The following is a 288,358-nucleotide window of genomic DNA, read 5'->3' as shown; positions in this document are numbered from 1 at the left end:
ATAGTAAAATGGAATTGACTAGAGCAAAGGCATGCAGCCTTTTACCAGCAAGAACTCTTTTTAGTATTCTCCAGCATGGAAAAAAGAAGTAATCATTAATTACTTTCCACTTTAAGTTCAGATCATCTGATCAGCAGAAGGGACAAATTTTGCCCCAAATTGTTGATGTAGTTCTAGACAAATGCCATGGCATTTTAATCAATCATGGGGACTCTTACATCAGGTCCGTGTGTGATAGTTGTTAGACTTTGGAAATATTTAAAATAGTCTGAGGGCGGCGTTCACTGTCACGCAGACTCTTGACAATCTGGACTTGTTGTGCTGAGCAGAGCAGAATCTGGAGTGGTAGAGAGCTGGGGCAGGCTGATGGAGATGCGACGGGGTTGAGTTTTCTCTTTTTTTAATTAATTTTATTTATTTTTTTATTGCAATAACATTGGCTTGTAATATTATATAAGTTTTGGGTGTACATCATTATATTTCGATTTCTGTGTAAATTACATCATGTTCACCACCCAAAGACCAATTACAGTCCACCACCACACACGTGTGCCTAATCACCCCTCTCACCCTCCACACCCCTCCCCTCTGGAAACCACCAATCCAATCTCTGTCTCTATGTGTTTGTTTGTTGTTGTTTTTATCTTCTATTTATGAGTGAGATCACATGGTACTTGACTTTCTCCCTCGGACTTATTTCGCTTAGTAATACCCTCAAGTTCCATCCATGTTGTCACAAATGGCTGGATTTCATCATTTCTTATGGCTGAGTAGTATTCCATTGTGTATAAATACCACATCTTCTTTATCCATTCGTCCCTTGATGGGCACTTAGGTTGTTTCCAAGTCTTGACTATTACAAATAATGCTTCAATGAACATAGGGGTGCACATATCTTTATGCATTTGTGTTTTCATGTTCTTTGGATAAATACCCAGCAGTAGAATAGCTGGATCGTATGGTAGTTCTATTCTTAATTTTTTGAGGACTCTCCATACTGTTTTCCATAGTGAATACACCAGTTTGCACTCCCACCAGCAGTGTATGAGGGATCCCTTCTCTCCACATCCTCTCCAGCACTTGTTATTTCTTGTCTTGTTAATTATAGCCATTCTGACGGGTGTGAGGCAGTATCTCATTGTAATTTTGATTTGAATTTCCGTAATAATGAGTGATGTTGAACATCTTTTCCTGTGCCTGTTGGCCATCAGAATATCTTCTTTGGAGAAATGTCTGTTCAGATCTTTTGCCCATTTTTAAATTGGGTTATTAGTTTTTTTGTTATTGAGATGTATGGGTTCTTTATATATTTTGGATATTAACCCCTTATCAGATATATGGTTTGTAAATATCTTCTCCCAGTTGTTAGGTTGTCTCTTCATTTTGTTGTTCGTTTCCTTTGCTGTGCAGAAGCTTTTTAGTTTGATGTAGTCCTATTTGTTTATTTTTTCTATTGTTTCCCTTGCCTGGTCAGTGGGGCTGGGTTTTTTCGCAATAGCACAGTGAGGATCATGCAGACTGTCCTCATACCTTGTCCCCACGGACTCACAGCCAAATGCCAGCGTGAAGGGGACCGTAATTAGAACAACAACAGTAACCTCACCTACAGCAACATTGACACGTTGATGGACATGTTTACTGAGTGCTGACCAGATTCAGGCACAGGATAAGCCTTTCACCTGGATCAATTTGTTTAGTCCTGAGGACATCCCAATTCCAGTGGTACTGCTATGATCACCCCCATTTTATAGCTGGAAAAACTGAGGCTCAGCGACTTTCCCCAGGCCACAAAACCAGAGAGGAGTGGCTGGGACCCAAATCCCAAGTCTGTCTGACTTCAGAGCCCTTGCTTATAATAATTAGACTAGGTAAGGAGGAAGGGATAAAAATGAAGACCCACTCCACTAAAATTTCCACGGAACACAGAGAGCAAAGTAGGCCGTCTCAGTGGCCGTGGAGGTGGAAGAGTGCAGAACATGGAGCCTCGGGGGGGCCTGTGTAGACTGAGGCGGGCCCTGCAGTACCCAGCTCCCCCACTCCTGGCCGTAAGTGACAGCCTGCCATGAGTTGGGGCAGAAAGAGGGAAAATTGCACACCGACATAGGAACCAAGAGAGATGACTTCCACTCTCCTCACCCGTCCTTTCCTCCCAAAGTCCTGCGAATATTTGGGAGGAATCTGGGAACTCGAGAGGAGGGCTGGAGCTCCTGCCGGGTGAGTGATACTATGTCCTGAGAAATACGAGATGGTGACTATGGATTGGACACTGTTTTGACGCCCCAGCTAGCGGGCCTGGGAAATATGGCTTCCATTTATCGGATGTGAATAGTCTGGCTGGCTGATGGATCTCACATCTTTTTGGTATCTATGTAGGTATTTTCTGAGGTGGAGTTCAAGCTTCTTTTATGCAAAGACTTCACCTGCTTCTTCGTATTTTGCAAATACGATTTTGCAAAGTGTTGTACAAATTTCAACGTTTGTCTATTTTTTATGATGGTGGCAAATATTACTAGGCAATAGGCATCTTCTTCACAAAATTCTTTAATTCTAGAGGACCCTTTCGTTAACAAATCCTTGGTGTAGTTTTCTTAGAAATGAGGAAGATGTTCCACTGCTATTTTTAAATCACTGGGTTGAGTAGGTTCACTGTGTGTTAGTTCCTTTGTCTGATACTGACACATCTTAGATTAGAGGCTTTGAGCCCCATCTAGACCACTATTTGTCACCTGACTGTTCAGCCATCAAGTAGATTGCTTTATGATCTGATTTGATTGTTAGACTTCCAAAGGAACCAGAAGACCACAAGATGGATGATTCTTAACAGGCTCTCATTGTGTCACTACTCCAGGACATACAGTGGCTCCCGACTGCCCTTGGCATTCACCCAAAACTCCAGCCCATACTCATTCCTCCCTCTCACGCAGCACACAAATGTGTGCCGCATGTCATGCCTCAGCCCCTGTGTGCTCAGGGGCCTCCGCTCCCATGGGGAGCTCCCGAGGAGAAATGTGCTCCACTTCCCAGAGCCGGCACGCTGCGGTAACCAAATGAAGACATGCTCAATCAATTTATAATTAACATACCATTCAATGGCCTGACGAGCATCACGCATTCTGAAAACCAAAGACGGGATTTGGAATGACTGTTTTCAAGAGTGGAAAGAAAAAACAAGCTTTAAATAAGGACTGTTTACATTTGTCAACATCTTCTACTTGAAATAATAAAGAACAGAGAGCAGAAGCAGCCTCGTGCAAAACAGCCTGTTCAAAACCACTGAGATATATTAAAATACACAGCAGCACAGACGCTCTGTCACTTTAAAAACGTTTTGAATCCCTAATGCCAAGCAGGATGCTGGGGGCTTCTTGCAGCCAGCACCAAGTGTTGGGAAAACAGAAAAAAACAAAAACCAAACAAAGCCCTCTGTGTTGACTCAGCCATAAGTCAACTTCTGTACCCCCATAATAAGGACAACCTTGTGGAGTGATGAAATTCCAAGTAGGCAGCTTTCTAGGTTGCATTATATATATAGGCAATTTTCAGACCCGCTTAATAATAGCCTGCATGATAAAGTATTGGACTCGATTGGCTGGAGGGAGATCGAAGGAGAAAGACGGTCCTGTGAATTGGTGGACTCGGGTGCTCTCGGGGAATCTGAGGGATGATTGAACCCCAGGACTAGTGTGCAATGTGCTAGGTGCTTACTGACAACACCCAGAAACTTAAAAATAAACTAACTGTTGAAAATGCAAGGAGGCTATGTCCAGGAGACATGCTAAAAAAACAAATTTCAGGCTGGTTTATGGTTTTTTTTAAAAAAAAGATGAAAGAGAGAAGAAAGGAAGGAAGGTAGGGAGGAAGGAAAAGAGAAAAAAGCCAATGATTAAGTGGCTTTGTAATTTCCCCCTCTGTTCATGCGAGTAGCAATTGCCCACACATTCTTCAAGGCATTTCCTCATATTTTATCTGGTTTCATTCTCATCACAACCCTGAGGGAACGATTTTTTAAGGGAGGAAATGAACGCACGGAGGTTAAGTGACTCACCCAGGATGATCAAGCCAACAGGTCAAGGAGTGGCAACCACAGCCAATCCCTCTAACAAGCAAAGCCAAGAGGGCCTGCTCTGTGTTGTGGAATGAACCCTCATGCCTCTTGCCTGGGGTCCCCCTGTCCTCGTGTTGCTATTGAAATTACCATATGGAACGATTTAGAGAAAGTCTCTCTGTAGACAGGGGCATGGACTTAATGATGCCCAGAGATCCCCAGCCACATGATGGTTTTCTTGTGATTCTAAAAATGCATAGTGGGCCTCCATGGAAACACAGTTCCATGTGCAGGAAGTTGGGACTGGGCTCCCTTTCTTGTCATTGATCCGTTGCACATGTTGGGAAGGGCATAAAAGGAAAATAAGCAGATGTTCATTGATGGTCTGTCTTCCTAAGGAGATCTTGTTGCTTGTCAACCAGTGGTCCTCACCTGGACTATGTGGACCTCATGTGAAGTCCAGCTGACGGAGTGAGAACTCTGAATTTAGGTGGCTTCCTCTTGGACTCTGCACCAGAGCCGCCTCATTCCCTGATCTTCTGGGCTCGAAACTCTGTTGGCGTCTACACCTCTCAGTCCCTTATGGTAGACAGGGGATGGAGGCTCTTTGAGGGTGTGGGGGTGGCTGGGACGGGTCTTTGGGATGGCTTTCTCCCTCTGATACTCAGATCATCTCCTGGAGAAAACCTGCTGCCATTTTGACTCTGCAATCATTTAATGTGGTGAAGAGTTGCCGTAGCAACGTGATTTCTGCATCCGGTTGACATAAATTCATGCCTGCCTGGTTTGAAAAGAAAAATTGGACATTCAAGCCCCATCAGAGAACTTACACATAGGAGCAGAGAGCAGCTATAAATCCTGACTTCATTATTATTTTTTAATTTTTTAGCATGGGTTTGAACATATGCAAAAGTGGGGACAAGTCTAATGAAGCATCGTGTGTCTGTCGCCAGCTTCAACAGTTATCAACACATAGCCACTCCTGTTCTTTTCTACACTCCTTCCTTCTCCAGCCCCCACCTACTGTATTATGTTTAAACAAATCCCAGCTGCCATATCATTTCATCCTCAAATACTTCAGTATGAATCTCTAAAAGATCAGGACTCTATTTTTAACAAATGATTCTCACATGAATAGTAAGCAGAAGATAAAAATAAAAGAAGATTTCAGAACATAAATTCTGCCTTTCTTCCAAACCAAATTATTTAAGCTGCATCCATATCTTTTTATTAGTATCTCTGCTTCAGACACTACTTACATTTTGGCTTAAAATATATCAGCGCTACGTGGCAGACAAAGTTCCGAGTACTTTACGTGAATCATCTCATTTAATCCTCCCAACACCCTGTGTAGTAGATACGAATATTATCTCATGTTACAAACGAGGAAAATGAGGCACAGGGAGGTTAACACCTTGGCTAATGTCAAACACTTAGAACGCGTAAATGAGCAAATACATTGTTTTTAGTTGCTGGTCAGGGCTAATCTTACCATTGAAATGGTTGCATATTGAGCTTATAACTTGCAGCTGGTCAAGCAGAGCCTTCTCTCCTGTGCTTTGCATTCCAGTACCTACTCCTAAGACTTGTGGGGTGGCACTGTTACATAGCGGTTAAGTCCAGTGCCCTCTGCTTTGGTGTCCCGGGTTTGTGGGTTTGGATCCTGGGCGTGGAACTACATGCCACTCATCAGCCGTGCTGTGCTTGCAACCCACATACAAAACAGGGGAAGATTGACACAGATGTTAGCTCAGGGTGAATCCTCCTCAAGCAAAAAAAAAAAAAAGTGGAAGATTGGCAACAGATGTTAGCTCAGAGCAAATCTTCCTCACCAAAAAAAAAAAAAAAGACACCATTAAAATCTTATTGAGCAGAAACTAAGAAGCACGCTAGGTGATTTAAGATTTATGCTCAAGATGACCACCTATCTTCATCCTCACAAGTATATTTTCAGCTGTTATACTTATTCGATTAAATCCTGAACAATGTCCTTCAATGGAAATATTTGGGAGGTTTGAGCCCTGAGAGGAAGTACCATGAGGCAGCCATGATGTTGCTCAACCACCTGCTGTGTGACGGAGGACAAGCACCTGTCTCTCAGCTCCTGGTGCCTACCCTGGCCCCGTCAAAACCTGGACACTTTGCACTGCGATTCTCTCCTCACAGGTCTGTTTCCTTAGAGGCTCCTTGAGACAGGAGATGTCGGTTTGGCTGTTTGTTCTTTTTCTGTGTCCGAGCACTGAAACTGGCTCATAGTAAATAAGTTTCTCCAGGTATTATGATTCTCTGAGTTCTTCTTATTCTTCTTTCAAATCAAGCAAATAACAACATATCTGGCAGTGACTAAAATTCAGAATAGATAAAAGCAGCCACGTAACTCAGAGAAAACGCTAATTTTTAAATCGAGGGGAAAGATATTCTTGTCTGATTTTCCATTATGTCTGCCCACACTGACATTATTCAATGCACGATTTTCCAATGCGTTCATAGACAGAGTCTTTGGAGTTGATCTTGGGAAAAATTAGCAGTTTTTTATCTGAAGTTAACATTTAACATTTATCTGAAGTTTAACATTTTAATATTTAAGATTCTTAAGTTGACTTGTTATTACTAATAGTTATTTTAGGTTTGTAAAAGATAGGCAAATATACAGAACAAGATCTGAAGAGGTTCAAATAAGGTCAGTATTAATACAATGTTTAAGCATTCCCAAGTTACCTCAAAGTGCTTTTCTCACACTTAATAATACATTAAGAAGATCAGGGAAATTCTCTGAGACTCTTCTGGTTTTGAATATTTGCCCTGTTGTTCCCACATGCATTTACCAGAGCAGATGCCAGGTTTTGGTTTAGAAAATATTACTGTGCAGGGGCCTGGCCCAGTGGCCGAGTGGTTAAGTTCATGCACTCTGCTTTGGCAGCCCGGGGTTTGCCGGTTTGGATCCTGGGCACAGACCTACACACCACTCATCAAGCCATGCTGTGGCGGCCTCCCACATAGAAGAAGTAGGATGACTTACAGCTAGGATATACAACTGTGTACTGGGGCTTTGGGGAGAAAACAAAAAAAGAGGAAGATTGGTAACAGATGTTAGCTCAAGGCCAATCTTCCTCAAAAAAAAAAAAAGAAAGAAAAGAAAATATTACTGTACACAGTCGGCTAATAACAATGTTAAACTTGTGCATTGACTTGACACTTGTCCTTCTTACACAAGCTTGTGCTTCTTTCTGTATTTTATTCCAAGTGGCAGCAAATATGGAAATGTCTTATATGATGTGTGCTGGGATTATATTCACAACGATTTTTTTTAAAAAAATGTGCTGGGTAGTCTATATAGTTCAAGCTATTTCCTGAGAAACAGAAATAATCCTAGGTGAACACGATGCGAAAAATCAGAAGTCTGGTAATATGTTCTGCCCTTTTTGCTTCATATAAAAATATAGGAAACAATTTAACATATGTCACTCATCACCCATTTTCTGCATTTTTGTCAAGAAAGATTCTAAAAATGGGACTTTTGATACTGAAAGGTATGTTGGTACAGCCTAACCCCACACCCCTTGATTCACCCTGGAGTTCTTTTTTAACTGAAGAAAAATCAACTGGCAACTGAACCATATGTATGCTGAGCGCACAAGAACAGGTTGGAAGTGCAGAAGTCATGCCGGTGTCACGCGTGAGCAGGAGCGGAGGCTTGTCTGCGCTCCCTCACAGGCCCTGCAGGATGTGCTGACTCCACCGTGCTGAAGAACAAAACCCTCACCCGGGATTCCCTGCGCCCCCAGGGTGCTCTTCTGAGCACGTCCCATGCTGGAAAGGCGGCAGCTCAGTGCAGAGTGGTGGCCCTCCCACAAGACACAACCTCCCACTGGCCTTTGCCACATCTCTTCTCCACTGGACACGGACCAGGCAGGGATGTTGGCCAAACATCATTACTGTCAATGCAAACTTCCTGCTGAATTAAACTCTACCCCTTGTCAGAAACAACATTTAAAACTGTGTTTCCTTGTGAAGCAGAGTCTTGGTGCGCCTGTTCCAGAGCTCTCAGAGAAGCAGCATGCACACTTGTGTTTAACCAAAGATCATGATGCTAGTGCCAGCCACTGACACAAGGGCTGGCCTCACGTTCCAGTCTACAGAGCTCACCCGTCGAATGGCTTTCAGAATTGTTTGGACAGTGGATGGGAAATTCACCTAAACCGAAGGTCAGACAGTGTTGCCTTTATCTGAAAGGAAAAAGCCTTTTGTTGCCGCCGCCATTATAATTCCTGAGAAGTGTAGAGCAAGGTCTCAATTTTACCTAAGAAATGACACCTAAAGCTTGAGATTTGTTTTTATTGATGTAAAATTACAGTTCCTGAAATAGGCAAGGCCAATTCTGGTATCATCTATTTTAAAGGCAGGCATAATTCTATGGACAATAACAAATCCTGGGATGGCTTCTTGGAAGAGCCAAAGCTGGAAGACTTCGAGAAGCAAACAATCTGAGAGAGACCAACCTACTCTAAACGGAACTTGGCCCCAAGATGGTTAAGTGGGTCATCAGTAAGAGCCACATTTATTGAGACTTACCATGTTGCAGGTGCTGTGCTAGGATATTACACGGATTACCTGATGGAATCTTCACGACAAGTGAGAAAAGTACTAGTGTGGTAACCAGTTTCTAGAGGAGGAAACTGAGGCTTGGCGTGTGAACTTGCCCAAGGTCATCCAGCTGGCAAGTGGTGAGGCCTGGCAGGGTCCACACTGCCCCAGCTCTGTCTAATGCCCCTGCTCCTATCTGTCAGGCCACACGGTCTCTTCCAAGCGATGGAGTCCTCTCTCCCTCGACACCCACCCCAGTCAGGCCATCTGAGTCAGTAAGAGTGATTTCTTTGTTCATAGCTATTAGAGCTTCATATTTTGGTTACAAGTGTGCCCAAAAGAACAAGCAAGGGAGTCGGCAGAAGTGAAATGTATGTATTATAATCCATTTTCACAATTCTTAAAACTCCCTGAGAAATGGTGTAAGAGTTAAATGTTTTAAGCTAAATGAGGGAACGAACTATAATTCTGTACATACTTTATTGGGGGATTGGAATACGTATTCAATTTAGTTATAAAGTGACTTTCTACAGAGAGAATGCTATTTTCCCTTTGGGTTTTCCCACTGACGAAAACCATAAGCCTATTTTTCACAGGAAATTTTCTTGACCGAAAAGGGTTAAAATTATAGGAATGATCACACAGGACATCCCGGAAAACCTTGTAGCAGGCTTTCGTCACGTTTCCAAGTCAGGTATGGCCCTTCTCCCCTCCCCCATTTTCCTACTGTTATGTCTTCCCTCTTCCTGGATCACAAAGGTTTCTCCCAGGAGGGAGGTTGGCATCTCACAAATTCTTGGCGCTCTCCTTTGGATTGAGTATTGAACCTTGTAGAGCTGGGAATGGCAGAGGACCACAGTGGCAGCCATTAGGATGTCTTCTGCTCCAGCCCTTCTTTGAGTAGCTTGCCCCTCATTCGTATGGCCGTAGGGATGGGCTCCTAGCAGCCCTGCACGTACACGTTACAGCCCCTCCCACCTGCCCTCACTCCTTCAGAACCTTGTATCCACCTGTAGACTGGGACATCTCCACTTGTCTGTAGACACCTCAAATTCTTGTATCTGAAGTCAGACAAGACATCTTTCTCCCCAAACGTGCTCTTCCTCCAGGATTCCCCCTTGGTCAATGGCTCTACCATCCACTCAGTCCCCCAAACAGAAACCTGGGGTCCTCTTCACTCACTCCTCTCCTTATTCCCCACATCCAATTGGTGTCCAGGCTTTGCCTCTCCTTCCGCTGGAATTTAATTCCTTCTCTCCATCCACAGTTCATTCTCAGCTCAGCTCTCCTTATTTCTCACCTGGATCAATGCCACGGTTCTCCCTCTACACCCAGGGTAGGCACCTTCTCTGGGAGGTTTTTCTTGCCTACCCGCACCGCTCACCTGGGCTCAATGCCCTATATGTTCACACTGCCTCTTGTGCGCGTCTCTATCATAACACTTATCCTGTGTACCCTAACTGTATGTTTACTTTTGTATCTCGACCCAACACACCATAAGCTTCTTGAGGGTGGGGACTGTGGCTTATTTATGAATAGCCAGTTCCGAACGGGGCCTGACCCTTGGTGGTTACTCATTAACGGCACTTTGCAGTTGGCTCTGTCACCAGCCATCCTGGGGGAGTCTTGTCAGGATCTGTGTGTGATTACACAGCTTATCCACCTGGGCCTTCGGGCTGGCTCACCAGGAGTTACATTTCCTTTTTATTTGTATCTCTTTGGTGATAATGAACAAGAATACAGCAAAATTACAGGTCCAACGGGGCTCAAACGTAGGGATTCAGTTTTTAGGCTCCATGCAGTTAACAGGTCTGTTTTCTACATTACTGAAAACCTTGCATATAATATATTACCTGGCTACAGTAGCTACTCAAAAATTAATAACAATAGAAACAATAATGATAATATTTATCACTTACTGAATGCTTCCAATGTGTTTCCTATTTGGAGCATTACGTGCATATATCATTTAATCCTCAGAACATTTTTATAAAATTGGTATTATCCCCATTTTACAGTTGAGGGCACAGCGTTAAGGGACATGCTTAAGGTCATGCAAGTCATGGCACCAGATATGGACCCGGCTGTCTGATTCCAGAGGCACATTCGTTAGTCATTACTGCCTGAACCAGTGTTCACGGGACTCTGTGTCATGCTCTCCTCAGCTGAACTCTCAGTCTGTGAGTGACGGCTGCTGAAATATGATTTGTAAGCATGTAGAAAAACACAGATCTTTGTTTCTGACATCTTTTCTGATTGTCACAACTTCCCCAAATTCAGGCAAATATTTAAAATATCACACATGCTAAGTTATTTAACATTACGTCTTTGCTTAGCTGGAATTTAAAGTAGACTTCATTAAAAAGGCATTTCTCCACAAAGAATTCATATTCTCTTCCTCCCAGAATTATCTTCCTGGAATATATTTGTTCATATTACTTGTTTTTTGCAGGACTTGAGGGTTTCTTTTTAGAATAGGCGGAAAATATATTTATGCTATTACACAGATTTTTGAATCTTCTTTTGTCATGGTCAAAGAATGAAAACCATCTGCTTGTTGCCACCCAACCTTTGAACTGTCTTCTAGCCCAGTTGGCTTGGCTTTTATTTGTAGACTGGGAAAGAGAGCACTGGCCAGAATTGTGTTGGCACAAAATTGGCCTGACTCGAAAAGCTATGGCAGCCAAAAATGTCTTCTGAACGGCAGTTCCTGGAATTGTCGACAGAAGTGTCCTCTGCCATGACCGGCTTCAACTACACGTGGTCAGAAGGTCTCCACCCCACTGGGCAGGCTTGTGAGTTTCTTAAAAATAGTTGTGCATGATTGCTGAATGGCAAAGAGGGGAAATGTGACCTTAAATTTTGTTTTCTCTCTGACGTCCACTATTCTGTGTTACCAACCATAAAAATGTGATCCACTGAGCCTGCTACCATAAAAATGAAGGGGAAATTAGAAAAACACAATTGATAGAATTGAGTGCTTTACTCATCTGTTTAAAATGTATGTCTGCATCAAGTTCTGGGTTATTGGATCCGTGTTCACACTGGGGTATGACCTTTGTTTCCTTTTTCCTCATTATTGAGCACCAGTTCTAAGTTTGTTAACATCATTTAAAAATACATCTTTGGGGGTTACACCATGTGTCAAATTCTCAAGGACTTAAGGAAACGTGGAACACATTTTTGCACAGTTCGGGGAATCAGTGATCTATGAAAAAATTGCTGAAACGTAGTTAAAAACAATTCTCCCAAGAGCTGTGCATAAATGAGTGCATTAATTATCCCTTCAATATTAAGAACATAAAAATGAAGAAACTGTTTTCAAAATTGTTAAGCTACCCCAGTAAGCTTCCCAGACTGACTCATTCCCCAATCTGTCTGGTTTCTTAACAAGCATGCCTAGACTATACTCTCCATAGAGAAGCAAATGTTCTAGAACAGAGAACAACCAGTAGCTTAAATTCTGTCCAGAAGAAGATTATGGAACTAAATGATTAACAACTCATTGAGACCAGATTAGATTAATAGCTTTTAACATCCTTTGAAATGGAAAAATTTTAAATATAAAGTTGGAATTGGAAGGTTGTGGGAAAGTTTTTAGTAAATTGTGTATATATGTGGGAGAGACTCTACAAATATCTCTGCAATGTTTGTGTGACAATACTTCAAATATAAGATTCGATGTTTTCCATGAAAAAGTGGATTATATTAGGTATATGCAATTGTCAAAACTCATAGAGCTGTAACTTGAGGTCTCTGCATTTCTCCATGTATATGTAAATTTTACCTCCATTTAAACAAACCCTCAAACTCTTAAGGTCAACAAAAACAAGGAAACCCTGAGAAGACTTGAGGGCTAAAGGTAATGTGATATCCTGGAAGAGATATAAGAACAGAAAAAGGAAAACAAAAAAAAGAATGAAATGCAAATGAAGTGTGGATTTAGTTAATAACAATGGAACAGTATTGGTTCAATATTGTGACAAATGTGCCACATTAATGTAAGATATTAACTACAGGGAAAACTGCTGCTGGGTGTAGGAAAACTCTGCCACTTTTCCGAAGCCTGAAACTATTCTAAAATGTAAAAGGCTTATTTTAAAAGTTAGAAAAAAGCGGAATAAGGGGAGGTGGAGGAGAGGACAACATGGCAGTTACCCCAGACACTACTGGAAGGTCAAGAAAATGAAAATGAAAATATCGGTATACATCATCTATTTCAAGATATGTGTAAACTAGCCATAAAGAGCAAATGTTTTTTATCTACTGGCCATTAGCAGTGAACAGATTACTCCTCCATGAGACTTATTTTCCCATGATAAAAAAAGATTGTCATCATTATCACATTTTTTTTAGCTGGGCTTAAAGTTAAAAGGGTTGTACACACACAAATGGCAATGGGCTGAATAAACAGTACAGTTTTCATTTTCAACGGAGCATATTCCTCCTGGTAAATTATCTAGTGCCACGGTTCTGTCCTGTTTAACTCCACCACCCATGAGTTACATACATTCTTTATGTGGATAAACAGAAAAATTCATTTCGTGCCTGCTAAAACGTTTTCTTCTCAGGTGTTATTGTGTGTATAGAGAGATGTGTAAAGAAAACTCGCTTACAATGTCATCTGTGTCTCCGTTAATACGCCTTTATGCTATCATCCATAATCATTATAATTGTCATATCGATCTCCCTTTTAATAAACGGAGTCTTCCTCATCATTTATTGGTGTCCATGCTAACCAGCCCTCGGGGGCTCGAAGGGGCCGAGCACAACCGCGAAGCAGTGTCTGGTCCAGTGTCGCCACATCTGGGTCTGGCTGCCAGGAGCAGAGTACCCACAGGATGCGGCAGGATCCTTCCTTTGTGGCGCGCAGCTCCCTCGAAAACACCCCTTCCTTGCGACGACAAACTCCTCTTTTTTCAGTTAACAGTTCGGGGACAGAGGTCGGTGGGGAGGCCCCAAGCTGACGTAGACCGAGATGAAGATGAGGAAGACCGGGAGGAGGAAGACGCTGGCTGCCGCGGCGGCCACAGCAAAGAGCTCCATCCTCCAACCGCAGCGCAGCCTCCCGCAGCCGGCACTCTCTCGCTGCCAGGAGGCGCCGCGTTGCCATGGGAACCGCGACGGCGCCCCCGCGGCACCCGCGTTTATTACCGGAGAATCGACCCGCGCGGACGCGGTCCCCACCCCCCGGCGGAGGGCCGCGCTTGCTCCTCGCCCCCGTCACGCGTGCGGGAAAAGCAGAGCCAGACCACGGCGCGAAGTGCAAACTGCAAATGCCTCGTAAGCGTTGGCCGGAGGCTGAGAGCGCCGCTGCGAGTGGAGGTCGGTGCGGGCCCGGCCACGCAGTCCCTCCTTCCCCGCCTCTCCCGCGCGCCCCCCAGGCCCGGAGCGCGCCCCGGGACGCAGAGAGCCGCTCTCGCCCGTCCCAGGCTTTGCAGACGCCCTCGGACTCCGCCCGTCCGGGGAGGAACCGCAGCGTAGCCCCGCAGATGGAGAAAGTTAGAGGGCCAACTTGAGTTTTTGCAGGACCGCCCCCAAACAAGCCCACCTAGAATCCTTCTGGTCCTTGCCCCGCGGGCTCTCCAAGGGGAGGGAGGGAGCATAAAAGACATTTACCCCGAGTCCTAGTTATTGGAACGATTCCTTAACACGCCGTCTGTCCCGGGAGCTAGAAACAGATTGCAGGACTGCAATGTTTGGGTAATTAATAAAGGGACGATAACGGGGCTTCCGAAACGCTGGCTGCCCGGAGCGGGGCCGCGGGCCGGGCGGGCGGCGCTGCGAGGTGCTCGGCGCGGCTTGGCCGCCCTCGGGACGCACAGACAGTGATTCGCTAGGGAGTCCACACCCCGGCCTGACTTTTACGATGCACGTATTAGGAGAAACGCAGAAGGCTGGCGATCCCCATTTCACCCACCAAACTTTCTCCTCCTGGTCACTGGCGGAGCTCCGGGCTCTGCGCCTGGGCCTGAAAAATCCGCCTCCAGGGAGCAAAGGGCTTGTCGCTTCCGCCTATAAATATTAATAAGCTGAGAGGTTCGGGCGTAATTATCTCCCTTTAATTGCAACTCAACCAAAAATCCAGCCCCCTGCCACTCAGGCCCCCCTAAATCAGAATTGCTGGGTTTCGCTTTCAGGAGACTCCCTGGGCTCAAAGTCGTTCTTTGTATCCGCCGCCCAACATGGAAACCATATGCCGCGCCTCGCCGCGTGTTAAAATCACCCTCCGAGAGATCCGAGCTGACGCCCCTTCGCCTTTCATTTCGTCGCCTGCATCCACGGCCGCCTCATGCCCCCAATTTCTCTCCCCGCCACCAGGGAACCCCGCGTCTATGCCCCCTCCCCCCGACCTCACTCTATTAAAACAATAATCTGAGGGGTTGACACGCAGGGGCGGCCCCTGGAGGGGGTGGGATTCGCCCGTGTTTGACCCGAAGTCACCTGTGCTGCGCCCAGGGGAACAGCCCTAGCGGCCTCACCGCGGCCGCGGCGCTTGGGTCCGCAGGCCCGGCCTCCTGGGGGCCCCTCTGCTTCCCGGACCCTCTGTCTCCAGCACCCCGCCAGCCCACTCCTTCCCCGAGGTCTCCTCCCTGTGTCCCTAAGGAGCCGCGCGCGGTAGGGAAGGGGCGCCGGGCTGCTTGAACTCAGCGCGCTCTCCCCAGGGCCAAGGTTGGGGTGGGGGTCGTGGGCTGGGGCATTTCGCCGCGCTTTGTCGCCACGCGCCACCAAAGCTGAGAGCCGGGTTCCGGCGCGACGCCCGGGATGCTCAGCCCCGCGCTGGCTGCGCCCATTGCCCCGGCCTTCAGGCCGGGGGGCTTGCGGGGGGGCGCGCGCTGGGGGTTGCCAGGCAAGGCCCGGGGTGCGGGCTCCTCCGTCCCGCCCCGCGGGCTTCGACAGCGCAGACCCACACTCCAGCCCGCGCCTCCGCCGGGTGTCCTGGGGCTTGCGGAGCCGAAAGGAGCCTCCTTCTCGCTCCACAGGCGTGGGAGCCAGCAGCGGGAGGAGGCTGTGCGGAGCCCAGGCGCCCCGGACGCGGGAAGGAGCCCGGCCGCTCCCCTCGCAGGAGAGCGGCGGAGGCCAGCAGTCCTATCGGGAGCACTCATGGCCCGTAGGCGCCTCCAGAAGGCCCAGCTTTGTGCGCTCAGACATCTGAGGCTCCATCACAGGCCAGGAGGAGCTGCCGAATTGTTTCTTGCCCTCATCTTTCTGTTCGGAGTTGAGCGCTAACAAACAGCTGCCCAAGGCAGAGAGGTGCGGTCCGCTCCCTACGGGATGATTATGAGCGTTTGAAAATATTAATGTCCATTTACTCGATACATTCCCATTTAAACTGCATCAAGAGGAGAGATCAAAATGCAAAATAAGGATTTAGGTTAAAACACAGCGATGAAATTAGGACCCGTTTTATTTCAGTTAAAAATGCAGACCCATCCAGGAGGTCCAATGAAAAGATACTATGTGCCCTACGATTTGAAGGTCAATTCCAGACTGTGGTGGTCCCTGAGTTTCATGAATGTTAACTGTCCACTGAAATGACAAAAAGAAATCCACCTCGGAGGTCAGATGCTTGGGCTGTAGCTATGTGAGATGCAGGCGGTTTCTTCAAGGCACTCCAGAGGCAGGATCAGCTTTTTTGCTGACCAAGTCAGTTTCCCGTAAAATTAACACAGGCTCAGGGCTCTGGCAGCAAATGGTTAACTGGGGCCCAGAGTTGGGAGAACCCATTTTGGTGGTCAGGGCGGGAGGTCAGTGCTACCACCATTAGCAGTGTGGTTTGGCACCTTCCCTTTTCTGCTCCCACCATCCAGCACCCAAGTCCCCATGTGTGGAAAGTCAGCTGCAGTAGTGGCCTGGGAGGAGGTGGTGATGAGGGCAAGAGCTGCAAGACAAATGGAGGTGGTCGCACTGGGCATCTGGACTGGCGTGGGTTTTCTTTAGTCGTATTCCTGCACCCAGGACGTGTGGAGTAAATGTTGAAAGACCCAGAGCTACAGGAAGGTAGTGTGGGGTTGGCCTTCTCCAAAGGGGAAATCTAGCCTGATTCTAAACCAGGCCTCAAGCCTGCCTGGAGTAACAGTGCTCTGTCCCACTGTGCTTTCTGCCGTGGTGGGTGGAGGCAGGCAGTGGTGGCAGCGGGCAGCTACAAAGGCCTCCTGTCCCTTAGCACTCAGGCCGGCATCTGGAAATCTGCTAGTGGGAGTATTTCTCCGATCGTCTTGGAAACTCTTTCATCTCGACCAAGAAGGGTTTCACAAGGCTGAGACGAGCGTTTAGAAATTGTTCTTTGCTAATGACAGTCTTGGGATTCTGTGTCTTTCTCTCTCTCTCTTACACCCACCCACCCACACAGACGCAGACATACAAATCTGCCCTTTTTGTATTTTGTGTTAAACTTTTTAGCTTGATAGAGATCAAAGTCACGCACCAACTTGTCTCTCCGACACCCTACACTCGACTCCGAGTCGTCCCTGGCAGTAAAAGACTAGAAGCTGTTTCTGAATCCTGCTGGCTCAGCCTCACCCTGCTCCTCCCCGGATGATGCAATCTGAGCAGGGCCGGGAAAGCTGCTGGGTCTGTCCCCAGCTGGCTGAGTCTGGCCTTGAGGGGCCGGGCTGGACCGAACAAGAGCTCTGCTGAGTTGGTCTCCCCTGAGCCCCAGGAGCTGTGACAGGAGTCACAACTGTCCCCTTCCATTTCTGTAGGACTTTAGGGCTGACAACAGTCTTGCTAGTTCCTTACAACAACTTCTTTTTCTCTGCATTTATAGGTGAAGCACCTGAAGCGCAGAGAGGTTGGGTGATCAGGCCAAGGCCACATGGAGAGAGGAGGGTCTTGGGAGTCTGGCCCTGGGCTCTTGCGACCACACCTGTCGCTTTAAAGTTACGGTGAACACTGTGAGCGCTCCTGGGTGTTTCACCCTGAATTCACATTGCGTCTCCACTCTTTTTGGCCAGAGGTGGATGTGACGAATCTCTCAGCAGCGGAGAGACTTGTGGCGGCCTAGTCTGGGTGAAACTGGGTGCGGTCCCGGCCACAGCGCCGAAGACACAGGTGGAGCCAGGCCTTCCGGCAAAACAAGGCCTTCCAGCTGGGGGCATTACCTGAGGAAGGGGAAGCCCTTTTACAAAGACAGCAGAGGACAGGGGAGTCCCCCCGTGGCGGTGATGGGGCCCCTGTTTCTCCTCTTCCCTCCCCGCCACCCTTGCCTGACTCTCTGGACACAGGCCCAAGCAGCTGGCCTTGATTAGCAGAGCCAGCCGTGGACTGGGACAGTTTCTTTCTCCTCAGAAGCTGCAGGGTGTGACGTTTATTAGCACTAGACATTCAACAATCTCAGACGTGTGGTGCCTCCTGTATTTTATAGAGCATAGGCACCCGGACACACCCGCCATCCACGGTCGCGACAATGAACTGTCATGTCCACCTGGCGATGAGCGAGACTGAGATCTACAAGAGCTGAATGTAGTCTTTCTTTCTTTTGCTTGGATTTTCATATTTGCTACTGAGAGTTGCTCGTGTCCTTAGCCTGGTCGCATGGAAAATATCGGACTGAGGTAGCAAGGAGTATTGGAAGAAAGGAGATGGCACCTTTGATGAGTAGGGCAGGGGCTAACAAGTATTTGAGGATTTGAAGATTTTTGTAAACTCCTTATAACTCTATGAAAATTATTGCTCACCTGCTGTTCACTCAAGCAGTGAGGCTGGTTGGTCATGGAGCTAACATTTATGAGTACCAACTATGCGCCTGGCACACTGCTGTCTCTGTTCCCCTTCGCAATAGCCCTATGGAGTCGTGGCTATGACTATACGCATTTTACGGGTGAGGAAACTGAGGCAGAGAGAGGTTCTGTAACGGCGCTGGAAGCGGCGGAGTCAGGATTTGACTCAGTTTTGTTCATCCGTGAGTTAGCACCAGCCATCCGTCAAACAGGTGGAGCTGGTTTCACCAAACTTGTGGTCATTAATGCCAAGTCGCTTCATTTGGAAAGTAAGTCTTCCCTATTTTAGCAAGAACACGGTTCAAGGTGTTTTCTCCTCCTGACTGCCCCGTTCCCCATCAGAGCTGAGATTCCTGTAGTCGTGCCTTGAGGAAGGTGGCAAGTGTTAAAAATGGGAGATTTGTTGCCATGAGTTCCCCTTGTAACCTAAGTCCCACATCGCTCTCAGTCCGCAGCGCCCCAGGCCGATTCCGGCAGGGCTGAAGTGTGCTGAGAAAATACCTGGGACCAGTCGTTCAACATTCGATGTGTCTTAGGTCAGTGACAATAGTGCCTTTCACACAGATTGCGTGTATGTACAGTCCACAAAGCATATGCACTCACGGCCTCTCCTTTTAGATGTTTCCTCTTTGCACTAGGGGCCTTATCTCTAACTGTGGAATGAAAGGCTGTGTCCCTGGTTAAAAAGATCCCAGGCCAGGCCAGCCTGCCCCAGGTGGAACTGAGTGACTTGATGTGCCCTCTGAAGGAGGAAGATGCAGACGGGCCGCCCTCAGGATCAAAAGGAGGCTGGCTTACCAGACACTCCCACAGGGGGTTCGCTTCGTTACAACGTGTAGTATTTGCTCACATTTCAAGTTGTTTCTCCTAAATTGTTCCCCAGTCAGAGCTTGGAAACCCTGCTGTCCATGGGCCGGTCCACAGCATGGCACAGAGCTGCTTCTCCGCCTCTTCTGTCCTAAAGATCCATTTTGCTCTTAGGTGACGTTCAGACAAGATCCAGGATGTCAGAGTGATTTCTCCAGAAAGTGGATGTGTGTTAAAAGAATTTCAGGCATCTTTTCTCTCTTCCTCCTTTTTTCCCCCCGTCTTCAGCAAGACAGAAGGTGGGGCGATCACGTGCAGGTTTCCTCATCTATCTAAGTAGAAGATTCAAATTAGGTTCCCGGGTGCATACAACCTCTGCCATTGCGTCTGCTTCTCTCGGCTCTTTCAGGAACACTTCCAGCTCTCTGACCTCCTCCCCTGTGTTACAGGGCTGGGACCAGGTGAGGTGAACGAGCTCTTTGCCTTGTGCACAAAATTTAAGGGGATTGGTGCCAAAAAACTCCAGATCAAGATCAATATTTTAATGCAATATTTAAAAAAATCTAAATTAACACAAAAAAGTCCATGATGAACAAATAATCAAAATTTTTAATAAAAACAGTATTACTGACATTTCCTTTTGTCTCAAGCTTCAGTATGGCTGGTCACGGCATTGCTTTCTTCCTTATCTTTCTCTTAGATCAGAGGAAATGAGAGAGGCGGCAGGGATAAAGCGAACCGAAATCGAGGTAATAAACCAGAGAAATGAGAGGTGAACAAAATGAAACCAAAAGTAAAATAAAGCTTTGAAAATAAAGAGAGAGAATAAGAGGGAGTGACTAGATTAATATATAAATAGCTTTTTATCAACGCCGATTAAAGATTGTCATAGAGAACTGTTCGACTCAAGCTGTTACCTTGTTTGCAGTAATTATTAAAAACCTTGCTATAGTTCAAAGTGTTTTTAGACATTTGTGTATTTCCCCTGGTCCTCCAAAGATACTTTTTAATAACAATACTCTCTTTTTAGGGTGCTTGTTTATTTTTCAAAACTTTGGTTTTTTGCATATTTTTTCACTTATACTCGAAACGAAAGATGTGGGTAGGGCATGGTCTCCTTTCTCAGAAAATGGGTAGGTGGGCTTGGGGGACAAAAGGAAAGGATGTTTCCTGAGTGCCCGACACTGAAGTCGATGCTCTCCATATGTTTTATTTATTTCCCAAATAACCTAGAGTTACAAATATGGTCAGCTCCTTTTTACCGATCCAGAAACTGAAATCCAGGGCATGGGTTAAACAGCTGGTCATACGTTCAGAATATTGATTTCCTAAAAAAATATATTGTGTCATTGTTCTGGTGCTTTTGGTTGTTAGGAAAACTAGAAAAAGCTCGATTAAACTAAGACTAATATTCCAGCTCCAAAAAATGTTTTTTGCCTCCGTATCTAGTCAGAGGAACTCCAAGACTTTCTCTTTGCTTGTGCTGAGTAGGCAGAACCAGTCAACCTCCAAAGTTCGAGTTTGAGAGACGTAGAGGGTCTCTGAAGGCGGAAATATTTGGAGTCAAGTAGATATAAATGACTGGTCAGGAAAGTGATTTGGTCTTTTTTTTCTTCTCTACAAGTGCCTTGTTTAATATACTGAATACATGCTAAAGTGTGGAATCATTCTTGTGTGGCCTGATTTTAGTACCCTACTGAATTTTATAAATAGCAGTAAAGCAGTATTAAAATAACGTTTAATCAGCCACAACCGCCCCCACCCTTATTTAACTGTTTTTATTTTTGAATAATGAATAGTTTCAGTAAGAGTAGCATATTCTCTTATGTTTTACTTAATATATTATTGTATAAACATCTCAGGATTTCTGTAGTCTTCATACTACAAAAATGGCTATGCAAATGTTTTACTGATTTACCACAATGTGTTAAGCCATGCCTCTGAAAATGAAAAATTAAGTTGTTTCAATTTTATTGTTTGATCTTCAATTGGTAATGAGATGCAGCCTGCCACTTAGTAAGCCTTACTTTGTGCCAGGCACTAAGCTAGGCTCTTAAAAGCATGTATGATTTCACTTAAGGCTTACAGAAGCCCTATAAGGTGGGTTTTATTAATCTCATTGGAAACCGAGGCACGGAGTGGTGGTGGCAGACACAGGAAGGGACTGACCTGGAATTCTGAGTGAGCTCAGGCTGCCCCGCCCCCGTGTGCTTTCAGTCACAGTGTGACAATCCAGGCTGCCGTGCCCCTCCCTTTAGACTTTTATTGATCAGTTTCCAGGGGAGAAAAAATCTTTTTGGCTCTCCCTATGCCCTGCCCTTTACTTTCTGAGAGGGTTGCAATAGTGCATAATCCTTCCATCAATGAAGAAGAGAACCAGTCTCACCTTTACCTTGATGACATTGGATGTTATTCAGACTTTAGAAAGATGCTACCTGGGCAGGTGTAAAATCACAGCTTGGGCTTGTTCTGTCTATTTCCTTGATTACAAATGAGGTCAGATATATTTTTTAGATGTTTGCCAATTTGTCCTTTTTTTTTTTTTAACAACTGTTGCCAATCTTTTTTTTTTTTGTTTTTCTCCCCAAATCCCCCCAGTACGTAGTTGTATATTTTTTAGTTGTGAGTCCTTCTAGTTGTGGCATGTGGGACACCGCCTCAGCGTGGCCTGACAGTGGTGCCATGTCCGCACCCAGGATCTGAACAAGCGAAACCCTAGGCTGCCAAAGTGGAGCGTGCAATCTTAACCACTCAGCCGGGCCTGGCCCCCCTTTTTTTTTTTTTGGCCAATTTGTCTTCTTATATGTGAATTGTGGTTAATATATTTTGCTCCTTTATCTGCTGGTGTCAATGTTATTCTTAGGAATTCGAATGATCTCTTTGCACTTTATACGTAATAATCCCTGTCTTTCAGAGCTGATTTAAATATTGTCCTAATCTGTGGGTGACCTCGTCATTCTTCGTAGACTACATTTAAGAAAATAGTTTCATGATTTAAATGCTCAATTTTGCAGCACTGCCAGATGACTCAGTGGTAATATGATAATTATGCAGTATTATTTATCAAAATTAATTGAAATTGATCATTAGAAGTTAGTCAGGGGTGAATTTCCTCAACTTGAACAAGTCAAGCTGCAGCTCGGGTGGAATAGGGAACTTATTCCTGCCATTTTCTATCATTGAAGTCAGAGACACTTAAATAGAATCATATAATTAGAGTAAGCTTATGTAGCGTTTATGTTTCTCTTTAAAAATAATAACTTACATTTATTTTAACAGAATCTGGCATAGGCATCTCTGATTTTTATGCTTATAGCTGTAAAAATATTTTAAAGCAAAGAACAGAGACAAAGTTGTATTCGGGTCAACATGAGCAACCTGGAAGAATAGACTATGTTGTTAATTCAGACTTAGCCTTCACTCTCCTCTTCCTGTACTTTCCCAAAATGGAAGAGAAAAGTTTTCTGTAATCTTACTAGGTCATCCGCGAGACAGCCTCTGGGGACTACACATGACTGTCCTCCCCTAATTGTGAAGGCTTTCTGAGGTGGAAACACCACGTACCTCAGAGTTAGTCTTTCCTAATTTAAGGTGTAATCTCTGTCTATACACCTTAAAAGTTGTGCATTTAAGGGGCCGGCCCAATGGCCGGGTGGTTAAGTTCACGTGCCTCGCTTGGGTGGCCCAGGGTTTCACTGGTTCGGATCCTGGGCACAGACCTAGCACCGCTCATCAGGCCACGCTGAGGCAGCATCCCACATAGCAGAGCCAGAAAGACATACAACTATGTGGTGGGAGGCTTTGGGAAAAAGAAGAAGAAAAAAAAGAAGATTGGCAACAGATGTTAGCTCAGGTGCCAATCTTTAAAAACAAATTGTGCATTTTAGCAAGCACCCACCACACACACAAACACTGAATCTTTTAAAAGTCATTCACGGAGGTTTTTAATTTTTGTTTTTGTTTTTTAAAAATCTGCTCATCGTTAACCAAGGTCCAGGAACACACCTATTAGGTGGAGAGATGTGACCTGATTAGAAAGTGTTACTCTCCGCAACCAAGTCCCCACTCGCCACCGACACACAAAGTCCCTGTTTGTAAAAGTTAACCCCTAGGTTGTTCTCAGTTCTCCAGAGCTGGCACCACGGGCAAATCGGCGCTTTGGGTAGAGTCAGAAAATCCCCTACTTCTTCCTTTTTAATGTCTGAGAACATGTGTCTTCAGCCATCTTGAAAGTGTCTTTGCTGCAAATACGCAGACAGCAAATCTAAGTATAAAAAGAGGTCAGGAAAATAAAACGATTACAGAGCAGCGCCTGCCCTTGTGAGGTGTCAGCGGTCACCACCCCGTTGTCTTAATGGCCACCGTTAGCCTTTGCCCGGCCACTCTTCCTTTCCAGAAAAGTGCCCGGAAGCAGAGCCCTCTCATTTCTCTCCGAGACCATCAACTTTTGGCAAAGCTCTGCCACCAGAAATGAGTTATGTGCTCTCAGAACATCTGAAGGGCTTGCTGAGGCAAAGTTCAAAAATACAAGTGAGTTGGAATAGGTTATATTTTACTTCCAACGGATGCTTCAAAATTGTTCAAAGCACAGTAGCTTCAGAAAACAGGATATCCTTGAACCGTGAAGTTAATTTGACCCATGTGGCGTCCAGAATACTGAGGAATCCATCCCGAGAGAGGTTTACCGCCAATGTGCGCGCTCTCTCCTGTTCTGCTATGCGGCACCGTGTCACTATTTATCCTTGGGCCTCCCTTCTCCAATTCTGAGATCTTTACAGAGGCTTTTCTTCCTGAGCTGATTGTGTGCCCAGGGCTTGAAGTGTCCCTTTAAAAATCTCAACATTCACATTTAAAAGCAGCTTACAAGACCCTTTTTTGAGAAAGAAGAATCAGAAACTGTGTCCCCTGCTGGGTGGCGCATCGTCCCTTTTAAGAATGCCAGTTTATTTTAAACAAACTTGTTTACATTTTTTTTTTAAAGATTGGCACCTGAGTTAACTTCTGTTGCCAATCTCTGCTTCTTTTTTCTTTTTCCTTCTTCTTCTCCCTAAAGCCCCCCGGTACATAGTTCTGTATTCCAGTTGTGAGTGCCTCTGGTTGTGGCATGTGGGACGCCACCTCAGCATGGCCTGATGAGTGGCGCCATGTCTGCACCCAGGATCCAAACTGGGGAAACCCTGGGCCACCGAAGCGGAGCGCGCAAACTTAACCACTCGACCCCGGGGCCGGCCCCCTGTTTACATTTTTAAAAATTCACCTGATCTTCCTTCTACGTGAGGGGAGGGGGAGTCACTTATTGTAAAGACCCAGAAAAGTCCTCTTGGAGGAAAGATGGAGACATCTCATAACTCTTCAAGTTTGAATGCAGCAGCCACTATTTGTTATATCAAAATAATTATTGGGCTGTCTTGATTGCATTTTAGCTTCCCACATTTGTGGAAGAGCTCATCAGCAGTTCTTGGCAATTTTTGTAAATCAGAATGTATTCACTGATTTTCTTTGAGGTCAAGTAGACAGGAGCACGTGCTATCACAGGCTCTTTTCAACAATAAAGCTCAAGGAACGCTGGAATATAGAATGAATGCCATATTGATTTAATAGTGGCTTTTAAATGAAGTGGAAGGACCTTTGTTTAATTAACTCAGTCATTCGTTCAGTAAACATTTATTACGTGCCTGTTGCATGCCCCACTCGAAGAAGCATCTGCCGGCCCCTGGGTGCTTGCTGAAGCAGAGTCGTCAGACCGTGCCCTGACGGCTGCCGTTCCTGTGAGCTCGTGCCACACCGCAAATTTTGCGCTCGGGACTCTACACGTATCATTTTATTTAATCCTCTGAACAGTCTGTCCAGGTAGGCATTATTACTCTCATTTTGAACATCAGGAAGCCGAGCCTTACGTGCTTTCTCTTTCTCAAGCTGGTGGCGGGGGAGCTGGGGCTGGCCCCACTTGGCCTAACTCCAGGTTTGGGTCTGGAATCACTTTAGGGCCCTGACAAGTTCTTCAAAAGAATACTGAGGATGGAAGAAAGATAAGAGGGTTGAAACTGAGGGAATCATGAAAAGTGTGAACTAAAGTCACTTTCTGGCCTTTATTGTCCGTTTCATGATGGCTGCAGGTTTATTTTTAGATCACGTTATTGGACCCTGTTGTTGCCTGTTTATTTACGAAGCCATCGCTCCTTAACTTAAAATTGTAGGAGAATTATTGTTCTAGGCCTCTAGTCATCAGTCCCTACTGGTCTCTAATACCTTGCAGCTTCCCAGGGGTTAGGTAAATCTGACCCACCTCCTCCAAGGAGCCCACCCTGATCACTCGGGCCAAGCTGCTCTCTCCCGTCTTAGACTTCCACGCACAGCCACCTACCCCTTTCACTGCGTGCTGCTGCTGAATGCTTTGCCTCTTTGCCACCAGGGCAAGGCCTCTCTCGTGCACTTCTCTTGAATCCTTCCTGGTGCCTCACACATGATATGTTCCTTCTAAATATTTGCTAAGTGTAGGAACACCACTTATTGTTTTCGAGTGATCACAGAGGTGAATAAGGCTGGATAGTTTCATGATGTGTTAGCTTCTCTGAGAATAGCAAAACCTCGGCAGGTGGTAAGCCTCCACCGAAAATCACTGTCAGTTTGTTACTCCCCGAAGAGGCTAGCCTGAAAGCCACGAGGTCCACGGTTCATAAAGACAGATAAATGTTTTATACGGGAAATAAATTAGCAAATTCCCTGTCAAATTCCAAATGGCAAGGAAGCATGGAAAGTCAGTTTAAGTCCTTAACCATCCTGTCACCGACAGCCAGATGACAAAGCCTGTCAGAGGAACCATGTGTCACTCTGGGAACAGATTGCTGTCTGACACGCAGCATTCATTCCTGGGCCCATCCCTGAAGACTAGAAGAAGAGTGAAATCTCACAAAACCATTTGTCATTTGACTGTACCAAAGTTTCCCTTCAATTTTGAGGGTATTTTGAAGCCGTGTAGATTCCCACCTATGAAGAGGAGTACGGTCATGGGAGTCTTTTATGGGAAGTAAAAAATATTTGAAAATTCACTCCGGTTACATCATTTCATGTAATTTGGGGTTTTGCTCATGGCAGACATGTTATGAGTCAGAGAGGGCAGACCCAACTCATTTCTTTGTCATAAAGACTTCCCAAATCTGGCCCTGGCTACTAAGTGTATCACTGTTTGATCAATGTAATGGGGAAGTAAGAATTGCCACACTAAAAATATGCCGAAGTATTCCGAGGGGCTGGTGGAGATGATGATGAGATTCTCATCGTCAGTGATGAGATGAGGACAAATTCTCCAATAATATGGTTGGAGAATGAAACACCGAGTGGAATCAATGATCTCGTTCACAGCCCACCTGTTCAACTGCAGACATTTATTGGGCATCTGCTGTTTGCCGGGTGCTGTGTGAGGTGCTGGAGAGACAAGATGGAGTCGACATAGCTGCTGTTCCCCAGAAGGCAGCCGTGGAGCAGGTCACACGCCGTGTCGTGAGATGAGCTCTGATGGACTTAGGTGCCCTGTGGTCCTTGAAGAGTTCCATGTATTCGCTTCTGGAAAATCACCTTCACTGAGTCCTTCATTTATGACATCTCACACTTAAAAATCATATACAAAGAGAATATGGATGCTTTTACTGCTGAAGAAATGGCCCCTGGTGTCTCTGAGCAGCCCTGTTACTAAACATAGCCCTAAATTTTGTTTTGCTTGCTCAAATGGCTCATGGATGAAACTTAAGCAGGACAAAGCTCCAACTTTAAAATAAGACCTTACTAATACAAAAGAAAGCATGGCATAATAAAAGGAAAAATAGGTAATAATAGTAAAGGTATTAGAGGCACACAGATCTAGGCTCAAATCCTTACCTCAGCTGTGTGACATAGGTGGCTTTCTCAGCTTGGCACATGGTAATTGGTAGCTATTGATGATTATAATATCAGTGACGGGAGCCGTTAATTCATAGAGCAACTGCCCTGACAAGGTAGAGACTCGACTGCTCTGACGGCAGGTCTGGGGCAATGCTAGGAGTGATCTGGAATAAAGGATTTCTTGTAGGGATTACATGATTCCGTGTCACTGCTGCCTCTGAGCCTGGGGCCACCCTGATGTCACTTTAGGTTGGCAGGGCTGGCAGTTGGGAGGAAAACCTGCATGCAAATAGGGGAGAGTGAGAATAAACCGGAACCATCAGGGACGAACTGGAGCCTGCATTTTCTCTCACTAACCCCAACCTTGAGTGATCAGCACAACTACAGAACGTGTTGGCACCCTTTACCTTGGAGCTGCATGCACACCGGGTCCAGGCCTCGGAGAAGCTGAGGCAGGAGATCCAGTGGCAGCTGAAGGAGCCTGGCCAGGGGCTGCTCCTCACCCACAGGTGAGCCAGCAGATCACGGGCATGCGCCTCGCTGGCTCCTGGTGTCCTCCATTGACCTTCAGAACATCATGCTGGCCACTTGGCTTCTGCCTTCCAATCCAGTGCAGATTTCTCCTGGCCAAATCTCACTGGAACCTTCTGGGAAGGGATCTGGGGAAGAGTTTCAGCTTAGCGAAGTTGACACAGAGCAAACTGCCACAGAGGGGAAGCTTGCATTGCTGCGCAGCTGCGGAGCCAGCCTCTTCACCTCTCTGGGTTCCTGTCCCCCTCACTCAGTCCCCCTTCCCTCATGACTCTTCAGGTCTAATGGGGGGCAGGGGGAGACATTAGTCAAATAACCAGACGCATAAATGTGAAATTTCAGCTATGGTTAGTGCCATGAGGCAGAGGGTACATGGTCCTCTTGAGAATGCACCAAAGGAGGAGTTCACCTAATCTAATAAAAACACCTGAAACTCGATAAAGTTTCACTTCTCTAAAAACTCCAGATTTATCTAGAATCACTGAGAATGCTATCGATTCTCATTGACTCCTAAGGTCAGTCTCAGACCACTATCATCACTGATACACAACTGTCATGGTGGACCAGAATGAGAGCTGACGATTATATCAAGATCTGGAGAGATTTCTTGTAGTTTTGTTGTTATCTGACAAGTTAACTCTTCAGGGAATTCCAGTTCATGTACCCACAAAAGTGCTGAGTCACAGGGAAGGGGATGGGAATGGAAAGTTCAAGCAGCAACACCCGTGTTACTTACCCAACGTCCCAACAGGACATCCCATTGATTGAATCAATTTTGAACTGTAAGACCTGGTACAACTCAGATTACTGTACAAATGTGGCATCTCAGTTGCTGAACGGACAATTTAAATGTGCTCCAACTTTTTGTAAATGAACTGCTTTTTCCAAAGTGGCGTACAAATACTGACACAATGCGTGCTACACAAAGACAGGAACTTGTTTTTCTTGTTCCCTGTCTGCAGCACCTGGCATAGTCCCCGCCGTGTGGTAGGTGCTCAGTACATGTCCCAGGTCAGCTTGAGCTGCTATGACAAAATACTAGACAGAGTGGCTTATAAACAGCAGAAATTTATTTCCCATGGTTCTGGAGGCTGGCAAGCCCAAGATCAAGGGACTGGCAGATTTGGGGTCTGGTGAGAGCCCACTTCCTGGTTCACAGATGGCTGTCCTCTCACCGTAACCTCACATGGTGGAGGGGATGACGGAGCTCCCTGGGGCCTGTTTTATAAGGGCACTAATCCCATTCATGAGGGCTCCACCCTCAGGACCCAGTCACCTCTCAAAGTCCCCACCATCCCACTGAGGATTAGTTTTCAACATATGAATTTTGGGGAGACACAAACAGTCAGTCCAGGGTAGTATTAGCTGAATGAAGGAATCCCTCCAAATGACTGGTTGGATGCCAAGATCTGCCTCATATGTTAGGTTGCTCTATCATAGCAAATGTTTCCTTTTGTTTCAACAGCAGGAAAGATAAAAGGTTTCACACTAGAGTCAGGATTTGTCCAAATCAAAGTCTTCCTGTATCTGGGGTCTGCCATTGTCCTGACTGCTCACTTGGCTTTGACCCTCAGCTCTGGAGTGACCTTTGGGCTCTCCATACATGGGTGGAGGCAGTTGTCCACTGTAGGCTCACCCCTCAGTCACCACCTCTGACTCCTGTATTCCCCAAACCCAGTTTGTCTCTTTGGTTTGCCCTGACACTCAGTTTATAGAGATTCGGCTTCTGTTTCTTGGATCTTTGTTCTATTTCTGATCTTCTTCCTGGTGCCCATTTCCCACATGATCTACAGTTGTCAAACCTCCAGCATGTGAAGGCCAGCATGCCAGCTGAGGACCACAGGCTGAAACAACGCATGAGCGAGTTACCTGACGCCCACAAGGCAGCCACCAGCATCATAGGTGCTGCCGAATGTGCCATCATAGACATCCCAAGGCTGATTTCTCGGAGTTACATTGATTAGCTGCAGACTGAAGGCGCTACTCCTATTTCTTAAAATTCTCTTGAAATTAGATGCTAGTTTAATTTTTTTGGTAATAGCTTTGCTTAAAAAAAAAGAGTGAGCTTTTCTGACTGTAAGAGAAAAATATGCTCATTATAGATAATTTGGAAAACATAAGACATTATAAAGAAGGCACATTATCCGTGACTTACTATTCAGAGAGAATCGCTATGAATACTTAGACCCTGTTTAGACGCCACAAGACGGGAACCATGGCTTGTGGTATATGTGTCGTATAAGCCAGAGGGAGCACTTCCTTCTTAATCTAGGGGATTATCCATCTTGTCTCCTTCAACAGCCCCACGGCCAGCTGTGACAGTCCAGTTTCTAAGCTGTCTTCCCTGCTGCTGTCAGAGCATCTTCCTAGAGCAGGAATCTCATCTTGTCACTCCCCCACTTAGGCTGTTTTCCATTGACTCCCTGAACCTTCCGGATAAAGTCTCTCCCCTTCGCCTGACACACAGGCCTTTCTTTCTTCTTCTTCTTTTTTTTGTAATCAGCTTTATTGAGGTATAATTTACATACAATAAAATTCACTGATGTTACCTGTATAGCTCAATGAGTTTTGACAAATGTGTTTATCCATTGATCCATCACCATGACAATTAGGATACAGAACAATTTGCTGGTGTCCTTTGGGTACCACCCCTCCCCTTGTCTCCACTCCCTGGAAACTATTGATCGGCTTCATGTCATTGTAGCTTTGCCTTTTGAAAGAATTTCATATACAAGGAATCATAGAGGATGTAGTATTTTGTATCTGACCCTTCACTTATCATCACGCTTTTTATATTTATCCATGATGTCGTGTGTGTCAGATGTTTGTTCTTTTTAATGGTTGACTATATTCCATTGTGTGGACATATCATAATCAGTTTATCCATGCACCAGTTGAGGGGCATTTGGGTTATTTCTAGTTTTTCACGATTCTGAATAAATCTATTAGGAACATTTGTGTGCTTGTCTTTGTGTGAGCATGTGTTTTAATTTCTCTCAGGTAAATTCCTGGGAGTGGCATTGCTGCACTGAATGGTGAGTATGTTTTTAACTTATAAGAATCTCGCCAACTGCACAGTGGCCGGACCATTTTACAGTCCCTCCGCGAGCATTTGAGAGCTCCAGTCATTCCACATCCTCACCAACATCTGGTATCACCCATTTTTTAAATTTTAGTCATATAGTGGGTTACACGAGGCTTTTTAAGCCCATCTTACAGGCCTCCAAGGGGCCCCCTCCGGCTCCAGTCCTGTGGGGTCACACTCAGTTCTGGACGCAGCTGCTGTCAAGCTGCTTCTCAAGTGCCTAGCTTTCCTAAGGGAGCCCCCTGCCTTTCTCAAGGCTGATCTGGGCTCCTTGCTCTGGCCCCCTCAGTATCCGCTGCACATCCACCCTCACTGTGTTTGCTGGCTTTCTTCTGCCTTCTCCTCTCAAAGCTGAGGGGCAGGACTGAAGAATGAGAAGAAGTTTCCACATCTTTGCATCCCAGTGTCTACCAGAGCATAAAGAATTATTTATTGAGTGAAAGAATGAACAAACAAATCTTAAGGCTTTAATATATTTTCTAATCACCAGGACTCACCCTCCATGAAAACGTGCATTCAGCCATTCTTCAAAGAATGGATTCCTGCACATCTCCCCATGGGCACCTTGGCCGCCATTTGCAAGAAAGCCAATGATGCATCCAGCTCCAGTCGATGAGACACAAAACTGAGTAGGCCTTAGTGGGACTGGCGCTCTGATTTTACCCACTCTGTGCCCATTGAAGCCATTCACACATTCAAAAGTGTCTATCAGACACCATGTGCAAGTACTGTGCTAGGTTCTGAGGGTGCCATCCAGAAGGGCTCCAGGGAAAGGGGGACCATGGGTGAGCACTTAGACACAGCTGGAGCCATGTGAGAGACCAAGGAAAGGTGTTCCTTCTTTGCGAGTTCCTGCTCACAGAGCTGGAGGACGGCCCTAAGTCTGGCCTGCTCACCCAGTGAGGCCCAAGTCAGAGCCTGGTTAGAACAGAGGGTCCCTGTGGAGAACGGCAGCCCCTGTGATCAGAGGCGTCCACGGCCAGTTGGGGAGGCTCTGGAATGCTTGGTGGAGGGGACTGAATTGTGTCTTACAGGCAATGGGCTGGAGGGGAGCTGGAGCAGTCTTATTTTATTTATAACAGGGTAGCAAAGTGATGAGGTCAGTATTTCAGGAAAAGATTCTGATAACCGTGTGAGGGAATGGACTGGGAGCCTGAGCGGCCCAGAAACCATCTTCGATGTTTCCACTAACCAGCGCTTATCTCCTGGGCTCCTAGGCCTCCCGCCAATGTTTCCCACCTGGCCTCCACTCCCCAGGTCTATTTCCTCAGGACAGTTGCTGATCCCATAAGACGATTTCTGATGCTATGTGGTCTTCCAGATTGGATGGCTTTCCTTCTGTCCTGGCCCCATCACCAATGGAGCAAAGCTACTGGGTGACGTCTAGTTTTATTCGACTGTACTAATCATCCATCAGATAAGAAAAATGAACATCGGCACAGTGACTTCGAGTTTACCGGGCACCCAGGAGCTCCCGGATTCCTGGGAAATGTGACTGTCAGTGGGCTTCTTGTACAATTATGCGTATGACCACCCAGGACTCTTCTCTGTGGGAAGATCACCAGGCCCTTGAGGGGAGGCCTTGCACAAAGTTCTGCTCAGCAGCTCACAGATTCCTTGGGAGAAGTGGGGCGAGCCCCCTGGGGCTAGGCAGGGGGACTGGGGGGGGGGGGTGGTCACTGCAACTAAGAAGACAGCTGGTGCCTTCTCCACCATCGCACTTTTGATCTGTCCTCAAAGGGCACAGGCTTCCTTGCTGAACCTGCCATGTTCTCAGGGAATAAGCACCTTCATCTTTCACACTAGGAAATCCCCATTCGGGGATCCCACATGCAGAAGATTCTGTGAAGATACCCCCCGGATTAAAGTAGTGTGGGCTTGATTGCCTCTTTAGAGAGCTGGAAACAGCGCGCAGCTGGTGTGCGTGAGGGAAGCAGAGCTGTCGTCCAGGGCTGCACTGTGGTTCTCTTGTGTTGATGGTCATCCCCATCACCTTTTGTTTATAAACTGTTAGAGCAAATATAAAATGCTGTAAATTCAGATAACCTCAAGAGGATGCTTAGTTCACGAGGGGCGTCCAAGTCCCTGCATAGAACCCTGCGTCTGCAGGATCCTCATCTGGTCCTTCTGATGGGGATGGCTCAGTCCCTGGTGAGGCTCCCCAGGGAGGCGGTGCAGCCTCAGTCCTGGATCCGTGTTTCTTGGCAAGTCTGTCTGCTCTCTCCACGTCACTACCTCAGCTGATTTCTCTCTTCTGTCCTTGCTCAGAATGGAAAGCATCTGGCCAACCTCCTCCTCCTTGAGAGTGGTTCTTGAGTTCTGCCCTTTAGCATTTTCCTCGGTAGCTTGTAGCCCTTCGTCATTCACTGGGCATCTGAGGTACTGCATGAAACTCATTACCTGCCCGCCTTGTTCCGCCGCCTCAGCTCCTTCTTGGAAGCAGGTGGAATTCTCCATGATGGAATTCTCCATTAAAAAGAAAACACTCGTGGTTTGTTGTTAGACCAGCTCCTTATTAGACACACAGTCCTCGTTCCAGTTAAGTATATTCCAAACCACATGAAGGAGCTTCCTGTGTGGAAAGTAATTTTTCTTCAGCAATTGTCAGAGGCAGTGATTGAAAAAGTGCAAGTTGCTGGGTAAATGAATTAGCCAGCTACGGGAGATATAAACGTTGCTTAGTTATGCATATGCAAAGATGTTTCCTCTTCCAGGCGTGGAAGAAGTCCTGGATGGTGGAGGTAGGGACGCAAAGAGCTGCGTTTAAGAGACGTGCCCCTCCCTCTGGGGCGGAACTGGCCTGTCAGTGGTGAGCTGATCTGGAGAGGGGCTGCGTGTGGAAGAGGGACAGCTTGCTAACTCAGAAAAAACCGTCAGCAATTAGTAGTGAGGGAGTGGTCGTCAGCCGTGTGAGGGCCTGGCAGAGAAAGAAAGTTTCCAAATGTGGTCTCCAAATTACAACGTTAATTTCAATGACTTTGGATTAATGAGTATCACTTCCCTTAGGTTCCTCCCAAATTTGGACAGGATATAGAATAAGAGAGAAAGGAGAAGAAAGGAAAAGTGAGGGGTTGTGATGAGAGAGGAGGAGAGAGAGGGAAAAAGGGACTCAGACATTTGTAAAGTCAATGAAAAATTACTTGGTGAAATTGGACCAGGCCTGCAAGGTCTTTGACTGCTGGGAAATGTGAGTTTGTACCCGGTCATTTAGGTTGTTAGAGCAGCTGTCATTGGATAGTAAAGAAAGAGCTGTTTAAATTTTGGCAGTTTGATAGACTTTTTTAAAACCTCTTTTGCAAGGTTGATTTTAACATAAATCTTGAGCAAGCATAACATGTAAAACACCACTCAGGGCCATTACAGTTATGTTAAGGTTTTATTTTCTCTCGCCAGCGGGATTTCTCTCTCTGCTGGTATTATATGTGCCTGCCAAAACCGTATAAAAGGCGTTCGTGGAGAAAAGTTTCCAGCGCCAGCAGCCAATCCAGTTCTTTCCCAAATCTGAAGGTTAACACGGGCCTGCAGCCTGGTGGGAAGTAGACGTTAGAAAAGATGCTGAGTGAGAGACACGCGAAGGAAGATGGATGCATTCAGCGTCCAGTGGTCCCAGCCTCGGGGGAGGGATGCCGACGCTTCATCACGGCTAAAGCCGAAAAGAGACAGAAGTTGGTGGTGTTTTTCGGTGACGTTTATTTTCTCATCTGTCAGGAGTTGTTTTCTGCCAACATAGATAAGCTGCTAAAAAAAAACCCAAACCAAACTCTGCAGTTCACAATCATCAATATGCACATTTGCATTCTTTTACACAAATTTATGACAACACGAGTCATCCCGTTTCCCCTCCCCCTTTTAAAATTAGGAATTATAGAGGGTCATAGAAAAAAAGTGATGGTCTATAGTAAGTAATGGCTTTGATGAAACACACACAACCCCCGCCCCCCACTTCCTGCGGCATTTAGAGTAACACAAACCTGCCTTGAGCTGACAGTCATATTTTTACACTGTGACATGGGCCATATATTCAGGACCACCGAGACAGATAAGAATTCTGAAGTCCCCTGTGATTACACTGTATGAGGAGGCCTTTGTTTAGCTGGTGGCAGTGTTCGCAGGACAACGGACTTCAAGTGATATATGCAAATGTGTCCTTTTCCCATTACTGAAAGTGACCTTTATGATTAGATTGGAATAGCAACATCAGTTCCTGGGTTAATAAGGCTTACTGGCCTACGGGGAGGGAGCACGTTCTCCTCGCAAGATTTAAAAACTAGCACTTAGACACGTCAACTTCTAGCTTTCACCACGGCTGCAGGATCTCACGTGATGCTGGCGAAACCCTTCGCCTCCGTGCGCCTTGTTTGCTGTCTTCGGAAATCAGAGGAAACCATCTTTCCCAGGAGTGTTGTGAGCCTTTAATAGTTTCACATAAAAGTCAGAAGAGACGCCTTAAATAATATCACAACATATCAGATCCCCATACAGGACACTTTTCAGATTATTCTAAGCCCCAGTGGCATGGGCTGATTCAGGTCAGATGCAGAGACATCATGTCAATAAAAGTCATTTTTAACCGCAGTTAAGAGTTATTGTTTAGGGGCCGGCCGAGTGGTGTAGTGGTTAAGCTCACATGCTCCACTTTGGCGGCCCGGAGTTTGCAGGTTCAGATCCTGGGTGTGGACCTACACACCGTTCATTAGGCCATGCTGTGGTGGCATCCCACATAGAAGAACTGGAGGGACTCGCAGCTAGGATATACAACTATGTACAGGGGCTTTGGGGAGAAAAAAAAAAGAGTAAGATTGGCAACAGATGTTAACTCAGGACGAATCTTCCTCAAAAAAAAAGTGATTGTTTATTGGCAAAACGGTCCTGCTGCAGCTAAATACAGAAAACACCAGAAGGTCATCTTCCTGAAGGAGTGGTATGGCCTCCCCAGGCAAGCTGCTCCCTCCAGCTGCCCGCCAAGCAGGCACAGTGAGGTTAAGCTCCTGCTTTCCCTTCGGGACAATGGGTTTAGCTGTAAGTTAATCGCCCTTTCCATACTCATCATCATCATTTATTTGCCCTGTCATAACAACTTTACGTTTTTTAAATGCCTTAAAATAACCTGACCAGTTTCTCCAAGTCAACATGTAGTAAGAATCGGTGGAGAAAGCCAGACTAACTTAAAGACACAGAGCAAGAAAAAAAAAATTAAAAGTAGTGTTATTTAAAAGAAGAAAGCACCAGCTGCGGTTAGAAAGAGGAGACTCTAGCCACTTTTAGTCAAAAAAAAAAAAAAAAGAAAAAGGCAAGGTTTGCAAGTGCATGAACATTTGTATAGGTTACACTTACTGTTTGCAAATAAAGGCCCATTTTAAAGCGCTACTAAAGTGTATGTAGCAAAAGAAATTGACATCAGCTTGTTAATGTATTGTTCGATGTGCAAGAGGCATTTGGCTGGGTTTCCCATCCATCAGGTTAAATGGTTAAGTACTTAATTGCTTAGAAAGTAATCCTATTATTTCAGATTTCATGCATAATGAATTTTTTCCCCTAATTTGAGGAATTATGAAGGGAAAGTGAGATTCTCTGGTAAGTTTATTTTTGGAAAAGCACTTGACAGATGTTGTAACATCCAGGCGGCCTCGGTGAGGACGAGGTTGCCAGCAGCAGACTGAGGAGCGGGTCGCAGAGGGTGACCATGTGAAACCCACGTGACAGTCAAATGAGGTGATGTCTGCCTTTGGTTCCGAGCATGAAATCACCATAAAAACACGACATTTTAGAAGCAGGGCATAAATGAATACTTTGTTTCATTAAAGCCTCTAGCAGTCCTCAGGGGAAGTTGTGAGTTTGAGGATATGTTTCAGTCCCCGGCATTTCACAGGAAATTTGCGCAGCTATGAGAAGTTTTGGGGAAACAGGGCATGCCTTTATTTCACCATTTCTGTCACAAATGACTAGACAAGAAGGTGAGTACAAGCAGATGGGGCGACCAGGATCGACAGGCCAGAGGAGGTGCTGGGTGAATAGAGGAATTCTGAGCACCCACAGGCTCCCAGTATGTAACGCAGGTGTCCATACAGATTTGTGGTGTGGATGGAGGACCTCACAGACCGAGTGACAAAGAAAGATCAGCCAATGCTTTTCCTTGTAGGACCCCTCCACTCCCCACCTCAGATGATTGGGAAATGGGGCTTCTGATTAATATGCCGTAAATGAACCACTCAATTTCCAAAAAGTGTTCAAAGGCCTTAATAACATTTTCACCACCCAGACCAAGCCAGCCATGATTCATGTGACTCTTTGATGCGTCCTAAAGCCCTTTAGGATATTGCAGGGCCTCGGCATCATTTGTCATGCCACAGTTGAGCAGAAGCATTCTGCAAATGCTTGTTTTCAGCTAACTTTGATTCTCAACAAATAGGAATTTATTGCACTTACATTTTTATTCTTGCTGTCATCATTAGCCAGAGAGATAGGTTCAGGAGGATGTCGAGCAAGTAGCTAGGTAATGATTAGACAAGGTGAAGGTGAAGAAAAATATGTCTAGCATGTTGTTACAACACCTTCAGATCAAATTCTAGTCCCAACAGAAAAACCATCAGAGCTATGTGCATACCAGCTACTTTAACGCTGTTTTTCTGTCACTGGAGGTGAGAGTCTGTCACATTATCTGCCTGGGAGAAAATTCTCATTGGAAGGTCAGTGAGTGGGGCGAGCAGTTGGCCAGAACTCCTTGCCCACTCCTGTTTCCTCTTCCTTTCCCCCAGAGCCTGGGGCTCCTGAGGCAGGCCACCAGTCCTAGGGAGTTATAACCTTCTCCTTACTGTGTTGCTTTCCAGAAGGGCCTGAAGAGACGCCACTTCATCTAGGGCACACTCTGATCACATTTGATGACCCATTTGTTCCTGCTACCTTGGAGCCCACCTTCTTGTACCTACAAATCAAATCATAACCCCAAAACGTTGACCTTGCCCTGACGTATTAAAGGAGACATGGCTGACCTTGCTCTGAGACATCATGTGAACATATAACAAAGGAAGTTTGAAAGGAAGAATGAACGAGACAGAAGGACAATTGTCTGATAATTTGGGTCCATAAACAGAAAGGAATGGAAACCATGGATGGAGACAGAACAGTGACATCTCTTATAACCATACAGCATCTGTGCTTTTGTACTCATCTCTCATGTTAGACGATTCTAGGAAATGGATTCAGTTATTCCTTCTAACTAATAAATTAGGAATTTCTGATGGATAGCCACAGTTCTGAGTGATCTAGGGGACCGAAGCGCCTGCTGTACGCTAAGTCCCAAAACCAGTGCATAACATAAATTATCTCAGCTAATCACTAAAACTACCACGTGAGCTGATAATATTATCCCCTTTCTATAAATGTGGAAACGGAAGCTCAGAAGCCTGGCCAGGGTCACGCTGCAGAGCTGGGAGCCAACCTCAAATCTGAGGGATTTTAAAGTCTGTGCTCTTCTATGGTGGGATATGAAAGAACAGCCTCGAGGTTTTCCACTTGGAAGTGCAGACTGTGTTAGGAAGATGTGCATCTATCCACGGGCAGCAAGCAGAGAACAGCGCCCATGATCGCGATGGTCCTGGGATGGTCACGCCTGCTGGTATCCCTAGCCGACAGTTCAGGCATGACATTACAGCTATCTTTCATCCCAGCCATAATCTCCTTTAGTTCATTTACTTTTACACCATCAGTAGCTCACACAAAGCTTAATGCACAGTAGGAATGCAATGCAGTTCGTTAAACGAGAGATTATGATGCATATTCTGCATAATCAAATCCTAGGGGGTCTGCCATTTCCCTTCGTCTGGTGCTCTTGTTTCTTGGCAGCATTTTCTCTGTCTCAGGCCTGGTGTCACAGGCGCCTGGGACACCTCCTCTGACAGCCCCGACACAGCCTGCCCACGCAGCCCTCACTCCTCCTCTGCCGATTGTTACGGCTGCTGCTGCACAAACATCATCGGGGCTGCTGTTGACATCTGATTCACACGTTTCCATTGTTTTTGCCCCTGTGAGAATTCGGGTTGGGGAATAACTAATACATGAAAATAAGTGAGGAAATAAAAATGAGGAAGACGAGAGGGGGAAAAAAGCTTCCACATCCTATTTTTTTACAAGTCAGGGTATAAATGCTGAATAGACATTCACTCAAAGAATAACGAGGAGGTGAATTACATCTGGTACCCTCGCTGACCCTTGTGATTCAATTTAGCCATGAAAAGGTCCAGCCAGTCATTGCCTAGGTGTGCCCAGACTTATGCAGTCTGCTCAGGGCTGTGGAGAACGTGGAAGTGAGAACTTAAGTCAAGGTGAACCCGCAACTTTCTCTGCAAACACAAGGGCTTTAAAATCGGCCATGCATTACCCTGTCTGCTTAATACTCAGGCAGCAGCACTTGGGAGCACAGCCACCATGAGAAAGGAGAATGGACCGCGTGCTTGCACAGCTTCGTGGACATCCCCATTCCCACTGTTTTCTGTGTACCCTTTGAAGCGTAAATGCCTCCAGAGGAGGTGCAGATCAACCGTGTTAGCAGTCTGAGAACAAGTTCTATATTCCCCGCTCGGAGGGGTTGTAGTGGATGTAGGAAGTGAGCCAGCTCACTCTCCATCTCCCCTACCTCCAGGCCTCACTCTGGCTTCTTCATTTTTTTTTTTTTTTTTTTTTTTTTGAGGAACACATCTGCTGCCAATCCTCCTCTTTTTGCTGAGGAAGACTGGCCCTGAGCTAACATCCATGCCCATCTTCCTCTACTTTATATGTGGGACGCCTACCACAGCACGACATGTCAAGCAGTGCCACGTCCGCATCCGGGATCTGAACCAGCAAACCCCAGGGCCACTGAAGCGGAACGTGCGCACTTAAACTGCTGCGCCACCGGGCTTCTTCATTTTAATGAGAATGAATACCCAGAACAAGAGAGAGACTGAGTACTCCAACTGACAGCAAAGAAAACTCTGAAAGTCAAAAGCCTTTCCCTCAATTTCAGTACCATTGCTCTTTTAAAGAGTTAGGATTTAATTTGTATTTTTTATTTGCAAAAGGTACAAAAGCGTAGATAATGTAGAGGAAGTCTGTCTCCCATCTCTGTTTCCAAGTCATATACTACCCCCGCCAAGGGCAATCACTGAAACTGGTTTCTGGGGTTTTCTCTGAGAGACACTCTATGTATCTACAAGCATATATATTTAATATTTAAATATATTTAAATATACGTACATATATATTTAAAACACAAATGGAATTATCCTGTATACACTGTTGGGCACTCTGTTTTGTTCTGCTTCTTGTTTTCTCCTTTGTCAGTGTGTCTTGGACAGATCATTCCAACATCAGCACATTTAGAGCGTCCTCATTCTTTCTAAGGGCTGTGTAGTATTCTCTTTTTTGGACAAACTTTATTTAACAGTCCCTTCCTCTAGACATTTAAATTGTTTTCCATTGTTGCCAGTACGAACAGTGCTCAGTCAATGTCCAGATATTATTTCACATGTTTCTGTGTTTAAGGAGGATCAATTCCCATTGGAGGGATTGGGGTGTCAAAGGAGTAAGGTCTAACTACTACCATCCTCAGATACAGGTGTACACTGTGAGCTACCCATTCGCTTCAGCCTCTTGTCTACTCTTGGCCTCCACCTTACACCCCAGCCACAGGAAACCACTCGAAAGTGCTGTGTTGTCTCAATCCTCTCTGTCTACTGTTCTCTCAGCCCGAACAGGCCCTCCTACACCCCATCCCACCTCCTCCTTTGGCACATGATCCTTTGGATCTCAAACTAGACAGCATGACTTCCTCTTGGTAGCTTTCTGGTTTCTCAAGAGATGGCATCCATGCCTTCCTGTGTGCACCCAGAGCACCTGCGCTTTCACCTAATGGCAGAGAACATACAGAAGACCAAAAATAAATTAGCAAACAACACACAGGAAAAAATTACAGACCGTGAAATGGATTATAAAGGAAATAAACAGAGCATTATGACAGAGAATGATGGAAGAACCTTCATTTCCTGGAATGTTCCGCAGGAGAGGCAATGAGTCCGGTGAAGAGCTCGGGGAAGTGCATTCCAGGACGTGGGAAGGGCAAGGACAAAGGCCCTATGTTGGGAAGAACTTGGCTTCCTTGAGAAACAAACAAATCAGGTCTAAGCTGGATCACAGGGAGCCACTGCGAGAGGGGTAAATAAGCTCTAAGAAGCAGGTAGGGGCAAGATGATGTAAGGTGGCCATGTGAGCAGTGTGGATATTATTCTAAGTACAATTAGAAGCCATCAGAGGGTTTTATATACGCGAGTGACATGTTTTGATTTACAAAAGGAGACTACACCCTTTAGTAACAGGGCGCTTGGTGAGCGATGATGGTGGCCTGGACCAGGATGGTGGCAGTGGAAATAGAAGTTGATGGAATGAGGTATTTTGAAAGAAGAGGCAGCAGGATCTGCTGATTGATTGAATGTGATAGTGAGGGAAAGAAATGAATAATGGAAGTTCTCGGGTTTCTGTCTTGAGAAACTGAATGCACCCTGGGAGCTTAAACAAGGTGGTGGCCATGGAGAAGAGTGAATGGATTTGAGGGATATTTAGGAGGGAGAATTAGGAGGGTGTGATATTGTTGGATGTGGGGAAGGGTGATGGAATGGAGGTTGGGGAGGAACGACTCCCAGTATTTTGATGTATACGCCTGAATGGATGGGAGTGAGACAGGAAAAACTGCAGGAGGCCTAGGTTTGGGGGAGATAATACCATGAATTTAGTTTGGTCTTTGTAGCATCTGTGGATTAAGGGCCTTTGAAACATCTAAGTGAAGATGACAAATAGGCAATAAAGTTTTGGATCTTAAAGGAGAGAACTGGGTAGGAGATATATATGTAGGAGGTAATGATGTATAATTGATAACTGGAGTCATGAAAGCGGTGGAGGTTGACTGGGAACAGTTTTATACAGTAAGCGGAGGACCCAGGCCCACAGCTGGAGGAGCTATGGCATTTAAAGCTCAGGTGCAACTTTCAGGTTTGGAGGACAACGTTGGCTGCCTAATTCTGAACTTTCCCAATTACTCTTCCAAAATATCCACAAATCCAACAAGGAGGGCAAACAAAACCACTTGTGACCCACATCTTCAGCAGTACTAGGAGACAGAAAATACCATGACACTCAAATTACCTGTAAGTAGAAAACAAACCAAATTCCAACAGCTCCTGCCACCCACTCCCCACCGCAAGCCTGTGGGTGTGGAGAGCAGGGGAGAGGGAGCTCAAAGACTCAATAAAACAAGAGTGGAGGAACACGGAAGACAGAAAAACGCCACCTCCGGAAAGAGAAGGTCTGAATGCAAGTCTGGGCCTGGTAATTATAGCACTAGCTGCAGGAAAGCAGCTTGAAAGTGTGCAGGAAAGGAAGCGGCATCGTGGAGAAGCATGGCCTCTGGGGGAGACTCAGCTATGTGGGAAAGGGAAGGCACCTCCTGGAGACAGGGCAGTGAAGGAAAGGAAGGAAACGAGGAGAAAATGAAAGCTCCTGTGGAAAGAGAAAGCATGCCAGCGCCTCCCCCCACTCTACTGGAATGAATGAAAACAGAAAAAAGCAGACTACATCCATACAAAACTCTACATTGTAAAGTCAGAACACATAACTCAAAGTATTTCAGCTAGTGAAAATTCTCTCCAGAAAAATGACCACGAAAATGAAGAAAACCATAGCATAATACTTCACGCTGGATTACATATTTTCAAACAGCATTTAGGGATTTGAGAAAACATCTTGAATGAGAAATACAAAAATTGAGAACAAAAATGAAAAGAAAAAGAAATGAAACAAAGGAATATTAAACTTAGGAAAACAATAGAAAAATATGAAATTCTTACAAGAATTGAAAATTCCTATCCAAGGGAGAATAAATTCAAATAAAGTTTTCATAAAGGATATTGAAGAAAAACAGGAAAAAATCAGGAGACAAAAAATGAGGCAAAGATATAAAAAGGGTCATAGAAAAAGTGATTGGAATGGAAGGCAAAATAGGTCCAGTATTCTTATACTTGGAGAACCTGCAGAAGATTTAAGCAATGAATCAGAAGTTAATTTTAAAACTGTAATCCAAGAAAACTTTCTAGGAAAAAACTCAAACCCTGAATCTATTCATTAAAAGGACCTACTGGTACCCATGTTCATAGTAGCATTACTCACAATAGCCAAAAAGTGGAAGTAACCCAAGTCCATCAGTGGATGAATGGATAAATGAAACATGGCATATAATACAATGGAATATTATTCAGCCCTAAAAAGGAAGGAAATCCTGACATATGCTACAATGTGGATGAACTTGGAGACATGCTAGGTAAAATAAGCCTGTCACAAAAAGAAAAATACTGAATGATTCCACTTGTAAGAAGAACCCAGAGTAGTCAAGTTCATAGAGACAGAAAGTTGGGATATGGGAGTTGTTGTTTCATAGGTGTGGAGTTTCAGTTTGGCAAGATGAAAAGGTTCTGGGGATGGGTTGCACCACAATGTGAATATACTTAACACTACTAAATTGTACATTTAAAAGTGATTAAGATGGTAGATTTTACATGTATTTTACTATGACTTTTTAAAAAAGGAAAGACTGGGCACCTCAGAATGAACCCAGGATGATCAACTTTGAGATATCCTAGTGTATTTGTTATCTATTTTGGTATAACAAATTACCCCCAAATTTAGCAGCTTAAAATATCAGACAATTACTACGTCACAGTTCCCTTGGGTCAGGAATCCAGGAGCAGCTTAGCTGAGTGCTTCTGCCTAAAGGTCTCCATGGAAGCTGCAATTAGGTTGTCACCCCCGGTCTCCCCTGGAGGCTCGATTAAAGGAGGAGCTCACATGGTTTCTGGCAGCTACGATCCTCAGTGGCTGTTGGTAAGCCATATCAGTTCCTTGCAAAGTGGGCCTCTACATAGGTCAGCTCACAACATGACAGCTGGATTCCATCAGAGTGTGCAAGCGAGAGAGCGAGAGAGGGTGAGGAAGAAGGAAGCCAGAATCTTTTTGTAACCCAAACTTGGAAGTGACATCTCATCATTTTTGCCATATTCTATTTGTTAGACGTGAGTCACTGTTTCAGCCTACACTTGAGGCGAGGGGACTAAACAAAGGCATGAATACTAGGAGGAGGGGATTGTTGGAGTCTGCCTACTAGGCCTAGTGAAATTATTAGACTTTAAAGACAAAGAAGAAATCTTCAGGGCCTCCAGGCAAAAAGATGAAATAATTTTCAGTGGCAACGGTAGAACAGTATTCTCAAGAAACTTAAGGAAAGAAATTATGAACCAGGAAAAGTATTCAGCCAAGCTATCCTTAAAGTCTCAAGGCTATCGAAAATGGTCCGGAGTGGGCAAGAACGCGGGAATACCAGACACAGGTGCTTTTCATAAGAAATCTAGTAAAACAGGTGTATTAGGGTTTTCCGGAGAAGCAGAACCAATAGGATAAACATATAGGAAAAGATTTATTGTAAGGAATTGGCTCACGCAATCATGGAGGCTGAGAAGTCCCATGATCTGGCACCTGCAAACTGGAGACCCAGGAAAGGCAGTGGTGTAACTCAGTCTGAGTCCAAAGCCCTGAGAACCAAGAGCGCCCGGGGCCGGAGAAGATCAAGGTGCCAGTTCAAGCAATTCGGCAGGAATGATCCCATTCTTCCTTCCTCTGCCTTTTGCTCTAATCAGGGCCCTCAACAGATTGGATGATGATCTCCCATACTGGGGAGAGCAACATAGATTGCTCTCCCCAGTCCACTAATTCAAATGCTAATTTCATCCAGAAACACCTCACAGACACACCTGGAAATAATGTTTAGCCAATTATCCAGACACCCTGTGATCCAGTCAAGTTGACACATAAAATTAACCATCACAGCAGGGATCAGCAAACCGTGGCTGTGAACCAAATCCAGCCTGCCTCTCATTTTTGTAAGTAAAATTTTACTGGAACATAGCCCCACCCATTCACTTACGTATTATCTATGACTGCTTTCACACTACAGCAGCAGACTAATTCGACAGATTGCCACAAAGTCTAAAATATTTACCATTAGGCTCATTAATGAAAACGTTTACCTACTCTCATACCAGACGATGGGCTTCATCCAATAAGAGACGATTGGAGAAATTGGCAAAGGAACTGATGGTGAGCATTTCCTATATTGTAGAGCCCAGGCTAAAATAAGGCTGGAATTATGGGTATAAGAATAATACAAAAACATTGTATGTTCTGAAAAAGTAGGGAAAAAAATGCATCTCAAAATGGGAAGACGAGAGAGAGTGCAAAGAATAAGATGATACATTTCTCTACGCATAATACTAAAGGATGCTATTAAGAGTGCGCATGCGTCGGCATTGGCACGCCGGGTCAAGATGGCGGCGGTGGCTCGCGGTGGCTGCTGGGCCAGAGCGGCAGGTGGCGTGGAGCCCCCTGTGGGGCACCAGGCATTTGGGGCTGTGAACTTCGCCCACTGGGGAGAAGATCGTGCACACTGACCGGGTTTATGTTAAAGCCTGCAGGAAAATTCCATCTTTAGGTCATCAGAGAGAGGTGAGTGAGACCTTGCTGTTGATTTTGACAGCAGAGCAGCCGGTAATGAAGTTGAGAGTCGAGTGATGGCGTGTGACAGCTGTGGGGACTTTTGGCTCCCCGAGAGTGTATGTAAACTTGAACAAAGTAACCCAGACTGGGTCGTGCAGTTATTGTGGACTCCAGTTCAGACAGCACCATCCCTCGAGTGCATCCTGCCCCCTGGGTCTTAGGATCCTTTGGAAATATATCAAACACTGCTCCCTGATAAAAGAGCACATACATAGAACGTTCTGAAAAGTGATAATATTTAGGGCACAAAGAAACCTTGATAGGTTTTATCAAAGTGAAATATTACTAACAATTTCTGAACACAATACAATAAAGTTGGAAATTAAAGACAAAACTAAAAACAAATAAGGCACTTCCACCTGGAAATTTTGAAAAATTTCTGTTAACTTGGGTTATAAACAGAAATGTGAACAAAAATTACAGAATTTCTGAAAAATAATGATAATGAAAAGGCTGTAAGTCACTATATATATATGTATGTATATATCTCTTCTATGTATAAGGAGCAATGGTCATGCAGCGTTATTCACAATAGCCAAGAGGTGGAAGCAACCCAAGTGCCCATCGACTGATGAACGGATAAAGAGGATATGGTATGTATATACAATGGAATACTACTCAGCCATAAAAAAGACAAAATCGTCCCATTTGCAACAACATGGATGGACCTTGAGGGTATTATCTAAGTGAAATAAGCCAGACAGAGGAAGACAAACACCATATGATTTCCTTCCTATGTGGAAGATAAACAAACACATGGACAAAGAGAACAAATTAGTGGTTACTAGAGGGGAAGGAGGTTGGGGGGTGGGTAAAAGGGGCAAAGGGGAGCATATATATGTTGACTGATACATAATAATGTACAACTGAAATTTCCCAATGTTATAAAGTATTGTGACCTCAATAAGATAAGAAAAAAAGAGAAAAAAGAGGGAATGATCAGAAAAAAATTATGGCCCTCAACACCTACATCAAGTAAAATTTTAAAATGAAAATAAATGAATTATATTCCCAATTCAAAAATCCAGAAAAAAGAATAAACCAAAAGAAAGCACAAAAAGATAATAAAGATAAATATGCAGAGATTAATGAAATTGAAAACAGAAAGATAGTAAATCAAATCTACTAATCAAAATTCTGGTTCTTTGGGAAAAATGCACAAAATAGACCACTAGCTAGTTTAATCAAGAAGGACATGTGATGACAGAAGCAGAGTCAGAGAGAGAGAGATTTGAAGAGGCTACACTGATGGCTTTGAAGATGAAAGAAGGAGCCACAAGCCCGCAATGCAGGAAGCCTCTAGGTGCTGGAAAAGGCAAGGGAGTGGATTCTTCCCAGGGCTTCCAGAAGGAATGCAGCCCTTCTCTTGGGTATATACTTAGAAGTAGAATTCCTGAGTCATATGGTAACCTGTGTTTAACCATTTGAGGAACTGCCAGACTATTTTCCAAAGTGGCTGTACCATTTTACATTTCTACCAGCAGTGTCTGAAGGTTCCAATCCCTCTGCATCTTCACTAACACTTTCTATTGTCTCTTTTTTTTTTTATTATATCCATCTTTGTGGATGTGAAGTGATCTGTAGCTTTTATTTGTATTTCCCTAATAACTATGTTGAACATCTTTCCATGCGACCGTTTGTCTATCTTCTTTGGAGAAACACCTGTTCAAATTCTTTCATCATTTAAAAATTTCTCTCTTTTATTTTGCTTTATGAATTCTGGATCCAAGTCTTGTTCTTTTCTTTGGAGCATCTTTGCCTGATTGTTCATTTTCCTTGACTCTCAGTATTAGTGTTTGTGCATCAGACAAAGCAGGTACCTCTCCTATTCTTCATGGACTGGTGTTGTACAGGAGAAGACTCCGGTCACCCAGTGCAGTCAGAGATTCTGGGGGCCTCTACCAGCTCTTTTCCTCCTCAGGGAGGAGCAGGTAGCTGTGGTTTTCATCTGCTCACTCTGTGCTGAGCTGGGGTTTGGGGGAAGCTATGGCAGCTGTTGGTCCAAACCACTGTCTCTGTTCTCCCCCATGCAGCTAGACTGTGCTGACCTGTCAGAGATTCAAGACTGGTAAGACAGATGCTAGTTCTTTGGGCAGCCCCAGAGAGGGGTAGTGGACAGAGAGATCAACTGTTTACCTCCCTAGGGGGCAGTTGATGGCTGGGATTTTTCATCCACTGATTCTGTGCCAGGCTAGGGAGGGTCTGTGGCAGCTACCAGCCCAAACCACCATGTCCGTTTTTCCCTAGGAAGCTAAATTGTGCTAGACCTATTAGAGCTCCAAGATTGGCAAGACAGAAGCCAGTCCTCTGGGGAGCCTCCTTGGGAGAGTGGGGTGCTGGATGTGTAAACCAACCCCTTCCTTCCCCTGGGTTAAGCAGGGAGCTAGGAGGTCTCTTCCTGATCAAATGGTGCTGTGCTGGGTGCAGGGACTCCAGCCAGAGGGTGTCCTGAATCTCCTTACTGGCGTTGGTGAGTCTAGTTTTTGCTCTCCCAGGTGCAGGAGGCTTTCAACTAGTTTCTGGATTTCTCAGAAAGAGACTTTGTGAATTTTTGCTGAATTGATGTGTTTGTGGGGGGAAGGAGGGTCTAGGGCTTCCTACCCCACCATCTTGCTGACGTCACTCTCATTTCAGCTTGAAGGACCTCATTTATTATTTATATAGGGAAGGTCTGCCAGTGACAGATTTTCTCAGTTTTTCTTTATCTGGGAATGACGTAATATTTCATTTGTTTCTGAAAGATAGTTTTGCTGGATATAGAATTCTTGGTTGACAGTCTTTCAGCACTGTCACTGTGTCATCCCATTGCTTCCTGGTCTCCATGGTTTCTGATGAGAAGTCAGCTAAAAATCATACTGGGGATCCCTTGTATGTGTTGGATCACCTTTCTCTTGCATGTTTCAAGATTCCTTCTTTGTCTTTTTGTAATTAGACTATGATCTGTCTAGATGTGGATTACTTTGAATTTGTCCTACTTGGAGTTTGTTCAGTTTCTTAGATTGTTTTTGAATCAAGTTTAGGAAGTTTTTGGTCATTATTTCTTCAAATATTCCTCCTGCTCCTTTCTCTTTCCCCTGTTCTTCTGGAATTTTCACTATTCATATATTGGTATACTTGATGATGTCCGACCAGTCTCTAAGGCTCTGTTCATTTTCCTTCATTGTTTTTTCCTCACGTTAGGCTGGATAATTTCAATTGGCCTATCTTTAAGTTTGATGAGTCTTTCTTCTGCCAGTTCAAATCTGCTCTGGTACCTCTGTAGTAAATTTTTAATTTGTTATTGTACTTTTTAACTCCTGAATTTCTATTGTATTTAGTAATTTCTCGCTCTGTATTGATATTCTCCATTTGTTGAGCCATAGTTCTCAAACTTTCCTTTAAATCTTTAGGCATGGTTTTCTTGAGTTCTTTGAACATATTTACAATAATTGATTTAAAGTCATTGTTTAGAAAGTCTAACATCTAGGCTTCTTCAGGGACTGTTTCTATTAACTGCTGTCCTCTTGTTGCCAAGCCCCCATTATAGATAGGACATACTTTCCTTTTTCTTTGAGTGTCTCATAATTTTCTTGTTGAAAACTGGACATTTTAAATATGATGAGGTAACTCTGGAAATTAGATTTCCCTCTCCCTGCCACCTACCCAGGGTTTTTGTTGTTACCATTTGTTGTTGTCGTTTGTTTGTTTCATGACTTCCCTGGATTAATTCTGTAGAGTCTGTGTTCTTTGTTATGTGCAGCTACTGGCGATCTGCTCATGTAGCTTAGTGGTCAGCTAACAATTGGACAGATTTTCTTAAATGCTTTGGACCATTAAATCTCCCCTTTGCTGAGGGGCTCTGTGTGTTTGTTGGGGCACACCTTCAGTGCACTGTCAGTTTGTAACTCTGCCTTAGCCTTCACTTCTTGCTCATGCAGAGCCTCAAGGTCATCTAGAGGTGAGAGATTAGGGCCTTCTCAGAACTTTCCTGGGCATGAGCACAGCCCTGCATCTGTGCGTGGACTTCTAGATCCCCAGGAATATGTTGGAGCTTTTCAAAGCCCTCTTTGTACATCTCACCCCCCAGATTGGCCTTTTCTGTTTTTCAGCCCCCCTGTGTATTCACCTGGTATCCTCGCCTCAGGCAGCCGAGATGTAGACAAGCAGCTCTGATTGTTTCTGACAAACTCCCTGGGGACAGGGCCATTTCCACTGAGTGAGCTCTCAGTGAGGTCAAATAAAGGAAGTCATATGAATGGGGTTGTTGCAGGGAACTGCCAGACAAGTCAAATAGTGACAGTTCTCTGGGCATGAGCCTTGGGGAGCTGCAAACCCATTCTGTCCCCTCCAGTGGCTGATAGGCTGCTATTTTTCACAGTTACTGTTGTTGCCAGGCTGTTGGTTTGCAAAGTTACTGTGGCACTGTGGAGAGGGGAATGAGAATAAGGTAAGATAAAACACAAAAAGCTTACTGTTGTTTCCAAGATTCAGTTGCTGTGTTGAATTAGGACCCCTCAGATTGTTGCAAGCTTTTGGTTAATGTCCACAGTTCTGAAAAAGTTGATGACGACAATTTTTGCTAGTGTTGTGATTGCTTTTATGGAAGAGTGGATTTTCAGAAGTTTTTATCCCACCATTCCAGAACTTCTTCCCCTTGTGCTTGAAAAATTTCTGGAAGATCTCTATCAGTTAGAGTTCCATCAGCAAAACACAACCACAGGAGTTATATATGAAGAGATTTACTGCAAGGCATTGGTTTATGTGAGTGTGGGAGCCGATGGGGTCAGTCCAGAATCCATAGGGCAGGCTATCAGGAAGGCCAGGCTGGACCTCTCAGGCACAAGCTGAAGCTTCTGTCCACAAGCAGAATGTCTTCTTGTGGGAAACTCATTGTGCTCTTAGGGCTTTTCAACTAATTGAATCAGGCCCACCCAGATCATCTATAATAATCTTCCTCAAAGTAAATTGATTATAGACTTAAATTGCGTCTACAAAATACCTTGACAGCAACACCTAGATTAGTGTTTGAATATTTTCATCTGGTCTCTGGGGAAACCCAGAGTGAGTCTCTGAAGGCAGCAGGTTTCAACAAGAGCTCTAAACAAGGCAAGCCAAATATGACTGTCCAAGTTAGATGACGTCCAGAGTTAGAGGAAGCAGTTTGACGCCACAGGCAGTAAATGGAAGGAAATTGAAGAGGATGTCTAATATTTTTGGGAAACTTGAAAGGAGAGGTGATGTGATGTTGTACTAAGATGATCTGGCTGAAGACATGGCCCTGTGACTTATGTCTCAGAGAGGTTACCAACATGTCTGAGCCTCAGTCTTCTCAACTGTGAAAGGAGGATAATAAAAACAACCCATGGGTATGAGATTTAAATGAGAGGATGCGAAGGAAAATGCTTTATAAACTGTAAAGCACAATGCAGACAACTGAGCTAATGTAAAGACTGTCAGAATTAAATTTCATCACACCAGTGATTTAAAAACCATTTTATGTAACTTTACTTAGAATAACCAAGAAGCCAAGAGCATCTATACATCTATGGCGTGTGTATCCTCTACCCACATGGGAACAGTGGACGTGTGCCCGGTCAGCACGTCCCAAGTGCCCCTGGGTCTGGTCCACTAGAGCTGTGATCAATACACACAATTCATTTGCATATTTTTAGCATTTTTGCTGCTGCTTATTTTTGGTCAAAAGAGGCAATGCTCAGTTTTATGGCATTTTGTTTAATTAAAAGCTAAGTCCGTCCATGTAGGAAAATATTAAAAGAAAAAATGAATGGCTTCATAATTAAACAGTCAGTGTTTGCTTTTTAGAGCCTCGTGCTGGACAGCGTGAGGACATTCTGCCTGCGTGCCCGGCAGTGCCGCTGTGTTCACTGCAAGAATATGTTCTGTGTACTTTGTCATTATTTACCTAGTCTTAGAAACTTACAAAGACCTGCTAATTTTCAGTAAATCAACTCCACAATCTAGAAAAACAAAAAGGGAGCGGAGTGGGGTGGGGTGGGAGAAGGATGGGAGGAGGATTCTCTTCTCAGAATTTAACCAGAAAACTCCCTCATTTTACCTTCCGAACCCTGACTTGGAGATGTGCAAGTACCACCCAAGCAGGAAGCAGCTCTTTTCTGGACTTTGGGGGGAAATTATCTGAGGTCCTCTAAGGCATGGAAGCCACAGGCTAGGGAGTTACTAATCCTCAGACTACAGCAAAGCTTCAGGGGAAAAAACGCTGGGTAAACACAGTCCAACCAAATCCTTTATCATCTTTGGTAAAATTAAGTAAAAATAGCATGTAGTAGTTGCCACAGAACCCTTAACTAATACTCCCTGAGGCCAAAAAAATCAAAAGAGCTTGTATGAAGATATTAAAGTTGTTTCTTAAAATAAAACAGGGGTTGGCCCAGTGGTCTAAGTGTTTGGTCCGTGCAGTCTGCTTCGGTGGATCCTGGGCATGGACCGACACACGGCTCATCAAGCCATGCTGTGGTGGCATCCCACATGCAAGGTAGAGGACGATTGCCACAGATGTTGGCTCAGAGGCAGTCTTCGTCAAGCAAAAAGAACAGGGTTAACAACAGATGCTGGCACAGGGCTAATCTTCCTCACCGCACTCCCCACCCTCCAAAAAAAAGAAAGAAAAGAAAATGTCACATATGTTGAACTCAACCATCTGTTTTTATGGGACTTCAACAAACTGATTGACCAAATGACTTAAAGTTCTGAACCTTTTATAAATGGGTTTCTTGGATAGTCAACTCCACTGGTAACTGTGATGTTAGTTTAAGATAACCACAGCAATTTACTAAAAAACAAATTCGAAAGGCAGTATAACTTCAATAAAACCCAGAGGAAATCATGAAGTTGCAACAACTTTAGTATAAGGATGAAAGAAATCTCGTCTTCAGGTGGAGGTCAAAGTTTTCTGTGGATAACATAGGAATTGCAGCTGATGTCCTGGCTTTGCAGAAACTACTGTGAGATACTAAAAGGAGCTTCTGTTTCAGAGATCAACAGACTTTCTCTGAAAAGGGCTCAATAATAAAGGTTTGGGATTTGTGGACTGTCAAGTCTCAGTCACAAATACTAACTCTGCCACTGTGGCTTGAAAGCAGCCATAGAATATATATGAAGGAATGGGCGTGGCTTGTTTCAATAAAACTTTATTTACAAAAATTATGTGGTGGGCTAGATTTGGCCCTCAGCCTGTGGTTTGCTGACCTCTGCTTTAATCAGTGAGAAGCCACCTTGTTTGTATGAGTACAGAAAAAGGGGTGAGCAGAAGGAGAGAGAGAAAAGTGAGAGAGAGAGGAGAGAAGAGAGAGAGAGGAATAGAAACGTATTACAAAAAGTATTTAAAATTAGTAATCAGTTCAGTGGGAGGGGTTAACCACTAAAGATAGTGGTTTCCAAATTGGGCCATTCATCAGAAGCATCTGGGAAACGTAATAATAGATTTCCAAGTTCCACCCTCCCGAGACTGCCATTCAGTAGATCTAGGAATATTTTTATATTGCTCAGTGATACTTTTTATCTAAAAAGTCAAGTAACCGTAAGAAAAAGCCGTTGACCCAAGGGAAAATGATAAGAAAATGGAATGATATAGATTGACTCATAAAATGAACCGTGTGGAACATTTGTTCTAACATCCAGGCAGTGGATGCCAGGCAGGGCTCTTCAAATGCAGTTGAAGGGATTGGCAAAAGAAGAGCTTTGGCAAAGGGAGGGTGGTGGGGAGGTCCTGGAGTGCTGGGAGGGGACTAGGGCCATCGCTCATGCATTGAGCTTTCAACCTCCAGTTGCGGCAGAGAGCTGAGTTCCAGCCCTGGCTTTGCCGTGAATGTCATGTGACCTTGGGCAAGTCCCTTAGCTTCTCGGGGCCAAGGTTTCCTCATCTGTGACTCCTCTTCCAGCAACAAGTGTGGGATTCTGTAAAACACAGATATATCACAGTGGATTCTGAGAAATCCTAATCTTTTGTCCTTCTCTTATGACGTTAAACTAAACACAAGTGTTTAAGAGTGAGAGAAAATTAGACTATGGCATTTTAACTGCCCTCTGGAAGGGTTTTCAGTTGCAAAAACAAGACTAAACGAAACTTCTGGAAGGACTTTTGGTTTAGATGAAAAGGTACCCACTCTACTCTTCAGGGTTTCCTTTTATGAAGGATGTCTCAATAATCGCTCTAGGTAACTCATCAACTCTACTTTTCCAGAGACACTTCACTGGTCCTCCGTGTCACTTTGCCACAAGCACGTCTTCAATATGCTGTTTAAAGATACTAGTTCATCCATAGATGGGAAGAGGAACAGAAGGAAGGCTGGCCAGAGGCTGAATAAGGCTATTCAGGAAACTCCTGAGCATAGTAATTCAAAAGGCACAGCAGGTTTCTACCCGTTAGGGAGAATGACTTTTTTTGGGTTTTTTTTGAGGAAGATTGGCCCTGAGCTAACATCTGTGCCCATCTTCCTCCACTTTATACGTGGGACGCCTGCCACAGCATGGCGTGATAACCGGTGCATAGGTCTGTGCCTGGGATCTGAACTGGCAAACCCCGGGCCACCAAAGCAGAGCCTGTGAACTTAACCACTACGCACCAGGCCAGCCCCAGGGAGAGTAACTTTTATATTTTTAACAAAGCAATCTCCACATCCTGTGACTGGAGCTGAATAAAAATGCTATTTAAGATAGGGAGAGAGGAAGAGATGGGGGCAGTATTTTGAGAGCTGAAGTCCGTACATGTGCACAACATGCTATGACCACTGATTTTGTGCTAATTTAAAATTCCTAGGAAGGCCGTGTGCGGTGGTGCTGGAGCCCTTCAGAGTCTGCTGATGTTAAGAACTCCAGTTTAATTCCATATTCAACCTGTTGGCCTACCTTCTCTTCACTACCCCACTTCACTAGATACATTTCTACATCATATATGTTACCGCTCCATTATATGCAGTTCCTAATCTCTTGCATTTAATAACCTTCACCACTCTTTCCAAAAGGATTAATGCTTCATACCAACTTTTATCTTTCTGTGAATTAGCAATAACCAATTTCCTGAGACCGATGTGAATTCAATCCAGGAAATTAAATAGCCAAAATGAAAATGAACGTCTATATTCCAACTGTCCACAAAGAAATCTGAATTTAAGCTTGTGCTGACCACAGTCAGCTTTGCTGTAACGCAACATGTGCGTTCCTGGAATTCCCTGCTCTGCGCAAAATCACACAATAAAACCACAGAGCTTATGGGAATAATGAGACTAGGGGAACACCACGCAAAAACGTCATCAGTGATACATTAGAAAAAATCTAAGAACCTAATAAAAACAGTAGCACAGTTTTAAACATGCTAAATGGTCAGGAAATATATAAATACCCCAATAAACGTGGCAGGATACCTCGAAAAAGATTTGAGGGGTGCCTGTGGGAGTGGGCGTGGGAAAGGCTGCAGTTTTTGGGTTGTTGTTAAGTCTGGAGAGGAGAGTGATTTGAAGTTGCATGGAAAGTTGTAACTCCAGATGTGGGCCAGTGTGACTCCGTGACTCCTAACACGTGTTGAAGTGAGATAGCTGGTAGATGTTTGAGGGATGTGTGTCTTGTGTATTCCTATGCAGCACAGTTCAGTTGGGTGCAGTTTTCTGTGTTCATCTAATGTTCCTTGAGGACGAAAGTGCATACAGCAAATGTGAAAAGTGCTTTATTCTCAAATTATTCCCTTACTGTAGCAATTGCATTAGAACAAATATGCATTTTCAAAACAAGTGTTACAGCTGAACTGTGTTTGCTAACCTGGCACCAATGACAATGAAAGGTTATAAAAAAGCCTTTTATCCATCAGTGGTATCTCAGTAGTTTCAAAAAATGCTGACAGAACACAGAATGGCTAGTAAAAATTTAAAATGAAATTATATAACTTTATTCATTGAAGAGACGTCTTTTCTCTGTCCGCCCATCTTGCAATAAGTCAGTTTTGTCACGGAAGTTTCTATTACAGTCATGTGTTGCCTAACGATGGGGATACGTTCGTAAAAACGCGTCCTTAGGTGATTTCGCTATTGTGTGAACGTCAAGGAGCATACTGAAGGGACACAGAATTTGCCACCCCAAAATGTGTCTCTTTAACATGAGGATTATTTAGGCTGATTACTTTTAAGAAAAAGACTCAAAATTAAATTTAAAAAAAAAAGAAACAAAAGGCTCAAAGTTTTTGTTACCTCCCCTTTGACTGTCTGAAAGAATTTAGAAGAATTCAGATTTAAAAAAATCTGTCTCAGGAAGCGAACTATCACCTTGGCATCACATGAACTAGGTGGCAGACAGGGGGCAACCTAGAAAAGCTTGCTTGTCAGGTTCCCTCTGCGTTCTTGTGTTTCTGTGTGACCAAACACTTGTTTTCCAAACATTTGCTCCTTTTCCCTCACCTGTGAACTGCCTTCCTTCCCTTTGAAGTCCCTGACTCGCCTCACCCCTGACATCTTGCTTGTCTTTAGCTGAGGATGGTATTTAAGGTGAGGGCTTTGGCTGTTTTGGTGAGTTAGTCCGTTTTCCTGGGTTTCCCTGATGTATACATTATTAAACTTTTGTTTGTTTTTCTCCTCTTAATCTGTGTCATGTCAATTTAATTCTGAGACCAACCAGAAGAACCTAGAAGGGTGGAGGAAGATTTCTTCCTCCCCTCCAACACTTACACAAACCTAGATGGTATAGCCTACTACACACCTAGGCTGTATGGTACTAATCTTATGGGACCACCATTGTATACGTGGTCCGTCCTTGACTGAAATGTCATTGGGTGGCACATGACTGTATTTACTAATAACATAGTTCACAGGTTGAAGGCAAAGCTCTAGTTAGTGAAAAGACTGAATTTTACTTTTACTTCTTCAAGGCTCAGCTAAAGATACTCTTATATTAATAGATACTCTTATTATTGTAACAGAGAGAAGCACAATTGAGAGAGAGGAACAAAGGATCCACTTGTGAGTCATCAAAGTGCTTTATTTTGTAAAGCCCGGCTCATGACTGGAGTGTGTTGTTAGCACTAGGAGATACAAAGCAAACTTCCTCATTCTGTCCCAATACTTTATCGACAGAAATGAATGACAGAGATTGTTACAGACAAAAATAAAGCATCTTGTAAACTTCTAAAAGCATACACAGATTGGCCACAAAGGAAATGGTTACTCAGATAATGTACATGTACCTTGTCTTTACTTCAGGGTCTCACCTTTGTAGTCTTGGGTCAAAGAAACTTCAGTCTAACTTCAGAACACTGAAAGGGACTTGATGCCAGAATGCATGATGGGAAGGAAGAACCAAATCACAGTCTCAATTAATTGAAATGTCTAAAATCCAGATTCGGACAACCATGGCAAGGTGGTGTTACATCCTCTGTTGAGGATAACAAATCTGTGGGAAGTCAGTGGATAGTAACAGAATGGCATTGCCGCTGGCTTCCAAAGGTGACGCGTTGGGTACCATCTCGTGTTTTCTGAAGTAAACCTGCATACCTCAGGCACACGGCAGTCTTGACAGCCCTGAAGGAAAGCTGCTGGAAGAGGCAGTATGGCGGGGGAATCGGTTGAGTTATAAGTAATTATTGAAGGGTGGATTTTTTTTCTTTTCTGAAACTGCCTACAAAAATCATCTCGTGTTTTAAACAAAGAATTTCAAAGGCACAGCTTTAGCACAGTGTATAAGTTGATAACCTACTCTAAGCAAGTCTAACATTTTAGCTCGACGCCTTTCAGAAAATGCTGGAAAGTTGGTAAATACATGATCGATGTGGGAAATTTATAACTTGATTAAACACAATCAGCACAGTTTAGGGCAATGAACTTACATAACCAGATTTGGGTTAAACATTTTTTTTAAAAAATCATTAGGTTGATAAATGTACATCTGGAGGAAACAAAACCCTTTTCCTTTTATTGTAAAAGACTGCCTACCATGGACTCTGAATAAAACATTCACCCCAAAACATGACTGCGGATACATTTCAAAATATGACAAACATTATTTCACCTACACTGTAAAATGACTTTACATGTAAACTTCAAAAATCACATGCTGTACATTAAATTTTTAGATTCAAAAATATCCCTGTTTTCCTAATAATGTAAACAGTAAAATTGAGGGCTTCAGTTAAGGGATAATTCATAACAGAATACCACTGTTGAAACAATGGTTAACATCAACGTCTTCTAAGTCAGATTTGCAATCAGTAACAGGAGAATCGAGAGTTCTAATGCTCTGCTCACCTTCCCACCATGGGAGATGTAGATACCATTGCCCAAAACTATGCACTTTTCGGGTAAGCTTTATTTTTATTTTGTAGCATTAATTCCTATATTGCAACATAAGAGTATAACAGTGAAGAAGCTCCAGGCAAGGAAAGAGAAGTAAGCAGTTTTCCTGGACATATTTACTGAGGTGAAAATGTACAGAGAAGGTCACCAGGGGCATCAGCTTCTTGCTGGAGGAGGGGCGTTTGTCCCCGGACACCAGGAGTCCTGACACAGAGCGGAGGCAGAACCCTGAAGCAGGACACGCTGGAGAGGACAGCGCTCTGCGGTCCAGTGCCAGGTCTTGGGGTACAACTAGTAAGGAGTGTCAGCGTGCGTGATGGAAGTGTAACATTCGCGGTAAGTTTTTTTTCTTTTAATCACCATCATTATTATTATCATCATTATTATTATCTTCATTATTATTATGAATACTGTCTCACATCTTTCAACTCCAGAAAATAAACTGATCCACAGTTTATCGTGTGATGATGCCAACATGGTTGGGCTGACATGCATTTCCTTCTCCCCCTCCCCCTTGCATGTGCTCACTCATTCACTCATTCATTTGTCCACAGCTGGAATCAGAGGATTGTTGCCCAAACCCACTCTGACTGAAGCTGATCCGTTTTCATTAATTAATTAATTAATTTTAAAGATGCGCACGCTCGCTCGCTTTCTCTCTCACACACACACATACACACACAAGTCAGAAATAGCTAGAACAATGCTGGGAAATATCAGGTAGCTGTTAAAGCAAGTAGCCCCCGGATCAGTCATCGTGGCCTGCAGATGTACACAAGGAGGGGCTTCACTGAGTGTGGTTCTTGTTTGTCCCACACCGAAGCCACCTCTGTCCTTCCCATACTCGTGTCTGTCCAAGGCCGTGCAGGAGGTTACGTCAAGATGTGGCCAATAAAGTCCAAAAAGCGCTTTGAATACTGTTCCGGGTTCACGGTCGAGATCTCCGCACCAGCCTGGGCAGTTTTAAAGGAGAAGAAGATTGATATAATTACTACGCGAGAGGTACAGCAGTTTCTGATTACAGCTGAATGTAAAGCTAATAATTTCAAATCTGTGCAGCCTCTGCTCTTAAAATATAACTCAAAGCATCTTGGATATTGTGTCTGAATAACCAAGGTTCTTAGGAGTCTGTGTGTGGAAATGAGGCCGAGCTGTAGGAGCAACAGACGCTGTTACCACACACTGCGCCTGCTGCACCTTTAAAACCAAAATCCAACCAGCCATGTTTGGGACGTTCCTGTCCAACGGTGACACCTGTGTAGCCCACAGTCGAAGCCATGGGGACAATACTGTTTTTCAAGGAAGCAGATTGGGGATACCTTGGAAATGTACAGACGTGGCATCTGGCTAAAGGGAAACCCTGATGACGATAACATAAGGATCGTGTTCATTCTTCAGGACTGGGGTAAGCACTTGCGTGCTCAGAAATGAGGGGTGACAAGAGCAGCAGTGAGTTCCATGTCAGCTGCCTGGGCTCTCTCCTGGCACCGTAACTGGGTGAGACACAACACAGCTGCGTGCCTCTCCCCAGAGGGTCCGGGGCGGGCTTCCCTCAGCACAGGGCACAGGGGGCCATTGTTTCCCTTCACAGAGACCTGCTTGCAGCCAGGAAGCCGGGCCCCTCGCAGAGGCCCAGCGGGGGATTTCCTATTAGAGAGGCACAGCGCTGGCAAGCAGACTCCGAGTCGTTACTGGCCAGCTTCCTGAGCTGCAAAGGGCAAGCCCAGCGTTGTACTAAGTCACCAGGTGTTATTTTTAGACAACCGTGCCCACCAGGGATCCTGTAATTTCCATGCCTGGCCTGGGCCACTGGGGTCTCCATGGAGGAGCCCAGGCCTCGAAGACAGAGAATGGTTCCCAGCAGCAGCTCAACACAGCCTGCCTTCGCCAAGAGTGATGTCTTGTTCTTGCAAACAGCCCCATGATCTGGGCCCAGGCGGCACAATATAGAGCTGAGCGGGCAGCTCACAGGAGACTAAGGTGGAGTCATGTTTGGCATGGTACATTCCAGCTCCCTACGGTATGGAATATTACAGCGGGTTTGAAGGGGGATGGGAACAAACACAAGGGGTCTCCCCCGTGTTCAGCCTGTTCACCTCATGTATCTCCCTACAAACCCTATCAGCAAGGCTTTAGGACCCCTTTATCAGCTGGGGTAACTGAGGCTCCAAAATGTCCCCTCAAGGTCACACAGCTGGGAGAGATGAAACAGGGCTTCCCACCCAGCTCTGTCTTTGCGGTATATGCACGTTTCCAAGCTGAGGTGAGCATCAGAATGACCACAGGGCCTTTTAGAGCCCCTCCCCAAGCCCCTGGACTGGACCCAGATCAGCGAAAGGGGATGGTGCAGCTGGCACGCACACAGTTTATGAATGGTATCCAGAAGGTGGCGACACCAGCTGCCGGGCGAGAGCTCCTGTGGACGCCCCTCTCAACAGCGTCCGCGGCCAGGCAAGGTCTCGGGCCGTGCTCTGCACACAGCAGGGACGCCCTAAGTCACTGTGGAGGATGTGCCTGAAGTATTTCTGTGGCAAATGGAATATGGTTTTGGATGGTTCCACTGCTGGGATGACAGCCTGTTTGATTTTAAAATAGAGCAAAAGAGCCTGTAATAGAGGTGGATGTTCTGGTGTATCTTGGTTAGCTCTACACTCTGCTGGGAGGTACCTCTCCTTCCAGTGTGAACAAACCAGGGACCAGGTCCACCTCTGTAGGATGGGCTCTGTGGCTTGTTCAGCGCATCAGGAAAGCCTAAAGGGAGCCCTATGATATAAGCATAATGGGTACCCCATGCCTTGTGAAGGTCAGTTGGGCAGGGGGCCGGGCCTGGTTCCGGGGAGTGATCCCATCTCTACCACTTCCTAGTGATGCGACCCCCGCAAGTGACCACTGCAGCTCCTCTCCTTAGCTTCTTCAACTGATAAACAGGGCAACACTTGTGTCCCTCACAGGCTTGTCATAGGGAGTTGACTGGTTAACAGATGCCTGGAGCAGCGACAGTTCCGAGCAAGCACAACAAAGGCGAAGAATTCATACTATTAAACTGTGACCTTGCACTCAAAAGATTTCTGCAATAGGAAGAATATAATTCATTGTGTGAAAAGAAACGTAATACTGCAGATTTCGGAAGTGCCTGAAGCAGAGAACAGTGCTTCACTTCTGCATAGTTCATCTTAAACACTTAACTATCTTCAGCACTTTTATCTTTGAAATAGTTTTCAAAAAAGAACATGTATGATATTCTAGGGATGCACGTGTCTATTCCTGTCCCCAGTGTGTGAGTTCCAGTGACTTGCCAAAAGCCTGGGGTGCGCGGTGGGAGCAGGCTGGTGTCGGCATTCGTGGCCCTGAACCTCGCGCTCAGAACACGGGCCCCGCAGGAACAAGAGCCACTGCAGGACTCTGAGCGGCTGCGGGAAAGGCAGACCTGCGCTGGCCCCGGCACCGCAGACCCGGTCGAGGGCCCAGGAGCAGAGGGGACGAGCCGGCAGATACTTACGCCGTGTTTAACAGTCTTGGCTGCGTGGGCCGCTTTCTTTTTCGCATCATAATGAGTCAGGATGTCGATAATTGCCATGAAGTACACCTCTTTCCTCGGCGAGTCTGTAGAGGGATGAGAGCAACGATTGTGGCACACGTGGCAAGACCTGGGAGGGCACACGCTGCTGCCCGAGGAAGGAAGAGGGGACCGGACATGGTGGGGGGCGGGGCAGGCTTCAGTAGGATGGGGACTGAGGGAGTGGGAAACAGAAAGCCACACAGCTCCTGCATTTCCCTATGAAACAGCTTCTGTCCCGTGCCCAGCTCCCTCTCAACTTTAAAAGTAAGAGAAAAAGAACAGAACCCCAGGACATTCACAGTGGAGGTCTAAGGGTGAGACTTTTTATTTTTTGTTAATCTGCATTTTCTTTAATGACTGTGTATTGCTTGGATGTAAAGAAAAATGCTATTTTAAAAATATTCCATGAAACAAGTAGAAGTAATTATGCTCCTTAATCCTTTTCTACTATTAGATGCCACTGTTCACTGGATTCGCATAGGATATTATCATATCAGAAGTGGATAAGGCAGATATCATCTACAATATCTATTTTCTAAATATTTCCACAATGATGCTGTTTCACTTATGAACAATAAGCAAGGCACATTTGACTCATTGTTATAAATTGTTATAATTTTCTCTGTTGAAGAAACAATTTTGGTGAGTAAAATAAAAAGCACAACTCAAGCTCACTTGGCTGATATATCAGAGATTTTTTTAAATAATGATAAACTACAGTTTTTATTACTCAAAAAACCCAACTGCTTTTATCATATCTCTAAAATATTTTGTTTTTTTTTCATGTATAAGTAGCTATGGCAGAATGTAATATTCCTTCAAATATGCAACTGCCCAGATATTGAGGATTAAGATGGGTCCCACCCTAGAGAAGGGGGCCACAGACCCCTTAACGAGGGGAACAGCAGAGGACAGCCAGAGCGGCACAGCAGAGTGTCATCCCCACCCCGGGCCGCCTTCAGTGCTCTTGGGAAGAAAGGACTGTAGATGAGATGCCTGCCCCACATGAGGTCCACGGGGGTTTGCAGGGGACCATGTACAGCTGGCTCAGGACAGATCCGTGACACTTTAGATCCACAAAAAAGCGAGAGAGCTAAGAAACAAAAATGCTTTTGACATATGTTATCTATATGTATATAAGTGTGTTGTATATAGAAAATAGTTTTGTGGTTTTGCTCTATTCTCTCAACATCATGAAACTGAAGGACCTCTTTACATTACACTTCAAAAACCAGAAATTACAGTTACCTTTAACAGACTCTTGTCCCCAAACCAATTTATTGGGACTCTGGAGAATGAGTCTTACGGGCAGCATGCTTTTAACTGGGGTTATGATTACGGGTAGATGGCAGTGCAGAAATCAAACCACTTCATAGGTAGAAAGAACTGATAGTAACTCAGCTTACTTTCATGGCATTTAATTCCATAAACATCGATGTTTGGATCAAACTCCCCGGGAGCCAAGGGCGGGGAGCTGTTGAGCGTATTTCCGGGGCTGTCCGGAGGGGTTCCCACGGGGTGGGTGCCATCACTCTCCCCCTCCTCCTCCCCTTCGTTCTCTTCACACTCCACCTCTTCCTGTTCGGCTCGCTCCACGTCGTGGATTCCCACCAGAAGGCTGTAGTCCATGAGCTTTAACTGGGCGAGAAACTGGAGGGTGGGAGGTCACATGGTCAGTTATGCCTCAAACAAAACCCCAGATTTATAGAAAATAAGCTCAGAAAAGTGCCCACAGGGGAAGGCTGTGAGGAAGGGGCAGCAGAGTGAGAAGAGGAGCCCCCCTAAGAGGTGGCCAGGAGCCCCTTTATGATCTCCCACAGCCCCAGGCAGCTCCCCCGGCCCCAAATGTAGCCTCCCACTCGGGGCTGGCTCCGAGCTAGTGTTTTCCTGAAGTGCAGAGCTGGATGCTGAGAGGCATTCGTTTATTACACGGAGGCTGGATCACAGCACAGAGCAGAGGGCATGACTGGCAAGAAGGAGACACCGAGGGAGGGAAGAGACCATTGCTCCCAACAATTCAGACCGGCTAATGGGAAGAAAACCCAGGACCTCCCAAGTAGCTTCCAGCAGAGTCTCAGAACGGTTTGTGGAAGCACTTTGAAATGCAGCCCACTCTGCTGAGGAGATTATTATGCCGTCTGTCACAAACAAGCAAAAGCCCAAATGTCCCCATCAACCAGCAAATGCCTGTGTCAACGCTCTGGTGAGTAACCCAGGCCTTCCGTCCTGGCCGGTTCCTTCTGCTGAGACGCTGAAGGGGGTTTGCTTTCCACGAGGCAGCGCAGACCCAGATTCCTGTTCTCCCTCCCTCTCCTGGTCCGGCTGTGGCTAGAGGGTAATGTGGGGCAAGACCTAACTCTGTGGGTTTGGCTACTCCTGTCTGCCAAGTGCTTTTTTGACTTTTCATGTCATGATTTTTCTCCTCTTCTCTTCCTTTTTAGCAGATGCATCCAGACACATGACCTTAAGCCCAATGTTCTAACTGATCAATTAAAATGTGGGTGGTATTACTGAGGGCAAATGTGGCAGCCCATCTGCTGGCTGGAACGAAGAGCTCCCTGCTCCCCAGCTGGCTGGCTCTGCACAGGGGCCAATCCTACTCTGGTCCTGGGGGTCCGAGAAGGTGACCCTGACTCTTGGAGGACTTGGTGCCACCCCCGCTCAGTGATGCAGAGCAGCTGATGGCCTTGGGGTTACCCTGGTGGAATGTAGGAAATAAACTTCCTTACACAAAGGGTAAGCATATGAAATTATGGGTCTTGAAGTACTGGCTGAAAATGACATGAAATTGATTGATGAGACCTACAGAGCCCTTTCTTCTCCCAAGCCTGCTGGGAAGTAGCTTGTCTCTGAGCTGAAAGAAAAGCCATGCTCCCTTGAAGACAAGGCAGAGAGGACCTCAGGCCCGAACTGTCTCCTAAGGCCTTCAGTTCCTCACCGGCCCAGGCCTCCTCCTGGCGACCCCTTCCTCAGCTCCCATCTGTCTGCCTGCCCACCATGAGTCCCCGGGGGCCAGGCTTAATCTCCCACATTTGTTTGGAGCTCAGAAAAAAGAAATTACACAATCGTTGTGTTTACATATTTAAGCAAAGTAGGAGAATCCTAATACTTAAAAATAGATAGAAGCAAAAGCCTTTATCAAAAAAGGGTGCTTAATGGCCAAAGGCGACCCGAAAAGGTGTTCAGTATCACTAAGCATCAGGGAAATGCAAATCAAAACCACAGTGAGCTACCACCTCCCGCCTGTTAGAACGGCTCCTGTCAGAAAGTCAAGAAAGAACAAGTGTTGGCGAGGCTGTGGAGAAAAGGGAACTCTGTGCACTGTTGGTGGGAATGTAAACTGGTGCAGCTGCTATGGAAAACAGTATAGAGGTTCTTCAAAAAATTAAAAATAGAACTACCATATGATCCAGCAATTCCCTTCTGGATTTACATCCAAAGGAGCTGCAACCATGATCTTGAAGAGCTATCTGCACCCCTAAGTTCATGGCAGCATTATTCACAATAGCCAAAAGAGGGAAACAACCCAAGTGTCATCAATGGATGACTGGATCAAGAAAATGTGCTATATATGTATGCATATACATCCACACACACACAAACACATTAGAATATTATTCAGCCTTAAAAAAGAAGAAAATCTGTGACAACATGGATGGACTTTGAGGGCATTATGCTAAGTGAAATAAGGCAGTCACAGAAGGACAAATACTGCATGGTATCACTTATATATGGAATTAAAAAAAAAAAGTCTAAATCATAGAGAGTGGGAAAGTGGTTGCCAGGGGCTGGGGGTGGGGGAGATAGGGAGCGGTTGGTAAAAGGGTACATACAAACTTTCAGTTAGAAGATGAACACAGTCTGAGTATCTGACGTATAACATGGTAACCAATGTTGGCAACACTGCATTGTATAATTGAAATTTGCTAGGAAAGCAAACTTAAATGTTCTCAAAACAAAGGTAAATATGTGAGGTGATGGATGTGTTACCTCGATGGGGGAATCCTTTCACAACAGATATGTATATCAAATCATCACATGGTACACTTTAAATAGCTTACAATTTTGTCAATTATAACTCCATCAAGCTGGACAAAAAAATAAATGTGTTACTTACTCTATTAAACAAACAAACAAAACAGAGTGCCTATTCTCAAGCCTTGGATCAGTTTTCTGAGCCACAGAGAGAGAAGCAGCCTCTGCTCCTCCCCATGGCTTGCCCCAGACTCCCCCATTAAAGAAATCACAGAACCAACTTGCCACCTCCACCTGCCTCCACCAGACTTTCTCCCTTGTGGTCAGAGGCTGTCCATCCTCCCAGAGCTGTCAGGCTTCAGGGTGCATCCGGCTAGGAACCTGTTTATGTGGATGGCCTTCCCCATCTCGAGAGAATAACAACACCATAAAACACTTGAATCCTGCACCAACACAGAGCCAGTCACCCAGCCCTCGGTTACCTGCTCTGCTCCACATGGGCCCATGGAGGTGGCAGAGAGCTAGGCTCTACGGGGCACAGAGACAGCTGGGCTGGCACAAGGCAGGCATTCGGATCCCCGTGCGAGAGGGCAAATAGGCTCCGAATGATTAAAAAGAACTTGCGCAAGGATTCAAAGCAAAGAAGTAGTGAATTCAGGACCCGTGTTCAAAGCTTTTATTCTCTTTGCTGTATCACGCGGCAGCTTTTCCCAAATCTTGTTCTTTACAACACTAGTAGGGAAATAATGAGTTACACGAATCAACTGGTCTGCGAGGAGGAGGCCCTCCCAGAGCTCCTGAGTCCCGTGAGTCTCCAGGAGGGGCACCCGCCAGAGCAGGCCTCACACTGAGTTATCAGGGAACCTTTTCTCGACCACCCTGTAGGCCTAGTGTTTTGGAAACAAGACATTTGGGAAATAGTACATTAGATGCACCCAGTCATATCCTCTGACCCTAAGAGGCATCCCGGGCAGGATGCTCACTAGTGGCCCCACTTTGTCTCATCTGCTGCCAAGGTTCCCAGGAGGATGTGCCTCAGGCTGAGCTCAGCCTCTGGGCTCCTAGAGAACAAGGTCAGTGCCTCCTGCTCGCCTCCATTGCCCCCTCCCATGCCTAGCATGGTGCCTGGCCCCCACCCCTTTATCTAGGGCCTCTCTGGCCTGCTCCCCCCGCTCCCACTGCCCATCCTGGAAGCCTCTGGAGGTCCTGGCACAGCTGGAGACACTGGATTGCCAGGTGGCAACATCTCCCAAAAGAGTCCACCTGTGTGTGGTGCGTGCAGGGTGGGTGGGAGCTCAGCCGGGCTGGGTCCTGCTCAGCTTGTATGGTGGCAGGGCAAAGGCCCCTTTACCCCATTCCTGCTCCCGCTGGACCCTTGAAAGGTCCCTGGGAAATAGTAAAGATCAGATGCTACTCGAATTTTCCCCTCTAGCCCTCTGGAAAGGGAAGATCTTTTCAAAATGTAAATTTGATCCTGTCATGCTCCTGCTTAAGACCTTTCAGTGGTGTCCCATTTCCCAACAGGCAGTGGCAAACGCTAACATGGCCCAGGGGGCCTGGATGGTTGGGCCCCATCACCCCTGGGGCCATCTTGAACCCTGTTCTCACCCCGTTGTGGCCCTCTCACCTGCACCCAGTTACCTCTCACTCAACCTGCAGACCCCAGCTGCAGGGGCACCTGCTCACGGAAGTCTTTCCAGATGCTGTCCAGGCCACATCCCCAAAGTACGGGCGTGGACAGCACTGCACACTTCTCCCTAATGGTGCTTGGCTTAGCTGCACATTCAGTTTGTTAGACTATCTGAGTAGCTTCTGTCTTCCCCAAACACAGCAGCTGTGTGGGGCAGGAGCTCTGGCTGTTTCTGTCACTGCAGGAGCGGGGCTCAAGCGAGATACTCAATATTTATTGAACAAATGTATGGGGTGCCTGCTGCTTCTTCCCCAGTCCCCCCAACTCTCCTTTATTTCCCTCAGCCCCTTCCTCCAAGAAATAACCATCCAAACCAAATAAAAATGAAGAACAACAAAAATGCTTTGTCTGAGACTGTAAGAGGCAGCACCTGTCAGAAGCAAAATGAGACCGTTTACAACACAGCTTTGCTCTGTGGAACAGAATCTCTCTTTAATGTGTAGGTCTACTGTTTGACCTTGAGACGGGTGACCTTCCAAGATACGTTCAAGAGTGCTTTACGTACAGAAGGAAGGGGCTGCCTTTAATCAACCTGCCAAAGGTCAGACACAGAAGGGGTGACAACAGGGTGGGGCTGCTGCCCTGAGTAGGGTGGGTCTCTGTTCCCCTTATATCTGTGCTGCTCACAATGGCGGGCAGGCCCAGAGACCCCTTCCTGGGCTTCCGTCTGTGGTCACACCACTGTTGAGTCTCCTCTTCCAGGAGGAAACATTTGTATCCAATAAATGAAAGTCAAGTTAGCTCCCAGCACTGCCCACTAAACCCTAGTGAAATGACAAAGGCACCTCTAGGTAAGGAGCCATCTGACATACCCAAGAAGATCAAGGAAACCAATTACAGTTCCAAATGGGTTATTATATACATTTCCCAGTCTATGAGACCAAGATAGAAATGGAAAGACCAAGCACAGCATGGTGGTGAAGAGCAGAGGTTTTGCAAACAATCTGATTAAAAAATAGGCAGAAGAGCTGAATAGACATTTTTCCAAAGAAGATACACAGATGGCCAACAGGCATATGAAAAGATGCTCAACATCACTAATCATCAGAGAAATGCAAATCAAACCACAATGGCTATCACCTCACACCTGTCAGAATGGCTGTCATCAAAAAGACAACAAGTAAGTGTTGGTGAGGATGTGAAAAAAAGGGAACCCTTACATTGCCACCAGTATTCCCACTGTTGGTGGGAATGTAAATTGGTGCAGCCACTATGGAAAACAATATGGAGGTTCCTTTAAAAATTACCAGTTTAACTACCATATGATCCATCAATTCCAATTTTGGGTTTTTACTCAAAGAAAACAAAAATACTAATTTGAAAAGATATCTGCACCCTTATGTTCAGTGCAGCATTATTCACAATAGCCAAGACATGGGAGCAACCTAAGCGTCCATCAATAGATGAATGGATAAAGAAGATGTGGTAACACACACACTGGAATATTACTCAGCAATAAAAAAGAATGAAATCTTGCCTTTTGCAAGAACATGGATGGACATGGAGGGTATTATGCTAAGTCAGACAGAGAAAGACTAATATCATATGATGTCATTTATATGTGGAATCTAAAAAACAAAACAGAAACAGATTCACAGATACAGAGAACAAACTGGTGGTTACCAGAGGGGGAAGAGGTTGAGGGGTTGGCTGAAATAGGTGCAGGGGATGCAGGGATACAAATTTCCAGTTATAAAACAACTAAGGCACAGGGATGTAATACGAAGCATAGGGAATATAGTCAACAACATTGTAATAACTTTGTACGGGGACAGATGGTTACTAGACAAATCATGATGATCATTTCATAATATACATAAATGTCAAATATCTATGTTGTACACCTGAAACTAACATAATATTGTATGTCAACCATACTTCAATAAAAAAAGAAAAGGTAAAAAAGAGCATAGGTTTTGCTGATAAGAGCGACTCATTTATTCTTCTTTAATTAAAGTATCAGATAATCATAAAAACAACAAAAGAGTATAAGTTTTCGAGTCAGATGGGAGATTAAATCTTATTTCTCTCGCTTCCAAGCTCTGTGCCTTGACAATGAGTTCACCTCTCTGAGCCTCGGTTGTTCTAACTGTGAAATGGGACAATGCCACTAACCTCGCACGGGTGTGGAAGGATGAAAACAGAGAATGCAGCCAGGACTACAGCAACAGTGCCTCGAATGTACCGAGGAAAGCTGCTCTTAGAACAGTCAGCGTTGTTATGACTTTGGAAGGGACCTTTTCTCAACAAGTATGCTATTCAAACTTGAGAGATGGGATCAAGTTAGGTGGGCCCAGAGGAGAAACATGTGGAAAAGCCCGTTGATTCACTAGCTCTTATCTTCACAAACTTTATTTAAAATCTCTTCTGCAGTCGAGTAAAATGAAGTGTGGCAGTAAATCCCAGATTCTTGTTAGAGAAAATTCCTGTTGGGTATCACACAACTACTGTGGACTGGAAAATGACAGGCTCAGAGGAGAGCAAGGGTCAAGGTTCCGCTGTTGGGCTTTGCCTCCAGCTAACATCAGCAACTTAATATATATTCGCTCTGCTTTCTGTTCATCCCTTTGAGCTTCTGACTCAAATTTATTGATTTTTTTAAGTGCATCAGATTTCAAAGCATGGAGATTTTAAAATCTTTGTCATCTTTAGGTCCCCTCCTTTCCTACCTCTTAATAATTATCTGCCAGACCTTTGATCAGCCTCTTTTTCCCTCCGAATATCCCATCTAATCTGATTTCCCCATAATTAATTCCTTGTTACGCCAAATCCTCGCACTAGTATCTTCCTCCTGACCTTTATGAGGCCTGTCACAAACTCTTCTAGAAACCTCTGTGGCAAAAGAGCCGTTAATAAGCTCTCCACAACAGATTTAAGTTCACTTTATTTGCTAACTTTATTAACACATTCGTTCTACTGGATTACCACCTCCTAGCAAATCTGTGAGGCAGAATTAAAATTCCAACCAGCTCTATTTAACACTTATATTTTATTGCTTGTTGAAAGTTATAATAATCCTCCTTTGGGGCATTTATCAGAAAACAAAGTCTCAACTGTGCTCTCATAAACATTTTTAATTTGCATTTTATATCAGAGCAGTTAGGCGTGTGGCCTCTGACGGCCTCAAATCTCAGTCTGAATTTAATAGCTCTGTGTCTTTGAGCAAATTATGTAGTGTCTCTGGACTCAGTTTTCTCATCCATAAACTGGGATAATAACAGCACTCATCCTCAAAGAGTTGTTATAAGAATGAAAAGAGATAGTGATGCCTAGGAGGGACTCAGACCCTACGTGCTCTGTAAATGCTGGCTGCCAACCACCCCCCACCCCCCAACACCCTCTCCAACCATTTCCAAGGCTGTGGGACCATCAACATGAGAGTTGAGATGCCCTGTGACAAGGGCGCTCCCAGATACCACAGGGAGAACACAGTTTTGCATCGTGTGACATGTGGTCCCCAGTGTGAGCCAATGAGAGGAGAAATCAGAGTCGGCTCTCCAGGACCAGAGTTAATAACAAGCAGGTCACAAAGCAAAAGTGACTTTCACTCTCTGTAGAGCACTTTCTCTCGGAGAAAAGAGCTCACAAATATTTAGTTATGGGCAAAGCTATCTGAACAAAAGCTCTTTTCGTGGCATATGAAAAGAAAAGTATTACAACTGCAGAAAAACAGCAGCTGGATTCTCCAGTGACAATTCTTTTTTCTCCAAAAAGAGATTATTTATTGAGCTATAATAAACTCATCTTTTACTTTAAGCATTAAGGAAACAACAAACCCCTCAACCTGCCCCCCCACCCCCCCAAATTGTACTCACACTAACAGGCCAGCCAGCTAAATTAGAAAGCGGGGAATTGATGAAAAACCTAAACTAGATTAAATTCTAGCCTCATTATCAAGATCAGATGTCAAGCTACTTCACCATAATTACCTGCTTAAAAATTTAATGATGCTTCTGCATGAATTTCAAAACTAAAGACACTTTTATCAACCATTGAGAATTTTTTTCAATGAAAGAAGGCTTTATGCCCTGCTTCTATTTCAACAAAACATCCAAGTGTGAGAGCCACGTATGGGATTAAACTCCCAAATCCTCTAATCAACACCATTATTACAGACAACAAAGGGCCGAGAGGATCCTTATGTAATTCGACTGTAAATCTGAACTGCTTCAGTTACGTTATTTCTGGAGTCCAAATATCACAGTGATATTCAGCCAACTGAAAAAAAGATGAAAACAATATTTTTGGCAGATCACAGATAACCCTAAGGGCTAGTTACTGTAATTGCTAAAATTATATTATTCTCAGGATCAAAGGTTTGCTGATTAATGAATAAAAATCCAAAGACAGTATGTCTACCTACGGTACTTAGTTATCAGACCAAGCTAACCCACAGTAAGATAAATGCTTAACAAGTACGCATTGTAATAATAACCACTGACAACTGAGGAAAATAAATGCTTATTAATGAAAGACTGGAGAAGAATGTTCCATGATGAAAGCAAACACTTTTATCTACTTTTTTTTAAAGTAGACACTTAGATCCTTTACTAATAACCAATCTTTAGGTTCTAATTGAAGCATATACATCATGTAGGTTAAAATAAAGCAAAAATGTTCTTATTAAAATAGTTTATGTCCTAAAAATAACTAACTAACTTGGTCAGTCTGAGTGTCTTTCAACGAAAGAGCTGTTGGATGATTAACAAGGAAATTGTAACACTCTTCTGCCCTCGTGGGGAATACGATCTAACACACAACATTCATTCTTTGGCTCAAGTCATTTAATTGTTTTTGTTTAATGACATGGAAAAGAAAATCATTCCACAAAGCCTCTCTCTCAATAGCAGATCTGTACTGGTATGCGGAAACCGTCTTTCAAGGAAAAAAAAGTACATACAATACACACATTCATATGAATGAAAGCACCAGCTAAGAAAAACTTAGTTTAGTAACTATCTAAATTGGAATTCTCTTTGCACTGCCTTGTAACCTAAGGAATTTCAAGAAAATCACTTTTTTGCTGAATTTATTTCTAAAAGAATTATATAAGGAAGTCCAACAGGAGAGTTGCAATGCCTTTACGATAAACGAAAGGATAGGAAAAGGTCTATTTTTAATTCTTAAAATGATACTTAAAAAGAAAATGCCTTCATTCCAGACTAAAAGCCCATTTCCACATAGTATTTTATTTCTCATAACCCTCCCCCATGACCCCGGAGTCCCAAACTGTGCTGTTCCCATGATGTGGAAGGCTGGCGTGATGGATCTACTGACACTGATGTCATGGCGGCTGGTAGAAATATTAAAGCATCAAGTGACTGAGGCTGTGTTTACCAACATCAAGATGTGGTTTAGAGGGAAAAAGCCCCCAATTCAAACAGTTACTAAACATTTGTTCTTGAAATGCTCCGTTGTTTGACGGGACACAATCTTCCCCTCCGGCCAACTGTGCTTGCTGGGGACAGTCAGTCTGAACGGGCTGTGACTACACACAGGCTACCCCCACGACACAGAACACGGGAACCTGAGGGTGGGGACACCCCACAGAGACAGCAGGAGCTTTCTCTGGCCTGTCATCTAAAGGAGAGAGATGCTGAATGAGCACACTTCTTCTTTAAACCAGATCCGATCTTAATAATGTACAATATATATTTTTGCCTTGATTGCAGATGTAAATAGGTGGTTTAAAAAGCTCCTAAAAACCAACAGTGTTGAAATTTATACAATGGGGTTTATATCGATTTCTCTTACCTCAACATCCTTTTTCAGTTTTTCCAGGAACACCTTTTTGTTGTTGTCATCAATATAAATCTTTTGGCCCTCATTAATGAAATCATTATCCTTTAAAGTTGGCAGTTCTTTGGCCTAAAACAAATGAGAGAAAAGAAGGTTGAAAAAAAGATGAAAACAACATACTCCTTCCAATCCTGGAGGTTAGGCGTCCACCCCTGGAAATTGAGTTCGCCCTGTTCACTGCAGGGGTCTCGCTCAAGACAAGGAAATGTGAGGTGGCTTGAGTACCGCAAGGGGGCACCAGTGAGCTACGAGCGCTGGAAGCATTCCCACCAGGAATGGAGGGTTAGACACACCCCATCTTATGAGACTTCTGTAACACATTGCATGGTTTTCGTAGGCACGAACCCGACTGCTTTCTTAGATTCACTTTCCTACAAGAGGTCTTCTAAGGATAGAATTTGTACTCTTGGAATTCTTCGCCAGGAACCCTCAATTCTCTTACTCGTACCACCCAACTCCACACTCCCCCACACTTTTGGGGCAGCCTTTGCTGGGTTCATGTTACCAATAACATGTTGTCTTGTCTCATAAAAGCCCCATCCATAATCGCATCTAATTTCTGAGTCAGGGAGAACATGCAGCCAGAGTTAGCCACCTGCCCTTCCAGGCTTTCCTGCTCACCACCCCACTGAGAAGGAAATTCTGTTTTCATTTGGACAATGTCAAGGGACAATGTCTTCTTTTAATATAAAACATTAAGACGAGAAGTTCTACCCATTACAAATAAAGAAGGTGGTGGGCTTGTAACTAAACTGTACTTAACGCTGATCAACACAAAGTAATGAGCAACTATCAGGACATGGGTCGCAAGAAAAAACTTCAGCTTGTGCTGCAGCATACGGGATAATATAGGCATATAATTTTAAAATAGTGTGCATTATTCTATTTAACGTCATGCAGCCTGCATTCTGGGTGAGTTCAAGACCTCAACCCCCCCTTGCCTCCTTTCGGCTAACCACAGCTTATTTCTTCCAGTTAATCCAACATACTAAATTGCCTTTCTTAGTATCTGAATGGTTCCCTTTTCCAAAAATATGAACCAAATGAAAAAAAAAAAAGATCCAAGGAAAGAACATATTCTCCTTCCTGGTCCCCACCTGCCTCTCTCCTGTGATAAAAGAAAACTACTGAACCATCTTTCATGCCTGAACTGCTTACTTTTTCTTCTTATTTTATAAAGTGTACACACGTATGTAAACTACTCATCTATCTATACATGCACATACACTACGCAATTCCCAATTAGTAGCAAAGCTACTTTAACTTTGAGAAGATTTGAACAGTTGTGTGATTGTAAATTTTAAATTTGATATAGTGACTGCCAAAATAATTACCCTTACAAAGCGGGTGGAGCGGAGCTCAGAAACCCAAAGATTCAATTCAATAAGCAGTTACTGAAAGACCGTCATGCACAGGGATGCAAAAATGAGTACATCAGCATTTCTATTCTAAAGGCGTTTGTAATCTAGTACGAAAGACATGAAACAAGGCTGCCCGGATGCGTACGATGTAGTGATAAATAACACGGTCTTGCGGGGAGACTGACCTACCGTCAGATACTTTTATGCTGAGTCATAGAGTTGAGGAAATGAAAACGCAATGCCATTTTTTATAAAAACTAAGGAGGGGCCTGGTAGACTAACCCCCCAAATTCGTCATTAATAAGTTAAAAATAATGTAATACATGTAAAAGGAAACCCTGGATGTGAAACAGCACATTAATGTTAGATGTCTGAGTCAGTCACACTAGACCTGCATCAGTTCTTCTATTAGGATTATAAACCTGATGAGGTTTCACAGTGAATGAAAGCAAGGATCTGAAATTTAACAAACTCATTCAGAGGACAGCGAGCAATAAGGCCAAAAAATACAAAATTGGAAGTGCCTGAGAAAAAAGGGTGGAAGCCAGATCTACAGACAGAAACGGAGATGGAGGAAGACCATGAGGCTCCAAGGAGACCACGTGGGCATTTCTGTCTAACTACGTTTTGGAGATGGGTGTGTGTGTGGATGGCGGTGTTAAGGATTAAGATGTCTGCCTCAACTCCACAACTCATTTTATACATGGAAGAAAAGAAGGGGAGAGGGGTCTTCTGTTTTTGTGTGAGCGAAACCTGAAGGCAGGGATGACAGACCATGACAAGGCAGCTATGTGTTTGTGAGATCAGGCATGTGAACGCAGGTGAGTGCCATTTCAGGGTCACCCCAGCAGCATCACCTCGTGTGACCGGGACGGCACAATCTGCCTCATAAAACTCCGCACACCCTGCACGATATTCCTCAGCGTTCTTGTGAGTTTCACAGGCACGAGGGATGTATTTAGATTGGAGCCAGTTCAAAAAAGGGCAACCAGATTGTTTAAAAGACTTAAAGGCTTATTGAAAGGCTCAAGAGGCAAAGGTGGATCCTTCGCAGGGCAGCTGCTAGAGGAATCCAGCCGTGGTTGACAAATACCCATCCCCATGTCCGTGGGAGGGGAGGGCGCTCGGGAGCCCCAGGGTTGGAGGCTCCAATCCCGGTTCCACTCCTTACTTTCCAGGGACAAGGGCCGGTTCCTGAACCTCTCCGGGTTGTCTGCTTAGGTGTAGAAGGGATAAAACAGGAAAACGGCACCAGTACCAGCAGCAGCCTCGGGTTAATTTATTTAAGTGCATCGTCCCATTTACTTTGCAACAATCCTAATGATGATTCTTAAACTCATTTTACAGACAAGGAAACTGAGTCTATAGAGATTATGCAACTTAACTAAGGTCTTGCAGCCTTGCACGTGAAACTGGTTGGCCAGTTCTCATGCTGAGATGGGAAGCCAGGCTGCCCGACTCCTCATCATTCTGTTCTGAGAATTCGACTGAAGCCTGTGCGACACATTTAGAGAGTGAATGTCACTTGTTCTTGTTATCATCATCACCACTGTGAGCATTCAGCGAACTGTATGGATTTACAGCTGGCATTACAGGTTGAGAAACTGCAAACACAATATTTTCTTTAAAAAAACCTTTAACTTCTTTTCTACTAAGAACTAGATGACAAAGATGAGGTCGCCTGATAATGATTCATCCTCAAGAAAACCTTATTGCTTAGCTTTTAAAAAATTTCAGTAGATCTCTCTGATAATAAGCAGTGTTTGTATTAAAAACACGTCATTGTTTTAAAGTGAATTCATTTTACTATGAGTTCATGAGCTTCATGAACTCTTGGTGTGCCACTGCCCACAGAGGTGTGTCTGCAGAGAAATTATTGTGGGCAGCCACGAGTCCACCTTTTGCTTTGCAACACTGGATGTTTTGCACTTAGGGGAATTCTGAAGGCCTCAGAGTCACTGGGTCTGGTTCTCTAATGGGTGTCTTTCACACTCTTTCGAGTTCAGTGTGGAACCAGCCAGAGGGCGGAGGAAACCGCCAGGGCTCAAGGCATCGGCTCAGAAAGGCTGCTTAGCTGCGGACTCTCCGAGGCCGGCTTCCAGCCAGCGGTCAGCAAGCTTTCTGAAGGGGTAGTAGGTTAAGTCTTTATTTCTTCGCTCTGAATTAAGTTCTCCTGGCCACTTTGTGTAGACTGGGAGCCTCCAAGTGTGATGGGGGAATTGTGGTACCACACAAGGTAGCTGCTGGGAGGTGACGCCAAGGACAAGGCACGAGAGGGAACTGCTTTTCCCACGTCACCCTCCCCAGTCTGCCCAGGCCTGGACAGGGCGTCCTGCCTGGCGGCCTCCAGCAGCTGCTCCCAGGAGGGAGGCTGTGTACCACCCAACTCAGCACCGAGTCCAGCACTGCCAAAGGACGCGGGGGAATTTTCTCTTTTGCCTGAGGTGATTCTACTGGGGTGGGCTGGACTCAAAGTGGCATTCATCTCTACTAATGTGACATGTATGTGCACAAACACAGCTAAAGGCATACGCAGAGCGACACCGTTCCCTCTGCAACCCAGCTCCCCTGCTTCCGCTGTTCGGATAAAATAAGCAGGCTGAACATCCCTCACACTTTCCTGCTGTGTAATGCCAGGCCCCAAATTGATTCAGTATGGCCCAGCTTTCTATTTGGGACACAAATTGAAGCCTGTGGTTATGAGCACAGACTGGATCCGGGCTGCCCGGGCTATATCTTAGCTTCTCCAATTATTAGCTGTGTGACTTTGGGCTAGTGACTTACCCTCTCTGTGACTTGGTTTCCTCATCTTTAAATGGGGATTAGCAAACAGCATTGTTGTGAGGATTACACTAGTTCGATCATACATGTAAAAAGCTCAGGGCAGTGCTTGCCACCTGGAGAGTTGTATACAAACATGGCTCCTGTTATTTGCTGGTCATGTTCTCAAGCATGGCTGGTGTATCTAGAGAAAAGCTCATCACTAATACATCAAGAGCAAGATTTAAAAAAAATTATGTTGGCATATTTAACATTTTTGTACTAGCTGTGATGTTCTGGACCAGCTGCTTAATCTGCCCAAACCTCCTTTGCTTATGTGTATAACGGGAAATCAATGATACCTATGTCACAGTGTGAGGGTGTGAACGAAATGACACAGAACACACGGGGCTTGGCAATAAGAACTGGCTACACATTAGTTTGTTTCTCTTCTTTTTTCTCCCCCTTCCTGACTTTTTAAAGCAACAGGCTCTTTAAACTTGAGATATCAGTAATCTACAACCATGTTTGAAATTTCCTTTGTTTTGGGGCTTTATCCTTAGTCACAAATGTCACCCATGGCTTCTCTACAAATTGTCTTTGCGTCTGGAAGACACTTCCCTTACTTACTGCACACAAACCTGGCATACCCAAGCGCAAGGTTACTATTTCACGTCACTGCATCAGACACACGAGGGAACGCGGAGGGTACACGAGTGGTAAAGGCGACACTGGCCACAGACTCCTACCCCTGCCGTGACAGCTCCATGCCCTGCTCTCCAAACCTCCACTGTAAATTCCGGCTAGAAAACCTGCGGTCACCTGTAAAAGCTATTCCTAGTTGGGAAACCTTGCTGAAAATACCCTCTTCCTGATTTGATGTACAATTACTGTCATCTGCAGGGAGTTTAGTAATATCGGATATTTTGAGGGTTAGTAAAACCAGAAATTATTTAGAATTCTTGTTTTAGTGAGATTTGAAAAATCTAATCTTTTAGATGACTCAAAAAATGGTTTTTAAAAATCATAAGTATCTTAAATCTGTATTTACAGTCTAAAAATAACTTCAAATACATGGAATTCAAACTAAAATGATACTGGATTTTATCATCATTCTATAATTATATGAAATTATGCACAAAGAGTCTATTGTATTTTAAATTGCCACTAACAATCGGGAAATTAAAAATATATGTATTTAAAATGCACAAAGCCAAAATCTATATAATACAGAGCCGTGTTTTTCTTTTAGCCTAGATGAAAACCTACATAGGAAGATGAAATGTGCTCCTGTCACAGTTGAGTGTTTAATGCAAACAGGATTTTGGCACCAGAAGGTTTCAATGCAAAGGGTAACATATAGCATAGTACTCAGTGATTAAAGGACTTACATTTCAGAAAGAAATGAATTTTTGTTCGATGTGCTCATTTGGTTGGCAACTCGTTTTAAAAACGTCTAATTGTAAGCCTTGATGTCAAAGACTGCCGCCTGGTGTCCCTTTGATGGGCCATATTGTGACACCTGGGGCTGAATACACAATATAAAAAATATGTACTAATTATTGTCTTATGTTGGGACTGCTTCTGTTCCTGATTCACTTGTTATTCCAAGCTCACCTAAATGAAAATAAATTTGTAAAAAAAGAATAATCCCCTTTCACCAGGCTTGCTTCATAATATGAGAGTCCATGGGGTTGAAAATATAACCCAGAAATATTGCTGAAAGAGAGAGAATTTCAGGTGATCCTTACGTTGGAGCTAGGATAAAGATAATTTGATTGAATAACATCATATATGTGATATCGATTTGGCGGTAATAAGAGATGGTGCAGATTGATAATAAAATCAGTTCTGTTTCTCAAAACATCCAAGCCACAAATTTGATATACAAAAAGGCAAATCAGTGAATATGGGTAAAATTCATACAGAAGTAGTAAAGATAACAGATGTTTTCTCACAAAAAGCACATATAACAACCTTCTTTAACAGAAGTGGAATGTTTATACAAGTTAATGGCTGGGGAATGACCTAACAGGTCATTAATAACCTGTAATTTCCACAAGGAGAATGTGTACATTTGTGACCAGCACCTGGACGTGGTCCTGTTACTTTGGACGGTTCGTCGGTGTGTAAATGTAGAAAGAATATACCTCAACGTACTCGGGAAACGGAGCTGCAACTAAGCAGCACAAACCTGGATAAGCCCTCTCTTGATTTTGCAATTTAGAACTGTTAAGGCTGGTGGAACCCAGCTGTTGGTTATTTATTTTTTCCTAAAATTTTCCAGCTACTCTTTAAAAAGTGGAATTTATTCCTTTTCTAGTCTTGTCATGCTTTTCAGAGTGTAACGGCCCTTCATCTCTTGGTGAGGATGTTGATGGTGATGGTTTGGCTTTCCTCCCCAGGCTGTGTCGTGACAGTGAAGCTGCACGCAAGACCTACAAATAGGTCTGTTACAATCTGAGCTGAAGGTCAGCTGCAGGGATGTCAGCGGTGGGAAGCTAAGAAATGTCAAACTCCAGAAGTCTGAAAACCCAAGTACTCTGCTAAGTCCTATTGTTTCTGGTTTAATACTAAGCTAGTGAAGCCCGTAATTTTATTATTTTAATAATTATACATCTGCAGCAGCTTGGCTTAAATTCAGGCCACAGACGAAATTTTGGAAGTCTTCTCTCCACCCCAAGTCTTTCTGGAACCAACTGCATAAGAGTTGTCAGCTTCAAAAAATTCCCACACCTCATAGCACTGCTCCAGGTGGGGTACTCTGAGCTGAGTTCAGTCCAGTGAAATAAAAATGCATGTAAGGGGCTGGCTCGATGGTGCAGTGGTTAAGTTTGCACACTCCAAGGTGGTGGCCTGGGGTTCACTGGTTCAGATCCTGGGCACGGACCTACACACCACTTATCAAGCCATGCTGTGGCAGACATCCCACATATAAAATAGAGGAAGATGGGGAGAGATGTTAGCTCAGGGCCAATCTTCTTCAGCAAAAAGAGGATTGGCAGTGGATGTTAGCTCGGGGCTAATCTTCCTCAAAAAAAAAAAAAGACTGTAAGGCAACTGGGAGTTTATACCCCACCACAGGCCAGACTGGCTTGAGGTCTTTAATGCTGGCATCTGGGAGATGCTCACAAGAGTCATTGTATGTTCTTTCTCACAACTCTTACCAAATTCCAAATGAACTGAATCATAAAAACCCCACTTTCCAGAATAACCCCCAGGGTGTACATCATAGGGTCTTAAGGCTTGCTCAGACATCTGCTGATATTATACAATGGCTCAGAACATTCTTCCCATTAATAACAGCCATCACCTTAACCCATACCTAGAACAGACAGGATTTTAGTGCCTGTCAAGTCCGGATTTAAAGTCAAGTGTGCTGCCAACCTGCAGCTCTGCAGGAGAGGAAAGCATCATTGGAAACAAGAGACTCTTACAAACACTAAAGAATGGGGACCAATGATACAGCACATCTTTTAATTCTACAAATGAGGAGAGAGTCAAACGGTTTATCCCCAAACCCCAAACTTCCACTGATGCCAGAGCAGCGGCTGGGACTCAGACGCGCTAACTTTGGGTGCCAGGCTCGGTGGTCCTAACAGTGGCTGGCCAAGGGAAAGGATGCCCCTCCGTCTGGGGAGAAGGGAACTTCTACGGAAGAAGCTTCAAGCCTTAGCTGAGTTTAGGGCCTAAGAACCTTGACGACTGCCCTTTAACTGATCATCCGCCGACAGCGGAAAAGGAAGTGCTTTTGAACTGAAGGACACACTGCTGTGCGTTTGTACCTTATGCTCCCAGCCTGCCATCTGAGTTACCTTGCCTTGAGCTGCAGCGCAAAGAACCCGAGAGAGGTAGTAATTAATTATAATTTGTTACAATTTAAAGATCACAAAAGAAATGCTGAAAACTGGCTTAGGAAAGCATTTTTCAGTGTGAGGGTATTAATGATGAATTCTCCTGAACCTTCAGTTGGTAATAGGTAAAATGTCAGAGACGGTGACAGTCAGTTAATTGCTAGCGCGATTCACAATGCCTAAGAATTGACAAGGCGGCTTTTGTAGCCCATTATCAAAGTGTCAACAATGATTATTGCCAATATAGTCATACAAATGCCAATGGCAGGGCAGCTGTTTGCTCTCGAATGGGTTCCAGGGAGAAGGTAATATGTTAAAAGGAATCTTCTTCTTGTGACCCTACGACTCCATTACCCAGGCTTTACTTTACCTAATAAACTCAGACGTGAGTTTGGAGAACTGTGCAGGATGATGAACGAAATGCATATCTGTGCAAATCCCCAGGACTCTCTCTCTCAAGAACACGGGCTTTCTCAAGAGTCAGGTCCAATCCCCCGGAAATCAAGTGAGTCCAGTTATGTTTTCTTTTACTCGCCTGGCTTCCCCGCTGAGTGGCTTGCTTGCTGGCAGCATGCTAAGACTGTCATTTGTAAAAAGCAGTCTGCTCAGTGATAATTACTAATTTGATGTCACACTGGAATCGCAGCGCAGCTGTGAAGAGATCGACCACCAGGGAGATTCGCATTTCTCTGTCTCATTTAGAGGGGGCTAAACTGCTGGAGCCATGAATGGGAGATGCCCTTCCATTAAAAAGGAAAGAATTAAAGACTAAAACAAGTCATAGCAGCTGTCAGAATTTGACAACGGTTTAAGAAAAAAAAGCACCATTCTGCTCTTTTTTTTAGAAATTCAAGACATCCGTACGTGCATGTTCTGATACTTGTTGCCATGAAAGTGATTCCATCATTGTTGGAATAGAACTTCTTTATTCCCTTCAGTTCCAGCTTCATTATCATGCTAATACAAATCACACTAATTACGTGTCAAGCTGAAATCGAAGGGATGGGACTTGTCTGCACCTATATCACTAGATATTTGAAATGACAGTTTTAAAACTTGTCATCAACAAGTTAAAAGTATGGGAAATTAAAACAGTTATAATGACTCGAAAGAAGAACTAAGAATTCAGATTACTAATTAAGCCATGTCAATGGAGATTCTCTGAGAAAATTGTTCTTTGCACTGTGACAATCATTTTGTAGAAAATATGGTTATGCAAGGATAGCAATGAAAATAACATTCTTGCAAATCATTTGGTTTCATTTACAAAAGGCTAAAATGTAGAAAGTATATATTTTTAACCTTCTGCAAATATTTCTAACCAGAGGTAACAGTGATTGTTTTGATAATGTTTGTGGTTTTATTTGTAAAGACAAAGAATAGCATGTTTTTTGGAAGAGTCAAAAATATTAACTGATCATGGAAAGAAAACCTGAAAATGGACATAAAAGGGAAATTTTTTCTTTTTTCTTTTTTTTTTTTTTGAGGAAGATTAGCTGTGAGCTAACATCCGCCGCCAATCCTCCTCTTTTTGCTGTGGGCGACTGGCCCTGAGCTAACATCTGTGCCCATCTCCCTCTATTTTATATGTGGGACGCCTGCCACAGCATGGCTTTACAAGTGGTGCATAGGTCCATGCCCAGCATTCGAACTGGTGAACCCCGGGCCACCGAAGCAGAGCGTGAACTTAACACTGCTCCACCGGGTGGCCCCCAAAGAAATTTTTCAGAACTTAAAAACCCAATGTTTTTAAGAGTTCAGTTCCATTAATACATTCCACTTATTTTTACGTATTACAGTTTAGTAAATGGCACCTCAGTTGTTGCCAGGTTACAATCAAATTGCCCTATCAGGGAGACATAATGCCCCATTACCAAGGCAGGCACAGCTCCAGCAATGACCAATTTTCATTACTTTTACATTCCATATCTTCAGGCTATCTCCTCTTGCCCTTCCCAGTGAGCATTTGTAATGCAGAGGGCCAGGTGGGGTGGCCTTTGGCCCTGCTCCTTCTGGAAGAAGAGCTGTCCTGCACGCCCAGCCCAGGAAGAAGCAGAGAGCACTGAACCCGTCCTCAGGGCAATCGTGGAGAGTGTTTTACTGTTTACATAGTGCAAGACACAGGAACACTGTTTTGTCAGTGTAGTGAAAGTTTCCTTGTTCCTCTTCATGATTCATGGGATTAATATAAATTTTTGATGATATGTTCTTTAAAAAAAGGAGAGAGAGAACTCCCAAACATTTAGAAGGCAGGACCACACAGTAGTTAGAAATGTGAGCTCCCGGCTGGAACCCTGGCCCCATCACATCCTAATTGTGGCCCCGTGGACAAGTTACTGAACCTGTCTATTACGTAACTTCATTTACTCAAAGGAAGCCGCCACAGCAGCTACCTCATAGGGTGGTTGTAAAGCTTACACGGCCAAATCCACGTAAAACTGAAAACAGTGGCTGCCATATAGAATACACTCAACAAAGGCCAGCTATTATACTTACCTTTCTAAATCCCAATACATCGAAATTAACAGTAAAAAAAAATAACCCCCTGAATAGGGTGAGGTTTTACCTCTGCCGCTGACTGAGATGCAGCATGGGAACTTAAGCTTCTGGGTCTCAATCTGTCACGTGTCAGGAAGGGAAACTGAACTCTGACCTCTCAAGGTCCCTCCCATTTCTGGCTTCTCTAAGCCCACCCCCAAAGGGAGATGTTTTGAGGAACAATAGGCACACATTCAATACAGGATAGAAGCATCCCAGCAGCATCCTCAGAAAAGTGGGTTTCCGTTAAACAAATTCTATAATTCTATGTCTTTTCACAGAAACCTACACCACTACAGGGCGAAACATTTTTGGAGAGGTGGGCGGTGGAACTGTGGCGATTGCCATGGGTTGGTTTCTGGAAAGTGTGTGGTCCTACAGGCAGAACAATGGAGGGAAAGATAAGGAACTGAATGGTCTGCTTCTGATGAAATATGACAGCTACAAGGACATCTTATACTCGTGGCTTTCCTTCATACGTGTCCTTGTTTGATGGATTCTGCTTCAGCAGCAACCACCCCTTTGGCTGTAACTGTCTTTCTTGGCCTTGGTTACTGTCAGAGCAGACCAAGCCCTTGGTGATGTAACCTGAAGAAATCAAAATAAACAGAGGGGGGAAAAAAGGCCACCGGCGGTAGTCTCAAGGGACTTGGGAATGAACCAAAAACAGATGCACCAACATGGAGTAGTGGTGGATCACGTCCACAGTTTTCACTCAGGGGCTGGCTTCTTGTTATGATGCTGAAAAGTCTGTGTTGGCTCTTTAAATATCCACAGTGGGATTTTCTCCTAGGAGAAAATAATACTAAAGCTCTGAGCTTCTCAGGGACTAAAACTTAAATACCCACTTGAGTCTTTGGCACCTGGAAGAAATGTTTAGTCACAGCAACATGGAAGTGGACTCTCCATCGTTTCTGCTTCTTTTGGCCAAAGTGGGTGCCTTCAGGGGGATGTATGTGGAGGTTGGAAGTGTAAAAATATATTCACTAATGCACAGTGAAAAGACAAACTGTCAGAGAAGAATCCACTGTGTCCTTTTCTCCTCCTACTTCTTAACCCACCATTGTCTGGGCTTCTGCTCCACCCATCGTCACTGACAAGGTCACCAGTGATTTCCCTGCTGACAAGTACAATGGATAATTCTCAGTCTTCATCCTCCCTGACCTTGCAGAAGCATCCAATTCTGGGAAAGCTCTCTTCCTCTGGTTTCTGGGATACTTCTAGAATGCAACTTTCATAAGAGTAGGAACATTGTTTGCTGAGGCGTTTCTCATTAATGGGTGGCAAAATGCCTGCTCATAACAGATGCTCAATAAATATTAGACCAAATGATCCAGACTTTCCTGGCTCATCTCCTGTCTCTTCAGCAGATCCTTTGCAGGACTCTCTTCCTTGACCCACTCCTTAAATGATGATGTTCTTCTGGGCTGGTTCTGGACATGCTTCTCTTCTACTCCATACACCCTTCCCGGGTGACCTCATCTATTTCCCTGTCTTTGCTGAGCATCCTTCCTATGAGGTTTCCACACCCTTTTTTCCAGCTGAAACACTCTCTACAGCCTCTCCTGCCTATTGGACATCTCTGTTCTGATGCCACATTGACATTCAAAGTACTCCTCCCACTCTGCTCCCATTTTCAGCCAGTGGAATCAACACCTACCCAACTGTCCAAACCAGAAACCTGGGAGTCATCCTTAACCCTGCCCTCCCTCCACACACACTCCCTGGAACCATTCACCTCCCACACTCAATCTCCGAGTTCTGTGAATTCTTCTTCCCAAATCTCTCTATGATCCATCCTCTTCCATTATCCCAACTCAGGCCACCATCTCATCTGGGTTATTTCAACAGCACTTCCAACTGGTTCTGCTGACCTCTGCGGCTTCATCTCACCCTCCAGCTACAGCATCAAGCACGGCCCGCTCTGGGCCCTTGCACATGCTGCTCTTTCTCGCCTCTTCCCCTGGCTAACTCCTACTTATCCTTCAGGTTTCCAAACACCTCTTGCAGGAAGTCTTACCCTGACCCCACCAAGCCGGAGTTAGGTGCCCTCGCTACGTGCTCCCTGTGAAAATACTTATCACATGATGCTGTCATTCCCTATTTAACGTCTGTCTATGCTGCTAGATGTGTCTGTGTGGTTCACTATTTCAGCCCCTCACGCTAGGACAGTAACCATAAAGATGCTGACAAACACTTCTGAATGGATAAATAAAAGCAGATTGCCAACTGTGTAAAATTCCAATCAAAACTGAATGATATCATTCTAAAAGAATTTAATTTAAAAAACAAAAACAAAACGTTGAGCCTAGCTTTCAAATAGTCAAAAGAAGGCACTTCCCAAGGCGATGAGGAGGAATAACCGTGAGTACAGAGGTGCCTTCCAGACAAGCAAACGTCAGTTTTGGTCAATTTATGTTTATATCCACAAAGCTACTTCCCAAACTTATTCAAAGTGATCCTTCAAGTTGAATCTGTTTATAATCTTGCATAAAAAACTAAATGTGGTTCAAATATTACCTAATGTCCAGTGACTCAGGAAAAGATAAAAAGATGTGGTCTCCTCATCTCTAATTCTTTAAGCAAAAAAACACTCTAATCGTATCTTAACATTTTATAGTTGGAAAGGAGTCTGAAGCTCATCTCAGCCAGCATTTTACAGGTGAAGTTGAAGCTCAGCAGCCTCCTTTTACAGGTGAGAAAACCGGGGCTCAGAGAGGCAAGAAATAATACGTATTCAGGCCACGCCTGGCTAGTTAGCGATACAGCAGGGCTGGGACCCTGTGGCTGAGCTGTACCTGCCTGTCTGCATCCTAAGTTGCTGCACAGGCAGTGATGTTTTCAAGACCATGTTGCATGTGAAGAATTTCCTTCAACCACACTTAAAACTAAGAACGATGTCATTATTCGACAAAGAGGGATGGGCCAGGTACTCCGAGGAAGAGAACTAAGGTGGAACACTTCTCAGTCCAATAATGTGTTTCTCACGGGTGCGCCAGCAGGAGAAACGGGAAGAACCCAGTGGTGGAAGTCAAGAAAGAATGAATGAGGGGGCAGCCCCATGGCCGAGCGGTCAAGTTCACACGCTCTGCTTTGGCGGCCCAGGGTTTTGCCAGTTCGGATCCTGGGCACGGACATGGCACCACTCATCAAGCCAGGCCGTGGCGGTGTCCCACACAGAAGCACTAAAGGGACTTACAACCAGGATATACAACTATGGACTGGGGCTTTGGGGAGGGAAAAAAACCTCCTTAAAAAAAAAAAGAATAAATGAAAATAAGAGGTCACACAGGCCGGCAGGACCGCGGTGAGGAATGTGTCAGGGGACTTACCTTTTCTTTGTCACTAGCTTCTCTAGCCACTGTGGAGCCCTGAAACACACAGAAAAAATAATAAAAACATGCACACGCCAGGCATCGGGTTTCACACATTTAAAATAGGCAGACACTCCAGGGCAGAGCGCAGAAATAACTGCTCTGCTCTGGAGCCACATTCTGAGTGAGCGCTGTCCCCTCCCCAGTCACTAGCCTCCGCCCGCGCGTGAGCTGCTCCTCTGCAGGTGTCCTGTCCACTTGTCAACCACCCTCTCCCTGTCATGTCACCTGTGCATCTTTTCCCTGGTTCTTGTCCCCCAGCTGGAAATCAGAGAACTTGACAATCATTGAACCATCACTTACTAAATATGGGATCAAAACCACACGCTCCTTGACTCAATTGCCAGAAACGGTTGGTCTTAGGGTCTTCGAGTGTGAAGTGGGCGGTCAGCTGGCCGCAGAGACCGCTGGGGTATTAAATGCCTCTTTTCCCACATTAGGTCCTCCAGATGGGGGCATGTCCTAGCCCTTTGATGGCCTCTCTCTCCTGTTCTGGGCTAGTGAGGACCATATCTTCCTCACTTACTATGAGTAAGACCTGGGGTGCTTCGCTGTGGAGATCCCTTCAAACACACATGTTCACTTGCCTCCCCTGTGCCAGGCCCTAGGCTGAGCACAGAGTGGAAGAAAACACAGTTCTTGATCTCGGCGGCTTCTACTCTACTGCACTGGTTTTCGAAAGCCTGCCTCAGAGCTCTGGGGTTGTCTGAGGAGACCCGAGTCCGCCTCCGACAGGCGGCCTTTGGGTGGAGTTCAAGAAGAGAAACCTTCCTTTGTTTGGGGAAGATTTTAATGCAAAAGAAATGCTGAAAAACAAAGGCCAGTGAATTCCTAACTATGTCAATACAACAATGACTATTTATTCTTTGTGCTCCTCAGTGACCATCGCGGTGTCTCGCACAGCAATGCTTGGCGTTTGCTGAATAATGGTTGGAGAAGGATCACAGACCAATTTACTGCTCTCCCTTCCCCTCCAGCACTGGACACCCAAACCACGACTAGGTCAGCACAGAGATTCGTCTACCTGACCCGTCTTAAACAGACATTTATTGCCCTGGATACCGATCATTAACAGAACTTGCATGTGACGGAGAAAGGTCAAAGTAGCTTCTAGGATGGCCATTCTTAAATCAAAATTTTACTCTATGACCGTCTTCCATTCAAGCAGTTCAGGCATTGATTAGGATGTGTGGAACCTGTAATTCATAGATGAGGTGACTCGACTAAGGTGTCTGCTCGTATTGGGGAAGAGAGCCAAGACCAGGCCAGGGTCTCCCTCGGGTCAATTCTCCATCCCCCTGGCGCTCAGTATTCCCAGCTCTGGTGGATCCGAGAGGCACTGCTGCCAGCCCCGGGAAAATGTTCAGTTTCTTGGGGACGTGTTGGAGGAGCACAAAGATGACCCACCAAATAAACACGGATGATGTGAATTGTTCATGAAGGAAGACCTGTGGCCCGTTCCACAACCACAGCACACAACTATCACTTGCAATGGCCTGTTCCTCCCTTTAGGAATTCTTGAATACAGGCCAAAAATATTTTCCTTTACACACTGATTTCTAATGAGGAATGTTCCCAAATTAAAAAAAAACGAAACACCAAACTGGGGACATTTGTAATACTTGAGCACTGCCTATCCTACCAGAGGAAGAAAACATTTATTCCTCTTTGTATCTTTAACCAAGTTTTTGATCTGTGTGTGTGTTTTCCCTCCTCCAGTATAATTTACCCTGCTTCTGATTCTCAGTGAAGCTTCATCTCTATGTGAATGCAGATCATTAGCCTGGAAAAAACTCATCAAAGTTCAAATTAACTCAGAATAAAAAATTAAAACAAAAATAGGAAAGTAAGATTAGTAAGTCAAGGCCAAGAGTTTGAGCCATGAAATGATGCCAGATGTCCAGGTTCCATCACAATGGAAAGTTCTGGCAAGAACAGAATTTATTTATTCTACCAGCTAAAAAGGGAGATGAAATTATGAAGTTCAAGGCAAATTCAAAGTATAGTGACCAGTCTGTAAGTATAACTTACATCAAGATATGTTTACCAGATGCCTACTTGAACTAGGCACTATCTTAGGCATTTCAGGGGGGTAAACAAGAGAGTAAGACAAAAAATGTGCCTTTAAGTCACTTCCTCACTAGTAGAATGGATGAGACAACCACATTTCATTGACCAGTTCCCATATGCTATGCATTAGGCTGGACATGACGTCTACATATCTCGTTTAACCCTCACAATGACCCAACAAAGGCAGGTAAAATTATCCGTGTTTTACAGATGAAGAAACTCACTAGGTTCGGCAACTCACAGACTCCTAACTAGTAAGAAAACCAGGACATGTGGCTTCAGAGTTGAGGTTGCTCTGGCTTCTTACATGGGGGAGTCAGACCAGGGACCAGAGTCCTGTGATCCTCAGCAGAGGACACTGAGTAACACTGCAGAGGCTTTGTGAGAGAGATGGTGCTGGAAAAGAGGTACATACGGGGGCGGGGATTTCCACCAGGGAACAAAATGGCTACGACTCGGAGGCAGATAGAGCACAGCTGTATTTGGGAAGCTTATACGGTTTATCTGAACTCCAGAGGGTAGGAGATGAGCCTAGACCATTTTCCTTTCCTTAGACTAGCTTTTCTCAAAGCGTGATTTAGCACCCTGGGGTCCTAAGACCCTTTCAGGGGTCTGCAAAGTGAAACTTATCTTTATAGTAATGATGACACATCATTTGCCTTTTTCACTGTCTTGATATTCGCATGGCTACCGCAAAAGCAATGATGGGTAAAACTGTTGGCAGCTTACCACAAATCCAGCAGGGCACCAAATGATACTACTACTGTCATATATATATGAAATACATGTATATGAATGTCCTTGATGAAGCAATGAAATTATTAAATCTTGACCCTGGAGTACACATCGTGTCAATATTCTGTATGGAATTATGCACAACACACTTCTGTTTATAAAAAAGGAATGGCTAAAGAACAGTCATTTTTGTGATGGTTTGAGTTATGAGCTAAACTAGCTGCTTTTTTATGAAATAACATTTTTACTTGCAAGAATAACTGGCAATCTATGTTTATTCAGATCTGGGCATTTGGAAAATATTTGCTCAAAGATGAAGAAAGCTGCTGGGCTTGGCTATGTGCAGGGGGCTGCGTGCTGTCACTTCAGACAAAACAACTGACAGGACTTGTTGCCAATGGTAAAATTTGAGCTTTCGAGTGAAAATTAGAATTTTAAAAAACTTGTATCCATCACCTTGAGCTTGACAGCTTCTCAATACTCAGAGACTTTTCTGATAAGACTGGTGATGATATTAATGTGACTTCTTGATACAGTACACTCATGCGTCGCTAGATGATGGGGAATACGTTCTGACTGAGAAATGCGTCATTAAGCGATTCCGTCGTCGTATGAACATCACAGAGTGTATTGACCTAGATGGTATAGCCTACTGCACATCTAGCCTGTATGGTGCTAATCTTATGGAACTACCATCATACATGTGAGTCCATCATTGACGAAAATGTCGTTATGTGGGAATGACTATATAAAGAAATGTGTCAATTATTTGGAAGAGCACATAACTCAGTGAACCCATCTGTTCCAAATGACCAAAGCATGATGCATTCAGGCAAATGCATGCAAAGAGACTAGCAGATTTTAATGATGCTGCATGGAAACTAAGCTTTGAGGAATTACCAGTTGTCAGGTTTTGGTATAATATCTAAGAATATCCACAAATTTCTGAAAAAGTTAAAACATCCTCCTCTCCTTTTCTAACTATATATTTGTGTAAGGTCTGATTTTCTCCATACACTTCAATCAAATAACAATTGCAACCGACTGACAGCAGAACCAGACAGGATATTCCAACTATCTCATTTTAAGTCAGACATTAAAGAGATCAGCAAAATGCAAAACATTGTCACCTGTCACTAAATTTTTTCATTTGGAAGATACTCTATTTTTCATAAAAGTATGCTAACATAATAGTAATATATAATAATTTTATTATTTTAAATTAAAATAAGTATTTAAAAATTTCTCATGTTAATTTCTAACATTGTAAATATCAGTAGACACAACCTAGATAAGCAAAAGCTTTTGGGGGTCTTCTTTTAAGAGTGTGAAGGAGTCAGATCAAAAAATTTGTGATCCACTGATGAAGACCAAAGTGGTTGGCAAACTTTTCTGAAAACAGTCAAGAGGATAAACGTTTTAAGCCTTGTGGTCCACAAGGGTCTCTGTAGTAACTACTCAACTCTGCCATTATAACATGAAAGCAGCATATGCAACACAGAAACAAGGTCATGGCCGTATTCCAATAAAACTTTATTTACGAATATGGCCAAGCTGGATTTGTCATGCAGGCAGGTCATAGCGTGCCAACTCCTAACTCGGACATTCTCCATCTAAGTCAGGGATCCTAGAAGGCTGACCATTTCATTACACTCTCACAATTTCCAGTGGAATGCTTCTTACTCAACGCCATTGAAACAGCCTGTCTCAGGGCCTGTTCCCTCTTCTAGAAATGTTCTTCTCTCAGCTCATTCCCTCACCTCCTTCAGGTCTGCTTCAGTGCCATCTTTCCAGTGAAACCTTACCTGACACCTTCTTTGAAACGGTATCCCTCCCCATCCTTTCCCGCCTTCACTTCTATCCATGGCACTTATCACTTCCTAATATGCTATAGGACTCACTTACCACTGTTACTTATTGTCTGTCTTTTCCCACCAGAGTGTCAGCTCCTTGAGCCTAGGTTTGGTCTGTTTTGCTTATCACACTATTCCCAGCACCTAAAACAGTGCTTGGTATGCAGTTGCTGTTTAATAAATACTCGTTGAATAAATCAGACATGATATCTGTGAAACGTTCAAGGGTGTTCTAGTAAAACCAGCAAGTAATCCTTGCTTACACACGAAGGAGTGTGCGGCTAGTTGCCTGGTGGCTTTAAGCTCTGGGCACCTCCTGAGCATTCAGCACAATCACAGTATTTACAATGTGGATGAACAAGCTTAATTATTTAATACAAATTAACAAAATCACTCTCACCTTTAAATCGTATTTCCTATATACAGACAAACGGTGGCTGAACACATTTCTTGTAACAATCACATAGATTTCAACTCCATCAACATTAAGCCGGTACATGCCCAAGAACTGGGGGAGGAGGGTGATCCCGTGACATTCCACTATGTACTGCATAAGAGAGAAAGAAAGAGGAAAAACAATGTTATCCAACCAAAAGGTGCTCATTCACATGCAAAATATAACTCTTCTGCCTCTGGTGTTCATATAAAGCGAAACTCTAGAACCATTAAGGTCCTTTTTGCAGAAAATGACCATGTTTGTATTATCTAACAAGCATCCGCATTGACCATATATACACAGATAAGAAAATTCACCTTTATCTCCAAAGAGATATTTTTTCGTAAGCTTCTCAACTAATTTGTAAAGTCAAAACTGGGATACAATTAATTGTGGAGAGAGCCCAGTGTTAGAAGCCGCAAGGGTTGAACTCTAGTTCTAGCTTTTCTATTTCTCACTGAGACAGGGATGTCTTGAGCCAAGATGCCCACCAGAGAAACGGCTGAAGGGCAGGTGCCCTACCACGGAGGGCTCGCTCCTCGCCAGACAGATGGGATTCTCTGGCCCCATGCTGGATTTCATCAAGTCCACTAGACAAGTCCCAGCTTTGACTCCACTGCCAATTAGCGTTGCAAAAATGCAACATGAGTCTATAGGTCTTTAAAGACCATACTCTAAAAGGCCACAAGATGGAGACACTTCTCCTTAAAAACCTATCTTTATAAAATGGGTCCCCCTGCACTTTACAAAGCAAAGTTAGATTTTCCTTTCTTTCCAATGAGGGAGAAAGAAGATTTCAAAAAACCTCTTTTATGTCCACGATATGTGTGTGAAATGTCTAAGCTATGGAACAGCATGAATAGTATGAATCCAAAATTGTAAAAATTGTATGCATTATGCATATTTACAAAAGAGAGGTGCCTGGAAGAATGGTGACCAAATGGTAATGGTGGAATTTGGGGGAACTTTGCCTTCTTCCTTTTTTTAAAAATTATACTGTTTGAATTTTTCTGTTTTACAATGAGCACTTTATAAAAATAAGAAAGTAATTAGAATGCACTTTCAAAATCTTTAGTGGTAAACACCGTCAATAAACAACTCTCATAATATTTGTCCATCTTAGGAGTTAAAAAGCCTTTAGCTTTTATCACTAAAAAAAAGATGAAAAGCATCTGTATGAGTTTCATTTTTGCCACCCAGAATTTTGGCAGATTTTAAGGACACTTCTGCCCTTTTTTTTTTTTTTATCATACTGACCATACTTAAGCTACAGATTTGAATTTGGTATATTTTCTGAGTAGAGTTTCACCTCAACTTGTTCTTAATTTGAGGTCAGATCAGTGAAACATTTTCTATTTCTCTCCTTTTGAAAAATAGTAAATTAACTTGAGTTTTGCTAATGGAAAACAGGTGGTAAAAAGTCCTTGGTTAAAAATAAAATGTCTCACAACTGATCTAAAGAAATAAAAAGTGTTATTGTCCCTCACCTCTGAAGAAAGATGGTTGGGTGGGCCTTAAAAACACAGAGGCTACGGGAGTCTACACTGCGTAAGCACAGTAGACAGAACGTAGGTTTGTGAGCCAGAAAGATGTGTGTATATATCCCGGTGCCTCGATTTACCAGCTGTGGGATCTTGGGCAACTTACTAAATCACTCATCATTTTACTTCCATTTTCTGGAAAATGAGCACCATAGTTTGTACTATGAAGGTTATTGTGAGGATTACAATAAAAGACATCAGAATTATACAATATCTGTGTACTGTACTATACTCTTCCTCCTACTGCAGATGACAGTAATAATAATTATTTTCATTCAAAACTCTGATAAGAAACGTTACTGCTACACCTATCTGCTTTGTGCTGCAAACCAACTCTCAGACGTGTTCTGGTGTCTATGCTGAGGGAGGCTCTCCAAGTATTTTGGTGGCTCACAGGACGTGCCCCCTGCCCTGGGGGGGACACACCAGTTTCAGTTTGGCCATTCAACTCCGCTTTGAGCTGGTCTGCTCAGATGATTCTCATCGTGGCCTATCTTTTCAAAGTCCTGCCAGTAGAAGAAGTCTCTTTGATGAAAGCCTGTGTAGAGGCCACAGGGTACCGTGGAACAGACTGGATACTAATCATTATTCACGTTGATGAACATGTTAAAGAAACCTTCTAAATACTACACAGGAAATGGCTGACAAGCTTTTTTTTCCCCAAGGAAAAATACCCATACAGATAACATTCTACATTCCTCTATCTTTAAGATTAAATAAATTATTACATAGAAAAAATATAACAAATCAGGTCTCCTTCATCAGCAAGTTTCTACACGTACGCGTCCTCAAAGGCACGGCTCAACTCGGAGGCTCTTGGATGAACATCTTGAAAAACAGAGATTGAATAAACAGAAAACTTCTGAGTATTTGGGGCTGACCCGGTGACGTAGTGGTTAAGTTCGTGCACTCTGCTTTGGCAGCCCAGGGTTTGTAGGTTCAGAACCCACGTGTGGACCTACACACCGCTCATCAAGCCATGCTGTGGCAGTGTCCCACATACAAAATAGAGAAAGATTGGCACAGATGTTAGCTCAGGGCCAATCTTCCTCAAGCAAAAAGAGAAAGATTGGCACAGATGTTAGCTCAGGGCCAATCTTCCTCACCAAAACAAAACAAAACCCTGAGTATAGAAATATGTACAAATCCACAAACCTATTAAAATCTCTCACATTAGATTCCAGTACTGACAAGCAGCAGTTGGTGACAAAGGTTTAGAAAGCATTCAAGTGTCAAAAGTTTGCAGAAAAGAAAATTCTACCCATTCATTGAATTTCTAGGTGGGAACACTGGGAAAAGAATACACTGTTTCATTTTAGTAGAGGAACATTTCACTGGGTCTCTGAACACCAGGGGTGAGGGACCTCTGTACTGTAGCATATGTGTCACTGCAGGTAGGAGGTGACACAAAGAGGCCTGAATGCTAATCCTTTCAATTCTTCCCCAGCTGACCTGGGGAACGCTGTGCACAGACTCTAACACCAGTGGGCACATCTACAAGGACTCCGACCCGCACATACTGCTAGAGGTAATCCCACGACCAGGGAGATGGCCACAGCTCTGGCTGGGCTTTCAACACGACTCAGCCACATCACGCCGCTGGGAGCCCTCTTAGTCCAGCTCCACATTCACTAGCTGTGTGACCTTGGGGGAATTACTCAACCTCTCTGTGTCTCTGCATTTGGAGAAGGGGGTAACAATAGCACTTAGCACATAGGGTTTTGCGAAGACCATGAAGATCAGGGACATGGGAAAGAAGGGACTGCTGGTGACTCCAGCAGGAGCAAGAAGAAACCAAGGCCCTGGGGCAACGGGTGGATAAGGACAGAAGGAAAGGGTAAGGGAGGGAAACTTCCAAGAGCACCTGATATGTTCCTAAAATGCCCTCTGAGAAATACTCTCCATAGAATAAAGACTTCCCGAAAATGAATACGGGTGCATACACATATTTTTGTATGTGTGTACGTATTTGTTTATAAAGTGAGCAAATACTTTTGTAAATATAAAAGAAACACTAAAAAATTACATTTCTCACATGTCTTGATTTTAGGATCAGAACTCTGAGCATTCTTCCTTCAAGAACTTAAACATCATCGACAAATTAACAAAATAACGTAAATAAATGCTTCAAAAATAAGAGAAGATGTATTGGGGGCACTACAACAGCATGTCTTTCTTTAATAATCAATTATTTGGCATAAGCACCTTCCTTTTTTGAAAACATCCTCAGCATCTGTTAATTTCTTTTTAACATTGTTGATTTGATCGTAAGGCAATCTAAGCAATCTCTGCTTCCTCTCTTCTACATGTTTAATTTCTAGATTGCAGGAATGGAGAAATATCAATTTAATCCCGAGGGTCACTCTTTAAGAAAGGGACCAAGATTTCTTTCACTTTCAACCACTGCCTTGATGTGGCTACCAGGCTATCTACGCGCCCGCAAGAAGGACGGAATCAACACTGGTGTTCCCTGTCTGCCATGTTAATGTCTCTGTTTACAGACTCAACAGCTGCAGTGCCCTGGGGCAGCCTGGGAGATTCCCTTCTAGAAGTCAGACGAGTCTGCTGACTTCCCTCCGTCACCTGCAGCCACGCTCTGCCCTCACATCAACACAGAAGCTCTGTCTGGCACCTGGCGTGGCAGCTCAGGACGACACTCAGCGTTCATCTGAATAGGCACTGACTATTGACTCCCAAGTTTTTAAAAAGTGAACTTGGTAACCATCAATTCTCATTATGCTTACTATACAGAGCGATTCAGTCACAGTTATTCTTAGGGTCAGTGTCCAGATTCTCAGTGTTAAACTCACTGCATCATCTACGTTTGCATTTTAAAATGCTGCTTTTATTAAGTATTTTGCACTTTTGCATTTTCATAGCTGGACACCTCATGTCACCTCGCTCTGCTATTTATCATGCAGCAGCTTCTGTTTTTCTCAAGCATGTTCTCAGAAGCTTATATTTGCTCACAATGTTTTGTCTGTACCCTGTGTTTCCAACACTAAGAGATTTTACCTTTTTTTTTTTTTTAAGGAAGATTAGCCCTGAGTTAACAACCACCACCAATCGTCCTCTTTTTGTTGAGGAAGATTAGCCCTGAGCTAACATCCGTGCCCATCTTCCTCTACTTTATATGTGGGACGCCTGCCACAGCGTGGCTTGACAAGCGGTCCAATGGTCTGCACCCGGGATCAGAACCAGCGAACCCCGGGCCCTGAAGTAGAGCACGCGAACTTAACTGCTGCTCCACCGGGCCGGCCCCCAGATTTTACTTTTCTGTCTTTTTTTCAAAAAGTTACTTGTCAATGATTCCATGGTGTCATCAGCAAAACCAAATGTTCCCTCTTCATAAGTCTCCCTTAGAGCTTTTTCCTCTATAATCGTGGGCTTGTTAGAACGGTAATGCAATGATAAACTGATGTGGTGAGATCAGAATTTTAAAAACTTATGAAATCCAACAGCCACAAGACCTCAGTTTGCTTTGCTGTCAGACGCTCAACAAGAATAACAAGTATTATGAATCCCCAATTTGTTGCTTTTCTCATGCAAAATGAAATGCCATTAACAGATTCACAGCTGACTGAAGGTTTCAGCCGAGAAGACTCTAAGTGATGCACCGCAACAGATAAATATTTATATCTCCACAGGATGGTGTGAACCTGGGGGTTGGCTTTTGGAAATTGCTGTTATTATCATGTTTCTCCCTTTTTTTTAGAGGCTTGAAGTGACAATTTAATATAGCACCAAATTAATACTGCAGTGTAAAGTCTTGTTTCAGTTAATGTTTTTGAAAGGTTAAATTATCTGTGATCCTTATTTGTGCCTCTGGCTATGTTTACAGATCATTCCAACAACATACTCGACATAAAAGAAAGAAAGAGAGAGAGAGAGGAAGAAAGTCAGCCAGCCTGAAATTAAGGACTGCTTTGTTGTACACTGACCAAATAAATAAATAATTCAAACGTTCCTTGACTTGATGTTTTGGGAGAATGGTCTACAAGTGTCAGCTAATATAATTTATTTTGGTTTCGAATAGTTTTGAAGTCAAAAAAGAATGTAAGGGTGACTACATTGAAGCTAATGTAAATACAAAACTTTACTGCTTTTCTTAAACTTAATAAAACCAGATTTAAAAGGAACAAACACTCCTCTGGACTGTTTATAAACATTCTTAGTACTGAGATAACAAAGATATACCCGAATGCAAACACTGATGTCCCTAATCCTGTTTGTTACACTATAATAAAGACCCAGAAGTAACAGTGTCATCAAAGATGAAATGACTCTGTAAAACATACTCTATCATAAGTACATGTGGCGTTTACTCATTGACTACAATGAATATGCAGAACGGGGTGATAACCTTTGAGAGGCTCTGCCGCCCAGCTGTGGCGTGCGGTCCACAGCCTTCAGTGGGGACCTCCTTCTGGGTCTGCCTTTCTGTCCCTTTGGCCCAACACGGGAGCTTCCGGGCGAGGACTCCAGTGTGCCCCACCAGGTTGGCTGTGGCCTGGTGGGCCTGGTTGGCAGTTCGACTTCTCCCTCTGTCCAATGCTACTTCTTTCCTCTTCCCTACATAGGCTTTGGTCTCTAATCAAGTCTTGAGCCCAAACTGTGCATGGGCTTCTGCTTGTACAAGTCACTCCGCTGCGAGTCAGCAGACACAAGAGGCAACAAGCTCCGGCCAGGAACTGTAGAGCTTAGGGCTACTGGAAGTAGAATTTAAACACAAAACTTTAATGCAAAAATGCTTAAAGAAATAAAGGATGCGATTTCAGAGATGAGCACATAACAAGAAACTCTGAGGAATGAATTGGCAGGTTTTTAAAAATGGATCTTCTAGAAGGAAAAATATGATTAATAAAATAAAAAATCATTGAATAGGTGAGACAACAGATTAGAATAGTTGAAGAGAGAATCAGGACTGCGACTAATGAGGAAATGACGCAGAATCGAGCAGAGATGTTTGGAGAAGGAAAACGGCAAAGAAAAGTTAAGTGACATGGAGGCCAGAAACAGAACGTCAAATATATAGCTGTTGGAGAAGCTATATAGAGAAGGAGAGATCGGAGGACACAGGCGAGGTATACTGACAAAAGGACGACAGAATTTCCAGAAACTGGAGAAAAACTGTAGCAGAAAATGCGTGCTGGTGAGGCGGCTGGGGACCCCCCCTGGAAACCTGGGGAACAAATGACAAGGACGCTGGGACAGAGGGCTTCAAAGGTGCCCTTAGCAAGCGGTGACTCCCTGTCTGCAAAGTGGACCCTGGAGATGGCAAACACCTTCCTGACATTTCTAAGAGAAAAGCAAGAAATGTGTCTCCAGCTTCTGACAGCAGAGAGTCCCTGTGGGGACCTCACCTGTAGTCACATAGTCCTATGGTACTTAGAGACTTAAAACTTGAACGTACTTGTCAAATTTCAGTTGACCTCTCCTCCAGATAGGGAACAAAAAAGCCAAATGTTTCTCCTGTTCTAGAACACAGGGACTGCCCTGCTTCTTACAGGACTTCATCAGCATCACCTGGGAGCGTGAGAGAAATGCAGCATCTCACATGCACCCCAGATCTACCAAGTCAGAATCTGCGTTTTCACAGGATGCTTGGGTGTTCTGTCTATAATCAAAGTTTGAGAAGCACTGATGGACGGTGTAATTTTTTCCTCTTTCAGCACCACACTCCCAATTTTTTTTTTTTTTGCTTGAGGAGGATTAGCCCTGAGCTAACATCTGTGCCAGTCTTCTTCTACTTTGTATGTGGTATGTCTCCACAGCATGGCTGATGAGTGGAGTAGGTCTGCGCCTGGGATCAAAACCTGCAAACCCGGGCCACTGAAGCAGAGCGCATGGAACTTTAACAACTCAGCCACAGGGCTGGCCCCCCACACTCCCGATTTTTTAATTTTAATTTTTGGCTTTTATGGTGCCTATTTTCTCAAGTCTTCCTCTATTCGTGGCTCATTCTTCAAATGATAATGCCAACACCACAGTCCCTCATGGGAGGATAAAAAGGTGTACTCCAAGGAGGGTCCAAAAAAGTCAAGTGTTCACCCTAAAATCGTTTACTGAAATTTGAGGTACCAGCTAGCTTATTCAATAAGGAGTTCAGAATTTTAACCATAACTTCTAGATTAAGCTAAAATTAACTCATCGTCTCCCAAATACAAAGGATAAGAAAGGATTTTTAAGTTACTTTATCAATTTTATTGATTTATGAATTCAGGCACTTTGAAATAAAAGAACAAATAAATTTAAACCCTGTATTTCAAATACCTCAAACATATTCTTAATGTCACTTTCTTAAGGCATTTCTTCATCATCTACATTGTAACTTGTTCTCACTCCTGAAACTTCTAAAATTTTACTGATGTTGACTCTTAATTTTAATTAAGCCTGAAGCTACATGATACCCACACACCCAAGGAATTCAGGTCAGTGGGAAAAAAATCAGTCAATTGAGGAGAAATAAGAAATTTATGTAGTGTCTTGCTCATTTTTTCCTTTGTGAATGCTCTTCTGACATTGTCTAGCTAATCAGTTGATAACCATCATTTATAAGACCTGAGTTTGTTCTAGCCTAGCAGAAATTTGAAGAAAAGGGTATTTACACCAAAACATTAAGTTGCTTTCCCAACTATAAGAAAGAGAAAAACCAAATAAAGGAAAAGAGACTTATAAACGTTTGCTCTGCTTCATATGAATTTTCTGTTGGTCTGAGAGATGATGTCGTCCTTTTTTGGTACAGAATGGAAATAAGGGTAGGATTTGGGTAGCACATACAGACTAAGGCAAGATGCTGGGGCTTGGGACAAAAATCTAACCCCTTACGGTTCGAATCTTCCTAATTCTGCGTCAGTGCCACGCACCCAGAAACCAGGCCCCCTAGTGGATTGAAAGAGTTCACGATTTCAACACTGGGAGGCAGGAAACGGAGTAGAACAGTATTTAATGATCTTATTCAATCATTTATACAGCACTTATCATAGCCCGACACCGTTCTGAGCAGCTTATAAATGTCAGTTCACTTAATTAGCACAACATCAAATGAAGGAGGGACCAGCATCCAACTTTTATAGATGGAGAAGCAGGTGTAGAGAGGTTAGGTAGCCTGCCCAAGGTCACACAGCTGGTCAGCGGCACTGAGATTTGAAGGCCTCAGCCAGCTCCAGCATCCATGCTAGGAACCACCTCCCACACCGCACCGCGGGTGAGGTTGGCTCTCAGAAAACTAACCACAGGGAGAATTTATTCAAATATCTAGCAATGTGCCACTTCCCCAGAGGCTGGGACTGTGGTAATTTTAACCTTCCAGAATATACCTGCAGCTGGATATATTTCATTAAAACAAAAAACAATGAAAGAGAAGGAAACAGAGAAGTCAAAGGGCCATCGGGTAACCAAAGCTGCCAGAAAGTCCAACCAGTTGACTCCATAGGAGACGCCCTAAGGGCCTGTCCCATCCTTTGATACGCGATTGGAACAAGACTGATTACCTGTGCAGACGGGGCAGTTCAGAAGCACAGGAAATCAGAAGGCCAAAGCAACAAAGAGCAAAACTGACAGCCACCACCAAAGCAGGAGACAGAAAACTTATAAGACAAGAAATAAATCCTAAAAGTAATCAGGCCTATTGAAAATAGGAAGAAAAGGTCTAATATCCACCTCAATGCCTCTGAGCATCACTGACTGCAACAGAGGATGACAAAGCTGGGAAGGACCACTCCTGATTACAGACGGCGAGGCCTGCGTCTGATCGCATGGAATAGCTACACCCGAGGATGCACAAGGCTGAGCACACCGCTGTGTAACACTCATCAACACCTTGTTTGAAAGCAGCCCTATGAGAAGAGAAGCTTGCAGAACATTCAAAACCCGCCTGGTAGAAACCAGACTGGCGGAGCGCAGGGGAGCCGGGGCGCCGGGCAGCCTCCCTGGGCGCAACTGCATTGACTCAACGCAAATGATATGTTAGTGTGGTTTCAGCAGCCCATAGTCATGATTTTCTTTCAAAGTTCTATGAGATTCTTGGGTGTTACATGGCTGGCTGCAAGGATGATGTTTATCTGTCACATGTCCTCTCTGTGGAGCAGGCCAGAGAGGTACCCCGTCTGATCTTAGCACCAAGAACAGTAACATTCCTCCTTAACAGCTGGCTCATTTGGCTTTTCAGGCAAGGAGCTGTGTAACTGGCTTATTCAAGTTTCCTTTTCCAGGGGCCAGCCTGGTGGAACAGTGCTTATGTGCGCACGTTATGCTTCGGCGACCCAGGGTTCACTGGTTCGCATCCCGGATTCAGACATGGCATCGCTTGGCAAGCCATGCAGTGGCAGGTGTCCCACATATAAAAAGTGGAGGAAGATGGGCACGGATGTTAGCTCAGGGTCAGTCCTCCTCAGCAAAAAGAGGAGGATTGCCAGCAGATGTTAGCTCAGGGTTAATCTTCCTCAAAAAAAAAAACGTTTCCCTTTCCAGTTTGGCTACTAGGACACTGGGGTCGAACAAGTGGCCCTCCACGTAGCCAGCATGCCCGTCACCAGGACAGGACGTTTTAGGCTCATTCCAGGCTCCATTTTGTGTCATCATCCCCGCCTCCCTTTTCTTCCATTTATTCTATCTCGTATTTCAGACTTTGAAGACCACCTTACATCCTTTCTGGAATTAGACCAAGAGGACATACATCAAGAGATGAATGAATGAAGGAGATGCAGATGGGGAAAGTGAGGTTCAGAGGAACCAGCTCATAACAAGCTAGAATCTGTGTCTCCTGACTTCCGACTTAGTGTCCTTTAAATAAATTGTATTGATAATGGTGATTCTCAATCAGAAAGACCCTTTAAATTGTATTTAAAATAATATTTCTAAAAAGAAAGAAAAACACAGATGTTGGTCAAATGAGACATCTCTGGATAAAGAACACCAAGAAAATCACTATTTTGTGTAGTTGAAAAGAAAGGAGCTCTTTAGTACTAAGAAAGCCCTGAAGCATGTCAACAGGCTTATTTTGATCCCCAATGTACTTCATGTAATACTGATGTTACATCACATCTGCATGTTAGGTTACAGTAACTACCCCAGAGGAAACATCTCAAACTGTGACTTCCGCAAAGTCAAAAAATTCTGAACGCGGGGCTGGCACCGTGGCCGAGTGGTTAAGTTCGCGCGCTCCGCTGCAGGCGGCCCAGTGTTTCGTTGGTTCGAATCCTGGGCGCGGACATGGCACTGCTCATCAGACCACGCTGAGGCAGCGTCCCACATGCCGCAACTAGAAGAACCCACAACGAAGAATACACAACTATGTACCAGGGGGCTTTGGGGAGAAAAAGGAAAAAATAAAATCTTAAAAAAAAAAAAATTCTGAACGCAAAGCTGTCATCAAGAAGTTGACATATGAATACAGTCACATTGTATTAGAATGGTATGATAGCCATTTATCAGAATAACATGTCTTTATCAGTCACTGAGGTATCACTTTGCTTTGCAAGTTCTGAAACAATTTAAAGAAAGTATAAAAAGAATGCGTAAGTATGACATTAAGTGCCAGAGGGAAAGAATGAAACAGCAGACAGTCCAAAAGGCACGTGGTTAAAAGCTGCATCCTGTAATTCAATTCATTCAGAAGCCGGTGCCTTGGGGTGCTCACCCTCACAGGCACCAACCGGCACAGTAACATTTCCTTTGTAAGACACAATAGCGTAAGTCCTGCAGAACAAATCGCAAAAGGAAGAGATGTTATGAAAGATTTATTCGATGTTAAACGAATTTACAGGCTGACTGATGTTTTTAGAAAACAAATTAGGGGAAGTCCCGAGTTTCCAGAAACAGAATATAGCTCAAAGACCTTTATAGACTTCGCTGCAGGCAAAAACGCAATTGATCACCTTGCAAAATCTGGAGGAATAAGTAACTGTCAAGAAATAATCCAGGATGTTAGAGCGTAAAGCATGACCGCGAAGAAGGAAGCTGACTGTCAGACATCTCCGAGCTCACAAACCCAAACGGGCAGTGCCTTCAAAGCACCACTTTGAGAGGCCGATACTTAATAATGCGCTTGTTTAAACACTCTGAGAACCCTTTAGTTAACCTTTGGTGAAGGCAGTCCGGGTCCTCAGCACTTTATTTTGAATATCCTCTGCGACAGTCAATCTTCACCTCTGAGGGGGATTCAGAGCTATTTAGGTAAAAAAACGAAGCAGGACTTGAAAAGCATGTGCGCGCATGTGCATGTTAGCGCATGTGGTTTAAACATCAGTCCATAAGACGATTCCTGCGACGTTGCAAGCAATGGTCCTATTCATGCCATAAGACTACAATGTCTCAAGATGACCCGTTGTTACTGATTATTTGTACAACTTGACGATGACGACGACCACCACCACGTACTGACCGCCTCCATGTGTGGCAGACACTGTGCTAAGTAAGTACCCGGCTACAGTCTCCCGATTAATCTTCAGGACTCCATAGCTGGGTGGTGTTATTCTCTCCATGGCATAAATGAAGACACTGAGGCTTCAAAGTCTCAGAGTCGCATGGTGAGCAGGAGAGAGGGCTGGGGTTTGAAGCGAGGATTGTCACACACTGGACTTCACGCTCTTACGAGTCCACAGTAAGAAGGGCCCCTCACAGCTCAGCGCCAGGGCCTGCAAACAGGTGCTCCACCAGCAAACTTGTGCTAGCGTTTATTCCATTAGAGAGAGAGCGCACAGCTCCCAAGGGCTCTTTCATTTTATCCCCAGGCGATCATGAAAAGGTGGTGCTGAGGGGTAAAGGGAGGCAGGAAGCAGACAAACACCCACTTCCTAAAATCAGAGAACTTTCTCGCAGGAGACTGTGAGTGGGGGTGGGCCTTTCTGGGGCCAGGATAGGAAGAGACCAGCGAAAGCAGGATAGGATTTGGAGGTGTCCAATGGAGAAATACTCAGAAATCAACACCCAACTTCTGGCACGGGCAGCACTTCTGAAACGGTGCCAGATCTTAAGCTGAGTGATTTTGAAATTAGAAGGGTAATCATTAAAACTATTATTTCAGGAGCATTTAGATTAAAAGTGTTATATAAATATAACTAGTGACCTTCATCGTATAAGCATCCCTAAATGTGAACTGTCAGTCATCTGGCCACAGTAATTTAAAAAAACCCAGCTAGAGGAGATGTCAAATGCGTTCTCCTCATTGCCTAACTACATATTTAAATCTTTGGCCTTGATAATAATTAGTCATGAATGTTGACCTTCTCAGAGTTTCAAATAAAGATAAAGAAAAATTACCTGGTGGTATTTCTTCAGGATGTTGTGCATTTCGGCCACATCTTCACTCGTGATGGTCTTGATGACGTATCTCTTGTCGCAGGAAGTGTGGAAGCGAGCTCCGCTCCGCGCCTGGGAGTCGTTGGGAAGCGGCGCGCTCCTGGTCAAGGAGTTCTTCCCGTTGGGATGAGATGGGAGGAGGGGAGAGAACCGGTTAAAGACATGGCTTTCTGATTTCTGGGTAATTTGTTGTCATCACAAGTTTTCGAAAACATTTGTGTTTGGAAGAAATTGGTAAGCAGAGTGACAACATTTTATATTCATCATAACGCAAATTGCTAGTCTTTCAAATGAAATGAAAACAGCTTGGGTAGGTACTGTGATTCTTAATGTCCTTAAAGTAGGCTGACGTCTAGAATTACAATCAAAATTGTTTTGTTCACCTTGGTCTCTTCTGAGTTGGACAAGAGCTCAAATTTTCCTCTGAATGAAATTAGGTTCCAATCATGAAAGAAAATTTGATATTCACTGACTCTTTCCTCATATGACAGGTATTCCGCCAAGCATTAGGCAGAAAGTATTTCTCCCAGTTCTGACCACCTCCCCATGAAACGGTTACTATTAATAGCATCATCATTTTACAGATAAGGAGATGGGGATCAGAAAGGTTTAATACTTGGGCAAAGGTCACACAGCTAGGAATTCGAAGAGCTAGAATTCCATCTCCAGTGTGGCTGGCTCAGAACCCAAGTTCTCAACTAGTAAACGACTGGATAAGTCACCTACGCTGCCTATAGTGTGCCCTGGGAGGAGCCTGAGCGGGTGAATTCTAGAACAGCTCCTCAGAAGATTCTGCTTGGTCCACTGTCCATGCCCCCATCAGTCATTTTTGAGAATGACTAATATCCTGGAGGGTGGACAGGAGGGGCTCTGAGCAGGGGCTCTTCCCGCACCATTTCCTTCCAGTATCTGGCTCATGCTGTTGACATTCTAGCTAGGTAAGTCTACCCTTTTCTCACACATGACTCTGAAATTCCTGTTTTCTTAGAGCCTCCAGGAAGCCCCTCCCTTGTCCCCCAACCTTCTTTCCTGGTCACCCAGATGACTGGGACGAGCAAACACCTAGCGTCTAAGAAGCCTGCTCTTCCCCTCTGCCACCTGTGTTCTTCAGTACTGGCTTTCCTTTCCTGCCTGGCCCCACTGGATTGTGTACAAGGGAGTCAAAGGCAAGGCACTTGCTCTCAACTTCCTCCCTAAAAGTGGGCATTCAAAGCCCCCGTGAGCCAAATGCTGTCTAGCAGAGGGACACAGATATCATTAGAGAGGTAGGTGATATCGGGCTTTACGGATTTTCAAGGAAAGAGTTCCCTTTCCTTCTAGTACACTCAAGGCTCTCAACCCTTTCCTTCCTTTCTGGATGAAATCCAACACCATCTAGTCATAGGAAGTATAACTGCATTGCAGAGGCAGAGTGGCTCATGGAGGTCCTTCGAGTGCTGAGGGAAGTGGCCTATGAGCTCACTCTCATTTCCAAGGCATTGGAAATGGGCCCTGGCACCACTGCAGTGTATTATGACTTTCTGAGCTAGTCCACCTTGATCTGAATGCAAGCAGGTGCACTTGGCCAGTGCAGAGCCAACACTGCCAATTAACTGAACCTGCTTTCCTTAGTGTATTAGAAAACTAGAGAGAAGGAGAAAAAAAATCACTGTAACTCCCAATGACTTTAAATAGCAAGATTTGGGAGTGTTAAATTATTCTCAAGACACTTGAAATTCATTAGATAGATTGAGAATGATGAAAATGATTCTCAGGATGAAAATGGCTATCTTAACAAGAGAACAAGAAAATGGCAATATTCTCAAAAAATTTTCTCCTGGTGCCAGCCCCGTGGCCAAGTGGTTAAGTTTGCGCGCTCCACTGCCGTGGCCCAGGGTTTCGCCAGTTCGGAGCCTGGGCGCGGACGTGGCACCACTCATCAGGCCATGCTGAGGCAGCATCCCCAATGCCACAGCTAGAAGGACCCACAACTAAAATACACAACTACGTACTAGAGGGCTTTGGGGAGAAAAAGGAAAAAAAAAAATTCTCCTTTACACTATTTCCTACTAAGAATAAAAAGGAAGAAAATCAAAATGAATGACCCCTTTTGGGGTTTTAAACCCTACCAAAAAGCGATCATTGCTTTTGGATAACAGTCTTACTTTTTCATCCTAAACATTAATTTGCAAAACGTTATTCCAAAGAAAACAAGAACACTAGGAATCGTAAGATTACAAACTACTTTCAGGCATAAAATCAAAGCAGGAACAATCAACTTTACGACAGCCAGGCAGAACAGGTTATAAACTTTGTAAAATTGACAATACGAGTAAAGTAATTTCTGGGGGGAGTGGGAAATAGTGAAGGACAACGGTATTCGGCAAAGGCCAGAATTACAGCCGCACCAGTTTCACGGATCATTGTCTTCGGCATATTAGATAGGAAAGTAATGTTCTATCCCAGGCCAATGGCACAGAGTAAAATTGAAAGCTGCATCGTCAGTGCTTCTCAGACTTTAATGAGCAACCGAATCACCTGGGAATCACGTTAAAATGCAGATTCTGACCCAGCAGGTGTGGGGCGGGGCACTAGAAGCAGCAGATGATGCTGACACCGCGGGTCTGCAGACCACAGGGGAGAACCAAGAGTTTACTGATTTGTGGCTGTGATGTGTGTTTTCAGGTGCGCAGTCTATTATTGTGTGTTGTAAGCGGAGTAGGTGTGTTATAATTACAGACTGACCTGCATGAACACCTTTCCCATTATATTCTGTCCAACTCTGTTTGGTTAACATGAGAAACTTTACAGCAAAGAATAATAATTCACTGCATTCACTGTATTAATTCTTTAAAGAGATGTTTAATGAGACTATGTTCAAGGCAACATATGGACTTATGAAGTAAAGGGCTAGAAATGCATAGTCAAATAACGTAGTAACTCCTTAGCTCAGATGTGGCCGCTTTCCAAATTCTTTGCCTTTCCCTTCAGCTTTGAAGACACCGAGAATCATTTCTTACACACTTGGCACTAGGATACGGGCCATCCTATATTGCCCTGGGATAGAAAACCCTACAAATTCGAATCTTGATTCTGCCCCAACTCAATTCTTCAATAATCTCATGAGTAGTCTCAACCCATAATACCTACTTCCAGTGTGTGGAAAAATTTTTTTAAGGCTCTTAGTTGTCAAATAAACTGAAGTCAAGAACAAACATTTGTCCAAATTTAGAATGTATCTTTTACAATCACTATGAACATAAAATATATGAATCTAATTTATTCAAAGCCTTAGACAAGCAGAAAATCAGGGAGGTAAAGGCAATTTTACACAAAATACATGATCCTTGGAATGATTCTAAGGCCTGGAAAAATCCAACTCACTATTTCATATTTATTTTCACGACCTCCCTGGGAGAGGAAAAGCCGGGTGCATTTTCCCATTTGAAGATAACGAAACTGGAGTACAGTGGAGTCAAGCAATATGCCCACAGGCGCTGCCTAAAACTTTCTCTGAGGTAACCAAAAAGGGCAGTTTACAAAGACAAGACGAAACTTTTGCCATTACTTAACACTGTAATCACAGACTTTTTGTGGCCTTTGAAATAAAGCAGAATTGCTTGTTTGTGTGTGTGTGAAGGCGGTACTGTGTAATGTGTTGGTCTGGGACCTAGAACATCTATGACTCATCAACCCCTGGATACGTCAGTTAGCCTCTTTGAGCCTCAGTTTCCAGGTCTGTAAAGCCATGAAGAAGCCCAGGGGAGAGTGTGAGCTGAATTACATCTCTACCTCAGACTTTCTGTAACTCCAAAAATGTGTTTACCTGAAGGCAGGGCACACTGCCCCAGCAACCGCTGGAGAGTGTAGACGTCAGAAGGTGAGTCAATGTGTCTCCCAACAAAAGAGCAGTCAGAAGAGAGTCCAACCATCATCTCAGGAGGGGCATAATGATGGTTTAGGACATTGGGGCCAAGATTAAATAAGTAAATAAATCTCATAATCAAAGAGCACTACAGTCGGAAGCAACCTTGGAGATTATTCCAAACCACTCAATTTACAGATAAGAAAACAGGGACCTAGAGAGCGGAAATGACTTGCCCGTCTCAGTTCTTCAACATCTGAGCGGGATGGAGTACATGGAGGGAGGTCCTGCTGGGCCTTGCCCAGAGCCTCCATCCCTCCCGCCATTGCTGCCTCCCTGCCTGGACTCCAGTCTGGTGGGCGTTACAATGGGATCACTGAGAAAGATTCTTCCGTGGTGACAAACACCTTCTAATCACAAGCTAGAGCGTGAGCCAGCTGGCACAAAACCAAACCTGTCTTTATGTTTTCCATTTTGCCAAGTAAGACATGTAAAAATATCAATAACAGCCTCAATGCAAACACAGCCCAGAGTCCTTAATTTACGCCTTTATTAACATGTGTGCAAATCTATCTTGACTCATTCTAGGGCTGTTCATTACTCGATTTTAACTGGGGTGGGTAGGAGTTGGAGCTGTCTTCTCTCAAGGCAACAAGGCTTTGGGACAGGAACACTATGTGTGGCCAAATAGAGTCAGACAATCCATGCGGCGCAAAGACAGGGCTGAAAGATGCCCAGCACCTACCATTTCCTACAATCCTGTGGGAATGTCAATCCTGAGAATTCTTCACATTTCTGACCACGTGGCACAGTTCATCATGTCTGTTTTAATTAACTCACGTGTTCTAAGAATAGCTGGAGGTGTTCATTCTCTTTTGCTCACTGGCTTTTATCTTCAGAAGACTGTTCCATCCTCTGTCTTTCCCTGCTTACAACTGTATGAGTTTTCTTAGCAAAGAATGCCAAGGCTGAAAGGAGTAACCTTTTACACTGCGGATGCTGAATTCTGGGTTACTTCTATAACATTAAATGTGTGGGGGAAGGTGCGAGGGGCAGAGAAAAAGAAGTTAAGACAAAATTTGCAAGTTAGAACAAGATTGCATGGAAGAAAGAAGGTCTTGCTGAAGGCATCATTTAAAAAAATTCTTTCTCATCTTAACCACTTAATGTAAAAGGGCAAGTCTGAGATGAAGACTTGATCCAACCCACGGCCGAAAAAGCACCATTTGTAGGGTTGGTATAGTCATCTTCAAGATAGCCCCCATTTCCAAAGCAAAATATTCACTTTCAGGAATGCTTACCTTTACCTGCCTGTCTTTATGAGCAAGCTCTCAGATAAAATTACCGGATGAAATCCACCCAGGGTTTGGAGAGATCTACTTTCATTAGAAAACAAATTCCTTATCCAAGACAAAGCTGAGACAGTTCCATGTTCAGAATCTGGGATTCTGAACCTCTCAGTTCAAAAGTGTGAACGTGGACATTTTGGGTCAAAGTCACAACAGAAGACAAAGGCAATCAAGGGCTTATTCAATGTGTGAAATCGTCTGCTGGTCTTCTGAAACGTCCTAATACACCTCCCCAAGTCTAGAAACCATCAGAAGAGAACACATTCACAAACCCATTAGGTATACATTCACAGAATGTCCTGAACATCACAACCATCTCTCCATGTGAAGTCTAGTTTCTTCATCCTTTATTTAGTTTATTCATATTTCCTCAGGTTCATATTGCCATGAGCAGAGGCCCGACAGCCTTTCAAGTTCCAAACAGTGCTGATGACGAAGCTAGAAGGCAGGAGAGCATGGCGTCAGACATGGGAGCTTAAGAAGTCCAGACTGGGTGATTTGGGGTAGTTATTTAAGCATTTTGTGCCTCAGTTCCCATATCTGTAGAAAGGTGATAATGATGATGATGATAATAAGAATAAGTTTGTTTGGGGGTTTAATTAGATAATACAGTTTTAGTGATAGTGCCTGGGATATAGTAACACAATAAATGGTAGCTCTTATTAATAAATTTCAAATTGGAAGATGAGAAGTACAGCCCAATATTAACAAATTATTCTGTAAGCTGGTAAGATAAAAATGAAGAATGTCTTATAGAATAACTTCTTCCAATTTGCTCTTGATTTGTTTTTCCCCCACCCTGGCCAAGCCTCTGGTTTGTACCCAGTGAAAATGGAGAGCTACACACCCTCCCTTCACTTTTACAGGTTACTTTCTACAGGCTTCAATAATAACCACTTGTATTTTTAAAAGAGGGTTTCAAACTTTATACAAAGAAGTTTCAAGCTGAAACTTCCTAACCCACAAGGGCTTCCTTCTATCCTTGTCCCCTGCTCACCTCCCAGCATCCTCTCCAGCCAAAGACAGGGAGGGATGACAGAGGGTAGGACAGCTCTCCAAAGGAAGTAAAAAGGACGGGGGGGGGGGGGGGGGGGGGGCGGTGGGGGGAAGAAGCTGGGGCAACTCCTTCCCGAGAGGGAGGAGGAAGGAAAGTAGGCTGGCCGGCCAAAGATGCGAACAAATTTGAAGGTACAGGAGAGGGAAGGCCCAGGGAGCCGGAAGTGGGGCCTCTGCTACCTCGAGGCAGAGAGGCAGGTTTGGCAAAGCAAGCCTGGAACTGACAGTCATGGAAGTCATCTGTGTAACATGCTGGGATACCACGAAATCCACAATCCCACTCAATGCGGAGCCTTCCAAGGCGTTTGCCACATTTAAAATACAGATGTAACAGAAATCTGATCTGGCGTCTTGTTCCCTCCCCTGCCCACAGCGGTGACTCGTGGGCTCCTTTACCACCTTTTCTATCCTGTTCAGGCTATCGGGTCTCAGCATGGGTGGTGGAAACAGAATGAGTTAGAAGTCAAGGGCGAGGAGAGCCCGCCCCTTACTCTGTTATCTGATTATCTGCAAAGAAAGACAGTTGGACTTCATGGTCTCGAGGTTTCCTTCTTGCTCTCCCAATTATTCAGTAATTACTACTTTGACCCCAAATACCCACAGAGTACCATGTTTTGCACACTCACACTTTTGAACTGAGAGGTTCAGAATCCCAGATTTTGAATTTTAAGATAGTTACTATTCAGTAATAGTAACAGCTCAGTAACTGTAATATTCAGTTGGTAGAGACATGGGAAATAGACAAAGACTTGCTATTAGTTTGGGGGGAAAAAATCCAATGACAATTGTAAACAAACAGCAAAAAACATGCTCTATTCATCGCTACCCTTTTCTTCCACACATTTAACAGTTTCATATGACAAACTATGTAATTCCTTAAATTCATTTGTTCTAAATGGAAATACTGTTATCATAACTCCTACCCTCAAGAAAAAGGCATCCAAAACCAGTGGTGGAGGGAAACAAAAGTTTCATATTGAATATAAACTGATCTTAAACCCAAACATTCTTCTTTCTTAACGGCTTTACTGAGAGGTAATTCACACACCATACAATTCACCTATTTAAAGTGTACAAATCAATGGTCTTAGTACATTTACAAAGTTAAACAACCATTCCCACAATGAATGTTAGAACATTTTCATCTCCTCAAAAGGAAACCTCACACCCGTTAGCAGTTACTCCCATCCCTCTCCCCACTCCCCCAACAGGAGACCACTAATCTACTTCCTGTCTTACAGATTTGCCTATTCTGGACATTTCATCTACACGCAATCATACAGTACACAGGCGTTTAGGAGTGGCCCAAACATTCTGTTTGCAAGTCCCCAGAGCACACTCACCACCCTGAGGGGACCCACTGTGCCAGGGGCAGACCCTGCGCCGTCTCTGGGTGAGTGAGGTAACATTGTGGGTGCTCTCAGTTCAGTGCAGTGGACACGTTCTAGCCAGCAAATGCTACTTCTTAGGATGCTCCTAGGCTTGCTGGGGAGTTGGGGATAAAATGAACTGTCTGACAAAAATTGAAGTTCTAGGGCTAAACTATTAGATGCAGGGCAGGTAAGAATATGACAACGGAGTCCATTCTTGCCTGGCTATCTTGCCACTTGGTAAGTGAACTCATGTTTCACCATTTCCATTTTCCATAGCCAAATGCATTTCTGATCTTACAATACACTGTCTCAAACCTCAACAGCTGTGGTGCCATGTCAGCCCTCAACAGGAAATAAAGGAAGATAATGAGAGATGAAGCTCTCTCTTCAATGGCCTTCTTACAACTGTAATTGGAAATTTATTGTTATTTCCCCTAAGAAAGGGATTAATGGTGCTATCCTTCCTCCCCACCCCCTCAAAGTCTGCATTGAAGACATTTATTTCCGAGGCGGGAGGTCCAGGATTAGCGGGGCCTCCAGAAGGTGCAGGGAACGTAAAGGTCAATTTCATTAGCTCATTCCTCCACCAATCTCCTGTACTTCTCATCAAAATGTCACACTTTACTAACCATTACAGTCCCCTGTATATTTTTTAAATACCCAAGCATTTTGAACATTTAATTCTCTTGAACTAGTCATACAGTCTTACATATATTTTTGGTCTTTTTCCATTTTGATACGTTTGTATTTCTGCTAAATATCATGTATGAAAAGTTTTTATTTTCTGTGAACAGAAAGGCCACTTTAAATCAATTCTGCCATGCTCAGTCAAAAAAGCCACCACCTTACGAAGGGAACATGTCGATAGCGTGTACAAGAATCTAAGTGACAGCCATCCACTCCCGGTGACTTCATAATAGAGTCAGAGATTTGGCAGCTGGGAGGGCCTCAGAGAGCACCGCATCCTTCTCTCCCATTTCACAGATAAGAAAATTGAGACCTACCAGGATGAAGTGACTGGATTAAGTCATAGCATTAGTCACTAAAGATCCAAGACTCAAACCAGCCTCGTAACTACCAGGAAGATGCTCTTTCTCCTAACCTAGACTACCTGTTTCATGGACTTTGAAACCTCGAAGCCAAGGGCCGCCCTGCTGACAACTCAGGATTGTGATTACATGCTTCAAATCACACAGCCCAGGAGCTGGGGACGACCGCCCAGACGAGGCTGCTTTCTGGGTTTGCATTTGACAGATGGTCCTCGGACCTCGTCAGAGAGGCAAAGACCAACATGCTAACTCCAACATCATCATCAAGGATTTATTACAGGCCCACTGTGTTCAAAGCCCTGTGTGAAGGTCTTGGGGGATTTCAAAGGAAGTTTGAGCTGTGATCCCAGGTGTAGAGTGGCTTTCATTATCGAGGGAAGCAAGACACAGTGCAATTTCACACTTATCAATAATGAAACAACTTTTCAGAAAAGAACACAAAATGAACAGGAATGACCAGCAGAGAAAGAAGCAGAGGTGTGGGAACTTCATGGCGCGCCATGAGACCTCCTTTAAAAGTTTCAGGCTGGTACTTGACTGAGATTAAAATACCAGAGACCTGGGCCCAAGGCTCACGAGAAACCAGTACAGGGTCCCGCCTGTACCCTGGACAGGGCTCCCTGTGGCAGGGATGACTGACCGTCAGCTCTTGTTGAAAATCATGAGTCATAACCCAAAGTGGGTTCAGGGGCAAGAAACGCAGGCCAACAGGAAGCCTGAGTCATCAGCTGGGGGCTGTTTGTGGTGGGGACAGTAATGGGTTCAACTCATCAGAAGGAGCAGCAAAAGCACAAGAAAAAAAATCTGATGATGCTGATCGGTGGTGAAGGAGTTTCCCCAAAAGTCTATCATGAGACTTGTCCAATCTGAGGGGAGCACCTTGGGTTTACAGCCAGGCGGAGTTTCTGTCTGATATCTGCTGTGAGGTTCATGGTGCCTCAACTGTGAGGCCAGCAAGTGTGAGGAGAAACAGTGAAAGACTGGGCTGAGCAAACCCAAAAGACAACAAACTGTTAATGAGGAAAAGAGAAGCTCACAGCGTTCACGGAGTAAGCAAATCCAGGGTGGCGACAGCACAAGGCCTGTCAAGAGGCTAGCACCTCTATGCCGAGCATGCCCAGATCTGGGGTTCTGCTCCGGGTCCCAATCCTGAGCACCACCCAGGATGCCCAACTGCGTGACGACCAGCCACACACAGGCACCTCCAGGTCACCTCCACATTCAACAGGCTAAAAGCTCAACTTCATCTTCCTCTCTCTCCTTCCCCATCTGCAAACTTACCTCCCGCAGTGCGCGCCCCCCTTGCCCTCCCAGTGTCTCAGGCCCCGACACCTCCAGCTCCTGTCCTTGGCTCCTGGGGACCGTCAGCCACCGCTCCTATCAGTTTTCTCTTCTCCCTGCCTTGTGAAGCTGCTCTCTTCTTGATTCTATCATTGCCAAGTGCCCTGTTCACACCTCTGCTTCACCTGAGATATTTCACAGCCTCCTAATTTCTTTATCTTCCTTGGATGCATTCTCTACATAACCAGCTCAATGATCTTTAGCGAATCCACATGTCATCACATCACTCTCCCATGCACAATCTGCAGGGCTGCTCTCAGACTGAAGAATCTGGTCAAGGCCTGCAGCCCAGTTCCCACATTCTCCGCCTCCCATCTTCATCTCCGGCAGTCCCCAACCATCCAGTCGCACACTTCCTGAGCTCTCGGGCCCAATGCTTAGGCCCAGAAGGCTCACTTCTCTTGCTATGCCCCCCTCAGCCCTCCCTCCCTTTCCTTCTTCCACAAATATTTCTGAAGTGCCTGCCCAGAGCCAGGAGGGTGCTAAACGCTGGGCCTGCAGCCCGGGAAACACGCTAGACTCAGTTCCTGCCCCCAGACAGTTTAAATCGTATTTGGGAAATCTACATATGAAAACATGGTGACAGGCTTCATATTCTAGAGATATTGGCAGAAGTTTTTTGCAAAGTTTAGTATTCTCTGAAGGTCTTAACACTTTGGAATTGTATTTTTAAACTTGAAACAAGAACATCCAAAGTTTAAAAAGTTAGTTTTTAAAATTAATTACTTTAAAATTAGAATTCTCTGCTACAAATACAAATAAGAAAATGCATCAGATGCGAATAATGAGGGATTCTAATTCAGGAGGCGCAGTGGCGGAGAAGTAAACCTGGTATTATCCCCCACGAAGAACAAGAGGCCTCGGTTTCGATTATGTGGTGAATCTGGGTGTATCTCCATCCTGCATAACTTTTTGGTTTCTGCTGGGCAGTCCTGTCTGCGGCTCAGAACTTCAACAGAAGCCTTCCTTTGACTTTCCAGGCCTGTTATGAGAGGTTCTGATACTCGGAGAGGCTGGAAGGGGGGATGCAGATATTCTTGAAGGACATTCAAAGTCAAGATGTCTGGGTGTCTGTAAATTGCATTGAAACTGGCATGCAATCGTGAAAAAAAAAAGGAATTCCTTCACTCTTTCTTTTCTTCTGCGTCCCCTAGAACGGCTAGTACAGAGCCTGACACTCGGAAGGTGCAAATAAACACACAGTGAGTTGATAATTGTGCGTGAAATCACTGACCTAAGGGGAACCGGAGTTGAAGGTGGCGGTAGTGATGGCAGAAACAGAACTACAGGAACAGCAACAGTGAGGCCTCCGTGGGAGCATTCACCAGGAAAGACATCTCACCTTAAAAGTACAGTAACGGGGAGTCACACTGGCCCAACAAGGATCAGGAGAGCATAGTTCAACTCTGAGCATATGACAAACCAATGAAGTAATTTTGAGAAGCACCAATGAACTGAAGACAGTTCTGAATCTCGAAGCACTAGGCATGCACACACACAAACAGGTTTACAGCTATATGTTAGGTGATACTGTTATTGATGATGACTATTCCAGAACTGTTGCTTGAATCTTTCTTTAAGAGCAAGAAAAAGTTTTATTTTTATTTATTTATTTGATTTTTTGTGTGTGTGAGGAAGATTGGCCCTGAGCTAACATCTGTGCCAATCTTCCTCTACTTTAGACGTGGGATGCTGCCACAGCATGGCTTGCTGAGTGGTGTGTAGGTCTGTGCCCAGGATCCGAACTTGGGAACCCTGGGCTGCTGAAGTGGAGCATATGAACTTACCCACTCCGCCACTGGGACAGCCCCATTAAGTTTTATTTTTAAAAGACATTCAAGAAATCAAAACCAAAGGAAAGATACAAATGTTTACGGGGACAGCAAGAAGGCTTCTCAGTTCCTTTCAAGAAGTTTAAGTTCGCTAGTAGAAGTCAGTTAGGTAGGCTAACTACTGTGCTCTACTTTGATCAGATTGATCAATGCTGACTTTTTTCAGGTGCAGCTAAATGGCGTTCACACACACACACACACACACACACACACGGTGGGTGGAGACCATTCATCCATTTGATTTAATCTGAAGGTTTGAATACTAAATGAACCAGACAGCAGAGCTCCTTATCACCTCGCTGATTTAAAGGCCACTCGTCCAACAAGCAAGCACCTAAGAAAAATAAACGCAAAAAGGCAAAGCAAAGTAGCATGAGGCCTGGTCCCCTTTGGCAATGCAGTGTCCCCAAAAGATGACAAGACCCCAGGTCACTGATCCTACTTTTCAGATCAGAGTGGGAAAGAGTATTCAATTTGGTACTACATGTGTCAACAGATACCTATTCCTTGTTCTGGCCACAATGAATGAAACATCTGGGCAGTGGTGCATCCACGTGCCCAGCAGCTGAGACGACAGGCCCCGCTGGTCCAGGCCTATTCCACTGCCGGCCGGGGCCTTCACCCTTGCAGTGCGCAGGGGCCCTCGAGGCAAGGACCCAGAGCCAGAGTTGGCACAACTTCCTCCTTTTTTCCAGGTAGCCAAGAAACAGGGTGGAGCCCCACATGTATAATCTTATCTTTGGTTTAAACTCAGGGGCCCTGCCCCTGCTGGAAATTTTTTAAGAGGTATGGATATTGGGAAAGGAACATGGGATCGAGGAGGGAAACCGGTGTATCTCTAAACACCCGCCTTTTTTTTTTTTTTAAATAGAAACACAGTTGCCAAAGAGAAAGCAACAATTTAAATGCACAAAGCACCAGGCACAGCTGAGCAAAGGAGCGGTGTTCAAATATTAATTATACCCACACTGGCTCTCCTCTATACTGATCTCACAGAGCTTAACAGTCTTGCCAGTTAGTTCAGGCGTGAATCATCTTCCACTTGCCTAATTTGCCTGCAAACTTTGTACTCAGCAATTGGCACTTACTTAAATATCACCTTCCATGGTTTTGTTTTTGGGGGAAAAAAGGTGGTAGTATTTCAGCAACTAAATGGGTCATTTTAGGAAATTTAAAAAACTACTTTTATCTGCTGCAGCACAGAATGCAGGATGCAGTGGGTCCATTTTAGATCTCACTTCCCAGGGCTGATTATGAGAAGAAATACAAGGACTTCTTTTTGGTAACGAATTGAGGAAGCTAATTAGATCTTGTAGCAAGGCCCCCAAAAGTCAATTTCTATGAAATGCCGGAGGAGCTGTTTTATTTAAAAAAAAAGAGGGGATGAAGGAAGAAACACACCTGAGTTGAGCATGAGAGAGTCCGGCAGACACCTTCTTAGGACTCAGACAAGTTCTCAGCTGTTCATTCCTTTTAAAGTACTCAGTTTATTTTCATTTGGCCTCTTTAAATGTAGTAACAGTGCTCAAATAATGTAGAATTACTCCTTTTTATTATTCCAAAATTTATTCTTCAAAACGGACTTATTTTTTCAGTGGTAAATTTCAAGTCTGGCTTGATCTGAGTTTTCTCTCCTACACATGGAACCCAAACCTGAGCGTGGGCTCCACCGCAGCTTTAAAAGTAAACCCTGAGCCCACATGCTCCTGGTCCCACTTCCCCTCAGCCCTCTGCGGGGTGTGCCCGAGCTGCTGCTCAGAGCACAGACCTCCGTGGAAACCTGGGCCCTGGTCCACCAAGGAGGGAACGTCACCAGCAGCCTGACCAGCATCGCTTTTTCAGAACGTGGCAGCCTGAAGGTTTCTCATGCCTGAGTGAGCATGTGAGAAATTCCTGGAAACTTTCAACAATGGAGCAGGGCAGGGCAGGGCAGGGAGGCCCACAAATCTTTAGGAAAGTGTACTCACTAAGCTCCATTTGCCTCAGGGACCCTTTCATTAAGGAAAAATAGAGGGTAAGCTGTGCCAATATTCAACTTGCAAGGTCACCCAGGATGGCAATATGGCACTTAATGCAGGATAAATTAGGATTTCCCATTGAGAGCAAAGGAGAGAAAGTGTTTACTAGATTTGAAAGGATTTAAAGTAAGTCAGTACTCTGACAGTGAAACAATTAGACTGTCGTAAAAGACCAGAAGGCAGCCCTTGCATCTCCTAAGGGAGATTTCTTTCGTGGCTTTTACGAACCTGGCTGGCTGCGTGAAATCAGGTAACTGAGGGCAAGCCCCTTCTTAGGAAAAATGAGCAGGGCCCAACAGAAAGGACAGCACTATGATCTTGATTCTAAAAGTTAAAACTGAGAACCAGGCAAATATGGGGAGCAAGGCAATGGGGCACATTTTTATGTGGTGAGGACCAAGAGCAAAGGAAGGCGCTCCACAGAACTGCTCCCGGGACAGCGGGCTCCTGATGATGACAAGAGCACTGCGGTCACTAGACCACACCGTGTCACAGTGCACAGAGCGAGGCCTCTGACAAAAATGCTGTGGGCAAGAGGCGGGGTTGGCCAATTTGAAAAGCAGCAAATCAGCAAGAACAAAAATAAATTTCTAGGATTCCAAAGTGGCCTCTATAAGTACAGGAAATGCGAATTCAACACACACATGCACAGTTGCACAGGCTGTGGACCTATTATATAAACTCTCACATACAGCTCTCTTCCCAAAGGACAATTTCTTTTCCTACTGACTACTGAAATCATATTGCATCGAAGTTCCTAAATGAAAAGAATCCTTTATTTCAGAAAGAACATTGAAAATTCCTTATATAAAATGAAAATTACTATTATATAATTACTTGTCATGACAAAAATGTAAATTCCTTTCCCACAAAGCAAAAGGCACGATGAAACTCATCTGAAGCGAACGTCAACGAAAGCAACTCACCTGGAAATCTTGATCGTCGATTCCAAACCTCTCCCGCAGATTCCGGAAAACCATCGGGCAGTACTCCTTAAACTTGAAATGGCTCGGCATGTTCTCTCTGAAACAGTCATATTGTGGAATAAAGCTCAGATAGACAAAGAGTTAACCAGATTAGAATCTGACACTGAAACCGGTTCAACATAAGGTTGACATAAGGAAAGCCATATTGTAGAAAAGAGACCATTTTGTAACTTTGAATGACCTCTGATTAACTGACCCAGCTGGATATGCACCCTCCAGGAGATATACACGCTCTGTAGAGTTTATGGCCCCTCCCAGCTGTAACAAGTTGGTAACTTTGTTCTTCTGAGTTCCTTAGGAATGTGATGACCCCCGGGCAGAGGGTCTATGCTGATAGCCATCATCAATGACAAGTGAAAGATCAGGGTATAGTGTGTTGCTCTGGTCTCTGATGCACATCCAATAAGACAAAAGATTATCGGGAACTAAGACAAGATGCCTCCTTGACCCGGAGACCAGCCTTGTATATAACTGGCGAGCAGTCTTTGTTCTGAAAGATGTTTCATTCGGACATTAGTCAGCCATTTTCTTCCTTGCTAGCAAGCCGTAATAAAACCCTTTCTCTCCTACCACCTTGTCTCTCAACTATTGGTATATCTTGCAGTGGGCAGATGACCCCTCCTTGGGCGGTAACACCACCGTCTAGTTCTATGTGTCGCCAAACAAGTGCTTGGAGTTCCTGACCCGCAGAAGGTACAGGTGTGCTTCATAGAACCAACTGCCACAAACAGCACGATATGGGGGACAGAGGGACAGACTGATAACATTTGTCTCCTCTCACCGCCTAGGAGCACTGGGACTCCAGGACCTTTTCATCCTGACCACATGTTACAGCCACTTCCCCAAGGAGGAAGAGGCGGAGAGGGAAGAGGCCACGCAGAGAGAACAGTGAAGGGAAAGCCAAGAGCTTGGCGAGTCAGGGAAGGGCAGAAGAGCGAGCCACAAACAGCGCTCCCCACACTCGTCCTCAGTTCCTTGCTGATTAGAGCTTACAAAACAAGACTGGTCTCATTCCTTGAATGACCTATTTCATGTTTTATATAAATACCACGTTCTAAATTCACATAGGAAAGATCCCCTCAAAAGGCCAACCTCTAAACAGTATTATGATAAGAATGAACACATCAGCTTCATGTTAGAACAATGGCCCATTAAGAAACTTCATAATTGATCCTCATGGGGGAGGGAGTTCTTTGAGGCTCATCCCACTCACTCGGAATTGCTTCCTCTTTTGTGTTCATACACACACACACACACACACACACACACACACACACACACACCCCTCTATTGTGGTACTCTGCACATCAAATTACAGTGATTTGTATATGTGTCAGTTTTCAACCACTCGCCTGACTGTGAGCTCCCTGAGGGCAGGGCCACGTCTCATACCTCCTTGTATCTCTGGCTCTCAGTGCACTGCCTAACACACAATGACATTCAAATGAAAGAGAAATATTCTCAATGTCCAAGATGGCATCCATTTATGTTTCACAAAAATGTACCTTAGTTCTTCATTATTCTATGAAGTAGTCATTCCTGTTGATAAAGTAATCATATCAGAGTTTTGGGTAATACAGCTGAGGTCCATAGCTGCTCAAAAATCCAAGCAATTTACAGCTTCAAACATTTAAATTGTAATGAGAATATCACTTTTAACATATAAGATATTCATAGAGAATGATATGCCATATGGCAAAAGGATATTACCCACGAGGGCCTGCTGTTTCTTTTCTGAAAAATGACAGATGGTTATGTTTATCACAGGATTAACTTCATCAGCAAAACTTTACTCCCACCCATTGAAAAATAATGGGTTACAGAAATTCACAAAAATCATACTTCTGGCAGCCACATCAGTTCTAGAAAAAGTCGTCATTACTTGTACTTACTTGTTAAAAAGGTGATTGTCCACCTTTATCTTCGAATAGGCTTTGAAGTCATCTGGCATCAACATAACAGGGATTTGAACATGGCTCAGTTCATTGATCTGGAAAAATACAAAATAAATGGCACAGGTTATTACCATCTAGGTGGGAAGTGCTTGACTTGAACACGTATCTTGTGAAGAAAACTTTGAGACACAAGAACGTCCTGGGCCACCTTCCTTCCTATTCCCATCTAAGTCATCTCTCTTGTTTTCCTCACTCCCCCATCAGACTTCGCCACTGCCTCCCACCTCACATCCGTCTCCAACTCCCACCGCTCGTCTCTGTCTGCTGCTGGGCCTGTGGGGGCCTCCAGGACAGCAGTGGCAAGGGAGCAATTCTAGAGGGTGAACCCTCATGGCCAACTGTCCTGCTTCCCCCCATCCCTATCTTCCCACTTCCCCTCAGAGTCTCAACGCAGCACTCTAATCACACGTCCAGGACAGCTTCCCCCTGTAAAGAAAATGTTATCTGAGAAAGAGGGCTTTCAAATTTCTGATGCAAGTGTTTGTTGAATAAATGCATATGACTATTCCTTTACTCTTCTGGGTACTCAAAAAACAACACTTATTCTTGTGGTCTTTATTTTTCTTATAGGAACTTAATTTAAAAATAAGTTTTGGGGTAAGGCATGAATTTACCAGAAGAGGAACCTTAAAGGAAGAAAAGGAAGAAGACATATGGCTCTGGGACTAAAGAAGAAGGAGATGGGTTGGATAGAGGTCAAGGACAAAAGCAAAGATGTGGTTACAGAGGACAAAAGGTTGAATCACGTTCCGTTTATTTGCTGGTGAATGGCAGGGACAGCTTTGGACACACCACTTTGAAAAAGCTGAACTTTCTCTTGGTTAATTATTTTTTGCATCTTGGTTCCCAATCTATTTCTCCCTTGTTGCTTGTAATAAAAACCACATTAAAGATTTATACTTCCAGTAAAATGGAAGCTACTTGGAAGGGTTCTCAGCCACAAAAGCAAAACAAACAAACACACAAATGAGTTCCTTGATAAAGCAAGTTGTTAACACATTGCTGGGTTCACAGAAAGTAGGGAAAATCTTCAAGATGCCTTCCTTCCCCAAAGTGAGTTTAATCCATTGGGAATGTGGTGACCATCAAGCAAGAGAGAAAGGAGGGGTTTCTCTAAAGACAGTTGGCAATTTCAACACTTACTTGAGCCAAAGGAAAGTTGGGGAGCTCAACAGAAGGCTTCAACATTAAACTAGGACCCTTGACGGAGGCAAAAGTGGTCCCAACACCTGGTGAAAGTAAACGCAGATGCGTCTGTAGGAAAGCATCCCCAACACAGGCCTCTGGATTCCCACAGATGAAGATCAACCAAATATGAGCTCACAAAGATCACAGGAGTGGGAGTCAGCAGAAACAAAAATGGAGGATTATTTTCAAGACTTCAGCTATTAGAATGATAAGATACAGAACAGAAAACAAAAACTAGGTGTAAAATGTACAAAGTCAAAGATGGACTGGCAAAAATGAGTAAACTAGGAGACTTTCAAAATGACCAATCAGATTTGGAAAAGAATCAAGTAAATCTTACAAAATGAAAACTATAATTGTTGAACTGAAAACAAGCAAAAAGCCTCTAAGCCAGGGCTTACGCAGCAGACTGGATAACTGGTATCCTGGGGGTCGATCTGAGGAAGTTACCTAGAATACCAGAGAGAGAGACAACAGAAACAGAACATACAAAAGAATGGTTAAGAAAAAAAAGTGGTCAAGACAGGGAGTTTGGAGTGAATTTAAATGGAATCTCAAAGGAAGAGAACGGAGAATATGAAGAAGAGACAATATTTGAAGATATAATGGCTGAGAATTTTCTACAACTCATGAAAGTTATAATTCTATGGATATGTAATACCTAATGTACACAAAGCAATCTAAGGAAAAATCCACACCTAGATATACTGCAGTTAAACTAAAGGATACCAAAAGCAAAGAGAAGAAAAGTGGTCAGAGAGGAAAGACAGAACACAACAGAGGAATGACATTGCCAGCTAACTTCTCAACAGCAAAACTGGAAGCCCAAAGACAGTGGTGGTACATCTTCAAAATGGAAAATTACTGACAACATAAAATTGTATTCAGTGGTACAATAAGAGATATATTTGGTCATTATTCAGGTTCCTGGCACAAATATCCTAAAATCTTTGAAATTTCCTGAGTGATAGGAGTGTCTTTTGTCATTCATAAGGAGCCCCCCCCTTTTTTTTTAAAGATTTTTAGTTTTCCTTTTTCTCCCAAAGCCCCCCAATACATAGTTGTGTATTTTTAGTTGTGGGTTCTTCTAGTTGTGGCATGTGGGATGCCACCCCAGCATGGCTTGATGAGCCGTACCATGTCCGCGCCCAGGATGCCAACAGGCAAAGCCCTGAGCTGCCGAAGCAGAGCGTGCAAACTCAACCACTCGACCATGGGACCAGCCCTGGAAATCTTATTTTTGATCAATTTTTTTTTTTTTTTTGAGGAAGATTATCCCTGAGCTAACATCTGCAGCCAATCCTCCTCTTTCTGCTGAGGAAGACTGGCCCTGAGCTAACATCTGTGCCCATCTTCCTCTACTTTATATGTGGGATGCCTACCACAGCATGGCTTGCCAACCAATGCCATGTCCGCACCCGGGATCCGAACCCGTGAACCCCGGGCTGCTGAAGCGGAATGTGTGCACTTAACCGCTGCGCCAGCGGGCAGGCCCCAGGAGCCCTTTTTTAGCACATCTGAATTTATGTTAATGAGGTGACTTAGGGTGGGGCCCCTAGACAGCCACAGGATGGAGCTGGTCACCAGAAAGACCAAGTGACTAGAGCTTTGGAACTTTCAGCCCCACCCACTGACCTCAGGGATGGGGAAGGGGGATGCTGGAGAAGATTAAGCGCCATATAAACTCTTGAACAACATCAGTTGACGAGCTTCTGGGTTGGTGAAGGCATCCACATGGTGCACCCCAGTTCCATGGGGACAGAAGCTCCTGTGCTCCAGACTCTTCTGGGTCTTGCCCTATATACCTCTTCATCCATATTCTTTATAACATCCTTTATGATAAACTAGCAAATGTAAATAAATGTTTCTCTCTGAGCCGCTCTAGCAAATTAATTGAACCCGAGGAGAAGGTCAAGGGAACCTTCAGTTTATAGCCCGGCAGTCAGAAGCAGAGTGACAACCTGGCCTTGCGACTGGCATCTGAAATGGGGGCAGTCTTGTGGGCCTGAGCACTTCATCTGTGGGATTTTACGCTATCTCCAGGTAGGTAGTGTCAGAATTGAGTTAACTGCTTGGTGCTGGTTAAGAAAACACACATCAAATACGTGTGTGCGTGCACGTATCAAAACTGTCTTTCAAAAATGAGAACAAAATAAAGGCTTTTTCATATAAACAAAAACTGAGAATGCACCTACAACAGACCTCACTAAAAGAAATTGTAAGCTTTAGAAGCATATTATTTAGAGTCTAAGGATACACTTCAGAAAGAAGGTAAATGTGTGTGGAAGGTCTGAGATACAAAAAGAATTAGTAAGCAAATAAATTAGTAAATAGGAGGATAAATATAAGTAAACATCACCTATATAAAGTAATAACACAATTTATGGGACTAAAAAGGACAAAAATAAACACTGAATAGCAACAGGATGTAGGTTGGGAGACAGACGGTAAAAGTTATGGTGTTCATGTATTGTTCAGGAGGAGGGTTAAGATGTTAACTTTAGAGTTAAGCACGATGGGAAAATGTCAAGGGCAAACATTAAAAGACTAGAAATAATATATAACTTCTGAACTACTAGAAGGGAAAAAACAGAGTAAGAAAACAAAACTTATTTTTTTTTAAAAAAAGAAAGCGAGAAAGAAGAAAAAAACCAGCCTTGCAAAAGTGGGACAAATTGAAAGTGAATGATAGAAATAAATCTGGGTATATACATAATCATACTTGGCACAAATGGACTCCTCGTTGAAAACAAAGAGCGCCAAAATGAATTAAAAACTATACACTATATGCAAGAGAAACACCTAAAACGTAAGAACTCAAAAAGGTTGAAAGTTAAAGAACAGAAAAAACATTAAATAGCACTCAAAATTCATTGAAAAGCTAGCTTACCTTTAGTAATATCAGATAAACTAATAACTTTAAGACAAAAGCATTATTAAGGATAAGAAGGTCTGTACGTGATGATAAAAAGTTCAATTAGCCAGGAAGATAGACAGGATTCATAGCTTCTAAGTATCTAACTAGCCTGCAAGTATAGAGCAAAAATTGTTAGGACCTCAGGAAAATGGACAATCCATCATCATAGAGGAAGATTTGAATACGCTTTTATTGACAGTTCAAACAGACAAAAAACTAAGATACAGATTTTTAAACAACATACTGAACATCATTCATTCAATATTTGCTGCACACCTATTATTGCCAAGTACTCTTCCAGGTGCTTTCGATACACTGTTGAACAAAACAGATGAAGACACCTGCCCTCCTAAAGCTTATATTCTAGTGGGAAGAGTCAGAAAATAAAACAATAAACTTAGTAAATTATTATATTAGAAGTAAATTGTCTACTATGTTAGAAAACTGTGGAAAAAAGGAAAAGAACAGGATAGAAGAGGTAGGGATGTCCCTCAGTGCAAGGCTGGGGGTCCCTGAGTATTTAAAATGGGGGCGGTCAGGGTAGGCCAAAGTTTGAAAGAGATAAGAGATTTAGATTCCAGTGCAAAAGCCCTGGGGTAGGGGCAGGCCTGGCATGCTCAGGACTAGGAGAGCAGTGTGGCTGGAGCACATTAGGTGAGGAGAGAGATAGCTAAGAGCTGAGCTCAGAGAGGTAAGGAGGAGGGGGCGGTCCCTCAGGGCCTTGCAGGTCCCTGGAAAGACTCACTTTTACTCCCAGTGACATGGGAGCTGTGGCAGGGTTCTGGGTGCTAGAGTGATGGTATCACCTAACTTAGGGTTTAAAAAGATTATTGGGGGGCGGGGGAGGGCACAGGTGTAGAAGTAGGGAGACCAGTTACAAGGAACTGTAGTAACAGCCTGTTTTGACCAGGGTGGCAGCAGTGTAGCGAGGGAAAAGGAGTCAGATCCTGGAGATATTTTGAAAGTAGAGCCAATATAACTTCCTGCAGTTCTCAATGTGGGATGTGAGAAGCCACAACTCCGAGGCCTTGGCCTGAGCAATTATGAGGACAGAGCTGCCATCAACAAGATGGCCAAGACTTCTCAGTGTGTTCCTTGATATGCTGTTTGCATCAGGTTAAAGGTCTATTGTAAAAATTAGGTACTCTAATAATTTTTTAAAAACTATGACAAAAAGAAAAACATATATGCAAACATATATATACTGTGTTGGCACTGCAGAGATTCTCAAACCTGATGATCAGATTGGATGCAACCCCCTCATCTTCCGATCCGCTCTGGTTTCTGTATGGCACTTGCTGAGTACTTACACACCAAGTGCTGAGAACCCAGCTTCCCAAAGATAGAATGTCATGGAAAGGAATGCAGTACAATCTAAGCTGAAACTGTGAACTCCCTCAAGCTAATAGTTTGTAGGGTGTCTTATAGATTTTGAGTATCGCCACGATTCCCTTGCAATTGTAAACTATCCGTGGCACTCCTGGTGAATTTGCTGCAAAGCCCGAGGGCATCTTGGCATAGTTTGAGAAGTACAGATACAAACAGCAGCAGATGCTTAAAACAGCAGATGATATAATCTAATTATAGAATAAGAGAATCAGAATCCTCCTTAAAATGCACCATGATGGATTATAACCTATAACCACTTTATATTCATCCCAAACAACCTTAATTACAACCACCAATTAATCCCCAACTCGTATCAACTGATGATCTATATAAATTTTCCAGCAAGTAGTTTTCTTGGGATAACTCTCTTTCAGCTGCATTCGTGCAAGGCCAAATTACAATTCTGTTTCTATCAAATGACTGCAATAACTTAATCAGACATCACTTTCAGCTTATTCTATACGATATTATTAAAATCTCCTTCACGTTATGGTCCATAAACATGTATGAAACTGCCACTTAACAAAAACGCTAGACTAATTTAAAATCATATAATGTCTCCCATCAGTTTAGTCAAAGTATCTTACAATATTAAATAATTCTCAGACTGTATTTGCAAAAATTAAAAATTACATATCTTTGTGCTAGCACTGGAATACCAAAGTTTGAAAAAAAGAGAATCAGAAGAGAAAGCCAAGTCTTGTGATAAGCACAATTAGAACAAAGCTGGATGACAATTAGATCAATTTTTCTATATCTTGTGGAAATATTAGAGGGTGAATAAAAACAAAGAATGCGTACAGGGTGGCAAGAAAGGAGCAATCAACTTCATATCGCCTTCCCCAAATTATACAGAAAAAAGTTAGAGAGAACAAAATAAGGACTCCCATCACATCTATGCTTCAAGAGCTCACTGAGAAAGCAAAGCCCAGTTTGGAAGCAGGAGCACAAATGCCTCGATTCCTCCCTCATGCTATTGAAATCTGTATTAGTCATAGCATCTTCTTTAGAAAGTAAGCAGAGCAGAAACTTCTTGAATCCTTTTTGCTTTATCATTCCTGCTCTGACAAACCTCTCGTGGAAAAAATATGAAAAGCTTGTAGCCCCAGCGGAATGTGCCATGTGAGAATTTCCCTTATGGATATTCATTCACCACCCATCCTTTCATGAGTCCAATAGGTGAGTGTCCAACTCTGGGCTGGGCACTGTTCAAACCAGTGTTCACCCTCACAGTGTTTACAGTCGAGAGGGGCATACGCATTAAATGAAGAACTGCACAGATGTAAAGTCCCAGCAATGACAAGCGTCGGGAAGGAGAAGGACATCAGGCTCTGAGCAAGCATGACAGAGGCAGGGACCAGGACGGGGGCGGTGATGACTGAAGGAGGGGCTAGATTCACACAGGAGAAGGCAGGCGGAGAGGGGTTCCAGGAAGTAGGGAGGCAGGTACAAAGGCCCTGTGGCAGGAGGAGGCATAGTTAACTGAAGAAATGAAAGGCTAATGTAGGAGTTCAGAAATCAAGAGGGCATGTGATAGGATGGGGCTGAACAGCAAGCCTAAGAGGACCGTAAGAGGCTATTATGGAACTCCATGAGAGGATGCTAGCCTGGCATAGGGCGGAGGAAGCAGAGATGAGGGAAGTAGATTCCAGCAATACTGAGGTGGTAAAAACATGGGCTTTCCTGACAGGACAGACTGTGATTTCTTTGACTGAGATAGAGCATTTCAAGAGAAGAGTTCATTTTTGAACTCATTAAATTAATGTGCTCTTAAGACATCTTAAGTGTGGATGTTAGGAAGGGAGGTTGACAAGCGGATCTGAAGTTCCCAGTGGAGGCAGGAGTGGGAGATAAAAATATGTGTATCTATGTGTAAGACAATGGTTTCTCCTCAGGAGTGAGGGAACCTGGAGAGTGGACAGAATGAGAGGAAGGGAGGGCCTAGAGGCAGTCTCGAAGAACACCGATGGTTAACAGCCTGAAGAGGAGGATGAACCTGCACTGGTGAAAGGCAAGAAGTGTGAGGTGGGAAATGGAAAGCTCAGTGTCACCTCATGGACATGAAGGAAAGAATGAGTCAAGAACAAAATGGGACGAAGAGTGTTGAAGCCTTCTGAGAAGTCAATGGGATGACAATTAGAAAATGTCAGCGAGACTGCGCAACATGGAGGTCTTTGGGGACCTTAGTGTGAGGGGTTTTGATGGATCACAGCAACAGAAACCAGACTGGAGGACGCTGAGGAGAGCAGGTGAGGTGAGAGAATGCAGACACTGAACCTGGCTAGTTTGTAAGAAGTCGGGAAGTGAAGGAGAGGAGAGAGATGGAGGAAGGGCCTGAGAGAGAAGGGATATTCCTTCCACAGAACTTCCTGAGACGGTGGGACGGGATGGGGTCCAAAGCATGCATGAAGGAAACGGTTCTGGGGAGGCAGCTCCTCCAATGACAAGAGGGAAAAGGGACAGGAGTTGTGGCAGAGTCTGAGCGGGGGAAGACAGGCTAGTTCCGTCCGCTGGCTCCCACATTCTCTGGGAAGGAGGAGCTGCGGCCATGTGCTGAGCGTTGAGAGGCAGGCTGAGGGTTCAGAGGCTTAGAGGGAACTTGAAAAAGCGTTTGCAGAATGTGGGAAAACAAGTTTGGAGGGAGAAACATGGCTGGGCTTGGGGGCAGAGGTGAGTCCACTTGCAGTCCTCAATGGCTGATTTACAGGGAACCGAGGAACTCGCGGAGTGACATTCCAGCAGGGCCCAGCCACCCCAGCTGCAGGTGCCAAGAGGGAGGATGGTTGGGGTCCTTCAGGTTTGAGGTTTTTGCTAGTCAGGTGTGCCAACAAGACGACACAAGGTGTGACATAAAGAGCAACAGACTTCCAGGATAATCCCTTGGAAATAAGAACTCAGTACAAAGGACCATGAAGAGTTTCCACTGTAGTTGACGGGGCAACACACACACAAAGAGAATGAACACAGAGCAGCAGAGAAGAAAGGCTGGAGTCTAGACATCAGGGCCACAGGAACGCAGGGCAGGGATCCCACGGCAACAGGCCTGGGGCAGGGCTGCTGGGAGGGATGAAGCCCGGTATGGCTCCTGACAGATGGAGAGATGGCACTACTGCTCCAATTAAATGAAATCTTCACATATCAGAATACCCAGGAATTAGGGAATATTTGGCCCCTGTTATTAGAGGAGAAGACAGATAAGAAATCAAAGAGGATTATACTTACACCTGCATTTACAAAGAATCAAAAGATGGTGAAATTAAAAGAGAATCTTGGAGATCCTAAAGTCTAATCTCTCATTCTGCAGATTATAGTGCATCCTGGTATAGCTATTTCTTTACAGTGGAGTAGTAGCTTGATACTGAGTTTTATTAGACAGCAGCTTCATGGGCATTTTATCTTTCTTCCAACTTGCCTTTCATTCACAATGGCTTCACATTTCCTTTGGGTTTCTCTTTTCCCAAAAAGTTCTCCCCCCAAACCTCTTGGTCAGGTGAGTAGCCAGATTTAATAACTTGTGATCAAATGCTTCATGAACCAGAGGATACACCACTTAAAAGCAGCTTTTAATGAGTAAACAATATTTTTCAATAGTGTACCTAGGTGCCCTTATATTATTTTTTCTATAATCATATTGTATTTTGTTGTATATGGGTTCACCAGGAATTCATCAGTTTTACCAAATGTACTAATTACAGCGCTGCCTGATAATTGAAAGGCCATTTAAATTCCCGGATAACCCTCTCCTTTAGCCTATTACTTTGACTTCATACAAACTAAAATATATTCTTGCCTCTAGTTCACATTCATGAGCTGATGCAGGTAACGACAATGAACTATCATCTTGAATAAGGTTGAGTTAACGCTATTTGTTAGCTTCTATATTCCACATAGGGCGATGGGTTGTGAACGTTCAGATTTTAGGACAAAATTCTTAGATTTCAAAGTCTTCAGTTTGAGAAAACTTTAATTTGTTAGTTTGGCATTCTACCTAGCCCAACCATTTTGTACGGCCCACCTCCAAATGGGCAGCAAAACTAAAATGGTTTATCATCGTTAGTTTATATCTGCTATTATCAGTATTCTAACAAAGCATTTACACTTTTCTTCCTCTTTCTTTATAGACACGTACATAGGGAACATATTATATATAGTTATATTTATATATGTTACATAATATTCATAAGAGGAAAAAAATGATTTATGTTAACCATTTTATTTTTTTGAGGAAGATTAGCCCTAAGCTAACATCTGTGCCATCTTCCTCTACTTTATTTGTGGGACACCTGCCACAGCATGGCTTGATAAATGGTACATAGGTCTGCACCCGGGATCTGAACTGGCGAACCTGGGGCCACTGAAGCGGAATGTGCGAACTTAACGGCTGTGCCACAGGGCCGCCCCCTTAACCATTATTATTTTGAAGGAAAGAATAATACCCTCCCCATAGGAATAAGCATTTATTATGAAATCCAAATAGTTTTAATTTATGGAGATAAAAGTACTTTTGGAATTTACTAACATTTTATTAGGCTAGTTGAACAATAAATTGAAAGCGTTAGTTCTATTATTAAGGCCACGTTTAAGGTTCCTTCAGGTGGCAAATACTTAACAAACTCTCACAACAAAAGTGCAATTCCACTTTATACTTGTGAAGTCCTTAATAGCTGTAAGCCACGTTGGCAAATATCATTTTCATTTCCTGTTTGTGCTGACAGCCACATTCACAGTCCTATAAAGCTCATGAGCATGAAAGTGTATTGTAAATAGCCCCCTGCAGAGAGTCTGGGTCTCTGGGTGCCCTGGGAAGGGCCTCTTGTTCCTGTTTATACTGTGCCAGTCACCCCCAAAACAGACAGATGCGGACCAGCTCTGCCTTTCTGCTTAGCCTCTGGGCATCAACGTGGACAGTGCTGGGGCCAACACAGACATAAGATAAAGCAGCTTTGTTGTTAACATGAATAGACACAGGGCAAAGAGGGTGGGGAGGGTAAGTAAAAGGTTTAGTACAAAGCGCCCAAATGTTCCTGATTCTATTGTAATTCAAGAGAGGGGGAAGGGAGAGGGAAGAGAGTGGTGTAGAGAGGATACTGGTTGACATGGGGGGTGGGGTAGAAGGAGGGGGATGGGGAGAGCCACGGAGGTCCAGGCTCGGCCTTAACTCACTTTAACACTTGGCATGAACCTTGCTGCTAAGCCTTAGTGGACACCTGCCAAGCATCCCATTAAACACCTCAGACACAGTATCTTACCTGATCTTTACAACCCAATGGAGTAGCTACTATCATTACCCCATTTTCCAGATAAGAAAACTGAGGCCTAGTGAGATTAGGTAAACTAACCCAGCCTAAGTCTTCCTCAGTCAGGCAACCCACTTGAGTGACCTCAAATACAAAATTCAGGGAGCGGGGCAGGCTGACCCCAGCATCCCTTTGAGCTCCTGACACCCTATGAGGTAAGATTCACAGCAACTTCATATGACATCCACCTGAAATTTAAGTTTTCATTGTGTTAAAAACTTCTAAAGGATTCTTTTTTTTGGAAAGGATAATTAAATAGATATTTAGAATAAATGATTAAATGCATATTTAACTGAACATGCACCATGGTCTGCTATAATTCTATCAGCTGTGATTTCGGGAAGAGCCATCTAAATTTGGAAGCACCTGCCTCACCGGAAAGTTATCATTTCTCTGACATTCCTTGTCTTTGCAAAAAAGGGACAACAGATATTCCTCAAGGCTCCATTAAATCTTAACCAGTCATAAACAGTATCCTTGAAGGATACAAAATTGCTTTCCAAAGCAATTATTTATCTATTATGAAACTATTTATTTCATATTATCGAAAAGTATGATGAACACACTGCACAGTAAAATTTATGTGGACTTTTCCTTTTAAAATACTAGATGAAGGGGCTGGCCCCGTGGCCGAGTGGTTAAGTTCACGCACTCCACTGCAGGCGGCCCAGTGTTTTCGTTGGTTCGAATCCTGGGCGCAGACATGGCACTGCTCATCAAACCACGCTGGGGCAGCGTCCCACATGCCACAACTAGGACCCACAACAAAGAATATACAACTATGTACTGGAGGGCTTTGGGGAGAAACAGGAAAAAAATAAAATCTTAAAAAAAAACAATACTAGATGGACAACTCAGAAAGTATCTCAACTCCTCTCCTGAGCAAGACACTCCAATTTCTGTCCCATTCAAGTTACCTCCAACACTATAAAACATAGGTTTGTTTTTTTGTGGGTTAGATCCGCTGATTGCAATGAGGGCCACTCTTGCAGATGTAAAACTGAATTTACACTGGCAAGAAAACAGGGTTTGTAATTAAGCTGCAAAAACGGGAATAATAAATAGCTGCTGGACGAGGGATAAACAAATGAGATTCAGCTGGCAATGGCTCTGAAATTAAGGCATACAGAGGTGTCCCCACAAAGCCATTTCACACTGCGACATTTAAAAAATAAACTTCACTAATTTATATGATTTTTAAGTAGAGCAAAGAATATGTTAAAAAATTGTGAGGCATTATTAACGGCACTTAATTAATTCAGACATAGTCACTCTAAATGCTATGTTCCCAGACTAATACATAATTAGTCATTGGTTTTCATTCAGCCAAGAATACACAAAAAGGATTAAAAAAAAAAGAAAACCTCTCACATGCAGAGTAGACACTGAGATATTTAATCTGATTATAATAGACAATTCACTACAAATTATGCCATATGGAGATGAAATAGGAGGCACCCAGCTCAGGAAGCCTCAGGCTCCACTGCTGGGTCTAAGAGCTCGTGGATGGGAGCCGTGCGGCGGGCTGTTCTCATGGCAGCGTGTCCATCTGAGATGGGGGCAGGACAGGAGATGGCATGGGTGGGAATTACTGTGAAGGCCTGTTCACCCCTCCACAAAATCTCAAGACGTAAATCAAAGAGGGCTTACTTTATCACCCAAACAACATTCCTACCACTTCAATAGGAGTGCATATTATAAAACATAATTCAATAATAAAATAAAGTGGATAGACTGCAAGGTGATAAATCTGAGAAAGAATAAGCACAAAGGATTCAAGATCAGTAAGGACCCCATGGGAAAAAGAATTGTAATGAATAATTCGACGTGACTATTATTTTGGATACTATTTTAACTGTAATTAATTTCTTAGGGAAACCAAATAATAAATATGTGCTACCAGATTCCCCAGATCTGACAAGTTTTTCATTTGCTTCTGGCTTCTACAAAGGGATCCTGACTTCACAATAAAAAAGTGATACAAGCTCACATTAATGTTAAAAACCACTTTTTCCCCCTCTGTATCCCTTCATACTAGTGTCTGAAAATAGATTCTTTCCCCTTACTGGACTCTCCTAAACAAAACAAAATTCCTTTGTGACTCTCTGGTTGATAAGCATAGAAAGATTCCTCCCACCAAATAATTTACTTTGAACATTTTCTGCCCCCGGGTTCACTGGCTTTAGGAAATGAATGGGTAGAAAACTAAAATTACCACTCCGAGGAGATAAGAGCTGAGGGTATTCCCAGGGGTGCTGGAATGAAGCCCAGCGGGAGGTTCTGACAGTAGGGCCCCCAATCCACAAAGAGCAGGGCCGGTGAAATGTGAACCTCAGCTTTCACTGGTTCTCCCCAAAGGTAGAGAAAATGACCCTGGGAGCAGTTCTAAGAGACTGTTTTCCTTTGTGTGACCTACAGAAGGTCATCAAGATTGTGTTCCTCCACACGCTCTTCTCCAGAGCCATCTGCACTCGCTAATTCTAGAGAGGGGGATGATGAAGATCAGGGAAGCAAAGACACGTCAGGCCTTTAAGGGTTATGAAAACAGACTTTAAGAAATTAGGTAGACTGCCTGGTTTACATAAAATTGTCCAAATTAGGAGCAATACCTATGACCACCCCTTTCAAATACCCGGGTATAGACTTCTAAAACATTCTTATATACATATACATACATATTTGTTTGTAAAATGGGAATACCACCACCAACTTACACACCAAAGTTCCTATTTTCTGCTTGTGGTAGCGATCGTAACATCCTTAGAACAAAAAATATCATAAAGGCACTATTTTCTCTTACTTTATCCTACTCTCTCAGCAAGTTTGAGGGAGGGAGATTTCCTAAAAGTTTTAATCTGATTTTTACTACCTATTTGTAGTTTCTCGTTCCATATTAGAAAAAAAATAATAACCTGTGCATCAGCTCTCATTTGGAAATAATTTTATAATCTTGTAATGAATATAGGTTGAAATAACTAAGGATTTTTAAAATCGAAGTCTCACATAGCCCGCTCTTGGTATGATGTGGCTCTCATTACAACTTACACTGCAAACTGAATAGCAATTTGAAAGTTCTGAAGTTTCAGAGGGGCAGGCAGAGCAAATGAGAGTCAGTTACAGAAGCAGGAAAAAACAGGCAGCTGAAAATGTTTGTGAAACGTATTTTTATTTGTCTTGAGGCAAGAGGTCAATTTCCTACTGCTGCTCCATCACTATTTATTTCCTAAGACCATTTTCAAGAACTTAGTATCTTTGTATCTGCAGAAAAGACAAAAGCAAAGACGGAGGACTATTTTAATTAAGGCCTCCTTCTGAAATGTGGGCTACCTTCAAATGTCTCGAACATAAATGCTTTACTTCGATGAGCCAAATAAAACTACTCGGATAGCAAAGCTGAGTAGAGATGTGAACCAAGGCACAAGGGTCTGCCATTCCAGCATCTATATACTCAAAAGCCCAAATTAATACACTTAAGGGGATGTTTCTGTTGAACAAGGATCATTAAGTCAACCTTTTGATTAATAGCTGCTTGACTAAAATTAAAATGTCATCAGACATATTTAAACTCTTGCTTAGGATTTTCCTTTAATTTATAACACAGACCCACACTCTACCATAGACCATCTGTCAACTTGGTATCTGCAAACTCAATCAGAGGCTTCTGAGGGGCGGGCCTTGCTGCCTGGCCCACTGCCAACTCCATCCCAAAGCATGAAGTCATGGTAAAATTTTACCTCCAATGAACGAAAGAATCTGACATGAAACTACGGCATTGAGGCCAAAAACTCACAGGCTATTACAGAGGTAATACTGGCTTTTAAAAACTCAAGGAAAATGTTGCCAATGAAAACAAGATCCTACAATGCGAGCATGGTCTGTTCCCAAGGACCCCAGGCTGGAAGTCAGGAGACCTAGCACAGAGCCCTGGTACCACCTCAACACTGCCTAACCTTAAACAAAGTGCTCCAGCACTCCTGATCCTGCTTCAAACTTTTAAAAATGGATTCAAGAAGATAAGAGATTGCAAATGATGTACTGTTTGGCCCAGACAGTGACTTAGGAAATGTCTGAATTAATTACCAACATTTTTCAGACTTGAGAAAATTTACACACGGATTTGGATTTCTGGCTTCTTTGCAAAACAGGAAGACCTGGCATCCTGCCTGGCATCACTCATCTGGTGCTGAGTAGCAGCGGGGATTCACCCTCAGCTGGGCACAGGCCCCACCACTCCCTATAATCTTCAGCCTAGAAGACTTGGCTCATTCCAGGGTTTCAGCCACCCCTGGGCTCCAGTGCCCGCATGGAGGAGGCAGTCCTGCAAATACAAATGAATCACAAGACAACGTTCCACAGAGATTCTCTTAATTTCTAGAAGAAGCAGATGACTTCATGAAGTGTTTTGTTTCTATGAATGTAGGAGGGCGGGAACAAACGTAGAAGGAGAAGCCACAGCTCCAATATTATGAGTGAGGACCCTGCATGATCCTGATCCTTCATTACAATCGACATAAAGACACGGAAGGGATGTGAAACTCAGAGAATATGCCTGCAGCTGCCTGGAGCCATATCTTCAGCCTGTCTCCAGAAGGGCATCGAGCTGACACACAGGAAAGCTGGGATAGGAGAGACAAGAGCCACAGGGAAGTGACTTGAATCCCTGTGGATCTTGGATCTTGGGGCCAGCCTACCCACTGCCATCCTTCCCAGATACACAAACCAATCATGCCACTTGAGAATGAAAACAAACAAATACAACACTCAAATACTGAGTGGAGGTCGAATGAACATGAACATCCTTCACCTGGGAGGCAGGAATACTAGCAATGACACAATACTCCAAGAAACTGATCTTGAAAAGTTTCAAATGCACATATTTTACTCTTGAAAGTCAGGAATCTAACACGTCAAAATAATTTAGTACCTCCTGATGTCTTTCTGTATATTCATCCTGTGGTGAGGACACCACAAAAGAGCAGTGTCCCAAGTGGACTGAGAAAGAGAAGCTTCCAGAAGGCACTGGAAGATGCAATGCTGACAGCAATTCTGGCAGGAGGCCCTAACTCCCACACCCCTCTGGAAGTGGGGCCTGGCTGGCTATGGAGAAGATGAGCAGGAGTTGGGTATGTCAGACAGCCACCCCACCAGCTCGCCCAGAGAGGACCACATCTGCTGAAGAAGCTGTGAGAGACCGCCACACATTTAGAAACCCAATCACTCACGCATAATCGATAAAACCTACAAGACGATGGAGGAAGGGATGGGCACGTCGTATAGTTCAGCATTTTTTCTCTTAAAAATGATGTCTTCAGCAAACTTCAGAGTTGGGACCTATATTAAGATCCCAGAAGGGAAGCACTGCATTCCTGACTGGCTTAGGGTTGGACTTTTGTTTTTCTTTCCATGAACAGAACAGACGGGCAGCCTGTTTTACCGCACAAGAAAGAACAATATGAGGAAGGTTACCACTAGGTGGTTTATATAGCTTTCCCGGATTCCCGTTTTAAGAGATGAATTGACCATGCATTTTTAGCTCCTTCCCTTCCAGAAATTCTGCTAAAATGACAATAAAGGAAGGCAAAGGTAGAAAAACAACCATGACGAGGAAAATTGGAGAGCAGACAACAGGAGAGGAGAAATGTCAAACAATTTTAAAAGACAAAAAAATAAAGAGAGGGTTGTTAACTGATGAGAGAGAAAGCTGCCACCTCGATGCCCACGGCCACTCTGCTCTCACTGAGGCCGATGGACCAAGCCAAGCACCTGGAGTTCAGGCAGCAGAAAGTGTGCTGCATGTTGCCAACCACCACAGCCCATGGGCGACAGGACTGACTCCTCAGAGAACTGAACCCAAAGGCCTTCCGAGTTGGCAACAGCATGCACAGAGCAGGCTGGGCTGGGGCATAGGAGGAGTGGAAATCTCCACTCTCACCCCAGGGACCTCTGCCCCTACCCTATCACACCTGCGGCCTGTGGCCACTCCCTGAGGGGACCCTGGAGGATTCCCCTCAGGAGAAAAGGCCCGGAGAAAATTCCACAGTGGGCAACAACATAAAGGCTGGGCCGCTCCCCAACCACCTTCACCTGAAAGTCCACTGGCCAACAAACATCGCCATTCCAGGTACCCAGAGTGTGCAAGCTGTTTCCAGTGTCTCATTCTGAAATCTGAATGTGGAGAGCAGTGAACCACCAGACTGGTGAGGAAAAAGCCTCTAACATGAAAGAGAAGGACTGAAACAAACCTACAATTTTGTCAGTGATTTTTAACATCACACAAGACTAAGTCACTAAATTCAGTACTTCTCAAAGTACTCAAAATAATTGAGACACAGTAAGGTGAATACTGACCATTACTTTAACCAAAAGCTGTGTATTCTTTTAACCAAAAGGAGAGATGAGAGGAGAAATGAGAAGGCATAAGAGAGCTAGGGCATCGTCTACAATGGCAGAGAGTCAACAGATGACATCTACAGTTGACAAATTCATAAACAACAGTATAAACCTATTACCTAGAAATACAGGGGTAAATACCAGGAGAAATTATTATTATGTACCTCTGTGTGTGCTAACATGGAAAGTTCTCTAAGAAATAGCACGAAGTGGAAAAAGCAAGATGTGTTTACTACGCTCCCATTTAGGTTTTTGAGAAAGGTTATACATTCATATACTTGTATATGAAACTTACAGAAAGTACATAAAAGCTGGAGGAGTGGGTTTGGGAATCTGGGGTGGGGGTGAAATTCCTCGCATGTAATTTTCATAATAACGATGGAGGGAGAGACAGAAGCACTGTGCAGCATCTAACTGGGGGCATATCACAGAACCCCAAGGCAATGGTCCCAACAAAGGGTGCCTGCTCCCCAGCAAGGAGATAGGAGAATTTCTGTTTCTATTTATTTTATAACTAAAGAAAATGAACCTTTGCAAAATGTATTACACAGTTTGGTATATGGCCTCATCAGTCCCCATGTCAGTCATGAGCTGTATATTGCAGGGGAGATAACCTGAAGAAATTGTAGGAACCCCACAACTTGGAGGGGTTGGCAGCGGGATCCGCTGCAGCGTATTGCAACAGATCGCAGTTTACACGCGCCCAGCCGAGCGGATTTACAGAACATCCTATCTGGTTTTAACTAAGCTAAATTAACCCTCACAAAACAGACACATGCTTAAAAAGATGCCTGAAAAGAAGGTAACTGAAGCTAATACTAAAAACACAGGCACCAGTTACCAAGAATATCAGAGCTAACAGAGAACCGAGCCCCTAGTGCGTTTTCTCTATTGACCAAATTATGAGGTCAAGGCATTGATGATTTAATCGGATCTGACAATAGTTCAAACACAACTGAAATTATTGAGGAGACTATTTACAATGTGGGCTCCCATCCATTTGGGTTAACTGGTAGAAGTGGACTTTCCTAAGTGTGCGGTGCCTTGAGACATTAGCTGATGACAGTATGGAGCTATCAAAATGGACAAGTCATTTAAAAACTAAGCGCTCGACCACAACACAAGCATCTACGGTTTTTCAATGATGTTTAACATCATGTAACACTAAACTAACAAATTCAGCAATTCCACAAAATTTTGCTAAATTAATGATAAATGTACAGAAGCTTCTTTCTAGGTTCCTTTACTAGCAAAAGACTACCACATTCCATTATTTATTCCTACCAAGATAAAAATGGCCAAAAGTATGTGAAAACCAATATGGCACCAAATTCAAATGCATTCCTTTGTCAGCAAACACTGTTGGCAGATACACAGAAAATATTGGTCAATATTTGCAGACTCGAGGATTAGAATAAATTACACAGCCTAAGAGGTTTGCTTCATCGCTGCATCGAAGTGAAGATGATTCTAACATTTTTCTGCCTCTGATATTCACTAACTTACTCCATATATTCAAAGAACTAGTGCGTGTGGTGGAGAGGGAAGCAGAGCCCAAGTACTTCCAGAAGTGGTGGAATTTAAGAGGTGAGTCATGCCTTTTTCCTCTATAAAAAAGACAAGTGTTCCAAATTCGTGGACCTTTGCGGGGGTCAGAGGGTAGCACGCTACCTAGCAGCAAAGAAATAAACACGACCCAAAGCCTCCTTTCAAAGTAAAGGTGAGACTCGACATCGAGTAAGAGAATAACTGCTTTTCAAGAGAAGCTAATGCTTTGAAAAGAGAGGATTCTAAAAACAGATGTTTGGAAATGTTTCCACTGTTTTGTGATCTTGTTGCCAAAAACAACGTGACTGTGTCACCTATGAAAACTCATATCAGCACACTCCAAAACTGGGAAATAGAATATTCTAGCCTATTAGAAATCTTGCCAAAGAGTTTCAAGCCCATTTGTTAAAAATTAAAAACATAATGCCTTTCAAAAAGTTTTGAAGTCTTCAGGGAAAATGTAATTTAACATTTGAAAGTCAACTAAAACTTCTGTCAACTAAAACTGGTAGCTGGGCTAAAACAAAGAGTATGGTGATTAAGTAAAAATGGCCAGCGATACGCTCCTTCCATTTGTATTTACAAATCTTTGTGAGTATATTTTTTCAGCAATGGAAGCTATTAAAACCAAGAATCAAAATATACAGAACGTTAGAGGTAGGTTTAAAAAGAAAATCAAGGGGCCATCCTGGTGGCGTAGTGGTTAGGTTTGCATGCTCTGCTTCAGCAGCCTGGGGTTCACAGGTTCAGATCCTGGGCGTACACCTACTGATTCATTTTTTAGTGACAGCAGTATAATTAATTTGTGTATTTTTTGAAAATTTTCTTTTAATATTGATTTTATTTATTTTAATTTCTTTCGTAAGGAAGATTGGCCTTGAGCTAACATCTGTTGCCAATCTTCCTCCTTTTGCTTGAGGAAGACAGCCCCTGAGCCAACACCTGTGCCAGTCTTCCTCTATTTTGTTTGTGGGGCACCACCACAGCGTGGCTTGATGAGCGGTGTGTAGGTCCCCACCTACATCAAGCACTGCTCGTCAGGCCACGTTGAGGCGGCGTCCCACATCCCACAACTAGAAGGACCTGCAACTAAGATATACAACTGTGTACGGGGGCGGGGTTGGGGAGATAAAGCAGAAAAAAAGAAGATTGGCAACAGTTGTTAGCCCAGGTGCCCATCTTTAAAAAAAAAAAAAGATTTCTTTATCTATTATTATTAAAGAAGCATCATATTCTTGCTGGCAGACACAGGCACACACCACAGCATTCACATTTGGGCATAGCCACAGCCACAGCACATTTTAAAAACTTGTAAAAAAACCTCCACATATACCTGATTTTTCCTTCCTAACAACTGAGGTAGGATTATTCTCACTGAACAAACAAGAAATAAAGTTTAATAACTCAGCAGAGAAGGTAACTGGCCTCCCTTGGATCGTTAGAAGAAAAGACAGTTAGACTCCTGACACTGGACCCTGTAAGTCCTCAAGGGGGTGCCCCATGGACAGAGATGGGTCCAGTCTGCTGTGGCCCCGTATTTCCCGGGAAAGCAGGGGTCCTTCCTGTGGGCTCGTGGGAGGATGAGCCCAGGAACCACAGGAGATAGATAGCATTTGAGGAATTTGCAAACACTTTGAAAGTTTGGGATACCAATTTGCATCAAACGATTACATGGCATTAATAGCATTTTTGGTATGTTAATCTCAACCTTCTGGGTTAATTTCTCCTCCACCCCATTTCTAAAATATATTCAGTACAAAAATTTCAGAATAACTTGCTTCTGAGCTCAGAGCTTTTTGATCTGATATGCTGAATAAGTCATGTTTTCCTGGTGAGCTACATTCTTTAGCCTAAAAGACTTTTTCGTGCATGTGTAAATGCATTTTTCTAAAAACTGAAAGCCAACAGGCAACTCAAGTTCTGTCTGAAAAAGAAATAATTGTTTAGCAAACAATAGTCCAAAGCTATTTTATTCAGAACAAGAGGATATTGTTTCTAAGACATACTAGACTACATTTCTTACAGAATTTACTTTTGTCACTGAAAATGTATCCGAAAGTTGAGGATAAGCTCAATTTAGGTTTCAGTTTAGGTTTTAGCAAACTTACACTTCCATCACACTGAACTGCAGAAAATCACTTTTTCATACAGTTACAAACTTACTTTATATTTTGATGTAAACCACAGGGGTATCGTTTGAAAAATATCTTTAGCTCAAGTAATTTCTTTTTCATAGCTGAAAAAAGGATATTTTTAACCCTTAGTTGTAATATATACTCACAAATAGATGTATTGAAGTGTTTTACAAAGAATAAAATAGCAGCTACTTTTTTTAACCTGGTAAAAAAAAGACTGTCACCATTTCATAACTCAATTTTCAAAAACATGATACCAATTAATATACACATCCTATCCACAAATACTCCAAATTCACAAACTCTCAAAAGAACAAAATTGCTAGTCTGTTGTCATTATTTTAGGGAAAACAGCACTTGCCATCACATGAGTTTTGCATAAATAATTCTCTCCTTTCCCCACCTCCTCCCACTATAGTCTACGGATTCTACCAGCTATAAAAATAGACAAGCAAAAAACCCCCTGAGAATTAGATGACAGAGAATCTTAATTCCTAATTAGATCAACTGACATTAATTTCTCCTCCAAACGCTATGACCATGAATTAAGGACGAAACACACTCCGTTTAATCCAGGCGGTTCTCACTGGATTTTAAACCTGGAAACTTCTAACAGGGTTGGACAGGGAACTATACTCCTAGCTGTTAAAAAGATCCAAAGTTTTTCTTTTGTCATCAACCCAATCATCTTTTTTCTGAATCATTTGAGGCTAATAGTTTTCATTAAGAGCAGACTGCAGGAGGGCATTTAACCTGTTCCACCCCGGCCCCAACTAACATTATACACAGATTCCCAGCAACAACAGTCACTCCAAGGGAAGGTATGAGGAAAATGACACAGAGCTTAAATAGTGCATTAGTTTCTTTAACATCTTCACATGAATGTCTTTTTCAGGTTAACTCCAGGCGGCAACTTCTGCATTCAGATTTATTTTCCTCCTTGATCTTAAAGGCTAAAAGTTCAGAGTCTTGAGCATGCTTGCCTATGGAAAACACTATTTAAAGAACCTAACAAAGTTTATCAGTCAAATTAGAAGGCATACTTAAGAGTGAGAAACGTGATTTAGATAACCCCAAATTCATGTTTTGTCAAGTCTGAATAATTTAATTCCTGATCATTTATTTTTTCTACCTCCAAACCTATTTAAGGTAAAATCAAGGCGATATTGTATGAAATTCCATGGAAATCACCAATTTTTAAAATCCTAGCAAAGGAAAATCAAAATTTTCTTATTTCATTGTTAACTATCATTTTTCCCTCATGCTCCCTTTTTTCCCCCTTCTGTCACATGTCATCACATGTATCTCAGGAAAGGCCTGAGGACTGGAATTCACCTGGGTCCCTCGGCAGCAGAGAACGACACTTGAGGCCATGCACAAGTCACTGCTGCCTGAGGAAATGTTCAATGACGACAAGCAGGAAGCACTTAGGCCTTTAAAGCGCAGAAGGAGGGCTTCACGGATGCTCACTGGTACCACGTCAAGATAAAAACTAAAACAGAAACAAAACTAGGGGAGAACACAAACAGGAAGGCGACCAAATGCGACCGCATTGCATTTCCTGCTCATCAAGGATGTGAAATCTAAGAAAGATTTGAAATAAACCTGCATTTGTGAAACCAAAATCTAATATGTAAAGAAAAGTACGGAGAGCCACTTAAAACCTTGCTGTGGTACATGACAAATGATGCTTTTCATTGCTGCCATCTAACTGCACAAGGCTTAGCCTGCAAGCAAGCATTTTCATTGTCAAATTTAAGAATCCCCATGATATTCAGTGACAGCAATTATTTGAGGAGCCAAATGATTCCTTATCTAAAGACAATCTAAGGAGAGTATGAGATTTTAAGCATGTGCTGTAATGGCAGGATAAAATAAAATTTCTCCTTGAACCTAATTTTTTTTTTTTTTTTGAGAAACATTAGCCCTGAGCTAACATCTGCTGCCAATCCTCCTCTTTTTGCTGAGGAAGACTGGCCCTGAGCTAACATCTGTGCCGATCTTCCTCTCCTTTACATGTGGGACGCCCGCCACAGCATGGTTTGCCAAGCAGTGCCATGTCCGCACCCAGGATCCGAACCAGCGAACCCCAGGCTGCCGAAGCAGAACATGCAAACTTAACCACTGCATCACCAGGCCGGCCCCAAAATTTCTCATAATGAGAGAAAACTTGGCCTACAGTCATCTTTCTTCCTTACTGATAAGCACATAAAGGGTGGAAACTAGATTTCATTCAACTTTGTACATTCATGCCTGCCCCAGGGACCCACTACAAGACATCGTTGTTGAACAAATTTTAAACTAACTCCTTCACTGATGAACTTTAAAAGCGACTTTACTATTCTATCTAGCAAAGACAAATCCTGATAGTCACGTTTATCTCTCAGGAAAGCGAAAGCTACAATGCCAGTTATTAAATTCCTATTTCCAGGTTACTGAAGTTTGGACTGATAGAATGCAAGGTGACTTACTAAAAGATTACTTAACTGGCATAAAATAAACGAAATAGAATATTCTCCAAACTCTATCTAATTCTACCAGCTAAGCAACCCTTGAGGAAGACAATGTTTGTTTTTGTAGATCTGCATAGTGTTTTAAATTTATAAAGAACGTTTGTGTCCATTATTTAAATCATCTTTATAACCTATGAACCTCTGTCATGATCCATCCTGTCATGATTCTGTCATGACAGAAAAAATGGTACCCTAAATGCTGCAGTGTTCCTGTATACTGAGGAAACAGTAACTCCTCATACAAAACAAAATGAAACAACAATAAACAAGTTACTGCTCATTCCCATACAATTTGTCGACACCCAATCAAACAGAACAGAACATCCACCAGAGACTTAGGTCATAATGCTTAAGGAGGTATTCAGTTTTAATATACAAACAACTTTAAACTCACCGCCTCTAAATAAACACTACTGAAAGCCTGAAAATGAGAAAGAAAAAAAAGAAACTAGCTATTATAAGCATGCTTTATTTAATACTTTATTTACATGTGGTTAAATGTTTACTGACTTGCATGCTTCAAAAATGTGCATGCATAAAGAGCTCCCTGGACCTAGGATTATGCTAAGACAAGGGCAGTAATATCTCCACTGACACAGGAAGCAGGAGGCGGATGACAATTTCTATTTCAAGGAAAGCAATATATCATCTGAGTTAACTATAAAATAAGCTGTCCTCTTAAAAAAACATTCTATTTTACATTTCAAAAAGCAACAGTGACTTTTAGGTAATATATAAACAACACTGAAGATAAATTTAAATTACAAATAATAGAACATATCTGACTATAAAGTTTCGAGTGGTTTGCCATTTTCACTAAGGAGACAGGCCTAACCGCACCAAAGCTTTAGGAAATGTCATTTTCCTAATTTGTTGATTTGTTAACCCAATCTCACCTTTTATTTTTTTTTTAACACTCTAGAGGGAATCTACTTCTCATGTAAAGTACTACTTCACAACAAAGATGACAGAGCTTGTAATTACTGACGGCAATAAATGTGTTCAATTGTAAAGGGGGAAAACTGTTCTTCCTTCCTAAAAGATTTCTTTCAAAATGGGATTAAGAAAAAAAGATATTTTACTTTCACTAAATGTTAAAAAAAAGGAAAACGTATTAGACGTTGCTATAGTCGGAATGTCTGTGTCCCCCTAAAATTCCTATGTTGAAATCTTAAACCCCAAGACGATGGTATTAGGTGGTGGGACCTTTGGGAGGTGCTTAAGTCATGAGGGTGGAGCCCTCACAAACTGGATTAGTGCCCTTCAAGAGACCCCACAGAGATCCCTAGACCCTTCCACCACGTGAGGACAGAGGGAAGGAGCCACCTATGAACCAGGAAGAGGGTCCTCCCCAACACGTGACCAGGCTGGTGCCTTGCTCTTGGACTTGCCGGACTCTAACACTGTGAGAAATACATTTCTGTTGTTTATAAGCCACCCAATCTGTGGTATTTTGATATAACAGCCCAAACGGACTAAAACAGATGTTCTCCCCGAAAGTCTGACCCTTCAGTTGACTGGACCATATATATGATGCTCGGGACGTGGGAGGCAGCTTCCATCTGACTACAGAAGCTTGCCCACTAGAGTAGGTTTCCAACCACAGGCCGAGCATCAAGAGAGTATATAAGACAAACAGCCTTCTTGTTTGATGTGAAGCTGCTAATGATACCATGCCATCTCCTGCATCCAATTGCTAATTTTAAAGACTTACAATGCCCCTGATGATCACGATAACAGTTTATGTGGTTTATACTCTCTGCTAACCCTATGATACAGAACACTAAAATTCAGAGTCCTGATGGTGTTTATGATATATTGTGATGTTATAAAGATTGTTTCAAACGCCCTTCTTTGCAGCCATTCAGAATATACTACATGTGCTACTCAGATATTAAAGTACAGAATTACTAAACGATTGTTAAAAATATAACTGGAAAGACTTGATCTTTATAACACATGAAATAGAGATTTGGCAGTGAAAACTGTTCTACCTTCCCAATGCGAGTCCACTGAGTCAGCAGTTTCTAGAACTGTTGTATTTGCTCACTTTACAGAAATGACCCTACTCTTCTGTTTTTAGACTGAGCAAATGGATGATTATCAGCAAAACATTAGCATGAGCCACAGAGGATAACAAAAAACTCGAAAACAACAACAAAAAACTCTTATTCTCCAAGTCTTGGTTTCGGGAACGACAACACCCACCTCAAGCTCAGAAAGGATGTGCAAATTTGAGGTCTGACTCATCATCTATCAATTACTGCATTGTACCTGGGCGCTGAGTCCTCTCACCTTTGTCAGCCATCCCAATGAAAGCCAGCAGACTCAGGCAAAATTTGACACATCAATCCTCTTATTCTTTTTACAAGAGTAAATACTAATGAATAGGAAGATGGAAAGAGGGGTGAGGGAGGCTGGCAGGAACTAAGACGACAATTTCTCACAGCTCAGGAGCCAAGTGGTGTACGCTGCCCAGAAAGCAGCACGGTGAGACCACAGTACACCACCACACCAAATGCGGTGTACTTGCACTTGGTGTTGACAGTCAATAAAAAGTTTCTTTGCTTTAGTAATAATTCCTCTTCCAGGGGCTGGCCCTGGAGCTTAGTGGGTGAATTCACATGCTCTGCTTCAGTGGCCCGGGGTTCACAGGTTCGGATCCTGCGCACGGACCTAGCACCACTCATTAAGCCATGCTGTGGTGGCATCCCACATAGAAGAACTAGAATGACTTGCAACTAGGATATATAACTATGTACTGGGGATTTGGGAAGGGGAAAAAAAAAAAGAGGAAGACTGGCAACAGATGTTAGCTCAGGGCCAATCTTCCTCACCAAACAAAAAGAACCTGTTTAAAAATAAATAATTCCTCTTCCAAATATTTTTTTTAAAAATAACCTTTTTGTAAATAATGATAATAGTTTGCAACTCAAAGAATAAGAACCTATGAGTTCATGCTAAGATAGCTAGACAGAGAAGAGGAAACTATTCCTTACAGTAGAATTCCAACTAATAAATGTAGAAGGAAAGATGGAAATTAAAAAATCACCAATTGGCAAATACTATAGTAATAACTGTTTCAGGCAGGAATCATTAATAGATGCAAAAGTATGGTGAGAAACAGGATATTTACATAGTCTCCAAGGATCTCCCCATAAAATACTTACTAAGAACAAAGGGAAAAAATAGTAACCTTACAATGGAGAAAGCTGATACCACTATAACCAAGAGATGGAATAAATCAACATCACGTGTCTTCTGACTTGATGGACTGAGATGGACATGGCACCAACATTCTGGGTGTTCTGATGAAAAAGGCATAATCTGAATCCAATCATTAGGAAACAAACCCTAACTGAGAGCCATGCTACAAAATAACTAGTCAGCATTCTTCACGAAAAGTATAAAAGATCCAGAGAGACATGTGAAGACTCAGAAACCGGTCCAGATTGGAGACTAAGGAGACATGATAGTCAAATGCAACATACAATCCTGGACCAGAAAGGAAACAAAGATGGGACAACGGTGCAAATGTGAATGAGATCTATAGATGACACGATAATATTGTATCAGTGTTAATATTCTGATCTTCATTAGCTGTACTCATTAACACCTGGATGAAGGGTGTATGGGAATTCTTTGCATTGATTTTTGCAATATTTTTATACATCAAATTATTTCAAAATGAAAACTAAAAAAAGACAATTAAAATCGTGTTTTTAGTCCATTCCCCATTGTTTCTCTCCCTAATAATCTCTACCCCACTTGCTGAAGCTCACAACTTGGTCTCACCTCAATTTGCAATTCTTATGTCACATATGCATCTTACATAATCGTAAGTGGAATATTCCTTTCATGCCTCATCGGGATAAGAGTATCATCTGTTCTATTCCATGAGTAAGAAGCATTTTCCTCAGGTAAGATTTACACTTACATCCCAGGCAAGCTCAGTGTTGAATGAATAAATGATTCCTTAAGGCGTACTTTTTAAAAATAAAAATTATGGGAAAAAAGACAAGGGGAATAGGACATAAAACCTTCTTGACTCTGTTACATTATCAAGTTTTGTGAATAATACCCAGTCAAGGAAAAAAAAATAAGCTTTACTTTTGGAAAGTAGTTGAGTTTTATTTTTTTGATTCATATTCTTGAGTTTCCTTTTTGTACAGCACCTTTCATCCTCAACATTCATCCTTTCTAAAAGTTAACAATAACAACAACAACAAGGCTAACATTTATTTAGGGCCTTACTATGTGTCTGGCATCTGCTAACTGTTTTACAGTCTTTCTCATGGAATCATCTCAACAACCCTGTGAAACGGACAGGACTGTTATACCCCCCATCCCCTTACAGATAAGGAACTGGGGCTAAGAGTGGTTAAGTGGCTGACTCAAGGTCACAACGACCTCTACACAGTGCCTCTGATTCTGTTCACCTGGACAGTGCAACTCCTGAACCTGGGCTCCCAGCCATGGCACTCAAATGCCTCTTATCTTATATACACATCAATAAATGAAAAGGACATAAACTGTAAAAAGCAAAAAAAATCCAGTTCGATCACTTAAAGTAACTGGAGGAAAACTGCTTAAGGGGCAGATGGCAACTAAATAAAACACACACAAAGCCTCTATGTAAAATACCTTATCCACTTTTTTTAAGTGTACACAACTTTCTGCTCTTTTTGTTATACCCAGTCACTTACGGTAAAAATTCCTCATGAAAAAATCACAGCTTTGCCTCATCTGCCAGTAAAGAAGGGAAAGAATAATGCTATCCTCATCGTTTAGCATAAGTTGGGGCTCTGGATGCTTCTCGAAGCCTGGGGCAAAGTGTGCAGGGAGAAGGAGCAAGGTGGTGGGTGAGGGGAGAGGGACACGGGTGAGAACCCCAGGAAGGAAGGGGTCAGAGACACGGCGGGTGCTCATTCCTTCTCAACCGGGCTGTCATTCCTTGACACCACACCCAAAAGCTGTTCATAATTTTATGCCCTAAAAACACTTCATAAAACTCTTAACTGAGGAAGTGAGCCAACACACACTAAACACATTAGTGGAGTTTTGTTTTCTCAAAGCCTTGCCCCAGGATGGGGACAATTGAGCATAAGGAAGTGAGAGCATGCAGAAAAAGGAGTGTCAGTCTTTTCAAGGCATCTCTGATGCAGGTTTGGAGCATGGATTTCGAGCCATGTGCCTGCAGTTGCTGGGTCCTACAACAGAGTCTGGCACTTGGTGAGCCCACCTTACGTCACCGTCGTCAATAGCCCCGGAGTGCTGCTCCAGAGTAGACCCTTAGGAAATCTTTGCTGATTTTCACTTAAAACAAAAGGTGGTTAAACCAAAATATGACATTTGACTTAGAGCCATGATGACCCCAAACCTAAAGTGAGAAGCTGCAGCTGACAATCCACAGCAGCTGAGAGTCCGCGCAACCCTGAGCACCTGTAAAAAGTCCGTCCACAAATGACAGCCCAGACCGAAGAGCTCAGCCAAAGAGGATGGGGAGAAGCAGGCTTGAGCAAAAGAGGATGTCGTTCCAGAAGTGGCACTGCCTGTTTTCCTTCATTACCATTAGCAAATCTACGACACCTATGCATAACACCTTTCCACCAGAAACTGTAACGTTTTTCCCCGGTGTACCACCTTCCTCTCAGATAGCACTTCTTGTTTACTGCTCCCATTCATTTCCTTAGTGCTTGCAGACCTGGGGAACATTCAGACCTTGCTGACAGTGCTGTTCAAACAGCTTTAGAACTCTATTCCTTTTTTCTTTAGCTCTTCGCAGCAGCAGCATATTCTGCATACATCACTGCTAACCTGTTTGGCAGTTACTCGCTTGTTTATTATAATTAAATAGCATCTTTAAAAAGTCCGAATTTAGAAAACTAATTAAGAGGTGGTGGTTCACATTATAAAAGGAGATTGCTTTAAAGAAGGATGCACTGAGGTATTCTTTTCTGAGGCCCAATTCTCTCTCTGGTCTCTGTCTCTCAACGCAGCAGAGTGCAAAGTTTTTTACGAAGCATAGATTTTTTAAACTGTGGAGAAACCATTTAGGAAGGAGCACACGTAGCTACCACAGAAAGCAAAAATCATCTCTAATATTACCAGATACTTATGGACCTTACTAAGCTGAAGAGTGTTTCCCTTAACTGTCAAGTTTCATTGCTCTCTTCCAAAAGCAACCTCTAAACCTGGTGGTGTGTGACCCCCGGAAAATTTCCAATTTGTGTAAAATCCAGGCCTTCCAATAGGAGATAATTACTGCTCTTTAATTGAGATTTTAAAGATGTAATCTATGTATTCATATGTTTTAGAGATATATGAAGTGAAGGGAGACTACGTTGAGGGGTTTACAAAACCAAGCGATGGAAACAGACATATGTAAGATGACTGAAAAGTGCCAGCAGCTTTGGGAGGAGGGAGGGACGAACAAGTGGGGCACACCGGATTTTCAGGGCAGTGGAAATACTCAGTACGATACCATAACCGTGGATACATCAGTATACACTTGTCAAAGCCCACAGCATGTACAACACAGGCTGAACCCAATGTAAACTATGAACTCTCAGGGATAATGATGTGTCAATGCTGGGCCACCAATTTTAACAAATGTACCACCTGGTGCAGGATGCTGACGGTGGGGGAGGCTGGCGGGGAGGGGGTATATGGGAACTCTCAGTGCTTTTCCTTCAATTTTGTTCTGAACCTAAAGCTTCTCTAAAAAATAAAGTCCATGAATTAAAAAAAAAAAAGAAAAGTGCTGGCAGCACGAAATGGAATCCATGAAACAGCATCGAGAAGGCAGAGACTGCTATTCACTGAGTTTAAGGGGATGGAGGAGCCAGACCTTGAAGGAGGGAGAGCACTCGGGTTTGGATGTCATTAACACGGGAAACGACAGAGAGGGACTTCGAGGGACTCAACGGACAGGACTTGAAGTGCCAGGTGAGAAGGCTGGTTTCTGTTCTGCGGCAGGGAGGAGTCATGGACGGTTTTGAGCCAGGGGGTTAGAAGATAAGGACCAGCTAAGGATTTAGCTCCTCACTTCCTGGAATGGAATTTGGAGCAAGGATGAAGCCTGGAGGCAGGAATCACAGTGCGGGCCTGGGGCGTCGATGGGCAGGGGCACAGGATGTGGTGGTTGGGACACTGAAGGGGAGGTGGGGAGGGGCTGAGAATGCTTAAGAGGCTTTGAGCCCTTGAGACAGAACAGTGAAGCCATTACCCAAAATAGGAAATACAGAAAGAGAAGTACATTTAGGGTATGTAGAAGATGAATTATTTTGGTTGTGCACAGATTATTCATGCGGAGATGTCTGACATGCAGTTACAAATGTGGGCTGAGGCCAAAAATATTTAGAAGTCATCGGCAAAGAGATATTTAGTAAAGCTTCAGGAGCAGCTGCAGCTATAGGAATGGATAATGTCACAAAGGCATTCATTCAGAGTGAAAAAGAAAACGGCCAGAATCTTCAGGAAGAGGACTCAGCAAAGGAGTCTGAAGAGGAGCGATGGGAGATGGAAGAACCAGAAAGGAACAGGCAATGCTCCCTCCTGGCCACACTGGGGGAAGTACAGACACCCACCTCTATGATCATGAATAATCTGGTATGCCCCCTCCCCCTTCACTGCAGGGCAGCAACACTGTTAAGCAAAAACTACTGTTACTTTGTGAAAGTTTACAATCTAGCACAGGGTGTACAGACATGTACTTTACACTTGAAGTACAGATTTCCAAAATACAAGTTGGGGGTCTAAGTATGTGGTAGATTGCATATTTTTTCTTTTTTTTTAAAGATTTTATTTTTTTCCTTTTTCTCCCCAAAGCCCCCTGGTACATAGTTGTATATTCTTCGTTGTGGGTCCTTCTAGTTGTGGTATGTGGGACGCTGCCTCAGCGTGGTTTGGTGAGCAGTGCCATGTCCGCGCCCAGGATTCGAACCAACGAAACACTGGGCCGCCTGCAGCGGAGCGCGTGAACTTAACCACTCGGCCACGGGGCCAGCCCCTAGATTGCACATTAATCAGCCCCAGTGAATCACCGTCTCCCTGTAGCCACACCCTTAGGTAGCCCTCTCCCACAGTGACTCTGCTCTTGGCCATGAGGTTTGTTTTGGCCAGTGGGACATCAGCAGATGAGACCATAAGCAGAAGCCTGACAAGTGCCCGTGCCCTGGGCTTGTCCTCTGCAATGCTGAGATGCTGCAGCTGTAACAGCCCCAGGTGACCAGACCTGCAAGCGGGGCTTTGGGGGGCCATCCAGCTCCAGTGGATTCCCCAGGCGACTGCAGCCACAGGAGTGAAACCAGAAGAACCGCCCAGCTGAGCCTAGCTTGAAATACAGAATCATGAGCAAATAGAGTTGTTTTAAGCCACTAGCTTTTGGGGTGACTTACTGTAGAGTAATAAATAACTGTGATAGAACATTTTAAAGGTGGGGACCAAGCACATCTACGTAGGGAGACAAGGAAGAATAAACATGGAAGGAGTTTAAGGTTCAGAATGGAAGGTTATATCTATATCTATCTATCCCACAGAAGGTTGAAAATGGGCCCATAACTGGAATCCTGGATTGGTCCCCTGGCATTAAGCACCTTTTCCAATTGGTTCTTTTTAAACTCTTATATTTTCACCTGTCGATTCTTCCCATAATAATCTACAAACATAGATTCTAGAATTGAAGAGCAGAAAGGGCCTAGAGATGACCAACAAATGAGGAAATTAAATCCAAAGAAGTGACTCATTCCTAACGCACACAACTAATTATTTTTAGTGTCAAAACCAGAATCGGAGCTGCTACCGCTCAGCCCGATGTGCTGCGGGCTCTACAAACCTGCCCAGTCATAACCACACACTCTGCATATTTGAGCCTTTCTGGATTCTATTCACAGATTGGCTGTCCTCAAGTCTTTCTCATGCCCCAGTACACACAGGACATGTGGTCCCTTCTTTGTGCACTCAGCCTCAACGGTTGGATGGCATCACCGAGGTGGTGCTCAGAGAAACAACACTGAGCACGGCAAGGAGCATGAAGTGCACTGGCGAAAAGGTCACAGTTACCATGACAGAACTCAGGCCATTGTCACCTAAGCAACCTCAGGAACAAAGAGCGTGCTGCCATAAAATCCCACAACACGTTTATTAAACACAGCCTTGGGGCACATCAAGTCTCAGGATGTACAGTACTTGTTTACCAGAAGGGTCTCACAAGAACACTTTGAAACAGACATTTCTGATTCACAGGATGATTCGAATGAATAATCTGAAAATAAGTGCGAAGACAGTTCTGCAATGGATCTATAAATGAACACCAACTCTGGAAAATTTGCCCTTTGGAGATCCTGCACTCTGCAACTTAGTCAGCTTGTTCCCCCATCACCCCTCTTCCTGAAAGGTCCCCTGGGACCAAGGCCTACCATGGAATTTGAACTAATGATCCTAGAGGGGCTCCACAAGGGTTGTATTTTAGATAATAATCTGCACTTTGAAGCAGGTTTCATCTTCCTGGTTGACTGTACTTGCTCAGAATAAATATAATTAAAATAAAAGGCATTAGATTTTGATTTTTAAAATACTCCTACATGACATGAACTTAGGGGTAGGGACATTAAAAGCACATCATATTAAATGAACTCCATTCATCTCTACCACACTGTCCCTTTTCTCTGAATAATCTCTTTATATCTCCCTATTAAGTTTCTATATGGCCACACTCTTTGGTTAATTTGACAGAAACTTATAGCATCTCTCAATAACGCCTCTCCTCCCCTCCCCGCAGAATCAATTTTCCTGACTTCCTGTCCTCAATTATCCTTAAAGGATGTCTTAAAGTATTCCATACTTAAATTAAGTATGAAATCCAGCACAACTCCTCACGTTCCTCCTTCCCTCTTCGTTTTTCCTACTTTCTCTTGATCCCAACTAAACATTTTTCAAAATAAACATTTTAAGTAGAAGTTGACTATTACTATTCCCCTAGTGAACAGGGATCAATGTTTAAAAGGCAGCGGAAAAAACTCACTTTTCTATTGTTATTCTATGTTCAATCACAAGAAATTCTCTGACATGCTTTTTTGGCTTTTGTTTTAAAAGAATTATGTGGGACCTTGAAGTTGAAGGAAGGAAAAAGTCTAAAAATCAGGGTGGCTGGGGATATTTATTACAGTTTTCTTAAAAGATTAAAAGTATTGTACCCAAGTAAGAATCTTTCTTGTAACTATCCACATTTTTTAATCTTCACCGATCTCCAGCACTTGTTTAAAAATAAATAAAAGTATGTTTGTTAACACCACCCTGAGGGTGTGCTGTGACTAACAGGGTAGTTAAGCTGGAAGGTATATTCTCAAGGCCATAAACAGAAGCACCAGCCTTTACCTTCCACCCATGGCAGCAAAATCTAATTAGTTTGATTATACTGATAGGAAAAACAATTACCGTCATGCACGGCATAATAATGTTTCAGTCAATGACAGATGGCATATACGATGGTAGTCCCCTAAGATCAGCACCATACAGCTTAGCTGTGTAGGTGGCTATGCCACCTAGGTTTGTATAAGTGCACTCTATGATGTTCGCACAATGAAATCGCTTAGCCCTAACCCCAAGCTAACCCTAACCCCGTCATTAAGCGAAGCATGACTGTTACTCATGGTCAAGAAAGAGGGCAAAAAGAATCCTCAATACAGGGCACCCACCAAATCAAAGACATCAGAGAACAAGTATAAAGCATGTAAATTAGGCAATAAAAGGCAAACATAGATAATCCAACCGGAGCCAAAAGAGAATACCAGAAGCACGTTTAGGTAGTTGTTAATCTTTACCATGAAAGTCAGCAAAAAGTGCTCAGAGAAACCACAGCCTAAAACAGCCCCCACGGCTCCCCTGTGGACTCTACTTAAGAGAAATCAAAGGAAGTTTAAAAAGAATTTAAATTTTAATTAATTTAGAGACACAAAATAAATGCATTTCTTTTAATTTCTCCATTCAAGAGTCAAGATTAAGAGCTTTTTGAGAAGACAAAAAGTATGTCTATCCCCAACTTTTATCAGGTCCAAAGTGACTTGGACCTGAGCAGGAAAAAAGTGGATAATATACCCAGGAATACAAACTGATAAAAACACAGAGCGTGCACCATCACAGAAGGATACTCTACTCTAAAATTTCTTTAAAATTAGACCACAATTTTTCACAACACAAAATGCCTCTAATTTTCCTGATTAAAATTAACACCTGAATGGACGATTTGCCACAGCTAATAAAAAGAAGGAGCTATAGCTTAAAACTGAACATCTTTTTTAGCGATCTCTTCCCTTCAATAAGCATAAAAGGATTTTTATGAACACCAACAAAACTAAAAAGGTGCATCTAATTCACAGAAGCGGGAACAATTAGTTACGTAATGTCCCCCTCTGCACAAATTCACAGTGCCTTCTTCAGAACACGCCAATCATGTGAAGGAAATTACTATGCTGAATTTCATCCAACTTCCAGTCGTATTTCAATTTTCAAACTTAATTAAAACTGGCAGTTTTACTGAGAAGAATCACATTTCAATCAAATGGGTGTGTCTTTTTTTTTTTTAAGAAAAAGTAAAAGAAAAATCAGGATGTCCCAAGCAAAGGATTAACAGAGCTTTGATTAGAATTGAAAGCCACGAGTTAAACAGGTGTTCTGAATTACCACTTTTATTAAAACACAATCCTTTACATGAAGCTCACTGGATTTTTTATTAGTTCTAGAATATTGAAAGAAAATGTTTGTTTGGCTTAACATAATAGGGACTCATAAATCACGGAAGAATGAGGATGGTATTACATCCGGGAAATTCACTCCTTCAGCATCCCCCTTGGGAGCACCAGGTATTTTAGTACCAAAAGAAATCTTGGCAACGACCAAGATCTTTCTCTATAGACAGACAAGCACCTCCAGTTATGGGGCAGAGTGAAATGAGATTCATACCCTAGAAGTGTCACCTTTTTTACCAACACAAGGTCTTTTTCATGGGAATGACGCAGTACATGAAAGCATTTAAAGGGCCGCAGAATTGGCTGGAAGGAAGCAGCTGTGGCAGGAAGACAGGATGGTGGAGAGCCACTGCCCCACAAAGGGCTCAGGGAGTGGATTATGCTGATGCTGTGTAATAAGGCAGCCCTCCCAGTGACCTGGGCACCGCCTTGGGGATTTGCCTCCCCTCTTCATGGAGCTGCGCTGAAAGAGACAATTACGGGCACATCCTAATATTCAGGCTTCTTGCTAGATCCAATTATTTACCTTCTTTCTCATCCTGTGGGAAAATGGAATCTAGACTCCAATGATTGACACTAAGTTGCTTAAACATGGCTCAGTTTTATATTCCCTAATGCAACATGGAAATAAGTGCACAGCTGAGATAGCGGGGAAGCAGTTGTAGTTAGATGCAAGAGAACACTATTTAATATTCTATATAAAAATACAGCAAGGATGTGGAGCCTAATGAGATCTAGGGGAAAATTATCAAGGAAAAAAACAATAAACAGTTCCACAAACCAAGAGAAAGATTTGGAAAAATATACATAATTTTATTCCCATTCCACTTTGCAAAAATATTTTAATGCCTCTATCTTACAGATAGACATCTGTATAGCTACCAGGCCTTATCAACAGACAAATGGCAATATACGCTTGTGGAACAGCAGTGGTTTTAAATTTATCATCATAAATCCTATTATAAGGTTATTATTCTCAATGACAAATGATGCTGCAGACAGAAACAGCAGTTTTAGATTTGGATGGTACTCCACAGACCATCTAATCTAACCGTCTCATTTTATAAATGAAGAGACTGAGGCCCAAGGCCGTTCATGGAAAAGCTGGGCAAAACCCCTGGACTCCAAATGCCCAGCCAGAGGCCTCTGCTTTTGCCCACAGCCCATGTGAAATGGTCCTGAGCTTATGCTCTCTGCCACTACAAACACTGTCTCCGAAAATGGATCCTTGGTAGATCACATTAAGGCGCTGACTTTGACATAAGAGGTGAATTTTTGTTCTCTGCAAGAGACCTCATATTTACTCACTTAATGCATATTTGACTCTCTCTTTTGAGTGCTCAGCTCACCACTCACACCCCTCCCCACACCCACCTGGTTACCACCAGGAGTAAGGATTTGATATACTGTGACCCTATTTCCTGGCTGTCAGAATTCCCTACTCCCACCATAATGGCCCTGTCCAAGGCTGACCCCAGCCCCAAAGCAAGTGCAATAAGTCTTCTTCCCAGGGTTGGACTTGGGACCTGCACACACTGGCCTCTGCCCACAGTCGAATGATGAGATATAAAGCATGGAGGCTGTCAGCATCCTCCACGATTTGGCCTGGAGGAGGCAGAGGTGCTGATGGAAGCAGAGATGAGAGTCAGAGGTCCTGGCAGCATCTTCAGGCCTGGTTCCCACCATGCTGCAGGCTTTGGCCTCCAGAATGCACTTAGTATCCTGGAGACAAAGCCCTCTTTTTGCTCAGCTAGACTTGGGTATAATATTTAATTATATAATTAATGCAGGTAAAACATTTTTAATTTCATGATCAACTTCCCTGAGAAAATCGAGGATCCAGGCAGTGCACAATAACACATCAACAAAGAGGACCACCTCTGAACGCCAACTTCCCAGCAGACATAAGGAAGAAACAACTTCTCTGTTTTTTGCAGGGTGGCTCTTTGGTCCTGAAGGACCCACCCCTAGGGAGGTGACGTCCCTCTCCATGAAGACAGTGCTTGTCCCCCAAATGCGGCTGGAGAAAACGCCAAGAGGAGAGGCAGAAGGGAGGGGAAGATTAAGATTTGCTTGGACTTCTGTTTATATTCTTACTTTAAAAAAGAATTCAGATCGTCTTCCATCTCACACAAAAGAACTTACACCAGTGCAAACAACTCATATTTTGCTTGCCTTTTGCTTCTAGTTATCTTGTACTCCTCTAATAGGTGGCGGTTTTAAGGATTTAAAGTCCCACACATATTTTTCTTACCAACAGCCTGGAGCTCTGAGAGACAGAAAGCAGACTCGTTTGGATGGCAGAAAATCAAGACCACCCTTACTTCTGCCGAGAATAATTGTTTGGAATGCCATCTGTTTATCAGAGAGTAAAAGCTACAGTATATACACCGAGTTTCTAACTTACGAGGGACAGTTTTTCTTCCCCTTTTGAACCCAAGCAGGGGTCGGAACCTAGGTGGTCCTCCTGGGATCCCCAGAGAGATGCATGCTCTCTTTACACTCACCTGCTGAGTATGAGAATTAAGACTGATCCAAAAAGAAAGACGAAGATTATCTAATTAGATCATTCTCGAGTTAAGTCGGCTGATATATTCTTTTCTTTAATTACTGCCTTCTATGTATGTAGACTCCGTAGAACTCCCACTCTTCTTACAGAAAAGAATCAGCAGGAAAGAAAAAAAACCCAGGATGAAAGCTGACTAGCCTAGAAACTCGGCTGACCCACGGATGTTTTCTCTCCCTAAAATAAACAATATTGTTTACTTAAACTACAAAGTTTTTTCAAACAAGGATTGAGACCCACTTTCTAAAGAGAGGCCTTATTGCTCTCTGGCAAAAGCAGACTAGGAAACCCATGGCCTCATAACTCCTGTGACCATTACTGTCCTCACCGTTCCTGGCTGGAAGAAGCCTGTGAAGAATGTGTCTATGTGCCCACAGGCCACTGTCTGTAGCACAGCTCAGGGACGGAGAATCACATCCTGTCTTTCCAGATAATTTGCTATCTAAATACTGTGTGTATGTGTGTTTTCCTGCTTTGTCTTAAAGTAGTGTGTCACTATTTTGTGAAATTTGGGTTAGAGGCAGAGACGGGGGCGGCGGGGGGGGGGGGGGGGACACAGATAAGAAAATGAAACGAGTTAAGAGATAAACATGCATTCCTGGGATTTGACTTTTAAGCCCCATCTGAGACCCAATCATTTAGAAAACACTGACCATGATTCAGTGTGCCTTCACTTCTACGGAAAGAACAAAGTGACTGGTACAATGGCCGACAGGGAATGCTTCTTCCCACAACCTGTCATCTCATCTTTGTTCCCAGGAACAAGGGAATTGCCCCTGAAAGGTCACAGAGGACTCTGGGCACATTGGGTCCACTGAGGAAGCTGGCACACTAAGCCACAACAAATGGCCCAATGAAGATACACTACTGACAACAAGGCTATGCCACGATTTATGAAACAAAATCCCCAGTGAGTCACAGCAGAATTCAGCTTTAGCCCTGGAAGCAGAGGGCTGAGATCAACAAAACAACGTGTGAAAAAAAAGAAGAATTATGTTCCAAGAAAAGCACTGAGAAGATAAAAATATCAAGGAGAACATCTCAGCCACATCTTCATATCCTTATCTCAAAATGCTGCTGAATCCTTTCCTGTATCTACCCATCCTTCAAGGCTGATCCAATTGGATCTCTTTCTTCCTCAAAGCCGTCCTGGGATATTCCACCTCTGACTCATTTTCCTTCCAGTCTCTGGCCTCTGGAGGACATTTAACAGACCAGTCAGTGTGTTTATACATAGCGTTTTCTCTTTTTCTGCAAAGGTTGTATCTTAAAATATAATAAGTCAAAAAAAAAATCAGGTACCAAATAATGAGTGATATTATGTATAGAAAATATTCAGACAACAAAAAAACTAGCACTTGTTTAAAAAGAGGGGGACATCCGTGTAATACAGTCATTCTGTTAATACTCTGTTAGCTGACATTAAATGACCCTCAGGTCATTACTGTATCAAAGAAGAGGAAAGTAATGGAAAGGAAATTTCTTCCATGGAACAGCTTCTTTGCGTTATTCCTCTTATTCAAATTTTTATGAATACCTTTGAAAATCTTTAACCACTTGTTCCAGACAATGAACGTCCCACCTCTTCTAAGTATTTTCCTTCAGAATGAAAAACACTCATTAATATTTGACTCTTTCCTGTCACTTCATACATCGCTCTGATTTTATGGGCGGGACCCTCAAACACTTGATCTTTTTTTATGCAGTCTATCTCCAGGAAGAACAGAAAACTGATGAACCACAAGCAAAGATAAAAAAAATTCCCTTGCTCTTGTGGTCTGAAACAGGCGCATTTTCTTCACATGTTTCAAGGCAACGAATAGAATTGAATGTAACTATTTAAAACACACTCCAAGCCTAAGGAGCAAGAAGTTGCTTTGCGAGACCACAAAGTCTCTGAGAGATCAATTTAGCCAATAAAGGCTAGAGACTAGAAACGTTCCAGAAATAAGAAAGCAGAGATATTTGTGATCACCAGGACATAGCGCAAAGATATTTGCTTGGGGGCAGCAAGCACCTATCAATCTTACCTTCAAGAATTTATCCTCTGACTTCCCTCAAAATCTCATTTTTACAAGTCAGAGAGCCCTGATAAAAAATAATTCACTAATATTGGTATTGTAATATTTTCATTCATGGTTCTAACTGGAGTTTAAGTTTTATCATTCAATTTTTCACAATAAAAATTTCACCAGAAATTCTTGCAGATGTAAGATTGGGCGTGCATTTGTTTAATGGATTCTCTGGAAGGCTTTGCCAAATTCTAAACATTCCATCATGCATTTATTCACCAGTTATCAAGCAACTGATGAATAATTTAACATTTTCCCGTATTCCACTGACAATCAGATGGGTCTATAATGTCTCTAAGTTTCTTCGTCTTTTGACCACAATTTTTCTATTCAAAAAAGGAAGTTTCTTCATTAAGTTCACATTTTTAAAATTTTAACTTGGCTATCAAATGAATCATCTTCCACATAAAAAGGGCAGAGTGACTGGAATCACTGTTGAATTTGAGAGAGGACCCTGAGCCAAAATACATGTGGAATTGCCATTTCTTTTCTATGTAAGAGCCGTGTTGTGTCTGGCACAGGGCAACATGTCTGGTCACAGCATTATAAACACACTCCCTGTCCTCCAGGAGAGAGCAAAGTCACTGGAGAGTTGACATGGCCCACACAAGGAAGCAAGCAGTTTGAGAGCATGGGGAATGGAACATAAAGAATGTACACAGGGCTCACGTGTACTCTGAACACACTGACCTGCCCCCCTCCACAGAGTGAGCATGCACATAAGCAGTAACATCAGGAACAGGGTCCATGGCTATATAATGAATGGACTCACTCGGTGGGAGGAGTAAAACATGACCTCAGCAGAGCCCTGGTGAGGGGCACGGTGCATGAAGGAAGGCCGGCCCTGGGCAAAATGCTTAAGCAGATTCATTCTTCAGCAAACCACCACCAGCCTTCTCTGCATTTTTCTCAAGACCTTGCACACCACCCTCCCCTCTCATGCAGTTACAAAAGGTCCCCTGTTCCTGCTGCAGGAGACCCTCAGGAACACCCATCGTCTCACCGTTTATACGTTATCTGTTCTTGTTCACCCTCCGACCCCCATAGTCCCCAACCTCCTTGGGGACAGATGCTACTTTTCACCCCAGAACCCATCCATGGGATTTGGCTCAATAAACCTTTATTCAACTGAACTAATGTGCCACCAAACCATGCCCCAAACTTCTCCCCCACCAAAACTGTTCTGTTCTGTACCCCAATCCATCGGGGTCTTCTCAGGTGACAGCTGATCTGACCATCCATGGGAGGAATGTACTAGTGGGCATAAATGTTTTGCCGTCAGGTCACTAACTCTTTCTTAGCCTCAGTTTTCTCAACTATAAAATGGAAATAGGAACATTGCCCTCCATCCCTCACCGTGAAATATCAGGGTACACTACAATAGCACTGCAGAAATGTGAGGTCATATTTTAGCTAGATTTTGTTAGTAACACGGATTTCTTCTGGTCTCAAAAGTATAGTCTCTCATTTACGTATCACTCATGGCATGTCAAGATAGTAATATAACAGAAATAAATTCATTCTTTATTTTAAATTAGCTTTTCCAGGCACAGTCTAGCCGTCAGTAGAAATGGACACATGAACCAATCTCTGTAGTTTTTAAAAGTAGTTTATTCTAAAAAATAAAAATATTCCCCGTAAAATCAATGAAGAGCTTCTTCTTTTTGGAAATACACTGATTTTACTTGAATTTTCTTTCCTATCTATTACTGGCTATTGCTGCTCTAGCCGCCTGCGACAAGTTACAGATGTCTGGGCTCGCCTTCTCCTGCAGCATCCTCTCTCAGGGCTCCCTCTTCTGCCCCAAGGCTCCTTATCTCATCTAGATATGATGGCTCCCTGACTTGTGACTCAGCTCGCATCCTCCCTCTGAGCTCCAGACTTCTACAGCCAACCGCTTCCTCCACATCTCCCCTCAGATGGCTCAAAAGCACTCAGTATCCAGTTAATTATGCCATAAACCAAGGAATTTTATTCTGGACACTTCTTTCATCTTACTCCCCACACCCAATCACTCTGAGTCGTGGAGAGTCTGTCTCCCTAATTATGGGTCCAGACCTCTGTTTCTCTCCCTTTTTGCTGCCACCACCGTAATCCAAGTCTCTCCCACTTCTTACCTGGCCTGTCTACCACACGGCTTATCTCTGGCCTCCTGGCTTTGGCTCCCTCCCTCTTCCAAGCCACTCCACAAAATGCTGGGATCATTTAAAGACACTCATCTGCTGGCGCTCCCATACTCAAATGATGGCTTCCAACTGCTTTTAGGAGAAATCCTTCTAGTGACCTCAAAGCCCTGCCTGATCTGATTGTACCCAATTCTGCAGCCCCATCACCTCTCACTCCTTCACACTGGCCTTCTCTCTCCTTCCAATAAGCCTCAGGCCTCACCTGTGCTTCCTGGGCCTGGAATTCTCTGACCCACCCCACTTCCTGCCTCACCTGGCACACCGAACCCCACTTTCAGCCCCCTGCTTAAATGCATCTTCCTTGAGAGGCCTTCCAGCACCCCATCCCCCCTCCAGTTTAGATTAAGTCCCTTATTTTTTATTCTAAGCATCATGTACATGTCTTTCCAGCCTCATCACGACTGTCATTATTGCTACTTGTGCGTTGTGTTTAGTGCTTTTCTCCTCTTGACAGCAAACCCCCCGAGAGCAGACCAGGCCTGCTGGTTAGTGCTACCCCAGGAGTCAGCTCAGCCAGGAGCACTGCAGTGCAGATTCATTCCCAATTCCTGCCTTCTTGCACGCCTTCCTTTACTGCTCAGGCTCGGGGGCTAAACATGACATTTCTCAAACTTCCTTGCCAGTAGCCATCAGGATATAAAATTGCAATTCCCAACCCCTGCCTCAACCTAGAGCCGCTTCTTCAGCATTTGCAAAGATTGTTCGAGCCACTATTAATACCCACTAATACACTTAATCCCTTATTATCTAAATCAGCTTCAGTAGATTCTGTTTTCTATCTCTGAACCCTGATTCATGCAGTGCTCAATACGGGCTGAAAAAGCACTGAATATTCATGAGTGAATTCATAAACTACACACATGACAATTTTTAACTATCCACTTTAGCAACTGTCTTACAGATCACTGAATTGCGACGTTTTGTGGGGTGACTCTCTGCAATGTCTTCAGAGTGATCAACACTTCGGTTCTATTTCACTTAATAACTAAAATCAAAAAGTTTAAATATCTACGATAAAAGACGCCAAGCATATTATTTCATGAGTTGAAGGTTACATTTGTTTTTAAAATAGTCAAATGTGTATGAAAACTAAAAAGTCAACAAAGTCTATCGCTGTGATAAATTCAGTCTTATAACTCAGGTTATATTTAATGCATACAGCACAGGGAAATGGAAAATATTTGTTCAATGAGCAATATACAAATAATTCTCAACTGAAAATGCTGCTCCTTGTTTTACTTCAATACTGCTTTAAAATGTTTATGAGAAAGTGCCATCCCAGGGGGCATGAATCATCCTGTGTGTAAGTTAAGTTCAGGGCCACTCCAAGGACAACTCTGAGAAGGAAAGGACCATTTTAAAGAACAGACAAGGAAGAACATACAGAAAAGGAGGCAAGTCCTCCCCTCCTGCCTCAGATATGGGTGGCGTGGGAGATAAGGAAATGAAGTGAAGCAGAATATGTTCTGCAAATAAAGCCACTTCCTCTCTCCCCGCCCAGTTGAGGGATCCCTTAAGACTCTGGGCCACGCTGATGAGAACAGTTTACTCTCAAACTTCTAAATCTTTTTGTCTTCTCTGCACAGGCCAGTGTCACTGAGGAAGTGAACTGTTAGCATCAACAGGCGAATAGGTTCCATCCACCCATCTTCATCCTTCTCTTAACGACTCAGTTTAGCAGATCCACACTCTGCATGCTGGCAGCGTGTGAGACAAATGGAAAAGAGGAAGACAGCTGCTGCCCATAAGCAGCTTCGAACTTGCTGGTTCAACCGCAGCACAGAGCAGAGGACACCTCTCCAGGTGGCCTGAAGAGTTTCAAGATGGTGCTCTGGGAGTTCCGTGACTGCTCTGTTGCTCTGCTGCTCTGAAAGCTGGTGGAGACGCTGGAAAAGGTCTGCAACCCGAATAACTGACAATCTGTAGCTCAGTATTAACACCGAGACCGAACAGCTGTAGCCACGGAAGGAACTGTCCATTCTGTAAATGGTGCGGCTTTTGGTGAGTACAGCAATATCCCTGCTTGCTACACAGCAGAGATGTAATAATGTGGACGACAGGACCCCCGCCACCTCCAGCTAGGAGCTCTGGAACGGGAAATGACTTTCTGCTGGGTACAGATGCCCAAGGCATTCATATTTCCAGTTTAATTTTGGAAAACAGATGTTTCTGTAAATTTTTCAGGAAAATTTAATCTCATAATTATTTCCAGAAACGCTATGAAAATGTTCCTGAAGGATGAATTACTTTATTTCCTCGAGGTCGGTCGGTCGGTCATTCAGGACTAACTGAACTTCCCCCTAGGAGAAAAGTTAACTACTAAGGAAATGGAAAACACGGCTCTCACTTTCCAAGAATTTATCATGTGAGGAGAAAAAATATTGTAGAAAAATAGGTACTTACAGTAGACAAATGATTCAAATCACAAAGTATCAAAAATTACAAATTAGAGAATCCTATTAACAGCTCCACCTGTGAAAGGTGTTCTTAACATGGGCTAAGATTTCAGAATTGAAAACAAGGTGGTGGGAGGGAAGGTGGTTAAGTGGACTGAACAGTACCAGTTTAGTTGTCTCTGGAAGGAAGCAGTCTTCAAAGAAAGGTAAATTTAAAAAAAAATGCGAAGGTGGTCATCCATGTAATTCCCAACAAAGGATCTGGTCCTATTGCTGGTTGGGGTCAAGTTCTCCTAAATGTTCGCAGCAACACCATCCCACAGACAGCAGACTGATCTGGCTATGTCATCCCAGACAAGCCAGACTCCCTGAGCCCTCTGCCTCTGAAGCAGGGATTCTAATGCATCTGGCTACAACACAAGGTACCAGATGAGATATGTGAGTGCTCTCAAAACCGTGAAGGTTATGCCTGTGACATTTCAAATTAAAGAAAACCAAAGTGGAAGGCTGTTGCAAAAGCAGGCCATGGCTTCGCCCGAGGAGAATGCAGGAGAAAGAAATGAGTGGACTAAGGAAAGAGTGCTTCCTGAGAGGGAGGAGAGCAAATTCGGGCAGGAGGGTCTGGGAGGGTGGTGCTGTACACAAGAGAAGCTGATGGAAGTCCTGGAGAACCACCAGGTGGAAAATAATGATTTGACCCAACAGCAAGGGGGCAGAGTTCTGTAGTTTGTTTTGTTTTGTTCTTGTTTGTTTGGGTTTTTTTGGTGAGGAAGATTGGCCCTGAGCTAACATCTGTTGCCAATCTTCCTCTTTTTTTGCTTGAGGAAGATTCGCCCTGAGCTAACATCTGTGCCAATCTCCCGATATCTTATATGTGGGTCGCCACCACAGCACAGCTTGATGAGCGGTGTAGGTCCGTGCCCAGGAACGGAAACCAACCTGCTGAAGCAGAGCATGCTGAACTTAACCACTAGGCCATGAGGCTGGCCCCTCTGTAGTTTTTTTAAGGAAAGATGAGTTCTTAAACCAATGCAATAGGCAATGTGGAAATAACTTGACCATATGCATTAGAGAGTGGGTATTGCTTTCTTTCACTCAATAAAGACTGTGCTGAGAGACGCTAGCAAGTAGCTTGTTAGGAAGATCTCTTAAGCAGTGTCTGGAAACAAGTCCCCCCATGCTGGACACAGTGATTATAACTTAGACTACACCTACTGTCTGCCATCACCGCTCCTGTGTCTGCAGACACAGACAGTATCTTCTGGGCTGGAGCCCTTGGCAGGAGTTGAAGGCCTTTGTGACCACTGTCTTTCCGAACTGTGGTAATTCATGTTCTGCCTTTGCAGAAGCCCGATGCCCCATGTTTCAAATGCTGTCTCTCTTGATTTAGCCAGTTCACAGCTGTGCGGTCTTTTTTGTTTTGAAAATACAGCTAAGTCTAAAGAACAGAGGCAACCACATATCATTTTGATGTTATTTCTTTCTAGGCTTTTGGGTTCTAAGTAGTTTGCAGATGGCTGAGCTCATACAGTAAACCATTCTGTAGCCTAGTTTTTTTCATTTAAAAATTCTTCAAAATATTTTAATAAGCTCAGTAACTATTGATTGAAATGTAAACATGACTAAATGGCTAGAAATCATTCCAACATGCGTCTGTACCACAATTCACCTTTTCTTTTTTTAATAGTGTTGAACTACTCCCTGGTATTTTGCCACATCCATGATTTGTTCAGGTCGAGAGTTTAGTTTCTCAGTTCCTTTCTCAGGCTGAAGGCTGGGTCTACTGTGTAGGGTCACATTGTTCCAGTGGAGACTCACAAAGGGCTGGAATAGACACCACCAATTCTGACAACACTAGCATCACTGCCATCAGTCTCACTAGCATCTTGGGAGAGTCAAACCAAGAATTCCACCTCCTTAAGGGTCAGGTTCACAACCATCTGCTCCAGGAAGCCTTAATGCCCCAATCACTCCAGCTCTCGCTATGTCCTTCTCTCAACTCCTACAGCACATTTAATGACATTATTAAGTAATCATCCGTTAATTATTTAATGCTATGTTACTTTTGTTCTCTTGGAATAGTTGTCTCTCTGTGACGGCCACCTGTTCTTACTGCTCAGCATCTGTTCACTTCCTTCTGGTGACAGTGTCCTGTGTTCTTACCAGTCCCACCAGCCCTTCTCTGACTTTCAGCCCAACTCCAAAGGTCGAACATGTGAACTGCACCCAGAAACAAGCACTTTCCTTATGTCCAGTCCCTGCACGTGGCGACTGCATCAGGGACAGACACATGACCCAATGTGGACAGTGACAGTCAGCCCCAAGACTCTTATTCATTAGAGGAAGAGACTTTCCTGCTGGACTCAATGATGTAAAATGTAGGGCTGGGGCTATTGAGGCTTCTTGCTACCACAAGGGTGAAGATAAAGCAAACACAAAGAAAGTGGAGTTGAGATAAAAAGAATGAACCAGGCAGTGGAAAATTCTGTGAGCCTCCGGCAACTGGATTTTTGTACACATGGGTCAGTTAGCTCCTTTCTTGATTAAACGAGCTTGAGTTATTTTCTCTTACTTGCCACATCAATTAAAAACAAGTCCTAAATCATTCGCCAATTAGATTTTAAACTCGCTGAGCTTAAGCGTCCTCTGGTTCCCAACTGTATCAAGGACAGTGTTCAATGTTTAATGTACACCTTGGGTCTGGGGCCATGTTTTATTTCGCTCTGTTCTGTCCCAAAACCTAATACAGTGATGGACACATCAAACATCCATTAATTCTCAGAAATCAGCCCTCCAGGTGGAATAAAACCCTCTCATAAGCATCAACCCCATCACGGCTGCTGGTGGAGACAACACTGTTGGCAGTGCAGTTTCCTGCCCTCTTCATGTCCCTCCAGATGTCCAGGAACAGTAGCTGGGAATAATCCCAAATGACTCAGGGCAACGCGTGATTTTTAGGAACACAGCACCAATCTTGTGTCAATACCTCCAAATTTCAAGGAACTAATATTTGCCTTTTCAGCAACTTCTTAAATTTTATTTTTTACTTTCACCGGTCTACAACAATTCCTCTAAGAGCAATATCAGATTTTTTTCTTCACCTGAAGGATCTCCAAAAAAGAAAATTCCTTTAATTTCCATACTCTGCAGCAAAGAAAATGACCCATGTTGTTGAAAGAAAGAATATTTTGCCCAAAAAGCCCCGCAAAAAACTAATTTCGATTCTACACTAGCAATCATTGTGTCTTTATTCATTTTTTAATTGTGGTAAGAACACTTAACATAAGATCTACCCTCAACAAATTTTTAAGTGTACAGTACAGTCCTGTTAACTACAGGCACAATGTTGTACAAGAGATCTCTAGAACTTAATCATCTCGCTCTTTGTTCTTAATATAAATGTCTTTTAAAAGAATCTGCCCACCAAAGAAAACGAGGACCTGATGACACAAATAGAATTTTGGAAAAGTGTTCTCTATCTCATGGGACTCTCTGAAAAGCAAGAAGTACATACAGCTGGCCTGTCTACCTGAAAAGCTTAAAAGCCCAGGCACGGGATGAGAGAGAGTAGATGGGAATATTGTTATTAATACTATGGTTTTTAAATGGGTGCAACCATGCTAAATTTGGGATCCAGTATCTTGTCTTTTTTTTTTTTGATGGATATAAACTAGCGCTACTGCGAAATCATTTTCAAATGGAATCTACCTATTTTTTGGGCTATAAACCCTCCTGAGGTCACCACGACAGAAATACGTGGCGCCAGAAGTACAAACAGGAAAAGAAACGTGTAATTTTTTCCAAGCAATCAGCTATGAATAAAATGCAAAAATACTTTACTCACCCCAGAGGGAAATTGTTTTCTATAAACTTCTTTTGTTGATCTTTTCAGAATTAGACTTTCAAGGGTTTGCTCTACTTTGAATATGTGGCAACAAAATGTTATGCCACAACATAAATCATTTTAGAAAAACATTGCCAATTAGAAAATGTAACAGTTATAAAAAAAGACTCAAAGTGTTGCATGTGACATAAACTGCAAGGAAAGAGATTTATTCCTGGAAAGAATTGCAACACTTTGCAACATAATACCATCGTCAACACTTGAACCACACGCATTGGTGGAGAAATTGACCATGACATGAATGTTTTATACACTCACAAGAATTTAGGAACTTTTAAAAAATACATGTTAAACTGATGCAAATATATTAAAAAGAAAAACAAGAAGGATAACAGGTTTAAGCTACCAAAATACACTGACACAGTGAAAATAACTCAAATTCAAGAACCACAATAAGGAGAGGGCCTGGTGGCACAGTGGTTAAGTTTGCGTGCTCTGCTTCGGCGGCCTGGGGTTTGCAGGTTCAGGTCCTGGGCGTGGACCTACACACTGATCATCAGGCCATTCTGTGGCCGCATCCCATACACAAAGTAGAGGAAGATTGGCACGGATGCTAGCTCAGGGACAATCTTCCTCAAGCAAAAAGAGGAAGGTTGGCAACAGATGTTAGATCAGAAACAATCTTCCCACACACAGAAAACAAAACAAAAAACGAAAAACCACAATTAGAAGAAATTCCATACCTTTTTGTTTGGGGGAAAAAAACAAATAAATTAGAAGCTTCTTTGACTAGATTTTTACCAAATCTCCTCTCTCTTCAACTCCCTGGGGTTATATAGTTGCTATGTAGCAAAAAACTCCACAGGAATGGGAATGAAGACATCTTCCTTTTTAATTAACCCTAAGCTGCTATCCCAAACCCACTAATACGCTAGGCATTTTACATATACCATCTCAAAAAGTCTGCAGAACAACTCCATTAGCTGTGAAGTTTTATCTCTATTTTAAAGAAGAGAAAACTGAGTTCAGAAAAGTTAAGTCACTCACGAAACATCACAAGGTCATACTTAACCCCACAACAAAACGCATAGCTTTTTAGGTCCTTCTGATAAAGACTCCACAATGCCCCTAAGCAGATCTCCAGGCTCCCTGAGGCTGCCTGGGGCAGCTCAGCACTGTGGAATGTGCACCGACCAGAATCCAGGAGACCTGCAGTCGGCCCTGGCTCCCCACTGGCCAGACAAACCACCACCCTTCTGGCCTCAGCTCAGGAGGAAGTTGGACCGGCTGGGTCCTGGTTCCTGGTTCTAATAGTTGAATTCAATTTGAAAAATCTAGTTTAACCAGGCTTCAAGGATTTTCTTTTTCTTTTCCTAAGCATATACTACCCAATATCCTCATAATAAATGATTCACTTTCCATGAGGACTAACTGGACAAAAGGTCTTCGCTGAACAGCCATAAAGGAGAGATCTCTTGGGGATCTCTTTCTAGAGGCTGTTTTCAGGGTGATAAGACTGTGGTAGAGTTGGTTATCTTCAGTGTAGCTTCAACGTCACCAGGCCCATGAAGCTTGCCCTGCCAGCCCACACACCTCCCACCCACAGTACTCTCAGTCCCTCCCAGCTGCAAGGCACAGACACTGTGTCCTTAACGCACCACACAAGCTTTAATTGAATAGAAAGTTTAATTTAATAGAAAGTTGTTTCTACAACTTTCTGCCCTGCTAGATGTCAGCTCCTCGAGGGCATGAACACCATCTCACGCACCCCGTCCTTACTACAATGCCAAGCACATAACCAATGTTCCATCAGCGTTTACTTGAATATTGAATTTTCTGTTTTTTTAAAGGCTGATGATCTATGTGCTTTATGACCCACAGGATCCCATGAAACAGACCAAGTGCAGGCCTGTCTCCTTTTGCACAAAAGATCTGTTCCTGAAAGGTAAGGAGACGTATAAACTGATCCACCTTGCTAATAATTTCCAAGAACTTTAATTTCAAAGGTAGCATTTTCTTACATTTTTCTTCAATAATCTGTACGTTCTCCATCTCCTGACAACAATAAATACTTACATCCACCAGAGAGCCTCTGTAACTCAAGAAAATTTGCAGGATGTTTTTAAAGCAAAGAAATGTGTCATGGAACCTGGACACCACCTCAGTTAATCTACATTGTTAAAGACTTGAGTCTTTTAACTTAGACCATTTATTTATCCTTACAGTTGCAAACCACAACACGACAAAATCATTTGTTATCTGCCAGCGCCTAAGATGAATCAGATGGAGCTTTCCCACACAAGATACCTGTTTATCCTCCAAATTCATCTTGTTTTAAATTCAGACTTATGTATGTTAGGCTATCCTAGCTGTATGAAGGCTTTTAATATATGAGAACAAAGACAGGAAACATGTTCTGAAATCAGGCCGCGGAACCCTGTCAATCAAGGACACCCTCTTCCCTCAACGCCCTGTCCCCAAGGTGGGGCCAAGCAGGAAGGCTTCAAAGGCGGGGGCCATTTTAACCCAAGTTTGAAGGGGCAGGAAAGAGGGAGCAGACTATGGGGGCGATGTTTCCTAATAATGGAAGAGCGGGACTGGAAATAATAAAGAAGGAAGCAGAAAAGCAATGTGCTTGGACAGCAAAGGGATCCTCGCCAGACATGGGAAATCCTCCCAACAGGGTGGACAGAAGCTCAAGGCTCAGCACATGCCCTCGAGCCACTCAGTCCCTTCCCTCTCCCAGCTGCTCCCTCAGCGGTGGCGTGCAAGTAGCTAGCCCACTATTCTGCATATTCTGCAGCACTTTCTTCGCACCTAATTGCAGTCTAACTCGGTGTGTACTTTTAAATTAAACCATAAGCTCCCTGCGGACAAGGAACTTGCTTTTCACTGATATCCTTCCCCTTGCCTCGATACCTGGTATATGGAGTAGGTACCCAACAAATGCAGTTAGAGTAAAGGAGTCAATAGACAAATACGCTATTTTCAGTGTTTCTGAGCAGAGAGTTACAGATCCTGGACGCAGATTCTGGGTTGAAGAACAGAGAGAAGAGGTTGAAAATGAGAAAACTAGTCACAGAAGGAAAAGCACAGACGACACCAGGAAAAATGAGGAGAGAGAATGGGACATGGAAAGAATCCTATGAAAATTCAGAGGCCAAAACGGACCTCACAATTTGTGAGAATAAAAATTCCAGAACCAGTAGAAACGACAGCCTTGACAGTTTATTATGAATCCAGCTGTGAAAAGCTGAGTGCAAGACAGGACAAGAGGAAAACACAAGACCCACCACTTAGGCTGGAGGAAGCAGAAAGGAAAATCTGTCCCTTCAGTGCTGGGTTTTGCAACACTCCCTATTTACTACATTCTCCGCTTTCCTACTGCACACATTTTCATTTTTTAAAACAGATTAAAATCATTTCATCTAGGCATCTACATTTTTCTATCAGACTGCATTCTTCCATTGGCTACATCTCCTATCCTCCCACACTCCAAATCCTTTCCTTTTCCCCTTTCCTGAATATAATTCAAAGAACCAAGAGCCTTTTGTAAGATCAGAAGAGTTTTCTCTCTGGTTTGGGTCCAACATTTCAGCGAGATTCTGCTGAATGCTGAAGAGGATTTCTGAAACGTTATGCTGTGAGGTTTCCAAAAGGCACCCTCAATTTGATATTTGTGAGCATGCCAATAGATGCGATTGAAAACACTCTGCACATAATTAAGGATTCTTGCCTTCAGCTTTGCCCTTTAATAGGCAGGGCACATCATTTTTCTTCTGGGGGGAAACACACTTCCGAGCTAGATGAAAAGCTCATTTGACAAGGTGTGAAGTCAAGTAATGTAAAAGGAACCTTCAGCCTGATGACCACTCGAATGGCTTTGAAACTCACAGGCTCCCGCCAGGAAATGGAAAAATTATACCAGCAGAGTGTACCTGGTATAATTTTGGGAGGTGGGGAAATGGCTAAAAGCCAATGGTGGGGACATCCAAAGACTATGTTACACATTGTCCCCATAAAATCTGGCCACCTGACCAGCCAGGAGAAAGCTGGAACCTGCAAGCCTGGGCTTCAAGTGCAATGCACACATTTCGGTGGGTCTGGGACAAGCAACGCAGCCCACGGGCTTCTGCAACATTCAGGATATGGTTGGCCCAGGATGAGGAAGGAGGGGAGGCAGTTGGTAAACCCCAAACTTCTGGGCTCAGCCTAGAATTAGGATATATACACACACCTGCTATAGCTACTGACAATCCAGTGACCACTGGCAGATCAACCATTCGAGCTTCACGTCAGCAGTAATTTGAGAGAAACCTGACACTTCTAGCCAGATTTAAATCCATGGCCTTCCAATTAACTAGCCCTGTGATCTCACAGGACATATTTCTGAGCCTATTCCCTTTTCTGTAAAAAGGCCTGTTTCTTGTGACTCTAACACAGTCATAGGGGTTTAATATATATTTGCTAAATTAGTAAATAAAGGAGAACTTAATCGAAATAATTTATGCAAAGAACCGGCACACAACTGACGCTTACTCAATATTCACTACTTTGATCCTCCTCTTCCTCTCTAACTCTGAAGCAACGCTTCATGTCTATTTTCCATGTGTTTTTCTGTTTGGCGTTTTGTTAATGTATCCAGTGAATAAAGTCATTACTTTTCTAATTTTAAGAGTAATCCATGTTCTACAAGGCCTTGGGCTCTGCCGAGATGTGGTATGGGACAGGACAGGCCTTTCCTGCAGGGGTTGGGGAGGTCAGCCTTCCTTCCTCTGGAGGGAATGGCCTGAGCCGTGCTGTGGGGCAGGCTAACTGACGTGTACAGCAGTGGGGCATCACTTTTGATCTTTTGTAGTTTTATTAAACTTAAACTGAGAAAAAAATACATTTGTAAATTGAGAAATGTATCTGTAAGCAGGCACTATATTTCATTAAAGAGATGAGGTTTATATCAGAATGCTAAAAAAAAATGCAAAGAGAAGAAAATAAAGATGACTTCTCCATCATCCAGGAATAGCACTATGTTTTGATATATATTCCTCCAGACTTTTTCCATGCAATGCTCTACAAATTCTTCTTTTACAAAAATGGAAATCATACTATTTTGCAAATTAATTCTTTACCAATTTTCTGTATAAATACACAGTTTCATCATGATCAGTATTAATAGAACTCAACTGTATGGCCATGTTGTAATTTAACCGCCCTCTCACTATTGTGCATTTATAATTTTCCCCTCATTTTTGGCCATTATAAACACAGGTGCATAATAAACATCACTGTACATACATTTTCTGAAGGTGTTTCTAATTAGCTAAATCATGATAAATTCCAGGAGTGAATTTACTGGGTCAGAGGTATGCATATTTATGCACATATATATATGTTCAGTGCCATTTATTTAAGGCATGGAATATGTATTTTATTATTATATATTATATATTATATATATTATATATATAAAATATATATATACACACACATACAATTAAACTGTTGTCCAGAAAGATCTTATTATATTCTTACCAGTAATGTATAAATGTTGTTTTAATTTATATTAATTACTACCATGGTTGAACATTTTCATGTTTACAGGTTATTCATGTTTCTTTATCTGTAGTTTTTCTTGTTCATGTTTTTTACCCATTTTCTACTGAATTGTTTTTCCTTGATAATAAACACACAAAATAGTCTGCCTTTATGGATGCCACTTTTTCTTTTGATTTTACTTATGATAAGCCTTCATGATAAGTTTTCATTTTTATGTGGTTAAACCTATTAATCTTTCCCTTTATGTTTTCAGTTTGGTATCCATGTGTTTTTAAACAAAAATGCTACAATTTTGAAATATTTTACTTAATCTTTAATACTAATAAATGTTTTACAGATGTAACACAAAACAAACAGCTTTATGGTATTAATACAAATTACGAGCCCAGAGCCACAAATATTTTCATTCATAAACTAAGAAATGTATTTGTATGTAGGTAGCACATTTCATTAAAGGCTTGAGGTTTATATCATAATACTAAAAACACGAAACTGAATATTAGACATCATTGTTCTTTTCCCCAACACATGAATTTTATTTTTGTTCACAGAATATAGACATGGGTTCTTGAAAAAAATTCAAATAGAGAAAGATTAGGAAAAAACATATAAACATTACTGTAATACTAATACCTAAGTTAGTCACCATTAATATTTTGAACATTTTATATACATACCTTTATGCATATATTCAATACACTCCTATAGACACACATACGCATACATATATATACTTTTACATAAACAACTGGCTCTCTATCTGTCTTATCACTTCACTTTTTCCCCTAACCTTCCTGCCACTCCCAAACCTCACAGCAGTGGACAGTTGGTTGATATGTACGATGATGAAAGCAACACAGAGAAATGCTTTGTTTTTTTAAAACATGGAATCATATTACACATACTTCTCTGAGCCTTCCTTTCCCTAAAGGGTGGAGTTCACTCAACTGGTGTGACTCCTACTCAGTTGGCCTAACTCACTTTCAATAGCTACTTAATATTCCAGAGTGTGAATGTCCTACCATTTACTTGGCCATTCTACTGCTGAAGGTCCTTCACTTTGTTTCCAATGTTTTGATGCAACGCACAATGATGCAATAAATGTACTTGTACACACACAACCTTGCTAACCAGTGCTTTGATTCCTAGGGGATAGATTATGAGGTGTAGGACTGCGGGATCAAAGGCAATACATAGTTTTCATTTTGATAGATATTTCTAGATGGCTTTCCAGAAAAATTATAAACATATAACATTCTCTACAATGTTTGAGATAGGTTTCTAATAAACTTGACCAAATAAAAGTTGACATCACCCATATCCTGAGGAAAATATTAAATACCCACTGAACACATTTTAATTATTCCCCCCAAATTCTAATGATATGGTTTGTGCCACTTTTACTATCCTCTTTGTTCCTCAATAACACTAATCTAGTTATTAATCCTACATAAGAAAACATAGAAAAGATTATATTATACAAATTTTTCCATCATGAACTTCAAAACAGACATCTGAAAAATCTTGAGAACTATGACGACTTTAAAATATACTGAATAACTTACTGATCATCAACCACAGTTTTTAGGTTGGCCATTTTAACTACGGTGGGGAGAAAAACTAGGTACGTACAAAAGTCACAAGAGAAACCAGGCCCTTTCAACGCCCCCTTCGCCAATTTACCGAAGAACAGCTTTTTACGCTGCAGGAAGGCATTAATTTAGGAAGTCTGTTTTGAAAATTTATCCATCCAAAACGACATAATCAGATACGAGGAGCAGCTCTAAAATTCTACTCAGAAGGCAACTGCACACCCAAAGGGGAACACAGCCGCTCTGTCAACATCCTGCAGCTGGTGCACCATCAGACGCTTGCTTGTGCCGCACAAACCCCAAGTGTGGTTCTTCTTAAGCGCCTAAGCACTCACTGCACTGTTTCCGGGCACCGTCTTTTCTACAGGCCCGCCTGAAACAGAGTTTTTCAGGTAGTCACCGGCATTTGATAAACCCTACTCCTTTGCTCCCCAAATACACATTTTCCCATTACATTTGTAGAAAGTTTTTAATAGTTCTGTGCTGATAAGAGTAATGTGCCACGTTAAAAAAAAAAAAAAAAAGTAGGAGTAATGTGCCAGTATAGCACCAGAATCACCAACGTTCGCATCTCTGAAAGAAATCGTTGGCAGATGCCATTCTACGGGTCGTATGTAACAAGGGCCGGTGAATCCATTCGCTATTTGCTTTCGTGAAACTTACTTTTAAGTAAAATACATTGACAATATTAATAATTATACCAAATAAAATGGAAAGAAAAAATACTCATGTTTCTAATCCACAGACTGTAACTTTCTAAAAACTATAATTTGTTGACTGGCACAGAAATCCTTCATCAGATTCAGAGTAGTTTCCACATCATGTAAAACACCTTATTTTACCACATAAAAGTGTGTCCTAATGGCTTCATATGATGCTTCAAAGAGCAAGATCTTGAACAAGTGGCAAGAAAATTTAAAAAACTAGCATCCAATTACATTTCGTTAAATAGCCTTAATTTCTCATACAGAAAAAAGAAAGTAACAAGCAAATTTTGATGTGTATATTCAAATACAGTATACTACCCTTGAAATATTGCATGATTATTTCATAGAATACCAAATTAAATTACGGTAGCAAATACACGAAGATCGCACTATTAACTCCTTGCCTTTGAATGTGATGGCTTTCATCCAAAAGTTTAAATTGGGCAAGTCACAGCTATGTGATTCTAATCATTCTTCAACAAATGAAGGATCGTTTATAAAACTAACGGTCATAAAACAATTAACACCTCACAAAAGAAGTATTTCTCATTTTACATTCCATGGACACATTCTCACACCCACATGTTAATATGGAGGTTGTAAAATTGAAATTCTCTTGGAAAGTGAATCCTTTACTTGTATTTCTTCCTAACTAGAAAATATGTGTGCATTTCAGACAGCTTTCCCCAGGGACTAATAACCTATAAAAAGAACATTTAAAAAAAACTTTGAACAGCATTTTTAAAACCCCTCCAAAATATTTTAGAAGTAGGTCATGATTTCATGATCGATATGACTCTTAATCATGGAAAATCCTGAAGTTTTTGACAGACTTATAAGTAATATTTTTTAATTGGTCTTTAAAAATCTGAGTTAAAATTTTTAAAGATTCTCTAAAAGTTTCTCAGTAGGCGTTTATATCACCATCACTAACTATAAGAAAATGGGGTGATTTCAAAGCAAAACTAAGAGCTTTCCTGGCTAATCAGCAAAAATCTTTTCTTCTTTACTGTATGTTAGATGATCTAGATGCTTCTGGATCACATTTCAACACAGTACAAAGTAAAAGCCCCTTGTCGGCTTGCAAATTAGGCAGCTCCCAACTGAGAAGGCATTTCCCCTAATATTCAATGTTATAAAGAAAACTTGGGTTTCTAAACTAGTCCACAAAATTCTATATGACCCATATGTGAATAAAATACTATACATGTGTTTCAGTGCAGAAAATGTTTTCCTTTGCAACATCCATTCTATCACCAATATTAGACATTAAACAAAAACAAAACACTAATGGAAATTATGTAAGAAGTATTTACTTCTCTTTAAGTCTGGTATTTGAAGCAAAACACGGTTTGGGAGGTTTGAGTAAAAAAAAAAGGATCATTTAACAGCAAACTTTGGGGATTATTTTCATGTCTGGCTTCTGTTAACTCAATTATCTGTTATAATATGTTTCATTTTTAATAAAATATCCTGGTTTCAACACCCACTCTTTTGCTGCCAGCTGATAATAATACACTAACTATTATTATGTAGAGAACTATCAGTTTAAATTTGTTTAGGAAAAGCATGTTCAATTGGAGAGAAAGACCATTTGAACATTTCTACAGAGCTTGCAAGAGCTCTGCACATTGAGGACACTGCACATAAGTCTCACTTTACTTCAAAATTTATAGTTCTGAAATTCCTTGATAGGTAAGAGTCACACGTTCTAACCATGTTTTTCAACTATAATCAGGGGAGATTTTTTGGTACACAAAGAGAAAGAGTAAAAAGGAAAACAGGAGAGGCTGAAGATCAAAAAAGAAGGAAGGAAGAGACACGTATTGTGAAAAAGAAACAACAGGCCCCACATGGAGTCTGTGCTAAGCCCCATGTCAGCAAACCAAGACCGAAGACCTAACCCAGATGTAGTTTCAACCTCTCCCAGGGATTAATCTGAAACCTGTCAATCTGGAAGTTCCTGGTCAGCGGTAGTGAGGTAAGCCACCTGACAGACCCCTTCCATCCCCCAAGGAAAGATGAGCCCATCTGCTCTTTCCTGGTCCCTGCCCCCTTCTGCCTTTCAAAGTCTCCCCTTCTGTACAGCTCTTCAGAGCTCCTTTCTGTTTGCTAGATGGGATGCTGACCGATTCATGAACCATTGAATAAAGCCAATAAGATCTGCAAATTTGCTCCAGTGAATTTTGTTTTTTAACAGTATGTATAAATGAGAAAAAAACCCCAAAAACTTGTCTGAAGTGGAAACTAAGCTATGAAAGAAAGAGAGAGAAGGAGGATGGACAACTCTGGCTACATCATTCATCTCCACTGAGTTAAGAGAGAGCAAGGCTTGGGGTGGAAAGAGGCCAGAGCTGTGGATGCAGCAGTCCAGACCTGGTGTGCCTGCTGGACTGGCAGCTCACACTCGGAGAATGCCAAAGACACAGATGGTTTTCAACTTACGAAGTTCCAGGTGCAGGTACGGGAGACCTGGAAAACTCAGCACATTTCCTTTTAAAATTTTTATCAAATAATCATCACTAGCAAAAAATATGGTGTTCTGATTGCTAATCTGCAGTTGATTTTTGCAGAAGCACAGTGTAAATGAATGTGATCTGTTTGCTGGCATACTGCCCACGGTTACAGAAACGGAGGCGCCACCAGCCACCAGAAGCAGAGCGCTTCATCTCAGTGGTGTTTACCGTGTCTCAGCACTTATCCAGACATAAAGTACTGTCCAACATTACAACGATCTATACTGTTTCTTGGTGCTTCCATCAACTGAAGTTTTTTAGCAGAGTAATCGTAACACACATTATTTAAAACTCATTTTAACAACTAAAAAGTAAGATTGCACACCTGTTCTTTAAGTTTTACCTGATTAATTTCTCCCAGATGTAAACAGCTGTGCCCCTACGTCCTCTGCAGGCTGCCCACTACAAGGCCCCGGGTTCATTTATTCATCCCCTCATTCAACAATTATTTATCGCCATGGGTACTGTGTACCAGGAGCTATTCTAGGAGCTAATAGCGCAACTAATCAAGACTGTAATTTTTACATTTTTTTTGCTCATTCATACTTTCTGCTTTTTCCATAATGAGAATATATTGTTTACATAATTTGTAAAGCTAAATTAGTAAGAACTCACTTTTAAGTGTGACACTGGAAACTATTATTTGATTGCAATTACAGTCATAGCTGCAGTGAGCACAAAGTTCCTGAAATGAATGGACTCAGACTGACAGGGAGCTGAGAGGAAAACATCCTACGGGCATCTGGAAAACATCACCAGCCTGGGCATCCAGTAACTAATGACTGGACGTGAATGCCTTTCCGTTCATTGAGTACCTCCAGGCAATGTGGTGAGTACTAGTGCTGACAGCAATTTCTTAGAGAAGAAATGGGGAAAGCATTATATAGAGAGATACATATGTATACAGTCATGAGTCACTTAACGACGGGGATACGTTCTGAGAAATGCACTGTGAGATGATTTTGTCATTGTGCAAACATCATGGAATGCACTTACACAAACCTAGATGGTACAGCCTACTGCAGACCTAGGATACATGGTACTAATCTCATGGGACCACCATGGTATATGTGGTCCATCGTTAATCAAAACATCATTATGGGGGCCAGCCCTGTGGCCGAGTGGTTAAGTTCGCATGTTTCACTTCGGTGGCCCAGGGTTTGCCAGATGGAATCCTGGGCGCAGACCTACACATCGCTCACCAAGCCACGCTGTAGCAGCATCCCACAAAGAAGAACTAGAATCACCTACAACTAGGATATACATCTATATACTGGCACTGTGGGCAGAAGAGAAAAAAGAAAGAGAGGAAGTTGGCAAGAGATGTTAGCTCAGAGCCAATCTTCCTCACTTAAAAAAAAAAATCGTTATTTGGCACATGACTGTATATAATAGGCGTATATATATTTTTATATACACACACAAATATGAGTCTCAAGTATCAAAACAGCTGATTCAATAAACCATTTATTTAATGTCCCTGGTGATAAACAATTGTAGAAATATGAATAAATAAAAATGCTGAGAAAGAAGGGAGAAGAAAGACCTAGTGAATCTTAACTACTGGTCTCTTCTGGATTAAGACCACACACTGATGAATTTTTAATAAGAGCTCGATATTCGTTGATTACTGCGGTCAGTCGCTACTCTGAGGTGTTTACCATCTCATTTAATCCTCACGACCACACGATCAGGGCGTGTAGCTGCAGGGGGCAGTCTGGGTGTCCAGCACGGCGAGAGACACAACAATAAACAAGACTGCCACGGTCTCGCCACAGGGCGCCCAACGCTGTGTGAGTAATTACACACAGTGTGCTGGGGGGCCCGGGGGTGCAACCAGATCTACGGGGCCAGGACAGGCCTTTAAGCTGAGATAAAAAATGTTTACTGAGAAGAGACAGTTCTCACTTTCAATTGCTTTAATTTCCAGATTGGGTTAGAATCTACACATATACACACGTACACACGCATGCACACAAACCAGCAGTCCAGGCCTCTCCTCCAAGAATATTTTTTCTAGCTAAATGTAGAGAAGCTCTTCTTTCATGGAGTAGGCAGGGCCATGACCAGGAAGAAACATCAAAATGTTTGGACTAGCACCCACCGGGAAGAAGAAATTATCAAAATAACTAATAACGCGTTAACGTGACCTATTTCCTTTTGGTAACCAACGTCTCAACGTAGATCAAAATTACTATGAAAATACGCAGCTATGCCTTACATATATTCCGTAACAACAAAAACCAGAGAAGGGATATCTCAACATACAGAAAAAGTTCTTCCTCAAAAAGACTTCATATAATTCTTAGTCTCTTAAGGATAAAGACCAAGCAACAGTATGCAATTATTGTAAAAAACAAAAAGAGGAGCCTAGCCATCTAACACGTTTAATTCCATTACACCACGACACGAATCATCTGTCAGCTCGAGCGCCGGGACAAAGCTCCCCTGGCTGCCCCACCAGCTCTTGGGGGAGGGATGGGGCTAAATACAGTCAGAATCCAACGTACTGCCCTTCAACAGTGAATCTATTTACACCTTCGCATCTGCTTCCAGAGAATTACAAAAACGGATAGAGATTCCTTATCCAGGTGATTTAACCTTAAAAACATGCTCACTTCTATGTCTTATATATGCATATTTCTCACTAAGGCAAAATGATGAAAATACAAACCATGTCCGTCAAGGTGCACCTGAGAATATGTACAGGGACAAATCCAGCCAAAAGTGTGGGACATCTACAAATAAGGGGGACGAGAACAGGGGAAGGATCAGAGAAAATAGAAATGCACATTTAAGTCCAAAGGAGACAGACGCAAAGATAAATTCCAGAAGACAGATTAAGAAGGGGCAGAAAGAGCCACATGGAAGCTTTCGCAATAAGACAGACACAGAGACTAAGACCGGCAGATACAGAAAGGAAGACACAGGGAAGAGTCTGAGAACTCAAACATGAGTCATACCAAGCCTAATTTAAGACGTCCTTGTTCAAAATGTTGCCAAACTCCAGACAATAAATACCCAGCCCTCAAGGTCCTAAAAAGGTGGACTGGCAGGTTAATATGTTATTAACCAAGAAGTGGCAAAGGGGATCAGGATATGATACTCCAAAATACGCCACTTTGACATCAGAATTATTTTGAGTGGAAGGCATCCTGAAATTCTGTATCTGCCTAAAAGGAGAACCTCTCAAAAGAACTCAACTGTCATCAACCCCACCCCTGGGAGCGAGTGAACTTCTCTTGGAGAGGAGAGGTCAGTACCACACCGGGACAGACTTTGTCCCAAACTATCACACCTCCCCCTTCTATTCTCCTAAGGGCCCATTTATCTTTCCAGAAAGTCATTTACTTTCCCAAAAGTATCCTTTCTCCGCCTCCCTTTCCCCTACTAAATTAGGTATACAGACCACAAATCCTAACCACTCCTTTGATTTACTCATCACTGGGTGAGCTGTACATGTTAATAAACTTGTATTTACTGTTCCCTTGTTAATCTGTCTTTTGTCAGTGTAATTTACGGGGCCCAGCCACTGAACCTAAGCTGGCTAAAGGAGAAAAAGACAAGTTTTTCCTCTCCTCCGGCAGCAACGTGAAACCTTCCAACAAAATGTGAGTTTCTTAGAAGTCTTCTAATAGTAACACTGCCTCATTTTCAGGCACAGAAACAGATCTAGAGATCTCCTTCTTGCAGCTTCATCTCCTGCCTCCCCCTCCAGGGCCACCTCCTGGACCGGGAACGCCTGTGAACATACCTGAGTACCATCTCACTCACTGTGCACTGCCTCTGGTCCAAACACCCCACAAAGCCCCTGATCCCCCAGGGTGGCAACTTCTACAGAGTTCAGACATCGCCTCCTCCAGGAAGTCTTCCCCACTGCTCCCGCCAAGGATGGTTTGGGTTCCTTCCCTATGTCACAAAATGGTCCATACACATTATCATTATACTTCTATGGATGATCCTCCAACTAAATTGATTCCTTAAGGGCAGGAACCAGTGTTTATTCCTTTTTGTCTTGCTGGAACTTAATGCAGGAAAATGCAGTCAATACTTATGAATGAATTCATTAAAATGACCACAACAGTCAAAGGCAGACCGAGGACTAGAACCAGTGTCCCAGTTCTGGTCCAGGGGTCTAGCTGCAAGCCAAGGGCATATTAAACTCAAAGTAGCATGCAATTTCCAGGAAGAAATTCTAAAAGGTATACAAATCACTCTAACGGCATTTAAATATATACCAAACACAATTCCAAAACAACCATAACTACCTTTTCTGTTCCTGTAGCATCTCACGCCAGACCCTTCTGAGAAAAGGGGCAAAAAAAAAATCCCACTATTCTTCTAATTGCGGACCATTATGTAATAGGGAGACAGACAGCACTGTTCCCAACCCAGCCAATAATAAACGAGACCCTCAAGCTGGATGATTGACAGTCCTTATAATTTTATCCCAGGGAGAACAATAATAGATACTATTTTTACTCATACCAGTATTTAATCCTTTTTCCTCAGTAATATACTGGATGGCACTAATTTCTATGGGTTAATTACATATTCCCTCCAACAGAATAGGTTTTTCTTTAGCTTTGTTTTATTGAATTCACAGAGCCATCCCAGAGGAATATTACAGCCAAATGAGAAGTCATTTCACCAACTGAAAGACCAACTTATTTTCTGCAGAAATATGCTGTGCAAGCAAGGCTTCTTTAGTCTGCCCTCTGGGTTCCACACAGAACCTTGGCTTTTCTTCTGCTTCTTCCTGTTTCTAATATGGTGTCAGATCTATTTCGTGCATGCTGACAACCAAACATTTAACCACAGGGACACAGACTTTCACTTTCCTTAACATCTTAGATTGTAGAGCAACTAGCAGACGCTGCCTCGTACGTGGTGGGTATTTACAAAACACTAACTAGCCTTGACATCTGTATTGACACTAGGCTCCACTAATAATCCTTTCCGTCTTATATCACTTTCTTTCAGTCAATCTTCCCTTCAAAAGCACTGTTTCCGTGCTTATCAAACACCTGTGCTCCTGAGAATCATGTGACAGTGACCAGAGAGAGAGAGAAGATGGAAGAGACTTGAGAGCAAAGAAGGGGAGAGCAGGCTGGCTGCTTTTACTGCTCCAATCTTGTTCCTTCAACGTCCAGTTACACAGGCAACAAATATTTACTGTGCATCTGCTTTGTGCCAGTTATGAAGCTAGGTGCAGCTCTTTACTCTTAGCCTCAGCTGGCCACAGATGGAAATATTTTCTGAAAATGGAATTTCATAACTATCGATTCCTTATAGCATTTTAAAAATATTTTAGGCTACGAACCAGTTTTGTTTTATTAAGAAATTTTCAACTATGTTTTCCTTGGGCAGTTAAAAGATAGCCAAGGTAACCATTTATCAAAGGGAACTTATTTAATTGCCTTAAGAGAACATAGTTCAGGATGGTCATCATTGGTACGTGATATCTTTCTGGTCCTTCATTTATACAATTTACATTGTTTATTATTCGTACAATGTTGATTGGTACATTGATTAATGGAAACATCTGTATTACAACAAGAGTAGAGAAAGTAGCATGCAAATAAAATTCTTCTATCATAGCCACCAATACACTACCTGACACCTTTGCCTTAACTTTTAGAAAAAACAGTCAATAAGAAAGGTCAGGGGCCAGCCCTGTGGCCGAGTGGTTAAGTTCGCATGCTCTGCTTAGGCAGCCCAGGGTTTTGCTAGTTCGGATCCTGGGCCCAGCATGGCACTGCTGGTCAGGCCATGCTGAGGCGGCGTCCCACATGCCACAACTAGAAGGACCCACAACTAGATAATACACAACTACGTACTGGGGGCATTTGGGGAGAAAAAGCAGAAAAAAAAAAAAAAGAAGACTGGCAACAGTTGTTAGCTCAGGTGCCAATCTTTAAAAAAAAAAAAAAGAAAGGTCAGTAAACAAGCCACTATAAGTAAGGAAAAGTCTCCTTTACAAGCAGGAGGGTTCCCTTAAATGATCACTGTAGCACATTTCTTACGACACGAGAACCACAGCTCCACAAATGGGCTGTCACGTCCACTCTACACGGTGTCCAGAGAAGAGAAACAAGGCCAGGAAGTGTTACAGCCTTACTAATCCATGGCCATCATCCTTGAATGCCATTTCTTTGACATTTCCTGACTTGGAAGAAGGAAACTGATACACATTTTGGTAAAAAAATGTAATTTATTGTACATAACCAATTACTTAAATACTTTGGGGATGCTGGTTAGTATTTCCCAACTACCATTCACAGGCAAAGGGACAAACCGTTGCCACCTCACAGCCACCCCAGATGCCATTCCCTCTCTGTGCTAGGGCAGTTTGCCACTCAGCTCCTTCTCTTCCTCATGCCTCTCCTCTGCCGGTCTCCTCCTAAGGTTCGATGGAGAGCATTTTTCAAATGTATTATCCCATTGACAGCATAGGCTCAAAGACTACAGTCCAGATAAGACGTGTTTTCATTTCACAGAAGTTTCTTCCACTCGATAAAACTCTTTACCAAGTTGCATTAAATGGCATATAAGGTTAAGACTGCATCTAAATTAATCAAAACATAGTCCCTTCTTTTAGGAACTAGCACCAACAGAACTCTCCACGTATGCCGCATCACTCCCAAATGGCAATGTGACCACCCCAAAACGTCAATTACCAGTTAGTCCTGAGTCAGAATGCATAGTTCAACCTTCAAATTGATCATCACCTCTCGGCTTTCTGCCTCGCTACCTGAACAAAATGGCATTTAAGGTACGTACTGCCCGATCAAGACAGATATTCTATAAAAACCTGAATGTGACAGGAAGAAGTCATAGGTGGGGAGTCTCTTCATCCGACACATCATTCACTTTCAAAGAGACTTCCCGACATGGAGGAACAAAGGTAAGAGACTAACCAAAGGGAATGTTGGACTCAATGATGGGCTATGAGGCAGACATTTTTTAAGTCGCCCATGACCCAGCTATTCACAGGCCCTTCTTGCTGAAGAATCATACAGCAAGAGAGAGCAGGAAATAAAGGATTCATTAGCGCCATGAAAATTTCCTGAGCAGCGACTGCATCCCAGGCACTAATCTAGGTGCTGAGGGTACTGTGGGGAACAAAAGAGAAAAATCCCCCATGGAGCTTCTTAGTGCGAGGAGACAGGCAATAAAAAAACCCACAGGGAACGTCAGGTGGTACCATGTGCTATGGGGGAAAGGCGGAGGGAAGAGGGATGGGAGATGGGGTTGTGGTTTTGTATAAGGGACTGAGGCAGGTCAGGCCTCCCTGGAAACTCTTTAGGGGAGACGTGAAGTAACCGAGGGACCAAGCAGTTCAGGACTGTCACTGCCGTGTGTGTGTGTGTGTGCGTGTGTGTGAAAGAGAGAGAGAGTCTGCATTATACAGACATTAACCAGAGTTTAGGACTATATCTGGCAGAGGGTTAGTCTGATATAAGCCACATTGCCAATACTAGAAACAGGAAAAAAAGCACATTATTTTATTGCAAATTCCTTATGTTTCTCTTCGATGTTATAATTAGGGCATTGTATTTATTTATTTTTACTTATGTGGGTGGATAATATCTGAGTTTCTCATTAAGCTGGTAAAGGAGGTGGAGGAGGTGTTGGACGTGCCTGAGTTGAGCATTCCTGCTGTGATGTGTTCACTCACCAGGGCGTCACTGGGGAGTCACTGAGGAGTCACAGGGGTGTCACCTGGGAAGTCACCTGGGAGGCCATGTTGGGCCCCACCCCTCCTGGAGGGGACGTTTTTGTAGCGAGTCAGATGGAAACTTGCCAGGCAAGTCAAATAATTAAATAACTACAAGTTGTAAGAGTGTTATAAAGGAAACAAACAGGAGGCTTAGAGAATAGGGTTGAGGGGCAGGTTTGCTGAGCTCTGAGGATCAGGGAAGAATTCTCTGAGGGGCCCCCAGTGGGGAGCGCACAACATCCAAACGTGCTGGGAGCAGTGTTTACACTTGGGCCACATCTCACTGCGACGAGTCACAGGTCAAGTGCTCAACAGCCGCAGCCCTAGTGGCCGCCATGCGGGACCCCACAGAACTATGGGACAGAAGTGGCTCTGAGATGATAAACGGTGAAGATGAGTCACAGGCGCCTGGGGGTTTGGTACACTACCCTCTCTACTTTTGAAATGTTTTAAAGTTTCCATTTGATAGAAAGTTTTAAAAAATGCCCTCAAGAGCACTTCTGGTTGTCAATTTCCTACAAATTATTTGCTAGTTTAACTCATAGGAAGCAATGACAGATCCTAAAGGCATCAGAAAAAAATTCTTAAATGAAGCTAAAGGTAACTGAGAACCTCAATCAGTCACTAAGGCACTCAAGTGGCCTTCCAGCTAAAGGGTAAACAATGGCAACAATTTGAAGGTTTATTAAAACAAGGCCAAGTGTGTTTCAACAGAGAGTCCATATGACAGGCCACTAAGGGCTCTTAAAAGAATCTAAAAATACTAAAGCACTCGTCTGACACTCTGCCTCTTCTAAATGAAAAGGTAAACATTAATTCTGTTAACACAGATTTCACAGGGCCGGGGTATCAGTTAAAGCTCCTAGAAGTTTTTCACTCCTTTTAAACAAATAGTTATAAATGATATAAAAATTATACTCAATTGTTTGACTTTTATTTTTAAAACGTGTTTATTCTGTCACGAGTATCCGAAAAACATCAGGTGAATCCATCTTAGCCCTGCCAATCCCCCTTTCAACGATACAATTAAAAACCTGTACGGGACCTCAGCAAACAGGGAGCACAGGCTCTACTGTCCCCAGAGAGACCCTATCAGTTCATACACCAACAGACTCTGGCTGAGTCAGTAGCTTTCTGCGGCCCCTAAATTCTGTTTTAGCAGTGCTTGGCAAAGAAAACACAAACAATAAATCTCAATGGCAGAATGGCAACAGGGCACAAGGGCAGACATTTCTTGTGCCTATTTCCAAGCTTTTCTGCATTTCTGCCACTCTGTTGCTCTGTGGAAAGCAGTCTATTCTCTCACCTTAAAGAAGGTAAAATGAACAAGCTGATGAAAGAGTAACAGATCACAGAGCAACTCAGCTCTCTGAAACGAATCTGCTGTGGCGAAAAGCTCTTTCATAGAGGTTTCAGAAGCTTTTTTCCTACCCAGTTGATGAGAGTGTTCAAATGCCAATGTAGGATAAATCTTAACTTAGATTTAGGTGAGTGGAAGCTTCTCATTCTATCTTGGGTAACGTATCCTGCAGGAATAAAGGCACCAGAACAAAGTAACAAATGTACAAGGACTTGGGCAGTCTTATTTGTGGCAAAAACCAAAAAACTGGAAATAAGCCTTTACGCCCATCAATAGGTTATGGTTGAATACATTAGGGTAAATTTATGCCATAGAATATTATGCAGCTATTCAAAAGAATGTGTTCCATATGTATTGTCCTGGAGGGGTCTCTATTTTTTAAAAAAGCCTGGCAGTACTAGCTATACAGTTAAAAATAAAGGAATAAAATAACATATTTAAAAATTCTATAAAATCGTTGTGACCTTGGTTTAGGCAATCATTTCTTAGATATGACACGAAAAGCAGAAGCAACTACAAAGAAATAGATAAACCAGACCACATCAACACTGCAAATGTTAATGCTGCGAACAATCCTATCAAGAAAATGAATACGAACCTACAAAACGGGAGACAAGATTTGCAAATTACATCTCTGACAAGGGACTTGTATCCAGAAGAATTCTCACAACTCGATAATAAAAAGACAAATAAGTTAATTTATAATGGGCAAAATATTTGAATAGATATTCTCCAAAGAAGACATACAATGGCCAATAGGCTATGAAAAGATGCTCAACATCATGAGCCATGAGGGAAATGTGAATCAAAACCACAATGAGATACCACTGCATGCTCACTGGGATAGCTATAATCAAAAAGACAACATCAAGTGTTGCCAAGGATGTAGCGAAATTAGAAACCTCATACATCAGAGGTAGGAATGCAAAATGATACAATTCCTTTGCCAAACAGTTTGGCAATTCCTTAGAAAGTGAGACATAGAGTTACCACATGACCCAAGATTTTCCCTCCTAGGTATATACCTGAGAAAAATGAAAACATATGTCCACACGAAAACTTGTACATGAATGTTCATAGCACATTATTCATAATAGCCAAAAGTGGAAACAACCCAAATGTCCATCAATTGATGAATGGATAAATAAAATGTGGTCTATCCATACAATGTAATAGTATATGACCATAAAAAGGAATGAAGTATTGCCACATGCTACAAAAATAGACGAACCTTGAAAACATTATGCTAAGTGAAAAAAGTCAGTCACAAAAAAACACCTAACTCTATAGAGACAGGAAGTAGATTTGTGGTTGACTAGGGCTGGGGGTACAGACTGGGAGGGAGATGGGGTTTGGTTTCTTTTAGAGGGGACAAAAATGTTCTCAAATTAGATTGTGATGATGGTTATAGAATTCTGTGAATATACTAAAAAACTGAATTGTACACTTTAAACACTATTCAAATACTATAGTACACTTTAAATACTATTTAAATACTATTTAAAGTGTACATTTGTATGGTATATGAATTATAGCTCAATAAAGCTGTTTTCAAAAAAAGTTTGGTTTATAAAAAATTTCTTTAACTTGCAAACCTGGAAATAGAAAATGAAGACCATGTAATACCTTTGAATTATGTGAATTTTTTATAATCCACTTTTAGGCTACTGTGGTCATTAAAAATGTTTTTGAAATATATTTAATGATGGTATAATATTACACAAAGCAGAGGACAAAACTATACATGTTTATAATTTTATAAAATAAGAATATGTTTGTAAAGACTGGAACAGTGATTCTCTTGTGATGGCAGAACATGAATAATTTACGCATAGTGCTTTAGAGTTTTCTATTCTTTTCTAAATTTTCTCCAATAAGCATATATTACTGCTATAATGATAAAAATAACTATTTAATTTCCCAGATGAACCACATACACCAGGAACTCAAGCATGCAACTGTAGTATTATTTAACTACAATTTATTAACATCCTATATTAGAGAATATTTCTTCCCTTTCATCTTTCATCGTAAAAAGTCACATATATTTCCAAACTTTTTCAGTTAGATAATACTGCATAACAAAGCACTTCAAAACTTAGTGGCTTAAAACCGCCACCATTTTATTGGCTCCCAATTACAAGGGTCAAGAATTCGTGTAGGGCTCAGCCATGTGGTTTTCCTGTGTCAGCTCAGCTATCCAAGATGACCCCACTCTTGGGTCTGGGTCTTCGTGATGGCTGGCAGTTGGAGCGCCTTCCTTCTCCGCCACATCCCTTCTTGTAGTCCAGCCTCTTTTTACTTGGTGGCTGGTTGTCAAGAGGGCGAAACTGAAGCTGTAAGGCCTCTAAAGGCCTAAAGTTATACAGCATCACAATTCCCATACTCTATTGGTCAAAGCCAGTCAGAGGGCCAGCCCAGATTCCAGGAGAAGAGAAAAAGACTCTGCCTCATGAGGAGAAGAGCCATGTGCAAACAAGAATGGGAGGGACTGTCGGGGAACCTATTTGCAGACCATTTAGAGACACATACCTAGATGAAAACAATTTCCAAGAGAGTGAGCCCTTGGCTGTTGGGATAAATACATTATAGAAAACCTTTATGTTTGATGAAAGGGTGCTGTATGGCCTCTATTTTCTACTGTCCTTACAAAATAAGAGATTCACTCCGCAGAAAAAATGTTGGCCCTTTTGTTTGATAAAAAAACATTGTTTGCTAAAACTCTACTATTAAAAAAAAAATCACAGAAAAAAGGGGACAACTCCTAATTTCAGATATTAGTAATATTTTGCCATAGAAGGAACATATAGTAAATATTCTAGGCTTTCTGGGCCATATGGTCTCCGTCTTAACTAGTCAACTCTGCTTGACGGGAGCCCAAAAGCAGCTATAGGCAGCATGCAAACAAGGGAGGGTGGCAGTCTTCCAATAAACTTATTTATGGACACTGAAATTTGAATTTCACGTAATTTTCATGTGTCAGGAAATATTCTTTTAATTTTTGTTTTAACCATTCTTATGTATGTATGCAAAAAACCACTCTTAGCTGAAGGGCCACACAAAAACAGGCAGTAGGCCAAATTGGGCCCATGGGCCATAGTTTGCCGATCCCTGTGCTATAGTTAACATATAATAAATGTTTTTATATTAAAAAAGATATAATAAGAATGCCAAAAGAGGAAATAAACTCTCTGAGTACCTTATAGACACATCCACATATATGACTGGTATAGAATACTCAACCTTTAGCTACTAAATTTTTCACTCTCCTCAAACTGTTCTACTTAAGAGCCAATTTTACCTGTCGTTCAACTTTTTTCCTTACAGCAACTTTGGTTTCTTTTAACTTGTTTTGTGACAGAGAACTGTAAGGCCTGTTCATTTCCTTTGTGCCAGGAGACAATAACAGCCCTCAAACCTCAAGGATGCACAGTTAGCCTTTTTTACTAGAAAATGCCAGCAACCGACAAATTAGGAAACTACCCTATTCTGATCATTTTATTCCTAATCTAGCGTTTTATTTAACTGATGAAGCAAATTATTGGTGACCACACTGTGAGCCGTGTCCACAAACCTAAAAAAACGTGCTAACAACTGGATACTTGTCAGATTAGCTGAAAACAAAGGAACAGACAACACGACTCGTGGTGGTGGCGGCGGCAGGAACAAGCTGGTAAGCACAGATCCCACAATAGGTCCTCTAAAATACCAAGAGTAGCTGTTCTCATATTAAATTTGCCTAATTTGTGAGTTCCTCTGTACTTGAGTTTGGCTCCTAGAGCCTCTGTTCCAGGAGGGATAAAGCCTGACATTAACTAGGGTCAACATACCACATTAACCCCCGTTGGGAACAATTGGTATTCTCACCAGGCATCTGCAGAGACACAGATGGTCCGATAATCTTTAAATATGCATCATCTGCGTCTGAAAATTCTGGCATTACCGAAGACCCAGGAAACCAACAATGTGCGATCACCTACCACATTACCTGCAGTCCTTTATTCACACAAGACTGAGCTTTTGGAAGCCTCTACTTTTTTGCCTAGCAGAGGCCATCTCAGATACCAAAAAAAAAAAAAAAACCAAGCTTATTTTACATTAGTACAATACAAATAAAACTGAGGAAACATCATATTGGAGCAAGTCAACAAACTTAGACTATTCACCCCTCAGCCTCCAACAAGGGGAGCTATGAGATGACAGGTGACTCTCTATGATCTCAACTCTTCAAAGTTATGCTAATAGCACAAAAAGTCAAGACTTCCTTTAAGATCTTAATAGCATTCATATTTTACATTCTTACTTCATTATGTATAGCTTGCGGTCACATTTTAAGCCACCGTAGAGGCAGACGACACGTGGTGCATATCGATCCAGAGTTTTCCAAACACGGAGGTGGGACAAGCGCCCAGGATCTGAGTCAGAGCTGGCTTTGATCCTGACCCCACTCCTTTTAGTGTCACTTTAGCCAAGTCACTCTCTCTGAGCTGTTTTCTCATCTGTCAACTGTGCATAATGACAGTGCCCTCTCCCCTCTCGGTGTTGTGTAAGGGTCAGGCAAATGGCAACGATCGCTTTGTAAACATTAAAACAGAAGTTACTTTCTTTTATCATAAACTTTCCTCCTTGAGCATCAACAGCTATCTTTTGTTCCATTCTATAGGATCTGGTAGAGAAGTCTGTTTCGCCCATGTATTGTCCCGTTTTGGGATCACAGTTTCATCTTTCAAGACTGAAGGGTCCTTTATGATTTTAGTTTCTCCTCTTGGTTTGGGACCTCTTTTAGTGGTCCTTCTTAGCCCTTCCCAGCTCTCTTACAGCTTTCCTACCTAACTGCGAATGAACACGAGTGCACATGCGCGCGCACACACGATTCAGTGTGAGATCTTGAAATATTCTCTTTACGTCTGTCCAGGAACTGGCCAGCATCTCCTCGTCATTGCCTACAAGAGACAAACATCAGCCAAATACCTACCAGAAACAGCCTGAATGATCCCGTTCTGAAATACTGACAAGAAGTCTGGGGCCCGATATTGCTTACGTATCATGTGGACTCTCTTGTTGTCGTTGTTCTAAATGCATTACCTTACATTCTTCTGTACACAGTTTAGTGTGCTGACTCCCTCACTCCTTGTTTCCGATCTGTGACAAGTCATCTTTCAGTTTATTTTCCCCATTCTTTGCTGGTTTACTATCTATAAATACTTAATATCAAACCGTAAATTTAGACAAACTCAAAGCTGTTACTGGGTCTTTTTAAATTAAAAACCAACAAAAAACATCTATGGTACTAACAGTCAGTCAACAGCAAGCATCCTTCGACCCTATCCCTTGTCTTTTCTCTCATAGCCAGTACCCCTACTTCTTTTCCCAAAGGAAATTGTCAAAAAACATTTAAAGCTTATCTCTCTGTGCCCCTGCCAAAAGCTTATGTTCAACGTGTTTTATTATTCTTTGAACTGTACTTGTTTGTGTCACTATAATCTTTTGTGTACATATGACATATTCATATTTTAAAAAATTATACCCACTGGCTCTCCTCGTGCTCTTAAACATATTTCCTACCTCAAAAAAAAGCTAAATTAATGAAACATAATTTATGTCTACCGGAAAACCTGAAGTTCCCTCCCGGTAGACAACATCAGCTCTCGCTCCCTGTTATCGAAAGGATCCCTGGTCCACAGGGCACCAGAGCCTGCTCCGGCGCCATCCTCGTACACAGAGTCACCTGCTGAAAACCATAATGATGTCTCAGGCACATGGCAAAGCAACCACTTGTAAAGTACCCTTGAGTTCTTTGAAAACACCTGGGAAAAGTCCAGTCTATGGCCGCAGCTTCCTAGCATTTCGCTGCCCTGCCAAATCATTTCAAGTTATGTGTCCTTCCAGTATTTCTTCGGCCCATCTTGCTGGTAGCTGTCCCACTTCAGCTCGCCATGCACAGCTGCTGAGCTTTTTGTATTGTTGGCTGTTTCAGCAAGTGTCCAGCCTAGTAAAGCCGTGAGTGAGTAAGCATTATTTTCAGGTTTGTGGAACAGATGCAAAGAAAAAGAACCCTCATTATTTGTGGCAGTCTTGTCATTTAATGTCAACTATGGCAGGTAGGCTATGTGTATTTTCTCAAGAATTCTAAGGTTTACATTTTCAGTAGGATTTGGACTCTTAAAACGGTTCTGCTTTGAGAGTGTTTAAAATGATGGAACGGAAATTATAATATATAATTACATCGTATAAGAGATTATATGCATATAACTTTTAAGAGGAGTTTCTTAACAAAGTACCTACGCATACTCTTCAACTGATTTTCTTTTTTTTACCCCATGTTTTTCATATTTAGTATGAGGTCGATTACCTACTGCTAAATAGGCAGAATGGGCTAGGACATGAGAATCAAAGTCTACTTCTCTGAACCATAATATCAACTGTAATCGATTTCAGAAAAAATTGATTAATCCATAAAAAGAAAATTTTCCTTGTGCAATTTTGGGGTTCTTGGTCATTTGATACCAGTAATTATTATAGTTTCGCAGTAATTTACTTTTGAGATATGCAGGTAAGCAGATTCCACACCACAGTACCCCATCCCCTCTGGTTTCAATATTAATTCTTGAGCGAGGAGGAGGGGTGGACTTACAGCTGGTGGGTCAGAAATGCTGCGCAAACCCAGCTCCACCCACGGGAGCATGCTCTACTTGTGAATGTTTATCCATCTTGTCTACCACTGCGGGGGGAAACCTTTGAAACATGCTGACCCAGCACATATTCGGATAGTTTCAGGAACAGGAAACTCATTATTCCCAAGGGCAGCTGACAGCATCCTTGGACAACGTGAACTCCTGGACAGCTGTTCTTATCTACTGAAGGAAATCTAATCTCTCAATCGTTTCCACATATTACATTTTCATTAAACCTCGCAAATGAATTGAGGGAGAGGACTTGGAACCCCTGGGTTCCTTTCAGAGATCTGAAAAGTGGTATCAGTAGGTGTCAAAAAGACAATTTTCTTCCTGACAGTTACTCTAGATTGAGGAGCCAATCAATAATTGAAGAAGGCAAGCTCTTCTTTTTGTTTTCGTCTATGGATAAAGGACAACGTGGTAACAAGGAGGTTAGTATATTTCCATGTTTTACATTTGAAAATGAATACAGATCATGTTTTATTAGAGATGAGTAAAGGGTCTACCAAAATGAGAATAATGTGAAACATTTTTAAAGAGAAAATTTTCTGAATACATTAAGAAAGCAAAGATAGAGAAATTTGAAATGGATAATATAACACAAAATAGTTAAAATACAGTGTCAATAGAAAACAGGATCTATACAGATTTAAAATGAAGGATCAAATCTGGGGCCTGGGGCCGAGTGGTTAAGTTGACGCTCTCTGCTTTGGCGGCCCAGGGTTTCGCCAGTTCAGATCCTGGGCACGGACATGGCACCATTCATCAGGCCATGCTGAGGCGGCATCCCACATGCCACAACTAGAAGGACCCACAACTAAAACATACAACTATGTACTGGGGGCATTTGGGGAGAAAAAGCAGAAAAAAAAAAAGAAGAAGATTGGCAACATTTGTTAGCTCAGGTGCCAATCTTTAAAAAAAAAAGGATTACATCTAATCAACCTGTGCAGTCTCAGATCTCAGGCACAATGTTATGAACCTCCTTATGGAATGGACGTATGTATTTCTGCAGTAGTAGTGACAGCATATGGTGGGAAAACTGCCTAGTCTCTAAAAGCATGAAATGCTTCACTCATGAAAGTTGAGGCATTCCTATTCCACCAAATTCCTTACACATATGCATACCCAGGACCAAGAGCAAAAGATCTCGGCTTATTATAACTTATCACACGTCTCAAAACAATTGACTATAATCAAGAACCAGATTCAAGAAAGGAATCATGTAAAGATTCCTTTGTCTGTCTAGAACTTTAAAGATACTGATCCATCCTTTTCTTCCTTCTTGGCAAGTTTTTCTTCTTAGTTTCACAAAACTGGGTTTGCTGGAAGCCTCCAGGGGCTTCTGGGGCTGGACGCAGCCCTAGAGCTCCCTGTCTGTCCTTTCCCCCTCTCCTCCTCTTTCTCCGGGCCCACCCAGAGCAACGTCCATTTCACCAGCATGTGACATACATACTGAGCTGCCACCTGAGCCTCAGTTAACAATGGCTCCTGCGTCTAAAAATGTTGACAAACCAACCGACTGCTCTGCCGTGTCACTAACTCCTTAGATGAAACAGATACATACCTTTCTCTGTGAACAACACTGAAGGATAATGTATGGCTTCAACTTGGAAATGTAAATAACGCACGAAGGTATTACCCCGGAAAAAGTGGAACCACACGAGAGCAACCTAACAAAGCCTACCCACCATCGCAAAGGGATGGTGTCACTACCATACCCCAGGGGCTTCACCGACTGCCCAAGCTTTCCTTCAGTAACGCTTTCACATCAAATAAGACAGGTCACTCTAAGTACATCACTGAGTCAGGCCAGAATTTGCTTATTACTCTTTCCAAACCTTGAGCCCTGCAGAAAGAAAAAAGCCTTGTGATTGCTCATCCCAAGCAAATATTTTATTCTAATTATTTCTTTAAATTTGCATTAATCTTGACCAGATTAGCATTACATCAACAGTAGCAGTCAAACCCTAATAATAATAAAAAATAGTAGTTAACAGTGCCAGGCACTGTTTTAGGAGTTTTATGTGTATTAACATATTTAATCCTCAAAACTACCCAATTTTGGGAGGAGAGGGGAGAACAACCCTATGAGCTAAGTACTGGCACTATCCCCATTGTATAAATGAGAACACTGAGGCACAGAGAGGTTAATTAACTTGCCCAAGATCACAGAGCTAATAAGTGATGGGGCCAGGATTTGAACCCAGCCAGTTCGGCACCCAAGTCTGAACTCTCGGGCACCATGCTGACCACCTTCCATATGCCTTCAGTAGAGCATCAGGTCACATTTAAATCATTAAGGGTCCCCCTCCTCGGAAATCAATCAACTCCACTGATTTCTTTAGGATTATTTACGATCTTAACGTGTTTTCCATGAATTGAAAGATTTTACATAAAATTTTGAACGATTTTCATTTCTCCCCTTGTGGAAGAGTGATAGAAAGCTCACGTATCTCCTTTCAAGAGAATTTTTCTTCAAAGAGCACAAATATGGAAGAAGCAGGGGGAAAAAACCAACATTTACTCAGTGTACTACAACTGTTAATACCGCCAGGCGCTTTTGTATTCCTTCTCTCATCTTGTCCTTATTAATAACACAGCAATAAATATCCACGCCATTTTACAGATGAGAAAAACTGCGCTTGAAAGGATAAATAACTTATCCAAGGCAAATGGAAGGGCTAGAATTTCAAACTGTCGGGCTCCAACGCCAATCCTTTTTTTATTATGCAATGCTGCCTTGATTGTGAAATCCTTGTGTACTTCCTCTGAACAAGAAGAACCTTAACAGAGGGATTCAACGCAAACCCAAGACCAGTGGGTATAAATGCACTGGGGGCAGTCAAAGAGCAAATATTTTTACCCCTGCCTTGTCCCGGCACATGCTCCATCTAGACCATAGGACGAAAAGCACACATTCTCCTCAGTGGTCCCCACGTAACCCGAGGGAAGCAGAAGAGGTGGCGCTATCCCCATTTTACAAATAAGAAAACTGAAAAGCTTTGGTAAAGCCTGAAGGAATGCTGGAGGCTCGGCAACTCTGTTGTGTATCCGTGCCAAACAACAGTAAGTGTGCGCAGGGGCCACGACACTCCATTTCACGCAGGGAGCGTTCAGGATGGCGGCTGTGATTCACCGAGCCCACAGCGCTTCCCCTGGCTGACTCTCCTTGGGCTTCTGCCCTTCTGTGTCTCTCCTGCCCTTCTGTGTCCCTCTCGTCATAGCTCCTGAGTATCTGCACTGTCTCCCAGGACCTCACAGGTCAAAACCCTGGAATGCTTTTCCAGACACCATTCCTTATTTCTTCAGATCTGTGTATGATGGAGTCCCAGACTATCCTTATTCTCTCGCTCCCTCTCTTCCACTCAGGAGTGTTGACGTCTATCTGCGACTTACATATTGAAGTGTATTTCTTTGCATAGGCATCCTCATACAGGAAGAGAGTGGTGGTTTTTTCCCTCCAGAAGTGCTTAGAAAACTTTCAGTTACTGAGTTTTTAAAACTTGACTCATTACTTTTCATCACACAATGTAAGTCCTTACACCATCATTTGTGTAAAGCAGAACTACTTTACCACTTAAAGTTGTTCATTATTTACGTCTGCCTGACCCGACTCCGCCAATGACAAGGCGGCTCATCCATGACTGCCACGTCTGGATGTCACTCCCTGTGTTTTGAATTGTAAGCTCCTCACAGAAGGGGAGACCCTGCTCTCGACACTCGCTTGACCCACGGGCCTTAGCAAGTGACTCTCAAGAACACACTTCAAAGCTGCGCTAACTTCTCAAAAACGAGCTTTCCTGATAACATTTCTAATAATCACTGAACAGGAAGAGCTGCTGAAAGCAACTCAGAACTAGAATCAAGACTAAATTCCTTGTCATTGTCAATCTGGGCCACATATCAGAAACCTGTCAGTGTCTTAGACAATAGAAAATATTCTAAAATCTATACCAGGTTGTCTGAGGAACAGCATAGGGTAGGCTATTATGGAAGCCGTATTAAGATTCTTCCAACCTAAGAGTAAGCACTTGCTCTCTTATCCTAAATGCTATCTTCCCTGCTCTGTAGCTCAGAATCTGGGGGCTTCCACTGCATATGACTGCTGAACACTTCTGAGGAACACCCCGGGCCTGCCTGTGACAGACGGCCCTTCAGCAGGGTGAGTCCACAAGTCAGCTTCTTCTTTTACCTAATAAAACATGATCTGTGCTACCTACGTTCCAAAGTACCTACGGTTCACTAACCTTCCTTTAGTCAATGATGCCTTCAGGCACTCAATAATGACCTCAATTTGTCACCAAGCCAGACTGGAAAAATGGATTCTAGAAGCAATCATTTATTCAAGCTTTATCGCAGTATAAAGCCAGATTAGGAGAAGGCCATACACTTCGGCTACTTACCTCTGAGTCCCCACTTCTGTGTCACATCTTGCCCTTGGCTTTCACAGAATTCAATAATAAATAGTTAATGTATATCCAATAATTTTAATCCTCTTCTAATCTGTCTGGGTCGTTCATTTGGTTGTTTAATCCCCTTCAGAGCAAATTTCCCTCAGAACCAGGAAGTGAAATAAGCCAGTATTTGTCCTCCCTTTAGACAAGGAAAGTTATATCAGAGCTTTGCTTTCTCCTGGCAGTTAAGAAATTCAGACCTAAGTTTTGAGCTCAAATATCATAGTGTCCTTAACTAGGCTGTGCAAACTTCTTTGAGAAATATATATTTCCCTCGCCTCCCTTACAACTGGATATTTTTACCCTGTTTTCGTTTCATTTTCTTTGACCTATGCTTTCATTGTTCAAAGTCTCAAAAGCTTTTGCAGAGTAGACGGGTTATAAGGATTTCCTCTTCATCACTAACAAGAGTCAAAGAGTGATGTTCCATTGCATCTTGATTCACTTAGCAGGCTACTTCTCAGGAAATGAGACTCTATTTATGAGTATTCTTCACATTTCAATAATATCTAGATGAAGCATGTGTCTAAGATAAAAAGGAAGGAAAAAGAAAAAAATAAAGATAATTTCAAGGCCATATGGCTGGGAAGCAAAAAAACAGAGCAGAGAGATTTGAGAAGGAAATTGGTCTCGAGGACGTCAGATGTCAACAGATCTCCACACCTTCATACCTGGGGAGCTGTTGGTCATCCGCACGCTATCCAGAGACTAACTTAATACAGACAACGAGCCTGATGCTGAGTCGGGAAACGTAATTCTAGCCCTGGCTCTACCACTGAGTGCTGTCTCTTTATTTCTGTGTCTGTTCTCTCATCTATAAAATAAAGGGATTAAAAAAAATTGCATGGACCATCTGGTTCTAACATTTTATGATTGCTGAGATGGAATGTAAGAAATGCAGAGAACCTGATGAATGAGGCATGAATCTGGAGTCACTCCTTCATTGACACACTGCACTCGCAGCATCGCATAAGGGCTGTGTGGGGGAAGGGTAAGCAAACAACCTGCTGGGTGCATGGAGAAACTACCAGAACTTCCATTGAGAGTTATTTTCACCTTAAAATGTAAGCAATGCAGCTTATGTCAACACTGGCACCTCATTTGAGTTCACATGTTAGATGGCCCCTCTGTCCTTCATTCTAGTTTATTTATGGCAAGATGTCATCTACGTAGTATAAACAACAAAACCTTTAAGTAAGAGCGGGGAGTGACCACAAAAATATTCCGCATCATACAGGGGCATTATAGCTATCTCATGGCAAAATACATAAAAGAACTGTCTTACGGATGATTAACATATTTATTTTTTTTACATAAATAGAATTTGCTCTAAATTTCCTGACCTACTTACTCTATGACCACAAGTGGCTGTCAGTAATATGTTACTGGGCAGACTTTTTTTTTTTAATGAGCTTACTTAATCAGTCCCTTCAAGGTAAAGAGATTTTAACAAGTGCAAGAAAATATCTGCCTTTTGGAAAGAAACTTATAATGTGGACCAAGCATGTTGAAAAGAGACGAGCTTTTGTATCTATAGAGCACTTAGGAATATGCTTCTTATCTACTTTAAAATTTCAGCAAATGTAGAAGTGTCTTCTTTTGAATCCCATCCTTATGAATAAAAACTGCAACACATTTTGTGAGAAACTGCTATCAAGGAAAATAGAAATTTACCAAATTTTCACCAAACTTCTGCATAACTGGTAGATGGTGTGAAAATGAGAATCGCTAGTTAGTAAATGTAGTCAATAATGCATTGTATCCACTTGGATCAGCATGTCTTTGTGAGCTAACTTTTTTTAGCTATTCTAAGTTTTACAACCAAATAGCAAAAATAAATTGAATGTAGGACCAGAGGTTCAAATTGCTTTATCACAAAGTGTTCACCAAGATTTTTAAAAACAACGTTACAAATTCACCCACATAGCCTTCACCTAAAAAAAAACAACAACATAGTAATAATAATTTTTAACAGGAGTTTTTAATGCTAATATTTCATCTTTAGTGTATCCTTTTAAAATCTGTGTATTATAAAACAAACATAAGACAAGGCAGTAGCACACACATGAAACATATAAATAAAAGTTCATATATTGAGGGCATTTGCTCAAATTTTTCACGGATGAGATGCACAAAAACTTGGATGCCTAGAGGCAAATCGGTGATAATCACTCCAGTTTATCTGTTTTTCCCAAGCTCATAAAAAGTAGCAACTTTTAGAATCATTTATTACTTAATCGTTTCTCCCAGTACAATCAATAATGCTTTTTAATGAAGGGATTTCCTGGGATGCCTACCCAAAGAAAAAAATCCCTTATATCAAGCAAACAAATCTATTTCACAAACAGAAATTTACAAGTTATTTCTGCCTCACCAAATTCAATATATACAAGATTTCTTCCTACCCACCATAGCTATGAACATCTCTTGTTTTCCTAATTATAAAAGTACTGCATGCTCAATATTAAAAAAAAGTCAAACTATAAAAAAATACAAGCAGAAGGTGAAAAATCATCTATAATCGCTCTGCTCCTCAGAGAGATACGTAATATTTTCAAAACTCACCATCTATGCCCTCATTCAACACATCACACTTCACAGTGGTACACTGACCTCCATAGACATGTGTAATGGCTACAAAGTAATTCAACACATAGATGCATCATATTTTATTTGGCCAAAATATCACATTAAAGGGTATTTATATTATTTCCAATTTGTTTATTCTTATAAAAGATCAGTGTTTTGATTTTTGTTTTTTAAGGAAACACAGGATTAAACAGTTTCTCTTCAGCTGGTGTATCCAACAGTTACAAGTAAATGTTTCTAGCTTAACTTATTATTTAAGACTGCTCCACATGTCACCAGAACCAGTCTTTTCTTCTTATAAATAAACAAATTGAAGTGAATTCTTAAATACTCTCTCGTTTTTGAGATTCAGAATGGGAATAAATTTATTCTGAAATATGATTTGACCACTCTGGTTAAGTAAAAAACAATTCATTCCATTCAAAATATTACTTTGGACTTGAGTTTTTTTTGAACTCCTGCAGAAAGTTTTCACACAAGGAAATAAGGTACTTTCTTAAAAACAGAAAGCATAAAGGATTCATATTCATAATTCTGGGACTTATAAAACATGAATTAAAGAGATTTCTTTAACAAGATAGAATATTTTCTGCTTTTTGTGCCAAACATTTAATATTTTAAAATAATGATAGGATAGGAATGATTCTCTATTAGGTAATCACCCAAGTTAAATATATATTACCATCTTTTATAAAAGGCCCTTAATTTTCTATTTAATTCAAGCTTTAAAAAATAAAAATCAATTAAGGTTCAATTTTCAAAGAAATGTATTACCCAGGGGCTAATTTTAAAGCTGGCATCCATCTGAAATAGACGGTAATTTAGGCCTCCTGAAAACTGGCAACTGTAGTTACCACTGTCACAATAAAGCACATGCACATAAAGTGGAAATAACAGTTTCTCTGGACGGCTTTGCATGACCGTCCTTTCTTTACAAGAGAGCTCTGCCGTTGTTCCTCAGTTTTCTTCAATGTTCTCAGGTGTTCTTTTTCTTCAGTTAAAGTGAAACGTTACTTTTAATACTATGTCAAAGATTTAAATATTAAAATAGGGAATTTTATTATATTACGAAAATACACAATATACTCATTCACTTCTACTAAAAGGAAAAATTACATTGTCTTCTCCTTTCTGAACATCAGTTACCTAATAGAAAAGAGCAAGGCACTCACAGCTATCTGGCAAAGCTTCAACCTCCCCTACCTGGCCTGGACAGGCTGCAGAATGTGAAGTCAGCACAGGTGACTGACATATTTACACCAGATAACGCTGAGCAGAGTGGACTGCACACAGAACCCGGCTCCAAGCCAAGCGACAGCACTACAGAGGGGTGATGACACTCAACCGTTCAAAAGCAAATACACACATGGACTCCACTGGATGTCACAGCACATTTTCTGAACAGTTTCATCTGAATCCTCTGTAGGTCAAGACTAAGGTGAAGCAGCGAGACTGGATCACCACCTACAAATTCCTGACCAGTATACCTATTTGAAGAACTCTGCCCGCCGCTAAGTGCTATTGGCTTGGGTGTAATGTAAGTTACACAGGGTATGGCCTGCGGCAGGGAGCCAGGCACCAACCGTGGACACCGCACTGCTCCTGGAATCCACGTATTCTCTGCCTGACAAGTGACCACCTTCCACTGAGCCACACCACCACTGTCCAACTCTATCTCAGCCCCAACTTCCAGACTCTAGACTTAGGGAAAACTCCTTGCTGCTTTTATTTTAAAAGAAAGAAAGAAAGAAAATTACCAAGCTTTATGTTTCAGAGAACCTGAGGATTCAGAAGGAAGAAGAATTTTGTGAGAAGTGGGTTGGGTGAAAGCAGCTTTCCTTAGAGGGCAGAGTCCTCAGAGAGCCTGCATGGCACTGGTCCCACCCCCGAGACAGGATGCCCCCACACTGCCCACATGCGCCCCTCTTTTCTTGAACTGCCTAAAATCCCTCTAAACAGAGCTTTAAACAGGTTAAAAGCATCCTGTAAAAAAAAATACGTAAAGAAAAGCATATCTTTTTATTCCAATCTTTGCTGTTCAGCTTAGAAATACTCAAAGCAAGGAGACGTAGTAAAGAAGCTCTCACCCACATTGCTGGGATTATAAACTGGTACAGCCTTCTCTGAAATCAACTTGGCAACATGTACAAAGAGTCTTAACATATTCATACCCTATGACCAAGTAAGTCTCCGACAGGGGAATCTATTCTAAGAAAATCATCCAAAATGGGGAAAAGTTTGCACAGGGAGATGTTGATTACAGCATTATTTAATGGTAGCAAAAAAGGGGAATCAATGCACAGAATAGTAAAACTTCATCAGACTATTAGGCAGTCATTGAAAACCATCACTGTGAAAAATACATAATGATATGAGGAAATATACAGGCAATATAATCTCAACGAGATTTAAAAAAAAAGATACTGGAAAGATACACAGCAAAACGTTAACACTGGTTGCTTCTGGATAGAATGATTATGGTAATTCTTCACTATATTTGTCCATACTTTTTAAGTTTTTCATACAGAAAATATACCATATTTTATTATATATAAGTACTTAGAACTTAAATTCCACTGAAACCATAAATGTTTCCAGTTCATCTAAATAAAGCTAAGAAGAAAGAAGTTTTCTATAACACTAAATAAAAACATTCACTATCAGCAGGATCGATTCTTCATTTACTGGAATTGGATCAAACCTGGGTCAAATCTTCATCAGTGTATTTTAAATTTGTGATTATCTGTTGCCAAAACTGCAAAAGAAAAGGGAATAAGCAAAGGGACACACTAGCTTCTCCTAACCTTTTTTTTTTTCTCATTTAAAACGTCTCTTAAATTCACTCCTGTACTCCTGGTTTGGCCCAATGTGCCAAAAATAATAATAATAATAATAATGATAAGTACCTCATGGATTTATCATAATTGTTTCTGAACAGTTCTTTCTAGGACAAAGCCTTTGAACTTTTCATCTGTGTGCAGGCAGATTCTAATTTATGAATGGGTTGTGTTCCAAACATTCTTTTGTAAATTGGCTGCTTGTTTCTACGCAGAAACGCGGTCCAAGTGCCAATGAAATAAAAGCTGAGGTCCTGGTTCTACGAGGGAGGGGTCAGTTAAAAAAGTTCCTTCTCAGGTTTCTGGGCAGAGAAGAAAGCTAGTGCACATTTTCAAGAGGGTGAAGTTGATGTGCGGCAGAGGGACGGGATGTGGAGCATGGAAACAGGAGTCAGGGCCGACTCGTGAAAGATACAGGAACACACCTGACACCTGGGAGTCTGAGAGAGTGGAGGGCAACACAGTCAGGCAGGAGGAGGTTACTAAGCAAACTCAAGAGCGCCCATAAAGAAAGGAAGTTTCTGCTTGTTCAGATCAGTGTCTTCCAACTTTTAAGACTGTGGATGACTCAGTCAGCAAGCCTTCTATCACATTTACACCTGGTGACTCCTGGAAACAAAACGACAACAATGATGGTACATTTGTTTAGGAGTGGGAGGATCCCAGCCTGGGCATACAGTCATGCAAAATAAATCGTAAATACAAATGTTTCTGTTTTAATGCAATATATGTGTTGTTGAAAAACTTTAAGTTCTGTATACAGACGAAAACAGATTTTAGGCAGACTACTCAAAACCCACAGAACTCAATCACCAGAACGCTGAAAAAATAAAATGCTAAAAATATACCTAACAGTCTTCCAAATTGTTTCATTCCAATTAAATACAGAATGGACTTTATCTTTAAAAATGCAACTGTGAAGATCACTCAATGGAAAGAATGTAAGGAACAATGAAGCTTCCAAGAGATACAGACTAGAACAAAATGCACAAAGATTGGAGAGAACCATGAAATGAGTACCTCCAAGACAGACCACCTGGCCACCTGAGTCAGGAGGAAGAACAAGGATGCGTGGGCAAGATGCATGCTCCTGTTGTCCTACCTGGTCTGCTGCCTTCGCTGTGTTAGTGTAATCTGCATCCAGTTGCTGTTACCTGGATATGCCAAACAGTGATGTGCTCAAGGAAAATTGTGTATAAACCAGTCTGCATCATATGCCATCATTCCTATTTACCAATCTTGTAGAAGCTAATTTACACGATAGAAACATGCATATAGCAGAAAAGACCACATAATGATTCATCTTCTAAAGCAGATTCAAATCTGTAAGAGGACTTTATAAACCCTGCTTTCTTTCCTATTGGCCAGCCTCAACAGCACCTGAGAGCTTCCTCCAGGAGACCAACGCTTAGGGATTTGACATGAGAAATTTCGGACACACGACCCGAGAAAAAGCAGGGCGAAGTAGGGCAGCTGCTGGTGCACAGAGCACCTCTGTGCCCGTCAGAAAATGAGCCTCCTCTGTGCAGGCAAATTACAAAAAGGACGCCTGTCTTTGGCCACTGCAGCCCCTGCCGTGGTGCAGGTGGCATGACTGATTTCAGCCGCCATGCCCCGCCCTCCTAGACGCCTTTGGGCAGGTGATATGGTAAGCCAGGCCACAGAGGTCGTTCTTGGGGGGATTAATATGGAAGACCTTCCTCGAAGTCCAGGTTGAAGAAACAAAAGCAAAGGATGGTTATTACAATTACAAATAACACTAAGCTCTGAATGTTAAACTGTCTAGCAACTTGCAGATACGATTCTAATCCTAAACAACCAAACCTAAAGAAATTAACGTAAACAGAAGAAATCTCAATGAAAATACGTGAAAAGTAATGGAAACGAATAAAACCATAAAAACAGAAGATGGGACGGATAACAACGGTACCTGAAGAAAGGTCCAGTAGTTCCCTGAAATTGCCACCTGCCCTTTGTGCTTCTGGGCATGCTCCTTACTCAGCCTACAGCCTGTTTTCTCCAGTGTCTTCACCAGGTTAATCACAATTCAATCTTCAGGATCTAACTCAAATTGCACTAACTCCCCCCTCCTCCGGGGCAGTTTATTAATCCTCTGTTGCTATAGTATCAGCGCATACTACCTGGGGGGAGGGGTGCCCACCCAGGAGGACTCCAAGCCTTGCGAACTGTCACTGTCCCTCCACTCAGGCGCCGCCCAGCAGCCAACCTGCACTACAGGAGACCCTGCTCCTGTGGCTGGATCAGAGGGTCGCCAACTCTTTTTGTGTCTCCCCCTTTCTCTCAATCTTAAGAAATCTGAAATTAGGATGCCGTGTGGTTAATTGCCACCTGAAAGCACCTGGACCTGGGGGCAAATAAGCTTAGGAGCTGTGTGGGGTCTACTTGCACAGTGGAGAAAAGGCAATATTCTTAGAGAAAAGGTTCATGAAAAGTGATGCAAAGATTAGAGAGAGAGTGAGGAAGGGGCTGCTCTGGATCCTGGTCTATGTGGGGCTCAGCTGAGCTTCTGCCCTTCTGTTCCATGAGTTACCCAATAACGCTCCTTGCCCGCCCCATTTTCCCCTTTAGCTAATTCAAAGTGTGTGACTGTCATTTACAACCAAATAAACCTTGAACGAGGCACTTCTGTTAATTCACCAATCTACCACCTCGTTTACAAAATTATATGCCTATCTTCCCTGTAACACTGCAAATTCCTTACAAGCAAAAAAACTCTTTTTCATATTTCTTTCTCTAAGGCCTTAGAGAAAATACCTTAAAAAACCCAAACCAATTATAGGCTATTGGTAGAACTTTAGATATGAAAATGACACTTTCCACAAAACGAAGTACTAGTTACAGCTGGACCATTAAACCACATCTCAGGAATCTACTTCAATCTGGGACATCAAACGCTGAGTTATCCACCAAATGCTCAATTTATCTATAAACTGTAACATTTGTGAAAACTTCGAAAGTGGAAATATAATCATTTCCACATCTTAGTAACTTCAAGTGCAGATAACACAGACTCCTTTTTGGCTCATAGCCCAAAAGATAACAATAATGTAATGGAGAGTATGGATGGTGAGAAAGCCATTTAGGTACCCCAACTAGAAAACCTGCAGTCACTCTCCACTCCTTGCTGTCCATTCCCTCACGCAGTTAGCAAATCCAGCTGACTCTCCTGCCCGACTCCTCGGGCACGCCCTTTCTCTTCATCTCACTGCACTGCCCTGGTTTAGGCTCCGGTCACCTCTTAGCTAGGGGACGGCAAAGGCTTCCTGAGAGTCTCTCCTCCTGTCTCACCGAGGCCCCTCACTGGGCCATCCCTGGGGTGGCCGCAGAACCACCAAACACCCCAGGACTCTGACTTGTCACTCCCTTGCTTACTGCCCGTCATTCTCTTTCTTAGGAAACTTTGATGCTGATTTCCCATTTCTGTTACTAGGTTGCTCAGATCAACTCTGCCCCTGCAAAGAACTAACTCCTGAATAAAATATTTTTTAAACATCTTAAAGGCATCAAAGTGTTGAAGAGGCAGGAGTTACCTTGCCAAAATCTAAGTGAAAGCTGGATGGAAGAGCAGTCAGCTAACCATGGAAGCCACTTGGGCTCTGACGGTCGCACAGGTTGAGAGGAACAGAAATCAGAGCCCAGAGCCCACCCAAGGTGGGGGGGTCCAATAGGAAACCCCTTCTCTTTAAGGCGAGGCCCCAAAGGATCACACCCTCAGGCTAAGAGCGAACCAAAAATAAACCCATTTGACCCCCAGGGAACCACAGCCCAAATTTCTATCACCATGTGGTCCAACAAACTCCAAGCTATGAGTTTAGCTTAAGATGGGCTTGGGTCTGGAGCACCCTTAGCCACCTGACCAAAACAAACAACCTCTCCGGAGGGACATACTTTCACCTTAAGACTTAAAGAATCCTCCCCAAATAATTGTCCAAGAGAAATGAGTGCTCACAGCCAAAAATAACCAAGCAAACACGGGAACAAGGCACCATGAATAAGAACAGCTGAAACATCACACAGTAGAAAGATATCCACAAAGACGTGGGAGATTGGGATTATGACTATTCTCATAATGTTTAAAGAATCTTAAATTGAACTTATGGCACACTTCTGAATACTGGAATTTTCAGAGGCACACCTGAAGACATTAAAAGACCCAAACTACATGGAATAAATCCGAAATACCACTGCAGCACACTCGTCCATGTGACAATGTCTCGGATTGTTTAGAAATGCATTCAGGGTCCTCACACAAATCGTTTGGTGGTCCTTCAACATTCTGACGTTCTATGAGAGACGCTGCTTACTCTTTGAAACTTCTCGGCTCTGTTCACAAGGCAAAGTTCTTGTCGGCTGCTGTAAACATACACTCTCTCTCTGGCATGAGCTAACGCGGTTACCCCACACCTCTTATCACCAGCTCGCAGCAAGCTTTCCCCCACTCTCACATGCATTGCACAACTCGCTCAGCAAAATGCTCTAAGTACTGTGCGCAATCATAGCAAAAATAAATTTTACACATTGATGAAAACACAATGCGGAAGAGCTCCCGCCCGGTACACCAGTTGAGCACTAATGGCCCACAGTTTAGAGTCCCAGATTCATTCAGTAATATTTATTAGGTGCCTACTGCATACAAGCACTGTTCTAGGCATGGGGATACAGCAGTAAATAAGTCCCAGCTGCTGTGGAACTTATCCTGATTGGGGGGACAAATAACAAACATGTAAACAATTTGGTTATGGATAATGTTAAGTGTCACAGAGAGGAAAAAAAGTAATACGAGAGTGAGGGGCTCCTTTAGATGAGCAAGTCAGCGAGGCCATGTAAGAAGTCAACCCTTCGAGCTGAGAGACTAAAATGACAAGCAAGGGCCAGCCATTCAAAGACCTGAGAGAAGAATATTTCAGACAAAGAGGACAGTACATGCAGAAGCTCTGTGGCTGCTCTGGGCTTGGCTTGTTTAAGGAACAGAAAAGACCATCGTGGCTGGAATGAAGAAGTCACGAAGAGAGTAGCGAGGAATGAGGGCAAAGAGAGAAGCAGGGCCAAAACAGTAACACCTTGCAAGCCATAGAAAAGAGTCTGGGTTTATTCTGCAATGCCATAGGAAGCCTCTGGAAGGTTTTCACTGAAAAAGTGACAAGACATCATTTACATTTCAGAAAGATCATTCTGCCACTGCTGTAGAGAATTTGGATTGAAACAGGGCAAGGGTAAGTACAAGCAGATCTGGAGACTACTGCAGTGTTCTAGAGAAAGAGAATTTATATGGAAAGAGAGAAATATGCAGATTCAGGACTCAGAAATGGGAGTGGTGGTGAAAAGAGAGGAATCAAGGCTGGTTTCTAGATTTTTGGCTTGCGCACCCAGGTAGATGGTGGTCCGTTTACCGAAATGAGGAAGAAACTGGTTTAGGGCATGACAGGAGGTGGTACGGTAGGCCGGGGGAAGAAAGCAAGAGGTCTCTTTGGGACACATCTGAGATGCCTATTACGTATTCAAGTGAAGATATCTGGTAAGAAACTGAATATGGAGCCTGGCAGGGAAGTCAGAGCTGAAGACAGAAATTTCTCAATCCTCAGCATGAAATGGTATCAAAAGCCATGACACTAAATAAGATCATGGAGATAAAATACACAGAGTTATAGAAGACCGTGGACGGAGTTCTGGAGCATTCCAACACTTAGAGACTGGATAAAGGAGAAACCTGATAAGGTATGTAAAGAGTGGTTCGTGAGGCAGAAAGAAAACGAGAAATGACCAAAAAGAGCCCCTGGATTTGAAAACATGACCATCGCTGGTGATGCTCCGAGCTTCCTCAGAGGGCCAAGGATGAAAGCTGGATGGGAGTAAGCTACGGAGAGAGTGGCACGTAAGGAAGGGACAGCAATTATGGACCACAGGAGACAGGACTATAGACAAGGCTTGTCAACTTTTGCTCTAAAAAGGAATAGAGAAACAGTGGACGCCACGGTGAGAGATGTCATGCCAAAGGAGATTTTTGTTGCTGTGGCTGTTTGTTTTCAAGATGGGAGGTCCCAGAACAGCGAGTGCCATCCAGTAGAAAAGTGTCGTGATGATGGCCACAGTCCACAGCCACCTTCTCTGATTCACTAGCCACTACCCACATGTGGCTGCTGAGCACCTGATGTGAGCCACTCACTCTTAAGATTTAATTTTAATTAAATGAAATTTACATAGCCATGTGTGACTAGTAGCCACCAAACGACAACACAGCCCCCCAGCATGTTCGTCAGCGAACGGATTCAGCTGTCCAAAAGTCAGGAGATTGGGTGGTGGGAAGAATGGAAGCTGATGGCTTCTCTTAGTTCAATGTTTTCTAAAGCATGAAAGGTTATCAGGTGGGGGAAGGCAAAGGGACAAAACACAAGAGGGAAGTTTAAGGAGAGAGAAAAGGTAAATAGTTTCAAAGAACAGGGGAACAGTAAAATTTCAGGGTTGAATATCCCATGAGAATTATGGTAAATTTTAAAGTGGCCCTTGTCAGGGCTGTTGCTAAGTTTTTCTTTGGCAAACATTAGCTACTCAGCCCTTTAAAATCTGGCCTCAAACTACTTTTTCAACGACCTCCTAACATTGCCCGTCATTTACCTCTGTGGTTTTCAATCTTCTTGGTTTACAACCTTTTTTCCCCTGTACATATTTTCCCTTTTATATACACAGTATGTATTCAGTGCTCCCAATTTAAAAAAAAGAAAAAAGGAAGACGAGAAGAACTACAGCTCCTCTGGATGAAGCCAAGGGAAGCCCAGGGTTTGAAACCAAAGATTTAGCCCAGCCAATGCTGCTCAAACTGCAATGTGCTTACAAATCACCTGGCCTGTTAAAACGCACATTCTGCTCCAGCAGGGGTGCAGAGAAGCCCACGACTCTGCATTTCTAACAGGCTCCTGGGTGATGACTGATGCCACTGTTCTGTGGATTACACCTTGAATGAGTGGCAGGGCTCTAGGCTACAGCCATCCTGGACCACTCACCATCCTCCACTTGGTCTGCTTTCTTTTCCCAGTGTGGTCCCCCTGGCCACATATGCCTTTCCTTGCCTTCTCCAGCCAGGAGATTCTACTCCATCTTCAAAGCCCTCTCAATGTCAGTGCCTCTTTAACTCTTCTCCAAGAGTCCTGGGCAGAAGTAATCACGAGCCCATCCCTGCCCCCATCTCCTGCCACTTTCCCCCTTTCTCACTCTGCTCCAGACACACAGGCTTTCTTGCAATTTCCTAAGCATGCGAAGCCAGCACCAGCCTCAGGGACTTTGCACCAGCTGTTCCTTCTGCCTAAAATGTGCTTCCTCCACATATCCTCATGTCCAACCCCTTCATCTCCTTCACCCCCCTACTCAAAGGTCTTCTTCATAAGGTTTACACCCTATTTAAGACCCTCCACTCCCACCATTCCTGATACTCCAGTTATATATATATAGTTATATATATATATATATATAGTTTTATATATATATATATATATGTTTATGCATATATCTGTTTCTCCTGCACTAAAAGCAATTTGAGGGCAGGGTCCACCATATACTTATTTTGCATGCCAAGCATCTTGCACAGTGTCTGTTACTTTTTTAAAAAAAAAAAAAAAGGTAAAATATCAAATCGATAGCTGACATAACTTGCAACCAATAAATCTGAATTAAGTTTTGATACCTCAAACAACCTGATTACTAGTGGATGCATTAGAGACACAAGAGAGAACATGATGACAAAATAGATATAGAAATTACAGCAAGGGCACAAAGATAACTCTAAAATGACTAATTCGTAACTCAAAGATGCACAAGGATGTCAAGCGCAATGGTGACTTTACATCTATGAACCAGGATAATGCAACAATTAATTTAACATGCACTCTAATAATTTTTCTTGTTTTATCATTTAAAATACTTTTTTCAAAATAATAATGACAGCTAATATTTATGAAGAACTTACTACATGCCAGTAATTCTTTGGGCATCTTACAAGTACCAATTTATTTAATCCACATACCAAACCTCTGTAATAGGTACTATTATTACCTCCTTTTATAAAGAAGGAACTGAGAAAGAGAAGCTACATGGGTTGCTCAAGGTCATACAGCCAACCAACCAGTGTGGCACCAGACCCCAAGCTCTTAACCACGGTGGCCGGGTGAAAAACAACAGAGGCTTACTTTGAATGTAGAGGCTTATTTTTAGGTAGGTTACTGTTTTAAAACTCCCTGCAACACTTTTTATGAATAAATTTCATACCCTTTTCCTACATGCTTTGAATATAAGCACTGATTTTCTTTCTGTAAAGGAAAAATAGTTTTTTCTCAACATTAATACTCTGCCAAAGTATAGCTTTTAAGACTAAGGAAAGGGATGACGGAAAGAAAGGAATAACTCCCAGGCCTGGCCCAGACCGCTCTGCCCAGTCTTGCCCCATCCTCTCAGCGTCCCGCCCTGTATCAGACAATGCTCCGGGGCTATTTGGTTTTCATGGCCAATTTTTTCAGAAGTGGGTGGCCAGGTCCTTCTTCCTAGTCTGTCAGCTCCGCTGAAACCTGTCCACATGGTTGAACCTGCTGGTATCTGATATACTGGCGGCAGAGCCTTCCAAATCACAGCGACACGCAGCCACCACAGTATGACACGGAGAGACTGGTGGTGTGGTTCCCTGACGTGGAAAAGAACCTGGACTGCAAGGGTGAGAGCCGGAATCTTAACCACTAGACAACCAGTGCCAGCTACTGCGATCTCAGTAGGTAATTCATTCAACCTACACACGCGCCTATGTACTACTATTCCTGGCTGCTGCCGCTCTCCCCCATTTCCCACCCTATACCACCCCCAATTTACTCTTGCAAGGGTTCTTAACTAGGTTCCGCAAACCCCTAACTGGTCCTTGGATAGAATTCAGGGCATCTGGGAACTTGGTAGGATGTAGCCTATGTATTTTCATTTATTCCTTCAAGAGCATTATCAACGGACTGTCATAGAGGTCCACGACAAAAAGGAAATGTGAATAAAAGAAGATACAGTGAAATAAGCTGGGAGGTTTCTTTTTTTTTTAACAGCCCAAGAAAGAGAGAAATAAATCTGGTTAGGATTGGCAGAGGTGAGAATGATAAGGAAGAGATGGAGTCAAGGAAAATAGCTAGGTATTCCTAAATAAAACGGCATCTTTCATCTTCCTTCTACTTCTAACCTTCTAAAAAGAGACGCTGCCTCTACTTCCGCTCATTAGCTCCTTCAATCTTTAAGCGCGCACACACACACACACACACACACACACACACACGTCAATCAACCACTCTTGAAAAGTACATCCACGAACGTCATAATCTCTGGGGCACCTAATTCTGCTGGCCTTCTTGTTGAGTTTTCTCTTGCTTCCTGTTTCTTCTACCTCTGTCCTTTCCTCAAAACCAAGTAAGTGTCCCCAACGTTTCAACTTTTCCCTCAGAGACCTATTTTACCCCCATGGCTTCACCTACTAGTCCTGCGTGGACAATTCTCGATTCTCCGTCCCAGCCCTAAACTTGCTCCTGAGCTCTAATCCCGCCTTCCAACACCCCACAGGTGGGCACTGTCACTAAACTATCCATCTCCATTACTCACAATTCAACATTTCTTAAATTTAAAAAAATTTACTGGTTTCCAACACACAGTTCCTTCTCCTAACTTTTCTAACTCTATCACAGGTCACTATTCTTCCCAGGATTCATCATACACAGTCAGGGGACAAATCCTGAACATTTCTCTTTATTTTTAACGATGTTCCTTCTACTTTTTTGCTACTCAAAGTGTAGCCCATGGACCAGCAGTGTCAACATCAGCTAAGAGCGTGATAAATGCAGAATCTCAGGACTCAGCCCAGACCTGCTGAGCCAGAATCTGCATTTTTCAAATGTCCCCAAGTGATTCATATACACACTAAATTTTGAGAAGCAGTTGTCTAGTGCTTATTAAGATGCTACTAGCCTAATTACATCTGAATTTGATGATTTTTAGGCATCAATTACTGAATCCTTATTATATGCTAATTACAGTGCTGGACTGTAAATACATTATCTTACTTAACCCTCAAAATAATCCTGTGAGGTAATCATCATCATCTCCATTTAAGAATGTGTAAATTGAGGCTCAAGTAGATGTCAGTGGCTCTTAGAGCCAATCAAGGATGGAGGCAGGATTTACACCTAATCTGACCACAAACCATTCTGCCAAATTGCACAAATCTCCTTACATCCCCAAATTTCTATTTCAAAGGGTATGTTGGGCAGAATTAACTACTCTGGTTGACTGCATTTTCTAATCAACTAAGGTCGATTTTGCTTGTTTATTACAATTCTTGCTGAAAATCTTTCAAAAGGCATAGCAGACAATCCTGCCGTAAAAAGGGGAATCGTTGCCCTGCCCTGTGTGTCATTCTGAACACTCAATCCACTCTAAGGTATCTGAGAAGACATGGACAAGAAAGCGTATTCTGTTCTCAGGATCATCCCAAATTCGAGGGGGTATACAATGCTTTCTCTAATAAACTTCGTGTATGTCTGCTTGGCATTCTTCTTTCCACTAAAAAGTAAAAGGAAGAAAAAAAATAGTGTGAGACTAGCTCTGGAGTGAATGATTAGTTGGGTTCCATTCAATGTCTAGCTAATTATTATTTTAATTTAACTGCCTCATTATATTCCATTCGGTCAATATTTCACGGTCATTCATTTCATTTTTAAACCTAGTTTCCTTATCTTTTTCAGAGCCCAAATGTAAACCCACAAACCTAAAAGACATCATTATTTGCCCAGTATACAATTTGCTTATTTCATTTCCCGGACCTTGCCAAGAATATAACAAAAGCTATGGGTGCTCTACCCAGAAAACCGCATATTCGTCAAAACTCGGCTGGCAGACACCAAAATACACATCCCAGCTCCATTACCAAGACAGATCCCCGCCTGACAGCCTGGCAGGGCCCTCTCCCTTCTTTGGGGGACTGTTCCTCCCCCAACTCCAACAGGTAGGAGCTGCCACCTTTCGATAACTGCTTAGTCCAAGGGGAGGCCATGATGCACTGGAGCCAGACCCAGAGGAATCCCTCCACGGGAATTTAACAACTGAATCGAAGACACAAAGTCCCTTTTAGGGGGCAGAAATTACAAAATGTGAAATTCAGGAACTATTAGTTCCCTGGCCTGTGCAGGAAACCAGTCAGCTATGAACGAGAAGAAAGACAAAGCAGACAGAAAAATCCCAACAGCACCCAATCACCTGCTTCCAATTGTTCTGGAAGCCCAGCCCTATTCCTGGTCTTCTCCTGGTTTGGTTACTAATTCTTCCTTCCACAGTGATGGACCTCCAGAACCCTCCTGCTATTTTAAATTTTTGCCTCAGCTTATCTGTGTTTCTACGGCTTGCGACCAAAAGACTTTAACATTAATAATGGCTACTCTTAAATACTATATTTACTTTAAACAAGTTTTATGTTCTTTAAATTTTTTCTATACAGATGATGTCTTCCTCTAGATACTTAAAGAGGTTTTTAAACACTAATTTCTAGAAGGCTCACATTTCACTCTGCATAAAGATCTTCTAAATCGCTATTTAAAACAAGTCTTGGCTCCTATCATTCTACATGCGCCACACACTATTAAAATACAATTTTAAGAAGCTAGCTGCCTGATCATTTTTAGTGTAATTCCAAATGCAACAAGACAAAATTGCCTTCTTAAGTCGTCTTTCCCTTTATGTATTCAATTAGATTCTCTGCTTAAAATACTTAAAATAAAAATTGGCAGTGATCCATTCACTGGTGGGTATTTTAAGTTAGAAAGCAGCGACAGCAAATTAACCACACGAAGTCAGGCTTACTCTTTTCTTTGAGAATTATCACCCCATAGACTTGAAAATTTCCACCTTAATAGCAATTTTTACATTTTAATCAAAAAGACTTTGACTTAATACACTGCAATGCAGCCCAACTACAATCAATCCGACAAACTCTTAGTTCACACAGCCCTTAAAATCAGATTTCCTTCCTTCTGGTCACGGCCATGAAATTCCCTGAACGCTGATGCATTTGCAAGGTGCAACTTTTGTTATATACTATTTTATTGTTATAGACTATTGTTTATACTATTGTAATACTATTATTGTTGTATATTATTATATATATATATATATAACGTTTGTTCTATACTATTACCATTCCTAGTCTATGGATCCTAATATAACGCTATGAACCCGGAAGACTATAAAAATAGTTGAATCTTGAAGGTAGAAAAAAACTTGGAAAACATCCAGTCCAATTATTTTCTTTCACAGATGCAAACACTGATGCAAAAACTAGTTAACATGCCTAAGGTCAACAAAATTAGAGAAAGAATTAGAACACAGATCCAATGAGCTTTTGACCATAGTATGCAGAAAATTCCCAATCCCCTTTTAAGATGCCTATGTGATAAAATAAATACGCAGCTCCCCTTAGTGTTCCAAATGTATGGTTATTTCTAATTGTCCTTAAGACAAACCCAAATGAATTTTAAAAGCATGAAATCGCTTTATTCATGACAAATCTTTTCCTGTTAATTTTGATCACATTAGAAATGTAGAGAAAGACTCGGATTTGAATGACCTGTTCCTTCTCTGCTATGTTCTCTCAAATGTCCCCATTCATATACAACACTATGCTTGCTCCTTTTTAACAATGCTGACATATTTATTCTCATTATACTATAAACTTTGGTGCACACAGGTCGTATAAAAACATTTATCTAATATCAGACTTTGTCACCTAAAATGAAATCAATCAGAAATACATGGCACTAAGTGCTTAGATTTCATCTTTATATACACTTCCCTTTCTTTTTGTCAAAAATAAGAAAGAAAATAAACATTTTGCAAAAGGCGGCTGTGAAATCGCTTTGTTATGTCAACTCAGAGCCCTCAAAATAAAGATATCTGGGACGAAAATACGAGGGGCATTTTTAGGAATCTTTTGCACAGTGGCTGGCACTATGTGCCCAATATATATTTCAGGAATGAATAACATGGCTACATTACATACTATGGAAACTTGACTCCTCTAGATGATGACGATATTTAGAATTGCTAACTTTTCTTGAAGGCAAAAGAAAGTAACATGAAATTCACTATCTACAAATTATACATTATTTTTACAAGCCTTAAGCAGTTTTAAAATATTTCCAATTAGCAAGGAAGTCTAAGCAAATGTAGCAATTCAAATATAATGTAGCAACATAGGTGGTTACAGTAAAACACCCACAATTACAAAATTTTCTTTGGAATTCTGACTCATTCCCAGAGGGCACACTTTTTCAGCAGCATATTGTTGATGCCACTTTACTAGATTAAACTCAGACACATTCTCCTGACCAAAACACCAGAACTCCAAAGGAGATAAAAGCACCCACAAACACGGAACATAAATTTTTTTAAAAAAAGGAAACTAACAACATAAATAATAAAAAAGCTTAACAGAAATAGACATAACTCTAAATTGTCAACTTACTACATAGGAAAAAATTCATTTTATTTACTATAATAAAACTTATGACAGTTTTGGTGCAGTAATGTATGCTGTTATAAAAACTTACATTCCTAATTGGCTAAAGAAGTTGTCAGGAAGTTAAAATGAACTTAAACAGATCAGGCATTAGGCTGATAGAAATAATCGTTTCTCAACCTGCTTAAAAACAGTCCCTGCATCCAAACACAGTCAACCCTGGTACTGTTTCATCTTTTTCCCCAGCTCAGCTAGGGGAAGAAAAACACAAATACGATGCTTTTGAGCCATTTTAAATACCTTCATTAAACTGAGACTGTTCTTTAAGAAGCCAGCATGGTTTTCTGTCACTTGTATTATGCTCCAAAGAACACAGACATGCACTGAAATCGACAGTAGGGAAAGTAAGCTTACACTTTTCCTCAGATGCCAACTGACTGCAGTGGGTAAGGTCATGGTCAAAATTCACAGGCTCATTTAAACTTTCATGGCTCAGCCAAGAGCTCCTATCATGTTTCCTGATCCCAAGGAGATTAAAACTGCAGGAGTTTCTCGCTGTAAGATCAGCAGGAGGCTTTTTCAGACCCTCAAACCGCAGTCCGCAGAGCCCGCAGCGGCGCATCTTCCACCACCTCTGGCTGGGCGTTAAGCTAACCTTTCCAAGCGTTCTCCTCGAGCCTTTACAACAAACTCCCCAAACGGGTGCAGCTAACTCAAGACCCTCCTATGCGCGCCAGCTGAGACCCCCCTCCTGCTATCATCCCCCCGGCCGCCCTTCCGCAGTCGGTGACTTCGGCCTGGCTCCCCAGGGTGGGGGAGGTGTGGGGAGGAAGACTCCCCGCCAAGCGGCTCCTCAGCCGGCACAGCGGCAGGGTGACGCGGGAGAGGAGCAGAGGAAGATGCTGAACACCAGTGCCATATTTACACTGGCTTTTTCTTTGCCAAAAAGATTCCTTGTGTCCAATAATATCGCCTTTAAAGGAAAAAAGGACCTAAGCACCAAAGCTGCTGCCCCAATCTCCACTATTCTCATCCGTTCCCCCTCGGGGAGGCTCCGGACCCTCCTAGCCTCGGACAGGTACACCTGCCCGTCGGCGGAGGACCGGGCCGCCCCGCCGCCCCCAGCAGAACGGAGCGATCGCCAGGACACTGATCCCAGCAGCCCCCACCAGGGCTGACAGCCCAGGCGTAGCCGCGCCCCGCACAAACTTCCCAGTTCCGGGGCTGCGGGGACAGACCGCGGGCGGCCGGCCGGGGGTCGGCACTGGCCGCAGGGCTCAAATGCAGATGGAACCCTTCGTCCTGCACGCGGTCCTAGATCCCAAGGGGGTCTAAGTGGCGCCCGGGTGGCCCGGAGGGGCTGGCGCGCGCCGCGGGGCTGGGGGCACGGAGACGCCGCGGCGGGCGGGCAGCCCTGGAGGGCGAGCAGCCGGAGGGCCGGGGCCCCGCTCGGGCTCCCCGCCCCGCAGCAGCTGCAGCAGGAGGAGGAGGGGAGCGAGGAAGAAGAGGAGGAGGAGGAGGAGGAAAGGGACTGCGCGCCGCAGCCCGAGCCCTTACCGAGTGGTTTACCCCCCACATCAGGACGCTGAGCAGCGGATCGCTGGCCCGAAAGAGCTTCACTTTCTGCGCTACGAAGTGCTTCTTCTTGGTCTTCGTCTTGCTCGCCAGGACGGAAGACCCCAGGTTGCTGGGGGTCGCCATGGCCGCCGCCTGTCCCCTCCACCGCCGCGCTCCCGAGGCCGGGGACCCGCCCTCTCTACACGCCGGCCCGGGGAGGCAGCCGCATCCCCCCGGCGGCAGCCCCGGCGCGCCGTGCCCTCCTCCGACCCCCGGCGCGCTCGGCCCTGCTCGGCCCCGCTCGGCCCGCTTCGCCCGGCCGGCCGGCAGGGGAGGGAAGCTGCGCTCGGCTCGCGCCCCGGCCGGATCCCGCGCCTCCGCGGCTCGGCGCTCAGCCCGCGGCTGGACCGGGCGGCCGCGAGCGGCTTCCGCGTTGGGCGCCGGCGTCATGACGCAGGGGGCGGGCGGGCAGCTGCGGCGCCGCCAGGCGGGGCGCGGGGCGCGGGCGCGGCCGCGGGACCGTTAAGCTGCGCCCTAGCGCTCCGGCTCCCGCGCGGGCTCCGCGGCGGCCCGGCCGCCCCCTGTGTGCGCGGGCGAGCTCCGGCCGTCCGCTCCCGGCCCGCGGAGGACGCCCGCGAGGCAGCCCCTCCTGCTCCCCAGGAAGAAAAGAGGGAAGGATGGGGGGAGTGGGGAGATCGGAGGAGAGGGGCCGCTTGCCCTGCCAAAGTCAGGAGACCTGAAATGCCACATGGAGACCGGGGCTTCCCTGGCACCGAGGGAAGGGACCTGGGCGCATCGTTGGCCGCCCCCCGAAGTGGCGCTGAAATGAACTGCTTAATCCCTTTGTGCCTTTAACCATCGGGCCCTTCGGACCCTGGATTTGGGCCTCCCCACACTCTCGGAGTCATGCAGAAGGGACACCCCCACCTAACGCCTGGGCTGTCTATTGCTAACACCACCAAAACCCTCCCTGGAAAGGACCCTGCGTTCCTCATCGAGAGCCCTTGGTTTGGCCAGGACGATCATGCCCAAAATTGCACCTTCTACTTCAAATCCTCCAAGTTGTTCTTTACATCCCTAAATCAGCCCTTCTTAATGCTGGGAATACCTGACGCACCTCAGTCAGCTACCCTTCCACGTAAGTCTAAATACCTGCTGTGGCTATATCTTCCTCAGTAATCATCAGCCCATTCTAGGTACTTACCCTGAGCCAGCCCACTGGGCAAGCACGCTATCTATTGTCTTTATTACTCCACTCAAATACCTACTGTGTGGATACCTACTACGTGCTTGGTCATCTGCATGGTTCTGTCAGGGAGACAAAGCGTGACAGACCCTTTCCCTTCAGGAGCTCGAGTCTCATGGGGGTGGGGAGTGATGGGTCATGTGGTCGCCTTCATTAGCTCCTCCTTTTTCTTTAGCTGTTCTTTAAACATAGGGAGTTGCCCCAAAGTCCTCTTGTAGTCCTTTCCCTCTTGCTTCATACTATTGTCCAAAATGATGTGTGTTCCCCCAGCGTCAACCATCACCACTCTTAGTGGTTAAAAGAAACCACCCAAATTTGTAGTAAGAAGACATGGGCCAGTGCAGTTCCCCCACTTATTCCAGCAAATCAGTGAACGTCTCTGAGCCTCAGGTTCTTCGTGTTAACACTGGGGATAATCAGACACAGATGTCACTTTAGGGATTACTCTGGGCCTGGTTAGATAATTCTGCACTACCTACTTTATAGGATGTTTATTGGAATCAAAATCAACACTGGACAATGGCTATGAAAAGCCCTTTGTAATCATACAGCACTAAACACATTCAAGATAAAATGTAAATATTTGCAGATAGCCCGTAAATTCTCCCCTAATTCCAGAGAAGGGCCTGGTGGAACATCTTGACTTCAGTTGTCCACAGGGATCTCAAAAGGTGTCTACAACCAAGTTCAGCATCTTCCTCCATCCCACATGTTGCTTCATTTTTCTATTCTATTGGGAATGGCATTCATATCAGTCAGTTACCCCGGCTAGAAGTTCATTTATTTAACAAATTTTCATTGATCCAAGCTTCAAAGCTTAGAATCATCATTGATTATTGCGTCTCAGCACCACTCCACATAAACCCCTTTATCAAGCCCTTGAAAACCATTGTGCTCAAATATTGTCTCTTCTCTGTTGCTTTCACCATCCTCCTGGTTGAAATGAATCCACTCACCTCAGTGCTTCCATAGCACTTTTGTTTCATAACAGCTCTATTGTACTTAATTGTATATTAATAATGCAAGACAATGGTCTTGCTCTGACTGCTAAAAAACTGAATTTAGTGACCACAAAGTGTTGAATGAGCCTACAGGAAAGGGAGATGGCTACCTGTGGGCACTGTCAGGTGAGGTTTTAAGTGAAAGGGTGGCAAGCTATGGTTGGGTACACAAGGTGTCACCCCTGTTAGGGGCAGATAGGGGCATAGGCATGGAAAGGAAAAATCATGTGGTATTTTCAGAGAGTAGTGAGGAGACTTGTAACTTTTAAAAGACAGAATTTTTTTTCCAGCTTTATTAAGATATAATTGACTTGTAACATTGGGTAACTTTAAGGTGTACAATTTGAGGATTTGATACATGTGTATGTTGTGAAATGATTACCACAGTAAGGTTAGTTAACATCTCCATCACCCATAATTACTGTGTGTGTAATGAGAACATCTAAGATTTACTTTCTTAGCAACTTTCCAATATATAATACAGTATTGTAAAGGGACAGGATTTTCGGTGATTTAACTTGCTTTGAATGGCATTTAATATCACGCCATTCATAAATAGGTCATTTATTGATTTTGCCAATGACCTTTCACATTAACTTTGTACTCTGCAGAGGGGGTGTGTGATACAGGAATTTGAGAGTCACAGAAATGACCTCAGAAAGTACCTAATCCAGTTCTCAAATTATATCCACTAGACAACTGAGATCAAGAGAAATGTGATTTCCTGACTTGTTGAGAGACAATAAATTCTTTGAAGCCAGAGTCCATGTGGTACTCACTCTGTATCCTCCCTGTGAACCTAACATATTCCCTTTCCGTAGCACTATGGCAAAGTTTTGGTGAATAAATGAAAAGGAAATTTTCATCTCTCACAGCAAAGTTACATGTAAAAATTCCACCCCCAGGAAATGTTTGTGCAATGTTCCATTCAGATATATTTACTGAGAAATTAGGTTAGGTTAGACATAGCGTTAAAACTTGAGAGTTAGATACTACGTGGATTTAGCAACCTAGCAATTTGATCACTGTTTTCCTTTGGAGTTTGTGTGATAAGGGAACAATGCATATGTCCTTGGTTCAGCACCTTATTCAGGCTGCTCATGTTGTCCAGGATTGAAGCTTCCCAACCACCAGCATTCAACAATGATCTTAACCAGAGGCATGGCCTGAGAAAGAAGAGCAAGGAAGTTCGATCTCAGGATGGGCATGTGGTCGTGTCAATCAAGGAGAACGCTGCTCCTACCCCTTTGCATTTGGCCTGTTGGGCTGTTCATCCAGGTGCCAAGGCCATCACAGCTGCAAGAAAGGCTCCAGCAGCCAAGTTAACTACGAAGAGAGAAGGAAATGTCAGGAAGATTGAAAGGCTCCCAATACTGACTTGTTTCTGATGCTGTTCTGTTGTTTCTTACTTTCTTTTATTGTAACCAACATTATTTACTATTCTAGAAGAGCATGGTAAACGTGTTATGTTGACTGAGGTATACAATACCAGACATGGGGGTTGAAATAGGGTGGATGCTCTGATTCTTTATTTTATTACCATTTTCATCAAAAAAGAACTTCCTCAATTGAATGATTCCAAGAAGAATTCTTCCTTGAGAAGAGGAATTCAATAACTTCCTTAGTGCCTTTGGAAGCTATTATGCTTTTCATTGTTCTCTGAGGAGATCAGAGCAAGATTTGGGATAATTCCATTCAATCTTTTGTAGTGTCATCCAGAGCCTTGCCGTTCAAAATGGGGTGATTTTGGAAGACCACTATTAAAGTGTATATTCAGTCAAACCCAGGCAAAATGCAATAAATGGGATCCAAGAATTCAATTGGGACATGTGAGTTACTTTTGGGAGGGAAGCTGTTGACATGATGCAGGACAGCTTGCCATCTGGGAGTTCTGAGGGTCTAGCTGTGCTGTCCAAACCCCTCATGGGATGGCTCTGGTTTGGCACCCGCTGGTAGGGGTTGTCCACTCAACCGAAATATTGATGGTGATTCTCCTGGCTTCTGCAGCTGGCTGGGACTTCCAGGACAGTGGCAGCAATTCCAGGAATCTACCACTCAGTTGGCAGCTGTTTTCTTGGCCTGACTTGGGGAGATTGGACTGTAAGAAGACTGGGTGAAAGGAGCCAACACATAGAGTAACCACTTCCATCCTGCCCCCACTTCCTGTCCACTCCCCAAGCAGAGGATGAGAATGCCAGCAGCCTCTTTAGAAGACAGGAAGCTGTGTGGAGGACAAGAGTCAATCTCCAACAGCGTTATATCTTTATTATGTATACCTTTATAATAGAAATAGAAATTTCCAACATTGGAGAGCAATTGAATGACAGTAGATCCATATGGCAGACTCTAATGCAACCGATAAAAATGCTATTTTCACAGAAAAGTGTAATGACATAAAATAACTGTGATATTAATCTAAGTGAAAAAACAGGATACACAATTGTGTATAGATATGGTTTTAATATTATAAAATGTGTATGTGTATGTCCCTGTGTAAAAGACTAAAATAAACTATGTCCTACTGTCGACAGTGATACGTAAGGAATGTGGTTTGAATTATGGATAATTTAAAAAATGTGTTTCTGCATTTTCAAAATTCTCTAAAATTCATATATATTACTTCGATAGTAATTTTTAAAAATGCAACTATCTTCTCTGCTTAAATAAATAACAGAGTAATGGCATTTAACATAGTAGCCCAATTCCTATAAGAGAACAGCCTTTTAAGTTACTCCTTGCTATTTATTATAGTTAGTTTTGAACTAAGTCTGTAGTGGAACAGACCATTTTCCTATACATGGGGGGAGAGGAAGGTCTCTTGAGACCCCAAAGAGTCCTTAAGAGAAAGGAAGTCTACAAATACGAGGAAAACAGCAGTAGTGCTGTTTTATCTACTAGGCAACATATTCCCAATGCTTAGGGCTTGTGACTTTTTCATTTTCTTTTTTTTTTTTAAGAAAAACCTTGAGATCAGAAAAAAAAAACTGACTCCAAAAGAAAACTGCAAACAATATTAATAATACAAATTTTATTAACTGTCTACAGCACATAACATAATACTATCAAGTTTATTAAATTTAGTATAAAAAATGCATTATATTTACAAGCATTTTGTGTTAGCCTTATTTTATAAGGATATATAACGATTGATAAAAAAGATAAACAGCCAATCAAAAATTAAACATTAGGGGCCAGCCCCATGGCTGAGTGGTCAAGTTCATGCCCTCTGCTTCAGTGGCCCAGGGTTTCGCCAATTCGAGTCCTGGGCACGGACATGGCACTCTCGTCAAGCCATGCTGAGGCGGCATCCCACATGCCACAACTAGAAGGACCCCCAACTAAAAATACACAACTGTGTACCAGGGGGCTTTGGGGAGAAAAAAGAAAATCTAAAAAAAACCCAAAAATTAAACATTAGTCATAGCCAAAAATTCCAAGAGCAAAAATACAAAAATCTTTTCTAACATATTTTACGGCAAGTGTATTGTGTTAAATGTGGGATATGAACACATTTTAATATGTTTGATATGAGGGGTTGGAGCCTCCAGAAATAGGAATGCCCAGCACTTAAGAGAGTCTTCTAAATGCTCTTGGAAGAAGAGGGTTTTCACCTCATTGATCAACAACGTCCATACAAATTGCTGTGACCTTGAAGGCAAGGCTGACTTGAAAGACCAGAGGAATCAGAAGATTTTAGCCTGAGCCTTTTGTCCTGGCTAAGGGAGAAGTCTATGCTATCCAGAAGCAGGAGGCAAGGGGACTCTGGCTGGTGGAGGCTGGTGGCGAGAGGAAGCCCTGTAAGCTGCCTGTGAGTTTGTCCCCATCTCTTATGACTGTGGCACGAGTTAAGCCTGACTATCGTTAAGGCAGCTGGTATTTTCCTCCATTATTTATTTTTTCATTGACACTTCAGAAAAATGCGTTCATGCAACTAGCATTTTTTGATTGTACCTACTATGTGTCAGGTAACATGCTAGGTGCTGCGTATGATTTCTTCCCTCATAGAGTACAGTCTGAGAGGATACAGAGTAGAAACAAATAGCTAATCCTATAATTACAGATTGTGACATGGCTTTTAAAGGTAATATACCCAGTGTAGTGACAGAAAATAGGCAGAGTGTCAGGGAGACCCTCTCGAAGGAAGAGATATGTAAGCCTGAAAGATGAGAAGCAGTCATCATAAGGAATGGGGTGAAGAGTGACAGGACAGAGGCACCATCGCGGAAAACTTCTGTTCTAGAACCCAAAGGAAGCCTGCATTGGCAAGGCCGGCAGGGGTCAGGTCAGACCCTGGCAAGGATTTGAATTTCTTCCAAGGGCAACTGGAGCCCTTGAGAAGCTGAGGTTGTGTTTATAAGAAGATAGTGGCTCCTGTGTGGAGAAGAGATTGAAGGAATGGAAATGTCAAAGTAGAAAGACAAGTAAGTAAACCATTACTGGAATCCAGATAAGAGGTGCTGATGGCTTGGACTAAAGTCTTGACAATAAAATTCATCTACAGAAGGCAGTAGTATTTTAGTGTGGATGGGGGCGGAGAAAGTGCGAACCTGGCCTCACTGCCGAAAGGGGCGCATAGTTGAGATCTCAGTCAGTCCATCTGTGCTTTTAACATTCCTGCAGTCAAGGGGCACCTGGTGTAAGCACCTGTTGCTGTTAATGAGAAGGCATCTAGAGAGAAATCTCACCCAACGTCTGCTTTAATGGAGGTATTTTTAATTCTAAAATATAGTATAGGCTATATGGATGCTACACTAAAGAAAACCTAGAGAAATAATTGGTGCGTATAATTGAAACACATCCAAAGAAATGTAACTTAAGATCAGCATAACGAAAATGCTCACAGCGATCTTCTTGCTGCTGTATCCGGTAGTCAGAGATGGGATGGTTCCCACGGTCTTTGCTGCCCTTGAGAACCAAATGGAAGACACAAACCACAGCCTTGAAGAGTTGGCAAAGAACAAAAGCCTTGCTATCCTGGCAGAGCCGACTGTCTGAGTTGGTTAACTCCGTGCAGGTCCAGTCCTTCAACCCAGGGGGAAGAACTGAAGGGGGAAAGAGGAACAAGCAGTCTCAGAGAGATTCCCATTCCAGCCAGGCAGTTTCCTCTTCCCCCTCCCTGCTCTCAGTTCCTGAAATCAGCTTTTTTGGCATCCTGCAGAAGCAGAAGCAGCATTGGAGCAATCAGTCAGGAGGCGCACTGTGAGGTGTCCCTTAGACACATCTGTGTCCCTCACACCCCTTCTCCCAATCCTGGAGGCCTCCATTTTAGCACACTCGTTTTACCCCGGAGAGTTATATAGGAGCCTGCAAATCCACTGAACTTTCTCTGTCATCTGTTCAATGACCTCAGAATTTGATGCCTGCCTTTTCTCATGGTTTTGGGTTTGGGGACCTAGTGTGTAAAGTGCAGGTTACTTCTAGCCGTAGCGGTCTGGTGTCCATCCTGTCACCCCCAGACATGCCTTAGTCACTTTCTCAAGTCTCTTAAACTTGAAAGGGATGGAGGCGGGCTTTGCAGGTAGCTTAGACTCAGAAGAGAACCATTTAAATCCTTTATATACTTTTAGTACCAGCTAACATTCAATTGTTGTACTAAAAGGAAGACATAGATGAAATAGTTGTTACATAAAATTCTAGGCCTGAATTTTAAACATAGGAAACTGTTACTCACTCATGTTATTTGTCCCCTTTGTTTGTGCTTTCATCATAAATATGGCACAGTTCTTCCTTAGAGAGTTGGCAGAAAACTTTCAATAAAGAATCTTGCGCTTCCTTTGTTAATTTGGGCTTTTTCTCTTTTAGCTTTATATTCACATTTTAAGTATGTCATAATAGTAGTGTTTTAAAACTTGGTAAAGTAGAACTCCGGGACTCATCTGAAGTCAGAGATAGGTTTATATTCATTTTTCCTGATTCATTCATTACCTATGTCCTGAAGTTCTAGAAGGTTCTGGGCACAAAGATGAATAAGACACATTCCCTGCCCTTGAAGAACCATAGATTAGTGGAGAAGATAAACCCATGAGCCAATCGTTTTCCATACTCTATGGTATATAGGCTCTAGCAAGGCTATGGGGAACATGGAGGAAGACAGCTGGATTAGCCTGTGGGAGTGGAGGAAGGGAGAGAACGCGGATGCTCAGAGCCAGAGAAGGTGATCCTGAAATGATGGTGCTTGAGTTAAAAAAAGAGTTTATGCAGCATAATCACAGCATCTATTTATTTTGTTGCTGTAGCTATACAAAAAGTAGTGGAATACATTTCTGCAAAAAGTTCACACAGGAAGAAGGACAGGGACTGAAAAGGGAAGGTCCCGCCTCCCACTTTCCCTCTACGCCCATTTGTATAAATGGGAAAGTGCTGTACAGATTGTTTCATGAACTTGCTTCCTTTCTACTTAACGCCATGCATTGGAGAGCTTTCCATACTGGAGTAGCGGGATCTCACTGTCACAAATCTCATGTATACAAAATTGCCATTTTCTTAATCCATCCTGTACTTCATTTAGTTGTTAGGTGAATAGCAGAGAACTTGATCAAGTCCCTTCCGATAAAAGTGGTCAATTCTGAGTTTTTCTCAGTCTCTAATAGGTAAAAACTCAGTGAAAGTCAGCTTCCCTTCCCCCAGGAGTGACCCAGGATGGAGGCAGGAGGCTTATGCCTTGTGGCTTGGGGATGGAGACCACTGACGGATTGTGGGCATCCTCATCTCCTGGCATCCACGGAGATGACCTCCATCACACTATGATCTCTTCTACTCAGGCCCCCATGCTCTGGAAACTTCTCAGCCAGTCTCCAGTTCCCTTCAGGCCCACGCTTCCCCCCTCAGCCACCTCTGCCCCTCTAAGAGGATCCCCGGGGCTTTGGGCTGCCCTTGCCCTTCCACCTGGAACCTCAGTCAGGCAGCACTACTCCATGCCCTGCTTCTTCTCTACGAGGCTTTCCATGTCCTGAGACACCCCTGATAACCAAGGCCTAGATCCTTCTGATCTGGGGTGCCTTCCAACCCACACCAGGGCCCATTCTGCTGCTCTCCTACTCTGAGAAAAATCTCCCAGCTACACCAAGAGTCTTTTTTTCCACCTCCTTCTAAAAGGCATGTGTTCATCCCAAACCATTATTCAAGAATAAACGTCATGCTCAAATCCTTTGGCTACTTGGCTTTTGGCCACACAAAAACCTTCTTGCATTTTTTATTTTTAAAGGTTCAGCTCTTGCAAGCAAACACCTTGGCTTTCAAGACTATTACTTTCCCTGTGGGTTTCAAGGACCTGTTTTGGAAGGAAAAGCCAAGGACTTTGGCTTTATATTTCCTGCCCTTTAGCCCTTCTCTGAGGCCCTAGGCATTAGCATCATCGCTGCCTGGATACGTATCAAATAGAGATAACAGTGGTACATACTGTAAATGGTTATTGTGAGGATTAATATAAGCCAAATGATATAGTAATAGATGATATAATATGACTATGTAATTAACATAAATTAAGTAACTGTTTATGTTAAATAATTTGATATAATTTAAGTAAATTAACATAAAGCACTTTTCACAGTACCTGGCACGTGGAAAGTGGTCAATAAATGTTTCCATTATTATTCATTCATTCAACAAATATTGAGCATCTGCTATGTGCTAGGCAATGTTTCAAGGCCTGGGAAGGTGAATAAAACAGATTAAGATACCTGAACTCATGGAGCTTTCAGAGTAGAAAAATATAGAGGATGTTTGTTGGGAAAATAACAAAGGAGAAACATAAAGAAGAGGAGGAAGAAAGTTAATGTTGGAGAGGGCTTGTAAGTTTAGACAGCACAGCCTTGGGGGAACCTCACTAAGGAGACGTTTCAGTAACTCCTGAAGGAGGAAGGGAGCAGGCCAGGCAGCTACCTGTGGGAGGAGCGTTCCAGGCAGAGCACCTGCAGTGCCAAGGCTCCTGGGCAGAAAGGGTAAAAGGAGTTACTGAGGATGGAAAGCCATGGGTTTACGTTGCAAAATAGTATCCTACCACGTTAGCATCTATAGCAGGACATCACTTTTTCTTTTTTTTTGCTGGGAAAGATTCACCCTGAGCTAACATCTGTTGCCAACCTTCCTCTCTTTTTTTCTCCTCCTCAAAGCCCCAGTACATAGTTGTATATTCTAGTTGTAGGTCCTTCTGGTTCTTCTATGTGAGCCACCACCACAGCATGGCTACTGATGGACGAGTGGTGTGGTTCCATGCCCGGGAACCCGGCCAAGGCCACTGAAGTGGAGCAAGCCAAACTTTAAACACTCAGCCATCAGGGCTGGCCCAGAAGGACATCACTTTTTAACTACTTCATGGCTCCCTGATATGGCAGGAGTTGGCAGACTATTTCCTGAAAGCCAAATCTGGCCACCACCTGATTTTGTACATAAAGTTTTATGGAAACACAGCCTCTCTTGTTGTTTACATATTGTCTGTGGCTGCTTCGTGCCATGACAGCAGAGGTGGATAACCAGACCATATGACCTGCAGAGCTTAAAATAATTACTATTTGGCTCTTTACTGAAAAAAATTTGTCGACTCATGGTATGTAGGTATTGGCACTTATTTAACTAATCCCCTATGCTCAACAAATTATCTTAATATTCTTACAGTTGCAAGATTTGCAAATTTGTTTTAAACTAGTTTTGGCAAAATTAGGGAAATTACTGGCTTATTGAAAGGAAGATTCAGGCATAGCTGGATGTAGAGACTGAGTGATTGCTTCAAAGATTAATGTTTCCATCTCTTGGTGGCCTCTGTGTGTGTGTGTGTTAGTTTCATACCACCAGCCGGCTCTCTTCATGTGCCAGAGAAGATGGCCCCTGACAGCCCCTAGCTTAACAACGGCTCTGCAGAGAGAGCTTCTCTTTACCAGTGTCTGTCTATCACTTCTCTGGCAGGTCTCAGGTTGGCCCTGTTGGAATCACCACACACCTCTGGATCTAGCACTGGGTCCAGGAAAATGAGATGCCGTGGTTGGCCAGGATTCAGTCCAGTGCTCGCCAGTGTGCCCAGATGGAGGAAGGGGCTTGTGTTAATCAGGATTCTCCAGAGAAACAGAACCAATATTTATAGAGATGGAGAAAGAGATTTACCATGAGGGATTGGCTCATGAAATTATGGAGGCTGAGAAGTCCCATGACCGGCCCAAGAAAGTTGGTGGTGTAGTTCCAGTCTAAACCGGAAGGCCTGAGAACAGGAGGACAATGATGTAAGCCCAAGTTCAAAGGCCCAAGAACCAGGAGCACTGATGTCCCAAGCCAGGAGAAGAAGGTTATCCCAACTCAAGCAGAGAGCAAATTAGCCCTTCTTCCATCTTTTGTTCTATTCAGGCCCTCAACAGATTGGAAGACACCCACCCACATTGGCTAGTGCAATCTTTTTCATTCAGTCTACCTATTCAAATGCTAATCTCTTCCAGAAACACCCTCACAGACACTCCTAGAAATAATGTTTCACCAGCTATCTGGGCATCCCTTAGCACAGTCAAGTTGACACATTAAATTAACCATCATGGGGTTATTGTGATTGACAGCCCCAACTGCACTAAGTGAAATGGAAAGAAGTGGTTCCCCCAAGGAAGGAAAGCTGACCAGATTACAAAACAGCACAGGTCCTGTTGGCAATTTTTCACCACTGTGTGAATAACATTTCAATGAACTGCTTCATATATCTTTTTATACAACTGTACTGGTATTTCTCTAAGATAGGTACCTAGCTTATGGCAAATTGCTTTCCAAAAATGATTTGCCAATTTACTTTCTGACAGCACATGAAATGCTTTTTTTCCATACCCTCTCCAACCTTGGATGCTATCAGTCTTTGAAAATGTTGCCAATCTAATGAGCAAAATAAGACCTTTGATTTCTTTAAAAAAAATTCCCTGATTAGAACTAGGGCAAGGCATCTTTTCATGTTCACTGACTTGCAGGTCAGGTCCTGGGAAGCAGATGCTGAGATGGAGATTAGGGTGCAGGAAGTTATTAGGGAGGGCTCTTTTGATTAACAGCCATGGGGGCAGGGAAGGAAGCAGGACGGGCAGAGGGATAAGTTGGGCTGCACAATTAAGGGTTCAGCTGACCTGTTGGTGATCTCTGAAGCTATGATGGCCCTTGGAGTCATCTTGCCTTAGAGCATGGTGGCCAAGCCTTTATCTCCCTGGGTCTCCCAGTCATTGGACAAGGGCTGCCCTGGGAAGGCACATGCGCTTGGGTGAGGCAACTCTTTCCACTGAGGGTCATTCCCAGCGAGGGCTGACAGACAAGGGCAGTCAGCCAGCAACCCTCTCAGTAGCTGGAGGAATAAATCCTTCAGAACTGGAGCACGGCATAGCCAGCATTACACTAACTGTATTTATTAATTTGTGAACTGCCTGTTCATAGTCTTCTTTCTGTTTCTTTGTTGATTTGTAGTGGTGCTTTATTCTGGATATTAATCCCTTGTATATTATATGTGTTGCAAATATTTTATCTTAGTCTATTGCTGGTCTTCAACATTGAGGTCATTTCTTTTAAAGACCTGTTACATTTTTAGATAGTCAAATTTTCCATTTCCCCTCTCCAAGATTATAAAAATATTTTATATTTTCTCTGTATACTTCTATGCTTTTTAAAAAGTGTCTAGCTGTTTAATTCTTCTTGAGTTTATTTTTTGTTCGTGGTAAGAGGTAAGGTCCCAGGACCATATAGTTAATAGATTATTCTCTACAGACTGATGTAAAACGGAAAATATACTGTTAAGTTTCCATTTCGATGAGAATATATTTTGGCCCTCCAATTCCAGTGATGTGTTATCTATTCTTTTGTTAATATCTCGTTTTAAAATCACTGTATTTTTATATTTTGGTGCCTGGTTGGTCAAATCTTCCATCATGACTTAATTTTTTTCAAAAATTTTTGGCTATACCTATGCATTTTCTCTCTGTTATGAACTTGAGAATGGACTTATTTTATCGAGATTGCATTACGTTTACAGATCAAACTGAAACATTACAACCTATAATGTTGAGACTTCTCATCTAAGAACGTGTACATCTACTTTGTTTTAAAGGTTTTTTTTATTACCTTCAGTAAAGCTTTGTAATTTCCCTCACATAGGCCTTGTACATTTCTTGTTAGGTTTACTTCTAAGTATTTTGCTACCTTCACCCCCGCCGCCTTTTGTCAATGAAATCTTTTGTTTTCTTCCAATGATGTAATATGTTACATATGTAACAATCTGCTGGTCTGATTAATAGCATTTTATTGTGTCTGTTCATAAATGAAATTGGTTTATAATGACATTTTTATTAATAAATCTTAAATGGTTTTGGTAGCAGATAAGTTAGGAAACTTCACATGTTTTTTCCTATCATTCAAATAAAACATGATTCATCTGTTCATTAGGAGTATAGCAGCACCCATTCATAAAGCCCTCTTGGCATAGTGTCTATTTCAGGGTTTTCTTGGTGGTTATTTATCTGTTCAATTTTTTATCTTCTTGACTCAATTTTAATAATATACATGTCTCTAGAAAATTAACCACTTAGGTTTTATATTTTATTAGTATACATTTCTACATAGTATTCTGTAGATTAATATCTTTTATACCTGTAATTGTGTACAATTTCAAGTTGTATTTTCTTTGTTTTTTTTCTTGATCCTATTTGACAAAGTTCTAGCTGTCCTATTCTTCCTTTCAGAAAAAATTTCATTGATTAAATTAGTTCTGGTTTATTTTTTTCTTTTATAACTTTAATTTCAGCTTTTAAATTTCTTAGTTCCTTTCCTTGGATTATTTTAGTCTTTTTCTAGATTCTTAAGTTGAATGATTAGATGTTTTATTTACTTATTTTTAATCTTTTTTTCTGATATGTACCTTTAAGTCTATAAATGTTTCTCTGATTACCAAATCTGCCTAACTCTCACAGCTTTAATGTTTTCTCATTTTCGCTCTTTTCTAAATAGTTTGTAATTTTATTTTATTTTTTTAAGATTGGCCCTGAGCTAATATCTGTTGCCAATCTTCTTTTTTTTTTTTTCCTTCTTCTTCTTCTTCTCCCCAAAGCCCCCAGTACATAGTTGTATATTCTAGTCGTAGGTCCTTCTAGATCTGCTGTGTCTCAGCATGGCTTGATGAGCGGTACTAGGTCTGTGCCCAGGATCCGAACCTGCAAAACCTTGGGCCGCTGAAGCAGAACACGCGAATTTGACCACTTGGCCACAGGGCCGGCCCCTGTAATTTTATTTTGAAGGTCCTTTTGAACCTAACAGTTACCTGGAAATGAGGGACAAAATATAACAAAAAATATTTTTAGTAAATAGCTCAGCTGAAGGGAAAAGAAATGTCTAGAAGCCGGAAGTAAAGAATGAAATGATTTAAGTGAGACTGATGTTATGTTTGCCATGTTTTGTACAGCTGATAGGAAGAAGGCCGAGGGGCAGTCTGCTAAGGTTTTAAAGCCTAGGAGTCATGACCTTGGGTCTGCACAGGTTTTCAAGCTGGAACTGAGCTCTGTGCATGAAGCCTGACCTCAAAAGTCTGCCCCACCCAGGCGAACGGTAATAGAAAGAACTCTGCCCACTGGGCTGGTAAAGGGGCAAAGAAGTTTGCTATTCACCTGGGGAAGTGGTTGGACAGGCTACTTCCTGCAAATGTACTAAGTCCATGGGAAAACACAAGCATTTTTTGCCAGACTCTTAGTTTCCTGTTGGTGCTTAACAACTTACGGTAAATCTGACAGAACACTGTGGCATGTCAGGGGGCTGCTTGCTCCTCATATTAGATCAAGCAACGAGTTCCTCCAAGAGAGCTTGGCATGGGAGTACGGAGGATGTAACAAATTAGTGTCTTAAAACAACAAAATTTATTATCTTACAGTCTGGGGATCAGAAGTCTGAAATGGATTTCACTGGCTATGCTCGAGGTGTTAACAGAGCTGTATGCTTGGAACTTTGTTTTCTGGCATTCTTGGAGGCCTCTGCTTAACGTATGCTCCTCTGGAGAGGGTTCCGGCTGGGGCCTTTTTGCCATAAAGACAGTGAATCTGGCTCCTCATGCTGGGTGAGTGCTGGGGCTACAATGTTCAAGAGATTTTGACCCTCTCTTGTTACTCTACCCAGAGCCAAGGCCAAAACAGGCAAGTATTCTTTTTCAAGGTTTATCTTTTCTAGTTCACCCACTTATGACTTCATCTTCAGGGGAAGGTCCTGGCTTTTGTGGGCATCCTCTAGTCTGAACTTTTACTTTGCTTGGCCTTCAGATTCTGGGCCATCAGAGATCTGCAGATGCCCTCAGGTTAAATGTTGGTTTGAATGATCATGAAATCATGCTTTCTGGCCTCTGATTGCTTTCTCTTACTTTCTTGACAGCAGAGAAGCATCCTTTTGAAACATATATTTTCCTATTTTTATCCATCGTTTAAAAATGGTTCTGTGGGCTACCCCAATGTGTAGTAGTTAAGTTCAGCATGCTCTGCTTCAGTGGCCCCAGTTCACAGGTTTGGATCCAGGCCCAGACCTACACCATTTATGAGCCATGCTGTGGCAATGACCCATATAAAAGTAGAGGAAGATTGGCACAGATATTAGCTCAGGGCAAATCTTGCTCAGAAACAAAAAAAAAATGGTTCTGTACCTGGATGGTTCATCAAATTTGCCAAATTGCTGGAAACAGAGGTCAGGAGACAATATTTTAAAAGATAATTATTGAAAATTTTTCAGAAAGTTATAAAGGCACTAAGAAGATACCTATAGTCTAGACCAGAGATGAATTCAAATATTAATAACTAAACATGTATTAGTAAACTGTAAAATACCAAAGACAAAGGAAAAAATATTAAAGATAGATAGAGAAATGTCACCTAAAAAGTATGACAGTTCAACAGATAGCATACCTCTCATTTGCAGCATTAAATGCCATATGATAATGGATTATTAAGGGAAAGTAACTATCAATTCAGGAATTTATTCTGAACTAAACTATACAGTATCTCTTCCAGCAGATTGGCACAGATTTTAAAAAATCTAACTATACTAAGTATTAGTCAAGATGTGGGGAAATCAGAAACCTCAGCCACCGCTGGGGGAGTGTAAACTGGTACAACTTCTTAGCACAAGTTGGAAATACCTAGTGAAGCTCAAGATGTGTATTCCCTACGACTCAGTAATCCCACATCTCCGGGAAATGTTTTTCCATAAATCTACAAGAAAGCTTACAAAGGTGTCCACAGCAGAATTATTGTAATGGCAAAAAATTAGAAGCAACTTAAATATTTATCAGTAGGAGAGTCAATCACTGGATTGAAGATGTCACAGCAGCTAAGGTGAATGAATTTGATCTTACGTATTTAAATGGAGATGTTATATGTCAAATCTCAATAAAGCTGGAAAAAAATAAATGGATATAGCTTGGCTACTTTATTTTGAATTAAAAAAATAATATCACAGAAAGATACACATTTGTATAAATTAAGAAACAGCAGACATAGAAAAAAAGCTCTCTGTCCTTCCCGGTCTGACCAAAAGCAGGACATAGATTTGCATTTGTAAATTGCCTCTCTCCCACACCAGGCAGAGAAGAACAATTCTTTTCTGTTGCTGTTGATTTATTTTTTTAAATTTTTTTCCAGTTTTATTTAGATGTAATTGACATATAACATTGTTTTAGTTTAAGGCGTATAACAAAGATTTGATATATGTATATATTGCAAAATGATTACCACAATAAGTTTAGTTAATATCCATCCCCTCATATAGTTACAAAATTTCTTTTCTTGTGATGAGAGCTTCTGAGGTCTACTCTTTTAGCAACTTTCAAATATACAATATAGCATTGTTAACTCTAGTCACCATGCTGTGCATCAGAGAAGAATGACTCTTAATCATCTGATCACTGAAATCACCAGCGATGACTCTAGACCCTTATCAGCTCAGAGCGGATTCTGCAAGACAAGTCTTGCTAAACAGCCCTTATTGTCCATTAGCTTCCACATATATTTACCTTCCCACAGTTTGCCACTCTAAAAGCCGAGACTCCTTTCCTGTGTCTTGACACTTCTCTACAAATCTATTGTTCTCTGTTAAGATGCTATATAAACCCAAAGTTCTAATCCTCTTTTGAGTTACTCGTCACTGAGTTTCTACCATGTATGTTAATAAACTCTGTTTTCCTTTTGTTAATCTGTCTTTTGTCAGTTAAATTTCTAGGGCCCCAGACATAGAATCTAGGAGGATAGAGAAAAAGTATTCTTCTCCCTCCCCTACAGTGTATACAGCCAGCTGTGGCTGTCTAGTGATTAAGATTTGGCACTTTTGGGGTTGGCCTGGCAGTGTAGCGGTTAAGTTTGTGTAGTCCGCTTCAGAGGCCCTGGATTTACAGGTTCAGATCCCGGTCGCAGACCTAAACATTGCTCATCAAACCATGCTGTGGTAATGTCCCACGTACAAAATAGAGGAAGATCGGCACAGATGTTAGCTCAGGGACAGTCTTCCTTAAGCAAAAAGAGGAAGATTGGCAACAGATATTAGCTCAGGGCCAATCTTCCTCATCAAAAAAAAAAAAAAAAAAAAGGAACTTTTACTACACTGCCCTGCATTCGTTTTCTGGTCAGGAAACCACACCATCTGTTGATTCTTATGCTGTGCAGCTGTGTGTTGCTGTGATGCTGAAAGCTCTGTCACCAGTGTTTCAAATACTGGACAGGTTTCAGCGGAGCTTCCAGACTAAGACAGACTAGGAAGAAGGACCGGGCCACCTGCTTCTGAAAGAACTGCCATGAAACCCTGTGAATAGCAAGGGAGCTTGTCTGATAGAGCATCAGAAGGTGAGAGGATGGCTCAGCAAGCCTGATCAGGGCTCTGCTCTGCTGTCCACAGGGTCACTAGGAGTCAGAAAAAACTCACAGCTCTAACAATAACAAACAGTATATATATTTAAAATACATAAAACAAACCCATATGTTATTTACGGAGACATATATAGACAATAAAAGTATAAAAACAGGGTAGAAAATTCACCATGTTAGTAAGGATACTTGTTACCTCCAGGGAGGGACAAAGGGAAATGGGATAAGAAAGGGCTGCAGTGCCTGTAACATTTTATTTCTTAAAAATAGAAAGATCTAAGCAAATTTTTAAAAAGTTAACCTTTAAAAAATCTCATTGGCAGCTACATCCTGTTATATTATTCTCTGTACTTTTTAAGTTTATGTATAATACATAAAAATGAAGATAAAAAAGACTATCTAATGTATTTTTCCATGTGTTTGGCACAGCTTTTCTTAAAATATAACTCTTCAATTAAGTTTATTAATTTTATAAGTTTGATCCTCTATATTTTTACTAATTTTTTAATCTATTTACTTCTAAGGTGTTTTGTCAAAATTTTTAAAGATTTTTACTTTTCCTTTTTCTCCCCAAAGACCCCCGGTACATAGCTGCATTTTTTTTTTTTTTTAGTTGTGGGTCCTTCTAGTTGTGTGTGGCATGTGGGACGCTGCCTCAGCGTGGCTTGACAAGCAGTGCCATGTCCATGCCCAGGATCTGAACTGGCGAAACCCTGGGCCCCTGAAGTGGAGCGCGTGAATTTAACCACTCGGCCATGGGGCCAGCCCCAAATTTTCCTTTATATTAAAACCATTTTTATTTTGTATGTTTTGAAGTTACATCAGTAGGTGTGTAAAGATTCATGACCTGCATATTTCTGGTAAAATTACATTTATCAATATGAAATATCTTTATTTTTAAAATAGTTTTTACCTTTTCTATTTTTTCTGATCTTAATATTACCTTTTGGTTAGCAGGTTGTTTCTTGTCCCTTTATGTTCAAACTATCTGTGTGAGTCTGGTTTGTGTAACTCTTGCAAACAGCAATACTGGATCTGTTTTCCACTTGCCAGTCATATGTAGTTTCATTTTACTCCTTGGTTATATATTGCTACGTAAGAAACCACTCCAAAACTCAAAACAACTACCATTTTATTTGCTTAATATTTCAATGAGTCAACTGGAGGTGTCTTCTGCTGGTCCTGTCTGGGACCACTCACGCAGGTGCAGTCACCTGGTGGCCCCACTGGGCTCACATGTCTGGCTGTTGGTGCTGACTCTCAGCTGGACCTTTCTCTCCACATGGTCTCTCATCCCCAAGGAGGCTGGTCTGGGCCTCTTCACCTGCAGCCGCAGTTCAAGAGAGAGAGAGAGGAAGCTACAAAGCATCTTGAGGCCTAAGCTCAGAAGACCCGTAACATCACTTCGTCATTCTGCTGGTCAAAGCCAGTCACGAGGCCAGCCTGGATTTGGAGGGTAGAGAAGGGAACTCCATAGCTTGATGGAAGGAATGGCAAAGTATCATTGTAAAGGATCGTGTGTACAGGATGTGAAGAACTATTTCACCCTCACCGCAGGTAATCTACCATAATGTTGGACTGATCAAGTGTTCGCTTTATTGTATTTTTTTGGATCTAGTGGTTTGAAAATTATTTCTATTATTATAGCGTCACAATTAAAACTATAACCTATATATTTGATCCATTTACTCTGTCCACATCCTCGCTTCACGCCATCCACTTGGCTCTTCCCTGCGAGGCTCATCTGTATGGACCCCACCAGTGGGCCTCCTTGCCCTCTGATTTGTGATTGCGTTTGGCAAGTGGGGAGCCTCAGCTGGCGCTCAGAGGGAAGGAAGACATGAGATCTGAGTGCTGATTTCCTCAACTCCTTCCTTTTGTTGTTCATGGTCATCTGTAGATGCCAGTTCTACTTGTAGGAGCTTATCTCCGGTGACTGTGGAAAGGCACAATATGATGCTGTGTGAAGTGCGCCAGCAGCTTGCTGTATGGGTGTGGGGTTTCCCTGGTCCTTTTGAGTGGTACCACTTATCTTGGGGTGCTACTTTTCTCTCAGGCCCAACACACGCATTCTCTGCGCTAAGCTGACTTTAAGACGATGTTGCCCATTGCTAAGCAAAACAAAAAGAGGACAAGGGAGGAGCTTAATTGTGAGGAATTTTTCTAATGTAGTTCCCCAAATAATCACCGTCATGGTCAACTCAAGACTCCCATTCCTTTGCTCTTTGTGCTCATTTCCTGTGAGCGTGGTGTACCTCTGGAACCTCTCCCATCTAGGGCAATGTGACCTCTCACCTTGAAAGGTCTGACTTCTCATCCAGGGACCACTGTAGTGAAGCTTGTCAGTTAACATAGGACACTTTGGAAAAAAAATTAATTCACTCTCAAAGCTTATATTCACCCAGTGCTGTTTGTTTATATCCATAAATTTTATTGCTTTGCTGAATATTTTGGGAAACTGTGCAAGAACGCCAGCCTTAAACATTTTATTACAAATGTGGATATTTTCCTCAAATGGGAGGGTGCAGTGCCACGATATCTGCTTGTCCAGTAAAGTGATGATTCTGGGTAAGAATTAGACAATTGCTCAACTAAATTGCAGAGATAGCCAGGAATTTTGCATTGTTGCTTTTGTGACTCAAACAGACAGACGTATGGCCCTCAGCCATAAATAGGGAATGGGAATTCGATACGCAAAATCGTTCCTAATGGAAGGTGTGATTGCTACAGATTGATATCCTACAGTTAAATTCCTGTTAATTTACATTTTCCACTACCTCCATAACATTTACGCTGTTTAAAAGAACTGAAAACCAGTGACGTTTAGACTTTCGTGCTTTCCTCAAAAGTAAGCCTGTGAAATAATAAAAACAGATACGTTGGTCTCTGCCCCTGGTTCTTGACACAGGGTTCCTAAAACCCTTGTAAGCGGGGGTGCTAGGAGCATCTTTTGTTCTAATATTTAGTCTTAGACTCCAGTTCCCAGCATAGAGCTCCTCAAACCCTGGTAATTTCCTAAGTGATAAGTGCACTAGGAGCGTCTTTTGTTCTAATATGTGGTCTTTGACCCTGGTTCCTGACACAGGGCTCCGAAGTGCCTTGGAATTTCCTGGGCGATAGGAGTGTCTTTTGCTCTAATGAGGTGACGCTGGGTGGGCTTCTAGGTGAGGGCTGGTCACCGGAAAGGCCAAGCCATGATTAGAAGCTTGGAATTTTCAGCCCCACCCTTATTCTCTAGAGAGGGGAAAAGGGCTGGAAATGGAGTTAACAATTGATCATGCCTACGTGAGGAAACCTCTCTAAAATCTCAACATTGTGGGGTTGGGAGAGCTTCTGGGTTGGTGGACACATCCATGTACTGGGAGGGTGCACCCCATCTCCACGGGGACAGATGCTGTTACACTTGGGACCCTCCCAGACCTTGCCCTATGTATCTCTTCATCTGGCTGTTCATCCATATCCTTTATCATATTCTTTAACAAACTGGTAAATGCAAGTAAGTGTTTCTTTGAGTTATGTGATTATCTAGCAAATAATTGAATCCATGGTTGACCATGGGAACCTCGGATTTGTAGCCAAGTCGGACAGAAGTTGTGGGTAGGCTGGGGACTGAGCCCTTAACCTGTGGGATCTGATGCTGCCTCCAGGTAGAGAGTGTCAGAATTGAGTCAAACTGTAGGACACCCAGCTGTGTCACAGAATTACTTGGGCGAGGAAAACTCCTCCACATCTGGTGTCAGAAGTGTTGTGAGTGTGGTTATAGTGTGAGGGTAAAGGAAAAACACAGGAGGAATACTGATTTTTTTCCTGAACAAAGCTCTATAAAAAGATAAATGGAATATATATAGATTCTAGAAAACTCAAAGTATCAGTAATTAAAAACCTCCATATTCCCATTTTAATTTTAGAACAACGAAACCTAAAGTTTAGTCACTCTAAATGTAGTAACGTATCCTCCTACGACGGAGGAAACATTTCCTTTGACGATTTCACAACCCAACTGTAGCCTAGATAATTTAGAATTTTTAGTGACAACAGCAATCAACATACCAAAATCCAAATGAGCTTTTAATACTCTGATAGAGCGACAGTATTTTTGGTCATCTGGAACAGTCAGAGAGTAGGAATTAGAACACAGCTGGTATATAAACCATTTAAATCTTTTTGTCCAAACTCTTTTTTTTCTTCTTCTTCTTCTTCTTCTTCTTCTCCCCAAAGCCCCCCCAGTACAAATTGTATACTCTGGTTGTAAGCCCTTCTGGTTGTGCTATGTGGGACGCCGCCTCAGCACAGCCTGGCAAGCAATGCCATGTCCGCGCCGAGCATCCGAATCAGAGAAACTCGAGGCCGCCGAAGCACAGTGCATGAACTTAACCACACGGCCACAGGGCCGGCCCCCAAAATCTTTATTAGATTAAAAATGTGACCTTTGAGAAAGTTGTGAGACTTCACCGTGCTTCAGTTTCTTATCTTACATAAGACAGATAATATTCTTTTCTTTCCAGTTGAGCCTTGTTTACCAAACATTAATATGTCTTTGATGCTTTTTTGTTCTCTGTCCTTGTATCAGTTAGCTCTTGCTGTGTTACAAACCACCCCATGACTAAGTGGCTTCAAAAAGCATTCGCTTCTTTTGCTCGTGAGTCTGTCGATCAGCAGCTTGGACTGAGCTCAGCTGGGCAGTTCTCCTGGTCTTGGCTGGGCTCACTCATGGGTCTGTGGTCAGCGTCCAGGTACACTGGGAGCTAGTAGGTCTCAGAGGCTCAGCTGGGATGGCTCATCTCTTACCCGGGACCACATCACCTAGTTTCTTATTATTCAGTAGAATATTCCAGACTTTTCCAGGAGCTGCAGGAGAGCAGACCCTGATGTGCAAGTGCTTGGCAAGTCTCCACTTGTGTCACATTTGCTGATGTTACCGTGGCCAAAGCAAGTCACATGACTAAGCCCAGATTCAAGGAGTGGAGAAACAGACCCCACCCCTTCATGGGAGAATCTGCAGTCACTTCACAAAAGCATGCATGCAAGCAGGGGAAGAATTTGTGACTATTTTCACAATCTATCCATTCCTTTAAGGAATAACTTTACACTGATATGAAATATTATTTACCACAATGTAACACCAAGTTCTCATTGACATTTTCATTGTTAAATTATGTTATCGGAATCTCTGATTGAGTGTAAATATTGAAATGTTTTCTAATGAACTTCTTTGAAATACAAACACTGTGTAATCTTTTACTCATGTACCTTGTTGAAACAAATCACAACCACCTCAACATGACTTACAAAATGTTAACATTGTAAAATCTTTTTTTGTTTAAAAAGTTATTCTTCTGGGGCCTGGCCCCATGGCCAAGTAGTTAAGTTTGTGTACTCCACTTCAGTGGCCCCGAGTTCACAGTTCTGATTCTGGGTGTGGACCTACACACTACTCATCAAGCCATGCTGTGGTGGCATCCCACATGGAAGAATAGAATGACTTACAGCTAGAATATACAGCTATGGACTGAGACACTGGGGAGGAAAAAAAAAGAGGAAGATTGGCAACAGATGTTAGCTCAGGGCCAATCTTCCTCACCAAGAAACAAAACAAAACAAAAAACTACTGTTTTTCCTCTGTGCATGTGTGTGTGTTTTGCCTCAGTTAATGAGAAGACCCCTATGAGTCTTTATATGTTAAGTTCTAAAGTTACTTCCCAGCCCGTGGTGGCTCCTTGTGCAGTTCTTTCTTTGCCACATGTCCCAAAGAGGTGATAATAGCAAGCTTGGAGGTTTTGCTGTGGGCAGGACTCAATAACCTCTGGCTGCCTCTCCCAAATAAGCAAAAGCTTACTTTTTTTTTTTTAAAGCATTTTATTGGGAGACAGGGAGTATATTCTGAAAATAACACAACAGGAAGTAAAATAATTCACTAACCAAATATTTATTGAGTACCTACTCTGTGCCAGGTGCTGGAAATACCATGGTGAGCACAAACGGACATTGGCTTTTTATTGACCACTAAGTCTGGGGAGAAGTGATGTGCAGAAGGCAAGAAATAGACTTTAAGCAAATAATCACACAAATACATGTGAAACACCAGCTGTGACAAGTGCGATGCAGAAGTGGTTCCTAGAGCAAGTCTATAATACTGTGGTTTAATCTAGGCAGGGAGCCTGTGAGAAAGACTTCCCCTGAGGAAGCTTATCTGGAGCCAGTATCCAGAAGATAATGTGGTAGATTGATTGCAAAATTGTCCCAATTATTTCTGTCCCTTTACAAGGTGACTTTGCAACCCCTCCCACCAGGAGAATCTATTTCATGATTCTTTTTGTCTGGGCTGACTTTGTGACTTACCGTAGCTAATAGAATGTGGAGGAAGTGATGTTGAGTCAATTCTGAACTTAGGCTTTAAGGGGCTTTGTGTATGACTATTCACCCTCGGAAAATCCTGACGCTGCTTTGAATACGCTGGGCTACGCTGTTGGAAGATAAAAGACACATGGCCCAGTGGCCCCTGACACCTTAACTAACAACTAGCTAATTGCCAGATACGTGAGAGAGGTCATCCAAGACTAGCCAGGCCCCAGCTGACCTGTTAAGCAAGCACAGACCCAAGAGTGAGCCTGCTGAGATCAGCTGACCTGGCCCAGAGCAGGCTGACCCTTAGATCTCTAAGCCATAATCAGTGTTTGTTGTTTTAAGAGACTGAGTTTTGAAATATTTATTAGCCATAACAGCTAACTGGTATAGATGAGAAGGCATTAACTAGGAAAAGAGCTTTATAGACAGAGGACAGTGTGTGAAAATCTGTGTGTGAGGAGCAAACACAGCAGGTCCCGGGAATGAAAGAAGACCCACGTGGATGGATCATAACAGCCTGGGGAAACGACGTGAGCTGGTTCTGAGCGGGTAGGGCCAGGGCTATGCAGAGCCTTGTAGAACACGTTAAAGACTTGTCTTGTTTCTAAGAGCATTGGGAGACCACACGAGGATTTTAAGCAGGAAGGCTGCGTAACTAGACTTGAGTTTTGAAACGTGTCTGAAGTATGAAGAACGAATTCCATGGGGCCAGCATAGAAACAGGGCAAATGTTGCAGTTGTCAGGCAAGAGACCATAGTAGTGTACACTAAGTTGGTGATGGGGACATGGCCACAACCTTGCCCAAGTCCAGGAGGCTCCACTGTTCATTCTGTGGTTCATCAGAGTGGCTGTCACTGGATTCGTGCAGTGCATCCTTGGGATCTGGACGTGGAGAGAAATGGAAGGATTTGAGACATGGTTAGGAAGTAAGGTATCAGGTGTCGGTGATGGGATATTGCAAACGGTGGTTTTCTAGGGACATATTAAGGTTGACTTCTAGGTTTCTTTTCTGGTGGATGATACCCATTGTTGAGCTAGAGAACAATGAAAGATCAAATTTGGAGAGAATGGTCATAAGTTTGGATTTAGACATGCTGATTTCAAAAGGCCTTTGAGATTCCCAAGAAGATATCCAGTTGGCAGTTGGGTAGATGGGGCGAGGTCTGGTTGGAAACATGTTTGTGAGTCATTTGTGTGTATGGGGTCCAAAGGCTTGAAAGATCTATCTTCAAAGAGAGAATCTCCCCAGGTTTTAGGCTACTGGTTCAGAGTTCCTGATGCCTTCAGAGATGGTCACTGAGCTCTCCAGACTTTTGTTCCCAGAAATTATTTCTGAATCTGAGACTCACACATCATCTCTTCTTTCTGGCTAACAGTGGGCTACTATCTCCTTTGCATATTATTTAATCCCAAAGAAACAATAAAAACAAGTGCTATTTTTTGAAACCACTGGACTGAACGCCATTTATCTAAGTGGAATTCTGGGCTACATGAAAATGATCACTTTTGTATTTTTCATTACAACGATAAACTTAAAATTCAGGAATCATTTCTTCTTCAGCTTATATCTCCAATCCAGTGTGTGATAGATCCTAACACTTGCACTTCTGAATATATCCCATTCACTCCTCGGATCTTTTTTGGTCTATTTCTTGGTCTATTTCTTGGCCCCTCATTTGCCTCTAGTTTCATTTTTCCCCAATACATCTTTTAGACAGCTGCCAGAGCGCTTTTTCTAAAACTCCAATCTGACTATATCACTATCCTGAAGTTCTCTCGGGATAAAGTGTCAACTCCTGGGGACAGCTTTCTAAAGCTTTCTGGCCTACAGCTATGGACTTTTCCAATCTAATGTCTTGCCACTGATTTCTCCACCCCTGCCCAAATCTACTGGCCTTATAGGACTGCTTTCGTTTCCTTGACTGTAGTTCCGTGATGCTTTAAAATAGGTTTCTAGGGAGAAAAGCATACAAAACAGCCTGCACTTGCTTAGTGATTGGCCAAATCAAAGCCATGAGTAATAGCTCTGAGCACGCACAAAGGCACTGTTAGAAAGATCATGTTAAATAAATAGCCAAGTTGCTTAGGTTGATATAATGGTAGCTGAAATTGAGCTTTTGGTAGCTGCAATCAAATTGGAGTTTCAGGATCACGTTTGCTTCGTGCTTATAAAATCGTTATTCATACATATTTGGTTATTGCTGTATTTCATGGCTCATTCCATTTCAATAGTGAACCTAGAATTTATTTCGTGTTGCTATAATTACTCTTTAAAAATATTTAAATTCTGTACCATAGTACTCAGTTCTTAGTCACGACTACTCATTTTATTCCATTCTTCTCATGAAGTAGAGCAAATATTTTATACAAAGAGCCATTATCTATTTTTCTTGGAATTCCTCTTTTCCTTTGAAAGGAAGGCTTCTTTTACTTTGAAACTTCTCAAGATTATTTTGGCATTATTCATCTGTTCTGTTCCAAATGGTTTAAAAACATTCATCATTTCTGTCCGACAGTAAACAACAAAATACTGCTTTAGGTTTAAAAGACAAAGAAAAATGTCTTTGGTTTCATTTAAGGCCTTTAGAAAGAATTTCTGTAAAGTTAGCACATAATAAAAATTTGGAAACAGAGGATAACCCCAAATCTGGAAGGCAATTACCAGCAAACCACGGGATTCACTGCATACCTGTGTGAAGGACTGCATGACACAATTCCCAGTGTTTTAATAATCTCCAGAAACTTCTCGATCACAGCTAATAAAACACAATGGTCTAGCATCCAATATGTTTTTACTAAAGTATATGGCATTTTATACCTATATTCCAAATATAATTATCTTGAAAACTTGGTAATGTCTTTGCAGATGGGAAAATACTGTTGTATATAGAATCAGTAGTGTTGAAAGTATTTTTGTTTTAGAAATAGTCTCACAAATCCTTGTCATCATTAGATCCAAAGTATGTGCTTGACAATGTTCATTTAAAATTCTTGGCTCTTCTTCCTTCCACTTAATTCTTACAATGTTCCCTCCTGTTGGCACTGCCTTCATTAGGCTGGCCATCTGTTGTAATTCAAATCAAGTCTGATTTGCTGCAAATGAGTTAAAACCCTGCTAGGGAGTCACATTGTGATGCACTGAAGGGCTGCGCTTTATTGAATGTGGCCTGGGAGATTTTCTGGGTGTGTATTACACATATTGACAGCTGTTCTTCCATTCCTCCATTCATTGTCTCATCACATTTCTGAGTAAGCTGGAGGGCACTGAATTCATTGACGATGCCCCGCAATGTTGCTGTCTTCATTATTCCAAATATTTTATTTCAAAAATTCATACATTTCAACATGTATATATTTTTTACTTTCTTAATTATTTTCTAATCTCCAAACTGTTAGCTTTATTCACAGCAACACACTGTTTTAAAATATAAAAACTTTCAGCTCTGAGTTTCAGGGACTCTAATATCCAAATGTATCAGTCATATTTCATCACCATCTTCAGTCCAACTTTGGGGTAATTTCAAATAAAATTCAGTGCTTTCATGGTCTCTGAATTTTTGTCTCTTTTAAAGCAGAATTGGTAATCAGTGTAATGGTTAAGTGCACGGATGTTGGACCCGGCTGCCTATGTTTGAACCCCAGCTTTATGTTTACTGGCTGTGTGCCCTTGGGCAAGTCATTTAACCTCTCTGTGCTTCAATTTCCTCATCTGTAAAATGGAGATAATAACAATGCATGAATTTTAGGACTCATTCTTAGCATTCATGTTGAAGATAAAATGAGAAAAGCAATTAGAAGAGTTCTTGGCCTGTGGTAAATAGTATACAAGTGCTGGCTTTACTTATAATCTTGTATTTCAAGCTTAAAAATAGAAATACCAAAGATTCTTAAAACTTTTTGAGTTGCAGAAACTCTTTTTACGTTGAAGGTAATTTTTTGTTTGATATTATCCATCACTTACTTTAATGAATTTCAAACCACGGACAGGATCCTGGCATCAAATTGCATAATTCTCTAATAACTATTGATAGTAGATGTACAATGATTAGTTATTGAAGAAAATGAAAGGCTAGATTATTCTATGCTTCTGCAACTTGGGACTCCACCGGATGGACAGGGGGATGGGAAAGAGAAGAAATGTCTGGAATTTTTTTTGTGGAAAATGGGTAGAATGATTTGTTTTAAAAATAATTTTCAAAAATTAGAGTTACCAATAAAGAAACCATAAGAACAATTGAAGAAGAGTAAGAACTCTGTCAGCCAAATGGTACCAAGCGCTGCGTGTGCCAACATGAATCACAGAGTGTGCGTCTTTGGGTTGGCAGAATCCCCGCTGGACGGAGCTGATGCAACGGCAATGCCATCGGCAGGTCAGTTACAACAAAGGGATCTGAGTTTTTCCTGGCTTTTGTTTTCTATCTTGATGAAAATGAGTGTTGTGAATTATGACAGAAAATAGAGAAATTTGCCTCATTTTTCATATATAGTTATTTCCCACATACTTTTGGAAGTCCTCTGTTTCCATCTACCACTTTTTTCCCGTTTGGGAAGTTGGAGTGACTCATGCCCCACTCATTGAAGCTCCTAATTCTGTGTTTGTGTGTACTCCACTGGAGTGAGTGTGTGTGTGTGTTTACATGTATTCTTTAAAAGGAAGGAAACATGGGGCCTGCCCGGTGGCGAAGCAGTTAAGTTCGCACATTCCGCTTCTCCGCGGCCCGGGGTTCGCTGGTTCAGATCCTGGGTGCAGACATGGCACCGCGTGGCACGCCATGCTGTGGTAGGTGTCCTACATATAAAGTAGAGGAAGATGGGCATGGATGTTAGCTCAGGACCAGGCTTCCTCAGCAAAAAAGAGGAGGACTGGAAGTAGTTAGCTCAGGGCTAATCTTCCTCCAAAAAATAAATAAATAAAAATAAAAGGAAGGAAACAGAAGCAGTTTACAAGAAAAAGTTAGTTCTTTTAGAGACTAATTAAATATTTAAAGTTATGTATTATAATTAGACATTAATTTATTTACTGAACAAGCTTTAACATTTTTTTAACTGCCTACAATGTGAGACATGCCAGGTGGTAGAGAAATCATGATAAGAAACAAAGCAAAATTTCTTCCCCCAAGAGGGTCAGTATGGTGAAGACACAGGCAGCAAGAAACTGCTATAAAACAAAGAGTGAGGTGCTCCATGGGGCGGTGCGCAGGCCCCAAAGAGAGGACAGGGAGGGAGCAATTGCCTACTTATTTCTAATGAGAAAAAAGATTTCTCTTCGCATGACGTAATAGGGGTCTAAACAAGCTGTCAAATATTTTTCAAGGCAATCATTATTTGGGTAACATAAGCATTCTAGCAAAGCCAAGAAAACTTCCCACGGAGGCATAACCAGGCAGAATTTGCTGTGCTCCCATATGCAATTTTACGACGCAGCTAAAATAATCTACCCAGTGTAGTACTGGTACAGTTCTAGCCGGAAAGCTAAATTAGAGGCGGATTGCATAAAAGCTTAAGGAAAGTGAAGACCCTCCCATTGATCACAAAAGGATGATTTTTAGAAATCAATGTGTTATAGCAACTGGCTAGCTATTTATGAAGAAAAGAATTCTCAGCCTCACACTAGATGCCAAACTGATTGCAGGTGGGTTAGGAGCTAACTGTAAAATAAAAAAAATAGAAAAAAAGGAAATTTTATCAGATATGGAAGGCCTTTTCAAGCATGACACAAAATGTGAAAGTCTAAAAAGATAGATTTGAGTAATGAAAATAAAAACTTAATGGACATCATGAAAAAATTTAAAGGACAAAAAAACGGAACAATTTGCAACATGTATTTCTTAAAAGGGCTTTACTCATTAAAAAAAGAAATACACCAAAGATTTTTAAAAAACGCATATACACATTAAAACATAAATGTAAATATAAATATTTATAAAGACTGAAAAGATATACAGCAAAGCTTTGACAATGGTTAAGCATATAGTGAGATTATGAGAATTGTAATTTTTTTGTTTGCTCATGTTTTCTAAGCATTCTTCAATGAATATGTTATAAGAAAAACATACAATAATAGTAAAAGAAAAATAATAGGCACTCTAAGAAAATACTAATGTAAGCATCAATTTGGCATATCCCCTCTGAGGTTGTTTAGCAATATTTATCAGAAGCCTTACTATTTCACATACCCTTTGCATGAGTAATTCTTTTTCTAGCAATTTAATCTGAGGAAATAATCAGGAATGTGTAAGAAAAATGTAGCTGCAAGAATATTCCTAACATTGCTGTTCAAAAGAAAAAGAAATGAAGACAAACAGAACATTTTGCAGTAAAGTCCAGGCCAAATAAATGTGGAAAGTGTCCTCAACGGAATATTACGAAACCATTAAATTGTTATTGCAATGGCGTGGAAATATTTGGGATGTATTTTCGAACAAAAAAAGTCATATTATGAAAAACAATTCAGATAACATTTTTATAAACTCTATAGTTGATATCTATATTTCTACTTTCACTCTATTTATATATATTAAAAACATGTGAAAGCTGTTATCTAAAATAATAGTGGTTACCTCTGAGTAATGAGATTCCAGGTGATTTTTAATTTTATTTTTGCTTATTTGTATTTTTTAAAGTGTCTTCCATAAACATATATATATATATATATTTTTTTTTTTTGAGGAATATGAGCTCTGAGCTAACATCTGCTGCCAATCCTCCTCTTTTTTGCTGAGGAAGACTGGCCCTGAGCTAACATCCGTGCCTATCTTCCTCTACTTTATATGTGGGACGCCTACCACAGCATGGCTTGCCAAGCAGTGCTAAGTCTGCACCTGAGATCCAAACTGGTGAGACCCAGGCCGCCGAAGTGGAACGTGCGAACTTAACTGCTGCGCCACCGGGCCAACCCCTATATGTTTTTTGAAATAAGAAAAAAGTGCTTTAAAAAAGACAATCATTTTAACTGACACTAGTATTCAGTGAGTTCATTATTGGGTTTGCATTCATGATTTTGGAAGTACAAATATGAAGAAGACTTCTGTCTCATGACATGCTAAGAACAAACGCTGGGAGTCTTCCTACATCATGGTCCTTATCGATATTCCACATGCCCTTAAAATGAGGTCAATGAGATATATTTCTTTACACGAATTATCTTTGATGAGCTCTGAGAAAGATCCGGCTTATATTAAATTCTGTTATTAGGGAGTAATTTTATAGCAAGGTTTGAATATCATTGCTGAATGACTGATTTTTGTAACAAATATAGTCATACTTGTCTAGAACTGTGCAGTTTACACCGTTCTTCTATATACACTATCTTATTTTCATGCTCGTAACAGCCTTGTAATATGAATAAGGTATTTTTACATATGAGGAAACTGAAGATTCAAAACGTAAATGAATCAGGGTCACCCAGCTGAGAGCCAGTGGAATTGGCCTTAAACCCAGGTCTTCTAATGGAGGACAATCAAGAGGGGGCAAATCCCATACTCTTCACCACACCACTTTGCTAACATTTAAAAATGTCCACCTAGGTAAAAGTTCAAACCTAATCTTACATTGCCCCATGCTCCATTCCTATTTAGAAAGCTACTTGTCCGAAGAGCTTGTTAAGGTCACCTCAGTTAATCCATCGTATGACGCTTTATCTAGAAGAACCAGCCTATGCACAAAAGCCGTGAAATGCTCACAGGTTATAAAGAGTAGACTAGGGTAGATTAGAGCTGTTGTGTCATTACATCATGGCCATTCTAAGAACAACCACAGCCACCTTTACTGCTATATTTGCTGGGTGCATCCCTTACATTAGCACACCAACAAGCTGTGAGATAGGCTCAATTCTCCCCATTACACAGATGAGAAAACTGAGGATCTGAAAAGCACCATTGGTCACATAACTAATGAATGGCAAAAGTGGAGTTGGAATTCAACTCTGACTCCACGCTCTTTCTACTACCCAGTTCTGCCTTCCTCGACTCAATCTACACTTGGATCGTGCAGAGAAAACATGTGTCTTTCTGGTGCTAACAGTGTGAGTTTCAGAGCACGGGGTTCTGTTGGAGAGAAGACTGTGTGTTCATTAAATGGTGATCTAGCCCATTGCCAAGGGGAAAGTTACATCACTAGAGAAAAACAGCTTTTCATAGACAAAGGGAAGCCTTGGGGCCTTTTCAATTTTCCTTTCCCCTTTTGTACATTTTTGCTTTACAATTAATAATTTCCTAAATCTCCTTAATGTAGCTTCTATCATTGAGAATGAGGTCCTCCAAAAAAGAAAAATAGTCAATCAGGAAAAAACTATATTGTCTTCTCTTAAGTTTTTGATGAGGTCTCTACCATCTGAACAGTTTTCTGTCTGGCAGCTAGAGAAGGACCCTTTAATAGTTCAGATTAGGATGATTCCAAATATTTGGAAACACAGTATATGTGTTGGTGCTCTGGTATTGCTCGTATGGCCTGTAATAGAAATAATCTTTGTTAGAGCACAGACTGAATAAGATCTCAAATCAGGTCATGAGACACTGCAATTGCGTATCTTACTTGTTGACAGTTATTTACAAAATACTAGTTACAAGTTTTGGTGTTGAGAGAACTGGATTACTGGATGAAAGCTGTAACTTTCAGTTTCAGTACATGCTTAACCATATTTGCTGCTGTTGATCTCCTGCGACCAATAGTATACAAATGTTAGTATACCAATGTGAAGGATGACAAAATGATCTTATCAATTTATATGAAAGTGGGGTAAGTTGGGTGATAAAGCATACAGATTTAGAATAAAATCCAACTATATATGTATATGTCAGTACACAATATACATACATATGTATGCATTTACACATATGTGTATGTATTCACACACATATACTTTCCGTATACAAATGTGCATGTGTGCGTATATATATAATTTTTTTCAATATTGAGCACTTTTTAGTTAATTGGAGATCCTGTTTTCATGACTTCCAAATCACTTTTTAAAAAGCTCAAAGGGACGTAGAAACAGCAACAGGGGTAATTTCCCCAATCGTGTGCTTGTCAATTCTTAACGAATCAGGTGTTATGATTCTCTTTCAATTTCTGTTTCCTCCCCTCCCCCTTTGACTTTTTCAGAAGAGCAGAGACAACGGAAGAGCAAAATAGTTCCGAGAGTGATGCTTTCCATTTCTTGATTTGCTTTGTAAACACGAACTTGATACTTGAGAAAGGAGTTATCAGTCACAATTTTAGAAGTGGAATTTTAGAACTCTTCTAAATTTAAACAGTTCCTGGCTTATAAATAACAGACAGTTACAAATGTTTATCCCTTATCTGCAGGGCTGGAGCCTCAGCTATTCCCATAAAAGCTGTCACGCTGTGGGCAAAGGAGTCAGGAACGAGCATTTAAAGCTTCTCCAGATTCAAGAAAGGAGGGAGGGAGGCGCTGTGCAGATCAGGTACAGGAATCTGACGTCAGCAGATTTGGTGCGTCCATGTGCGCGGAACAGATATCTTTCAAACTAAAGGCTTTTTTTTTTTTTTTCTTTTTAAGTCTTGTTTTACTTTCCCCAACATCCTACCAGTTAGAAAGCTCTCTTGCTCGTTCCTTCTCTCTCTGCAGGATGCTGTTAAAAAATGCAAATGCCTTAGGGATGTTAAAGATTCTTAGTCGTTCACATCTTAGTGTAAATTGGCTCGAAAAGGTTGCTTTTCTTAAAGCACCTAAAAGAAATAAAGGATACCAAGTTTGCTGGGGTTGGGGAAGAATTTCGAGAGGTGAAGCAGTTCAGAGGACTGGGGATGCTGAGTCTGAAGTTTCAGCCATACTTTCATGGGGGGCAAGGAGGGTGGGAGACAGGATACAGCCACGAGGCTCCAAAGTTGGGACAGAAAGGCAGAAAGAGAGTAGCGTGGTGCCAGAATAAACTGCCCACTTTGAGAATCTGTCTACATCTGGCCATGTCTCAAGGCTTTAATTTTCAGTTTAGAAGGGGAAAAAATGATCCATTCAAACATCTAATCCTTTTCCCCCTGGCAGACAAACTTCCAGTTATCCTCTTACTTCAGGCAGGGAGGGAGAATAATCCTCATCTTAATTGGTGCAGAAGTTTCCTATTTCCTGTTTTTGTTGTACCACGGGAAAATTTTCCATACGTATCTGCAGTGCATTACAGACTCTTAAAACATGAGAAAAACTGGAAGAGTCCCGTTAGCTCCCTTCATGTGTGAACCATGTCCCAGAGAGAAGTTCTTGAGTTTTCAGAGCAAACTGGTGGCAGAGCCAAGGATAGACGCCATGTTGCTGGGTCTGTAATATTAAATAATCAATGCTTTGTACAAAAATATGGAAAGCTAAGTAATAACAATGGGCAAAAGTGAACTAATTTAACTCACCAGTTTCACTTTCCTAAAGTGTTGTGTTTTCAAACAAATTTTTTGCAAAGTTTTTCGAACTTAAGCATGTGTAGAGTGCCTGTTGAGCTGGTTCACATGTGCCTTATTCGCCACCATCCGCTTTTTTTAATTCTTGCGGTGGCTGCCTTGCTGTCTCAGTCTGCTGCCTCTCTTTGCTCCTGTGCCTTTTTTTGCTGCTTCTCACTTTTCAGGGAAGAGAGGAGGTGGTGGGTGGTAAAGTTCCTGTTCCTCTTACAACCTCCTTCTCCTCTGGGAGGATACATGCTAGTGCATTCAATGCCCAGGGGCTGTCAAGCTTTGGCCCTTTGGGCCAGGCCTGCCCTGTCATGCACCAGTTTACATGAAATAATTAGGATGTCATTTTGTCTAACAGGTGAAAATGAAATTAAGAACTGAATTTGCATTCACCCTTGGGTATACTCCCCCAGAACTTTGGGGGGTGTGATACTTTTATGGTTTTTACATGCCATTGACAGCCTTCTTAGGTGGTCCCCTTCTAATATGGTTTCCTTTACATGGACAGATTTATGGTGCAAGGCCCCAGGAACCCTTGATATTGATGGGTCAAAAATTATGCAAATCACCAATGGTCTATTCAAAAGTCATGCAATCACCAATGGTCAAGATTTAGGCAATCCATGTTGCAGAATGCATAAAGGTACCTGAAAGGTCCTTCATTTATATGTATAAACATTTTCATATTTAAATGCATTTTACACTCTGAATAATACAGATAGGGTTTATAAACCCAAATAAATTTAAGTGGTGGTCCTTAAGCCCTCTGAAAGGTTATGTGAATGTGCAGCTTCATAGCTGTCATCAGAATCTCAAAGGGTCCCATGATCCAAACAAAAATAAAAAACCATGAATTCCGATGATAATTGGGTCATTTAAACCATCTCATCAAATTTACCGATTTTTATCTCTGTCCCATTTAGATGCATTTCCTCATTGATTTTCTTCAATTTATGTCTTAAAAGACAAATTCACAGGATTTTCTTACATCAGGTTCCTTTATATGCCGTTGATTGATTTGGGACCATAATTGAGTAAAAAGCAGGCCATAGAGAGAAAAGAACTTTGATATTATAGCAAGATGATTTCTGCTGTGGGAGAATCATGAGCTTTTGAATTAACAGACTGGAGTTCAGCTGTGCCACAAAGGTCACTCAGTCTCTGATCTGTATAGTGGAAAGGGGCATCTATTTTATGAGGTTGTCATGAGGATGACATGAGATTAACATGTAAAGACCCCACCCACCACAGTTCATGACACCTAAGGGACCCAGATTTATTGTGATTTCTCTTCCCTTCTCTTGTATGAAAGAGACTATTGGACTTGGTTTGATTTCGTGAAGTTACGCTCCATGCAAGGACCATAGCCCCAGCGACATTTACCTGTGGGTTGACCTTCTCTTTTTAGGCCTAGCAGGCAAATCCTTTGGACTACAGCTTCCAAACCAGCAAAACTTCACTTTTCTCCTTCTGCATTCTTGTTCTCCTCTGTTGTGTTCTTGTCACCTTCTCCCTGTCTGCTAACCCTGCCCCCTTTGCCAGTATCCACAGGAAGAGTCAATTCATTGTGATCTCAACGTTTCCAAGGACCTCAGAGAAAAAAAGGTATCAAAGGGAAGAAAAAATATAATATGTTAAAGACGATAATAAATTACACAATTTCATCTCAAATTTTGCTCTGGGGAAAGGTTGACGTGAAACGTTTGAAGAAACATGAAACAGATCCTGAAGTCAGACGGTTGTTCACAGTGAAAGGCAATTTTTTTTCAAGCTTCAAAGCAAGGGTTCCTTTTGTCATCTGCTTGATATGTTATTTTTGACACAATTTAACTTAGGAAATTGTTCCAATGCCCTTTAAAAGGGTCTGGGCACATGAGGGTGCTAGTGAAAATGATGAATGTTAGTTCTTAATTGAAAATTTTAAACTATCCATGTGGCAAAGCATAGGAAACGCATTTGCTTTTTTGTAAAAGTTTCAAAAATGAGTACCTCCTTAGGGCCACATTCACAGTCAATAATCAGTAATCGGATGATCTGAGAAATAAGGTGGGAAAGAACGTGCCTTCTGGATCAGTGTTCTTCTAAAAGTGTCCCTTGCAGCTTTGATCTGTCAGACCTTTCAAAGATTTTTTTTCTCTACGTTAGATACACTTTATTATTTCATTAAGACCCTTAACATAGTATACCAATTAAAAGTGAATATACCTATGAAAATTACTAATAATTATTTATATAATAAAGAGACCTATTTTTTTTTTTGGCTACACAAAAGTTCACCGGTTCGGATCCCGGGTGTGGACATGGCACCGCTTGACAAGCCAAGATGTGGCAGGTGTCCCACATATAGAGTAGAGGAAGATGGGCATGGATATTAGCTCAGGGCCAGTCTTCCTCAGCAAAAAGAGGAGGATTGGCAGCAGATGTTAGCTCAGGGCTAATCCTCCTCAAAAAAAAAAAAACAAAAGGGAAAAAAGTATCAGCATTTGATGACAGGATTTGAATACTATGTATGATGATATATATGTTTATTATGAAAAATTTTCAAATAATTACAAATATAGTGTACCCATCTCTTTATCACTCAGATTAAAAAATTATCAGGACTGACATATTTGCTTCCTCTTTCTCTTTTTCCTTTTCCTTTTTCAATTTGCTGAAGTATTTCGAAGTTATTTTACACCTACATATGTCAGGATCTGTCCCTAAAAAAGATGGACTTTAAAAAATAACAATACCATTATCATACCTTATAAAGTAACAATAATTCCTTGGTATCATATGAGTCAGTGCATAATTGATTTCTCTAATTGCCTTAAGAATGTTTTTTGGGGCCCAGCCCTGTGGTTGAGTGGTTAAGTTTGTGCGCTCCACTTCGGCAGCCCAGGGTTCACCAGTTTGAATCCTGGGCATGGACATATATACCACTCATCAAGCCATGCTGTGGTGGCGCCCCACATGGAAGAACTAGGATGACCCACAACTAGGATACACCACTAGGCGCTGGGGCTTTGGGGAGAAAACAAAAGGAGGATGATTGGCGACAGATGTTAGCTCAGGACCAATCTTCCTCACTTACAGAAAAAAAAGAGAGAGAGAGAGTAAATGAAACTTACAGTAAAAAAAAATTTTTTTTTCATTTGGTTTATTCAAATCAAATTATGAGCATGCATTTTAACAAGATGGCTGAGCAATTTCTTGTCATTCCAGAAAATAGAGCAATGGTAGAGAGATGAGGTCTTCGGTTGAAATAACTTGTGAAGATTCTGCAAAGTATACTGCCATGTTCTTAGTCTGAATATCATGGTCCATCAATTAAAAGCAGTAATTGGCAAGATCCACAAAAAGTTGTTTTTTGAATTTGTTTTGTTCTTTAAAAACAAGGGAAATTTACCATCTACCAACACCATGCTGTGAACTGAATGTTTGCTTCCTCTCGAAATTTGTATATTGAAACCTAACCCCTAATGTGCCCATATCAGAAGGTGAGGCTTCTTTTATAAAGACTCTAAACCCACTCAAGAAGGCTCCACCCTCAGGACCTAAACACCTCCCAAAGGCCTCAGTTCCCAAAAGCCCCACCTCCTAATGCCATCACCTTGGGGGGTAGGATTTCAACTTATAAATTTTGTGGGGAAACATTCAGACTATAGCACAGCCTGAGACCATCATTTCATTTTTTCAGAAGGGCATTTAATCCAAAAAAGTAGCAAAGATGTCATCTCAGAATGACAGGCCTTCCCAGGAAACGACATTCAATAAATTGGTAAACATTCCTCAGAATACGGATTTGAAGACTGAAAAATAGTTCAAAAGTGGCAATATCAAATGTTGCACTCATACAGTGAAAAATTACATCATCCAGTATGCTTAGGATTAAAAGAGGCAGCATCATATGATGGTTGGGCCAACAGGGTCTGGAGCCAGGCAGATCTGACCACTGACTCAACCTTTCTGCACCTCCGTGTTCTCGTCTGTAAAATGGGATAAAAATAGTTCTACTCATAAGGTTCTCGTCAGGAGGCATGTAATGTATCTAATGCATTATCTGGCACATGGTATGGACTTCACAAATTCTAGCTAATTATTAACTTCTAAATTTTCAGGCAGCATGCCCCAAAGAACATGAATTCAGCCTCTTGACTGGACTGGGTTTTCACAGGAACTTAGAGGGCTGGTGAGGGAACTCCATTTTTATCTCCTCAAAGCAGATGATTGTTCTCTTTGCCTGCTGATATGAAGAGCAGCCAGAATTAATGATATCTCCAGGGGGTGTGTTTGAAAGGACTAAGATTAAATGTGGACGGGGTTATTTCTTTCTTGTTTGTTAAGCGCGTCTTGTACGAAGTCTTTCTAAATGTGCCTCCCAAGTTACGTGCTAACTCATATTTTCTAAGCTTTTTCATAATATCCTCCTAATTTTTCTAATGACTGGTTGGTAAAAACAAATTCAGGTTTACAGATTGAAAAACCTAGGCACAAAATAATTGTTACGTGCTTAACATAATAATAGCTGACAGTTATGGAGACAATCTTCTGAATGCTTTATATTTATCTTGACTTGTATGATCCTCAGAGTGGGCCTGGGAGGGCAGTGTGATATCATGTCCATTTTAAAGACAAGGAGACTGAGGCCCAGAGAGGTTAAGAAACTTGCCCAGGATCACTTAGCTGGTAGGTGGGAGGTGGAGGTGCCAGGATTCATGCTGGGCAATCTGGCTCCAGGGTCACTGCAGTATCAGTGGAAGATTCTCTAAATTGAACCCTTGTACTTAAAGAGCAGCCCATCACCATGGGCTGAAATTAGGAGATGACGGGGAGCGGGAGGCTGCCCTGCTCCAACACCTGTGAGCGGCCACACCTCTTCTCTGTGCGGCCCCTGAGCCTGGAATGCAAGCCAGAGGCAGTCTCCGCCCCTCCTCCCACTCCAGAGCCCCACTGTACCTCTTTGTTGTTCCACAAAGATCTGTTTGTTTGATCTTTCCATCTCTTCATTGTTTCAGTCTAAACTGAGAGACAGGGATGAAGGCAGAGGAGGAACTGAAACCAAACCTTCAGAGGGTAAGACACGCCAATGCTGGAGTATCTCTCTGACTCCCCTATGCTTGTCAAGTAGACGTTTCCTCAAAATGCCTCCTAACTGTGCACGTCTTTTTTTTTCCTTTTTGTGCCTTTTAATCTGATTGATTGTGTGGATATCAGTTGTTTGTATGTCTGGGGGAGAAGGTCTGTCCGTCTGCCACATAAAAGCTGTGGTGGTGGCCTAGCTGTATGCATAACCCCAAGTTGACTGAGGACGAGATAAAAACATTCTTACATATTGCGATCTTGTAGTTATGAAGGGCCTAGAGAGGTGCTTTCAGAAGAGAGAAATAGCTAGAAAGATCTTACAGTTTGAGCAGAAAAAGTATCCTGGAGGGTAGAATTCAAAAGTTCCTATTCTTTGAAATCCTTATTTTTATTCTTTTACTTGCTTTAAATAATAATAGCATCTCTTGCAGATTAGATTTTGATGGTGGCGTGTTTGTCTTCCTCAGAATTTCTGACCGTTATATCAGCTAGCACAGACCCCTGGTTTTGCCACTTCTCGGTGATTCCACAGTGCGGTACCCGCTCTGGTAGTTGCATGATGGATGTGGCCTGAGAGGCTTCCCTGAGGAGGTGAGCTGACTGAGGGAAGGGACAAAGGTCCCAACAACAAAACAGTAAGCATCTGACAGAGAACGGTGAATTCACAGCCGGGTGAGCAGAGGCATGGGGCATGAAGGGCTTGGTGTGGGTGTGGCAGGGGGGCTGGGCATGCAGCAGGTGGGTGACAGGGCTGGGAGGGCCTGGGAGACCGGAAAGAGGCTGAGCCGGGAGAGGCCTTTTGTGCATAGCAAACTGCTTTAACTTCCTTGCCAATGCCAGGGGGAACCAAGGAAGGGCTCTTTCTGTACCCTGTCCACGGGGACAGCTGTGATTGCAGGTTTGTTTTAGAGCATTGCCCTGCTTTCTGGGGAGGGGAGCACAGCCAGAGAGGACCCCATTGCAGTTATCCAGGTGAGGGGTCATTAGGTCCTCAGGTGAGGTGATAGTGGGCATGGAGCCCTGAGCACAGATTCCACAGGCACTTAGGAAGTGGAATCGAGAGGACATGGTGATGAATTGAATGTGACAGGCAGGGAAAAAAAGAGATCTACGGTCATTTGTATAATTAAGTTTTGGCATTTAGGATTCGCACTGTTATTGCCAGTTTTGACCTACTTAGCAAATCAAAACAATAAGATGGACAAGTAAACAAAGAAGTCCAAAGCGATGGGTTCAGTCAATGATGCAGGACAGGCTGGAGTTGGGTTCTGAGGGTCAGGAATCAAGAAAAACGACTAGGACACCAGGGACACGGACGGACTCAGGCTTCCAAGTCTGGGGCTCTGACCAATTCTGCCGGACACTGTCCGCCTCGCCCTGGACTGTTTTTAGGATGGCTCCGCTCCCATCGGTGTGTGAGCCCTGCACATCCTTGGGGTCTGCCCAAACCTCTCCTCAGGCCAGAGCTTATGAAAAAGAACAGTAAACCTATGGAGAAGGAAAGCAGGGTCATTCAATCCGTCTAAAGAACGAGCCGGACCAGCCGTGCTCAGAACACACCCCCCAACCCCCCAACACGCACACACTGAAGGGTGCTTTATTTGAAGTTAACTCGTAGAAAACAAAGTGTCTACAACACTTGTTACTAAACGTTGATGTTCTCACACTCAGGGGTCTCCTGATGCACAAGGATGTCTTTCTCTCTGACACGCTTCTGTCACTTCTAACGTGTTCTCCGTCTATTCCTCATGGAACAGGAAGGAAGCCTGAGACTCTTTTTACAGAAGGGGAAGAACTCTGGACAATTTTTTCCTGGAGTCCTGTTTTTCTTCTGGTCCAGTTTAATGGAGAAACAGTAAATGTCCACTCAGATTTCTCCAGAGACTGCTTCCCTCTCGCTTCAAAGCATAAGATTCATCAATGATATTAATCAAATAAAGATCTGATCTGTTTCCTCTACGTGGCCCTTTAAAAGAACCAACTAGAATTGCTACCAATAGATGAGTGTGTAAACATAATGTTAAAAAAATAAACTGATGCCAGTTGCATGATGTATCTTAAATGCAAATGTCTTCCAGACCAAAATGACTAGTGTCTCTAGGGCAAAGATATAAATAACCTGTGCTTACTTTTCAACTCATGAAGGAGATGGCGAAAGTAATGAGCTTTTAATAGTTTCATAAATACTGTGTCTGAAAATAGTTCATGAATATTTGGGGACTCATTTATGAAACGCTTACATGTTATTTCAGTCAAGTACACATGTTGTCACAGTTTAGTGGCTTGCAAAGAGTCCAATCAATGGCAAGATTAAGGAGAAGGGTACAGTTTGCATAGGCATGAATTTAGGTACGAGAAGTTTCTCCTTGCTTGTAAAATGTCTGTAGTTCTGACGTCTTACTCTATTTGCATGAAGGTAACTGAGGACCAAAAATGCAATGGGCGACATGTTGTGTAAAATACAAGACCCCCTCAAATTCCCATTTTGGTTACACACAGCTAAAGATGAAGTTGCCTTCCCCACTTTCTTTTTTTTTGTTCCAAATCTGTCCTCTGAAAGGAGGCTAATTGTGCACCCCATGAGGAAATGCATGTTTGAAGCCCAGGCCGCAGCAGTCGCTGTGTTAAGTGGTAAACACTTTTGGTCCAACAGTCCTGGAGTGGAGTCCTGCATTCCGTGTAGGACGCCAAAGAGGAAGTAATAACACGTTTTAATGTTGTGGCTCTTCTTTGAAGTCGATATTAGCATGGGGTGAGGTGCTTGGCAGCTATTAAAATCTATCACATAAGAAATTTTAGCTCCCATAAAGATTCATCCTTTTTTTCTCAGTTGATTATCGTTCCCAATTCTGATTCTAGGCAGCCACTATATTTGCTAAAATTAGTAGAATCAAGGCTTCAATAGTTTTAGACTGTATTTATATGCTGGGTGTTTTAAAGTAGCCCAGAAAGTTACTAGGATGTCTGAATTTTCAGTCTAATTTAATATTTCCTGAAAGGTCTGCCAAAAACTGCAGAGAGGATGTGACAATTTTAAGGGGGGTGGGGCGGGGGACTTTTCCTCTTTCTGTTCAAGATTAGGGCCTACAGTCAGTCAAATTTATTCTGGGTTCTCCTTCGCTAGAAACGACAGCCCAGGATGCTCATGGCCTGGTGGAAGGGCCTTGAAATCCAAGAACCTGCCCCCCGAGTCGGGAGGATGAAAGAGATTTCAACCAACAAGCAAACAGGCTCTTCTCCACACGTTTCATGGGATCGAACGCCTGCTCATAGAGCTGGGTCTACCAGCAGAAGACAACTTAAAGCGTTTGTGAGAAATGACTTCCTTTTTAATGCTGGTCCTTTGTGGAAGCCAATGGTGGAAGCATCAGTCCAGAGGGCTCTCCTGGAAGCCAGTCCTCCATCCTAGTCTCTGCTCTTGGCTGTACTGAAACCATCCTTTTTCTATGTTCTGTGTAAGTAGCTGTTCATTCCATTTATTCGGCATGAATCGTATGCTCACTGGTGTTATTAAATATTTGGAGACTCCCGTTCTGTCTCCATAACTGAGATGTAAGTTTAGAGCCAGGTGGTCAAGAGTGATGGCTCCAGCCCCATTGCCTGGGTTTAATATGGGGCTTTGTCAGTGTATAACCACATGATGCAACTTCTCCAAGCCTCAGTTTAGCCATCTGTGAAATGGGGCTCATCAAAACACTTCCTGTTAGGGCTGTGAAGATGAAATGAGATAGCGTGTGATCTGCTTAGCAGGCGCGCCTTGGGGTGTTGGAAGAATTCAGCAAAGGTGAGCTATTATTAGTAAATGTGTCCTTTTGATGAGCAACGTGTTTTTACTCTACCAAGAGGCCAAATGCCTATAAAATCAGATTATACCATAGCTGTCCATCTTCCTTTGGGTAACTCAAGTTGACAGAGCATGTAGGAGAAGGTAGCCATGTTCATTTGAAGCTGTTTTCTTCTCTTCCTCTTGAAAGGGAGCAGAGAAAAAGAAGTGTGGTCTGGTTCTGAAGAAAACCAGGTCAAGCTTTGTTTCTCATTTAGACATTCTGTGTATAAATGCATATCGTGAGTTCCAGAATTCCTTCGTGACAGCTCCCTTAGTTAATGGGCAAGGAGGATTTTCTCCAGCTAGGCTTCCACAGAACTGCCTCACAAGAAAAAGCCAAATAATTCCTATTTTTGGCCTGGTGCTTAGAAAAAGGGGACAAACTGCTTGTTTCAAAAAACTTTCTGGGACATTCAACAACAGTGTCTTTTTTTAAAAAGGGGAGGAGATCATTTAAAAAGGAAACAGCCCAATAGGCTCTCTAATTTCACTCTATTAAGGTAAAAAAAGGTTTCCTCTCATGTGCTCATTCTTAGACATTACTGCCTTAATTTTTCTGGTTGGTCTCCCAGGATATATAAGAAATACAAATTACCAATAGGAGAGTGCTGAATCTCTCCACTGAGCTTCTCTGCTATAATCTGGAGGACTCAAGTGGCTGGGTTTCCCTCAGCAGTTCATCAGGATGTGTGTGTCTGTACGTGTGTGTGTGTATGTGTGTGTGTGTCCATGTCGGGTGAGATCAGGACTGGGCTGGTCCAGGCTGGACCAGGAGTGGAAACTGGGTCTCTGGTTGGCGGAGGGAGAAGCAAGCACACTTGGACTCTCCTCTCTTGGTCTGTCTTGCGGTCACACCTCTTCCCGCGAGACCTTCTCATCTTGCTCTTAAATGTCAAGCCAATGCACCACCTCAAACTTTGCTAAGAAGGCAGCGCGGCTTCTGACAGTGTGCTCAGGGAAAGCGTTTGCTCCCATCTCTTCCCTCTAGGCCACAGTAGGCAACACTTCTGTCTGGAGAAAGTCTGGCTAGTCTCGCCTGTTTGTCCCTACCCTCAAATTTTTCCCTCTCCTGCCAAGGTTTTGTATTTCTCATCTCGCAAACTAAATATTTTTCCTTATCTCTGGTTTGTTTCCTTTGTATTCTTATGAGAATTTCTTAATTTCCTACCAGAGCGACTGTTTTCATTTTTCCTTCTTCTTCAGTTACACAAAGTCCCTCCAATTTCTCTCTACTCTCAGGGCTCCCGACAGAGGACATATGTGGAAAATACCTCTTTTTCCAGAGTCTAATCAAGAAAGGAAGTGGCTGTGGGCCGGCCCTGTGGCCGAGTGGTTAAGTTCTCATGCTCCGCTTCACCAGCCCAGGGTTTCACCAGTTCGAATCCTGGGCACAGACATGGCACCCCTCATCAGGCCATGCTGAGGCGGCATCCCACATGCCACAACTAGAAGGATGCACCACTAGAAATACACAACTATGTACTGGGGGTCTTTGGGAGAAAAAGGAAAAATAAAATCTTTTAAAAAAAAAAGAAAGGAAGTGGCTGTTTTGATCAAAATGATCAATCTGTTCCCCCTAAGAAACAAACAAACAGAAACAATAACAAGAGTCGCACACGCCAGACCATGAAGAACCCACTCTACTTGTGCATTTTTTTTATATTGAATAAGATTCCCAGAATTGTATGAAGTGCTGAAAGAACTCAGACAGAAAAGCATTCCAGTTTTAAATGGTCACATTTATGCGTATGCATAAATAAATGAAACTCATAAAGGAAATAATAGCTTTCAATAAAACACATCAAACTGTATCTTCCAATGTGAATATTCTTGCGCTCTCATTCTATCATCTGACTTAACTCATATAAATTTATCTCCCTGGAAGATTTAACTACATATGGGAAAGCCATATAGTTTCATGTTAAAGGGGCCTTTGGTATCAGACCCTTTGAAGTTTAACTCCTGCCTTAGCTACTTTTCGTACAACGGAAACTTGAACAAGCCACTTAACCTTTCCAAGCCTTAGCATCCTCCCTCCTAAAATGGATCTTTTTTTTTTTTTGTGAGTGTGATAATGTGGTTTATAACAAATTATATATTTGGTCTTCATCCAGTTCCTGACACAGGGCTCTTAAAACACTTGGAATTTCCTGTGAGGTGACTGATAAAGGCGTCTTTTGTTATGTTAATGAGGTGACTTTTGGAATCACCTAAGGATGGGGGCTGGGTGCCAGGAGGACCAACTATTAGAAGATTAGAAGGATTGGAACTTGCAGTCCCACCCCTCCCATTTCTGGGGAGGGGAGAGGGTTGGAAGAGGAACCCATCGCCAACGGCTAATGTTTTAATCAATCACGCCTGTGTAGTGAAGCCTCCATCCAAATCCAAAGGACAGGGTTTGGAGAGCTTCTGGGCTGTGAACTTGGAGATTCAGGGAGAGTGGTGCACCCAGGGAACATGGAAACTCTGCGCCCTTTCCCTATACCTTGCCCTATGCATCTCTTCCATCTGCCTTTTCCTGAGTTATATCCTTTTATAATTAGCTGGTAATCTAGTAAGTGAAATGATTCTCTGAGTTCTGTGAGCTGCTTTAGCAAATTACTCAACCCCAAAAAGGGGGTCGTAGGAGCCTTAAATCTATAGCCGGTTGGTCAGAAGCACAGGTAACAACCTGGGCTTGTGATTGGGGTCTGAAGCGGGGCTGGAGGGCAGTCTCATGGGGCTGAGTCCTTAACCTGCGGGATCTGGTGCTATCTCCAGGTAGATAGTGTCAGAATTGAGTTGAATTGTAGGATATCCAGGTGGCCTCTAAGAAATGCTTGGTGTAGGGGAACGAACCCCACACAATTGGAATTTGGTGTCAGAATCGTAGTCCATATTAAGGGAGAAAATATATGCAAAGCAAGTGCAGTGCCTGGTGCATGGAAGGTGCTCAATAGAAGATAATCCATATCTGTTGCATGCCTGCAATTTACCAGTCACTGGGCAAGGCACTGAGGACAAAACAGACAGAGTCTCTGTTCTCGTGGTGCTCATAGACTGGTGCAATTGGTGCAGTTAACTAATGGCTTAGGGAAAAGATCCTCCTCCCTTGGTTCTATCTTATAAAGCACGAAAAGAAATAAAATGGAATATTGAAGATTATCTGGTAAGTTGATCAAAGAAGAGAGCCAGCTTTCTCTCTTTGCACATGTTGTACTCAGTGGCCCATGCTAGACACTTAGGACTAACGTTGACTCTTGCTCTTAACCCCACATCTAATCAGTCCCCAGGGCCGCCTATTGTGTCTTTAAATCCAGATTCTTCTCAAGGGGAGTTTTACAGTTTATAGCATCATTGTTTTGGACTGATTTATCAAAACATCCTCCAAGCTCGTTTACCTAAGTTCTTTCACTAAAAATATATTTATTGAGCACCAGCTCTATGCCAGGTGCTAAGAAAAAAAAGATGAAAGAGAAGTGCTATGATAAAGGTCTACACGGCAAAACAGAGAGGGGCAGGAATGCCTGGTTATAGGGTTGGTGAGCTCAAGAGAAATATCTGGGCTGGAAAGAAATATTTAGGAGTGATGAGGCTCCCTAGGAAAAGTATGTAGAGGGAAAAGAGAAGAATGCTAGGAATTGAACTGGGGGTAGGTGGCAGGGACGGAAAGTTAAGAGAAGTTAGAAAAAGAGGAAGCTAAAGAGACAGAAGGAGCAGCCAAAAATATAGAAAGAGAAACAGAAAACAGGGGTGTCAGGGAAACCAAGAGAAAAGATGGTTTCCAGAGGGAGAAGGGTTAGAAGTTTCTGACACAACTCAGGAGACAGGTAAAGACAGAAAAGTGTCTACCTGAGTTGAGAACCTTCAGTCGTTGGTGCCATTTTGAATGCAGTTCCAGTGGAGTAGTGAGTGGGGGCACCAAGGAAGCCAGAGCCCAATTGGTGGGGGAGTGAATGGGAAGTGAAAAAGTGGAGAAAGCCAGTATGGGTGCCTCCTCCTTTGGAAGAAGGGAGAGATAAGAATGCAAACAACCAAACGCCATGTCCAAGTGACAGCCAGTGGTGAACATAAGAGGCAGGATGGGCACCAGTTACCCTTGTGGGCTCTGGATCCAGACTGCCTGGCTGTGAAAGCTGACTGCCACTTGCTCTCTGTGTGACGCTGGGCAAGTTTACCTTCAGTGCCTCAGTTCTTTCATCTGTAAAATGGGGATGGTAATAGCATCTTCCTCACTGAGCTGTTGTAAAGGTTAAAGGTGAAGTGCCTGGTAAATGCTCAGTAGTACTAGTCTATTGCTCTATTCAGAGTGCTATGGAAATACAGCAGAAGACTCCATCAGTTCTGTTAGGTGAGCAAAGGCAGAGAAAAACTGTGGAGGAGTCTGGGAAGCTGGATCATAAAGAATGAGTAAGATTTTTTTTCAGGTAGAGAAAAAATTCAAAAAGCATATTTGAGAAGTGAGCCCAAATAGATAAACAAAGGCAAGTAAATGTGACATCAAAGGGTGAGTTTGGTCAACACCACAGCGAGAATTTGAAAAGATCCATTTCTAAGATATAAACTCTTTTTTTTGTCTTAAAAACTTTTCCTCTAAGATAATTGTAGATTCACATGCAATTGTAGGAAATATGCAGAGAGATCTCACATATCTGTCACCCAGCTTTCCCCAGTGGTAACTTCTTGCATGGCTATGGTACAATGTCACAACTAGGGAAATGACATTGGTACAATCTACCCACCGTATTCAGATTTCATCAGTTTTACCTGCACTAGTGTGTGTGTTTTTGTGTGTGTTAATTTTATGCTATTTTATCACATATATCTATTTACGTAACCACCACCACAGTCGAGATATAGAAAAGTTCTGTAACAGTTAGTATTCCTCATGCTGGCCTTTCTCAGTTCATTTTTAAGGTTTGCTGCTTAGAAGAGAAAGCAAAGGATGATAGAGGAAATTATTTTCTCTCTTTTCCTCAGGTAAAAGAAAAGTCTGCCTTGGGAAAAATTCTGAAATAATTTGGCACCTGCCCTCTTCCCCTTGGGAATGCCTCCTTTACCTTGTGTCTTTGTCTTTTCCCAGGAAAATTTCCTCAGCTAAGTAATAGAACAGTAGTTAATTAAACTACTTCATACTCAGGTGTGAATGACTCAAAGATCATTGACTGCCAGAAGAAGCTGCAGTTTTAAAAAGAGGATGCTTGCTAGCCTGAAAACAATTCTTCTAGGTGGTTCATGCAGTCGAACAAAGTGAAATGAAACAATTCCGATAGTGTGGGGCAGGATAATTCGGGGGCAAAGGTTGTAAAAAAGGCCAGCTTTGTCTTGAATTCCGACCTTATGATATGGTTTCTTGAGCAGGTACTGATTTTTATAACTTCCTTTTTTGCGTCTACTTCTGTACCTCCAGGTTTTCTAGAAGCTCCACATACTTTACCACAATGTTCCTTGTCATGGCAGCACGGAAGAGATGGAAAAAGGGAAGAGGGGAATATGCAATAGCAGATGTGAAAATCAGGTGTTTCTAAGTCACTGATACCTGTAAAGGTAACTACATGATATTTGAATTTCCTCTGGCTTAAGATATAAAGTCTTGAGATAAAAGTTGATGTTTCATTACTTCTTGAAAAATGGTGTACTTATGTCATCACTACGGACAGAAGTCAGTTATTAGTGAGGGAAAGCCATTTATTATTTATGTCTTGGTTTAGCTTCCTCTTTCAAAAGCAAATTGCTTGGTTTCATTAATGCCTTCAGTCTTGCTTATGGCCCTTGTATATCTGGACCATGCTGAGCTGGCCTCCTGGAGAGCTGCTTTCACTGACCTGTGCTATTTGCCTGTGGTGGCAGATCAGTGAGAAATCGCTCTGAGAAATTCATCCTCACATTTACTGTAAGGATATTGTTGAAAATGGGCTTCATTACATTGCATGGTGTTCTGGTTATGAGGATCTTTGGAGACTGTCTTTATAGTCTTAATATAAAGAATAGTTGTGCTACTCTTGACCAAATAGTTCAATTTTATAATATAGGCACCATATTGTGTTGGGTCTTTGCAGAAGACCGCTAGAAAGCTTTGAGTACATCTGTGATTCAACCTAAGCAAGTATTGCACATTCCATGTACTGGTCTGACTCCTGGTCCCATTTACATTCCTAATCTCTATTCTTTTTCTTATGTGCTCCTAATTCATGTTCTTTTGATATGTAGTATGTATCTTTCAAAGCTACCATAAATTCTTTTTCAGATATAATAGTAGTTTAAAAGCAACATGGGGGGGCCAGCCCCGTGGCCGAGTGGTTAAGTTCGTGTGCTCTGCTTTGGCGGCCCACTCATCAAGCCATGCAGAGGTGGCATCCCACATGCCACAACTAGAAGGACCCAGAACTAAAAACACACAACTATGTACCGGGGGGCTTTGGGAGAAAAAGGAAAAACAAAAAAGCAAAATGTGTCATATCAAATCCTTGTTTTAACACCGACTGACCGTACAACTTAGGGCAAGTTATTGAAAGTTGTGAAACCTCTGTTTCCTCATCTGTGAAATGGGGATAAGAGTTTTTACTTCATGTAGTTTTGTGAGGATTAAAGGAGGTAATTCAGGTAAAGTACTGAGTGCGATGCCTGGCATGGAGAAGACACTCAACACATTTATGTCATTACTCTTATTACTAATAGTATTTTCTGCTAATATTAACAAACATGACATAAACATACACGTACATAAGAAAATCTGATTATAACTCTTAGGAAATTAAAATGGTTCTGATTCCTCCACGTTTATTTGAAATTCATGTGCCTTGATATTCACAACAAGAAGCCAATTCCAGGAAACAGATTGTCATGTGCTAACAACTCAAATCAAGGCAAAAGATTATACTCGATAATCAGCATCAGCCATAGACGGCTATACAGAAATATAGTGCTTTTCTGTTTGCGTCTCTCTTATTACACATAAGCTAGTGTTCTGTCTTTAGGCAGATGTCTCTATTTACATAGTAGTTCTAGAAGTGTTAGTGAAATACAGGACATTATCCTATCTTGCAATTTAAATGAAATATTGCACAGATAATTTCAGAAAGGAATTGTCCAGGCAGCGAGAAATAGTTCTTAGCAACATGAAAACCCAGAAACAATGCTAGATCTAATTCTGCAAAAGCACAGCCATGTGCTGAGTGCACCATTTCATTTTTAAGGACATAGATTCAATTTCATGTGACAATCTGGCATCAAAGTTTTCTTCTGCTCTTCCTTTTTCCAAAGAGCCCTGTAAATACGAAAATGCAATCTAATAGGAAAATATTAAATTTGTGAGTCTCTACTTGCAAGGCGCCATGGTTATTATGAAGGCAGTAAATGAATAAAATAGATTAAGGAAAATGCCAACGATAGTTGTATGATATAAACACATCTAATGCATAACTAATGAGGATCCTACGTGCACAATAAAATGCCACCCTTTATATCTAGTGTATTGTTTCTTATACCATTTCCATCTATCATATTTATCAAAGAAATGTAATAACTCTTCAGAGTATCATAGTAATTTATGCAATATCTTGCTCTCTTTACCAAGGCAAGGAGGAGAATTTTGCATTGTAATAGGGTTTTATTTTCTTCAATTCTGTCTAACAAATCTTTTGCAACATTCCTTCATTTAAAACAGTTAAAGTTAGCAAATTTACTTTTAAAGGAATATGGCTATAAAAATAATTCTTAGTGACTTATACCTAAATATTTTAAAATTCTTTTGTTGTTTCTAACAAAGTGATGACACATCGTAATTTACTACACAAAAAAATTTAATTTGAAGGTTTATCTCATCCATATTTCTGATGAATTCATATCACATAGCTCATTTTAGTTCCCATTGTGCTCTCTTAAAAATAGAATATATATTTATCTATTTTAATAGCACATGACCAATGATTTGCCATTTGTTTCACTTGATGATACAGAATTCCATATTGTGACTTTAAAAACATAAGTTATAGATTTGAGGTCCAGTGATGTTTTTTCCCTTTCCTTTCTTCAGTTTCTTGTACAATAATTTTTAAAAAGGCACTTAGGGAGTCTTTGATCAATGTTCCAAATTGTCAGCCTAACATTGGACTAGCATAGTAACTTTATAGATGCGCTGGCCTCTGTAATGTGTGAAAGCCAGGGACATGAACATTCTCATGTTGGCCAGCTCACTGGTTACCATGTCACCTTGGTGGGTCTGCTCATCCCTTTTCCCTCATATTTCTCCTCTGTTCCTAGGAGAAGAGTAATTCTTATTCTATCAGAAAAGTGCTCATAAAACTCCTGAAATTCACTTAGAAAGCCATAGTCAAGGATGGTACACAGAGCAGTCACTGATGTCTGTTTAAAGTGTCTTTCTTTCATCTCATCTATTTCCATCTGAAGTCAGCATCACTATTGCAACATTTGGATAGTAAGACCACAACATAGAAAGAACAAATGAATTTCTAAAGTTGGCAGGGGAGTTGAAAATAGACATTAAAGTTCCTCAATCATCTATTTTAAACTTTAAGTATTTTTGACTTTCAGATAATTCCATGAAGAAGCCTGATTTGTTTTCTTTGTAGTTTGTCTAAATTGCACTGAAATGCACCTGTGGGAAAGAAACAAATTTTTATAGAATATCCATTATTGCCTAATACCTTACATACATTAATTCAATTTAATCTTTACAGCATCCCTATGTGGCAAATGTTCCTGTCCCATTTTACAGATTAAAAACAAAAATAGAGGTCTAAAGAGATCTGGGGTTTGGGATCACTATCCCAAGGGAGGAGGAAACCATTGTCAAGAGTTTTGGAATATTTTCAAATTTTACCATAAATTTTGTATGCTCACTGGTGGTTTTTTTGTTTTTTGTTTTTTTTAAAAAAAGGCAATGTGCAATGAAAAAGAAAAGGGTTTTCTCCCTCTGGGACATGCAGCCTGCTCACTTTCCTGGAGCATCAATTACCCAAAGATTTGGAGGCAACATACTGTTTTCATATTAAAATAATCTCTGATATGTTACAGAATTAACACAAAATTCATTAGTGTTCATATAAGGTTTTAAAATAAAACAAAAAACTTCAAAGAACTTTATGAGAGCTTGTAGCAATGTTCCAGACTTCCTGGGGGTAGGGTTTTACTCTCCTCTGTTGTTGGGGCTCTTGATGAAAAGCTGGAGAAGCCCTGAACTGTTCTCTTTAATTATTGCGATTGTTCCCGGGTTTTGCCAAATCACTTCATGGTAGTCTTTCAAAACCAATGAGAATTTATTCCTTAGAACAATCAACTTTGGAAAATGAATTACGCTCCCTGGGAGGATGGCAGATCCAATATATGAAAAAAAATTATGTTTGGGGAAAAAAAGAAACTTCTTAACAATGGCTGGATGTAATCAAGCTTCAGTAGGTCAAAGCCGGTTAGCAGTGTGGTTGACATTAACAATGAGAATGAGAAATGTTTTGGCTCTGTATGGTTGCCAGTGGAAACACCAGAACCCTGAAACGCCCCCCACTGTCTTTTGCTTGGGCAGTGTCCCAGAGAGCTCACACGACTCCTTTGACGCTCATTAAAAACGTCCTGGGGGGCTGGCCCCGTGGCCGAGTGGTTAAGTTCGCGCGCTCCGCTGCAGGCGGCCCAGTGTTTCGTCGGTTCGAATCCTGGGCGCGGACATGGCACTGCTCGTCAGACCACGCTGAGGCAGCGTCCCACATGCCACAACTAGAGGAACCCACAACGAAGAATACACAACTATGTACCGGGGGGCTTTGGGGAGAAAAAGGAAAAAATAAAATCTTTAAAAAAACAAAACAAAACAAACAAACAAAAAAACGTCCTGGGACAGCTACAGATGAGGCTTCCGCGTGGTCTTCATCTACCTCTCCTCACTGTTGGGCTGACCCTGGGGTTTGCCTCTGTGCCTCTTGTGGCTCCTGACCCTGACGTGGGAGACAGCGTCTTCTAGGACTCCACGCTCCCGTCACACCCAGCACATCCACTAGCATCTCTCTCTTGGCACCTTATGGAATTGTCATCTTTTCTACTCTATGAAGGCAGGGTCTATTGCTGCCTTTCTCACCCTCAAAAAAGAGGTGCTTAAAATCTTTGATGAAGGAATGGCTCCTCCCAGTGCTTTCCCAGAAGTAGGAGAGGACACTCTTCCCACCAGAGTTACAGTTCTTCATAGGCTCCTACATAAACACTAACCCCTTCCTATCTCAAGGAACCTCGGTCAAGTTTCTGTGGTTCTAGGTTAGAGGATGTTTGAGAAACACCAAGCAGTCACTTCTGCAAGAAATTAACCAGTAAGTCAGAGCCCAGACCCTTTGACCTCTACCTTTGAGGAACACGCAACCCATTTGCAGCCAACAACGTCAAATTAGAGGTTGCTGTGGTCCTCCATCTTTGTTTGATGGCTGCCCCATCAATCTCAGTACGTGGAGATCAAAAGCATAGTTCTGAAGTCAGATTGCAGAGGCTGAAAACCAGCTCTCTCCCTTCCAGAGGTGGGATTTTGGGCAAATCATTTCACTTTCACAAACCTTAGTTCCCTCACCTGTGAAGCAGAACTGACACTAGTCTGCCTCACATGCTTGTCATAAGGATTAAAGGAGATAAACCTTGAACAGTATTGAACACACTGCCTGGCACATAGAATGTACTATAAATACGGATATAAATGTTGCAGCTTTATTATTTTACCATAGCTACCAAGAGGCCCTCACGCTGGATACTCCCTGAAAGTGACACACACATACATACAACCACACATGCCCCCATGGCACACACCAGTTAATGAAATCAAACAAGGAGCTGGAGTGCTGATTCTGGAAAATGAATTAATTGAATTGAATAAAGCAAAGGCATTCTTGTATTATGAGTCCATGACCTAACCAGAACAAAAAAGCAGAAGTAGTAATCTATTCCAAGAAAAAACAATCTCCTTGGCTGCTGGCCCACAGGACTGTAGCAACCTCTGCCACCACTGACATTGCTCTCTGCTCCGGTGTTCCTTCTTAGCTGCTCTGGGATGCTGGACCTGGGAACACATCTTTAACTGAATGAAAAACACATCAGGGGTCCCAACAGGTCAAAACTTAGTCAATGTCTTACAAGGTGACATGGGCTTCTGAGTACTCATCTCTGGAGGCCAAAACACCCAAAGCTCAAGGATGAAAGGTCTGTTCTATCTGGAAGGGAAGACAAAGAATTCCTCTAGAAGCATCTGGGCTGTTCTTGGTGGAGACAGAAGCCCGGCCAATGCCACAGTGAGCCAGAGGAAAGGCCCTTCTTCCACTGCCCGGCCTCCCTGGTGAGCTGAGCCTCGTCTTTGCAAGTTCATGAATATCAATGAGCCCAAACCACACAGGGAATGAGCCAGAACATATTGCAACAGCCAAATTGCAAGTTGGCTCCTCAGGCTTGGCCAAAGGAGCATATAATTCAAACACTGGGGCTGGAGCTGGCACTGTGCCTGAGCCTAAAGAAGAGATGGAAGAAACTTTGGCTCAAACCTTTCGTGGATCAAAAGGAACGAAGAACGGAGCAGGAGTGCGAGAGTTTTCATTACCGCCCTGTAAACTCTGCCAAGTCATCAAGGATTCAAAATGAAGGGTGTTCTTCACCAAAACAGAGTGCACGAGAAAAGAACCCAATGCCCTAGCTGACTTGGCATAAATAAGAACTTCATGAACATTGAAAAGCAATAAAATTCCTTCAATCAACGAATAATTACTGGGCACTCACACTGTGTGTCAGCTCTGTGCTTGGCACTGGGGCTATGATGGGAAAGAGGAAATAGTTCCAGATCTCAAGGGGTTTCTAGTGGCAAAGGTGTGTGGGGGGACAGCTAAGGAGCCAAAGAACAAGTAAGATGCAGTTTCAATGTGGCATGTGGTCACATGTCTCAGATGTTTGCTCCTTTATATTGCCAGTTACTGGTCTGTAATTTGCTTTTCCGTTCACCTGTTGATGACATTCGGTGTGTTTCAAGTTTTGGACTATTATTAAGGAAACCTGTTATGAACATTCACGTCCTCACCTTATTTTTCTTGGGTTAATATCTAGAAGAGGAACTGTGGGGTCACATGGTAAGTGCATAGTTAACTTCATGAGAAATTGAAAAACTGTTTTTGAAAGCGGTTGCACTATTTTGCATTCCTATCAGCTGGGTACAAGAATCTCAGTTGCTTTGCATCCTTGTCAAATTTGCTACTGCCCATTAAAAATTTTTTAGCTGTTGTAGAGGGTGTATCGTGGTAGCCCATTGTTTTTTTCTTGTGAGGAAGATTGTCACTGAGCTAACATCTGTGTCAATCTCCCTCCAATCTTCCACCATTTTATGTGGATGCCACCACAGTGTGGCTTGACGAGTGGTGCTAGGTCCGTCCCCAGGATCTGAAACCTTGAACCCTGGGCTGCTGAAGCAGAGCACACAAACTTAACCACTCCACCAGTGGGCCGGCCCCCACTTTGGTTTTATTTGCATTTCCCTAATGATTAATAATGTCAAGCGTTTTTTCATGTGCTTACTTGCCATTAGTATATCTTCTTTGGTAAAGTGTCTGTTCAAATCTTTTGCCCATTTTAAAAATCAGGTTGCTTGTCCTATTACTGAGTTTTGTGAATTCTGTACAAACTCTGGATACAAGTCCTTTATCAGATATGTATTTTGCAAATGCTTTCTCCCAATCTGTGGCTTGCCTTTTTACTTTCTTCACAGTGCATTTTGGGGAGCAAAAGTTTGAAATTTTGATGAGATCTCCAGTTTATTAATTTATATTGATGCTTTGTGCCTTGTGTCCTAAGACATCTTTGTCTAGCCCTAACTCATAAAGATTTTTATCATGTTTTGTTCTAGAAATTTGATGGTTTTAGATTTTCCATTTAGGTCTGGAATATATTTAGAATTAATTTTCTATGTTGTGTGAGATAAGGGTTGAGGGTTTTTCATTTTCGTTTTGCATATGAGAATTCAATTTTTTCCAGAACCATTTGCTGAAGAGCCTATCTTTTCTGAAATGATTTCAACCATTTATTAGAAAGACTATCTTTTCCTAATTGATATCTTGGCACCTTTATTGAATGCCAATTGACCAGTTACATGTGGGCCTATTTCTGGACTCTCAATTCAGTTTCATAGATGTATTTGTCTAAACTTACGCTAACACTACACTGCCTTGATTATTTTAGCTTTATGGCAAGTCTTGAAATCAGCTAGTGATTGTTTTTTTTTGCCAAAATTGTTTTGGCTATTCTAGGTTTTTTGCATTTCTATATAAATTTCTACAAAAAAAATCCTGCTTGAATTTTGCTTGAGATTGCGTTGAACCAATAGATCAATTTAGGGAGAATTGACATCTTAACAATATTGAATTACTTGAACTATGAACATGGTATGTCTCACTATTTATTTTTGTCGTTATGTGCTGGCAAGTTGGCTCCGACTCCTGGAGACCCTGTGAATGAGTGATGTCCACAATGTCCTGTCCTTAGCAGCCCTATTCAGCTCCTGTAGACTCAGGCCTATGGCTTCCTTTGTGGAGTCAATCCATCTCATATTTGGTCTTCCTCCTTCCTTCTGCCTTCTACTTTTCCCAGCATTATTCCCAGAATTTTCCCAGAATCCTGCATTTTCATGATGTTCCCAAAGTAGGGCAGCCTCGGTTTTTTGTTTTACAGATTGGCACCTGAGCTCACATTTCTTGCCAATCTTTTTTTTTTTTTCCTTCATCTCCCCAAAGACCCCCCAGTACATAGTTGTATATTCTAGTTGTAGGTCCTTCTGGTTGTGCTATGTGGGACGCCACCTCAGCATGGCTTGATGAGTGGTGCTAGGTCCGCACCCAGGATCCGAACCAGCGAAACCCTGGGCCGCCAAAGTGGAACGCACGAACTTAACCCCTCGGCCACAGGGCCGGCCCCAGGAAAGCCTCAGTTTTATCATTTTTGCCTCCAGTGACAGTTCAGGCTTAATTTGCTGTGGGACCCACTTGTTCATCTTTCTGGCAGTCCAGGGTATCCATAGAGCTCTCCTCCAGTATCATAGTTCAGATTTTCCTTAATTTATTTTAACAAAGTCTTGGAGTTTTCAATATACATGCCATCACATATTTTGTTAAATTAATCCCTAAATATTTCATGCCTTGTGATGCCATTATAAATGATATATTTAAATTTTTTCAGTTTCCAACTATTTGCTGCTGGCAGATTGAAATACAGTTGTTTTTGTATGTTGACCTTGTACTCTGTGACCTTGTTAAATTTACTTCTTAGTTATAGTTGCTTTTTGGTAGGTTTCTTAGGATTTTCTACATATACAACCACATAGCCAGTGGATAATGACAGTTTTATTTCTTCCTTTCCAAACTACATGGATTTTAATTTGGTTGCTTGACTTATAACATTGACTAGGAACTCCTGTTGACTAGAAATAGCAAGAGGGGACTTTTTGTCTTCTTCTCAATCTTAGAGGAAAATAATTCAGTTTTAAATGGTTAAATATGGTGTTAGCTGTAAGTTATTGGTGGATTTCCTCTATCAGGTTGAGAAAATTTCCCTCTATTTCTAGTTTGTCAAGAGTTTAATTTTAAATCATAAATGAGTAGTGAAATTTGTCACTTCTTTTTTAGTCTCATATGATGAATTGTGTTTATTGATTTTTGCATATTGGATCAGTCTTACATCCCTGGGATAAACCCTACTTGGTCATGATGTATTCTTTTTTTAGATATAGGTAGATTTAATTTACTAAAGTTTTGTTAATGATTTTGTGTCTGTCTCCATAAGGAGTATTGGTCTGTAATTTCCTGTCTTTTTAATTTCTTTCTTTAATGTTGGTATTAGGGTAATGCTAGCTTCATAAAATAAATAGGAAAATCTTCTCCTCTCTACTCATTTGGATAGGATTGGTTTCATTCCACCCTTGAATATTTGGTAGAATTCACTGGTAAAGCCATCTGGACCTACAGATTTTCTTTATAGGAAGATTTATAACTAGAACTTCAATTACTGTAATATGAATTGAGAAATTCAAATTATTTCTTCTTAAGCGAGCTTTAAGTTGTTCTGATTTTCAAGAAATTTTTCCTTTTTATCTAATTTGATGAGTTTGTTTGCTTAAAGTTATTCATAATGTTCCCTTACTGCCCTGTTAGTGTGTGTAAAATTGTTCTTTCCTGATATTGGTAATTGGGTTCTCCATTTTTCTTGTTCAGTCTGGCTAAAGATTTACCAGTTGTATTTTCAGAGAATCAGCTTTTGCTTTCATTGGTTTTCTCTGTTGTTTGTCCACTCTTTATTTGACTGATTTCTGGTTATTTTTTTCCTTCCACTTTGGGTTAAGTTGCTCTTACTTTTCTAGTTTATTTCTTTTTTCTTTTTTTTAAAGATTGGCACCTGAGCTAACAGCTGTTGCCAATCTTTTTTTTTTTTTATTGCTTTTTCTCCCCAAATCTCCCCAGTACATAGATCTATATTTTAGTTTTGGGTCCTTCTAGTTGTGGCATGTGGGACGCCACCTCAACGTGGCCTGATGAGCCGTGCCATGTTTGCGCCCAGGATCCGAACCAGCGAAACCCTGGGCTTTCGAAGCAGAGCGCACGAACTTAACCACTCGGCCACCGGGCCGGCCCCCTTTTCTAGTTTCTTAAGAATATTATGAATGATTTCAATCCTTTAAAATTTATTGATATTTGTTTTATGGCCCCAAATATGGTCTGTCTTGATAAACATTCCATACACATTTGGAAACCATGTTTATTCTGCTATTGTTATGTGAAATATTTTACAAATGCCAATTAATTTAAGTCAGTGGACGTTAGTCAAGTCTTTTGTATCCTTGCTGATTTTCTGTCCATATATTTTAAAAATTATTGAGAGAGGAGTGTTGAAGTCTACAACTATAATTTTGTCTGTTTCTTCTACTTTGATGAGTTTTTGCTTGATGTATTTTGAAGCTCTGTTAGCATTATTCTGTCTTGATGGATCAATTCCTTTATTATTATGATCCCTGGATCTGAAACCTATTTTGTGTAATATTCTTATAGCCAATTCCCTTTCTTCCGCCTAGTGCTTGTGTGGCATAGATTTATCTATCCTTTTACTTTTTTCGGTAAGTTTTTTGGTATATTTATTACTCTTTTATTTTTAACCTGCCCGTGTCTCTATATTTAAAGTCTGCTTCTTATAGACAGCGTATAACTGAGTCTTGCTTTACCTTATCCAATCTGACAATCTCTGTCTTTTAATGGAGTGTTTTTTTAACATTGAGATATAATTGACAGATACCATTGTATTCGTTTTAGGCATGCAACATAATGATTCCATATATATAATAATGGAGTGTTTAGACCATTTCCATTCAATGTAATTATTGATGTAGCTGGGTTTGCATTTACCATTTTGCTATTTGCTTTCCATGGGTCCCCATCAACTCTTTGTTCTCTTTTTCCTTTGTTCCTTTATTCATTTGTAGTAACCTAATCTTTTTATAATTCCATTTTATCCCCACTACTGGCTTACTGGCTATACGTCTTTTTAAAAAATATTTTTAATGGTTGCTCTAGGGTTTAAAATATTTAACTAATCATTTTCTATCCTTAAATAATATTATATCACTTCATGTGGTGTGTAAGAATTTTACAACAGTATGCTTCCATTTTCCTCCTCCTGTCCTTTGTGTAATTGTTGTAAAAAATACATTTTACTTCTACATATGTTATAAATGCCACACACTTTATTGTATTTGCTTTAAAGAGCCAAACATCTTTTAAAGAGGTTAAATAGGAGAAAGAATGTTTTTATATTTACCCACCTATTTACCATTTCTGGTGTTCTTTATTCCTTTGTGTGGATTAAAATTTTCGTCTGTTATGATTTTCCTTCTGCCGGAAGAGCTTTCTTGAACGTTCCTGCAGTTTTGCTGGTCACAAATTTTTTGTATTTGTTTTACTGAAAAAGTCTGTCTTTCACCTTTATTTATTTCTTTCTTTTTCTTCCTTTGTGCAGTAATTGCATTTGTGATACCGGAACAGGTACTTCCAAATATGCATAGAGTTCTCGCCTCAGCAGTGTGGATACTAAAATTGGAAAGATAAAGAGAAGGTTGTCATGGCCTCTGCACAGGATGACACACAAATTCAAGAAGCATCCCACTTTTTTGTTCGTCATGCACTAAACTGTACGCGTAAAAATTGTTAAAACAGCAAACTTTATGTTATGTATATTTTACCGCAGTTAAAAATATGCACAGAAATGGATCTAGAAACATACATACAAACTGTTCACATTGGCCAATTCTTGGGAAGAAGAGTTGGGAAGAAGGGTGACTTTCAGGGTTTTTTCCCTTCAATTTTAAACCTTTTTTTGGAAATTATTTTAAACATAGAAAAGTTGCATGAGTAAGAGTATTGCCAATAATACCTCTATACTATTTATCCAGATTCAACTACTCTTAACACTTTATCCATTTGCTTCATCATTCGTTTTCTCTCTCTCTCTCTGCAATCTATGGGGAGACACTTTAAGTCCTTACAAATATCTTTCTCCTCATCAAGATTTCCTTCTGGATTCAGCATCCGTGGATGATTTCTGTTGAACTGATCTTTACTATGATGGCTGCAAAATGGGTATTTTCCAACTCTAGCACCCCTCACCATATACCATTTGGCACTGAGTGTTCTGCTTTAAGCAGGAACCCTCTGTAATCCCCTCAGTTTTTTGTATATTTGTCACAGGCAAGGGCTCATGAATACCTATTTTTTCAATGATTTATAATTCACTAATGTATTTGATTATTTTGCTGCTCAAATTGTCCCAGATTTGCCTAGTGGAGTCCCTACAAGCTGGCTCCTGTGTCCCTGTGATGTGTGACCCACCTCTGCCCAGCATGTTGAGCACTGCCTTAATATCTGGCATAAAAAGATTTTCCAGGCTTTTCTTGTACCTATCTGCCCTGGCCCTGAAGTCAGCCATTTCTATGAAGAGCCTTGGTTCTTTTTAATGGGGAAAGGCATTAGAAACCAAGATCTGGATGTGAGCTATGCTCATTGCTTGTGGGGAGTCTTTGCTTCTTGTATCTTTCAGTTGAGTGAACTAGAAAATCAACAGATATTTATATGTGTACATATATACACTTACGTACAAATATACCTAGACATATATGCATAGATAAATCATAAACATGTGAGCGTACATGTACTTTAGAGATCACGAATTCACAGAAATAATTGCAATTTCCATCCGTTCCCACAGGGATTTTTTTCTTGCATTCTCCTCTATTCCATATTTGCACTTTTTTTTTCCAGTGAGGACCTTGGATTCCTCAAACAATACATTCACTTATTTGCTCAATTGCATAATACATCGAAAATAGTTTCAGAATTGCTTCATCCTTGTCTCTACGTAAAACAAACCCACTGAAAAGAGTTCAGGATTGGTTTGTAATGTCCTCCATGCCCATCAGTCCGCCACAAACTGAGGGTAGATAGCCAAATGCCGAATATTAATACCTTGCTCAGATTCGTTCTTTCTGTTTCTATTTCCCTCCTGTGTGGTTATACTACCCATTTGAAATCTAATTAAGCTGACTGGTTTCAATTTGCTCTCATTTTACTTTCCACATCCCATTTTTACTAACTTAATTGATTTTTGAGTATATAGAAGGTTATCATATTTTCCAAAGAAAAACTGAACAGAAAGGTATATTTGTGCCGCTCCTTCCCAAATCTCGTCTACCACAGTCTCCTTATAGGTCACCAGCTTCATGGTTTTCTGGTTTATCCTTCTTGTGTTTCTTTTTGTACAGGTAAACAGTCACAGATTTTCTTATTTTTCCTGCTACTATATATGCTTTTTTAAAAACAGCTTTATTGAGCATAATTTACCTGGTATAAAATTCACCCATTTTAAGTGGACAGCTAGACAAGTTTTAGTGAATTTATACATTTGTGCAACCATCACCACAATCCTATTTTAGAGGAACACCACCATCCTCCCAGGAGCTGCCCTCATGCCCATTTGCAGACAACCCCCACTCCCATCTCAGCCCCAAGCCACCACCCATCTGTGTTCTGTTTCTATTGTTTTATTCTTTCTATAAATTTCATATCAATGGAGTTACACAATATGTGGTCTTATGTGTCTGGTTTCTTACTAGCCTCATGCTTTTGAGGTTCATTTGTGTTGTTGACGGTGTCCACAGTTCTCACCTTTTCGTTGGTGCGTTGTATGGATGTACCACAATTCGTTTCTCGATTGACCAGCTGATGGATGTTGGGAGTGTTTCCAGCTTTTTGTTTATTGTGAATAATGCTGCTATGAACATCGGTGTGCAGGTTTTTGACAGACACGTGTTTTCATTTCTCTTGGATAGTTACCTTGGAGTGAAATTGCTGTGTCATATGGTAAGTGTATGTTTAACTTATGAAACTGGCAAATGGTTTTCCAAAGTGCCTGTATCATTTTACGTTCCCATCAGCGATGTATTTATATTTTTTATATTAATTGTAAGCAAATGTATTCTCCTAAAGTTGCTGAAAGTTCTTATCTAAGCTAGGCCAGTTATTTATTGTCCTTGTAATCTTGCTCATTTTTTACTTACTCAGCCCCTTTCTTCATGGGTAGTTCAAAGGAAAATCAGATTATCCCTTGCTGAATTATAAGGAATTCAGAATGAATGTGACCAAAAATAAAGACCCAGAAAGGTATTTTCTCTCTCTTTATAGGGAATGGAAAGATATAGATGACGTTATTAAGAGAAGGACTTTCTAGCTTCAGTCTTTAAAAATAAAGATCAGTTGCATCAGAAACCTGAGTTTACATTCTTTCCGATGGTAGGGCAGGGAATGAGGTTAGTTTATGGAAGGAAGTACCCCCCCCCCGTTTTTTTTTCTGGTGAGGAAGATTGGCCCTGAGCTAACATCTGTGCCAATCTTCCTTTATGTTGTATATGGGACACCACCACAGCATGGCTTGATGAGTGGTGTGTAGGTCCACCCCCAGGATCTGAACCTGCAAACCCCAGGCCACTTAACCACTACTCCACTGGACTGGCACCAGGAAGTACCTCTTTTAATTGATAGATACTTGGGAAATTGACTAAAGTTAGGGTATGGTCATTAACTTCAATTTTGAGACATCAGAAAAGAATTCAGGAATCTAAAGATTCTAAAAAGGAGAAAACTTGATATAGTTCCCAAGTTGTTATTTTTAAATATTTTGAAAGGAGAGCTGTAAGGGTTGCAAAGAGGCAGTCCTAGAAATGAGAGCGGCAGCTGTTCAATTGGGCACTTCCACTGAACGTAGGATAAACGCCAGATCTTCTTGCTACACCCTAAATACACCTGGACAAAACCACAGCTCCTGGAGAACCAAAGCACGCTTCATGGCAGCCCTCGTCTAGGGTCATCCACAGACCACACTGGGGATGCTGCCAGCTTCAAGTCACACCCCAAGAAAATCAGTATCAGTTGACAGACTAGCCAGCTCATTGTTAAATTCACTTTAGCTAAATTTTTAAATAATCAAAGGTTGCCTTTGAAAAAAATCTCTACACATCTCTTCTTAAAGGTTTTCTCCCTGCTTCTGTTACTCATCTTTTTGGCCCCATCCCAAGCGCCTGGCACATATATCATTTTGTTGAGCCTGAATTTAGCCAAAACAGATATTAACCAGTAAAACTCTCGTTCATAAAAGGTTCATTTGAAATTGTTAAACATGCATCCCGTGCTCCCTGGAAGTGAGGGACTACTTGGGCAGTAAAGGGGTTTTCCTGGTACCCATCGAAATGCATCCTATAGGTGAGGGGTTGCTGTTTCACAGGCCCTACCCTTATGAGGTACATTTGTACATGAACTACTGGTTCCAGTGTTTTTAATTTTTAATTTTTTTCTTTTGAGGAAGATTAGCCCTGGGCTAACATCTGCTGACAATCCTCCTCTTTTTTGCTGAGGAAGACTGGCCCTGAGCTACCATCCATACCCATCTTCCTCTACTTTATATGTGGGATGCCTGCCACAGCATGGCTTGATAAGGAGTGCATAGACCTGCACCTGGGATCCGAACCAGTGAACCCCGGGCCACCGAAGTGGAATGTATGAACCTAACTACTGTGCCACTGGGCTGGCTCCTTAAGTTTTTAATTTTTAAGAAAGAGGAAAATCCTCCTTGGGAGCTTAGATTCTGTTGGGATAAACTGAGTAAAAATGTTTTATATGCCAGGAAAACATCTGTCTATCCAGGGAACTGTAGCTTGACAGAGGTGCGGTTAAGTGCTAAGTAAGAAAGGAGGAAAAATGAATACGACAGTACACAGCCAGAAAGACTGGTCGGTAAATGTAGTTGGCAAAATGTGCCTAGTTATTTTGTAGCTCCTATTTTTAATTAGCATTCTGTGTAGTTTTCTTATTTTCAGAAATTCCCTCTCTCTAGAACACACGCACATGCACACACGCACGTATGAGCATGGATTCTTGTTGTTGTTTTCCTTTTCAAAGTTCATAGCTGCATCATTGCACAGATGGAGGATATTGGAGAAATGCTATATGGGAAACATAAAGATGTTAGTACTTCTGGTTTGGTTGGGTGGTGGGTTGATTTCAGGAAGGGTCCCAAGGTGTTCACGTCTAACCCGTGTTCACACTGGGCTTGGCCATATGACTTGTTCTGACCAGTGAGTGAGTAGCCAACACAACGCAGCAAACAGTGGGAACGCTGTTAATGCCACTGGGATGCTGCTAACCCCCATCTTCTCCTCTTTGTTCTTTCTTTTATATATTTATACAAAATCACAGTTTTTACGTTTGTGACAGACAAATAAAATTGATTTGTGTTCATAACTTAGCAGTTGCCTTACTATAGACATTGACCATTCCATGGCATTCTAGTAGTAAGAGAACTTTATTTTTCTTTCGGAAATCAGGCAATGGCATTCGACTCTCCCCTCCATCCAGTGGTGAGTTGGTAAATGGTCAACAACTAGTTCTGTGTAAAACAGCCCTGATTTGTAGTATTTGCTGGTTTCCGTGGTGTGAATACTCCCACGTGGCTGATTTCAAATTACCAACAGGACTTCACTCAGTGAGGCGGTGGGAAGAGAGGCGCACACCATTATTATATTCCCACCATGCAGGTACAATAATGTAAATAACCGCCAGAGCGTAGGTAAAAATAAAAGGTAGGAAAATAATTAGGAAATGATGAGTTTTGAGCAGTTACTCTCATTGATTTTAATACAACTTATTGTCCATTTATATTATTTAATTTTTAATAACGTTTGTGTTTAACAACCCGTTTGCAGAATTCCTGCAAATTTAATAATTGGTTCTTACAAATCAGTATGAACAGGTTCCAGCACCTTCTCTGTCTCATCCTATCACAGCTACACCGATGTCTACAAAGAGGATGGCATGTGGGCTCCTGGAACGTTCTACCAGGGAAGCAGAGCAAAGTGGGGAGGGGGGCTGCGGGATGGAGGACGCAGGCTCAGCCAGAATCACGTCGTGTTTTCATTGAGGGCTTTCTACCACTTTTTGATGGTCGATCCCCAGGTTTCTGGGGCATGCTGATTGGATGGTGTATGGAAACCAGCTTAGAGCAACACTCTTGTTTCCTCTGACTCACTCTTCTCTCTTTCCAACTTCTATTGGATACTTCTGCCTAAAATGAGCCCAATCTCTAAATACCAAATACTCAGCTGTTCTATTTTGTAATATTTCATTCTTCGAGGCCAGGGTGAGAGAACGCTGGCCCTCGAGTTCTCCCTCGGGTACCTGCTCTGAGCGCAAAGTCCACTCAGATAATTTCTTCATTTATGCTCTAGTTGTGAAAACGTTTCATTGTTTAATGGCAACATGTTAAAAAGCCATTGTTTTGCTGTTACTCTTTAAAGCTTATGCTCCTGGCTTGTCTGAACTTTTTTCTCTCGCTTTACCTGTGTTTCTGTGTTTTTTTCCTATTTCACTCTCCATCTGGTCTTCCTTCTTAATTTTTTCTTTTTCTATTTTTTGTCTTTTCTCTCTGTGTATTTAATTAGTCCACAGTATAGAACCACTGTATACATTTTTATTATTTCTTGTTTTTATAGAATAGAATGTTATATTCTCTTAATTTAAATACCACGTAAACAGTGTATGTTCTTTTTCAAATAAAACATAACATGAGCTTTATTTATGGGTCCTTGATGGCTTTTTTGGGAAATTGCCAATTGCCATTGAGAGGGAAAAATAATTTTCTTACATCCATCCTAAACACTCTATTAGTTCAGCCTGAGCGAACGCTACCCAATGATAAACTAATAGAAGAAGCAACGAATCAAATTTTCAAAAAAGGCTTCAGGAAGCTGAGACAGGGTAGCATCACAATGTGCTGTCAACATAACTTCAAGCCATTTTTACCCAAAATTGAAAGAAAAAAATCTGGAGCTGTTGTAATAACCAGAATTCTGTACAGCAGTAGGGTTGGAACCAGCCAAAGACATTTAATCTAACTTCTTGAGTCATTTGGCTCCGCGACTTGTGTGCTATTCTTTAACTATATAGCAAGAAAGATGGCAGAGAGCTCAAATGTGTGCCACATATGTGTTTGAGTCAGGGAGAGCTGCTCCCAGCTGGATGACACCAGAAGTGTGAGAATGGCAGAGAACACGACACACCCGCAGCTGCTACATGAACAGGCAAAGTGGTGCCCATTGTTTAGACAAAGATGCTATTTTTAAAGTTTAACACAAATGCAAAGCTTTGACTCTGCAAGATCAGGAAGCAGTACTTCATTTTGATGAGGCCTTACTAGAACACTCTGCACTCTCAGAATCACATTTAGAAGCTAGAAATATCCAGAAGGGAAGCTGTAAAATTATTACTATCTAATAAAACAAGACCTAAGGGAAATAGGAAGTTCCTTGAATCATTCAGTCAACGGAGATAAAACTGAAACTTCTGGAAGATAGAGACCATGGCTTGTTCTCTTTTGGGTCCCTCAAGTGCCTAACTAACAACTACAGACAGCCTTATTTCACATGTAAAACAATTATAAGAATAATACTTCTCTAGAGAATATACAGATGCTAGGTCTTGGGGTCTGTCTTAGTCCATTTGGGCTGCGATAATAAAAATACCACATATTAGGTGGTTTAAAGATTTTATTTTATTCCTTTTT

General features: G+C 42.4%; 2 protein-coding genes, 2 long non-coding RNA genes and 1 other non-coding gene across 7 annotated transcripts; 4 read left to right on the top strand and 1 right to left on the bottom strand.

The window, feature by feature from the left end:
• Window positions 1-13,134: 13,134 nt before the first annotated feature.
• On the top strand, window positions 13,135-20,020 carry LOC123282036 (uncharacterized). The gene is made up of 2 exons (XM_070500973.1): window positions 13,135-13,954; window positions 17,400-20,020. Exons 1-2 carry the CDS (start codon window positions 13,223-13,225, stop codon window positions 17,430-17,432), a joined length of 765 nt encoding a protein of 254 aa, XP_070357074.1. The 5' UTR covers window positions 13,135-13,222; the 3' UTR covers window positions 17,433-20,020.
• A 36,219-nt stretch (window positions 20,021-56,239) lies between these two features.
• PIP4K2A (phosphatidylinositol-5-phosphate 4-kinase type 2 alpha) lies at window positions 56,240-220,951 on the bottom strand. Its single transcript, XM_014865043.3, has 10 exons — window positions 220,510-220,951; window positions 121,157-121,254; window positions 119,205-119,301; window positions 104,378-104,530; window positions 91,539-91,685; window positions 86,439-86,477; window positions 72,549-72,662; window positions 62,536-62,779; window positions 61,070-61,173; window positions 56,240-58,523 (listed from the first exon to the last, which is right to left on the bottom strand). Exons 1-10 carry the CDS (start codon window positions 220,651-220,653, stop codon window positions 58,443-58,445), a joined length of 1,221 nt encoding a protein of 406 aa, XP_014720529.1. The 5' UTR covers window positions 220,654-220,951; the 3' UTR covers window positions 56,240-58,442.
• On the top strand, window positions 164,663-185,630 carry LOC106846321 (uncharacterized). Its single transcript, XR_006522033.2, has 5 exons — window positions 164,663-165,168; window positions 171,289-171,352; window positions 180,435-180,604; window positions 183,286-183,386; window positions 184,759-185,630. It is a non-coding gene; the product is annotated as an uncharacterized lncRNA (long non-coding RNA).
• Window positions 220,952-249,199: 28,248 nt separating the features above from the next.
• On the top strand, window positions 249,200-287,369 carry LOC106846317 (uncharacterized). 3 transcript variants are annotated; one of them, XR_011499226.1, is made up of 7 exons: window positions 249,200-249,296; window positions 254,233-254,351; window positions 260,325-260,382; window positions 260,859-261,063; window positions 263,516-263,846; window positions 269,607-269,743; window positions 281,213-284,010. It is a non-coding gene; the product is annotated as an uncharacterized lncRNA (long non-coding RNA). The 3 variants fall into 3 exon arrangements; XR_011499227.1 differs by having other exon boundaries at window positions 249,272-249,296; window positions 260,859-261,026; window positions 281,213-287,369; XR_001401851.3 differs by having other exon boundaries at window positions 249,282-249,296; window positions 260,859-260,982.
• On the top strand, window positions 281,260-281,365 carry LOC123282166 (U6 spliceosomal RNA). The gene has a single exon (XR_006522174.1). It is a non-coding gene; the product is annotated as a U6 spliceosomal RNA (small nuclear RNA).
• Window positions 287,370-288,358: the final 989 nt, after the last annotated feature.

The sequence above is a fragment of the Equus asinus genome, chromosome 29 (genome assembly GCF_041296235.1).
Source record: "Equus asinus isolate D_3611 breed Donkey chromosome 29, EquAss-T2T_v2, whole genome shotgun sequence".
NCBI lineage: Eukaryota > Metazoa > Chordata > Mammalia > Perissodactyla > Equidae > Equus > Equus asinus.
Note: the sequence above shows the minus strand (reverse complement) of the source record. Positions and strands in the feature narration are given on the sequence as shown.

Coding starts and splice junctions, on each gene's coding strand:
- PIP4K2A (XM_014865043.3), bottom strand. CDS start 220,653: ATGGCGACCCCCAGCAACCTGGGGTCTTCCGTCCTGGCGAGCAAGACG. Junction 121,255..220,509: donor TGTGGGGGGTAAACCACTCG/GTAAGGGCTCGG, acceptor GTATTTTTCCAG/ATCAATGAACTGAGCCATGT. Junction 91,686..104,377: donor TCCTGAAGAAATACCACCAG/GTAATTTTTCTT, acceptor TCTCTTATGCAG/TACATAGTGGAATGTCACGG.
- LOC123282036 (XM_070500973.1), top strand. CDS start 13,223: ATGTGTAAAGAAAACTCGCTTACAATGTCATCTGTGTCTCCGTTAATA. Junction 13,955..17,399: donor GAGCGCCGCTGCGAGTGGAG/GTCGGTGCGGGC, acceptor CTGCATTTATAG/GTGAAGCACCTGAAGCGCAG.